The sequence below is a fragment of the Pleurodeles waltl genome, chromosome 4_2, assembly GCF_031143425.1.
Source record: "Pleurodeles waltl isolate 20211129_DDA chromosome 4_2, aPleWal1.hap1.20221129, whole genome shotgun sequence".
Lineage (NCBI taxonomy): Eukaryota > Metazoa > Chordata > Amphibia > Caudata > Salamandridae > Pleurodeles > Pleurodeles waltl.
Genome location: NC_090443.1, coordinates 151,402,882 through 151,691,239, shown reverse-complemented (window position 1 = coordinate 151,691,239; position 288,358 = coordinate 151,402,882). Strand labels below are relative to the sequence as shown.

Genomic DNA, 288,358 nt, shown 5'->3' with positions numbered 1-288,358 from the left:
TAGATAGGTTCCACATGAAGGACTGACGAACGATGACGGGAAGAAAGATGTGGCATGTTAACAACCTCAACCGTCTCCAAACCAGTTGTTAACGTAAATAGGAGTATTTGAGTGATCATACAAACAGAAATAGGTGCATTGAAATCTAGAGGGAGAGAGCAGAGACTCCAACTTGAGGTTAGAGACAGGCCAAGTACCAGATATTAATGTTTCTGTAAATGAATCGATAACGCTAAAAGCCTGACTGGAGAAAATGAAGGCGTTGATTGATGGATTAAGTGTTAAATAGCAAATAATGTTATATTTGCCACAAATATGACATTAGCAGAGATTTAGACTGCGGCGTGCTGGGATTCCTGCACCAACAATACGAACTGTAGAGAAGATTCAAAAGATGAGGAAAGGCTAACCCCATCCTTTCCATTAATTGGGCTATCAAGGTTAGTCTTTTTAGTGTATGCCCGTTGTATACAGCATAGCCAGTTAAGCCCTGTGTTAGTAAATAAACACAGTAAATAACTTTATAGACTGATTATTCCAACCTGTAGTATGCTTATGACGCGTGTCTCTGTCAGCTACTGCCACTGGTACCTCCATCCAAATAGCTTCACTAGTAGGTTGGTGCTCCCTCCTCAGTTCCTACTGAGGCTCTCTGGGTATTCCTAGGGTGATGCTTCCGCTGTGGGAGCTCTTCCTCAACCCAAAGGGCAGATTCAAGTGTTCAAGCCACAGGCACTGTCCCAGCTTGACAGCTGCAGCCGCCTTGCAGATCTTTTGGCTTCAACGCGTCCAGATCATTTGTGTAACTCAGAAGAGACTGGACCAATGGGAAGGAGTGACAAAGCACTCAAAGACCCATCCATCTTGAGAAATGGGGTATATATTCAAAATGACAGCATTGCGAGTACAGCTGGTGCCTCCTGGCCTTACTTACATTTTGTTTTCGCATAGCAGATTCGGCACTTGAAAGCATACTGAGGGTACTGGTTTTGTGTTGCTTACTAGCAGAACAGCATCTAATGGAAAAGAGGTGCTAAAATATGGCACCTACACCGATAGTGGATATTGGATACTGCCTCCTAACCATGGAGAATCTCAGCTGGCAGCAGCTTAGATTGCAGTGATGTGCAAGGGTTTTATGTGCACCAGATTAGGTGTTCTTGTCCAAGGTGATGGCGTCATCCTCAAGAACATGGTTTATATGAGCTGGAGACTGCTCCGTGCTACTTTGAGGATGTGATCTTCCTCGCATAGCAACCAATTGTAGCCCCTGTAGCAGTCTAGAAAGGTAATATTCATCAGGTCCCCTGCCAGGCCACACGCTCCTCTAGGTAGGAACAACTGTCAGATGTGTTTTTGGTGTCTTGGACTACTGTGCTCGCAGCTGCCTAGAAATGAACTACAATCGCTCTGGACTTGCATGTGGCTTTGGCCCAATCTACTCCCTGAGGCCATTAGCCACCTCGCCCTTTGTGTCGCTGCTAGGGCAGCGTGGGAATCACAGACCTCAATCAACAGCCTGGACAGCCTCCCTGGAATGTGCAGTCTCTAGACCAGTTGGTCCCCTTCCTTCTTAGAGCCTGGAAAGGAAGCCTGTGAATAGGCTCTTCATTTTAGGTGGTTACAGTTATCGATCTTGGTTGGAAATCCAACGTGATAGTCACTGACTTCCCACTGCAGCATCCAGTAAGAGATAAATATTCCCACTTATTCCTATGAACTTCAGAAGAAGCTTTACAGGACCGGCTGGCTGACCTGACCCTGTACACCTTAGATTGCTGTTCAGGCTAGAGCCAGTCTTAAGGCATCTGTGCCCTTGTCAGGAGAGCTGCATCAGGGCTTGTGCCACATTACAAAACATCTTGCTGTCAGGTGTGCCTAGTTAAATGAATTAAACAAAGAGGCGTGCATGGGGGTAATCAAAGCTGTGGTGGAAGACGAGCCTCTAGACACTTGGAAGATTTATTAGGTAGGCTCATGGAATCAACCCGTGTTATGAGCAGCCACCATGGTCATATGCGAGTAGCATCAGAGTGAGCAAGTGAAAAAAATGCTAACACACAGCAAATGATGCCTGACAAGCTGAAGAGTTGCATAGGTTCTCCAATGTTGATCTAAGTTCACAATCAGTGCTGCCCCTGAACCTTTTGTTTTTTGCTATCATCGGGTTCCATTACGTCCAGCTCGTTGAACCATTTTTGCCCTTGCTCTTGCTTCCTGTTCGGTCCATTCTCCCTGTATCCTGCAAGGCAACTGCAACATCTCCAGGCTTTTTCAGTGGAGCGATTCTTTTGAGAAATCCTACATTCCTACACAGATACTGGTAATTGTACATCCTTGCTGCTATATTTTGTTTCTCTATTTTTCACTCTTTATATTTTATAAATTTCATTGAAGGTACCCATGTGCCGGAGTTGAACATCTGGGTTGCTGCAGCCAAACTTGTTTGAGCCATAATCAATTAGTGATTCCAGTTTTTTTGCTTTCTCTCTGTCACACCACCCCCAATCCCACATTCCCCCAGGGGTTGCCCTTTCCTCAAGTAGTCCATCAGGCTCAAGGGACCACGGGGCATATTTATACTCTGTTTGCACTGCATTAGCGTAATTTTTTTTTACTCTAATTCGGTGCAAAACTAACTCCAAATGTATACTTTGGCGCTAAACCTGTCTGGTGCCAAATTTATGGAGTTAAGTCATTTTTTGGACGTGGAAACCTACCTTGGCTTAATTAGATGCAAGGTAGGCGTTCCCGTGCAAAAAATTGGCCTTACCGCCATATTTATACTCCCGTGCAAAAATGGTGCACGGGAGGGAGGAGGGGTCAAAAAATGATGCAAAGCTTGCTTTGCCCCATTTTTTAACGTCTGGGTCAGGGCAGGCTTTAGGGGACCTGTGAGCCTATTTCTATGGTGGGACACCATGGAATAAGCCCACAGGTGCCCTCCCCAGGCCCCAGGGACACCCTCAACCACACCAGAGGGACAGCGGAGGATGGGGGACCCCATCTCAGGTAAGTATAGGTAAGTACAGGTAAGTATATTATTATTTTTTTTAACTGCCATCGGGGGCCCTGAAATGGGTCCTCCCTACATGGCACTGGGTGCAATGGCCATGCCCAGGGGGCCCTGGTCCCCTGTGCTGGCCATTGGGGTGGTGGGCATGACTCCTGTCTTTTCTAAGGCAGGAGTCATGTGGTATGGATGGTTTTGCATCAGAAAATGACACTAGGCAGGTTTGAGTCATTTTTTTTTACTCTAACCTGCCTAATGTCAGTTTTTGGTGCAAACCCCCTTCTTCCATACCGCCAGCTCAACCCAGCTAATGTCATTTTATTTACACTAGCCTACCCTTTGCACCGGCTTGCATCATTCCATAAATATGGTGCCCAGCTGGTGCACAGAAATGGTGCAAGCTGGTGCTAAACTTTTGGTGCAAAACTGGGTTGGTGCAGTTTTGCCCCAAAAAGTTTAAATCAGGGCCCAAGTTTTTGAAATGTGACTGCATTACATATAGTTCTTATATTCTGTCCTTTGTTCCCTGATTGGAGCTGGATTGCCCTGAGCTGGGAGGACCATCCAGATTACAAGAGTAAGAGCAACTAAACAAAGATGTAAGCCGAATCTGGGAAATGAAAAAATGCATGGATCATTGTCCCCTTTGACTCTGTTAGAGTCTACATCAATCTATTCCCATCTCAAAATAAGTATAGGGGTTTATCTCCTGCACCCTCAATCTCCAGGTGGTGTCCCCCAGGAAGAGGCTGTGTAACCTGCTTCTGGGTTTATTTCAGTCACCTCTGTAATTAGTGGAGATATTGGGCTTTAAAGTGTGGTTGGACTCCAACCCTAAACTTAAGGTGCTCAAAGGTTACTCGAAACTGGTGGATCCAATAGATGCCCCTCACCCCCTCTGCAATTTTATCAGCACCCCGAAGAAGTAAAACTCCTGACTGCAATGGGCATATATTTATGTCCCCCAGAGAGACTTAGATTCGATGGTAACCCAAACCCAGCAGTCCTGTCACTTTAAACTTTCACTGAAAAGTTTGATCAGGACAGTTACTGGTCAACCTGACTAAATGTTCAAGAGCTGGACACCAGTCTTTTAAAGTGGAGCTCAAGACATCGAAAAAAGATCAATTGGCACTCAAGACCATTATTTCATTGTGGGTGGAAATCCCACTTCATTTTGGGTAGTGGGCTCTTGGGACATTTTGTCAGATTCTCAGCAGCCTACCTGAACTCAAACCAACAGCAGTGTCCACTCTTTCTCCCAGGACCACTGAAAAGCTGGAACCAGGAGAAGATACCAAATAGCAGACTGAATGTGTTGTACCTTCCTGTCTGGAATTTTCGTCCTTTGACCAGGAACTGTAAACAATGGCTTTGCAAATGTTTTCAAATCTAAGAGCTTCTAAAGTTGTGCATAAAGTAACAAGCTACCCTCATATGGTACCAATGCTGAAAGGTTCCAATTTTATATCGACCTGCAACTCCCAGTGAAATAAACTCTTTGGTTTCATAACTCAGCCCCACAATGTGCTTGGACCTTTTGAATGTCTGTGTTGTTCCTATTTAACTGCCTCAGATTTCATTGGAACACTAGCTGTAAAAGACACAGGGGCATATTTACAAGAAAGTGGCACATCAGCATTGATTCACCACTTTTCTTGTGCCCCCCTGTCTCCCCTAATGGCACCATGGATGTGCCGTATTTACAATACAGTGCATCATGGCGCATAATACCACAATAGCATCAACATTTTTGGCACTATTGTGGCTCTTTGCTGCACTAGCGCCAAAAATGTTGATATTAGTCCAGTAAAGGACAGGGAGGCCCATAGAAAATTATGGGAGCATCATTTTAACACCTGTCCTGAGCAGGCGTTAAAAATGGAGCAGTGAAATCTAGGAAATTTCACTATGCAATCTTTTTGGCCCTCGTGGGAATGCCCTCTTTGCATACATCATGCCTGGCGCAGGCATAATGTGGCTCAAGAGTTTACAATGTGGCTCAATGCATGTTTTGTGCTACTCTGTAACTATAGCTTGGGGAAATTGCCTCCTTAACGCCACATTAGCATAACAAAATGAGGCTAGTGTGGCGCAAAGAGGCGCAAGGGGTTTGTAAATATGCCCCCACTGCTCACTGTGGATATAGTTAAGTAATCATTAAATGCCACAGGGCCCAAAAAAGAGGCCTCACATGGAATACTCAGCAATCAAGGGGACTTTCACCTGGTTACAGGGTTCGAGTGATGAGTGGAGCATTAGTCATGCAGCCAGTCCAGGATGACCCAGGCCACATAAATCATCCAACCCTACAGACCAGGTACAGTGGATTCAGACTCTCAAACCATGGGGCAAGAGAAAGAATAGGACAAATGGAACTCAGATAGAGGTTGCCCTCCTAAATTCGGTTGGTGATGGCATTTCCAATGAATCCATTGCTTAGCTGGTAAAGGGCATAACAGTACTAACCCTACATCAAAACAGGCAAATTAAACAATATGTGACTATAACATACAGCAACAGGATACGCTGGAGATATGTCTGAGGATATTGTGGGGGTGAAAAAGAAAGCACATGCTTTGGAGAGAAGGTTTTATTCCTATGAGTTTTTAACAATATCAAAATATATGATGATGAGGATGAGGTGGCAAAACAGAAATGGCACAAGCTTCATTTGAGAACTTTAAAAAATAATGCAGGCTCAGTAATCAAACTTCAGAATGGGGTAGTCAACCTGGATTAACCTGAGATTTACTAAAATAGGTGAGTACATAGCATTGACATATGTCAACCTGAGAACCTTCCCAGTGCATTTTATTGATCGCGGAGAATACTCTTGACTCTGACTTTTCAATCATTCAGAATTTAAAGTAGAGGGAAAAGGCTGAAGGGAGGAATGATTGTCAACCCCCAGAGCTGTGCTTCATTAATCCCAGATAAGAGGGGAGCAATGAAAGGGAAAATCCAGAAGAAAGATCTACTCTGTGTAGCAGCAGCAAGTCTTCTGTTCCTACAGCTGAGCCATCAGACTACGAAAAATGAAAGAGCTCTGTGGGAGCTGGAGGAAAGTACCATTGACAAACTCTCTTTGGAGTAACAGCCTACAGAATTGTAAGTGACCAAAGAGGAACTACGTTTGTTGTTAACTGAGATCAAACCAGCACAGGCGATCTTAGCAAAATGATCTGGGCCTCAGTGTATGTCTGGTTTGGTGTTCAAAACTACATGTGTTTATCATTCGGTTCTCCTCTGAGGATGTTTTGAGGAATTTAAATGAATGTATAACTTTAGTTGTCTGACCCACCGTTATTACAAGGTCAATGGACAAAAAGTATACAAAGTAATAAAAGGCATCTTAAAATCTGTTACAATTCCACCTGATGATCAATCACTCATTTCGATTTAATTAGGACGTTTTATTGTCTAAACTTGCAGTAAAAAGTACATGAAAGTATAACAAAATCAGAGGTTCTTTTTCCATCACCTATACACTTCTGCTACATATCAAACAATACAATGCAATAAAAACAGATTCCTGCAAGATGTTCTCAAAATATACTATTGCACACAGGAATAAACTCAACTGGAGAACTACTCAACATAATGTTTGTGAAAAGTTTTCTGGTTACCGAACCGAACCGATTCATGCCAACAAATCCATAACCACACCCTCGTATTGGGATTCTGTTGCTTAGTGTTTACTGTGACCTAGCTTCGCCCCAATGACCTTTGTGGTCCAACTTACCTGTTAGTTCGTGTTTGGTACTAAATTGTACTTGTCTTCGAGTTGTCTATTGGCTGCATTTGATTTGCTCTTTGTTAAAAGCTGTGTCACTGTTGTGCTCATTATGAGAGACCTAGTAAAAGGGCCAGTGTTTCCCTACCACAGAGTTGCCAATACTGAGGGACAGGGAACTATGGGGATGGGGAAAATCCAGCACCTTACGGGTTGGACCCCAGTGGTCCTCTCAGAAATAAGGAATTACCGGAGGAAATGATAATTCTGAATCGAATTCCCCCGGTAATTGCTCATGTTGGGCCGGACTTTCCCTGAAGATTTTGGCTGATTTCACATCCTGAATTCTCCTGGTGAAAGTTAAGAGATGTGCTCTGTTGATGCAGATCTCAGAACCACTATGAGGCCGGGAACTGCTGCTACCAGCCCCATTGGAATTAGGGGGCTACTCCTAACGAGACCCTTCCAGTTGTCCTTTATCACACATCAACCAGCCTGCACCCCGGATACCACCGAAGCCGAGCCAGGAATATTAGGGTGCAGAGAGCAGTGAGCATCAAGTAGTGGGCAGCAAGTAGTTAGCAGTGGGCAGTGAGCTGCGAGTAGTGGGCAGTAATCAGTGAGCTGCAGGCAGTGGGCAGTGAGCAGCAAGTAGTGGGCAGTGAGCAGTAGGCAGCGAGCAGTGAGTAGTGGGCAGTGTGCAGCAAGGAGTGAGCAGTCTGCAGTGAGCAGCAAGTAGTGGGCAGCGATTAGCAGGCAGTGAGCAGTGGCAGTGAGCAGCGAGTGGTGGGCAGTGAGTAGTGACCAGTGTGCAGCAAGTAGTGAGCAGTCTGCAGTGAGCAGCAAGTAGTGGGCAGCGATTAGCAGGCAGTGAGCAGTGGCAGTGAGCAGCGAGTGGTGGGCAGTGAGTAGTGACCAGTGTGCAGCAAGTAGTGAGCAGTCTGCAGTGAGCAGCAAGTAGTGGGCAGCGATTAGCAGGCAGTGAGCAGTGGCAGTGAGCAGCGAGTAGTGGGCAGTGAGTAGTGACCAGTGTGCAGCAAGTAGTGAGCAGTCTGCAGTGAGCAGCAAGTAGTGGGCAGCGATTAGCAGGCAGTGAGCAGTTAGCAGAGCAGAGCGGATGGAAACAAGGGATTTAGAACAGTCCGAATAGTGAATAATCTGCCTTCCTTGCTCTTTCAGCAAGAGAACTCCTCACACATATTTAGTGAGATTATAATTCTTGCTCAAGGCGGGAGCAGTGCGAGCCACTGTATCGAAATGCAATTTTATGTCAAAAGGGAACAACCTCAATTTTCCAACTGAGAAATAAAGTAATGTTCCCTGGTTTCTATGCTTGACTGTGCCATTGTCATGGCTTGGATGGAGACAATTCAAGAAATATAGATGAATCCTCGCGTAACCAGGACAGGACAGGAAGCCAAAATCATCCATCCCTGGTAGAAAAGTTCTAACCAGCCCTGCAACGCACGAGGCTGTGACTTAAATAGAGCCAAGGTGGCGCGGCTTGTTGATGGCAGCCCACCCTTCGCTAAAAGCATCCCCCTGCTCTGTAGCCCACCGGGGAACGGTCTGGCGGAATGGACAGTGCGTCCCGAAACCTCCTCTCATCCCAATTTACACTATCCCCTGTCGCCCTGAAAGAAAAGTTCGAGAAAGTGCACACCCCGCAAAGCATATCTAGAGGATCTCAGTCCGCTAAATGCCTTTTCTTTATTTTACTATACACTAAAATCTCCAAAAATGGGAGCGTTAGAACGGACGCTGTGTGCAACCAGACAACGGAATAATGGCTCTGCGAGCCCGGGTCCTTTGTCTCTTCTGACATTTTTAATATCATGGTATACAAGCAAGTGTTTATTAGAGAGAGATTTATGAGTCTATTAAAACGGAGGTGTTGCAAAATAAATAGCCCATAAAAAGGGCACTGCAGTGTTGGGGAAGCGACAACAGACCAGTGACCGAGTGTGTTTTTTATCCTGACAGGCCGGCCTCCTCTTGGCTGTGCGTTACAGAGGTGTCCTCGTCCCGGAGAGGCGGAGTAGCATGCCGCAGTTTACCTGAGCCCCGGGCTCCAGGATTCCGCTTCTCTGTGGGTTTTAGTATTAAATGGAGGCGGGCGGAGAAGTTTATACTCCGAGATGGAGGCCGCGCTGCGCTGCTTATCTCCAAGCCGCAGGGTGCGTATGTACCCCACGAGAAGCCGGCGGCCACTCGTTGTTAAACCCCAAGATGCAGGGGGTGTGCGGTGTTTACATTAAGAGCTGAAGGATCCAACGCTCCGCTGGTCCCTAAACTAAAGGGGTTTTCGGTATTTCCATCACGAGGTGCCGGCTTCCACTGCGCCGCTTATCTTTGAACAGCAGGGGTGGGAGGGTCTCTCCATAACGAGACAACGTCCGTCAGTCCGCTGCTTCTCCCCAGTGTGCGGTATTTGCATCACGAGGTACCGGCTTACCCCGCGCTGCCCGTCTCTAGTCAGAGCGGTATTTACGCCAGGGGAAGCCGGATTCCGCTGCTCTGCTTGCCCCGACAGTGAAGGGGTTTTCGGTATTTACTTCACGAGATGCCGAATTACACTGCGCTGCTTATCTCTCAGCAGCAGCGGAGGTGCCGTAAGCAATATGTGTATCTGCGGTTTACACAGTACAAATGAAGTCACAAAGGCACAGCAGAACAAAAATCGTGAGGAGACAGGGACGGGCGGGGAAAGGATGATCAGAAGGAATGGTGTGGGGGGGAGGGGGTGAAGGTGGTGCTCTTCTCGGAGTCGGGGAGCTAGGAGGTTACACAGGTGTTGTGTGAAGAGGGCGGTCTTTGTGTGGAGGAGAGAGGGCGCGAGGCGGTGTTCGGCAGCAGTGGCCTCCTTGCTGAACCCGCCGGCGCCTATGAGGTGACCTGGTGTCGCGGTAGCCCCTTTCGTGCTTTATGTGGCAAATGGGGCCAGTCCATAGTAATATGGAAAATGTCTCGGCAACAGAATCGGAAAATGTGAGGGGCCCTGAAAGTAATGCTCCCAATCAAATGTCCACATCTGTTAGAACATTCATTTAACCCAGGGCTTGAGAGTGTGCACTTTTTAATTCTTCACTACGGTGTTCCCCACTTGTGTCCAAACATCCTGAAAAGGCTCACATCACTGTGAGCAAAGGTAACCAAAAATGTCTTCTTCCACCCAGACGGCACTGTGATAGGTTCCTGGGGGTAACAGTGCGTGACTACCCCCTCCCCCCCTCACCGGGTGTAGATTTCCCAAGACAACAAGGGACAGGCATAGGGTCCCAAAGAGTAAAGACACACATCAGCACTGCCAACAGTTCCAGGGTCCCCAGCCCTCTCTGGTGAAATCAGCCCTGCTTTCCCTTCTAATTGAGTCCTAGAATGCAATTGGACTTGGGCCACTGGTTGATGCTTGCAGCCTATGGAGCCACCATTTGGAAAGCCCGAATGCATGCTGACGATAAAGAGCACAGCCCATCTTGCCTTTCCAAGCTTAGGCCTTTCCTCGTAAATTCACAGGCGTCAATTCTAAAGGTAAACGCATGGCAGGAGGAGTTTGGCTTTCAATCTCCATTAGGTTTCAGGATTATGGCACATATGTGTCTTACTTATACAACACACTGCCTTAACAAATGTATAAGTCATTGACTTTTCATATATTTGTAAATATATTTAGAGTTAAGTATATCTTACCTTCTTGTATACCTCACCACATGCATTCCCAATGAGCTATGTCCGAGCGTGCGGATGAAAGACCTGAAGGATAGTCAGAGCACCATCACAGAGCAAGCTATGCAGCTTAACATGACCTGCTGATCCCTTGCCCTTCAGATAGGTTAATCATAGTAGTTTGAAAATGGGAGAGCTTTTAATGCTTTCCATAACTAACCTACAACTGGTTCGCCTTGCAGTTCTCCCAGGCAGAGGCTTCACGCTTACCACATAAATGGAAATGGAGATGTCCCCATTTTGTAGATACCTAAATGAGGCAAACAGATTGTAGGGGCAGTTACTGAATATAAACATTGACCACTTTATCGTTGAGAGAGGCCTATTTAAGGAAAATGGCCTTTGCCTCCAATGACCTTTTGAGTGATTGTTTGCCATATGAATTTCACCTTCATTGCCAATGGAAACCACTGAAGGTTGTAGATAGTTATAGACAGGCAATACCAGATTGAAAATTTCACTTATAAAATATAATAAGGTAATCCCAATGGTATCCTATGGGAGAGACAGGCCTTGCTGTAGTGAAAAACGACAATGGGAGTTTTTCACTACCAAGACATATAAAACTTAAAAGTAAATACATTGTATCCTGCCCTCTGGGTTGTCCTGGGCTTACCTTAGGGGTGACTTATTTGTACAAAAAAGGAAGGGTTGGGCCTGGCAAAAGGGTTATTTTGCCAAGTCGACATGGCAGTGAACAACTGCACACACAGGCTCTACAATGGCAGGCCTGAGACATGGTGAAAAGCCTGCTTAAGTGGGTGACACAATCAGAGCTGCAGGCCTGTAAGTAGCAATTAATTTACAGGCCCTGGGTACATGTAGTGCACTTAATTAGGGACTTATAAGTAAATTAAACATTCAACTTGGGAATAGGCCAATATTATCATGTTTAGGGAGAGAGCACTTTAGCACTGGTTAGCAATGGTAAAAGGCGCACAGTCCTAAAGCCAGCAACAATGAGGCCAGAAAAGTAACAAAGTTAGGCAAAAAGTTGTGGGGAAGACCGCCCTAAGGCTGTCACATCTAACACTAGTGCACCCAAAAACCCAGACACTTCACATTTTTAGACGTTACAGGCACTAAGCACAAAAAAAACCAAAGGACACAGAAAGGGAAGTGATGATGGTGCCATATCATCAGTAGTTTTAACACCAGAGCTTCAGACTCAGTATCTGAGCAGTTTTTTGTAATTTTGAGTGTGTATACTTCATTTATATTCCTTTGTGTCACATGGTCCGTCAGATATTTAGCTGTTCACTTCTCAATTGTGAGAAGCATTTAAGCTTATGTTTGGCTATTGCATATAACAGGTTAAATGTATCAAAACTGTTTAATGCAACATTCATTTCGTGGGGTATCACAAACAACCACTTCTAGAGAGTTGCAACACCCATACTGTTCAGAAAGCACATGTAACAGAAGGGCATCTAGAAGTTCCCAATATGGTGTCTCTTTCTAAACATCTTGTAAAATAAACATCTGGAGTTTCTACAAAAAAAAACATTTTATATATAATCCTCAAAGTGGATCACAGCCACAGCTGGGGTCAATGACGCCAGTCCACCAAAATGCTAAGGTTATCAAAAGTGACATCATATACACTTTACCTTAATCATGTCGTAGGAAGTGATGGGACTATCACCGTCCATTAATGAAAATGCTATAACTTTGAGAAACTGAAACTAGACACCCATATTGATAACAGGCAAAAGGAGTTCAAAGCAAAATCAGACTTCTAAGGGACTTTGAAACCTGAATCACACTTTAAATTTGGGGTCTTGCCACACTCTCTAGGACTGACCACGGAAGTGCCTCATTACAGGGCTCCCTAAATTCAGAATTACCCCTCTAAACGTCTTCCTCAGTGCCATGCCCTAATTAACCACTGGGTCCTGCTGTTTTGAACACAGCATCTTTACGCTAAAAATCCCATATTTTCTCCCCCTAATATCCAGATGCAGCTACAAAACTCCTTGTCTAACCTACAAAGTGGTTTATCTAATTCACCCATATACCACCTCTATAAACTACTTATGTCAGGAGGTCAGCACTTCCTTCAAAGTGAAGAACCACTGCACTAGTTGAAACCCCCCATTTTCAGAAATTAAGCAAATATCCAGGTTGCTCCCCACGCATTTGAATCCTCTGCCCCTGACAAGTACCTCTCGTTGACTCCTTCTTGAAGTCTCTTAAGACCTTGTCTTTCAAATTCTTCAATATAGTAGACCAGATGTCCTTGTTTATTGGTATGTCCAGAGCCCCTTGATCGTGCTTGATTCTCACACTGCACTTCTTCATCCCCATTGCTGTGGCCCTCTCTGTGCTTCATCTATTACAATTCCACACAGTTGTGCTTCACGAACCACAGTCCCACATGTTCGATCTACTTCTCATATGCCAGAGGCATATACCCTTCCACTAATTGTTCACATATTGTATCACTGCTCTCTGAGCTATGTAAAGTACTCTGGTCTGTGTTGGGAACGAGGGTTTGGGGAAGGGCTTTGCAACTGTACTTCTACCAGGCCCGTAAATTACCAAGTGCAGCCTGCATCTCTCTGGCGTGTTGTGTCCTCAAGACTTTTTATAAAACAATGATGAGGAGCAAGCATTTAACAAAACGCTTTGCAAAAAGCACATTTGCAGCAAATGGCCCATGTCTAACACTGAACAGAGCTCCAGATAGCAGCATTTCATCATGCTAACTTTGACTTTCATAGTTCGTCATTCCTTTAGCTTCAGCACCACACCCAGAAGGTATGGTACCAGAATATCACAACTAGCATGGCGTCTCTCAGAAGCATTGCCTTTTTGGGGTTAATATTAGAAAACCTTCTTCTAGTTGGATGATGTCTTTGTAAACAATTCTTTGGACAACGAATTTATGACATACTTATGTCAGAGGATATTTATGTCAGAGGTTTTTGCCAACGATTTTCTGACGTACAACCACTACATTTCAGGAATCTTATTCACTTCTGCCAATGAATCTGAGTCTCTGACCTGCAGCGTCCACCGATATTCTAATATGGCGACCCCCCTCCCCCACACACACAAAGGTCTGTTGAAAGGACCTGAGCTCTGGCCTGTGCCAAGGAGCACCTGAACACATGAGATGACAGTCAGACGGCTACATGAGTCTGTGTGGAGGGGAGTACGGCATTTGTCTTCTTCAGCAACGCAACATATCCCATTGGCCTTTTGAATTTGGTGCTGCCATTTATGAATACTTTATTATTGTTCTAAGAAATGATCAGATGCTTGAAGAAAGCAGAGGAGCAGACACGGCTTCATGTATAAAACATGGTGAGGTCTAGCAGCGAATGCCTAGCCCTGCGTCATAGCTTACTGCGCTGTAATCCGTGAGCAGGGCACATACATAATACATTAGATAGAGCGCTTTCTGGAAGAGAAGTTGTAAAAGGAGGAAAGGAAGTCAATTCATCATCTCAGAAAGTTCATGAGCATTTCCAAATGGCAACTTTTCTTGTTATAAAACTGATCTGCCTTATAATGATAAATGTGGTGGGGCCAAGATAGCTGCTAATTCTGCTTGGAAGTGATACAAGATACCAGGATTGGGAAGGTTGGACCTGGTGGGTGTAAAGAAATGGCTCCCTGTTGCAGTTACCCCCCACTTTTTGCCTGATACTGATGCTGACTTGACTGAGAAGTGTGCTGGGACCCTGCTAACCAGGCCCCAGCACCAGTGTTCTTTCACCTAAAATGTACCATTGTTTCCACAATTGGCACACCCTGGCATCCAGATAAGTCCCTTGTAACTGGTACCTCTGGTACCAAGGGCCCTGATGCCAGGGAAGGTCTCTAAGGGCTGTAGCATGTATTATGCCACCCTAGAGACCCCTCACTCAGCACAGACACACTGCTTACCAGCCTGTGTGTGCTGGTGAGAACAAAATGAGTAAGTCGACATGGCACTCCCCTCAGGGTGCCATGCCAGCCTCTCACTGCCTATGCAGTATAGGTAAGACACCCCTCTAGCAGGCCTTACAGCCCTAAGGCAGGGTGCACTATACCATAGGTGAGGGTACCAGTGCATGAGCACTGTGCCCCTACAGTGTCTAAGCAAAACCTTAGACATTGTAAGTGCAGGGTAGCCATAAGAGTATATGGTCTGGGAGTCTGTTTTACACGAACTCCACAGCACCATAATGGCTACACTGAAAACTGGGAAGTTTGGTATCAAACTTCTCAGCACAATAAATGCACACTGATGCCAGTGTACATTTTATTGTAAAATACACCACAGAGGGCACCTTAGAGGTGCCCCCTGAAACTTAACCGACTGTCTGTGTAGGCTGACTAGTTCCAGCAGCCTGCCACACCAGAGACATGTTGCTGGCCCCATGGGGAGAGTGCCTTTGTCACTCTGAGGCCAGTAACAAAGCCTGCACTGGGTGGAGATGCTAACACCTCCCCCAGGCAGGAGCTGTGACACCTGGCGGTGAGCCTCAAAGGCTCACCCCTTTGTCACAGCCCAGCAGGGCACTCCAGCTTAGTGGAGTTGCCCGCCCCCTCCGGCCACGGCCCCCACTTTTGGCGGCAAGGCTGGAGGGAACAAAGCAAGCAACAAGGAGGAGTCACTGGCCAGTCAGGACAGCCCCTAAGGTGTCCTGAGCTGAGGTGACTCTGACTTTTAGAAATCCTCCATCTTGCAGATGGAGGATTCCCCCAATAGGGTTAGGATTGTGACCCCCTCCCCTTGGGAGGAGGCACAAAGAGGGTGTACCCACCCTCAGGGCTAGTGGCCATTGGCTACTAACCCCCCAGACCTAAACACGCCCTTAAATTTAGTATTTAAGGGCTACCCTGAACCCTAGAAAATTAGATTCCTGCAACAAGAAGAAGGACTGCCCAGCTGAAAACCCCTGCAGCGGAAGACCAGAAGACGACAACTGCCTTGGCTCCAGAAACTCACCGGCCTGTCTCCTGCCTTCCAAAGATCCTGCTCCAGCGACGCCTTCCGAAGGGACCAACGACCTCGACATCCTCTGAGGACTGCCCCTGCTTCGAAAAGACAAGAAACTCCCGAGGACAGCGGACCTGCTCCAAGAAAAGCTGCAACTTTGTTTCCAGCAACTTTAAAGAACCCTGCAAGCTCCCCGCAAGAAGCGTGAGACTTGCAACACTGCACCCGGCGACCCCGACTCGGCTGGTGGCGATCCAACACCTCAGGAGGGACCCCAGGACTACTCTGATACTGTGAGTACCAAAACCTGTCCCCCCTGAGCCCCCACAGCGCCGCCTGCAGAGGGAATCCCGAGGCTTCCCCTGACCGCGACTCTTTGAACCTAAAGTCCCGACGCCTGGGAGAGACCCTGCACCCGCAGCCCCCAGGACCTGAAGGACCGGACTTTCACTGGAGAAGCGACCCCCAGGAGTCCCTCTCCCTTGCCCAAGTGGAGGTTTCCCCGAGGAATCCCCCCCTTGCCTGCCTGCAGCGCTGAAGAGATCCCGAGATCTCTCATAGACTAACATTGCGAACCCGACGCTTGTTTCTACACTGCACCCGGCCGCCCCCGCGCCGCTGAGGGTGAAATTTCTGTGTGGACTTGTGTCCCCCCCGGTGCCCTACAAAACCCCTCTGGTCTGCCCTCCGAAGACGCGGGTACTTACCTGCAAGCAGACCGGAACCGGGGCACCCCCTTCTCTCCATTCTAGCCTATGTGTTTTGGGCACCACTTTGAACTCTGCACCTGACCGGCCCTGAGCTGCTGGTGTGGTGACTTTGGGGTTGCTCTGAACCCCCACCGGTGGGCTACCTTGGACCAAGAACTGAACCCTGTAAGTGTCCTACTTACCTGGTAAAACTAACAAAAACTTACCTCCCCCAGGAACTGTGAAAATTGCACTAAGTGTCCACTTTTGAAACAGCTATTTGTCAATAACTTGAAAAGTATACATGCAATTTTGATGATTTGAAGTTCCTAAAGTACTTACCTGCAATACCTTTCGAATGAGCTATTACATGTAGAATTTGAACCTGTGGTTCTTAAAATAAACTAAGAAAAGATATTTTTCTATATAAAAACCTATTGGCTGGATTTGTCTCTGAGTGTGTGTACCTCATTTATTGTCTATGTGTATGTACAACAAATGCTTAACACTACTCCTTGGATAAGCCTACTGCTCGACCACACTACCACAAAATAGAGCATTAGTATTATCTATTTTTACCACTATTTTACCTCTAAGGGGAACCCTTGGACTCTGTGCATGCTATTCCTTACTTTGAAATAGCACATACAGAGCCAACTTCCTACATTGGTGGCAGCGGTGGGATACAAGACTTTGCATTTGCTGGACTACTCAGCCAATACCTGATCACACGACAAATTCCAAAATTGTCATTAGAAATTGATTTTTGCAATTTGAAAAGTTTTCTAAATTCTTAAAAGACCTGCTAGGGCCTTGTGTTAGATCCTGTTTAGCATTTCTTTTAGAGTTTAAAAGTTTGTTAAAAGTTTGAATTAGATTCTAGAATCAGTTTTAGTTTCTCCTTTGATAATAATCTCTAGGAATAATGCAAAAAAGTGTCTTTGTGAATTAAGGAATTACCTCTTAGTTGTTTAGAGAAACCTTTGTACGCATCCTTCAGTAGTTAGCAGGGAAGCTTAGATTACGTTTCTCAACACACATTAGACACTTCAGGTTAAAGGACACCATTTAAAAAGATTTCAGGAACCTGAAATAAAGCGTTATCTTTCGGTACATTTTGTCTTCAGGAATACATATTTTATTCCCCAATAGATTAGAGTCTTCAGAAATAAATAATTAATTTTCCAAAAATGTACGGCCTCCGGAATAAAAGGTGAATCCTCAATAATATTAGTAATCATCTCCCAATGGATTAGGGCATCCACTTGAACAATTGTTTTGTCTCTCTATAGAATGAGTGTTTTCTCGAATAAATATTAATCTACGAATAGATTAACAGGTTTTACAAGATAAGAGATTCACATCTCCAATATATTAGAGAGTCTTCAGGAATAAAAATATATATTTCTCAATATATTAGCAGGTCTTCACTTTCAGCTCACTCCTCTGCAATGTATCCATCTTCAGGAACAAAGGTCTTCCTTTCACAATAGTTCACATTAACCAGGAATACATTCACACTGCCTCTGTGGAGAGGTAACAGATGAAGCATAGCTCCTCACCGCACACCATAACCACAGAAAATAAAGGACCAAAGGAAAGTCTCAAAAAAAGAAGGTTTTGCCTTCTGAAGGCCGTGTCTTCATGGATTACAGATTAAGGGGCAGATTCATGAAAAGTGGTGCTGCACCTAGTGCAGCGCCACTTTCTTGCGCCCCTTAATGCCCCCTTAACACCACCATCTGTGCACCATCTTTAAAATACTGCGCACCATGTCAGTAGTCATGGGGACAATCATCATAAATTGTGGCCGGTGGCTTGCAGCATTAGTGTAAAAAATTATGATGCTAATCCTGCAAAGCACCCAGAGGCCCATTGTAACCAATGGAAGCCTCTTTTTAACTACTGTACTTAGCAGGCGTTAAAAAATGCAGATACAAATGGTGCAAAGGAATCTCATAGATTCCTTTGCACAATTTGACGGCCCCCCCTAGCGCCAGAATGCCCCCCTTGCATACATTATGCCTGAGGCAGGCATAATGTGGCGTAAGGGGTTACAAAGTGACACAATGCATGCATTGCCCCACTTCGTAAATATGGTAAAAAATTACACTAATGTGGCGTTCAAATGGCGCAAGGCCACCATAAATCTGGGCCTCAGAACCGTTGATACTACGGAAATAAAGTAGCATTGCGGTGGAAGAATCGAGAGTTCATCACCCACAGTAAGGAACTCTCTGGATATAAGGGCTTCATCTCCCAAAGGCTCAAATATTCAGCAGCAAACTATTATTCTCAGAAATGGGAATGTTTGGAGGCACACAGCAGCAGACCTCGTACTAGCGCATAGCCAAATAACAGCGCAGATTTATCAAATTATTCAAACGAAATGTATGTATCGGCACAAAATATATTTTGCCAGCTTTAGACACAGTTTTTATACCTCAACGGATAGAATAAAGCAGTCTCTAACTTCCGTCACTGAAGCAGCAAAGTTATTGTATTTCCAATTACGTGACTCACTCCGATGAGACAGGTTAAGTGGCGTTCTTCTCTTGGTTTCCTTTCTGATTTTTAAATCGCCCTAGTCTGCAGGAATGGAAGATTCATCTCCAAAGAAAGTAACACATCCAGGAATAATGGATTCATCTCGCAGGAGATTTAAAAGTCTGAGAATAAATTATGATTCTCCACGGAAATTAAATCCTGCAGGAAGGAACGCATAATAACTGAATAACATTTGAGATATAACAAGATACAACAAAAATACTTATCTACCAAGAACAAAAGTCTGCAGGACTCACCATCCTAGAAATTAAACTTGTGCAGCCAAAGTGAAGAACCTACTTTAGAAATCAAGGTGCTGAAACCATCAATACATAAGCAAAAGATTCATGTTCTAATGAAAAAGGATTCATTTTCTAACAGATAGTCCTCTCCAATAAATCAGACTTTTTATAAATGGAGACCAGGTAATATAAAGAATTGATCCAAAAATGACAAGGGCCTCAAATGAGAGAGGAATCTACTGACAGGTAAATGTCTGGTACTGAATTTTTGTCTTCACAATGAAGTTCAATTTGCAGAAGGAAACACATTTTCTTGAAACCATTCCCTTATTTTGCTGCACAAGAGAGAATTCCTGGGGAAGAAGGGTGTGCACTGAGATTAGTGGTTCTGCCCAGTCTAATTCAGGCGCTCTTTTTTGTGAGTACTGTAGACATCCAGAAAGAGGCCAAAGATGGCATCCGCACTGTGGGAATCTGCAGAGCACAAGGATCTCAAGGCCTCACCACACAGCCACGCAGTGCAGATTCTTCTACGGGCTGCAGCAGGCAGCTTCCAGTTCTTCCTGTCTGAGAGCCTTGCTGTCCCCTCTTCTGGACCTTGTCTTCTTTGTCCAAAGTTTCCTCCAGCTCTCTTTCTTAGGAGCCAGTCAGCGCCATCCTTCAAGGCAGGCTCTACGCAGTTCTACTCCTGCCTGATCGCAGAACACCCAGGCCCCTGCTCCCAAACCTGGCAAAGAGAAAGTGGGGACAGCCACTACAACCATAGAGAACAGAAAAGTTTCTCAGTCTCCACTGCTGTCGGACCCCATACTCTAGTATAGAAATCCATGTACACTGACTGGTAGCTTCTGTTCCACACTAATACCAAGTCTGCAGCCGGAGTTCAAGCAATTCCAGACTTTTGTATATTCCTTTCAGGCCAATTCCGCCCTTGTCCTGGTCTCGCGATATCAGCAAGAACGTGGTGTAGAGTTGTGAATCTCCTGTAAGGGAAACCCACAGCAAAGAAGCAAAGGGAGAGAGGGATCCCCACTTAACCACCTGTACACGTCTTCTGGGGTAACACTTCAGAGGAAGAATGGAGCAGGGAGGAGGCAAGGGTTTTCTCTCCACATCAAAAAGACTCTGCCTTCCGCTCTCCATGTCCTAGTGTCTGGCCCACTACAAAAGACCTCAGAAACGCTGTGAAAATGCTGTCTGTCCTCTCTACAAACTTCATCTCATACATCACCCCAGAGCAGAAAATAATATATCGATGTGCGGGCGGCCAATCAAACATGCATCAAACACATTCCACGTACATCCTTCGGTCCTCGGTGCACAAATGATTGTTATGCTTTCTGATTCAAAAAATCCAAAATCCAAAAGAAGCTCGCTATGAGGAACTCGATGAAAGGGTGCACGCTCTCCTGATTCATGCAGGACCGTTTCATCCCAATACACAAGTTCCCAGAACAAGCCCTACGGAGAAATGCGGTGTGCTGTAAAAACAAAATCAACACCCTAATGTGATCTTTTTTATGTTAAATTGGTCGGCAGACGGCCGAACATTTGTGTTGTTTTGAGGGTGTACTGTACATTCAAAACCCTTTGGTGGCTCCTTCGCTGTTTTTCATGCTATACTGTGTGGCACCGCCAAAGGCATTCACTTCATCACAGTATATAGACGTAAGCACTATGTCATATGGAGGCTTCTCCGAAAGTCTCCACTGTTTTACAGGACATGCATGAAAGACCACATGGTGGTTCCTCCAAAGGGCTTAACTTTCCTGCAAGATATACAGTTACTCACAAGGCCAGATGTTGGATACTTCAACCGTGCTTGCACTTTTGCAAGATATAGATTAGGGCACAGGGCCACATAGTCACCACTCTGCAGGCGTTCACTCTTTTGTAGAAAAGAGAGTTAAACACAAGACCACATGATGGCTCCTCTGAAGATCTTCAGTCTTCTGCGTGGTATTCAGTTAGGAACAAAGTGCTATGTTGTTCTTTGAAGGACCTTTGTTCTTCTGTTGTATATTTGTTATAGAACCACAGGCTGGCTCCTCGGAGGGGAAGGTTTTTGTTTGTGGCATCTAAAGCACAAGGCCACAGGGTGGTTCCTCGGAAGGTAATTTCTCTTTTTCACTCTTGGGACATATTTAAGAGCCCCACATTAGCGCAGCCATAGTGTCATTTTTTACTCTAAGGCGGCGCTAAAATGGCTTTTTCCCCTTCATGCATTGTGCCACTTTGTAAATCCTTGCGCCACATTATACCTGTGCCAGGCATAGTGATGCAAGGGGGGACGTTTCGGTACTAGGAGGCCTGCAAAAATAGCACAGTGAAATTTAACAGATTTCACTGCACCATTTTTGGTGTCGTTTTTAATGCCTACTCAGAGAAGGCGTTAAATTGACATCCCCAGAAAAAATAGATGGGCCTTCTTGCACTTGGCTCCAATCGTGTCAACATTTTTGATTCTAGTGTAGCAAAGCGCCACAATGGCATCAAACATTTTGACGCTATTGTGCTTACGACCACCATGGTGCGAGGGGCGCAGTAAAAGTGCTGCATTAGCTCTGATAATGCCACTTTTTCTTAAATATGGGCCTAACAATTTTTTATGCATTTCCTCATGTTGGTTGCTCCAAAGGATGTTCTACCTGGAAAAACAATTTAACACAAAGGCACGTAGTGATTCTTCGGGAAAGCTAGGTGTTAGGGAGAATATTTCCTCCCCTGATTCCACAGTATTGCCCAGCCAGAAATATGAATGTTAGTGTTGTCTGAAAAACTATATTCTGATCTCTATTCGAGTGAGTATATTATAAACCAAGCGCAGGCAAAAGGTGGAACAAAGCTACTCATGGTGTAAGCATTGATTTCTTTTAAAAATAGATGGGTGTGCTCTGGATGTGCAAGGGCTGGGTTTTGAGGGTACATCTAAGGGCTGCAAGTTTAACAAACGTGTGTGTAAGAAAAGAAGTGTGTGTGTGTGTGTGTGTGTGTGTGCATTGCAATTATGTGGCTGTCTGTCACATCTCTCACCTTCATATATTCGTAGTCTATTCACCTAGCTGCATTTTCCATTCAAAGAACTGTAGGAACATAATTAGGTCCTAATTATGAGAGACCTGGGGAACTGCGATCCCTGCGGGTGTTTGTTCAGGGGTGTAGCTTGGTCAGTAAGACTGAAGGTGGGGAGCCTGAGTTCCCCCAATTCTCACCGAGAAGGACCCAACGAACGCCCTGATTAACTTATTTCGCGTGGAAGCTCGCACAACAGCAGAACCATTGTGCTCCAAAAACCTAATGCAAGCATAATGTAAAAAGGGCCCTCAAGAGATAGTGAGCTTGAGGAGTTGAGAAGGTGGGTGTTTGTTATGTGTTTGAGGGGGAAATTATATTTTGAAAAGTGTATCAACGCCCTTGAAGCGTTTCTAATCTATCCAAGCTCGGAGGTATCTGCATACTGTAAAAAAAAAAAAAACGTTCACTTGCCACCAATTAGAAAGCAGCCTTGGGTATAGTTGGCAACATTTAAACTATCTGGCATAACCACCCCCACCCACAAAATAAATACTGTGTGTGGCAGTACTTGCCACACTAGCCTTTCATGGCCTGGTAGGAGAATCGTGTTGGGCCTGCTATATCCGATTTGGTCATCTCCAATAAATCCCTTGAAATGGGGTGTGCAAGATATCCCGCCAAAAGAGGAATCCTTGGGTTTTTCTTGTTGGTAGAGTGTGTATTCATGGTACCAGAAAAACTATTCTCTGGATTTTCATTTTAGTAAAGGGGGTGATATGCTTGTGCACCCTAAGGAATGTCATTATTGTATCAGAGAGGTTCCTTGGGACCAGTGCTTGGAGTAATCCCCAGGATTTACCATTTCTTCGAGGATCAGGAGATTCATGCAAGGTGCTGCTTCAGCCAAGTGTCTCTGCCGGGCCATCGGGTATACCGGAGCTCTTACATTGCAGTGCTTTCTACAGCGCCCCTGCTCTAGTCATAGCAACATCTAGTCACCCTGTAATAGAAGGCAATTACATCTGTTAGTCATGGAAGAGGAACATCTGGTTGGAATCAGGGCTTAAAGCATGGCAGAGCCGCTTTATACTGTCCAAAGCCAAGAAGGCTGCCCCAAAGAGTCTGGCATCTGCAGTGCGCGTGTCTGTATGTCTAGATTTCTCTGTCAGAATAAGCATCTCACATTTAAGGGGTGGCATATGGCATATGCCCATGGCACACATGAAACCAGATTTTAAAAAATGAAAAGCTCTAAGACTCAATATTTTTGTGCATGTAAGTCAGACTTAAACACTTAGCTAGCATTATTTTTGATTGCCAATCTTCTGACTTAAATCACAGCAATTGGTTGTGCACACATACGTTTTTTACCCCAAAGATCCTTGTGCGAGCAATTAAATCTATGACCAAGGGTGTTGTGGGGGTGTTGAGTGTTCGTTACCTAGCACAAATACCCTACAAACACTCACAAACATACAGGTTCCCAACATGAAAAAAGTTGGCAAATTCTTTTAAGTATGGCATGTTCAAGGGAGCACCAACAAAATTAATGGACACTTATGGAAACGGTTTTTCACCAGGGAAAATGTTTCCCCTGTGGAGAAAAAATGAAAACATGTATAAGTGTATTTGCGCTTCCTCTGATGATTTCGTGTGCCAAAATATACATTTCTGTATTTACAGGCAGATAAGCACAAACGTTTTCCAGGTGTACACCTGGAAGCCTGTGACCGGTACAGATTTCCAGGGGTAATCCTTGTGAATTCTGAGAACGAGTAAATCTACATCTATGTGAGGCTGTAAACCACAGGTGCAGAGTTACTTATTTTCTACCAACCAGGTCCGTTATGAAGAGAATGTGGCTAAAACCTTCCTGTTTGGGAAGGAGGGTTATCTGGTCTTAATGGGTATGAACGGTTTCCTTTGTATTCTTCTGGCCTTCTGTCTGTGAGAGGGTGAGGGTGTGAGAGTTTGGTTTAAACACTTCAAGCAGGATCGTGCCACTTTGTCTCAAATGCTGCTAATGACAACACCTACTCAAAAAGTCCCTGCAACTGAGTTAATTCCCACCCGAGCTCAAAGCCTCCCACAACTGAAGTTCCTCAAAAAGAAAAACTTCAAACTATCTGACCTAGCAACCTACAGGCCATATCAAATGGACTATTCTTAGAAAAAGCTTTTGAAAAAAACAGGGTTTACTCAACTCTTTAACTTTACAGAACATTATGGTTTACTGTCAGATCAACAGTCCTTTTTCAGACCAGGCAGAGGCGCGGAGTCTGCCACCATATCCATCTGGGATGATCTAAAACTCGCAGTGGACAAAAACGGTTTACCTGCCTTATTATTTATGGATTTCTTTTAGCTGCATTTGACAGTGTGCACCACCACTAGCTACAAAGACTTCACAATATTGGAATCCATGAAAATGCTTCAAAATGGATTGCTTCTTATCTCACAAAGAAACAATGGGCCTCATTATGAGTTTGGTGGGCGGAGGGGGCCGCCCGCCAAACTCGTTCCTCCATCAGGCCACCTGTCCGGCCTGAACACTGCCAGCTCTATTAAGAGTTCACCGCAGGGCTGGCGGGCGGTAACAGTGTTTCCATCTGCAGGCCCTGTGGTGAACAGGGCCTTAACATTGACGCTGGGCCCGGCGCCAATGTGGTGGTGCAGGTGGTGCAGCAGCACCCATCGCGCATTCAACTGCCCGTAATTTGGGCAGTGAAATGCGCTATGGGGCTATGCATGGGGGCCCCTGCACTGCCCATGCTGAGTGCATGGGCAGTGCAGGGGCCCCCACACCCCATTCCACCGCCGTGGAAAGGCTGGCGGTATGGGGACTTGTAATCCCCAAGGCAGTGCTGCTTGCAGCGCTGCCCTGGCAGATTACAACTGCCGGGACTGTCAGGCTGCAGGGTGGCGGCAGCCTAATGGTGTAGCGGTCGGGCCATGGTGGCTCTACCATGCTCATAAAGTGGCGGTTGGACCGCTGCGACCGCGGCGGTCCGATCGCCACTGTGAGTCTGGCAGTCTGAAGACCGCCAGACTCATAATGAGGCCCAAAGTGTAGTTTAGTTCCCTACCGCCTTTCACATCACCTCACACACAATACTGTAACATTCCCCAGAGAACAATCATAGCCCCTCTATTATTTCATATATACCCAACCCTCTTACCAAAACTTATTAAATCATAGAACCTCATCTGTTACAACTATGCAGTTGACTCCCAAATCATTTTAAAAATGGATCTCCTCAACGACCTCTACAAATCCCAACTCTGTGACTGTCATTGTGCCATGAACACCTGGATGATGAATAACCATGTAAAACTCAATACTGCAAAGACAGAGATTATGACAGGAGGACAATGGCTTAACTATCCGACTACTGCTATATGGCCTAAGGAACTTGAAGCCCCTCCAATAACATCAAGAGAATTTAGATATCCTGGAAGTAACCTTTGGTATGAAGTAACCCTCAATACTATATGCTAACAATGTCACAAAGAGTGCCTTTTACACATTGAAAACACTGTATCGCATCTTCCTATACCTTGCGCACCAACATAACCTGGAAGCCATTCTCACGCTCATAATTTCCAAGCTTGACTATGCTAGCAGCCTATACATTGGCACACCTGCATTCATTATAAGCAAAATACAGCTCTTCCAAAACGCTGCCACAAGTCTTCTTCTCTTCCTTTGTCCAGAAGAATGCATGACTCAAATCCAGCAATTGTTCCACTGGCTCCCTATAGCTAGAAGGGCAATGTTCAAGTCACCCTGCAATGTCCACAGTGCCTCCAAAGGAAAAGGACAGCTATACCTACAAGTTAAATTCAAGGAATGCAAACCAAAGAGAATGCTGTGCTCCGGGTATGAAACACTTATCATCATACCATCTTACCATAAGAAATTTGTAGGAGGCACGGCTTTCTCAGCCTAGGCCACCAAGCTCTGGAACTCCCTACCAGCCAGCATTAGAAGCGCCCATGAGCCTATGCATGTCCGAAGACAGTTAAAAACATGGCTATTTTCTAGGTAACTGCACCACCCACATCCCAGCAACAGCCCTGAAAACAGTTGCATCCTCAAGAGCAATCCTCAGCTTACAATCCACATATTGTAAACAACCCAACCAGAAAACTGCTTTCGATATGCAGGTGAGCTGAAAAGGCCTACCTATGGATCGCTGTAGCATTACATAGTTATGTACTTCCATATTTAACAGTTATGGCACAAAATAATGCTAAAACCATAATACGCAGAGATCAGCAAAAAATGTATACCTATACCTCTTAAATTCACATGACATCTGATGTGAGAGTTGTCCATCTCCAGCACTGTACAGACAAAAAACAAACATCTCCAAATCACCAGGTATGGAGTAACTAATGAGATCTGTTACACATTACTGCACAATTTGGAGGACTTTAATATAGTCCACCAATGCAGGTCCCAAATATCTATACAATCTGAGCACTACTTTACATGTCACAAAGACACTCAGATATGGGATGGTAATAAAAAATGCTCATCCCAACAGATCTCTCCACTTCTCTCTTCCTCCAACCATGCCAACTCAGTACCTCGGCTATATGAAAAATCTCAGATTGGAAAAGCCAGTGCAATAACCAGCTAAGCAGACAATATCATATGAAATACCATGAAGGACCTGCAGAGATCCTCAAACCTAACAGCATACTGAAAACCATACAACTGAGTGTCTGTCTGTCACACTTCATCATCCAGCACACTGCTACGCACTTTGTCCCCTTACAAGATAACAGCACCTTAGTGGGCATCACACGCCACGTGGAAACACTTCCCACAAGGGATCAAAACAAAGGCAACATACTTCCAACCACACACCCCTTTCACTGTGAAGCATGCTTCTTCTGTAGGCAAGCATTTCAGCGTTCCATGTGGGGGTTTTAAACGCTATTTATATGCTGCAAGACAATACAAGTGAAGTCCAACACTACCTTGCTGACTGGGAGTCCCTGCACCACACTACCAAGTAGACAATGCATTTCTTAGGGCTTGCAAAAACCCCAATAACCCTCTCCTAAGACTACGTGCCTGTTGTAATTACTGGGTGCGATTAAGTTCGCACCTCTGTTAAATGTCAACACACAAAACGTGCCAGAATTTAAAGGGTAGAAAACGCCGAGCAAATAGAATTCGGTGCAGTAAGCACTAAAATATGCATGTTATATATATCCCATTACAATTGCAAAGCTTGTAATATGCGATGCATTTAGCACCTGATAAAATCTGAACAAATCAATTTCAGAATTCATAAGGTGCGGAGATTATCACGTCCTTGACGGAGCGGTCATGGTGTACTTAGTATGGGAACAACAAATCCACCAGTAATGAATACAGTAGTATTTTTAAAGTGGAGAAATCTTGCACTGTATAGGGAAGTATTTTTTTTATCACAAATGGTATATTTTCCAAGGTGAGTGTATCGGGAAAGACTGTGAATGTGCAACGGTTTTCTACACGATAGTACACAGCGAGCAGTGTCTCACAGAGGTTTCAGTGCCTGTAAGAGCCAGCCATAATTCCAGCAGTAGATGGTGCCATCTGGTGGCTTGGCGAAGCACTGCAGGGATCAATCGCAAACCGTAGATTTAACCCTAAATATGGATTATGAATAGCGTGCAAAGGACGCACTCTTTCCACGTCCATATTTTGCGAGTCCACACTGGAATTTTTCTCTGGGAAATACGCAAAGATTCGGATTTGTGCAGCTCATAAAGTAGGAAACGTGGTGTTGCTGTGTTGTCCATGGACGTAATTTGGGGGTCGCCAGGGATTGCAGCTGCGACTTCTGGCTTGCCATTTGCGACCCATCGTACTGCCTTTGCGACCCCTGACGACAGAGGGGGCAAATTCAGTGCCAGGAACACAGAGGCAGCTGTCCTTATGGGCGTCAATTGGGGCTCCACACTCTATTGTTTTTCTGTAAAATTGTTATTACAATAATAGTGAATAATAATATAATTTTCACTATTAGTGTAACACAAAATGTAGTACAGTTAGCTGAAATATGCCCGTCCATGGCAGATGAGGTAAGTAAAAAATGCTTTTAAATGTATGTTGTGTGCATGCTTGCAGGTAGGAGTATGCTTATGTGAGAAAGGGGGTATGCAATTGTGAGTCTATGTATATGTGTGTGTGTGTGTTAGGTTTGTTTTTTTGACTCTCTACATTCTGGAAAACATGTAATGAGGACATTTTTGGCCACAGATTGAGCCTTGTGTGCTCCCTAATCCGTCAGCCCCAGTTTGTTCGCAGACCAGCCCGATTTAGGCGCTGGCGGCACTCAGTGCGACCATCTTTGTTGCACCACCCCCATTGACCTTCACCACGTATTCCCTCACTACCATACTCCAACGGTGTCCCTCATCTCCTCACTGCCCCTCTCTGGCATGTTTTTAATTTATTTTATAGGAATACTTATCCAAATGTAGAGTGTCAGAGTGCCTTTATGTAACACACTTTTTTACATATTATTCAGAGTCGATGACTCATGTAAGCTTGTACATCAATGTATAGGAAATGTTATATATGACAATAGGGTTGCAAGATGTAAGAGTCACATGTTGTCCATACTGGTGGGTATTATCTGTTATGAGTGCTTGGGCTGGAGAAATGCAAGCTTGGAATTTAAAACATAACACAGTGGTTGGGTTGTCTTTACTAGTAAGAATGTACAACTTTTCAAACAAATACTTTTTATCAATCTTAGAAGAACAAAAGATTGGAGGGGGGTGCTGGAATAATAAATTCCTAGACTCACACTTTGCATTTTGCATGCTGCTATCCGCTTCTGGTTCATTGCATACTGTGCCATACTAGAATTATAACATATGAACTGTAAGTAACAAAAGGATCTCTGTGACAAAAGCAGTAACACTGAGCTATCTAGATAAAGTATCTGTGATAGGCTTGTTACACTTTGTTCTTTGAAGGGGACACATTACCCACTGTGCTACTTTATGATGAGTCAAAACTGTGACTAGACAAAGTCAAGATCTCTCCAGCAAGAACATTAATCACCAGGGTTATATTGGCATTTGTATTATTCTCTGAAAAATGCTGGGCACACAAGGAACTCTGCAGCAGGTGCTTTTAACTTCAATAGAAAATTCACAATGCCACATTTCTTAACGTGGTGCCTGGTGCGGTGGAACCGATCCCACCACTGTAAACAAGACAGAAAGGCCAAGCCGTGCTTAATTTGCGGGACACCGGCTCTTATATTTGAGGACCGGTACTTATTTTTCTGCATCAGGCTATTATTGCAGGCAAAAGACACATATGGGAAAGATGGAGGAATGAAAGACAGAAAAGGGTCACAGAGGGACAATACAGAAAGCTACAAGAGTGAGCTGAAGGGACAGAGAGTGGCAGTAAAAGGATTAAAAAGGCCTGAGATGACTCGCACATTTGAATGCAGCAGCCGCATGTTTCAGAGGAGCGCTTTGGGCACTGGCACGTTTTTATTTACAAATTAACCACTGAGGCCAAGCCTACATCCCCACCATGTTAGGTGCGATGACATTAGGCCACTCTATAATGAGCAGCTCCTCCAAACCGAGTCGAGGTGACACTTCTACAATCAAAAACACCTTTGACCTAAGAACACTGCCTAGGATTTTCATCAGTCAGTAAAATAACAGATACAAAAACAGCAGCGCTCCTATAACAGTGCGTTTCTAGCATTTGACTTGGTCTTGCTAGAAAGGAAAGAAACTTAGTGGACATGTACTGCCCAAGAGAGCTTGCACCTTTCGTAAGATGAGGTCACGTAGGGATGGCCAGTCCATAAGAGAAAATCAATACAGAGGCTCCAAAAGTCACAAAATGTGGAAGTACACCTCATATTCGCAATTAGGAAGCATCAATTAGCCATCTTCCAACTTGGAAGCATTCACTAACTCACTGTGCACTGCAGAATTTCATTCATTATTCTGTGTCTCACCTACAGAAGGATCCAGGCTTTCAGGGAAGGAGCCGGCTTTACCAACCCTGGAACTCCAAAAAAACAAGCACACCCATTAGTGTCAGACTCGGGAGACAGATGCTTCTGTGACAACGGTCCCCTTCATCTGGAATTCCCGCCATCGGGAAATCTACAACACCTCTAACATGCTCGTCACAACAGGTCAAAATCACCCAATGTTGGCTTCCATCATGGTTTTACCATAGCATGCAACCTTCCAGTGATCAGTGATACGAGATGCCTAGGGAAGGGTGTGACATCACACAGTAAATGTAGTGACCAAGCCCTGTCACTTTGCATGTCTGTCAGAAATAAAGACAATGCAACCAAGACCCTGTGCCATGAAAATGTGAAGACATGCTAGAGCTATATTGTACCTGACTGCTCTCCTCTCTCCTGCACCTAAGTTGCCTCTCTCAGGAGCACTCAAAGGAAATTAAATTATGCAGTGCCTGCAATAATTTATCTATGTTTTTGCAGTTTTATATAAAGTGCAGTTGGTCCAAATTTATTAGAGCTCCTTACAAGAAAACCGGACTAGGTACACACTTTTGGGAATGGAAAGATTTTGTGGTTTACCCAGACTCAATTGACGTTGAGCCGGAGCTGAAATTCACGCCTAGTTCCCCAACCCAAAGTTGGTAATTCTAGCTGCTAGACCACATCTGCTCCCCCTATTTACAGACACTAGCTTTTACATGTTTATATGTGGATGGCTATTTCTGCCACCTGCTGTTAACTTGTCACCCGCATCACTAGCCCAAGTCATGCAGAGCGTGTGGCCAGCCCACACCACCGGTCACACGACTCCCACCCCTTCACCACCATGCTCTACTATCAAAGTAGGCCTGCAGCCACTCGCCAGGCCTCCTAGAAATGTCTATGGGGGTTAGCTAGAGCCATACTCACTTTCCCTGTAGTCCGTGCCCCTTTTGTGGCAGCCACCCTCTCCCCCATCTTAACAAACTGCCAGCTCTGAATTATCCGGGCACTTCGGCTGCAAAGCGCGCTCCCACAGAACTGAGCACATTAGGGAAGCCGGGCCGGTGAAATAAAACACAGACCGTGGCTGGTGCTGTGGCAGGTGAGGGTAGCTGCCGCCATTAAAGGAACAGTTGATTCTACGCTGAATTATTGCTTGCCTGAAGGAGCATCAGTCTTTTCAAGCCTAATACGCTGGCACCGTTGGTGCTTCAATACCAGAAAGGTACAGTATCAACCTTTTCTTTTCATTAAAAATCGATGTACTCTGAACTAAAAAAAAAACAAGCATTGAATTGTAGACCGTATTCACGATATGCCTTTCAAAGAGCACAGACGGTCAGATTTCCCTTTGGTCCAACCCAAGTTAAGGTGTCCGTTAGCTGTGCACACTCCAGGCTCACAGGACTTTGGGCATGGAAATGGCCGCTGAGAACGTGTAGATCACCAGCAGACACAGGTGCGCAAGACCACAAGGCGCCAAGCTCAAGGAATTCTGGTCCCGAAAAGAGTGATGGTGCTCACCGCCTGCAGACATTAAGCGCAGTGTTTCTACAAGCCCACACAGAGCTCAACTGGCCATCTTCGTGCTCCGAGTCGTGCAGGAAGTAGCCCTAAACAAGCCAGGCTGTAACCCGTATTTATACAAAAGCAAGGGAATAAAAAGTACGCACAAAATATTAAACTAAAGTACATGTACGCTGGATAATCTTTGCTGAAACGTGTCTTTTCCAGGTAAAATAATTACAAAAAACGCCACTTTGCACTCGATCCGAGCGTTTGCTGGGATAACTCGATAGCTAATGCACCTGCTTGGGATACCCAAAAAAACAACAAGTAAATGGGTTCGAACGGAAGTGACGATGACGCAGCTTTCCTCCGTGAAAAAATGAGGATTCAGTTGCGTAAATTGAAACTGTTTCGGCTAAACTGTAAAACGTTGCTTGCTTTTCTTAAAAGCACAACACAAATATAGAATAGTTTAACTAAATAACACCATTGTTCGCTCGTGCGTATCTGCTTGGGATACACCGGGTAGTATCGACACCTAAAGAGTATAGTATGGCTTATTTACAAAAAATCTGGCACTTGGGATTTAGGGGCATATTTACAAGCCCCTTGCGCCTCCTGGCGCCACCCTTGCATCATTTTTTTTACACTGAGGAGATGTTAAGGAGGCCCCCAACATGCGCCATTTTTACAAAGTGGTGCAATGCATGCATTGAGCCACTTTCTAACCCCTCGAGCCACATTATTCCTGCGCCAAGTATAATGCATGCAAGGGGGCGTTCCCACACAGGGAGGCCCAAAAAAATGGTGCAGTGAAATTTACAAGATTTCACTGTGCCATTTTTTCCATAATTTTTAACGCCTGCTCAGGGAAAGTGTTAAGTGACACTCCCATAGTAACCTATGGGCCTCCCTAACTTCACCATGGTAGCGCTGTATTTACTATATGGTGCACGTCAGCACAATAGCATCATAATTTACAATGCTATTGTGGCACTTTGCTGGATTAGCACCATAAATTATGGCGCTAGTCCAGCAAAGCACAGGAAGGCCTATAGATTATTATGGGAGCGTCAGTTTAACTCCTGCCCTGAGCAGTTGTTAAAAGTGACTGAAAAAATGGTGCAGTAAATTTCATTGCACCATTGTTTTGGGCCTCCCTGCTGAGGGGGGTGGAGGTGCCCATCCATGCATACATTATACCTGGCGCAAATATAATGTGGCACAAGGGGTTACAAAGTGGTGCAGTGCATGCATTGCACCACTCTGTAAAAATGGCGCACAATGGGGGCCTTCTTAACAGCTCCTTAGCGTAAAAAAAAATGGTGCTAGGGTGGTTCAAGGGAGCACAAGGAGCTTTTAAATATACCCCTAAGTACCTCTCATTTGGTGGTGGGGGTTGGACTACTAAGCAGAAGAATTGGAATGAAGTAAAAAAATGAAATTTCATGCTAAAAAACAGCAACAGGTGATTTCTGAAAATGGTAAGAGGCATTTAGGAAACAGGAATACAAAACTCCAGTTAACATTGGATTATGCCGCCGAACTCATGTGACCAAACGGATGGCAAAAACCTACAAGATGAAATGTGAGTAACTCATATAGTATGAAATGGGCCTCGTGTGGAAGATGAACCAGTGTTAGGAATAGTGAAAAAAGATATTTGTAAATCTATTAGCACCGGTGACACTTACGAACCCAGGGCTAATTGTGATCACTCCTTTTAACAACAGGTCCACATTGTTGGCAAAAATAGAGCACGCTAACAACATGTGAAAAAGTATGTGCAAAACCTCATTTTCATTGCAAAACAATAAGGCCCCAGTTATGAGCTGGGACGGGGCAATTACTGTACCGGATAAATGCCAAAAGGGTCCTTTAACAACTGCACAGCCCACCTTAACCCATCGCCTGCTCTAGTAGTTAAGGAGAGTGGGTCCCTGCGCCCTTTGACTTACCTATACTGTCGATCGTGACTTTGGTTTTTGGTAGTTTGAAGAAAGGGGTCGTCTTCATGCTTGATAGCAACCGCAGCTTCGAGTTTTTTAAAAAAAAAAACAATTATTTCAAAATTATTAACCTGCGAACAAAAAAGTCAAAGATCATGTGATGTCACTTCCCCTACCACTAAAATTGCGGTGGAAGTAGTATGCCACTTTCCTGTAATTTGGCGATTTATCTACCCGTGTAATCTAGCTAGAAATCTAGCCAATATCGCTCCTTTGAAAAGGCCAGACCCATCTCAGGCATTCCACCTACCCGTCATCCCCTCCATTTGATGATTTTATTATCTTTGATGGCATCAATCCTTTACATTTACCCCCAGAATGTTTCCTAATTGAAGCAGAGTATTCCCATATTCTCCCACCAGGTGGCAGCCTCGACTGTCTCTGTAATTCTCTTCATCGAGTTGTGCGAAGTGATGGGTGAAGAGGGCACCGGGCTCTCTGCTGAGAAGGCATGTCGCTTCCTCAAAGAACGAAAGTAAGAGTTTTTACGAATAGGGAAACCGCTTTTTAGAAATTTCAAGACGCAGGCCTTAGAGCTCTGACATTTGGATTGCACTTCTGATTTGCAAAGTAACAGCGCACGGGTCTATTTTTAACTACTTATAAAATGCAAGAATGCATCTAATAACAGAAGCAGAAATTGTTATATTCTGACAATGTTAAAAACACAAAAAAAATCAGCTTAATAAATGTTCTCAAGTCCCAGGATGGAAACCGCACAGAATGCCTGAAGATGGGACAATGGCGACACATGCACTTGAGAAGTGGAACCCGAGGGGCCCGAGCCCCAATTGGTGTGTGAAACATAACTCTCAAACACGACATTAAGAACAGCCACACCCTACAGCGAACCCCTAGGGCCCCCTAAAGGGCGCCAAACAAGAGGTCAAAATAAAATATTTACTTGGTGTGAGAGGAGTAGGAGTACTAGGGTTTGTTTTCAGGCCCACTCTGTGTGGGATTTTTGGATCTCCTGTCTTGCCGAGGCGTGTCTCTGTGCCGTGCTGGTGTGGTAGACGTTTGCCCTTTTTGGAGAGCTAGCTTGTCTCTTTTTTTTACACTGATTGACTTTCACACAATGCAGTAGGCCTTACATTATATGTAACTTGATGGAAGTCCAATGCGAGTGCCTAATGTTAACAGTGCCTCAGTATGGATACTTTTGGTCACACCAACAAGAAGACATACATACCACCACTAAGGCACAGCATGACACCTCATAAACAGGGCACCTTTCATCAAGAAATGTCTGAATAAGGCTTGATTAAACCAAGGACTGCAATGTCTAAGACATAGCACGATGCAATGACCATAGCAATCCAAAAGAAAGGTGCCTCATGACCAAGTCACCACATGACCAACGTACAACATGACCAAGGTATCACATGACCATAGTACAACAATCTCAAGGCACTAGAACCAAGGCACGAAATTACCAGGGCCTGCTAATGTAGTGCTTGGGTCCGGGTGGTGTGATTTCGAGACCGTGTAGTGTGTGAAATCTCTAGTGGTCATTTGATGCGAGACTCTGGTTTCTTTTTTAGTATACTTTCACAAATGCAATTGTGGCCTAAATATGAACATACTCAATACAAGTAGCTATAATTCACTTAAGGAGGTTAATTAATTGATGATTTTTTTTGGCTAGTTACTATCGCCAAGCTGTAGCAAACAGATGATCACTTTTTTTCCGATCTGTTAAGAATTTCTTTTCTGCCTACTCTTTTATAAAGTTTTACTTACTGTATTTTACCAGCAAGTAGATTTTAACCAATCGTTCGTTGAGCTCCAGCCTTGTCTGGCTTTTTAAACTTCATAGTGTGGTTAAAAACATCCCAGATTTTCGCTGTGCAATAACTTTCTCATTGAGTTTTGAACTTCACATTTTTTAGGTTGTTTAATGTTTGCAGAAAACGTTTGGATGAACTGCACAATCGTGTTGACTACGCTCGCCTGTTTTACATCTTGCAATGGTTTTAATTAACTGTACAAATACATTTTGACTTAGAAGCGCCTAAGCATCCTTCAATTAAATCGAAGATCGTGTACAACTGGTAGAGTGTAGTGTACTTTCTTAGCAACAACAATCCTAAAGATTCTATTTCCCCCAACAGTTTGCAGTGTGCACCCACGCATCTCTCTCACTGCTTGAACTCTTGGATCAGTACCGATAAGCATGCCCAACGCGCAGTGAGCGCGTTGAAGGTGTCAGATAAAGGTCAGGTGCTGCTATCTCTCAGTTTAACACCAGAGGGTGCTATTGCACTGCACTCCGCTGTGGAGTCCCGCGCCAAAGAGGCGGAGTGAGGCGGCCTGCTCAGGAGCTGATTCATGAATGGCGGCATCTAAAGGTCGATAATTCTGGATCATATCCTAGCATTAGAGGCCTCCTCTTACACAGAATACCATTTTTTGATATCATGGAGCATCCTTCGATTTAGCGATGGCTCTTCATGGTGTTAGTATGCACGCGAGACGCTCGCTTCTGGAACGAGTTACAGTGTGAGTACCGGAGGAGGATACCTGCACAGTGCCCACAACGACGGCAAGGGAGCGGTAGAACAGATACCAGCAACGCTGCAGAGACGGAATGAGCCAGCATGACAAATCTCCTCGTCCTACAAAAGAGTTCAGAAATGTTCGACTAAGCCCCACTCGCAGAACATATCGAAAAAGGGCGAATAACTGTTATTTATTTACTAAGACTGAAAATCAACGAAAAAGGCAAAGGGTGGAAAAATAAAAAAATACGCATATCTCACCCATTTGGGCAGTACACCGAACAACTGCTCCCTATCACTTAGGCTAAATAGTATTACAGGAATAGACAGCCGAGGTAGATTACTAGAATTATTACTCAACTATAATCTTGAAATATTTTCAGAATTATTATTTTTTCTCCAAGATTGCAGCGTTATGACAAGTGGCGCTGCACTTATTGCAGCCTTAGCGCCCCCATTAACGCCACCCTGTGTGTGCCATATTTAATATACGGCACACCATGTCGGTAGTTAGAGAACTAGCATCATCATTTTTTATGCTAGTTTGGCGCTTTGCAGGATTAGCGTAAAAAAAAATTATGCTAATCCTGCAACGGCCATTGAGTCCCATTGTAAACATGGTGTGCCTCCTTTTAGTGTCTGCTTTGAGCAGGCATGAAGGGGCATATTTATACTTTTTGGTGTAAAACTGCACTAATGCACCAGCTTGCGCCGCACCTGAGCACCAGAAGGGCGCCATATGTATGGCATGGCGCAAGCTGGTGCAAATGGTGGGGTAGCATAAAAAAAATGACGTTAGCCGGGTGGGGCTAGCGGTATGGGAGAAGGGGGTTTTGCACCAAAAAAAGACGTTAGGCTGGTTAGAGTAAAAAAAGATACTCTAACCATCCTAGCGTCATTTTCTGATGCAAAACCATCCATGCCACATGACTCCTGTCTTAAAAAAGACAGGAGTCATGCCCACCACCCCAATGGCCGGCACAGGGGACGAGTGTCCCCTGGGCATGGCCATTGCACCCTGTGCCATGCGGGGGGCCCCAAATTGGGTCCCCAATGGCACTTCAATGAAAAAAAACTCCTTACCTATACTTACCCTACATACCTGGGACAGGGTCCCCCATCCTCCGGTGTCCCTCTGGTGTGGGTGGGGGTGTTCCTGGGGCTTGAGGAGGTCACCTGTGGACCCATTCAATGGTGTTTAACCATGGAAATGGGTCCACAGGTCCCTTAACGCCAGGTCTGACCCAGGCATTAAATAACGGTCCAAAGCAAGCTTTGTGGCATTTTTTAGCCCCTCCTCCCACAGGTGCTTCATTTTCGCACAGGGAGATAAATATGGGGCTATGAGGTTAGCACCATTTTTTTAGATGGGCATGCATACCTTACGTCTCATTGATGCACGGTAGGTTCACACATCTAAAAAATGGTGCAAACTCTAATATTTTTACTTTAGACTGGTCTAACGTCAAAATATAAATGTGGAGTTTGTTTTTCGCCAAATTTGCGTCCAAAAGATGACACAAATTTGGCACAAATGGGGTATAAATATGTCCCTAAAAGTGCCCAAAAAAGACGCAAAGAAATCTCTTAGATTTCTTTGCGCCATTTATTTGGCCCCCTAACTGGGGAAAGCCCCCTTTTTATACATTATGCCTGGCGCAGGCATAATGTAGTGCAAAGGGTTGCAAAGTGGCGCAATGCGTGCATTGTGTCACTTTGTAAATTTGGCGCAGCGATTTTGGCCTCATTGGGTCATAGTCGGGTAAAAAAAAAACGTTAATGTGGCACAAGGAGGCGCTAGGGGCTCTTAAATCTACCCCATAACTTTTTTACCCTCACGGGACAAACTCATTTTGTCTCTATCCTACAGATATTCGGGCTATCATTTAAAATACAACCATAACCCGACAAATTTCAACTTTGATTTAGTGGTAACAAAGCTAACTTTATACACAAAGACTTATCTTTTTTTTTAAAATACGCCACCATTATTTCTAAATACCACAGTTTCGTTTTTAGTAAATTAATCAATTTAATCGGAAACATCTCATCAATTTCTGAAAATACTGGTTTTCTTCAAATATTAGCTTGCTATGTTCAGTCAACATTTATTTTACAAAATGCTATCCTATTTCTTTTAGTACCACAGTTTCGTTTTTAGTAAATTAATTAATTTAATCGGAAACATCCCATCAATTTCTGAAAATACTGGTTTTCTTCAAATATTAGCTTGCTATGTTCAGTCACATTTATTTTACAAAATGCTATCCTATTTCCTTTAGCAAATACATTTTGATTTGTAAATTAATTTATCTTTTGTAATATAAGCATTTCAAACAGAAACTCTGTACATTTTAACAAGGTAGTGCATTCCATGCATAAACAGAACAATGGCTATATAAAAAGGTGGTTGGAATAATTGGAAGGGGATAATAAAATAAAGTATTTTAATGTAATTATAAATTGTATTTATATAGTGTTTATTACTCCAGACGAGGAGTTGAAGGGCTTTGGCGGCCAGTTGCACACCTCTCCAGAACCCAAGATTAGATGTTAATAGTAGTTTAGTAATTTTTTGTGTTTGCATGCATTAGTTGTGATAGGTTTGTGGTTTTGATTTATTGTGTGTTCAGGAGTTTAGAGTAGAAATGGGATGATGGGAATGGATTTGAAAAGGGGGAGTAGTAAGTTGAATTGTAAGTAGTGGTTGAGTGTGCCTGTTAGTTGGGTGACATGGCTAAAAATAGGAAAGAGTTTGAGAAGGATGTTTGTGGATTCATAGTAGTCAGAAAGGGTTGAAATGAATCAGAGAGAAAAGGGTTGGGACAAAGGTTGAAAGGAGGATTATTGTTATAAATCAAAACGTGAGACTGTTGTATACATACATTTATGACATGAGACTAGGTAAGGTTTTATTGGCTGGAGAAAACCTCTATATATAAATACATATATGTGCATAGAAGCAGCAATATTTATATGGTGGGATGTGCACATTTATCTTGTGGCGAAATATGCACATTTTTCATGGCATTTCTTAAAATTTTAGCAGTAGACACAAAGTCCTTTATATGTGCACCTACATGTATATAAAAGCAGCAATTATGACATTGTCATATATACTCATATATCTTGTGCTGTAATATACACATTTCCCTTATACAAATATGTCTGCTTATAACAAGAAGCATAATTTAACATACAGTGACACATGTATAACAACAACTTCAGCTCTATGCCGTGAGAATCATAGTTTGCCATGTCAGAGAATAATTTATGGTACACTTTTGTGTTGTGAGTATAGTTGTCATGTGGGGAAGAGCCAGCTTTTGAATAATCTTCTGAAAGTAAGATGGTTCAAAGTGGATCTTATGTGAGTGGGTAGTGAGTTTCACAGTTTGGCCGCTTACACCGAGAAAGATATATTTTTTCTTGCAAGTAGGAAAATTGAGGCGGGCAGCCATTCTCTAGCGTAGGTTTCTTTGTTGTATGTATCTGTTGATTTTCTTTGTGATGAAAGGTGGCATTTTGCCATATATTGCCTCGTGTATGACATACAGCAGCTTGAAGTTGGATATTCTGCCAACTGGTAACCATTGTAGAACCTTCAAGGCAGGGTAGATGTGTGCTTGTGGCTTGACATGTAGGAGGAGTCTAGTTGGAAAATTCTGAAATCTCTGTAGTCTTCTCATAATTGACAAAGGTGATCTGTGATACAGACCATTAGCGTAATCCAGTTTAGATAGGACAAGAGAGATGGTAGCCTGAACCTTGTGATGGAATCCTAGGTAAGGGAAAATGTGTCACAGTGTTTTTATTGTGAGAAAGCATGATTTGGCTACCTTATCCACTTGTGCATTCATTGCCAGCTTGGCATACATAGTAAGTCAGAGGTTTAGCTCCTTAAATATTTTTGGCAGTGGTGCTAGATTGTCAGACCAGGCGGATAGAGGATTATAGGTTTTCCAGTTGCCAGAGGTGAGTATTTTGGTTTTGGAGAAATTCAGTTTGAGGTGGCTCCATGTCATTCATTGGTTAATAATCTGGAAGCAACTGAAGATTTCTGTTTCAATGTCCTTTGGGTTTTCCAATTTGAGAAGTAGCTTGTATGTCATCTGCATAGTTTTAGCAGGGAAAGTCAAAGCCATTGATCAGATCTGGTAATGGTTTTATATAAATGTTGAAATGCACGAGTGAGATGATTGAGTCTTGAGAGACTCCAGCTTTAATGCTGTATGATTTAGAAGAGAATGGATGAGTATAATATGTGATCTATTGTGTAGGTATGATGTGATCATAGTGAGAGCATTGCCCCCTATCCCGGTTTCCTCAAGTTTTTGATTAGTTTGTCATGATCTACTATGTCAAAGGCTACTGAAAGGTCCAAGAGAAGAAGAGCAGCAACCCCACTGTGTTCTACTGTGTGTGTAAGGCATCCCATATAGAGATCAGGGCAGATTCTGTACCTCTTCCTCTGTGGAATCCATTTTGGAAGTAGGGAAGTGTAGATTGTCTTCAATAAATTGTGATATCTAGGCAAAGACTGCTCCTGCTATAAGTTTGCCCAGCAATAGTCCATTTGCTATGGGTCTGTAGTTGCCGGGATCCTGATTGTCCAGGGTAGATCTTTTTATGGTGGGCATATGTATGCTTTTTATGAGTCTTCAGGGAAAACGCCTGTTGTTAAGCAGTTGTTAATGATTAGATTGTTTTTAAAGATCAGAGGTTTAGAGGGGTAAGAGAGATACCCTGCTTGCTTGCTTTGACAAGCTCCAGAAAGTCTGTCAGTGAGAGTACTTTGAAGGAGCATGGAGGCTGTGTATTCCTTTCCTTGGAGAGTTTTGTAGGGAATGGGTTGGCACTGCTGATTTTTGTTGTTTAAATAAAAATCTAACATGTTAGCTTTAGTTGTGTAATTATTTGTCAGTTTGAGACAAAATTCTTAGGAAATGGGGTAGGTAGTTTCTGTGCATTTTTGCTTATGAAATTCTGTGAGTATTTTATAAAATTATTTATTAGCACACTTTACATTGTGCATGTGGTTGAAACAGTACAGATTTTTTACTTTTTTGATTGTTGACTTGTATATCCTGTTGTGTTTGTGTTTGTCTTGAGAGTTGTTGTTTTGAGCCAATTGCATTGGAACTTAGCAATTTTTTTTGATCTTTTTAAATTCTGCATTCATCGAAGGGGCGTGTTTTCTTTTGTTATGCTTAGATGTTTTCAGAGGAATTTAAAGATCAAAAGCTTTCTGGACTCATCCATAGAATGTATGCACATAATTTATTGTTACCAGATCTGTGTTGGAGATAAACACGTTTTCTAGTTTCTCTAAAATCAGCTTGTTCCAAGGCTGATATGTTGTTGAGGAAAGATGATTCAATTTAGGGTGAGTTTTGTTTTTTTGTGTTGGAAGGCAATGACGTAGTGGTCTGACCATGTGGCTGGAGTTGTTCTTTAGAATGTGACTGGGTCTGGGTTGGTGAAGATGATATCTCATGTGTGTCTAGCAATGAGTGTGGGACTGGGAATGATCTGTTGTAGGTTGTGGTGCCGTTGTCTCTCTATAAGCAAAAATAACTTAGTGATTATTATACTTTTATTTATGTTGATTGGGTATATTAGCTAGGACTCTAATTACAGTTGGATGAATTGTATCTGACAATAAAGTTCCTTCACTAGTGAAGGTCTGGTCAGGTCTAGGAGCAGAAAGTGTGTGTGTGTGGAGGTAGACAAAAATACAGTATAGTAAATATGACATACTTTGTAAACAAGTATTGCCAATGACAACAGGTCTGGCATATACCGAAAAGTGTCTGCCAAGTCACTAGTGAGTTTAGGCACTCAATAAGTGATCATACATGCACTCTTGTCACTCATCCTTGAACACATGCATGCATTTCTCCACCCACTAACTCACTCTTGCACTCAGCTACTTACCCATCCACAATACAGCACAACCACAAATACTACAGGCATATGAAACATAAATTAAAAGAATAAAAGTAAAAAACAAAACATTCTAAAACCTTAACATAGCAGACATGCATGCATCTTGAAATGTTACTGGGCATAGTGCATTATTGTTTGAAAGATTCTCAATGGCTGCCATGCATAGAAGCAAAGTGTTGGCCACCTTAACTCAGTTAAGCCAGGGCTGGTCCGAGGACTTTTGGGGCCCTGGGCAGAAAAGGAATGCACATTGCCTCCCTAATTTGCATACAATATGCAAGCACAGAAAATTACATAATAGGAAATACCATCAATTGAGTTGTTGAGCGACTTTGCAAGAAGCTACTATTCTTGGTGTGGATATCAGTAAAACAAAAACATAAATATTAACACTAATAAAATAAGCATATATATTTTAAATTTCAGTTAACTCGAAATACATTATATTAGCCACACTGTATAGAAAGGTTTGGCCTAGGTCTCTCCAAAACTTATAAGTTCAATCAAATGTTAATAATTTGTTTCCAGATTAGAGCATTAGATATGTATAAGTGTCTGTGTAAGCAGTATTTATATAGAGCAATCAGGCCAAAAGGATGCAAAGCACTCTACAGGGTCAAAGACACAGTCAACATGTGATAGGAGTAGTAGATGGTTTGTGGATTATGACTACATCATGATTTACTTTTTTTTAAAAGTCAAGTATTCTCTGTTTTCTAAATTGGGCCTGGGTTTGGGCTGTCCAGATAGACATAACATTACAGATACTTGGTATGTAGATGGGAAATGTCTTTTTCTTGTACTATCTCTGTTTAGCACATCTCTTCTTCTTCTGTCTGAAGGTGTCCTTGCTGTGGTTGTGTGAAAATGCTACTGTAAATGGTGAACTTGTCATCCAAGAAGGCAGGGATGTCAGTTGTGTAGTGCAAACCTAGCCAAAAGCAGCAGGCCACTGTACGGGGTAATTGACAAGCATAAAGCCAAGGAGTGACAGGAAATGTAGCTCATTTGTGGAATGTTAACTCATTGTGATAGCTTTGCACATAATGCAGCTGAGCTTGAAGATGGTGCGGCCAGTAATATGGAGCTGTAGAGTTTAATTACGGTGTTATGATGTGGGCATGACCTAGTGAGGTGTGCTACAGGATATAGAATGCCCCTTAGGGGGCCAGTGTGAATCCGAATTTCAAGATGGTTTTCCAGATGCCCAATGCAAGATGGGGTATTTGTAAAAAACACTGAAAGCAAATAAAACAGTTGGAAACAGCATGGCTCATATTAAAGGCATCACCCTAGTCAATGGCAAACACCAGAAGCTACCAGAATATTGTCATATGAAGTCACTGCTACAGCACCCCTATCAACATCATTTGAACCCTTTAAATGTTCTGATACTAATTATTAGTATACACTTACATGGTTCCAGAGAAGATTTCATTTTGTAAATTTGCATGATACAGATTCAGTTAACAGATTTGAGATACAGCTCTCACTTGATAAAGACAAATGATGTAAGCAGAGGTCTTCAAATTGGGGTGAGGTTCCCTGGTGGACTTCAATTGATTAAGGGCAGCATCATCTTCAGCAGTAGCTGAGATTAATTCAAGTGTTCTACCCATCACTTTTTTGTATACTTTTGAAGTCACCCTAAGTGGGACAGTATGCCTAGACGCGAGTCCTGTGTACACTGTCTCATTGGCACCAGGCTATACATGGCTGATGGTCCCAGCTGGGGTGACACCTGTTGTGGGTTGCTTGTGTTCTGGTAGGACTTGGTGTGGCAGTTCGGTCTGAACTGTTCCCATTGGAGCAGGGTCAAGATTGATTTGCATATTGCTGGGTCCAAACTGAGGTGACGAGGTGTGCAAAATAAAGATGGAGTGGGATGCAGCCCGAGTAATTATCAGTTGCTAGGATTGCTTCAAGCATTCAATTCATCACTTTTTGTATATTTGTTTTGTAGACATTAAAATACAGTCATAATTTGTGCTCATTGGACCCATAAACCCACAAGGAAACACTCCCACTGCACTTGCTGTACTATTGCTAGATACTCCCTTCAGAGGGGCCTCTTGCCCTGGGCCTCGCAGCTCAGACCAGGAGGCTTCCTCCTTTGGGCTTCTCAGCACTAGACCATAACTAGTAGGCCTAGGGGAAGATGAACATTTCCTGACCTTCGCAGCCCTGGATCATGGCTGTGCAGAGTAAGAGAATGGATCAGTGGCATAGTAATGTAGTCATGGGCACCAATGCAAAATAATTATGACGGACAGTAAAACACAGTCATAATCTTGGTGCATAGGGTCCAGAACATCCATCAGCCCTGGTGCCACTGCACCTGTTGCACTACTAATAGCTACACTGCTGAGAGAGACCCCCAATGAGCCTCACAGCCTTACTCCTAGGCTGCTCAGCTCATGTTTTGGTGCCTCTTCCCCTGAGTGTCCAACCATGGCCGGCCGCAGTGCCCAGGGGAAGGAGGGCCTTCCCAGGCTTCACAGCTCTGGAATATGGCTGAAATGCCAGTGAAAAAGAAGCAAATAGCACAACAATGGGGCTACTGGTGCAAAGTAAACGTGTCCCCTTATTAGTGACCACTGGCAGCACAGTAAAATTAAACCATAATTTGGGAATATTGGACACTTAATACCCCTGTGCCCAGTGTCACCACACCTGCTGCAGTACTGATGGCTATGCCCCTGACCGATAGCTGTGCCCAGGGAGAAAGAGAATGTGTTAGGCCCCTCTAATTTGCATATAATGTGAAATCACAGGAAATGACATCACAGGACATGGACCTTGGCATCAACCCATGCACAGAGCCATGGTACAGAGCAGTAAGAAAGCAGCCCACATTAGGTTCACCCACGCCCTTGGAATATCAGACACAGTGTAACACTGAGAGGATTAGAGGAAGGAGCCCACTAACCTATGACCCTTGCTGCACGTAGGCATGGCTGTGAGGCCCAGGGGAGTGGAGGCCTCCCCTTGGCCTGTTAATGCTACACCATGGCTATAAAGTATAGGGTAGGGGTATGCATTCACCTATGCCTCCCAACCATGGTCTAATGCTGAAGGGCCCAGGAGAGGGAAGCCAGGACAGGGGAGCCTTCTACCATTGGTCTCAGAAAAATGGTGTAGCACTGCAATTCCAGGGGAAGGGTGTTCCCTCCCATGGACCACCCCACCATGATCCACAGCCGTGAGGCACATGGGAGTGTTGTCCCATGCTCTGGCTCCACAGCAATGATGTAGTGCCGCAAGGATGGGATCTGTCCCCACTGCCCTGGGCTTCACATCCATGGTCTGGTGCCAGCAAGTCCCTAGAAAGGATAGCTCCCTTCCCTGGGCCTCACATCCTTTTCCTCAGCCATTGCTACAAGAGTCAAGAAGGGTGGCCAATTTTCCATTATCATTTCACAGGACAATTTGTGCCTTTGGAGAAACACTGCATGTGTAGAGACACATTTTGTGTATTGGAACGTCCAAAGATGTTTTTTGGGAAGCAGGGAAACTAAGAGTCATTTTTGGGCTTTCATTCTAAATCCACCCTCTGAAACAGGTCATGTGAAAGAATAACTCTGCTGGAGACTGAGTTTATTGAGCGTGATTACTCTTTATACTATATTTGTATTCTAAACCCATTGCCAACTCCTGGACTGCTCGATATTGCAAATTTAGAGTGACAAGTTTAGAAAATGAACTCTGGAATTCAGATAGAATGAAATAGTCTACAGCTTTGAAACACCAGTGGTAAATATCAGTATCTGTCACGAAAACTGTCCAGTAAGTACACAGTGCCACAATACCTGGTTCAACTGGTATATATTAACCATAAAACTAGGATGTCTGGCATCTAATCTCAGTTTTATGATGAAAATAAACACCATGTTCTAAAGCTGGGCAGGGCCCATAACAGAATTATCATCCCTTGGGAGAGGCAGCCCCTTTGTCTTGCCATAAGAATCACTGACACCCAAGTTGTGGTCTAGTAGACTAGTTGGAGATATTGAACCAGGAGACACTTTTTTTAATCCTGGCCTCCCATTTGGCCAAAGTGTGCGTTCTTGGGCAATCACTTTTCTGAATGTATTGCCAGGGCCACTGGAATTATGCAACTGTGCAATCGCTGCATTTTTCGCATGATAAGATTTGATGCATTTAAAACATAACACATACATTATCTGCTGCACAATCTGCTTGTATTAACAAAATAAATTTTTGTTTGTAGCTCAAATTGTTCAAACGTTCCTAACAACACAGCGACACGTGTTGCAGCGCAGTCGAAGATCCTGTGCAAAGCTAGACTGGTTACCTTTCTTTTGATTATTGCAACATTTGGATGTTAAACTGATACTAATGAGGTGCAACTACAACATTTGGATGTTAAACTGGTACTAATGAGGTGCAACTAATGTTCAAACAGTGGTAAGAAGTGCACAATTAAAATATAGTAAAGTAATACTATCATAAAATGTGCTGAATTATGATGCATAATTTGCCTTTTCTTGGTGCATAATGTTCTTATCTCTGCCACATAATTTGACCCTCCCCTGCAACAGAATTCCAGGGATCTTCTTTATTGCTCTGCAGCTCTATTTTGGCAAGATGGGACAGTAGTGATTCTAAGTAAAAACTGCTAGTCACTAAGATTTTTAAAATGTACAGAATATTTCCTGAATGGACGGAGGAGTCATATGTTATAGTCACCTAATCGCAGTGCAGTGGTAAATAAATAGCCTTTGTACCAAGTATCAGTGTACTGCGGTCTTGGGTCTACTAATGTAAAAAACTGTTTGATGCTGGGCAAATAATACTCTCCATGTGCCTAGACCACTGATCTGACAATACAGCAGCACTTTAAAACAGGCTTAAAGTGTGAAATCGACACAAAAGGAGTACTCCCTGGCTCTGGCTCAGCTTGAACCACAATCCATAAGCAGCTGAACTTTCATGTGGCTTCTGCCTGCCACCCCCAGTCTAACCCCAATGTGGCATTACAACTAGAGCTGGCAACTCTGTAATTGGGGAACCAGGTTCCAGTCTTGGCAACAGCTCAATAACCTGTGATTGTTGGCAAATGACTTAATCTCTCAGTCCCTAAAAAATGAATGTGTCCTTGTGTAATGTAACTGGTTCTCAAGTAAAGTGCTCCATTACCTTCAGGACACGTTTGTGCTGCACAAAACTGTAAAAAATGTGTTTCATTGACTCATTCAAAGCTGTTTGTATTTAGGGTGGCCACCTAGCTGTTTTTTTGCCCCTTTCTGATACAAAAATAAGCAATCACCTAAAGCTGTTATTTTTCACCCTTATTTGTACATAATTGAAACAGCAAGTATAAACAGCAAACACAAATATATGTATTCTAGAGCTGCATTCTATTCCTGAATAATAATCAAAGCAAACAAAGACAGAAATGTCTTGCTACAAATGAAGACATAGGCTTTTCTTTAAAGTCATATTTAGTATTGTGTCCTGGCATTTGCAGACTCCTAAACAAAAGCAACAAATGACCTGTATTTTTCTCTTAGAAAGGTGGCAACCCTATTTGCATCCCAATAGTTGAAAGTGATCCTGAACCTGCATGGCGCAGGACCCGTCCTGTGCAGCAAAGCCCTCCTCCCAGACACCCACAAGCACCTCTTTCACGGCTTATCAAGGGCTGAAAGTGTGAGAGTTGCTTGTCGTTTGGAAAAGCCTGTGAGGCCCAGGAGAGGAATGCCCCTCTCCTGGGCCTCACAGTGCTGCAGCATAGGTGCAAGGCCCAGGTAAGGGGGGACACTGGCATGAGGCCCCATGTTGGTGGGATGAGTGCAGGGCCCTGGACAGCTGCCCATGCTTCCCTGATCGGTCACACATATGCCATGTTCAGAGTTCACTGTACACCATATGTAACTTTAGGCTCCTCACTGGGACAACACCTTGTATTCTTTAGTCACAATGAACTGATCCCCCTAACATCACTACTGCTGCCGCCGCCTCTTGCTTCATTTCTATTTCTCCACAGGGACTGGTTTACTCCCAAGGCACAAATAACAGATCGCTTCCATCTGCAAGTCCAAGGACACGCGGACCATCTGTGAGCAGAAAAGTGGCAATGGGCGCATTAGTGAGGCTCAACAGCAGGTCTTGCATCACAATGAGCAGGTGCTCTGGATAGCCCACTCTGGGGCACAAACATTCAGCAGATACTACACAAGGAGAATAAAATATTTTCTAGCTTACGCGTCAAGAATTTTCAATTCTATTAAGGACACGGAGGCGAGGTTTATGCTATCTCTTTCTTTACTGACTTAAAATAGCAGCCAATCAAAATACAAATAAACAAAAAACTATACATCCCATGATGCCTCACATATAGTCACATGGTCCAATCACCAATCATGACCTTAGTTCATAAGAATCTTGACACTCAACGTCACTTCCTCTTTCTTTGGTCAAATCAGATACAGTTCAAATTGAAATCGAAACTTCTTACATAAACTCGAAATCAGGAGTCAGGAACATCCACTCCCACTGGACAACAAGAACTCGAAGAGCCCAACTCGAAGGAAAAACAGTCCCAGGAAGTAACTTATGCACGAAAAATCTCACAAAGTCGTGAAAATTCAGGAATTCTTCTCCTCAGAACCTATAAATAATAAAACAGGTAGGTAATATCCAAAATAAATTGAATACATTTCCATAAAATTTATATTCATATAAATACCATTAAATTGGGTGGGTAAAATATAACAATAGATCATCATCTTCAACAGCTAATTTTGTACACAATAAACAATTGTTCCTAAGGGTGGGATAATCCTCGCCTCCGTGTCCTTAATAGAATTGAAAATTCTTGACGCTTAAGCTAGATTTATTTTTATTCTATGTCAGGACCGGAGGCTCCGATTATGCTAGTTTATGCTCCATTACTACAGTGGCTACATCCAACACAGGCTTGTGATAAAACTTACAAAAAGTATCTTCTGAAGACCAATTCGCAGCCTTCATAATGTCTTCCAAGCGGGAACCCAGAGCATATGATTTAGAGGCAATAGCTCCTCTAGCAGAATGAGCTCCAAAATGTTTGGTATCTATACCTGCTTTATTCATTAACCATCTCATCCATCTAGCTATGGCAGCTGAAGTAACTGGTTTAAAAGGCTTTTGCAAAGAAATTAACAATTGACCTTTAACATCATGTCTAAACTCTTCTGTAACAGCTTCATACTCCTTTAAACATTGAACTACACATAACCTAGAATTGTCAGGATACACTGGATATTACACTGACCTGTAATTCGTTTTAGTCCTTCTTGTCACGTAAAGGTAACTCCATCCGGGGAATATACCCTACCAGCTAAGTCTAGCGCTCTGACATCCGACACTCTCTTACAAGGAATGAGATATAAAAGAATGGTCAATTTTGCCGAAAGCTGTTTGCGAGACAAATACCTATTGGCAGGCCAAGAATCCAAGAATTTTTAAATAACATTAACATCCCATAACACTGAATATTTAGCTTGAGGAGGTTTAGAGAGATGTATACCCCTCAACAGTTTACAAATTAAAGGATGTTCTCCAACAGGTTTACCTTCAAAATGGATATGCCCCGCTGAAATGGCTGATCTAAAATTATTGATCGTCCGATATGCTAAACCTGAACTTGCTAATTCCATCTGCGCCAGGCTGAGGCATATCTTTTATGGGTACTACCGGCCCAGGCCTGTTTAATGTAGTCCGCAGCTTGTTGCGAAATGTCTGGGGTACTCCATCTTGACCTGAAATCAACCAAGCTAACAGAGTCAACTTCCCTGACGAGATCATTGGATGTTGAAGGCCCTCCGGATTCAAAAGAAGATTCCGACGAGGAGGGATGAGAAGAGAATAGGCAAAAGCTAAATGCAGAGCTATGGGGAACCAAGGTTGTGCTCTCCAGAAGGGTGTCACCAGAACAATCTCTGTCTTCTGTCTCCGAACCTGAGACAACACCCTGGCAATCATCAGAAATGGCAGAAAGGCATAACCCCGAAACTGAGACCAGTCTTGGAGAAACGTATCCGTCTTCATTGCACAAGGATCTGGGCACCAACTGTAAAATGTTGGTATCTGAAAATTGAGCCGAGAGGCAAACAGATCCACTTCGCAACTGCCCCATTCCTTGAGTATCTGAGAGAAAATCTTTGGATCCAGTTTCCAGTCGCTGGAATCTGTCAGGTATCTGGAATTCCAGTCTGCTATAATGTTCTGGTCTCCCGGAAAATATTCTGCTATAACTACTAGGCGCTGTGTCAGACAATAATGCCAAAAATCATTGGCAATCTCTGGCAAAATTCTGGATTTCGTCCCCCCCAGTTTGTTGACATACCTCACTGCTGAGACATTGTCCATTGGTAATAGTATGCAACAGTCTGTCTTCTGAGGGGTAATACTCTTTATGGCAAGAAGTTCCAGGCAATTGATATGCAAGGTTTATTCCCATTCCGACCATCTGCCTCCTGTCACTAGAGAATTGCAGCGGGCTCCCCACCCCCAGCGGCTGGCATCGGATTCGATCACCACCTATGGGTGAGACCTGAAAATCGCTCTGCCGTTCCAGGCTTCCATATGATGAAGCCACCATTGAATCTCCGATCTTACCTCGACAGTCAATGGAATCTGTTCCGAGTAACTCAGACCCTGTTGAAGATGTCTGATTTTGAGTCTCTGTAGAGCACGGTAATGTAAAGGGGCTGGGAAGATCGCCTGAATGGACGAGGCTAACAACCCCACTACCCTGGCTATGTTCCTTAAAGAAACGGTCGGGCTGGCCAGAACCGACCTCAATTCCCTCTTGATGTTGTGAATGTTTTTGAGAGGGAAGAAGAAGCTGACATAGGACTGAGTCTATCCGAAAACCCAGGAATTCTATCACCTGAGTCGTTTTCAACAATGACTTCTGCACATTGATAAGGAAACCTAAATCTTGCAGAAGACTGATGGTCCAGTTCAAATGAGACAGAAGGGCTTGGGGAGACTGAGCCATCAGTAAAATATCGTCCAGGTATATGATCAATCGGACTCCCTTGGCTCTTAGCCATTCCATCACAGGCCTCAGTAGCTTTGTGAAGCACCAAGGGGCTGATGACAGTCCGAACGGGAGAGCAAGAAACTCCAGACACTGGCCTCTCCACTGAAATTGAAGAAATCTCCTGTGAGGATGAAAAATTGGAATCAACAGATAAGCATCTTTTAGGACCAGACGGACCATCCAATCTCCTTCTAATAGAATATCTCTCAACATGTGAATGCCCTCCATCTTGAAATGCCTGTACAGAATCCAATAATTGAAATCCTTTAGGTTCAAGACTAAGCGGTGTCCTCCCCCTTTTTTGTCTACTACAAAAATAGGGCTGAGAAAACCGTAAGGGTGAGGGGAGGAAAACTGTACGGCACCTTTGTCTAATAAGGCCTGAACCTCTTTGTCTATAAAAACTTGATTTGCTAGAGAAAAACACATCTGGAGAGGCGGTTTGTGTTGTTTGGGAGTACTGATAAATTCTAGGTGAAAACCCATGACCGTTTGGAGGATCCAAGGGTCTCCGGTGATCCCTCTCCAATTTCCCAAAAACAATGCCACTCTGCCCCCAAGTGTGACTTGAGAGAAATGAATAATGCTCACCTGCAAAACTCGTGTCTTGTATGGCTCCTTGTTGTCCTCTGCGAGAGCCTCTGCAGAAGCGAGGACGACCTCCTCTGGGGCGAGTGGGGTAGAAGGTGGAATCCTGTTCACCATACCAACCTCCTCTGCCTCTGGGGTAATAATTCTGAGGACTATTGAATGTTCCTCGGCCGGGCATGCGTCCTCCGTAACGACTGGCCCTGACGAAAAGGCCCAGTCTAAAAACATTTTTGAGAGACATCTGGGCTTTGTCTAATGATGAAAAAGTGGAACAGAACTTGGCCAGATCCTTAATAAAGGAGGACCCAAAAAGAAGTCCATCGGCAGAAGGACCCGCTTCCGAAGTTGCTAAATCTGACAGCTTAGGGTCGATGCGCATCAGAATAGATTTCCTGCGCTCGGAAGAAATAGCGCAATTAGTGTTTCCTAGTTGACAAATGGCTGTTTGGGCCCAACCGATAAGGACATCTGTGTCTACTGGAGATCCTGATTCTTTAGCCAGATAAGCCATCTCGAGAATCTTAGTCAGAGGACCTGAAAGGTCCAAATGTTTGTCCTGGCAATTACGCCATGATCTATCTAAACCTTTTTAGGGTCCTTCGCAAACTTCCTCATAAACGTAACCATAGTGGGGTCTATTTCAGGGGTATCAGAAACTTTACCCTCTAAATCTGGTCTGGGACACTCAGCTCTCAATCGAGACCGGACCTCCTTATCGATGTATTTTCTAATGTTAGACTGAACATATTGGGCCACCTCAGGAGGAGGAACCCAATTGGAAGCTCTGGGATGCATAATTTCCATGGGATCAAAGTCCAAAACATGACAAGGCGGAACTGCCTTTTTAGATTTCTTACTGGTAACCGGAGCATCCGAGTCTTCCGAACCCTCAGAAGACGAATCTTTATCAGAGGAGGAAGGGAAAAAGGAGACATCCTTTTTAGAACTCTAGTTATGCTCTCCACTACGCTTCTTGCAAAGTTTATCGAAGGCGTAGGTGTGAATCTCACTAACATCTGCTCGAGTCTCTTCAAACATTTTTGCTTTAGCTTTTGCCTTTTTGCTTTCGGGTTGAGGTTGTTGTCCTTGCACCCAAACCTGGGAGCATGCGTATTCAAAAAGTTGACCTGAAAAAGGTCCCAAGGCTCTCACTAGGGCATCATTCACGGATTGCTGGACCCTAGTATTAAAGGCTTCCACTAAATTAACTTCTAGCTGATTGCCCAACTCTTCTGTGTAATATTCTGCCTCTTGGTCATCCCACTGAGCCATGATATAAAGTATCAATGGACAATATATATTAATAATATATAGGTAATATAGAGAAACAGATAACTATTTTAAATATCTTTTAATATCTTTTTTGAAAGACAGGGGGGAGTGCAAAAACCCCAAATCAGCCAACACAACTAATGCCCAAAATAAAGTGTGGAGGGAGCTGCCTGATAGCACTCTAGGCAGAAGCCTTGTAAATATTTTACAACCCACGCTATTATATTTGTAGCGGGGCGTCAGGGAGCACAAGGAACAAAAGGGTGGTGTGTCCTGCCACACGCGCGCTGCCAAACGACGAGCCGATCACTCAGAAATGAAAACTGAGGATCGTCTAATTTCCGATGCGCATGCACGTGCGCGCACAAGTACAATAAAAATGGAAAAGAGACTGTGTGGAGCACACGCAGCTCAGCTCCCGCTCCCACTCCACCAAAAACGAGCATACAATAAATCGGTAAAAAGCCGATAAAAACACACAGCGCAAGACGCGCTTAAATAAACAATGAAAGCGCGCTAAATCGCGACGCTTGTGTATAAATCTAAAACATTCAAAGACATTGAAATCATTCAAATATAATAAGGAGATAAATTTGAGGTACTTATATGCTGCGAAGCAGGAAAGAAAGAGGAAGTGACGTCGAGGGTCAAGATTCTTATGGACTAAGGTCATGATTGGTGATTGGACCATGTGACTATTTGTGAGGCATCATGGGATATATAGTATTTTGTTTATTTGTATTTTGATTGGCTGCTATTTTAAGTCAGTAAAGAAAGAGATAGCATAATCAGAGCCTCCGGTCCTGACATAGAATCAAAAGAAATCGACCTACAGAGACCACTAAACCAGTAGAGCCCAATAAACCAACGAAACCTGACAATTCTCCAGTTGACTCCGTGTATTTGGTCCCCAGCATTGCTCTGTTTCTTCCGAGTTCAGGTATGTGAAATGCACCATCATTTCCAAGTCGATTTTTCCCCATTAGGGAAAATAATGCATCTTTCTGTAATTAAAGTTCTCCTCTGTTGCTTGTCACAGATAAGTACCTTTCTTCCTCTCCATCATTTCATCTTTCGTAGATTAAAATGATTTAAACAGAGTAGCAAGGGATATATTACATACAGTTAAAAAATATTGCAGTAAGTGGAAGGCAGGTTCACCTTACAGAAAAAGCTGCAAAGAACTGCCTGTTCCACCACCCACTGGCTACGTCTGTCCCATTGGTACTGCAACAGCTGACCCACCTGCCTAGAAAGCAGTTGCTGTTGTGACATGAGTGGGAGGCGAGGCTCTGATGATAAGTGCACGTGGTTTGTGAACAAACACTTTCTCGGCCACAGTCGTGCTATGCCTATAATTTTTAAAAGAGCAACAGCCCAGTTCTTCATAATACAAGCAACCAACGAGAACATAAGATTCAGTCAAAATTCTAGCACCCCACAAAGAAAGCTAATATGTTTTTTGCCCCTTTCCTGGGACGCAGGTCTGAGTCTAAAACCAGATTGCACAAGGACCTGTAGCAATATACCCATATACTATTACTGAGCAAGGACAGGAGGACAGCATGATGCCTCACCTGATCGTTGCACCCAAAGTGGTGGTGCCCCGTTACTAACCACAGCTTTAGCAAGGCTAATGATCCAGGCGCCACTATGAACAAGCGGCTTAGAAAAGTATAACTAGCACTTTCTTACTTAGCTCAAAAGGACTATCACAGCTAAAGATTTTCCCACTACTACAAGACCTTGACTTATACTATGCAGACTCGTACAAACAACATACTTAGCAGTTAAGCCTTGAAAAATCCACAGGCATAAATGCCGAATAAGGGTCAAAACCCATGTTGGATATCAAACCACAAGACTAAAAGCTTTAAAATTGTATTAAAAAGCAATCTTATCAAGGAACAATTGTATTATGATTTCTTGCTCAAATTAAAATTTACTTTCTGAATCTCTATCATACCTAACACTATTTATTGTAGTTTTTATTAACCTTCTGGTGGCTTCATCCAATAGATGCATGCAGTATACAAACATGCCTGCCGCTCCCCCAAAGTTCAGCTATGATTCCAAGTATCACTACTTTGGGATATGGAGCAATTAAACCTTTCTTCAACTGGACGAGTGATGTGTGTATCTGCTTCCAGTACTGCGTAATCTGTCAAAGAAGATTTGATTCATTTAGAGGTGTGCATGTAGAGTAACCCTCTCATTAAAATAAACAAAATAATACAGTAGAAACATGTCATTAATAAAGGTATACCACAAAGGAACATATTTGGATGAAGAGTGTGGATCTCTTTGAGACAATGATGGGCTTCTTGATTCAGAGAAGATCAGCCTAGAGTTGCTCAAAGTACTCTGCATTTCATGAAAGAAGCAAGAGATGACAATTTTGAAATGGTAAAGAAATGCATAAATATAAGCCAGAGTATTTGAAGCATTACTGATTAGTAGCTATAATTAATCCCGTAATGCGGATCCATTGCTTATGATAAGAGAAATTGAATGGGGGAATGAGGACTGGTACCATGGAGAGAAAATGGTGCTGGATGGCAGAACCACTGAAATTTCTCTCCAGCTCAAGGTGTCCACAATTCATCACAACATTATAGACACCTGATAAAATGTTCAATGCCATAATACATGAAAAGAAAAAGTGTGGCCATTGCCATATGATAGTAGGACAATAAAGCAATGGAGATTTGATGCTTCGCCAACTCGCTTTACTGTTGGCTAAGCGTCTCTTCACCATGCACTGGATAGCCCAGCATCCCCAATGGCCCTCAGCCTCCAGAAGCACACAATCGCCGGGGCCTGGGATGCCATTCTCACCCAATTTCAAGAATAGATTTGAGAAGAACCCCCCCTTTCCCAATATTCCCTAAGACAATGTCCTGCCACTGCCCATCCCACAATGTCACCAGTTTCATGCCCCTCTTCGCACAAGTCAAGCCCCTTTGCCTCCCTCAACAATGTCGGGGAGATAAGCCGGGTTCTCTAAGCGGTTCCCACCCTAGCCGACCCGCTGCTCCCAATCCTTCACCCATATCTATATTATCTCCTGCATTCTCCCTCCGCAATATCGCTTGTGTCACCCCTACCCTTGTTATTCCCCTTGCAACTTTTCCAGTTTTTTTTAAACCCCCACTGTTGTCATCCAAGGTTTTCTGTACTACACCCACTATCATGGGGCACCTGGAATTATTGCACCTCAGCCCTTGCACGGTACAACGTTCCACAGATGCAATCCTTACGTCCAACCACCCTACCCACAGTACTACGTGTACTAGAATGTAAGTCTCTCTGACTGTTCCTGTTGTTGTTTGAACTGCCTACCATACCTGTACTTCCTTCATTCAACTTTGGATGCTAAAGTATGCCTGTTTGTAGTTTTCACACTTGCCACAAAGTATTAAAACCCCAATATAAACACTTTTCGAAAGCATCAGAGATTTGAAGTATTTATGGTGAAGCTAGACCAAAATATTTGTAGATTGGGCTTCATCACTGAACAGCGAATTTTAAATGGTGAGGCCTACTTTATACGTTTTCAAATGCTGGATCTTTTCTGGAAATGTAGTGTTAACCATGGAGCTGATTTTTATTATAATTAGAACATTGCTGTTGTAGGTATGAAGAGGCAAGCTGTTGACTGAAGTGGGCTGACACTGTGCACCCTGCATTATGCTGAATTGGGGAGAACAAAAATGTGAATGACACACACCAACAGAGGAAAAGAGCTGCCCAAAAAAACACACACACTCTGGCCCGTATTTATACTTTTTGACGCTAAACTGCGCTAACGCAGTTTAGCGTCAAAACATTTTGCGCCGGCTAACGCCATTCTGAAGCACCATGCGGGCGCCGTATTTATTGAATGGCGTTAGCCGGCGCAAGCAGACCGGCGCTGCCTGGTGTGCGTGGAAAAAAACCACGTACACCAGGCAGCGCCGGCGTTGGGAAAAATGGCGTTAGGGCGTCTTAAAATGGCGCAAGTCAGGTTGACGCTAAAAAATCGTCTTAACCCGATTTGCGCCATTTGAAACGACGCCCAGACGCCATTTACATGACTCCTGTCTTAGTAAAGACAGGAGTCATGCCCCCTTGCCCAATGGCCATGCCCAGGGGACTTATGTCCCCTGGGCATGGTCATTGGGCATTGTGGCATGTAGGGGGGCACAAATCAGGCCCCCCTATGCCAAAAAAACAATATAAAAAAAAAAATGTTTATACTTACCTGAACTTACCTGAATGTCCCTGGGGTGGGTCCCTCCAGCCTTGGGTGTCCTCCTGGGGTGGGCAAGGGTGGCAGGGGGGGTCCCTGGGGGCAGGGGAGGGCACCTGTGGGCTCATTTTGAGCCCACAGGCCCCTTAACGCCTACCCTGACCCAGGCGTTAAAAAGTGGCGCAAATGCGGGGTTTTTTGACCCGACCACTCCCGGGCGTGATTTTTGCCCGGGAGTATAAATACGACGCATTTGCGTCGCCGTCATTTTTTTAGACGGGAACGCCTTCCTTGCATCTCATTAACACAAGGAAGGCGTTCACGCCAAAAAATGACGCTATTTGCCCATACTTTGGTGCTAGACGCATCTAACGCCAAAGTATAAATATGGCGTTAGTTTTGCGCCGAATTTGCGTCGAAAAAAACGACGCTAATTCGGCGCAAACGGAGTATAAATATGCCCCTCTGTGTTTGTGTGTGTGTGTGTGTGTGTGTGTATATATATATATATATATATATATATATATATATATATATATATATATATATATATATATATATATATAATAAACAGATCCTCCGCTGGCTCCACCTAAAGAAACCTTGACCTGGTAGCCCTTCCACCATGCCACCTGGTAAATGATGTAGCAGAAAGTCCAACTTATTTAGGGCAGGATATATATTTTGCCTGTCTAGGCCTACCATAAAAGGCATGGCACACCCAGGAAAAAAGTAATCAGTGTCCCAGCCCCAGTTTGTCTAACTTATCAAATTAACATAGAATCTTTTTAGATGAACAAGTCTTCAGAAGTGACTAGTTTCTCATAACATGGAAGTGCACTCGAGACTGGCTAATCATCAACACATCAAATACAAAAGGTGAGGAGAGGAATGTTTGCAATAAGCCAGACCACTAGACAAAATTTTATGCAGTGTTTTTCCTTTTTCCAAAATCTTTTTGCCTCTTTTTGTTCTGTTTTGTTTTTGTCTGCATGTGTTCATCCCCTCACATTCAGTCTCTGATTTAGTCATGGTAAGGTTGTCCTTTCACCTCTAAAAATAATTGATCTAGCTATTGAATTTGCCCGGACTGAGCTTGTTACCTTTGCTTCAAGTGTTTTGTATTTTGGCAATTGAATGTTTCATTTTGTTAATGTTAGTTTTACTAAACTTCTTTTGTTGCCTTGGGCAACCCCTGGTGATAACGTATATGTGTAATTGTGTATGAAGAATAACCTATATGACTTTAATCCTGAGCTTGTAATAAAATCCTAATCGTATTCCTGCCAGGAGTTTTCCTTGTATGGCCAAATGGGACATACTGTCTAAAAGTATTGCGTGATAATTGGCTTTGGTTCAATGGTTCTATCACACTCTATTGCTGGGTCAGAAGGTCCATCAGCATTGATTTCTGTGAAGGATGAAAATGCTCCAGCACTTGCGTTGCCCATTCACGAGACAGCTTCTAACATCTAAACATAGCATTGCATCAGAGCTTTGCTTCCAACACAGTGTGGTTTCAATATATAAATGATTCACTGATCCGAACGTATTAGAGGAGCATTCCAGCCTCGACAATCCTGGGGTGACTGCTGTGTTCAACATGCAGGTCTACGGGCACTATTCGATGAGCTTCCCAAGAGAACTGCCATCCACACTACAGGCTGACTCCTGACGCTGTTCCACAAGTATGGGGCTGAAACGAATCCGTTAGATCGGGCCATACAGAAGGGTACACTCGCTATGCTCTTAGTATAGACTTAGGGTTAGGTAGGCACCTCTAGAATCTCTAGAACTCATTTACCATGGTTGTAATGTTCATTATCTTTACCTTGTTCATTATGCTGGTCACTTTGCTTTGTTTCATCTGCCTAATTATTGCAGCTCATTCTCTCTATGCAAGATTATGATTGTTTCAGTAAATGTATTTAAAACATATCTCGTATCTCTCGTGTTTCACCTGTGTATGCATGAGTAATACTTTGAAAGGGTGAGATCTGTTTCCACAACTTCATCGGGGAGTCAGAGTGTCATGTTCAGGTTGTCATAATCACTTTCCACTCAGGTCAGGGGTTCAGGTGAAGCACTATGAGCTAGCCAGGAACTGGGCCGACAGACTCTGATGTTGTGGGATAAGTCAGTCCCCCACATTCTGAAGTTTTGGTATCCTAATAGGCAGTCCTTTTATCTTAGAAGGAACCATAAAACACCAACATATTGTTCCTTTGCCCACTATGCCAACACAGATTAGACCAAGCCATATACAAATGAGTCTTGGTCCTGCTCAATAGGAACAGTCCAGCCTGACCTGCTAGGCCAGGTCCTCACTGAACCGAAATAGAAGTAACATAAGCCCAGTTTCAGCCTGTTTGGCCTCTTCAGTAAGTGTAGGTTGGTCCCTGTAGCACAGTAAGCTAGGAACCCACATCTGGGCGTAGCCTTGGCAATTTAGGATGTTACATAAACAAACAAGAGGTGATGAGAGGAATGCTTGCAGTAAGTATAACCTCTGGCAATCACTCAGGTTAGCCTTCTGACATATTGGTCTTTTGCCCACTATGTCACCTTAGATTAGACCCAGCCATATGTCCTAGGCCTGCTTCAAAGTAACAGTCCAGCACCAACTACCAAGGTAGGCCCCAAACACAAGCAACCTAAGCCCGATGTTGGCCAGATTGGGTCTCTTCAGTTAGGTGCATCTTGGTTCTTGTGACACAGAGAGCAAGAGACCCATATCTGGGCTTTTTTTCGCAAGGCTCATAAGTGGAACCTCTTGTTTTTCATTTATGTTTTTTGGAATTGGTTTTACTACAGCCTCGATTCCGGCGCTGAGATGGAAGCAGCACTTCCTACCAGTATAAGGGAGCTATGGAGAGTTTTCAAATCTAGTCTGATACCTGGGGATATTCAAAAGGGGATGAGAGGAATGCTTGCAATTTGCCTACCCACTGGCAGGCAATCAGGGTTGCATACCAACCCATTGTACTTTTGCTCACCTCCATGCCACCTCACTTTGGACTGTGCCATATGCAAATCAGCCTTGACTCTGCTTTGCATAGGAACAGTTCACCCAAAACTGCCAGGTCAGGTCCTCACCAAACCAAAACACAAGCAACCCAGGCCCTGTACCCCCCCCCCCATAAGGGTTTGCCAGCCAGGTATTGATTGGTTCCAGTGACACAGTGAGCACAGGACCCATCTCTGGACAATACCGGTCTTGGGTTGCTTGTGTTCTGTTTCGAGCTTGACTGTTCCCACTAGAGCAGGACTAAGACTGACTTGCACATGGCTAGCTCTATTTTGAGGAGTCATGGTGGGCAAAAGAACGATGGGTTGGAATGGTAACCTGAGCGATTGCCAGTGGTTAGAATTATTGTAAGCACCTTCCCATCAGCTTTTGTGTACCTGGGGATATTCAACAGGCGAGGAATCTGCAGGAAGAATTATCCATCAGACAAGAATATCGTTAAGTCTTTTTTGGACATTTTAACTGACACAAAGAGCTAAAAATATAGGAGCTCAGAATGAAAGACTACCATTGGTTACAGTGAGTTTGTTTGATATATAACTTTTAGCTGTGTCGATGGTGATGGATGTGCAAACCACCTAAAATCTTGGTGCATAGCTCTTTCATATGAAAGAGCAAATGTTTCCAAACTTAAAGAGTAAAAATAAAACTCTAGCAAAAAATTAAGCACATCAGACGCCTGTTAGATATTTGTTGAAAACAGTTAATAGAAACATTTCAATACATGTCATTTAAAAAAAAGCTGCACTAGCTTGGAATGTGTAGAAGCATGCAGAATGATTCAAACTTTTCTCTAGTGAGTGCAAAAAATAAACATTCTCTGTGCTTGTCATTACAAGCTATTAAAATAGAGCAGAAGAAAGACAAGCAATATTCTGTTTTCATTACTCTAAACAGCTGCATCAATTATGCTCTGTGACCGGACCTTACTTTCACCTCGGCTGCTGGCTGTGGCAGGAAGAATTGTGACATCAGAACTCAACTGTAATAACCTAGACTAGTTGAATTCTAGCCTCTTTTCTTTATCATCAGCAACCTGGTGCATCACAAGTCACCAATTATGTTATGTTATGTAATGGTCTTTTATAAAGCGCATGACTACCCGAAGGCCTCCCAGCTCTAATAGCAAACCTGTTAGAGATAATCTGAGGGTTAAACTCTAAACAGCCAGGTTTTAAGTGCTTGCCGAAAAGAAAGTTCATGGCTGGTAAGGCGAAGGCTAAGAGGAAGCAAATTCCATAACCTGGCTCCGAGATAAGCCATGGAACTTCCACCCCATTTAGATTTTTTTACTCTGGGGATTGAGGCTAAAGCTGCTGATGAGGACCTGAGCTGTTTAACGGGCATATGGAAAGAGGCTAATGCCCTTAAAAAAGAGGGTCCTCTATTGTGTAAGGATCTATGGACACAACACAAGGTTTTAAACTTCATGCATTGTTCCACTGGGAGCCAATGAAGAGAAGAACTTGCCACTTTGGCTGATACATGTCTCGGTATATCTAGGAGAAGACGGGCAGAGGCGTTCCACACCACCTGCAGCTTTCTGATCACGTATTTTGGAGAGCTAAGGTATGATGTGTTGCTGTAGTCCAACCCAGAAATTATAAGAGCCTGAATAATGAGTCTATTAGCAATGAATGGAAGAATTTAAAGAACCTTCCTCAAGAGCCTGAACAAACCGAAACGTGGAGGAAATCTTATTAACATGATAATCCATGGTAAGCCGTGGGTCAAGCCATACTCCTAAGCTCTTAATATTTTCCTTAGGGGGGCAAGTCCCCCAGAGATTCCAGAATAGCGGAGTTAAACCCTAGTCGAGGGCTGTGTCCTAGTATCATCACTTTGATCTTGTCTCCATTGAACTTAAGCTTACAATCAGACATCCATCCAGACACTGCCTGCAGGCAGAGGGCAAGTGATGAACAATAAGTGCTGGAATTTGTCGATAATGAAACTACCAGCTGAGTGTTGTCCGCATACGTCACCAATGAGAGACCATAAGGCTTAAGTATCTCTGCCAGAGGGGACATATAAATGTTAAATAGCGTAGGACTAAGAGACAAGCCCTGTGGCACTTCACAGCTGCCCTTGACACAACTAGAAAGACAAGACCGGTCAAGAACCTGAAATGATCTCCCCTCCAAAAAAGGGAAGAGCCATCTCAGTGCACTGCCTGAGATTCCAATCTCCCTCATTCTCAGAAGTAATATGTTGTGATCAACAGTGTCAAAGGCCATGCTAAGGTCAAGAAGAAGAATAATAGCTGTCACGATCCCCTGATCAAGGTGCTTCCTAGCCTCTTCTGTGACTTCAATCAATGCCGATTCTGTGCTGTGGAGTGGTCTGAAGCCCATCTGAGTGGGGTGAAGGATATTTTTATCTTCAATGAAACTTGAGAGTTGAGCATTAACATGTTTTTCAATTATTTTAGGTAAGGCTAGGAGCAGAGAGATGGGCCTGTAATTATTAAGCAGAATTGCATCGAGATTAGGCTTTTTCTGCAGAGGTTTGACTATGGCATGTTTCCACTGATCCAGGACAAAGCTTATAAGAAAGTGAAGAGTTGAGAAGATGAGTAAGAACTGGTGCTATAACGGAGGAACCTAAGGCCAGTACATAAGGGGGAGCTGGGTCGAGTGGAGAGCCAGACTTAAGAGTAGAAAGTAGTTTGAGATCAGGTCCTTGGAGAGGGGGGAAAATTGCAAAAAAGGGGTGGAGCGTATGATGTGCTGACCAATAGAATAAGAAAACTGAGGGGCATTTTCCGGAAAGGTCGAATAAATACCTGAGAATTTTTGCTGAAAAAACAATGCCAGATTATTGCTGTGTTCTTGTGAAGCATCTATGAGTTCACTGTGAGTGTGCGGTTGTGCAATTTCTTTAAGTAATTGAAAAATCTCTTTTGGGGAGTTGGATGCCTGCTCAATTCTAGTGGTATTGTATGAAGATTGGGCTGATTTAATTTCCGCGTGGAAAAATCTGATATCTTTCCTATACTCCTGCTTTAGTTAAACTTCATAAGATTTTCTCCATCTTCTTTCCAGATGCCTACATTCCCTTTTGAGGTGATGAAGATGAGGAGAGAACCAAGGAGCGCCTTTTATGTGACGTCCCCCAGTTTTAGTAGAGTAGGGAAGCAGCGTGTCTATGCTTTTGGTGATCCGCCCATTGAAAGACTCTAGAAGGCAAGCCTTATTATCCGTAGAGGAAGGTTTCAGTCTTTCAAGAGTGTTAATCCAGTCGCTAGCCTTAAGCTTGTGCCAGCGCCGGTGAGGTTGAGTTATAGTCTGGGAAGATCTACCAGTGGTAGGAGTGGCCAGGTTAAGCATGATTAGAAAGTGGTCAGGCCAAGCCAGAGGGAGGGGAGACATGGAGGTTAGACCAACTATGTTGCTAAAAACTAAATCAATGGTGTGGTCTTTAGTATGTGTAGGGCCCCTAACTAATTGGACCAACTATAATGCGGCCATATTGATAAGTAGAGTTTTAGCGGCAGAGTTTTCTAAGTACTCTGCATGAATGTTAAAATCACCCACAACAGTAAAATTGTTTTTTTTACATATTAGCTCAGAAATATGATCGGGGAGCAATTGTAGAAAGGTTTTTAAGGAGGTGGGAAGACGATAAACCAGGGCTCCGGAAAAGGTGAACTGAGGATTTAGTGTGATAGAAAAATACATACTTTCACAACCAGGCAACCTGAGAGGCTGGGAAATGAGATTTACTGATTCCCTATAAATAATAGCAATTCCCCCACCTCTTGAGGTGTCTCCATCCAACCTACTTATCAAGTCACCTTGGGGTAGCACCAAGGCTACATCCGGGGATGACCCCACATGGAGCCAAGAATTAGTAAGAAACAAGGCTGTAGGTGTGAGATCACTCAAAAGTAGGTGTCGATCGAGTTTATGGGCAGCCAGGGAATGACAATTGGACAAAAGAAAAGCACTAATTGGACCATCCTGAAGTGATGGCCTTATCACCGATTCGAGCTGGGGGGAGCAGTGACAGGTAGTACAGGGCCACCTAGGATTAATGGGGTCTAGACAACAATGGCATCCTTCCAAGAGGAGAGGCCTGAGAGATTGAAGAAAGTCAGAGGAGTAAGTGACTATTTTCCTCCTAGTAGGACTAAGGGTTCTGGCCCCTGGGCCCATCCAGGCGGGACCGGCGCAGACAGGTTTGCCTTAGGCACGTCTTTGGTGTGCCAGCGATGCGTCTGCTGCATCGCGCCCCTTAGATGGGGTCGAGATGCAGAAAAGACGGCAGCTGGACTGCTAACTTTAAAGATGACGGCTAAAAAATGGGCACAGAGGATGAAACAAAATGGCCACCGCCGTCTCCACAAGTGCTGACTAGAATGCCACACTCGTCCCCCAGGAGCAGCAGAGAAAATAGCAGGTAAAGGGGGGTGCAGCGCAGAGGTTCCTAACAAAGAGCTGATTAGGAAGAATCCCCAGAGATTAAACAAGTATGATCCACCACCCAAGCCCACTGAACACAGGCCTGGGGAGGGAGGTAAACGGGGAGGCTGAAACTTACAGTGGAGGCAAAACAAAGTTGCAGGACGGAAACAAAGTAGACAGAAAATACTTCATAAGACACTATGAGATGGTTTAAAAACTGTTAAAAATGAGTAAAAATATAAAACTAAAAGAGCTTAATCACCTGCAGACATATTCAAAAAGGTCTGCTGCACCTCCGCTGCATCCCGCCCCTTATATGGGATCGACTTGCAGAAAAGACAGCAGCTGGACCACTAACTTTAAAGATGGCAGCTAAAAAATTATAAAGAAATTATGAAGAAATTAGAGAATGCTGTCTAAAACAGGGATTACAGAACCCCACATATTATATTATAAAGGATACCAATCCTATAGGTGCTCATACATGCGGATTGACATACCCATACGTAGTGGCTTGGGCAGAGAGAGTTGGAAAGTCAGACTCAGGCAAGAGAGGCACAGTCTTGATGCCACTGAACTCCCACAAGATTCAACCACCCTGGCCCACAGAGAAAACTGGCATCTGAAAGGAGTACTTTGGTTCAGCAATGGTAGTCTAAATAGGGAAGTGTGCTCAGAGGAAGTGTGCTCAAGAGCTACATGAATATCAATACAATTAAGATATAATGAACTTACCTTTAAATTAACTAAGTTCAAAGATAAGAATTTAATAAATTGGATATGTCACACAATGTGAAATGTGCAGGTGTCCAAAAAGCTGTGGTTCACAATACTAGAAATCCACAAAGATCTAAATATGTCCAAGGAGGATCCATAGTAACTGTTTATCAAAATTAAGTTTAAATCAAGTTAGTGGGAGGACCCACACTATTTCACCCATAGCAGAGGTGTTGAATCTCAATGAGTTGACTCAAAGATCTGGCAAGATTGTCTTGTCGTGCAGGTTAAACCGTGGAGTTCTGCTGGTTGTGGTCGGGGTCAAACATGGATGCTGATGGAACAAAGATTCAACGAGACACTGCATTTGGCCCTCTCTTGCAGTTATTGCCCCACTTGAGTTCAAAAGACTTAGCTTGAATCGTGCACTGGTTGCTTGCAAAATATATTCTTCATATTTGACTTAGGGAACTAAGTGTGAAATCCATAATAAAGGTTCTAGATGCTTTAAGGCCAGCTCCATAGCACTGAGCCCCACTTGTTCAGTCTCAATGAGAAGCAGCTCTGTCTGGTCTCAGGCCACAAGCAAGCGCCATCCAGTAGGCCTTCGAGTTGATCCTAATCTCACATTTCTATATTCGTTAACTCTTTGGTTTGTGGACTAGTGCCCCTGTCACAATGCTTCCTCAACTTGAGTGGAAATGAAGGTACTTGAGTGGAAATGAAGGTTCTTGAGCAAGCTCCTGCTCAAAAGTCAGCTTGCGTTTGTGGGACAGAAAATCTTGCTCTTGTAGATGTGGCTTGGTATTAATCCTCCCTGTCAAAGAGTGGATGGCGGGACGTCATTACCAAACTCCTCCTGGAGCCAAGGCATAATGGGCTGCTCTTGGTCCTCCAACTCTGCAGACGGTGCAGGTTTGGCGGGCCAACACTTCAACAACAAAGGGGGGTTTTGCACGTTGTATGCCGAGTTGCCTTTTCAGCACTGAAGGAACGTTGGAAGTCGAGTCAGGCTTTGATGCCGACTTCAAAGACATTGTCAGCATCGGTAGCAGTCTGGAGTGGTTGCTGCGGCACCGTGGGTTGGATCAGACCCGGTTCAGAGGCCTTCATTTGGTGCTGCCCATGGCCTTCATTCTTTATTTTTATGAATAATCTTTTTGCAGGCTTAAAGAAGAGCTGTGTTAATTAACTGATCATCTCTAAGACCTGGAAGGCCCACAAGTATTAAAAGGTCTGCAAAGTCAATAGTGCTCTCGGCTTCGGGGCTGTCAAGGGGCTTAGATGGCTACCATACCAAGAGGGGATCCTCTAAAAATAGGGAATTTAAATAGAGCGTTTAACATTAACGGTCACTCCTCTACTGCAGGAGCTGCTCACCTCCTTTTTTCTTCTTCGTGCTGTGTTGTTCTGCCACCTTCTCCAGGGGCAGACAATATCGCATATCTGATACCTTGTGGAACAAGGAGCAGTAGGAGAAAAGTATATCAGGCGCTGTCTGGCAGGGACTAGGTTGTGCCAGGAAAGAACTTTGGCAGGAGGGAATAGTCATGTTCGAAAGACCACCTGGCACACATTCTTTCCACCACGGTCTCCCGCAGGTTATGGGCGCAGTAAAGCACCACAGCCAGATGGGCAATCGACTGAGCCCTTCTCAGCCTGGCTGTGGAATCCATGTCCCATTTTGCTGCATGGCAAAGACCGGTTACAGGAGATAGGGTAGAGAATGAGGCTCCCAAAAGGCAACGGCTTGTGGTTCCCTCAGCAGGGGGAGTAAGGCCCCTACCACAGCTTAACCAGATAGTTCAACAAGAATGAGGGCCTTCAAGTCTCACCTATGTGGGGCATCAGCAATGTACAGCATTCGTAGCAACCATGGGTTCCGTATCCATTTTTGGATTGGTCTCATGTGAAGTCTTGCATGAGGGATTAATGGGATGCATGCTTATTAGTTTCCTCACTGTCTGATGTTGCCCTTCTGGCAAAGGTGAGTTTGTTCTGTCCCTGGAATTGAGCCTTGCTCCTAGATTCTTTCTCAGGTATTGGGGAGAATACTCCAGTCTGTGTAGTGCTTGCATGGCCATTTGTACGCTCTTCTGGCAGAGTTTGAATGAGTTTGCCTTTACCAGCTAATTCCCTATGTAGTGGTATATATGTGTCCCAAGCCTTCTCAAGTGTGGTGCTACCACAGCAAGGCATTTAGTTAACATCATTGGAGCTAACTTTATCCCAGAAGGAAGTACCTTGCCCTGATAGTGCATCTGGTTTACAATGAACCAATGGTTTTCTAGTGACTGCTGTTTATTGATATTTTGTCTTTGGTACCCATGTACTCCTCCTTACGCAGGAGCAAAATTATGAACAGCCCGTTCTGCAACAGAATCAGGTTGTGGGAAAAACATAGAATGTTCAATAGATTCGTTAAGGTGAAAAGGAGAGATCACCTTAGGGCAGTGGTTTTCAAACTTCTTAATGCAGCGCCCACCCCAGTTAAAAAAAAAAAACATCCCCCCCGAATTTTTCACAATAATTCTATTATGTTGGCAATGTTTAAATATGCCTAGACTTAGGTAAACACTGCAGTTAAATTCTCTTACCTTTTTAAAATGCAATACATTATTTTCTGCTTTAAACAAAGCACTGTTATCTGAGGAATGCTTCATTTAGCCAGAGCCTGGTGCCCCTGGGATCACTTGAGGGGGGGTGAGCCCCCAAGTTTGAAGACCCATGCCTTAGAGAGAAATCTGGGATTGATACGAAGGGCAGCCCTCTTCCTTTGGACTTGGAAGAAGGGTTAATTCCTGTAGCTTAGTGATATGCGTGAGTGAAGTGATAGTAAGAAGGAATGATACTTTCCACAAGAGGAACTGAACGGGGCAGGATTAGTGGGGCTCGAACGTTGGGCCCATGAGTTGTCAGTCCAGTGATGAAATTGCATGCCAGTGCTGGTGGAATGACTCTTTTGAGACCCTTCATGAAAGCTTTAATGACTGAAATCCTAAAGCGAGAGATGTGTTGTCTATATGAAGGCAGCCACAGCAGCTAAATGTAGACATATGGAGATGAAGTCTAGACCAGAAACCTGCAGATATAGTAGGCAACAATGTCACATACTGATCGAAAGATTAATGCATTCTGGGTGACAGTAGCACCAAAATCATTTTAACTTTGCTGCATAGCAGGCCCTGGTAGTAGGCCTGCATGCTTCTTTAAAAATACTGATACATTCTGGAAAAAGGCTGAGGTATCCAAATTCTATGGCCCTAGAAGCCAGACAGCAAGGTTGAGTGACCCAGGATCCGGGTGCCTGATTTCTCCATGGTTCTGTGTGAGAAGGCCGGCCTGTTGGTGAGCCTTTAATGCAGAACCAGAGAAAGTTCAAGCAGAGTTGTGAACCACGGCTGGCGAGCTCATGTGAGAGCCACCAGCCCATCTCCTAAAAGTTCTCGGACAACTGCGAGAGTTGTGGAGAGCATGTGGCGCCCTGTTTCTGAAAGTAACACATGGCTGTCATATTGTCCAGGGGACAAGAACAATCCTACCTATCAGGTGAGGTAGTAAAGCCTTCAACGATAGATGAATGACTAGAAGTTCCAAGTTGTTGATGTGGAGACCCTGCTGTGTGGGCTCATGTGAATGGTCAGATTCCGTAGATGCGCCGCAGCCCCCCCCACGCCCATTGCGGCAAGGAGGTGTCTTTTGTAACGGTCCTCCGCAGAACAGAGTCAAAGAAAGGCTGCCTCTGCAACAGGTTGTTGGTGTTCCACCACTGGAGAGAGCGACAAGTGCGGAAGATGTCAACCCCTGACTGACCCAATGACCATCCGCTTGAGACCCCTGTTGCGCTAGGCATTCTTGCAAGGAAAGCATATGTATACTAGCATGGGGTTCTATGAAAATGCAGGAGGCTCTCATGCCTATGAGGCTGATTACTTTACTGTTTGTGACTTGTTGATGTTGCTTGAAATGTAGGAGCAGTGCTTGAATAGACTGAACCCGAGCAGGGTTTGGATAAGCCATGCCTATCTCTGTGTTGAGAATGGCCCCAAAGTAGGTTTGGATCTGGAAGGGATAGAGTTGGGATTTTGTGGCGGTGGTGGCAAACCCTAACCTGTGAAGGAGGTCTACAGTGACTTGTGCATGCATGCAACATAGTTGGTGGGTGGCACTCTTGATCAGCCAGTCATCCGAGTAAGGCACAAAGTGTACCCCCTATCTGAGCAGGTGTGTGCCCACTACAGCAATGCATTTGGTAAACACTTGATGTGCAGTAGCTACCCCGAAAGGGAGTACTTTGAATTGATAGCGTTTTCCGCTGACCACAAACCTGAGATATTGGTAATGGGCCAGATTTACTGGTATGTGGGAATAAGCTTCTTTCAGGTCGACGTTGTAGGTGTTCTGGAGAGAGTCTGTGTTTGCAAGTGGAAAGGTGGGAGGTGTGGAAATGAGCTCCAGGCAATAACCATGTTGGATAATATCCAGCACCATCTGATATGAGCCAATGGACTGCCATGTGGGGGTAAAAACCCCAAACCGGTGCTGTGTATTTGGGGCAAGTCAGAATTTGGCGGGCTGCAGCTCCTTTGGGGAGCCACCTTTCCCTCTGCCTTTGGAATTATTGCCCTGTAGGACCCTCCAAAGTACACCCTGGGAGAGGATTGCTCTCCTTGGGTGTGCTGGTAAGATGTGGCGGCTTCAGGGCAAGTGTCTTCGAGCCTCCTCAGTAGGGGATGGGGTGAAAGGACCTGCCAGGAGTAGGTGTCTAAACTGTCCCATCCATTTAGCTTGCTCTGTATCCTTTTTATTATTTTTGTTTCCAACATTTGGTCTACTTGTGGCCCAAAGAGGTGCTGGCCATCAAAAGGCATGTTCAGCAAGTGCTGCTGAATTTCTGGTTTGAACCCAGAGATATGGAGCAGGTGTTGTCTGCATAAAAAAACGCTTTGTATTAACTCCCTAGCAGCAGTGTCTGTAGCTTTTAGGGCACAGCAAATGGCAGTCTCTGAGAGCAAGCAGATATCGAACACTATCTCATGTCCCCTCTTCCTGTGTTCCTCTGGGAGGTACTGGAGGAGCTCCTCCATTTCATCTCAGTGGGCATGGCCATATCACGAGAGAAGTTCGATTGAATTGGAAATGTGCCACTAGTTGGCAGATTGCATGGCTACCCTTTTGCCTGCAGCATCTATGCACGTGTTCTCTTTTCTGGGGGGTGAAGCATTCCCACTGGCTTAGGAGTTGGCCGTTTACGAACAGTAATGACTATTAGAGGGTCGGCTGGATTTGGCTGTGAACGTCAATAGGGTCAGTAGGGGAAGCTTTATAATATTTATCTACCCTGAGTGATATGACCCTGACTTGGACGGAATCCTTAAAGATGTCAGGCGTGTGTGGCGTAGCATGCCCTTAAGCATGAGGAGGTACTAAGAAGAACGGTGTGTGGAGGAGAGGGCTTCAAAGAGGAAGCCCTCCTCTTTTTTTTCTTTTTCTTTTCTCTAAACACAAACTATTGCTGTTTCAGTTGTCACATTACAGGATAGCAATGGTTCAGTATTACATTGATTGCAGCAGTTGTCATCTATGGTTACAAAGTATAAGTACATTGATATCCTGGGAAGCATTGTTCAATAGTGGTGTTAGTATGTGCTGCTATGTTTGCCATACTACAAACTCCAGCCCACGCCCACCCCACCCAGATCCCAAACTGTAACTTAACTTTGGATGTGTTATCTAAAAGTTACTAATTTGTACTGGAGAGGGAGGTAGACGTATAAACGTATTAAAGTTAGAACGTAAAGTCATGTGCATCAGAGGAACAAGGGCCTCTACTGTGTGTGTATGCCCCCATTTCAGTATCGAAGGAAAGGTAGTATGGATAAACATGGTGCAGTTCAAAGTTTTATAAGGGGAATGGGTCTTGTGCCTTGAAGCCCTCTAAGAGTGTATCCCATTCATTGGAGATGGGCATTTTACGAAGCCCCCTGTATTCTCCTGCCTGGGAGCTTGACTCTCTGCAAGGCCCCAACGCTGGACCTCTTCCTGCCAGTCTTCAAGTTTGGGAGCCATTGTTGATTTCCATTGTCTAGTAAAAAGACGCTTGGCTAGCATTATCATCAGTCTTGTAAACCTCTCTTTCCCTTTAAATCCCCGTAGGCATAGGCACCCCTGTCATACAGTGCTCCATGTTGTGCCAGTGTGTTTAACCCGTAAGTTCTCCCAGAGCTCTTGCTATTCTGGCCAAGTTGAGTGCCAGTTATGGACAGGCCCATAGCCTATGGAGTAGGTCTGCGCCCTCCACACAACAACGGGGACAGACCGAGGCTACCGTAGGATATATTCTTATTGATGTGGTGAGGAATTAGATATGCCTTGTGTAATATGACATATGGGATGTATTTAAAACTGGTATTATAAGAAAGCTTGCTAGGGTATTCTAGGATTGACTCTCATAACTTATCTGAAAATGTTCTGGACACATCTGCCTCCCATTTTTCTCTTAAGGATGTAAGTGACACCATGAGCTGAGTTTTAAGGCCCTTAAATAACCATCGCACAAGATGTCATCAGTGTCCCATCATGTGTAGAGCCTGAAGTAACTTGTGGGCTGTCAGTTCCTGACCACTGGGCGCCTAGTGTTTACGCATGTGTCTGTGGATACTCTCATGTGTAAAGAAAATGGAGTTTGGGAGGTTATGTGCATTTACAAAATCCTCAAGTGTCATCAAGGAGCCCTTTGCAAAGAGGGCTCCACCCGTGGTAACTACCTCCTGCTCCCAGGGTTCAAGTCTACATCTAGTTAACATGTCAGATACAGTGGGAGTCTCCGCGGGGGTATATTAGGGGCATACAGTTACTGAACCGTGGCGTATCTTTTGGCTGGTTTCCAATACTAGAGCACCACAAGTAATAACGTGTGTTAGAGCAATGTCAGGTTATCTGGGTGGAGTAAACGGTGTAGCTGGCCTCATTCTATCTGTAATGTGGTGTAGTATAGGTCAAATAGATTATGACCTGCAAGCCAATATGATGGCCATTGTAATGGTCCTGCTATACAATATGCTTTGAAATAAGGAACACCATGCCACTGCAGTCAGTGGAGAGTTGAAGTTTGGATAAACTGACTGCGGCGCCCCTGCCCCTATATCAAATCGGTCAGTATAGTATTTAAGTGTCAGAAGGTCTTTGCAGGAATAATAATTGGCAGATTTCCGAAATGGTATAATGGGTGCAGTGCATTACCATTTTGGCCAAGGCTACCCACCCAGACACCGACAAAGGCAGCGTAGTCCAGAAAGCGGCTTGTGATTTAAGCGCCAATATCGTGCATGGCCAGTTTTGTATATTTGGACCCGAGATACTGAAATGTGCAAGGGGCCACTGGCATTTCATGGTCACCTAAGTGTAAAATGGGTTCCACATAGGTACCAGGGACTGGTACCTATGTGGAACCCAAGTACTGAATGAGTATGTCCAAGATTTATCAGCATTAGTATGAAGGCCTGAGAAAGCTCAGAAGATTGCTCTCCCAGGCCTGTGTTTTCTCGGAGATCTTTGAGATACAAAATCATATCATCTGCATAGGGTGAAATAGTATGAAGGTGTTGCCTATGGGAATCCCTTTGTGTGCTATCTCTTGCCAGATTTGGGCTAAGGGTTCGACTGCTAGGATAAAGAGTAGCAGGGAGAAGGGGCACCCTTGTCTCGTGCCCCACCATACTGGGTAAGTTTGAGGTATATGTGGACCTGTACGTGCCAAAGCTGTAGGGGTAGTGTATAACCGTTTTACCCAGTTAATGTAAGCCTGGGGTATCCCAAAGTGACGGAGGTTTATTAGCATAAAGTCCCAGTGAAATGAATCAAAAAATTGTCAGATATCTAGGGAGATGCAACACACGTGCAGATATAGGTCCTTAATTGCATCCATTATTCGAAACCGGCATCAAATATTCATTGACATGTTTCAGTGAGGTACAAAGCCGCATTTGTCTACATGTATCAGCCCTGGAAGCAGAGGTAGGAGACTATGAGCCAAGAGCTTGCTCAGGATTTTATGTTTGGTGCTCAATATAGACATTAGGTGATACAAGGATATTGGCCAGGGGGACCTCCAAGGTTTTAATAGTGATGACACCAATGCTTCCAAGGTTGTAGGGGGGAGCTGGCGAGTCTCAAGGGCTGAATTAAATAGTCGTACTAATTGTGGGCTCAATTGGGTGGCGTATGTAGAATGAAACTCTACTGGAAGGCCATCTGACCCCGGTATTTTATTGTGTGCCAGTTTCTTCAAGTTATGTGTGTGGAGAGGGAAACACCATCAGTTGCCTGTACTTTATGTATTCGTGCCCCTGTAGGAACCCCTGTATAGCGCCAAGTCCATAGGAGGATAGGGCGAGTATAATTCTGTATAGTAGTCATGAAAGGCTGTATTAATCACTAGTTGGGTCCTCACCAGGCCATGGGTCTGGGTGTCAATTGCTAAGATCGGTGTAGGAAGAAGTTCAGAATGTATTAATTGAGCCAGAACTGTACCTCATCTGTCTGCTTCGGCATGCACCCTTTGTGTATATAGGCAGGAGTCTATCACTTTGAGGCGTTCCAGTAACTCAGCATACTGTACTCTGACTTCCTGTAATTGGGGCATGATGTCTGCATTAGTAGCCATTGCCTGTTCTAGAGGACCAAGCAAATCTTCTGTCCTTTTCATGTGTCTGAGGACCAACTTCCTGGCCCCTACAACTGTGTTGATAGCTACACCCCGGAGCACCACTTTGAAGGATCCCCATTCCACTATGGGTGAGGAAGCAGTGCTGTTATTTTCAGCACAGTATGTGTCTATGGTAGTCACTTGGGTGTCCCGGAATACCGAGTCCTCCAGTAAGGCAGGTTGGAGCCTCCAGGTAGGGATAGGGGTAGGAACTCAGCCCCACCAGAGAGATACCTTAAGGGGGTTATGATACAATATGGTCTTGCCTGGATGACGTTGGATTAGAGATGTGTTGGACAAAGAAAGCAGTCTAAGCAGGTGTGTAATGTGTGTGGTAGTAGAGTGAGTATTCCCTTATAACTTCATTACAACCGTGGAAATACATCGTGTATGTCACAACCGTCCACCCATTGTCTTAGTAGTCAGGCTTGTTGATGTCTACTACAACGTTAAAATCCCCTCCCAGCACCCATTGGTGATGAGTCCAAACTGCCAGCACGTTCAACAGGTGCGTGTAAAAAGTATCTTGTTCTGTATTGGGCACATAACTGCACCCCAGCACTATAATCTCTCCATCCACTGTCCCTTTCACAAGTACATATTACCCTATTACCCCTGTGCATCTACTCTGGAGTCTATAACTCCGAAGGGCACTCCAGCCTGGATCCAGATCACCTCCCCCATCAAATAGCCAGAGTAAGATCTGTGTAACAATTGACCGCACCAACTTTTACATACTTTGGTAACCTCAGGGGTGAACAGGTGAGTTTCTTGTCGAAAGGCAACATGTCCTGATGTCTGTCTAATTGAGCTAGTATCTTGTATCTTTTATGCATTGTCCCCATGCCCTGTATGTTCCATGTTATCAAGGTATACTGCTTAGTTATCAATGTCATGCTCTTATGGGACCATTAGTGAAATAACCATTGCTTGTTGCATGCAACCCCATTCCACCACCCCCCACCACTCGAAAACCAAAGTAACACAGCTGAACCAGTTAAAACAATGCCCAAATACTCAGTCCAGCAATTGTCCATCATTCGACCAACCCTGTAAACAAAGGTATAACAGTCCAAACAGTGAGAACCATAGGCCTATGCTACTTGGTCGCATAGGGCCTGTGTGACAACAAAATTTCTACTACGTTGCATATGTTAAAGGCCTCCCATGAGCCACTTGGACACCCGGGCCCCGAATCTGCTTGTTCCAGACATAAAAAGGATATTTATCAAGATTTAGTAAGGGTGCTCGAACAGCCAAGTATGAAGGCTCCACTAGCCCCACCTATGGGAGTGTGTTGTGTACCGCATCTGCCAGGACTGAACGGGCCTTGTGGGGTGGGGGGAGAGGTCATTGCTGTAAATGAAAGGATCAGCCTTGGTTATCCATGCAGTAGCATCTCTGTAACCCTCGCCCCAGAGTCGTTATGATGTTGTGGATCTTTCTTATAACTCCTCTGCTGTCTGGGGAGTTACTGTCTGAACAATGGCTCGCTCCCATTTGTTTTAGAGTTTGAAGTGCTCTCCTGCGATGAGCTGGAGCTGATGGACTGTCGTGTAGTCCTTAGAGTTGTTGCCGATTGTATGGCCTCCAGCTGTCCTTCCATCACCTGCTGAGGTGAAGAGGTCCGCGACCAGTCCCCCCAGGTTGTGCCGTTGTGGGTCGTCTGTTGCCTAAAGGCTAATTTTGTTTTCGTAGAGGTGGCACCGGTTCAATCACGAACACGTTTGAGAGGCCAGTAGGGGCCACCTCTGTTCGAAACCAGTTCTCCATGAATGCACGGCGTTTGTGCCCTCAGCCCCCTTGGGGAATCTTATTATGCGCACATTATTGTGGTGGGCCCTCCCCTCCACGTACTCTGTATGGTCCTGTAGCACTTCATCTTGGCGCTGCAGCTGGGCCAACCGTGTGGTTAATTCCTCATGTCTGGGAAATAATGTTGGAAGGCTTAACTCAGGGTTTTTTAATTTAACGGATAGCTTGCTGTGGTCATCTTTCAGTAGACTTGCTTCAGCGGTGATGGTCCCTAGTTTTTGATCTATGACCATCCATGAATCCCGTATCTCCTGCAAGATCAGGACTAGTCTGTCTATAGGGGGAGTCCCCTGAGGAGGGTATGTCCAGGTCCAGTGTCTTAGAGAGGGTGCCCTTCAACAGGGGCAACAGGAGAATCACCACTGTGACCCACTTCTACACCATTCACCTCCGCCTGGCACCTTATGTGCTCTTCAGGGCACTAGTCAACAGGGCCACTGAGGCGGTTTTGTGGTTAAATGCCCCCTCAGTAGTCTTCGGTCACAAGCCCCAGCTGTGCTGCTCTCAGTCCCTCAGTTTTGGGCCGCCAATGCCACCCTTAGGATGTTGTTGTTTGATTCTGGGGACCGGGCCTAGGAGCCCAGGAATTATGCATCTGCCATGGCTGCCAGTTGGTTATGCTTCAGAGAAAGCCCTCTTCTAAAGCCTCTGTACCAAGGCTCACCTTGTGGACGAAGGCCGCTCAACCAATAAGCTCCTGATAGGATGTAGAATTGTCCAAAGGAGAGGGACTGGCAGGGAACAGGTCAGGGTCTGTGTCCCTGGGTGGGTCTTAACCACAGGTGTGAAGGGTCACCCTGTGGAAGTATGTCATATGTATCGTCCCCTCCCAAAGACTGCCAATGACAGAGTGAGGAGGCCCATAGAGAAGTATGTGGGTAAGGTAAAGGCTGAGGAGATGGTTGAGAGTGAGGTAAAAGCCTCTTCACAGGGATGGCTGAGTGGGGTAAAGGGCTTGTCGACCTATCCACCTTCTTGCATTGCTTTGCTGGAACTGAAACGTTGAGAGCTTCCTCAAAGGACAGCTGGCACTTGGAAGATGGAGCAGCAGTAGACCCTGAAGGGAGTGCAAAGATCCAGCCCACATTGGGATGACTGACCAGGTGTTTCTGCCTTGCGTCCATCTCCTCTTGCATCTTTTGGAGGATGAGTTCAACAGTGCAAACACCAGCATCAGATTTCCTGGTCGATACTGAAGGACTCTGCTCCGAGGGTGCCTTTGGTTTTAGTGCCAAAGCAGTCGGCTTCAAAGGTTTCTTAGCTTCCGAGCCAGAGCTGAACGGGTCATCTGTAGTTTGTCAGTGCCTGCCATGGCCTGAAGGCAGTGGTAGTCCGAAGGCCTGGCATTGGCTAGTCAGCTTGAGAACTTTGTCTGGGGGGAGAGGGTGCTGTACTCACAGAATAAATCTTCGATTTCCAGCTCAGATCAGGAGTTTTCCCCAGGGGAGAAAGCTTCTTCGTCTATAGCCAAGGGTTGTGGACTATGTTCCCTCTCACTGGCCACGGGACCAAAGATCTATGGTGTCACTGCCACCCCTGTGTGACATCCCAACTCGACAAGCTCAACGGTTGTGAAGAGTCTTCTTGAATGGAACAAGCAGCAGGTGTTGCAGGTGGTCTCGTCCTACTCAGATGAGAGACCCAAATTACAGACCTGGTGGTCGCTTCAAGGATATTTTGCATGGCAGCGAGGACAGCATATGAATGGTGTCTATTCCATCACCAGCATGGCATGGTGGAGAGACATGGCGGAGATGGAGGTAGGCCTCGAAGAGCAAGGCCCACACAGGGTCACAGTCAACCCAAACCCCGCTAGAGCAGTTACAATCGTCGACCCCAAAACCAAGAGCAAGGGAGACACGATCAAAGAGCAATACCGACTGAGGGGCAGAATCTGTGTAGACTGAGCAGTGTGCCGCAACAGTGGCGACCCAGAGCACAAAAGCACATGTTCAAACCCGATTGCAGAAAGAAACAATTTAACAATAGAGCTGATGACCACGTGCATTACCCGCAAGAGGAGGATTCACAATACCTCGTGACTTGAAATACTTTTTTAAAGAAAAACAACTTGCACACATCCAGGTCTAACACTAAGTGGCAGGAATATGCACAACACTTTATTTGAAGGATCGCAGTGAACTGTCTTCAACTTAATAGTGATAAGATGGAAATATTGCGGCTCGGTGAAGCCCAGGACTTTTGTCCCCGAGAAGGTGACCCTCCAAATTCAGGGCAGACGCCTTCTCCAGGCTTTCTGTGAATAATATGGGTGTCAAACTAGACTATACACTATCCATGAAGGATCACATCATCGCTGCCTGCGAGGCCTTCTTTGCCACCATGCGGCTCCTGAGGAAAGTCTTCCCTTGGTTCCTAGACTCTGCAAGAAAAAACATGTTTGAGGCCTTTTCATAAGTTGCTTGGACTATGGCAACGCTTTGCTTATATCTGCCAATTACACTTTATTTGGCAAGCTCCAGGTGGTGCAAAACATGGCTGCTTGCCTGGTTTGCAATCTTGCGGTAGGCTCTCCCTTTGCACCCATTCTAAGAACTTTACACTGGCTTCTGATCAGAAAGAGCGCCGTTTTCAAGATCTGCTGCTTTACTCATAATGCTCTGATGGGTGCGGCCTCAGTCAATGTGCAGGTCAAACTGCGGTACTACTGTTTTTTTTTTTTTAGAAAACTTAGATCAATTAATAAGGTGCTTCTGACCATTCCTTACATTCGTGCTTCCAGCCTTGGCAGCAGGGCTTTATCCTTTATTGTTCCATCACCTGGAATCAACTCCTATACCACCTTTGTTGCGGTTCCAACTATGCCAAGTATATAAAAAATAAAATATCCATGGCCAGGCAGTTTTTGGGCTATGTGGTATTTTTGCGTTGGCATAGTGATGAGATATACCTTCGGGTAAAAGTCTTTGCACTATATTAAGTGGGACATGTTTATCTACAGCCATACATGCCCTGGTCATTTGTTTAGAAACCAGAGATCCAGAATTGATCTAGGTTTGGTACCGGAAAATATACAGAGTAGATACCTTGGTTGTTCTCTTGTCCTGGTACCTTTTCTGTCACCTGTTTTTGTAGGAGCTCCCCCACCTCCTGTTGTAACCAAAGTTGTTCTTCCCTGGTATGAGTACTCTTGTTTTGCCTTCACATTTGGTGTTCATAAGAGTTCAATACTGTAGCCATGTTGGATCATGTTCAGTATGCATTTGTTGAAAGTGACTGACCTTCACTCTTAGAGGAAACCCGGCTCCCATTGGTTTTATGTGGGTAGGCTTTCCTTCTTGAAGTCACTAGTCAATGAGCCTGCCCCTTTTGGGAGATGGCCACTTCCTTTGGCCTTGCCTCGAAAAGACTGACGTGGTGTTCAAGAGAACTCCCACTGTGCTGTGCCATTGCCTGCGCAGAGAAGGATGTTTCTGAAGTGCTGGGCTGAATATCTCTGCCTGAGGGCCTAGTCATTAGAGCGGCCCCCGTTCTCATGCAGCAGTGAAAATGCAGAGCTCCCCTCGATTTCATAACGTCATTGTCTTTCTTATTTGGTTAAAAGTGTCACCCACCACTGCGTCAAAAATATGCTCTCCTGTGAAGTGGATGTTAACGACAACCAATTGAACTTTGTGTTTAAGCCGAGAGTAGCAGCGACACGTCTCCTAAGAGTACTGCCCGTGCACAGCTGTCTTCTTGGCACTCAGGGCTGACGGGAGACAAGAGTTGAGAAATAGCCGTGCCCTCCTAGATGTTTGCCATTTTCCTGTACTGTTTGGGGAGGTGCTGCATCAACTCCTCCACCCCCCCTCCAACACAGCTGACACCTATATATACATTGAACAGTGTACTGGAGCTGGCCATTCTCCATTCAGTGGCAGCCACGCTGTCTACTCTGCATCCCACCTTCTTCACTCTCCCTTTCCTTTGCTGGTGCAAGGCCCATTGACGTTAGGGCATTAGCTCTTTCCTGGTTGTGGCAACTATATGATGGAATCAGTGACTGCACTGCCCTTTACACAGAGGGGTGTCTGGAGGAAGGTTTATATTTTTTCTCCAGCCGAGGAGTTACTGTTTTGCATGAGGTTGGCTTCCTAAAAGTCTCCCTACCTTTATCTAGAATACTTGGAAGAACTGTGAGATATAGAGTACTCTTCAATTATGGCAAAAGAGTTTCAAGAAGAAAACATGCTTTGACTGTTTTTCCTATTTTTGCATCCCATATTATCTGTAGCTCCCTTTACCAAGGTGTTGATTGGAGTGAAGGCCTCGAAGGGTAGGATTACAGAGCCTCCACTGGCAAATCTGTGTTGAGATCCTGCTATCTCCCTCTACATTCTTGGGGTCCTGGAAAAGCCCTTCTTTGTAGAAGACCTCCTCTTGGGGTTAGGGTGTAGTCAGTGGTTGCAACTCAACTTGCTCCTCTGCACGGCCCGTCTTCCACAGGTCTCAAAAGGGAGTCAAAACCCTTTGGAGATTTACCTAAATCTTTCTTCTTTCTTCATTTAGGCTTCAAGGCATTGCTTTTTCCTTTCAACCTTGGGCATTTATAGTCTGAGTCAACGGTATGTGCCATCTTTACTTTTGAATACTCACCCTAATAGCTGGGGTGAAACCCATTGATGTTATACTTATGAGGATCATTATCACATTGGATTAAAACAGTACAAAAAATAATAATAGGTAACCAAGTTTTACAAAGGGGCTGTGCTTCCATCATAAAGAATCATATGAACTGTAAATTGTAGCAGAAACAAGTATTCAAGCTAATAATATTTAGACCATTTAATGACGATTTCACTGGGGTTTAATTTTCATGATTAAGGTGATTGTTTTATATTATGTTCATACATGCTAAGACCAAGGGAATCTATCAATTTTCCCTTGTAAATGTGCTAACATGATAAATGTATTAAATAGAAGGACAAAAATATAAGTGTAACAACTGAATAAAGTCTGTATGCTAATATTATCAAAATGTTGATACACGTATGTTTAGTGCACATTCTTCATACCCATGGTCAGCTCCCACGAGTATCGCACCTATTTTTTCCTGGCATAGAAGCTAGATATCTGTTGGTCAGTCAAGGGTTCTTTCCCGGTTACTGCTTTCTCCAGTCTTCATGTTGCTCTGCTCGCTGCTTTGTTAATCCCTCTCTAAAAAAAGATTCAAGCTGCTGGAAAACTGCATTCGCAGAGCAAATCAAAGGAGAAGGCAGTTTTCCGATCAAATCAAATGAGAATGCAGTTTTTCAGAACCTCCCAATTATACTAAACGCAAAAGGTGAAAGACAGTTTATGAATCTGGGAGGGGGCTTATAGTTCTGAAGAGGTAATGTCGTTCCGGGCTAAGGTATGTGAGAGATACTAACATCCTTAGAAAGATGTTTTCAGACTCGGTGGCTCTTAAAATGGTTTACTCAGAGGTTCATGATGGGAAACAATATTTAGAGCAATTCTCTAATGGATACTCCATTTCTCATCACTATCCGATAAGAACTTTAACAAGAGAACATGAACATTTCAGACCCTGCCAATACTCGAATGGTGGAGGCTTAAATTTAAGTGAGTTACTCACTGAGGATACATTATGGTTGAATGGGGTTCATGGAGTCATTTACACAGAATTGGAGGATTAGTGTAGAAACTGATTTTGTCTACCCTGGGTACCATGGGTGGAAAATTATTAATAAATGGGCACCATGGAATTAGTCTAAACTCAATGAAAACTTTATTTTAAAAAGCTATTTAAATGCTTTGTTTCATATTTTTTTCTCTTTCTTTGTCCTACCTCTTCATAACACTCCGGGGAGGGTTTATCTATTTAATTATTTCTGAGTAAAAAAACCTTTACCCAGTTTTCTTATGAAGTAACATTGTACAGTCCAAAACAATCTCAGAACAATTGCCCTGAAACTTTTTCCACAATGGCATAGAGCAAGTACTTTGCAAGGGAAGTGCTGGCCATAAAGCAGTGAAACTCTGTGTTGCCATCTAGAGCTGCAGGTTATGTCATTGTTCTGCAGATCTGTAGTGCACAGCCAATCGCTCTGAGAGTTCAACTAGAGGGCTTGGATTTCTTAAGAAAACTGATTGTTACTTAACAGCAACATAAAACGTGTTTGGAGGACAGATTAAAATCTAATGAAAATTTTAATCACAGCATATGGTGAACGGTATTTTAGCTCCGCAAGATCCAAATGACTTGACATGTGCCCTGGACAAGGCCAACAGAGGACTAATAACTGGAATAGTTATGCACTTGGGTTTATGCTTCGAACACTATTCTCACATACACAAACTTGTGGCATTACATTTGAAGCAATCTCTTTTGGCACTAGAAGCACTGGGCATCGCTTAAACTGACACGTGAAAGCCATTGTGAATGCATTTCCTCATTACGGTCATTAAGCTGACGAATACTGATGGAGTAAAGGCATTAGCTGGGTTACGGGAACCATAAAGTGGTCAAAGAACGATGGTAAAAAAAAAAAAAAAGATCTAATCAAGCTAAAAAACTCGTACGTCTGTCAGTAAAATATCATGTCCCACAGGGATCTGCACCTGCAACCATGTTATTCTATCTTTCTATGGATCCCTTCAATTCTCCCGAATAGACAACTTAAAACATTCCATCCATGGGCTGACAATACACAACCCTACATCAAACACTAAGAGGCCTTGGCAAAACAACCCAATCCTAGATATGGAAGTTTATTTAAAATTGAGCCTCAGAAACACTTCATCCTCATCAAATGAGGTAGACTACAACTCAGACTGAGAACTAGCTCCAAGCACATCACTTGATGGACCACAATCATTCATTGCCACAGGCTTCAAATGGTTAGACTTTCAATCTATTTCCAACTCTACTACAAAAAGTTAAAAATCGTGATGGCTTATCACAAGTCACCTCCTCAAAATTCAACCATGCCTTCTGTCACCAGACCTTCCACTTAAACATCATTCATTCATGCCTTATATTCATTCAAGCAAAGCCTTGTCCTTGAATATATCAATGGAGGTCAGCAGTCTTCTTAGCGAGCACCCTGAAGCCACCCTCAATATTCAACAATATCCTGCACTGCTCAGCTGTTTACTTGGCCAATCCAAATACTACTGCAATACATCAATGTTAAGAGACTCACGGGAGCTATTTTTAAAAGACCATCACATTAAAATTCTTATGTACCATTTAAGGTTTAACATGCTAAACAGCATATATGTTTCAGATCAGTCTACAGCAACATGTATTGTGTGAGCCATCTAATTCTAGTAATCCCCAAAATAAGGAAAGTGAATACTTAACAACAATCTTTCTCAGCATCTTCTACTTGGAATGAACTCCACACTTCAGACTGGCACTCCTTAGATCCGGGAAGATCGGAAGCTCAGTCTTTTCATCATTTGTGTTTAAGGGTACTTCTATAGAACAAGTCTAGCTAGGAAGCTACTTAACACTGCAAAGCAGGAGCTCAGGATCGCCACTGGATAAAGTGAACAATCGGATATGCACACAAAAATAGGCCATTAGGTAAGTATGCAATTTGAGCATGGAGGAAAAAATGAAGAACTGCAGCAAGCGCAGATGCAGTGCTACTTAACAGGGGGCGGGAGGGCTCGGTTTCTTTCTGCAGAGCAGAATGTGCAAGCCTGGTATAAGGGTGAGAGGGAATTGTTACAGTCCTTCTTTGATTACTTTACGTTCAAGGAATCACTGTCATTTGCAATTATGTCAGTATTCTGACCTTCATATATGTCACCAATGAAGAATCTACTCTGGACCTTTGATCCTAGTATGTGGCCTCATTCGTTGACCAGTTTAACATTAGGCTAAATAAATTATTCAATCGGACATGGAGTCTGAATGTTAATTCATAGGAGAATGGAAAAGTGAAACAGGTAAACCACCAAGCGACCCAAACCATCACCAGAATTGCCACAACGCTAGAAAATGAGGCTTTTTCCACCAACATGGTACGCAGTTAATATGTTTCATGCTGCGGCCTCACCGGCCTTGCCCACAGCAGATATTCATAAAAATGTCCTTCATCACTGATGACGCAGCTAGCTGAATAATAACCTTGCAGAACTGCTACAAATGTGATACACGTTCACTGTCCCCTCCAGATTAACAAAGGTCAGTAACAATCTTCACATATTTTATATTTAGATACCCCCACGTATGCATTTATTATATGTTCATTTATTTCACAAAAATGCACAATAACCTGTCATTAAAATCTGTTTCAGTGCAATGTGATAGTTCAGCCAACTTGAATACATTTTTCAAATGCTAGTTCTAGCATGGCCTGGTAGTTTGATTTTTAGTTACTATTTCTAACTAGTCAAAACAGTTTAATAGAATTTGATATATTGATTTCTTCGTTATTGTTTGTAAACAGTAAATAAAGTTTCACAGAACAGAAGGTGAATTGCTTAAATGGAAGGCATATGGATTAAAAAAAACATTCAACAGTGTTCGGACAGATCATAAGCTGCATTGAAGCGTTAGTCGAGAGGAACTTCGAATAAGGTATTGTAGACGGATGATCGCGCAGACGAGAGCTCTAGCTGTAATAACCTTTTCTTACCGAAGGTTACAGAGAAGGAACATTGATACTTCAGACAGACTTAGCTGCCTGAGGGCAATTCAGCCACTGTGGTGCAGAGACAGTAACTCCCACTATGCACTGTTTGTTTCTTCTTTTTTAAAAAGCATGCAGTTGTGAGCAAGACCTTTTAGGGCACTCCCAGAAAAAGATCAGCTTAGTTAGCCAAGGAGAAGGGAATACTAATGTAGACAAACTCTAAATGTTACCTATACTACAATATTTTCTGTTCTATTGATTTAATTATGCCTCTATCTTCTTTCATAGCAACCACTACTTATATTATATGCATTAAAAAGAGAGTGTTTGATTTTAATAAATTGTAAATATATATTCCTAGAGTTCTTGAGCAGGTCTGCTCTTGCTGAAAAAGGATTTGGGTCCCACTAGCTACACCTGCGGGTCTCAGCTTGAACGTTACCTAAATCTGCACCTTGCTCACCAGGCTGCAGGAGGTTGCAGTCCACTGAGTTCTCAGTCTTATGTTGGTACACTTAGCCTTTTGTTATCAGAATGTATAGGAACTCTCAGGCCGTGTTTCTAAGCAAATTCCAGAACACGTATTGCGAGCAACAGTTTACAAGACACCATCATAACACTAACGGATTTCAGGTTTGAGCCCTTTTCTTAAAGTAATCCTGCAGCCGGGTGCCCTGCTTTTTTGCAAGAAAACTGCCCATGAGGTCCCAAACAAGATAAGTTGTCATAGTAGGGCCGTTAGCTAAATGAAGGCGGCAAATAGTAAGTAGCAATAATGGTATGCAAGACTTTTTACTTGTTTTTATTACAGCAGAACTTCATTCGAGAATAAATTCAGCACACACTGTCAAATACTTATTTATTAGCATCTTTTACATGCAAGTTAAAAAATTACAGCATTAACCTTCCTCCTGTTTCATCAACAGGTCGAGCATAGCAGGCATGTAAATACAGAGCAATTGCTGGAAATACAGTCCTCTGAAAACAAGATTGGATACATGACTGACATTCCTCCTTTCCGCAATGTGCCGGGATGGAGTGAATTCCAAATGCTCACACTCTTCCTTGGATACTTGTACACTTTCGTATGAATAGATAAGACACATACAAAGTAACTTTTTTTAAATATGCACGTTTTCCAATTACAATGGACTCTTGTGTTGGTCTGGGAGTGCTGCTGATAAGATTCCAAATGATGCCTTATGTGCAGTGTTTTAAATCGTACGAAGCCTACTCGTTCCCAATGTGCAACAGGAATGCAGACATAGGTGTTGCTGTGATGTGGTTAATACAGCTGCCACCAGACATTGCTGACTTCAAGTACTAAGATGAACGAGTTGAGCTATTCAGCTAGAATTACTGAAATCAGGCACCCTCGCCAATATAGGATTTTCTGTCCCATTGTCAATACCTTTACTCATCCTATATCTTGAGTGCAATGATCTCTTTTCATTCAATCATTACAGGCCAGACAGTCTTTAAACTTAATAGCTTTTCAGACCAATGCGGAGTCTCTGGTACTAAAGGCTATTGACTCAGAACAACCCAGTGAGAAGGCACTGAACCATTGCATGATAAAGACACAATGCTCTGCTTAAGCGCCTGTTCCCTGATCTGGCTAGACACGGAGGCGGACCGGTGTTGTACACTACTCACAGAGAAGTAAACTCGGGAAAGTGCCCACCTTTCATAGCCCCACTCCTGCTCACTATGACAGAGTAAGAAAAGGTTCCTTAGGGGGCAGGAGACTGAACAAAGTACAGAAGGTAGGTAGCGACTGGAGCTATCTGACATGTTAAACCTCCAAGGCTCAGTTTTGCAAGGAACCCCTATGCCAAGAGTGAGAAGAAACATTAAGAGCTTGACATGTTACAAGCCAGCAAAAGATTGACATGGTTAACCGCAGAGTTCAGGTCATGAAGGAACAAGATGAACCAAGCAGAACGTGCTATAATGAGACTCATAGTTACAGTTGGTCAGGCTCAGCCCAGCTGATTTGTTCTCATTATAACAGCAAAAGGGTCAGTCATTTTTTTGTAAACATAAAAAGTTTAATTATTTCTTGGGGGAAAAAATAACGAATTTGACAACCCAAAAATGCCCTCTTGCAATAGGTTATTATTTGTGACACAAAGGCCTCAAAATTTCAGCAGCCTGTTACCATACATACAATAAGTTGTATGCCTGGTAGTACATAAATAGAGCTTGAAAGACAACACAAAATAAAAGAAACAATCAAAAACAGTGACTGAGGAATGGAATGGTTCTTGGGTACGAGAGATAGATCTTCAGCATGGACACACAGGAACATTACCGGAGCAGGGACCACTTGATCTGCTCCTTTGCCGATTGCAGCACCTGTGGGAATAAACAATGACAGAACAAGACTTTAAGACATCCAAATATTCACTTGAAGCTGAATGTATGTCCAAGCAGGAAATCTGACTTTGGCGACACTGCGAGAGTGACCAAGGTGTTTGTCCTCCTAGCACTTACCTGATCAATAAAAGTTCTGGAAGCAGCAAGTTTGTACACTTTTTATGTTGAACTAGCTAATCATAGGAACATCTTTTGTTTTTTTGTACCCAACTATCCTCTAGTTTGAAGTACTTCTCCCGCAAGTTGCAACCTTATAAATTCTGACTACTGCAATACCATTAGACCACGTAGGAATTATGTAAATTAAAACTGTTATGTTTATAAATCTAGTTTGCAATTTGAGATGTTAGATGTAAACCATTCCAAAGGATAGGTAAGTGCTGCTGTCATCTACTTATGATGTGTATGTGTGTGTGTGTGTGTGTATATATACACTGAATATATATACTGGTGGTCACCAGTAGGTAGTTATAGTTAGGACCTACATAGAAAACGAGTTTTGTGACTTGCCTATATCTTTGACACCGTTTGACAAATCTTCACAAAAGTTTTTTTAAAAAGGTGCCAAGTTGGGCCTTGTTCAGCATGGAACTTTTTGGGATGATCGGTCAAGTAGGGACAGAGAAAAAGGAGGGTAAAAAAAGTGCGTTTCCCATGTAAATCCCCATAGACAGGCCTGCAGCCCGAACAGCTCGACAGAATTACACCAAATTTGGCAAAAAGGTAGATTTTGGTTCGCAGATCGCCCTTTTTTAATTTGGTGCAAATCTGTTTAGTAGTTTGGGATGGCACAGGGAAAAGAAATTTGTATTATCTAGGGCCGCGGATCCAGGGAGATCTCCTGCTGAGATCTGATTGGCTGCCCACACTTCAAACAAGAAGTACTGGCAGCCACTTTGGAACTCTGCTTCAGCAGAGACCCGTAAAAAAAGTAAAAAAAAAAAAAAAAGGTGCAGGGAATACATACCCTAGCCAATTGGTAGCAGCTGCAAGCGTGCACGTGCAATGCTGGCTGTAGGAAACGGCTGGGACCATGGGGGCCTTCGGGTTTTCTCTCCTCCCCCCCCCACCACCACCCCGGTCCCTATAAGTTTTGATAGGTTGATAGGTGCCCTGGGGACCTACAAACATGTGGCTGGGCCCCGGGGTTAAAAACGGCCTAGATAGCAGAGCTCCTCCCTTTTAAAAAAAATAAATAAAAATGGATTTGGCCCCAGGGAGGTGGTGCTCCACAGGGAGGGAGAGGTAGTGGTCCCTAGGGCCCAAGCAGACTACGTAAATAAATATATAATGATGCCCTCTAGGTGCAAAAGTCCTTCAGCCGTGCATGGCATGGGGTTGGGAGTTTAAAGGCCCTGCTGCCAACCATACTACGAACGGCCAAATGGTGTATGGGTTGGTGTAAAGTGGGTTGGCCGCAGGGCTTGGCGAAGGCCAGGCCCTGCGGCCAACCCCCAGGGTTGAGTGGTATGGCTGCAGGTCAGGCCCTGTGACCAATCTCCACCATGAACAGACATAGGCCATGTGTTTCGCAGGGCTGGTGTGGTTAAAAGGGGTTGTCCGCAGGGCCTCACCACAGGCCAGGCGGCCAACCGCCACGCACGGCCAAAGGCCATGCTCGACGGTGGTTTGATTAACATATAGTAACAAAATTACTTTGTTAAAAAAAAAACGTAGAATTTCACTGAAAAAACAAAGATTACAGGGGCCGTGGAGTTACTTTCTGAATGTATTTGCACAAACCATAGAAATTCATCAGTTATAGTTATGGTTTTCTCAAGTAACTACAACCTGTGCCCTAAGGGGACTATAACTCACGCCCTCGACATGCACTGGTAATTACCCCACATATTACATCAGTTATGGCATCTTTTATGACATCATTGATAATATCACCGCAACATGTGCAATAAAATTACTTGTGTCTAATAAATTAAAAGTAAAAAGCCAAGAAAAATCTGTATAAATAGCACTCTGAGGAATATGTAATAAAAACAAAAATTAAGGATTTTGTCTCTGATCAACATGTGTACAGACTTGATAGGCAATTAGAACGCTGGTATTTTAAGTGTTTATTTCAGAAAAAAATAGTGGTACACACCTGGGATACAGTTTGCTCTGTGAGAGGGACATCTTCTCCCTAAACGCAAACAAGAACAAGATTAATAAACAAACAACGAGAGCTCCTTGAAAAGTCTAGCTGTAACATGACCATCCACTTTATATCTGAACATCGTATATACATTTCAGACAGTGTAGATGTTACGCAGGGCATTCTATCTTCAGACCACATTGTGCTTTACAGTCAAGTTACACAGAACAGTACTTCCCATTGACATATAGACATAAGGCAAATTCGGCACATACTGTCCGCAGACCATGCTCTACAGACTGGATAAACAAGGTAAAGCAACAACCCTCAAATGCCAACGTGGTTTTCAGACAGGTAATAAATATTACACCAGATCATTAGAGAAATGCCCTGCGGTTCTGGAAGACTTAGAGCCTCATTCCAAGTTTGGCGGAGGGGATTTCTTCATCACAAAGGTGGCAGATATCCTGTCTGTGGTATTACAAGTTCCATTATATCCTATGGAAATTGTAATACCACAGACGGGATATTCGTCATGTTTGTAATGGAGTAATCCCTTCGCCAAACTCGTAATGAGACCCTTAGTCTACGCTGCAGTTTTATATGCAAAGTATTTTTTTATAACTTGAAATCACCAATTACTCTCCGCTAGGCTCATCTAGGAGGATGGCACAGAATCGTATGTCTTGCTGGAACGGGGCATGACAAATGAATGCAGTGAATATGAGCAATGCATGTGGAGCAAACAACGTTTAGGTTTTCTTACAAGAGAAAGAAGACCAGGTTAGATACAGGTTGTAGGCACACAAACTAATCCAAGACAAAAAGTACAATACCTTGAAATCATGTTTTGAACCTAAGTTAAACATGTTGTATTACTACTAAAAAGAATAAAAACTCTAAAATATCTAGAGAGATAACACATGAGACCTCTTAAGCCAGAAGAAACATTTCCTGAATTGTCTGCTTAACAGACACCAGACAAGTTATCTTAGTCTGTGGATCAATTAAAATAGCAATTAAAATGCAACCTAGCTACTGAAACCAGTCAAAGGTGCACATCGAGGTACTGCAATGGTACTTTCTCTCTAGGAACCCAAGTTATGCTATTAGTATGACTTACCCTGAGGGCAACTCGGTGGACCACTTGCTGTGGGTCACTTTCCAGGATGACCCTGTAAAGGTAAGGTGACACGTTTCTAGCAGGAGAAAGTAAAGTCTAAAAAAAAACCTGACGAGCAGTTTTACGTTTTAAGCAATCCCACATGCTATAAAAACATCTAATAAATTGAACTCATAAATCATTAAAAATATAAGACTCAAACTAGTATATTAAATAAACTCTTTAATGACTAGGTTGTCTCCCCCACTCACCCTTTTTCATGTTGTCATAAGTTTCATTTGTATTACCCTTTCAAAATCAACTGCCTAATCCAATGTGTTAGACAACCTTTTATGCAAAAAGTTCCCGGAGTGTAACCTACACAAAAATCAAAATGTGCAAGAAAATATAGACATTACATGCCTATTGCTGCTCCTCCTACAATTTCATACATCACAAAACTCAAAACCCACTGATGCTGGTCTTTCGGATTTGCAATGCATTACGGTTTTCCTGCTCCAGTACTGGCACGGAACAGTTCCTACCATGCTGCAACTCAAAGCTGCTGTCTTCAAGTGGTCTCTCTAAAAGGGAGCACATTTAGTCTGACCACAGCGACTGCCACACCTGAACACAAAGATTGCGCCATTACAGGGATTGTGCTCTCCTTTCTCTTGATGAATCGGTTAGACAACCTTGAACAAAATCGTGCTTGCTCTACTTCATCTATTGAGAAATCGGGCTTAATTTAATTGTTAGATGTTACACCCACGTACCCAGGGTGCGTGTGAGCAGGCATATACTCGCAACCCCTCAATATACAAGTTTTTTTGTTTCAACAACCCGTTTTCTGAAAATGTAAAAAAATATATAAAAAAAACAACAAAAAAAAAACTTTATCAACTCATTCTGAATAAAAGATAAAACGTGATTCTAATTACAACAAATGGAGTTTAATAATACATAAGACCACTATGAATTATCCATGAAAATCAAAAAGTGCAAACGAGATGAATGACCTTAACTCACCCTCCATCGACTATTTCATCTACAGCTAGAAAGAGGCCCTCCATGTTTTCCATCAGTGCACGTTTTTCCACATTTTTTCTGAAACATAAAAAAACGAGTTTACTTGCTTGGATCACAATCACTGGAAAAAAACATGGTTGCATGCGGCTTGTCCTTCTGTATTGGTGGTCCATGGCTACAACTTAGAGATATTTTAACACGGAAAATAAAAGTATATGATGAAGAAATCAAGCTTTAAAACATACTCATGCTTCTAGTTATGTTACAAAGTCAATACATATGTTCAATTTTCATTAACGTGAAACCAAAAACAATGACTGGGGGTATAGGGCAAGTTCCCTTAAAGCTGACAAAGTGAATTGATCAAAGGAGCTAGCTGGCACGACGTCGCACATGGGAAACTAATTGCACTCCTCTGCCCAAACAACAACGCCATATAGAAACACATGTTGGTTTTGCTACCGAAACGGTTAATGTGGGTGCTAAAAACAAGGAACAGCAAAGTCAACAGGCCTCGTCCTTTGGGAGATACTTGTTATTGCAGGGCATATGGTGATCCTGAAGGTTCGATAAAAAGCACAAATCTTTTGTTCATGCTGTTTAAAAAAACAGTGCAATGACGAGGCCGCTGTTGGCAACCACATCATTCTGTACACATGAGCATAAGCAGCACCTACAGAATGTGCATCTACAGAATGATCCAGATGCCATTTTGTATGACTTTTTATTTACCAATCTAAGATGTCAGGAGCTACATAGATCAGCCACCAAAAAAATGTTTTTATGTGAACTAAAGCACTTCTGTGGCAGACTCAGCAATTTCTAAAATGGCCCTCAAAAAGCCCTACAAGTTAAAATACCTACAAGGGGGGCTCGGGTGGGGCGGCAAAGGAGCAGTTGGGTGTAGGAGGTGTGGAAGAAAAGAGAATGGGAGAGGATACATTAAAAATCAATCAGGGGAAGGAGAGACCAGTCTTGGGGGAGAAAGCAACACACAGCAAGTAGCCCACAGAAGCACACTTGGGAGGGGAAATACAAGCACATAGGAGAGCTCAAAATGGAGCACGTTGGGGTGGGTGGGCAGAAGCAAAGCACAAAGAAAAGAGTTCCCCAAAACAGCATGGAAAGGAATCGTCAGCAGATCAAGAGTATGGTAGAGGCTGTGATCCAGGGGAGAGGCAATAAGTATACAGAACAGTGATAGATGGAACGCTTGAATTAAAGCATTCCATCCATCAGTTTCGTATACTAATTGTGTCATCCTAAGGAGGACTGGTATGCCCAGATGTTGGTCCTGTGCACAGTGCCACTAGGAACCAAGCTACACTTGGCTGATGAGCTCATAACTACAGAAAAACAGGTCGTGGACTGCTTGTGTTCCGGTTCAGAGAGAACTTGGCTTGGCGGTTCGGGCTGGGTTGTTCCGACTGGAGAAGGGTCAAGAATGATTTGCATATAGCTGGGTCCAGACTGAGGTGGCATAGTGTGCAGAATAACGATGGGTTAGAAAGAGGCCCCAAGTGATTACCAGTGGCTGAGATTAATTCAAGCACTCCATCTATCACTGTTTTGTATACTAATTGAGAGGTACAGGTGCAAGGAGGACGGAGGAGCAAGGAAATGAGTGACAAATCAAACCACTGGTAAGAAATGGCAGGATTTAAGTCCCTGTAGGATTTTGGTAAGTTCTCTATATATCTTTTGCAAACCTACTGCTTGTGTTGTCTGGTGTGCTGGACCAACAAACTGACAGGATCTGAAGAAATGTTACAAGAACCACAGTAGAGGCTCAACTAGCACATACAGTGCAACATATCACCAGGAGACCTCTTTCCAAGGCAGCTATTAAATGAATGGCTACGTTATATCACCTTTTATCTGAAGTGTTCAAAAGTGAACTTCTTACAGATAAGCCTCTGGTCTCAAAACTTCCCTCTCAATACTAAAATAGATACATTTCAACTCCCCAAGAAGGGGGTGCTAACTAGAATTCCTTTACACCAGCGCCTTCATCACAATACTAGAAAACGTTTTAATCTTAGATTGCTATTCACATACTTGCCAGAATTTGACTAACATTGACCTACTATGTTAATCACAAACACTTTTTTTTATTTTTTATTCAAAGCCTGCTTTCGGAGCAGTTAGAACCAACGCAGTTCTATTCATTTCTACTACACTCAATGCTTTTTTAGAACCTATAAAACAAGTAAGTGGATGGTCCAACTGTCCCTCACATGGCACTTTAAATCATTTTCAGCTCAAAACTGGGCTTACAATAAGGAAATGCAACAATGAAGAGAACGAAGGGGTGCATGTGAAGTTTTGAACGATAGTGACATTGGAAAGAATTAAGATACTTAAAGTTCTTCAACAATGGTATATTTTATAGATTTAGAGACTTTATTTTTTTACATAATCATGGATTTAAGACTGGAAAGGGTTGTTAAGGTACAGGAAATTACACTTCGTTTTCTAGGATCTACATTACACCGTTTCTGCACACTCGGAAGAGCTTCAATTGTCTCAGTTCTCCACTTGTTATTCGTTTTAATTAGATTTTCAACATACTGTATTATTCTAACTACATTTACAGGTAAACAACTCAATTTCCTCCACCACTTTGATATTTTGTGGATTCACATGTTTCTATGAACAAAGTACTGAGCAATGTACTCTGCGAGGTGGGTAAAAAAAAGTTCCATATATTGCTAAACAGGCGTTTCAAGACAGATAAACCTACCTGTACATTTGACTTTGCGTACACATCATTGCAGAGGGGAAATCATTTAAAGACTTACTTATGGCAGTCTTGCTAATCTGACGGCAGTAGGCTTTTCTGGACCACAGCTGTTTGCGACCATGGTCTCTGGAGAAAGAGCTACTAACCGTTGAGGTAGGAATTAGCTGCTTTCATTTTTCAGGGCATTTGGGAGAGGGGGTTGCCATGTAGCAGCGATGTCAAAAATATCTTCATTAGATATGATGAGAAATAGCACACAAGGTTTCACAAAAAGGCATACAATTACTATTTTGGTAGAAGGTTCTAAAATGTTCAAACAGCAGCAGGAAACGGCAAGGGTACAAGTCGATTACAAAAACGTTATAACTGCTAGGATGGGCAATCTGCCACATTTCTTTTACCTTGTGAATTTCAAACAAGATACAAACTTGTTCACCACCAAAACCTCAATTAAAGCAAGTTCCATGTTAGACTTCAAAAGGGTAAAAAACAAAAAAGCGATCCCCCTAAAGAAATGTTCGTGATTGATGAAACAGGGTTACATTTTCCATTCATAGCATGTATTGCAGATGATATACATGCTCCACACAGACTGTAAAGCAGTCCCCCTAGGAAGCAGTGGCTACCTAGCAGATGATGCAGATGCTTGGAAAAATTTCCATAAATCCGCTCAGCCAACTAGAGCTTGTTGGCGTGCAAGCACATTTAAACAATAATGCTCTGTGAAAGTGTCTGGGATCTACAAAGTAGCAGCCCTACATATGTTCAGGACAAGGATATTACCTAGACAGGCTAAAGTGGTCCCTGATCCTTGCAGAGGGCACCGATAGAGTGTCTATTAGCATTAGCACAACATGTTGGTGTACATTTAACTATCCATCTGGAAATGTTATCTTTGGAAGAAGCAGATGTGAGAAAGTAGCCTCTTTCTAGCCTTGTTACCCCCACTTTTGGCCTGTTTGTGAGTATATGTCAGGTGTTTTCACTGTCTCACTGGGATCCTGCTAGCCAGGGCCCAGTGCTCATAGTGAAAAATCCTATGTTTTCAGTATGTTTGTTATGTGTCACTGGGACCCTGCTAGTCAGGACCCCAGTGCTCATAAGTTTGTGACCTATAGGTATGTGTTCCCTGTGTGATGCCTAACTGTCTCACTGAGGCTCTGCTAACCAGAACCTCAGTGGTTATGCTCTCTCTGTACAAATTGTCACTAACAGGCTAGTGACCAATTTTACCAATTTACATTGGCATACTGGAACACCCTTATAATTCCCTAGTATATGGTACTGAGGTACCCAGGGTATTGGGGTTCCAGGAGATCCCTATGGGCTGCAGCATTTCTTTTGCCACCCATAGGGAGCTCTGACAATTCTTACACAGGCCTGCCACTGCAGCCTGAGTGAAATAACGTCCACGTTATTTCACAGCCATTTTACACTGCACTTAAGTAACTTATAAGTCATCTATATGTCTAACCTTTACCTGGTAAAGGTTGGGTGCTAAGTTACTTAGTGTGTGGGCACCCTGGCACTAGCCACATTGTTCAGGGCCAATTCCCCGGACTTTGTGAGTGCGGGGACACCATTACACGCGTGCACTATACATAGGTCACTACCTATGTATAGCTTCACAATGGTAACTCCGAATATGGCCATGTAACATGTCTAAGATCATGGAATTGCCCCACCAATGCCATCCTGGTATTGGGGAGACAATCCCATGATTCCCCGGGTCTCTAGCACAGACCCGGGTACTGCCAAACTGCCTTTCCCGGGGTTTCACTGCAGCTGCTGCTGCCAACCCCTCAGACAGGTTTCTGCCCTCCTGGGGTCCAGCCAGTCTTGGCCCAGGAAGGCAGAACAAAGGACTTCCTCAGAGAGAGGGTGTTACACCCTCTCCCTTTGGAATAAGGTGTCAGGGCTGGGGAGGAGTAGCCTCCCCCAGCCTCTGGAAATGCTTTGATGGGCACAGATGGTGCCCATCTCTGCATTTGCCAGTCTACACCGGTTCAGGTATCCCTCAGCCCTGCTCTGGCGCGAAACTGGACAAAGGAAAGGGGAGTGACCACTCCCCTGACCTGCACCTCTCCTGGGAGGTGCCCAGAGCTCCTCCAGTGTGCTCCAGACCTCTGCCATCTTGGAAACAGAGGTGCTGCTGGCACACTGGACTGCTCTAAGTGGCCAGGGCCAGCAGGTGACGTCAGAGACTCCTTCTGATAGGCTCCTTCAGGTGTTGCTAGCCTATCCTCTCTCCTAGGTAGCCAAACCTCCTTTTCTGGCTATTTAGGGTCTCTGCTTTGGGGAATTCCTTAGATAACGAATGCAAGAGCTCATCAGAGTTCCTCTGCATCTCTCTCTTCACCTTCTGCCAAGGAATCGACTGCTGACCGTGCTGGAAGCCTGCAAAACTGCAACAAAGTAGCAAAGACGACTACTGCGACATTGTATCGCTGATCCTGCCGCCTTCTCGACTGTTTTCCTGGTGGTGCATGCTGTGGGGGTAGTCTGCCTCCTCTCTGCACTAGAAGCTCCGAAGAAATCTCCCGTGGGTCGACGGAATCTTCCCCCTGCAACCGCAGGCACCAAAGAACTGCATCACCGGTCCTCTGGGTCTCCTCTCAGCACGACGAGCGAGGTCCCTTGAACTCAGCAACTCTGTCCAAGTGACTCCCACAGTCTTGTACTGACCAACCATGCATTTTTAAGAGTCCAGCACACAACGATCACTAACGTCCCACTCCCTTACCTGAATCATAGACGTTCTCGGGTCTGTTGGCCGAAGGTTGAATCCAACCCGTACTTGATTAGGGAAATATATTCATCATTTTTAAAACTTTTTGCAGATTACGAGGAACAAGAAGCCTCTGATATTCCTATTATGGCTATCCACAACAAATTGGTGGATTCCCTACAGGGTATCTTCTATAGGGAAATCCCTTCCAAACCGAGATCTGTTGACATCCCTCGTAGGGATTGGTACAATCAGGATTGTGTGCGAGCAAGATCTAATTTAAACGAGGCTGTAAAAAAACTCTACTCAAGTGGCTATTAAAGAGGCCCGACGTAGGTATGCTAATGCCCTGAAACAAGCTAAAAAAGACTGGGATAATGAGATATGGCAGAAGCTGCTTGAAGCAGTTAAACATCAAGATGATAGTTCCTTTTGGCGGCTGTTGACCTCTAGCTCGAAAAGGGGTAAGGATGACATTGGCATGTATATTCAGCCCGAAAGATGGGTGTCCTATTTTTCTGGAATTTATGCTCTGCCTGCACCGCAAGCTCTGGAGGTCCCTGGATATGATGAGTGTTGGGCTGTTACCAAGACTTCAACTGAGAGCATTGTTTTTACCTTAGCCGAAACAGCTGCAATTAATTCTTTGAGGTCAGCTAAAGCCCCTGGTCCAGATAAGATTCCAAGGGACCTGTTTAAATCAGAACCAAAGATATGGGCATGGTACATTAATTTATTGTCTAATGCCATAGCAGCTGGTAGCCCTATTCCAGATTCTTGGCGTGGTGCAGAAATAATTCCGATTCACAAAAAGGGTGATGTAGGTTTACCTGCAAATTATCGACCAATCAGCCTTATCGATATCCTTCAGAAGACGTTTGCTAAGCAAGTCTTAGATAGGCTTACTGATTGGATTCAGGATAATCAAATTTTATCCCCCTTACAGGCCGGCTTTCGGCCCAAAACTAACACCATGGACCAAGTCTTCAGGCTGTCATTACTATTTTGGAAGTATGTCACCCTATCTAAGCAAAAACTCTATGTTGCTTTTGTAGATCTAAGATCTGCGTTCGACTTTGTCCCAAGAGAGAAACTATGGGGAGTATTAAACAAAATCGGTATCCCAGGAAACTTAGTGCATTTAATTCAAAGGTTACATGAAAAAACATTTGCACAAGTTAGATGGGGCAATCGGGGGGAACTCACTGACAAAATAGATATTAGGAGAGAGGTGCGCCAGGGCTGTGTTCTTGCCCCAACTCTATTCACATTGTTTATTAACGAGGTGGTGCAAGTCGTTACCAACTGCCAAAATGATGCTCCATCCTTGAATAACCACAAAATTCCAATCTTGCTATTTGCTGACGATTCCCTCCTGATCTCCAGAACTCCTATGGGTCTCCAGGTACTTGTGGATAAGTTTAGTTCGTTTTGTGGTGACTATGGACTTGAACTTAATCATAGCAAAACTAAACTTATGACCCTGGGCTGTGGTCCCACTAAGAGATATTCAATTTTCTATAATGGAACCCCCCTAGGCATGGTAAGCTCCATAGATTATTTGGGGGTGAGAATTAGCAACAATCTGCATTGGGGGGCCCAAATCGGTAAAAGTTTAGCTCTTTTGGCCCAGAGATCTGGGGCTATTCTACGCTTTCACAAGTCTACCTCTGAGAGAGTGATTACTACAATCATTAAAATCTACTGAGCTAAGGCACAGAGTGCTGCGGTCTATGGGGCAGAAATCTGGGGGTCCTCGAACACTGGCAAGTTGGCAGTGGGGGAAAACAACTTTGTAAGGTCAACTTTGGCTTGTCCTCGTAATACCCCACTGCTGCCAATGTTTTGGGACCTTGGCCTTTCACGCATCTCAGATGTAATTGCCCTACGACCACTGCTTTTCTGGGTCCGTGTATGGACTACCCCTGAGCTATCTACATACAAGGAGTCTATTCAAGACATTCTAGATAGACCAAAATGTTCTTACCATTCCTTGGTTTAATCACATCTCAAAATGGTTTCATAGATTGGGTCTTAGCAAGTTTTGGAGCCATCCAGAAAGTATAAGGAAGGATCAGAAGAACCATTTGAAAACTGTTTACTGGATATATGTCGGGGAAAACTATATGCTGTGCTCAACACACGGCAGATTGACCTCACAATTTTTTGATTTCAAATGGTATCCATATCTGGAACCATTCATGGATACAATTCTTGACCCATTAAGTAAGAGTTTATACATTCAGTTCAGATATGGTTGCCTGCCTCTTAAATCTTATGGTAGTACACGGGGTTTGACTACAAGATCTGATCCTTGTCCTAGTTATAATCATATTTCAGAATCTATTGTACATTTTATGTTTATATGCCCTGCATATATGATTGCGCGACGGAAGTGGTTACGACCTGTGTGTAGAAATATGGGGATAAGACACTGCATGGCTGCCTTAAGGATCATGATGAGGGATACTTCCCTCCCTCTATCTTGTGCGGTTAGCAAGTATATTGTAGCTGCTTGGCATATACGTATCAGTTCCCTGGGGAAAAACGATGATGAGGAACAAATTTTAAAAGGAAAAAAAAAAAGAAAAAACATAAGAAAAAAGTGTTTTAGCTGCTAAATTTTAATTATGCACCTAAGATTGAAATAAAACCCCATGTTTAATTTAAAAGATAGATATTAGGGGGTCAGGTGCATTTTGATGGCAAGTCATTTTATGTGTTTTAAGGCTGAACATATGTTATTCTATTTTATTCTTATCCCTTTTTTTTTAACTAAACTTTTTTCTTTTTTACTCAATTGTTGGTTGTTTGCTTTTATGGTTGAAAGTAACCGAATAAAGCTGTGTGACTTGACTTGACTCCCACAGTCCAGTGACTCTTCAGTCCAAGTTTGGTGGAGGTAAGTCCTTGCCTCCCCACGCCAGACTGCATTGCTGGGAACCGCGTGTTTTGCAGCTACTCCGGCTCCTGTGCACTCACCGAGGATTTCCTTCGTGCACAGCCAAGCCTGGGTCCCCGGCACTCTAACCTGCATTGCACGACCTCCTGAGTTGTCCTCCGGCGGCGTGGGACTCTCTTGTGCAACTTCGGGTGAGCACCGTTTCACTCCGCTTCATAGTGCCTGTTCCGGCACTTCTGCGGGTGCTGCCCGCTTCTGAGAGGGCTCCTTGTCTTGCTGGGCGCCCCCTCTGTCCCCTGATGCAATTGGTGACATCCTGGTCCCTCCTGGGCCTCAGCAGCATCCAAAAACCCTAACCGCGACCCTTGCAGCTAGCAAGGCTTGTTTGCGGTCTTTCTGCGGGAAAACACTTCTGCACGACTCTTCACGACGTGGGACATCCATCCTCCAAAGGGGAAGTTTCTAGCCCTTGTCGTTCGTGCAGAATCCTCAGCTTTTACCATCCGGTGGCAGCTTCTTTGCATCCACAGCGGGCATTTCCTGGGCATCTGCCCACTCCAGACTTGATCGTGACTTTTGGACTTGGTCCCCTTGTTCCACAGGTACCCTCGTCTGGAAATCCATCGTTGTTGCACTGCTGGTGTTGGTCTTTCCTGCAGAATTCCCCTATCACGACTTCTGTGCTCTTTGGGGAACTTAGGTGCACTTTGCACCCACCTTTCAGGGTCTTGGGGTGGGCTATTTTTCTAACCCTCACTGTTTTCTTACAGTCCCAGTGACCCTCTACAAGGTCACATAGGTTTGGGGTCCATTCGTGGTTCGCATTCCACTTCTAGAGTATATGGTTTGTGTTGCCCCTATCCCTAAGTGCCCCCATTGCATTCTATTGTGACTATACATTGTTTGCACTGTTTTCTATTGCTATTACTGCATATTTTGGTATTGTGTACATATATCTTGGGTATATTTGCTATCCTCATACTGAGGGTACTCACTGAGATACTTTTGGCATAACGGAGCGAAAAGGAAAACGTCCGAACCCGACGGCGGAAAGAAAACAATCTAAGATGGAGTCGACGCCCATGCGCAATGGAACCGAGGTGGGAGGAGTCCCTCGGTCTCGTGACTCGAAAAGACTTCTTCGAAGAAAAACAACTTGTAACACTCCGAGCCCAACACCAGACGGCGGACTATGCACAGCATGTGTATCTGCAGCTACACATGCAACCGAACATAAAGTACCTTTATTTTTAGTATATCTGTGTATTGTGTTTTCTTATGATATTGTGCAAGTGACACTAGTGGTAATGTAGGAGTTTCACTCGTCTCCTAGTTCAGCCTAAGCTGCTCTGCTAAGCTACCTTTTCTATCAGCCTAAGCTGCTAGACACCCCTCTACACTAATAAGGGATACCTGGGTTCTGGTGCAAGGTGTAAGTACCCCTTGGTACTCACTACAAGCCAGTCCAGCCTCCTACAGCAGATCCTTTATAAAGTTGGCAAAGGTCACAAAAGCTGATTTTGATACAAGGTACGGCACACCCAACAAAAACTTATGTTATCAAATATTGATAACTTTGAAGACTTAGTTCTAGTATTTTGGTTATTAACCCAATACATTTATTTACAATTTTAGCCCTGAAGAAGTCATTTGGGATTGGATTGGAGTTTTCCCAAGACGAAACACGTGTTGGCTTGAGTTGTATTATTATGGAGGTGTTGTCAAACACTGCTTGATTTGCACCACTATGGAGAAATGTATATACGTATAAGGAACAAGTATTCAAAGCGCTGAATAAGAATGGACTCTTTCAAATATGTATTAAAAATTGATGTTTGACTTTGTTTTTTTAATGATTATTTTACAATAAGTTCATAATAAGTTTTTGTTGGGTGTGCCGTACCTTGTATCATTATTTATTGGGTTGTTTAAATCCATAAGGGTTGGGGGTGCTCCCTTGTGCAGGCACCCTTGTTTTCTGGGTTTTTGTGTTTACTTGACCCGATTTTATACCATTTATGATCCTGAGCGCCTACATAACCCCGATCTTTCACCCCACTAGTTAAGTTTCACAAAAGCTGATTTGACTTTCTGAATGGCTTAGGTCTGTCAATATAATGGATGAGGGTTCTTTAAAAATCAAGAGTGTGAAGTGCCCTTGCCGCTACCAACTCTGGCTCTGGGGAAAAAACAGGTATTTCAGTAATTTGGTTAATAAAAGTTAAGACAAACTTTGGTAGGAATTTAGGGTTAGTGAGAAGGACTACCCTATTGCTTTAAAATTGAATCCGCTGTTTTCTTGAAATGAAAGCATTTGGGAGCTCACTGAGACGACGTGAAGAGATATCTATGGGGAAAGCCACTTTCCAAGATAAATATTATAATGCACACGAACGCAGAGGCTTAAAGAGGGGCTCACAAGTCATGCGATTACTACATTTAAGTTCCACAAAAAGCTAGAGGCATTCTTGCAGGGATAACTATTAAGTGTAATCTGGAGACCAAACCAACAATTTCTGAGTTAAAGTATGCCGAATTGGCTGTTGTAAGGCAAATAGACTACAGGAATGTGCATAATAGTACTTCAAGAATTCCATCTCCATCCCATCCAACAATCCTTTTTTATGCTAGGACTCTTTCAGGTGTCATTGTTTTTACTCTGCAGGGCTTTGAAATGTTATTAAATATCTACTTGCCCAAGGGATGGGATGCTTCAGAAATCTACTCTTCCTTGTTTAAAAATAAAAACCAGAAAAGAGCCAACGTGTCTCTTGTAGTGCCATGCATTTAGGTGATACGCTATGGCATATCAGAGCTCTAATAACAGCCTCTCTAATTATGCCAGGGTTCATGTTACATCAAGGTTTGGGTTAAGGAAAGGCTCAGATGTTGCCTCCTGTCCCAAATGTACATAAGGGGCGTACGTAGCCAAGAAGAACGAGTTACTTACCTTCGGTAATGACTTTTCTGGTGGATACATTAGCTACCTGTGGATTCCTCACCTGATGAATACTCCCATGGCGCCAGCATTTGACGGAAATCTTCTTACTAGTCTCTGCACGTCGACGAGGACGTCACTCTAACCCACGCGACGCCGTCTGACGTCATACAGGCAATAAGAAGTCCTCGCCGACGTGCCGATGACAGTACCAACATTTTTTACGTGCATGAGAATAATAATAATAACCCAATGCAATGAAAGAGCAAAGCAACATCTCTTAATATTGTAAATCACACAACATTGCAATAAAATAGCTGTAGATTTAATATAACCTTTTTTTTTTTTTTTTTTTTAAACAAATAAATATATTTATACATACGAATCATGTATATACCCAATATATATATAGATTTATATATAAATATACACATATATACAAATATCATACATGCAAAATGTATTGCAACTTTGAATACCAAAAGGAGCACACTCAAGGATTGCTTGGAGAGACCAAAAAGGCAACGGGGAGGCGGGTGGGACCGTGAGGAATCCACAGGTAGCTAATGTATCCACCAGAAAAGTCGTTACCGAAGGTAAGTAACTCGTTCTTCTGATGGATACAACTACCTGTGGATTCCTCACCTGATGAATAGAGTCCCAAAGCAGTACCACGCCCGGCGGTGGGTGCCTAAATGGTCAAACCAAGAAATCCTGCAGCACTGACCGTGCAAAATGACCGTCCCTTCTGACCTCAGAGTCCAAACAGTAATGTTTCACAAAAGTGTGAAGGGACGACCAAGTTGCGGCCTTGCAGATGTCAACCACAGGAACACCCCTGGCCAAGGCCGAAGAGGCCGACTTAGCTCTGGTGGAGTGAGCTCTAATGCCCTCAGGCGGATCCTTCTTTGCCAAAGAGTAACAGATTTTAATGCAAAGAACAACCCACCTGGAGAGTGTTCTCTTGTGGACTGCCTTTCCTCTCCTCTTGCCCACGTATCCGACAAACAGCTGATCCTCCAGCCTGATATCCTTCATTCTGTCGATATAGAAGCTCAACGCCCTTTTTGGGTCCAGGCGATGTAGTCTTTCTTCCTCCTTTGAAGGATGAGGCGGAGGATAAAACGTGGACAAAGTGATTGTCTGAGCCAAATGGAAGGGTGAAACAACCTTCGGAAGGAAAGCAGCCTTGGTCCTCAACACCACCTTATCCCCATAAAACGTTATATAAGGGGGTTTAACCGATAAGGCCTGCAACTCACTCACTCTCCTTGCAGATGTTATAGCTACCAGGAATACTGTTTTAATAACCAAATACCTTAAGGGGCAAGAATGCATAGGCTCAAAAGGGGACCCCATAAGGAAAGTCAGGACCAAGGACAAATCCCATTGAGGCATAACGAATGGTTTTGGAGGATATTGATTCAGAAGACCTTTCAAGAATCTGAGAACAATAGGGGATTTAAATAACGATGGTTGGTCTGGAAGACAAATGAAGGCTGACAAGGCCGACAAATAACCCTTAATGGTAGCTACTGCACAACCTTTCTGCGCTAGAGACAGTGCAAAAGACAAAACATGTGACAGATGAGCATGTAAGGGATCAATCTGTCTCTCTCCACACCACATAACAAATTTAGACCACCTATTAGCGTAGATAGATTTAGTGGAGTGTCGCCTGGCCGCTAAGATAACATCCACTACATCAGGCGGGAGAGAGAAGGAACTCAGGTTGCCCCGTTCAATCTCCAAGCATGTAGGTGCAGACTCTGGAGGTTGGGGTGTAAAACCTGCCCCTGCGACTGCGAGAGGAGGTCTGCCCTGAGAGGGAGACGGAGCGGAGGGCACAGTGAGAGTTGGAAAAGGTCGGAGTACCATACCCTCCTTGGCCAATCCGGAGCTATTAAGATGACTTGGGCCCGGTCTTGGCGAATTTTCCTCAACACTCGAGGAATCAAGGGTATGGGGGGAAACGCGTAAAGCAACTGGTCGCACCAGGTTATCTGAAACGCGTCCCCCAACGCTCCCTGCATCGGATACTGGAGGCTGCAGAATAACGGGCAATGCGCGTTCTCCCGAGTGGCAAACAGATCTATCCGAGGAAACCCCCACATCTGGAAGATTAAACAGACTTGATCTGGATGGAGACGCCACTCGTGGTCTGCCGAGAATTGGCGACTGAGACTGTCCGCACGTACATTCAAGACCCCGGCCAGATGATTTGCCACCAAGCAAATCTGATGGTCCTTTGCCCAGGACCATAGCCGAAGAGCTTCTCTGCAGAGAAGGTACGACCCTACTCCTCCCTGTTTGTTTATGCCCCCCACATCGTGGTAGTATTGTCCGTCAGGACCTGTACCGACTGACCACGAAGGGATGGGAGGAAGGCCTTGAGAGCCAAACGTACAGCCCGTAACTCCAACAGATTGATATGAAACACCTGTTCCTCTGGAGACCAAAGCCCTTTGATCTCCAGATCCCCCAGATGAGCTCCCCATCCTAGGGTGGAGGCATCCGTTATTACCGTGGCCACTGGTGGCGACTGCGCGAACGGCTTCCCCTGTGAAAGATTGTTGCCCGCAATCCACCACTTCAATTCCACAGCAGCATCTCTGGAGATCTTGACAGTACCTTCTAAATCTCCCTTGTGTTGAGACCACTGCCTTCGGAGGCACCACTGAAGAGCCCTCATGTGCCAGCGAGCATGCGTGACCAACAGAATGCAGGAGGCGAACAGACCGAGCAGACGAAGGACCTTGAGGACTGGAACTACCGCTCCATTTCGAAACATTGGAACCAATTCCTGAATATCTTGAATCCGCTGAGGCGGAGGAAAGGCTCGACTCAATGTTGTATCCAGTACTGCCCCTATGAACAGGAGGCGCTGAGAGGGCTCCAGGTGAGATTTGGGCACGTTCACCGAAAAGCCCAGGTCGAACAACAACTGGGTTGTTGACTGCAGATGATGCGACACAAGCTCCGGGGACTTGGCTTTGATCAACCAGTCGTCCAAGTAAGGGAATACTGCTATCCCCTTCCTTCTGAGCTCCGCCGCAACCACTGACATCACCTTTGTGAAGACTCGAGGTGCTGAAGTAAGACCAAACGGGAGGACCGCAAACTGATAGTGCTGCGACCCTACCACAAACCGGAGATACTTCCTGTGCGACTTGAGTATCGGGATATGAAAGTAAGCATCCTGCAAGTCGACAGACACCATCCAATCTTCCTTGTTCAACGCCAAAAGCACCTGTGCTAGGGTCAGCATCTTGAACTTTTCCTGTTTGAGGAACCAATTCAAGATCCTCAGATCCAGGATTGGTCTCAACTGACCATCCTTTTTGGGAATCAGGAAGTATCTTGAGTAACAACCTCGACCCTTTTCCTGCTCTGGGACCAACTCTACCGCGCCCTTTGAAAGGAGGACTTGAACCTCCTGTTCTAGCAACAGGAGGTGTTCTTCTGAACAATAAGATGGGCGGGGCGGGATGAGGGGCGGGAACTCCCGAAAGGGAAGGGCGTAGCCTTTTCCCACAATGCCGAGAACCCAAGTGTCCGTTGTGATAGACTTCCACTTGTGGAGAAAACGCTGTAATCTTCCCCCTACAGGAGAGGAGTGAGTGGGAAACGGTGGAAGCCTAAGGCTGCTTCCCCTGCTGCACCCCTCCAGAGGACGAGGAAGAGGCAGAGTGCTGTTGAGAGGCTCCTCTGGTACGGACCCCACCCCTCCCCCTCCCTCCCTCTAAATGACCTATAGGGGAGGGAAGAGGCGGGTTGCTGGAACCTCCCCCGAAAGGAAGAGGAATAAGAGCCACGCCCAAATCCCCGAAACCTCCTGAAAATTCTAGAAGAGGCAGAGGAAGAAGGAGCTTGCAGTCCTAACGATTTGGCTGTGGCTCTGCTCTCCTTAAATCGTTCCAAGGCTGAATCTGCCTTGGCTCCAAACAGTCTGTCCCCATCAAACGGGAGGTCCAGTAGGGTCGACTGCACATCCGCAGAGAACCCTGAGTTTCGGAGCCAGGCCTGTCTTCTTGCCACCACAGTCGTGCCCATCGCCCTGGCCACCGAGTCGGTCGTGTCCAGCCCAGACTGGATAATCTGGGTCGCGGGAGCCTGGGCGTCCGAGACCACATCCAAAAGACCCTGGGGAAGCTCCGTGAATGAAGACGAAATATCATCCATCAGCGCATGGATGTACCTCCCCAGAATGCACGTGGCGTTGGTGGCCTTCAACGCCAAACTGCATGACGAAAATATTTTCTTGGACTGCGCATCCAGTTTTTTGGAGTCTCTGTCTCCAGGCACCGTCGGGAAGGAACCAGGCGCTGACTTTGAGGAACAGGAGGCTTGCACCACCAAGCTCTCCGGCGTAGGGTGTCTAGAGAGAAAGCCAGGGTCAGATGGTGCAGCTCGATACCTCCTGGCCACAGCCCTATGAACGGCCGAGGAAGACACCGGCTTCTTCCACACCTCCAACACCGGATCCAGCAAAGCCTCATTAAATGGCAAGAGAGGCTCAGCTGCAGCAGAGGCCGGATGCAATACCTCTGTCAGCAAATTCTGCTTTGCCTCTGCCACCGGCAAAGGCAGGTCCAAAAAGCTCGCTGCCTTCCTCACCACAGCATGAAAGGAAGCAGCCTCCTCCGTATATTCCCCTGGAGATGAAAGGTCCCACTCAGGGGAAGTGTCCAGCCCACTGGCTGTATCCAGACCATGCAGTCCGTCTCCAGAGTCCTCAATCTCTCCCTCCTCTAGGACTCGCTGGTACTCTTGCTCTTCTAAAAGACGGAGAGCACGCCTCCTCGAATGAAGTCTCTCCTCGATACGCGGAGTCGACATGGCCTCCGCCGACGTCGAAGAACGGCGCCGATCTCCAGAAGCATCTGACGCCGCGTCCGGCGCCACAGGCAGCTTCGGCGCCGAGGCAGGAGCCGGAGGACGAGGTCTTGGAGCCGATGGACCAACCGGAGTCACAGGGCAAAATCCTGACTTCGACGGAGGGGCAACCTCCGGGGCCGAAACATCCGAAGCCACCGGAGCGGCCACCGACGCCGGCACCGGCGCTGAGCCCACATTCCCAAAAGGGAGAAAGGGCATAAAGGGTGCCGGCCGAAGAGGCGCAGGATCACCCAACGAAAAGGCCAAGGGCCCCGAAGGACCAGCCGGAGCAGCTCCTGGAGCCATCTGCTGAAAGATGGTATACATCGCATTAAGAAACGCGGTACTATCGGCTCCAGGAGTGGGAAAAGCCGGATACTGGGGTGCCTGGATCGAGGGCGACCCCGACGCCGGCCTCGACGTCTGCGACGCCGGAGAAAACACAAGAGGCTGCACCACCTCAATCACTGACGCCTGACCAGGTGAAGTCGGTGACGCCGGAGAGGGCAACGGCGTCGATGGATGCGGCGTGACCGTGGGGCTGACCTCCCAAGTCCTCCGACGCCGAGCCGAAGGTGACCTCGAACGAGACTCCTTGCTGGAGTGACGTCGTGAGTCTCTACGGCGCCGGGAGTCTCGATGACGCCGGTGAGACCTTGGCGAAGAAGACTTCTTATGATGTTTCTCCTTCTTCTTTGACTTTGCCATGAATAACTTGGCCTCGCGCTCTTTGAGGGCCTTCGGATTCATGTGTTGACATGAATCGCAAGTCGAGACGTCGTGGTCGGAGCTCAAACACCATAGACAGTCGGAGTGAGGATCTGTAACTGACATCTTGCCCCCACACTCTCGACAGGGCTTGAAACCCGACTTCCTCTGAGACATTGTTACCGCAGAGAAGACTACGCAGCAGACAATACACTGTAACCACGAAGGTAACAGTAACTCCCTCGAAGATAACCGTTTCGAATGCACGGAAAAAAGGGAACTGTCATCGGCACGTCGGCGAGGACTTCTTATTGCCTGTATGACGTCAGACGGCATCGCGTGGGTTAGAGTGACGTCCTCGTCGACGTGCAGAGACTAGTAAGAAGATTTCCGTCAAATGCTGGCGCCATGGGAGTATTCATCAGGTGAGGAATCCACAGGTAGTTGTATCCATCAGAAATGGTAGTTCAGTTCCACAACTGAAACGCCCAGAGACTGCACACCTACAAACATAAAACATTATGCTGGAAAAGGTTGGAAATTTATTTCTAACAAGGGCAGAAATAAAAGTTTTAGAAGGGTACGAAAAAAGGGGTGTAGGGAAACAATTTCGAATCGCTGAGCCGATGTCCTAAGAGAAAATATACACTTTTATGTATGCCATGTGAAAGGGGAATTCGTAGCCATTTGCTAGTATAGCTTCGAGACCTAGCTATAGAAACTCGTCAGTTCCTAAAAATCATAAACTTGCACCAATAAAAGGAAACATGAAAGGACAACTGTGAGTGAACATTTGTGTCCTTCTTTAAGAATCGGACACCTACCTTACTATCATGTTACCTATAATGTATTACACTGATTCTCCGTCTCTTTTAAAAAATATTGGCATGCGTAATTTAGTAATTTTTTCCTCACAGAAACGGAATTTAAAATTGCATCATCATTGGATAAAAGTTATTTTTCAAGTTTCAATTATTTTTAGTTTATTTTTAAAGCAAACAATGACCAAACTTTCTTTCATGCTTGTGCCTATATTTGCATTTAATCAAGATGCACTCAGTAAGCATTATAAATAGCCTCAAATTGTTATGTTTTGCAAATGTGTTCATCCCTTTTTATACTGGCACCAGAGTCAATAACGCAAGCCAAGCTCACACGGTTTCTTACAGCGCCCAACAGAACAGTGAAGGCTTTGCAATATTGATTCCAGCAGAGAGGTTTAAATAACATACAAATGGATTACAAAAAAAATATATATATATACGTGCCTTAGTGGCATAGACCTCGTTCACATATCCATACTGTGGTGCTTGTACAAGGACTTGTGCTGCAAGGAGTTGGACATGCTTGTCCAGTATAGTGGACCAAATAAACAAAAAATTGTTGCCCTGAACCCAAAACATTAATCCTGGGTGTAAGGCAACAGGTAGTCCAAACTTCCGATTGAGCCAAGTTTGTTTGATGTATGTTATTTGCCTTTTCTATATTTTGTACTGTTATTCATATTTTGCTTGTTTTCACTTCGACAGATGTCTTTTCCTAATAGCTTCAGCTTTTCTCGTCTTCAAGGTGGTGTCCTGTTCATTGATGCCCGTTTGTTGTAAAAATACAGTATTCTTCTGTTGTTTCCTAGTAGCTTTTGTTAATTCAATTTGCAAACTTAATTTCTTAAGAAGTTGGCATAGTGAACTACTGAGACGGTCGACCTTATCCCTGCAGCTTCCATTACAGTAAGGTGGCAAATTAAGGCCACTTGCAACATGGCGGCTAGTTGCAGTGTGTGGCCTAATTCACGACCTTTGCAGCAAGATCTCATTATTTATAGTCCTATAAATTGGGGCACTTGGCGCTTGTGGAGGTCACACTCTGAGCCCAGTACATGTGCTTTGGGTTCTGTGGGCACAGGAGCCTCGAGCAGTAGGTTCAAGGTCAAGCCCTGCCCCCACATCTTGCAATACATGATTTTGTGGGTAGGGGGCAGGGAGATATAATGTGGCCAAATATTAGTGTCATGAGATAAGAGTGCAAGCTGTAGCCAGGGACCACACACTGCTCTCAGAGCCCGCTGAGAAAGGCCAGTGGTAGTGCACAGCAGGCCCTGGGGCATAGGTGCTGGGCGAAGTGGGTTTACTTTTATCTGAGAAACCAAATTACACCAAACCTGCCAAAAGGAGAAGTTTAGTACGAATAGGCCCTTACATGTGGTTTGGAATAAAAGATTTCAATACTTTTTAAGAGGTGTGTGCTACACAAATGTGCCGGTTAGGAAGCAGACAGTTAACATTATGTATAACTTACCCATTAAAGAGCAAATTATTTGTTTACAAGATAGTAAAATATTGAAAAATAGTCATAGGCTGGGCTGACCACATTTTCCCCACCACCAACTATTACAGTATTCTTTGAGATCGTGAATCTCTGGACAAACTGATCGGGTGGTTGCTACTGCAAAATATCGTTCCAGCCGCCATTACATGATACCATTGCGCAGAAATACAAACTTATGGGATCAAAAAGTTTAGAAGAGCACCCACTCACACCAGTGATGATGAGGAGAATTACAGAGAGTCCGATACTGCCTTACAAAAGGAAAACAAATCCCAGTTCTTGCTGCTTTGTTCATGGCTCAGTACATAAGATCCCTCGACATTATGACCACCAACTGAAGGCATGCTGTACACTGGCATGTAAGAAAGAAAGTGAAATTCAGCGTAAGACGGCGGTGGAAGCAGTTATTGACCCTAGGAATGATGCAAGTGGCGAAAGGCACAAAAATGGATTCTGACACCATCTTCAAAAAACGATATTGCTGGGATCCATTGTTTAAAAACTATCAGTGAATTCCAAAGAGCCACTCAGGTACTGTAGGTGGAAACAAGCATTTGCAATGCAATGGGTCTCGCGTTTGCAAGAGTTAGAACTATTAGCGTTGTAAATTCCCAACTGGCCTTTTCTTGCCAAACAATCTGAAGATGAAAAGTAAAGCAGGTGATATAAGTGAGCCCATTCAAAGTGCCACAGCCACCATGAGCGTGTGCGCGAAAGAGACACAAAAGGAAAAAGAAGTTTGCTTGCAGTCAAAGTTATCGGAAAAAGTGCAATTATCCATGTAACAGGGTCGATGCCTAGGAGGGACAAACGTAAAGCATTTACCAATGATAACAAAGGATTTTTGAAAGGCAAGCCCATGAACGCGTGGTAGTGATGGGTGTGCGGTGGGCGTGGTTAAAACTCCAGATACATACCAACACGTCGGAAAAGCAGCGCTTGTGCGCTGCTATGCTCCACTTAAAAAAGATACAGCTTCCATTATGTAGCCACGCAGCTCTCTCAGGCACGTTAATATTTAAAAAAAAAAAAAAAAAAAGAAAGTAGAAAAGAAAGGACCCAGTGATGTTGTCTGTGATGAACAAAGGGAGACATCGCAAAACAGCCTGTGGACCCACTATGAGGTTAGAGCCTGTTGTGCATGGCAATGTCGGCTTAGGTATGGCGCATTGCACTCTAAAGTTCTGTTGTGCATGACAAATGACAGTGAGCAGGCACAGGGCATGGCGTAGGCTGAACACTGCACAGGTGCACAAGCAATGCCTAAAACTGTGTTCCAAAGGCAAAGGGCTGAGCCATGCCCTCCAACTGCAGTTCTGGGGGCATAAAGGGTGGCAGCAGGGCATAACCAAAGGCTGTGTGAAGTGGGCTTTGGGAGCATGGGCTTAAGGTCATACCCAGTACCCAGGGCTAGATGATGGAGGTGGCTGAAGGAGTAGGAACAGGACTTGAAATGAATAATGTGCAAAGAGGTCCTTTTCCATTCTGTCTCAAACAAAGTTCCTTTCGCACTTGGAATCTGTAGTCTTAATACTGAGCGAAACCCAGAGACCCCTTCAACAAACAGTTTTTTACCAAATGGATTGGAGGAGCTCAACGGGTCTAGAATAGGATACTAGTACTCTAAAGGATTAAAATATGTTTGCAAAATGTGGCTCAATGACGCATCATAGTAACAATGGGACGCACATCTGGCAAAGGAGCCGGAGTTACAATCGAGACAACCAAAAAAAAACAAAGGATGAAGGGTTTCAGTCCCCCAGAGCGTCCAGTCGCCTCGTCCCTGGTCAGGGGTGATGTAGTGCTCTTGCTTAGGATCGGTAAGTGCAGTCGCTCTTACCATTGTAGTGCGTCTGAAGGGAGGAGGGGTGACGCTTAGTGAACACATGAAATAGAGCTCTAACCCCAATGTAAACACAACCAGTGCAGGGGAAGTCTCTTACCGCAGGTTCCATGTAACTGAAATCACTTGTAGTGTACCTCTAAGCAATCACATGTGAACAACCTCTTGTGTATCTCTCTAACTAAGCGAGATTGTTGGCCCCTCTAGACATCTAGGAAAGTCTCACTGAAGAAAAAAAGATCCCTAGGAACCCGTTCCTCCTCCTAATTTACCTCCTACTGCACTCGGACAAAGACCTGATTGAAGACAGAACATTCCCTAACTTAAAATCCCAGAAATCAGGCTACTTCAGGACCAATTTGTAATAGCTCTCGCACTAGAAATGCACAAAGACACGGGACGGTCGGCCACAATCACTCAAAGTACTTGTGAGGTTCAGCCTTGTAAACATGTTATGAACCCAAGCTGTGTTAATCTAAGCCTGTTGGATGTTATGGGAGCAAGGAATCATCAGTGGGAATGAAATTCACCCCAATGACCTCAACACCAAAAAAGAAAAGATAAACGCAAGGACGCTGCAAACGTTTTCAAAGTGCTCAAAGTGGCAAGGCTGACCTGCACAAAGTATGCGAGGGGCCTTGTGCACTGGTAGCGCCAAGGAAAGGTCCAGACTTCAATTTTCTTCACGAAATAGACTATTTTTGTTATTGTGTTCTACCTTACAAAGAGCAGGCATATCCCATCAGTATGGGGCTATGCAACAAAGCATTACAGTAACTCAAGAGAGAATATACAGCATGAACACAGGGAGGGTGACACTGGGAGACGGAGTTGAGCGGACCTCAAACCACATCTATGAAGCATCAAATGAGGGAGAAATTGCTGATTCTATTACAGTGAATGGGTACTGCAGCCCTTGCCATTCTTATTACATAGATAAGGCCAGTGCACTTTACCCTTTTTTTTTTTTACTATAATACGTTCAAGAGGGAGGCAGTATTGCATGTTCGATTTCAGCTTTACCTTATTGCCTTTTCTATAGCAATGGTCAGGCACTGCACTGATGGCCTCATATAATATAGCTTTTGGTGTATAATGTAGCTTTTACAGTTGCAGCAGCCTAGCGATTCAGATAGTTTATAATTGTGGAGGCTAAGTTAACTATTGTATTTCCTACCAGAGTGGAAGGGCACAGATTGCCATCCAAATGGCAATGACTGGTTGAGAAATGGTGGTGTGTAGATATTCTACTTTAAATTCTGTTTGATAGCAGATAACAAACTATGATCTATGTTGAGTAACTGTACAAATGTTGCTTATAGTGGAGCTCTACCACTGCACTCTTTCAGGGTAAATTCCATGACTCCACAAAATGTAACATGCATGCCGCCCACACGTTGGTTGTGGACGGACCATGCCTGGTTACACTTAATTCACCAAATTTTTTCCAACACGTATTGAACAACAAACAATTCAGAGTCATGTAATCCTCGCCTTGCCCTTCCAATTGTGAAGTCTCCTGATCAGCATCCATCCACCACTAAAGATGCCGGGGGCAGGCTGGGCAGTCAACATGTAGTTGTTTCAAACGCAAAAATGTCATACCTTAGCATCTGGCTCAGGGAGTCAAACAGGCAATTCAAAACAGCCATCAGCATTAACTAGGAGGGGAGAGAGGCAATAAAGAGAACAGAAGTAAGTGGCAGAATAAGAAAACGTCTTTAATTTAGCACAGATAAACCGCTTCACTTGTACATTCGAAGCTCTCTAGAAGATCTGTTGAGTTTGTTCTTAAATAAGAAGGGAACTGATAACATCATTTAAATAACTAGAATGAATGAATAACGTTTTCACTTCACATTATATAGTTTAGCTTGAGCTCGTTTTAAAACTTGTTTCAGAAAAGTAAGGTAATAAAAGTAAGACTTCTAATGCTCCCCAACTACTTCTCACTCCATTATAGGATTTTTCTTAAAAGCAATTCATTCACAGCATAGGTCAATGGTAGCTACTGATCACAGGAACCAGAGCGAGGATATAGATTCCACCCCTCCTTCGGAAATACCAAATGAAAAACGTCCACCACGTGCCCAGTCACCTTTTCTTCTTTTCACACAGGCAAGGGTGGGTCTTTACCTTAACATCCACGTTTTCTATCCGCCCACACAGTACCAAGGTGGGGGTACAAAACTTCCCAATAGCCTCTCACCCTCCACTCACAGACTCAAGAGCAGGGATTTTGTATAGGAATATATTGTTAATGTTGCAATGTGGATACAGTTCTTTAATTCAAATGGGCTCAAAGAAAGCAAGGCCTGGGGATTTTCCTCAAATGGAAACCCTTCAAGCAGAGCAAAACTACGTTAGCCCCCAGGCCGAAGACAGCAAGCACAAGGAACCTTATCACCCTCAACGAGGAAGTGTCTTTTAACGTAAAGAACGTACTCTTGCCATCCTAACCTCCACCCTCTAAAAATAAATACAACTCCCAGCCCTGTGTCGCTTTTGCATCCCACTCCGGTTTTGCAGATGGTCACAGCATCACTTTACAGGTTAAAGTAGAAAGCAGTCACCCTAACAGCTCAAGCATCTCTTTATTCAGACAGAACCCTCCTGGAGTACAGAGATAACCTTTAAAAAGGGATATAGGAAGAGACACAGGACCACTTCTTCTCTGTCAAAGATTATCTTCCATCCAATTACTTCGACATCTGACTCCCACTCTGAATGGGATCATCTTGTACGACCATTCCCACACACTAGCATAACAAAGGCTCCTGAGCGCCCCCCCCCCCCCACCTCAGCACAGCACCTATCCTGAGTGAGTCCAGAGTGGGGTCCCTCCATGTTCTTTGAGGGGAGAGACACCTCCAGTTTCGTTACGCCCCTGTTCTCACATCTACCTGAACCAACAACCACCAGCTCTCATTTTAAGCCGCTCTTAAAACTGAGACCTCAACTGCCTGCCCTCCTCAAGAATGCGGCCTACTTCCCTGCATTACAATGTAAACAAGTTTCTGTTTCCCAAGCAGACAACCAGCACTGTGAAACAAACAATTTCACACAACTGGCTATCAATTTAAAGAGTTCTTCGCTACTGTGAATTTTCATGCAAGTTTGCCGTGTGACCTAGACCTTCCTGAGGGACTGCTCAGTACAAGACGAAAGAAAAATAATTCTAGGGGGACGAACAAAAATCTTTCTATTGGATACTCTATATTCAGGTCGATTCTTCACCTGTAGAACAATCTACAGGTGTCAGACTGGATCTGGAAAACTTCAAAGCAACAAGGTCGCCATAAGAGTGTGCTGGACTCAGTCAGCGACATCACTGAGGCAATAAAGCACCACCCCGGCGCATTGATGTCAGCTTCCCTCCATTTTATCAAAGCTGTTGAGGAGAGAGGACCGACTGACATTGATGAAGGACTGAAGTACAGCAAAAATGCAAGATGGGAATATATCCATCAAACAGGGAGGCAGCGGGTTGGTGATGAAGCTGCAGGCAGACAGAGTATCCATCAGAAAGATAGTTAATGCAGGTAAGTAACTTTTTCTTCTGATGAATACTTCTACCTTTAGATTTCTCAACTGTAGAACAGATTTCAAAGCAATGACCTGACCAGCAGGAGCTGATGGATTGTTAGACAAACCCTGCAAGACAGACCTGGCAACGTGTTTGTCCCTACTCACCTCTGAATCCAGGCAGCAATGTTTTGCAAAAGTGTGCAAGGAACCCCACATTGCAGACTTGCAGATTTCTGCAATCAGAATGCTTCAAGCAAGTGCAGAAGAAGTTAATTAAGCCCCAGTCGAATGGGCTCCAATTACTGCAGGAGTCTCTTTCTAAGGCATATCAGACCTTGATGCAGAGGTTAAACCACATATACAGAGTCCTCTCCTGTACCACCTTACTTTTTCTGACACCACAGTAGCAGACAAAAAAAATGGTCATCCAACAAAATTCCTATGTGTGGTCTATGTAGTAATGAACTGCCTGCTGTGGATCCAGTCAATGCAACCACACATCCTCTTTCTTAGGATGATGTGGAGGGTAGAAGGTTGGAAGTGATCGATTGGGCAAGATGGAAGGGAGCAACCACCTTACAGAGAAACTGCCTTGGTTAGCAACAGCAACTTATTTGGAAAGTTGGTATAGAAGGGGAGGAGGGCGAAAGGGTTGGGCCTCTGTAGGAAGCTGGCCTGGTTTGTGGTGGGCACCCAAGGTACTTACACCTTATACCAGGTCCAGGTATCCCCTTTTAGTGAAGTGTAGGCAGTGCCTAGAAGCAGCTGTGGATGAGCAGCCAAGGCTTATCTAGGAAACATGCATAGCTCATGCAATACCACTGCAGTCACACAACACTTACACACATGAAAAAAAAACACTCAGTTGTACAAAAATAAAGGTACTTCATTTTTTGGAACACAATGCCACAAATTGTTACAAAGGCAACTCTCCAATAGGAGGTAAGTAATACACTAAATATATACACACTAGTAATCAGAAATGGCCATAAAAAAGGTTAGAAAACTGTGCATATAGCAATAACCAATAGTGACCCTAGAGGGTGGCACAAACCATATATTAAAAAAAAAAAATGGAATGCGAACACAGGAGACCTAGGTAAGTAGAATGTGTAGAGGGGAGCTGGGAGTACTAGAAAACCACAGAGGTAAGTAACACAGTACCCCCCAGTGACCAGGAAAACAGGAGTAAATCACTCAATTTTCCCCAAACCAATCAAAAAGGAGGAAAAAAAGAAGACATTCAGACAAAACTGCAAGAAAACCAGAGGTGATTCCTGAAGAAAGAAGACCTGTGGAGAGAGAGGATCAAGTCCAAGAGTCACAGTGGAGCATCGCAGAGGCAGCACCCACAGGACGGGGACACAGGAGTCACAGAAGAGGCCCATGCAGCACTACAAAATAGGATCCTAAGCCGCCGGAGATCTACGCAGGAGGCTGTGCTTTGCAGGAAGAAGACCTAGGGGCTGGACCTACACGTCATCTGAAGATTCCTTGTAGGAGATGCAACAAGCCTTGGCAGCTGCAAGAGACGCAGTGCACAGGGGTACTGTCCTGTGTGGGAAGGCAAAGGCTTACCTCCAACAAAGTTGGATAGCTGGCAGAAATGACCAAGAGTACTTCTCTGGACCACCACCCATGATGCAGAATCCACGCAGCTCAAGATGAGGGGAGATTCATGTAGCCGGTTGTCGCTTGCTGTAGGTGCCTGCGGTTGCAATGGAGTGACTCCTTCACTCCTAGGGAGATTTCTTCTTGTGCAGGCTGAAGAGTTGCTGTCTTCTGAGGATGCACAGCCAGGGAAATGTTGCAAAGCTGTCAGCAGACGTGGAAACAAAGTTGCAGAGGAGTCTTCTTCGTTGTTTGCTGTGTTGTCTGTTCCTGGAGGGTCCAGTCGCAGTTCCAGTGGCCAGAAGTTGAAGTGGCAGTTGCTGAGGAATCCTGCTGGAGTCATGCACGCTGAATCTGAGGACTCACCCAAGAGGGAGACCCTAAATAGCCCTGAAGGGGGATTGGTCACCTATCAGGAGGGGGCTCCGACGTCACCTGCCTGGCCACTCAGATGCTCCCAGAGTTCCCAGCCAACCTTGAAAACAACCAAGGACCCTCTGGAGGATCTCTGAGCACCACCCCCTTCCATTGTCCAGTTTTCGCACCAGAGCAGGGACTGGGAGTCCCTGAACTGGTGCGGACTGGTTTATGCAAGGAGGGCACCAAATGTGCCCTTCAAAGAAAACCAGTGGCTTGGGGAGGCAACCCTCCCAAGCCAGTCACACCTATTTCCAAAGGGAGAGGGTGTTAACTCCCTCTCCCAAAGGAAATCCTTTGTTCTGTCTTCCTGGGCTTGATCAGATCACGCAGAAGGAGGGCAGAAACTTGTCTGAGGGGTGGCAGCAGCTGGGCTGCCCGGAGAACCCTGTAAGACTGGTGGTAGCAATGCTAGGGGTCCTCTAAGGAGCCCCAAGAGAGTACTGAATCATACTTCCAAAATATGCAATAGTATTGGGGTATGATTCTAACATGTTTGATATCAAACATGCTCAGGTACGGAGTTCCCATTATGTAGCTGGATATGGGTAGTGACCTAAGTACAGTTCACGTGTTAAATGGCGTCCCCGCACTTACAAAGTCCAGGAAAATGGGCCTGGAGTTTGTGGGGCACCTCCACTAGTGCAGGTGTGCCCTCACACACTGGTACCTGCACCCTGTCCTCTGGGCTAGGAGGGCCTACCATAGGGGTGACTTATAGTGACCCGGTGCAGTGACCTGTAGTGAAAACAGGTGCATGCACCCGTTTCACACAAATTACAATGGCAGTCCTGCAGAACTCTACGCATGGGCTCCCTATGGGTGGCATAATAACTGCTGCAGCCCATAGCGATCCCCTGGTACCCTAATGCCCCGGGTACCTATGAACCGTATACCAGGGTCCTACATGGGGGTACCAGTATGTCAAATGTGGGGTGAAAAATGATACAAGCAACCAAGTTTAAAGGAGAGAGCACTGGGGTCCTGGTTAGCAGGATCCCAGTGAACACAGTCAAACACACTGACAAACAGGCCAAAAGTGGGGATAACCATGCTAGAAAGAGGCTACTTTCCTACAGTCTCTCACTTACAGACCCTTCTAGCAGAAGTGATAGCAACCAAAACATAGTTTTGAGGGTATAACTGTGAAGGGGAGTCACACGGAGCCCCCATCAAAAACGTGAGAACCAGATTTAAGTCCCACTGCGGAAAAAGGCTGGCCAGAACCTTAAGAAAACGCATGACAACAGGGGATTTAAAACAGGGATTGCTTTTCCGGCAGACATGAAAGCAGAAAAAGTGGCTCCATAACTCTTCACTGTGCCAATGGCACATCTACTCTAAGCAAGGGAGTTAGAAATGGGGTCTCTAGTTGGCAGTTGGCTTGTAGCCTGTCCAAGTAGGGACTCTCACTCTGTTCTGGATAAGGGAGATTCCAAGCTCAGATAACCCCTGCTCATCCCCTTGGTAGCTTGGCACAAGCAGGCAGGCCTATCTCAGAAGCAATGTGTAAAACATTTGCACGTAACACAGTAATACAGTGAAAAATCTACGAAAGGACACCACACCAGTTTTAAAAAGATAGCCAATATTTATGTGTGTAAAACAAGACCAAAACGAGAAAAATCCGACATACAAAATTAAAGATCTGAATTATGCAAAAATTCACTTAAAAATACAGTTCATTGAAGTCAGTAGCTCAGTCTGAGGCTATCATGGCGTAGTGAACAATAAATCCAACAGTTCAGGTTGGCCATGGCGTCGCAAGCCAGCTATGAGGTCGGGAAGACCTGAAAAAAGTACCTTGCAAATGCAGGGCATCATGATGCGCGCGATGAGATCTGGAGTACGGCGTTGCAGGTGTTGGTGGGCCCTTGAAGTTACAAGTGTTGCAGATCAAACTCCAGGCTGATGATGAAGTCAGGACTTCTGTCGTGGATAGAGTCGGGGCTGCAATGCAAAGCGGGATGATACGGAATGCGGTGCCCACAGGTCACAGAGCAGGCAGCGGCTAGGTGATGGCATTCTGGGGCGGCGGTGAGATAAGGGCTGCGGTGTGAAGCACTGCGAAGTCTCTAGGTCACAGTGCAGGCAGCAGCGGCGTTGCTGAAGTGCTGTCATCGATAGGCCCAAGGCAGCAGTGGGGCATGGGCTCTGTGGACAACACTGCAGTCAACGGTGCTGGCATCGGACCAGGTCTGCGGTGTGGGATGGGACGGTCCTTCGTGTACCTCACAGGCAGTGTTCAAAGGCCACGCAGCACGTCTGTGTCAGCGTGGTGCGTCGTCGTCTGTGATGCCAATGCTGCGGTGTGAGCAAGTTGATGCGGAGTGCGGGCACACAGGTCACGGTGCAAGCGGCAGCTCGGTGACGGCGTCGTCGGTGAGACCAGGGTTACGGTGCAACGTGGCGCACGGCTCCGTCTGGTGTTGTGAGGTCACAGTGCAGTCAGCGACGACGTTCACAGCATCATAGTGGTTGTTCTTCTGTTGAAGCACAAAACACACAGTTTCCAGTGTTGAAAGCAGATGAAGCTGAAGTCTTTGATGTCCTTGAGACTTCCAACAGGAGGCAAGCTCTACTCCAAGCCCTTGGAGAAACTTCTCAAGCAGGATACCCAGCAAAGCCCAGTCCTTGCCCTCTTAGGCAGAAGCAACAACTGTTGGCCAACCCAGCAAAGCACACACAGCAAAGGGGCAGTACTCCTCCTCCAGCTCTTCTCCTTGGCTCAAAAAGTCTTCCGTTTTGGTCTACTACATATACCAATTTCTGCCTTTGAAGTAGGAAAACTTCAAAGGAAAGTCTCTGCTGGTGACAAGATCCTGCCTTGCCCAAGCCTGGCCCCAGACACACACCAGGGGGTCAGAGACTGCACTGTGTGAGGGCAGGCACAACCCTTTCAAGCGTAAGTGACCACTCCTCCCTCCACTCTAGCCCAAATGGCCCATCAGGCTATACCCCAGCTTCCTTTGTGTCACTGTCTAGTCGAGATTCACAAATAGCCCAACTGTCCGTCTGACCCAGACGTGGAATACACAAGCAGGCAAAGGCACAGATTTAAGCAAGAAAATGCCCACTTTCTAAAAGTGGCATTTTCAAACAGACAATTCAAAAACCAACTTTACAAAAAGATGTGTTTTTTTAATTGTGAATACCAGAGACCTCAAACTCCATATCTCTATCTGCTCCGAAAGGGAAACAGCACTTAAAGGTTATTTAAAGGCAGTCCCCATGTTAACCTAGAGAGAGATCCGTCTTGCAATAGTGAAAAACGAATTTGGCAGTATTTCACTGTTAGGACATGTAAAACACAGCAGTACATGCCCCACCTTCTAAATACACTGAACACTGTATATAGGGCTAGCTAGGGCCTGCCTTAGGGGTGCCTTACATATAGTAAAACTGAAGGTTTGGGCCTGGCAAGTGAATAAATTTGCCAGGTCGAATTGACAGTTTGAAACTGCACAACCAGACACTGCAGTGGCAGGTCGGAGACATGTTTACAGGGCTACTCATGTCGGTGGCACAATCAGTGCTGCAGGTCCACTAGCAGCATTTGATTTACAGGCCTTGGGCACCTCTAGTGCACTTTACTAGGGACTTACTAGTAAATCAAATACGCCAATCATTGATAAACCTATCACCAGTACAATGTACATAGGGAGCACCTGCACTTCAGCACTGATCTGCAATGGTAAAGTGTGCAGAGATAATAAACCAGCAAAAACAAATTTAGAAAAAAGGGGAGGAAGAAGGTGAAAAGTTTAGGGAAAACCCAGCAAAAAGGGCCATTTCCAACAAAGGGAAATTGCAGCACTTTGGTCTGCAAGGGATCCACACCATTGTTTGCACACCATGCAACAAAGATGCCAGAATAAATAGACTTAGATGGGCGACTTGCAGACAAGATGACATCTACCAACTCCAGTGGAAGCTGAAAAGGAGCTCAGTTGTCCTTGCACACTATCAAAGAATGTAGGTGGTGGCCTCAAAGGTTGGGGTGCACAACTATTAGCCCCCGACTCAGAGAATGTTTGGCTTGAGTGGTATGCAATGCGGGGGACATGTGGAGAAGCACAGGAGGTCCGTACACCACTCCCTCTCTTAGTCAATCCTGGACAATGAGCATGACTTTGGGCCCAGTCTTGGCGAATCATCGTTTGAACTTGAGGAATCAAGGGTATGAGGGGAAACGTGTAATGCAGCTGAAAGTTCCACCTCAACTGAGACACGTCCCTTCAAAGTTCCCCTCAAGTCGACAAGCTCCAGTTCTGAGGACAAAGGTCCTGTGGGTGACAAGAGAGCAACAAGGAGACTTGCCTCTAGAAGGCTTCTTCTCCTTCCTCTTCTTAGCCGATGATGAAGATGGAAAATAGAAACAGTGCTGGGAATGCTTTTGGTGTCTGTGTTCATCCTTGGCTCAGGCCACGAAGAGTTTGGCCTCCCGCTCTTTGATGTCCTAGGGATTCATGCTGAAGCACGAGCAGCAGGTCTTTGATTCTTAGGCTGAGCCCAGGCACCACAGACAGAAAGCATGGAGGTCCATAATGGACATCTGTCCCTCAAAGTCCCTACAGGGTTTGAACCCAGCTGTCTGTGGAGGAGACCATGTACTGTGCTTTTTTTTTTAATTTGGTAAATAAATCACTTGGAGTGAAGATTCAGATCCGCATGTCGGAGGTGGGAAAAAAAAGGAATGGATGTTGATGCGTTGGAGAAGTTGCTTTATGACCTTGGTGATGTCATCTAATATGACTTCTGGCACCGAGTCCAGCGCCCTGTATTGACAAGCTTATTGCTATCAAGTATTCGGGCACCAGTCTGACGCCTGCAGATTGTGAGGAATCTGCAGGTAGGAGTATCCATCAGAAAGTGAGGACTTTGACACTACCTCTGAACACCTACAACTCAACTAATCAAAAAAGGTCTACCTCACCATCTGGCCCAGAAACTGTGCACCACCTGCATGTCGACAAAAGAAAAAGAGGGAAACTTAGACTTCAGTCTATCCCTGGTCTTCCCAAAAGAACAATCACAAGAACCTTCTAAACCATGAGAAGTCTAGGATGAGTTTTCCCACGTAAATAAGTCTAGCACAGACCTTGAGGCTACCATCTCCCTCTTCTTGCCTTGTGTTGACTAGTTAAACTGACTCAAACTGAGGGCCCTTTGTATGTCAGCAAATGCAAAGCATTTGCAACACAGAAGCAAGACTTGTGAACATCTGTCTACGTGACCAAATATAATCTGTCCTAGAAGCGATCTACTGGTTTACTTACCCATGAATGAACCTCATCATTCACAACTCTGCATTAACTAAATGCCCACCTATGGCAAGGTGCCATCCTTCATCCAAATAAGGCTACACAGATTTTCACAGAAGATAATGCTGCACTCAAGACTCGCACCCCAGATAATCACAACATGCAAGAAAAAAAAAAAGATTGCCACTTCGTACATATATGAACCTGAAATAATTACTTAGCTGTAACACTCAGTGTGAAGTATTTGTGGCTGTAGATTCACATGCTGTGAACACTCCTGAAATGTAGTGCTGGGCCCGGAATGTTATAAATGGTTTTAGTTTGAAGGAGGAGCCAAGGGCCCTTAAAGAAGGTCGGTCAGGAAATCTCAAAAAAGCAGAATTAGACCAATAACTTTTAAGAGTGCCCATAGCAGAGCCCTGCTGGGCTAGGAAAAGGATAAACAACAGGCCCTCAGAGCAAGGCTGGCAAAAAGTGGGTCAACAGACTTGGCTGTGCACATACCGTTTTGGGAAACAGGATACCTGACTGCCAAGATTACGTTACAGTCTTCCGGAGGAAAGTCAAACTCTGTCAACTGTTGCCGCTCAATCTTAACACAAGAAGGTGAAGAATGGACAGGTGCGGGTACAGAACCCTTCCCTGCTGCTGCGACATAAGACCCTCCTGAAGAGACAGTCTGATCAGAGAATTGACGGCCATGCTCAGAAACTCAGGATACCAGACTCTTCATGCCCAGTCTGGAGCCACAAGGATGACTTGGGCCTGATTGTTCTTGATCTTCTTGAGAATTCTGGGCAGAAGTGGTACGGGCGGAGAGGTGTACAGGAGGCCCGAGTCCCACTCAAGATGAAGTGTCCTCGAGCAACTGCCACCTTGGATACTCCAATGAGCAAAACTCCTGACTGCGCGTTCTCGGCAGAGGCGAACAGATCTAACGAATGGTGTCTCCATCAGGAGGTGGTGCTGAAAGAGACCTTGCACCACCTCTGGATGGAGACGCCATTTATGATCAGATAGCAGTTTTAGGCTGAGTTCGTCTGTTCTGGTGTTCAGACATTCCACCAGATGTTGAACGACCAGGGATATGCCCTGCTATACCAGCCATATCCAAAGCCTCTTGACAAAAGGTTCATGATTCTGCCCGCTTGTTGCAGTACCACATAGATTGTGTTGCCTGTTAACACTTGCACCATCTTTCCCTTGAAAGATGGAAGAAATGCTTTTAATGGTAGCCGGATCGCGAGGAGCCGCTGTTGGTTGACATTGAGTCCAGACTCCACTGGAGACCAAAAGTCCCTGATCTCCACCTCTCCCAGATAGCCGCCCCATCCCAGGAGTTATGCATCCGTCACTACTGTCAGATCTGGTTGGGGAAGGGAGAGGATCTGCCTCTGGCCCAACTGAGATTACTTAACCACCACTACAAATCTTTTGCAGTTCCCTTCGAGATCTGAGCCTTGTTGGGGATATTCCCCCGAGGCTGCTTCTACTGGAATTTCAGGTCCCACTGGAAAGCCTGCATATGCCACCTCGCATGTGTCACCAGCCGGATGCAGGCGATCATGAGGCCCAAAAGGCTCAGTCATTCGCACTGAAATTCAGGACAGTGGCTCAAATATCAGTATCATAGCCTGAATATCCTGGACTCGCGGATCGGGAAGATAGGCCTGAAACGGCACAGTTTCCAGAACAGCTATAATGAAAGGGAGCGTCAGAGCGAGTAAGGTGTGTCTTTGTCACATTTATAGTGAACCCCTGTGAATGCAAGAGGTCCGCCACAGTCTGGAGGTGGGAGACGAAAGCTTGGGGCAAGCCTGCCTTTAACAGCCAGTCATCGAGATATGGGGAAGACTGAAACCCCAGATCTCCGCAAATGAGCTTCAACCACCGCTATCACCTTGGTGAATGCCCGAGGGGCACTTGTAAGGCCAAAGAGGAACACGAACTGAAAGTGCTTGTGGCCTACCGTTAATCGCAGCAATTAAAACCTGTGGGCAGGCAGGATAGGGATATGGAAATAAACGTCTTGCGAGACCAACATTCAGTCTCCTGGGTCCAGGGCAGTTAGGATCTGTGCCAAAGTAAGCATCTTGAAGTTCTCCTTCTTCAGGAAGAGACTGAGGAACCGAAGATCTAGGATAGGGCGGACCAGAAAGTAGAGGGAATAAGAACTATGATCTACTTCTGGCATAGGAACACTCTTTATACTTCCCTTGGCCCAGAGAGCCATAACTTCCTTGTGGAGAAGGGACAAGTGATCCTCCATCATCCAGTCATAGGATGTCGGCATGGATGGAGGGGTAGTCTCGAAGGGGAGGGAGTAGCCACTTCGGACTATCTGCAAAACGCACCTGTGACGTGATTGATTGCCAGAGGAGCAGTTGATGGTGAATCCTACTGTCAACTGGCCCTTGGTAGGGAAGGAATAGTCAGACTAGGAAGGTTTGAAGATTACTGCAGAAGGGGGGCAGCGGACTGTCCAGACTGCTGCCCACCTAATCCATGAGGTCAAGGAACCCCTGTACTACGTTTGGACCAGGTACCCAGTAGGGCATCCGTAAGGGCCTCATTAAACAGGAACAGGGGTTTTTGAGGAGGAAACTCCCGGTTGTAGCACCTCTGTCAGGAGATTAGTCCTGATGGCCAGTGAGGGCAACTCAAGGTCCAGGACCTCAGCCGCATTCCTCACCACAATAGAGTAAGAAACTCCCTCCTCCGCAGCCACGGTAGGGGGAGAAATTCAGTATCCGGAGAACTGTCCAGTCCACTGGCTTCACCCAAGTCTTTAACTCCAGTCCATAGGTTTGTCTTCCTGGAGCTGGTATTCATAAGGATCCAGCGACCATTACCATTCATCCACAAAACTTAATCCAAAAGAAAAGGGCTCAGGATCTGACCTAGGAGGCAAGGCCCTTGCCAGCGTTGTAATCGGCATCATACGAGGCCCATCCAGCTCTGTGTCTGGGATTACAATGGGGTGTAGACAGTGCCGAGAGTGTCGGGACCAGTGCAGGGAAGGTTGGGGTGGTACAACAGATGCTGGTCTGGAGCCAGTACTGGATACATGGGTGCCCCTCAATGCTGGCACAACACCTCAAGAAGTCCCTTCTAACTCAGCAGGCCCCGAAGGCGCTCCAGCTGCCTCTGAATGCCCAAAAACAAGCGCATGGACTTATAAAACTGAGTTGGGCAGTGGGTGCTCAGGCTCCCAGAAACTCAAGGGTGGGGTGGGGTGGGGTGGGGTGGGCAGAGCCAGCACTGGCTCCACAGAGAGGCCTAGAATATTGATGCTCCCTTGTCTCATCAGCCAACAAGATTTCTTCTCCTGCCTTGACTTACCCAATCGTCCAGGGTCTTGGAATGGGACGACGATGGAGGACTCTGCGACCGATCCCTGGACCTTCCTCTTGACCGAGATCTCGACTTGCAGACTCGAGCGTAGGACCGCAATCAGCTTTAGGGACTGCTCCCTCAATGCCTTTGGATGCATGGCCCAACTCTCTGAGCACAACTTGCCGGAAGCGGGTCATGGTCACGCTCCCGGCACCAAAGACACATGAGGTGCGGATCGGTCATGGACCACACCTTATAAGATCCACACGGCTTCAAAAAGGTCATTCTGGGTGACATCCAAGACGCACCAGGAGTAGAACACTTGAAAGAAATTGACAAAAAGTAAAAAAAGAAAAAAAAAATTGGGGTAGTTCTCTTCGGATCAGCGCTTGCTGGCATGGAAATAAGAACATACGTCTGTGCGCCGGGGTGGCACCTATATCGGAATCACATTATACGGACAATGTTCTACGCAGAGCGGATTGATGAAACCTAACAGCTCACAGGTGTACTGTTCACGAAAATCTCCCGATCCAGCCTGACACCTGGGGGAAATTCAAAGGTAACAAACCTGCAACTAGAAGTCTCTATCAGATTCCTATTTCAGCTTACATCATGTGCAACTGTAGAACACAGACTGCACACACACTAAAAGGCAGTTTCCTAACACCTAATGCAGACTTGAGACCTGAGGAAGAAGAGGCAGGAACACAGTTTTTATTACTCGTTGACCAAATAACACCTCATCTGGAACATCCACACAACATTGCTTACTGAATGTGTGGATATAAGACCACTTGGTAGTCTTATAAATATCTGCTTATGGAATATCCTAGCAATGCCTTTATGGCTTCCTTTTTGAGAAAGGAATGTGCCCAAATGTGCCACACTTAGATTACACCAAAATCAGAGGTATCCTATCTAGATGCATTTGAAAATCTACCTTGCCAAACAAGCTTTGGAGGGCTGCTAAGTTATATAAAATAAAAATAAAAAAAAAGCCAGTCATAAAATGACTGAAATACAACAAACAAGTTTTGTGTTTTCCTGAGGGCCTTTTTGTCTATTGTACTCGTGTAATGCCTTTTCTGCTACAGATTGAGGATTTGAGAAAAAGGGTAACTCTATAAACAGATTGACAAGAAATGGCAATACCATAGCAAGAAAATACTGTGTGTGCGCAGTATAAGCTTACCTATGTATCTGCATAAGTGGTTCTTCAACAATGAAAGATTGAAGCTCACTCATCCAAGAGAGGCGAAAGCAACAGGAAAACTCCCTTCCATGAGAGAAACCGCAGTGGACATGCGTGCTCTGCTTTAAAAAGGTACCCCCCAAAGCCTCATGAAGACAATGCTAAGACTCCAAGAGAAAACCGGAGGAACTATTAGAGGGGTTACTCTCTCAAGCCCTTCCATGAAAGCTTTAATGACAGGAACTTTAAATAGGGATCAGTATTTTTTGTTTTGCCAGTGCACAGCTATTTCCACTAAGTGTACTTGTATAGTAAAGAGTAGAATTGCCCTAAGTATGGCAAGTAACATGCTTGATCGCAGCTGATAAAGGCTGAATTTGGTGAATGTAAAAGTAAGAAGGTAGTGGTAGGTTTGGTAGCTCCTTTTATGATTTGAAAGCATTCCTCTGGTAGCTCCAAGTATCTGAATCCTAGGACCTCACATGCCAAATCACGATTGAGCAACTTGAGGCTCAGATGCATTAAAGGTTGTTGATGTTGACGGAACCGGTCAGGATGTAGGTGAAATCGTGAGTGTGGATAAATAAACTTCTCTAATAGCAGAGTGCTAGAGTTGATGGGACCATGAAAATAAGTGTAATAGGTGCTTGGAGCACCCCCACCCCCCCGACCCCAGACACCGACCCCTTCAGTTTCAGTGCATAGTATATTGGGGTAATATTGTCAGTGTGAATTAGGAAAACCTTGCCTTTAGGTACTGTTTAAAAAGCTTGAAGGGCTAGTTGACGCACTACGAGGTGGGACAGAGCCACCGTTAACTTTCCAGATCCTGTCTGGCACTTGGAAAAATTCGCAGGGTTAGGAATCTGTGTGGTCTTTGTTTAGAGAGAGTTTTCATAAGGGGCCCTGGAGATCCACACCTATTCCAGAGTCATATTTCGGCCACAAAGGAATGGCACTCTGCTCCTTTTGTGACCTTTTCCAAACCTCTTGACGTCCTTGGCTCGCTCAAGACACAGACTCAGATTTCTGGCCCTTCATCTTCTAGTACAAAAACCACCATGCGTCCTGTTGGTGCCAGATAGTCTTCTTAAAACAAAAGGCGTTCAGCACTTAACCGCCAGTCTTATCGGAGTTGCTTGGTAATGAAAATGTCACTTACCCAGTGTACATCTGTTCGTGGCATTAGTCGCTGCAGATTCACATGTTTGGCACAGTCCGCTGCCTGGTGTTGGGCTCGGAGTATTACAAGTTGTTTTTCTTCGAAGAAGTCTTTTTGGTCACGGGACCGAAGGACTCCTCCCTCTTTGGCTCCATTGCGCATGGGCGTCGACTCCATCTTAGATTGTTTTCCCCGCAGAGGGTGAGGATGGAGTTGTTTGGTATAAATAGTGCCCATGCAATGGAGTGAATATGTATGTATGATAAGAGTTTCTAAAAATTATTTACAAATGTTCAGATGTTTAAGGTTTATGATCTACTTCTAAACGGCTACAGGCTTCCCGGGGAGGTGGGAGGGTACATGTGAATCTGCAGCGACTAATGCCACGAACAGATGTACACTGGGTAAGTGACATTTTCAGTTCGATGGCATATGTTGCTGCAGATACACATGTTTGGCATAGACTGTAAAGCAGTTACCTCCCCTAAAAGCGGTGGTTTAGCCTGTAGGAGTTGAAGTAGTTTGGAATAATGTTCTTAGTACAGCTTGGCCCACTGTAGCTTGTTGTGCATTTAGTACGTCTACACAGTAGTGTTTAGTAAACGTATGAGGCGTAGACCAGGTTGCAGCCTTACATATTTCGCTCATAGGAATGTTTCCTAGAAAGGCCATTGTAGCACCTTTCTTTCTGGTTGAGTGTGCCTTTGGTGTAATAGGCAATTCTCTTTTGGCTTTAAGATAGCATGTTTGAATGCACCTGACTATCCATCTAGCAATGCCTTGTTTAGAGATTGGATTTCCTATGTGTGGTTTTTGAAAAGCTATGAACAGTTGTTTTGTTTTCCTGATTAGCTTTGTTCTGTCAATGTAATACATTAGTGCTCTTTTGATGTCCAATGTATGTAGTGCCCTTTCAGCCACAGAATTTGGTTGTGGGAAGAACACTGGCAATTCTACTGTTTGATTTAAATGGAATGGTGAGATTACTTTTGGCAGAAATTTAGGATTTGTTCTTAGAACTATTTTATTGTTGTGTATTTGAATAAATGGTTCTTGTATGGTAAATGCCTGTATTTCACTTACTCTTCTGAGGGATGTAATTGCAATGAGAAATGCGACCTTCCAGGTTAGATATTGCATTTCACAGGAATGCATGGGTTCGAAAGGGGGACCCATGAGTCTTGTTAAGACGATGTTAAGGTTCCATGAAGGAACTGGTGGTGTTCTTGGTGGTATAATTCTTTTTAGCCCTTCCATGAATGCTTTAATAACTGGTATTCTAAATAGAGACGATGAATGAGTAGTTTGTAGGTAAGCAGATATAGCTGCGAGGTGTATTTTTATAGATGAAAAAGCGAGATTCGCTTTTTGCAAATGTAGTAAGTATCCTACTATGTCTTTAGTAGAGGCATGTACTGGTTGTATTTGATTGGCATGGCAGTAGTAAACAAATCTTTTCCACTTAGATGCATAGCAGTGTCTAGTGGAAGGTTTTCTAGCTTGTTTTATGACCTCCATGCATTCTTGTGTGAGGTCCAAGTGTCCAAATTCTAGGATTTCAGGAGCCAAATTGCCAGATTCAATGATGCTGGGTTTGGATGTCTGATCTGTTGTTTGTGTTGTGTTAACAGATCTGGCCTGTTGGGTAGTTTGACATGCGGTACTAGTGAAAGGTCTAGTAGAGTTGTATACCAAGGTTGTCTTGCCCATGTGGGTGCTATCAGTATGAGTTTGAGTTGGTTTTGACTCAACTTGTTTACTAGATATGGAAGGAGAGGGAGAGGGGGAAAAGCGTACGCAAATATCCCTGACCAATTCATCCATAGAGCATTGCCTTGTGATTCGCGGTGTGGGTACCTGGATGCGAAGTTTTGGCATTTTGAGTTTTCTCTTGTTGCGAACAAATCTATTTGGGGTGTTCCCCAAATTTGAAAGTACTTGTTCAGAACTTGGGGGTGAATTTCCCATTCGTGGACTTGTTGGTGGTCTCGCGAAAGGTTGTCTGCTAGTTGGTTTTGTATTCCTGGAATAAATTGTGCTATTAGGCGAATGTTGTTGTAAATCGCCCACTGCCAAATTTTTTGTGTTAGGAGGCACAATTGTGTTGAGTGTGTTCCTCCTTGTTTGTTTAGATAATACATTGTTGTCATGTTGTCTGTTTTGACAAGAATGTATTTGTGTGTTATTATGGGTTGGAAGGCTTTTAACGCTAGAAATACTGCCAACAGTTCTAGGTAATTGATATGAAGTTTTGTTTCGTGTATATCCCATTGTCCTTGAATGCTGTGGTGATTGAGGTGTGCTCCCCACCCTGTCATGGAAGCATCTGTTGTTATAACGTATTGAGGCACTGGGTCCTGAAATGTCCGCCCTTTGTTTAAATTTTTGCTGTTCCACCATAGAAGCGAGAGGTATGTTTGGCGGTCTACCAACACCAGATTTTGAAGTTGACCCTGTGCCTGTGACCATTGTGATGCTAGACACTGTTGTAAGGGTCGCATGTGTAGTCTTGCGTTTGGGACAATGGCTATGCATGATGACATCATGCCTAGAAGTTTTAGCACAAGTTTTGCTTGTATCTTTTGGTTTGGAAACATAGCACTTATTAGCTTGTGGAATGCTTGCACTCTTTGTGGACTTGGAGTGGCAATTCCTTTTGATGTGTTGATGGTTGCTCCTAGATATTGTTGTGTTTGACACGGTTCTAGGTGTGATTTTGTGTAGTTGATGGAAAACCCCAGTTTGTGAAGGGTTTGTATGACAAAGGTGGTGTCGTTTGCGCATTTTTTTACTGTGTTGGTTTTGATTAGCCAGTCGTCTAGGTAAGGGAACACATGTATCTGTTGTCTCCTGATGTGTGCTGCTACTACTGCTAGACATTTTGTGAACACTCTTGGTGCAGTTGTTATTCCGAATGGCAACACCTTGAACTGGTAATGTATTCCTTTGAATACGAACCGTAGGTACTTTCTGTGAGAAGGGTGTATTGGTATATGAAAGTACGCATCCTTTAGGTCTAATGTGGTCATGTAATCTTGCTTTTTGAGCAGTGGAATGATGTCTTGTAGTGTGACCATGTGAAAATGGTCCGATATGATGTAGGTATTTAGTGTCCTGAGATCTAATATTGGTCTTAATGTTTCGTCTCTCTTTGGAATTAGAAAGTACAGGGAGTAAACTCCTGTGTTTTTTTGTTGTACTGGTACTAATTCTATTGCATCCTTTTGCAGTAGTGCTTGAACTTCTAGTCCTAAAAGTTCTAAATGATGTTGTGACATTTTGCGTGTTTTGGGGGGGATGTTTGGTGGGAAGTTGTGGAATTCTATGCAATAGCCATGTTGGATTATTGCTAATACCCAATTGTCTGTTGTAATCTGTTGCCAAGCTTGGTAGAATTGGCTTAGTCTTCCCCCCACTGGTGTTGAGTGAAGGGGTTGCGTGACTTGAAAGTCACTGTTTAGGTGGAGGTGTTTTTGGAGTCTGGAATCTTCCCCTACTCCTTGGGAATTGACCCCCCCGATATCCCCTGAAACCACCCCTTTGGAAGGAACCCTGATATGGTGTGGTTCTTGATTGTTGGCTGGTGGTGTCTGTGGGTTGGCCACGAAACCCCCCTCTAAATGGAGTTTTTCTGAAAGTGCCTCTGCTCTGCGGGGAGTAGAGTGCGCCCATGGCTTTGGCCGTGTCTGTGTCCTTTTTAAGTTTTTCAATGGCTGTATCCACTTCCGAGCCAAACAGTTGTTTCTCGTTGAAGGGCATATTAAGGACAGCCTGCTGGATTTCAGGTTTGAAGCCTGAAGTGCGTAGCCAAGCGTGTCTCCTTATGGTGACAGCAGTGTTGACTGTTCTTGCTGCAGTATCGGCTGCGTCTAGTGATGAGCGGATTTGATTGTTTGAGATCGTTTGTCCCTCTTCCACTATTTGCTGCGCCCTTTTTTGGTATTCCTGGGGAAGATGGTCTACGAGAAGTTGCATCTCGTCCCAGTGTGCGCGGTCATATCTGGCCAGCAGCGCTTGTGAATTTGCGATGCGCCACTGGTTGGCTGCCTGTGACGCCACTCTTTTCCCTGCCGCGTCAAATTTTCTGCTTTCTTTGTCCGGAGGTGGGGCGTCGCCAGATGTATGTGAATTTGCTCTTTTGCGAGCTGCCCCTACTACCACAGAGTCGGGTGGTAACTGTGAAGTAATAAACACTGGGTCTGTGGGTGGTGGTTTGTATTTCTTATCCACCCTTGGGGTGATGGCTCTTGATTTTACGGGCTCCTCAAAAATTTGTTTTGCGTGCCGTAACATCCCTGGTAGCATTGGGAGACATTGATATTGGCTATGTGTAGCCGAGAGGGTGTTAAATAAGAAATCATCCTCTATAGGATCGGAATGCAGTTGGACATTGTGGAAGTCTGCAGCCCTAGCCACCAGTTGCGAGTATGAGGTACTGTCCTCTGGCGGTGACGGCTTTGTGGGGTATGACTCGGGATCATTGTCCGGCACTGGGGTGTCATACAGGTCCCAAGCGTCTTGATCCTGATCGTCATGACTTATGGTAGTTTGCGCTGGTGAGTGCATTTGTGGCGGTGTTTGTGCCGGCGATGCCTGTGGAGGAGAGGGCGGAGGCGTGACTTTTCTAACCACTTTGGCTTGTGGTTGTGTGTCATCCTTTGGAAGTCCGATCTTTCTTTTCCTCATGATTGGGGGAAGGGTTGATATCTTCCCTGTATCTTGCTGGATGCACAGTCTCTTTTGTGTGTAGTCCGATTCTACACTTTGGAGCTCTTGTCCAAATTTGTGCATTTGACCACTTAGTCCTTGTTCCTCTGAGTAGGATGAAGGTGTGGTATTTTTCGGCGCCGAGAGAGAATGTTTTTTCGGTTTCGGCACCGACAGTATTTTTGTTCCTTTCGGCACGGATTCTCGGTGCCGATGTCTTTCGGTGCCGGTATCTTGTTTTTGTCTCTCGGAGCCGCTTTCTCGGCTCCGAGGTTGCTCCATGGCGGTCCCTCGACCGGAGTCGGGTGTCTTCGCTATGGGCGTGCCCTTTTTCGGCCCCTTCGACGGGTCGCCTGATTTATGGGTCGAGCCATGGCCTGTTGGCAGTGGCGTCCCCTGGGCTTTTGGTTTGTCGATGGATTTACTTTTCGACGTCTTACTCACAGTTTGTTGCTGTTGTTCGACGTCGGAGTCTCCGGATTCTGATTCCGGAACCGAGAATGTTTCCTCTTCGTCGTCGAAACGTTGTTTTGTCGACGTGGACGCCATTTGGTGACGCCTGGCTCTTCGGTCCCGGAGTGTTTTTCTGGACCGGAAGGCTCGACAGGCTTCACAGGTATCCTCCTTGTGCTCGGGGGACAAGCACAAGTTACAGACCAAGTGCTGATCTGTATAAGGATACTTACTGTGACATTTTGGGCAGAAACGAAACGGGGTCCGTTCCATCGGCTTCGATGTCGCACGCGGTCGGGCCGACCAGGCCCCGATGGGGGATCGAAACTGCCCCAAAGTCTTCCGATGATCGGTGTCGATGTACCTAACTATCCCGATACCGAACGGAACAATACCGACGCTTTCTTCCGAGATTCTGACTAACTTTCCGAACCGAAACACGGAGCGAAAAGGAATACGTCCGAACCCGACAGCGGAAAAAAAACAATCTAAGATGGAGTCGACGCCCATGCGCAATGGAGCCAAAGAGGGAGGAGTCCTTCGGTCCCGTGACCAAAAAGACTTCTTCGAAGAAAAACAACTTGTAATACTCCGAGCCCAACACCAGGCAGCGGACTGTGCCAAACATGTGTATCTGCAGCAACATATGCCATCGAACACAGAGGTTACGGACCTAGCAGAGGTTACAGACCCAGAAGTGGGTAGACCAAAGCAATGGGATATCGCAAAAGCAGCAAAGTTTAAACAGAGCATTTTCCATATCCGTCCAAACCCTCATAAGTTATTTTCATATGGCCTGCTCCTTGTTGTTTGGCACAGTCCTGGTTCTTTATGGTATATTTAATGCTGTTTCAGCCTTCCTATTCCTGGTTGACAAGCATCAAAATCCTTCATGTTTTCAGTTTGCAACAATGATGGAGCACAAGAAACAGGTCCGATCCAGATGGTGAAAATACTATTTGCGGTCGGTCTCCTAGTACATTGTGAATTTCAGGGAAGGTGCCATGAGTCACCACAAAACCAAAAATCCTTCTTAAAAAGAAAAAAATCAACTTGTAAGATTCCAAAGCCAACACTACATGAAATGAATGCGTACAGCATGCAACTTACAGCTAGACTTGATGAAAAACATTCAGATTTCTCTCCCAAGAAGGACAAGAATCATCAGGAATACAGTGAAAGCCTGGTTGTTCCTAAGATGTTCGCACAATGTGCATCGGCAACACTAGTCACTGCAAGAAGGGCTTAATGACAGAATGCAGGATCACACCCACGCAAAACTGGAACTAATTACCATAAGTTTGGAAGGCCCAGGCACACATTTAAAACTAACTTTCACTCTCCTGTCGGTCTATTGCGGGCACAAGTGCAACCACACTTTGGCAATGAACTCATAAGCAACCTCTGCCTAAACACACAACACCAAATTATTTCCAACATAGGCCACACTGCATTCACACATTTACAAACAATCTATGTAACTAGATTATTCTACGTCTAAGCACCCCACCTCTCACTCATTTTGCTTCACTACCAGCCAAGGCATAGCAACAAAACATGATAATAGCACAATATAAAACACAACTTAACTTGAGCCGCATGATATACACACACACACAAACTCAGGAGTGCTTGGAAGGGAGAGTGCTGCGTTCTGCCCATCTACAAATATGTCCAGGCACCTCCTCAGGATCTGAACGCCACATAAATGCAAGCACACTTCAATATCGCAGTTTCCCCCAGAGATACCTTGATGGGATCACAAGGTTTCTTGTGAGCTCTGATGAGATCTCATAGTAGGCTTATTTATAATGCGAGGTCATACAGTTGGCCTAGAGTCCTGGGATTATAGAAACTAGAATCACAGTCCCTTGTAAAGACATGTTAAAAACACCTGAATTTTTTTGGGAATAGTAAGGTGCAATCCCATACAAGATGCCAGAAAACATTCATATATTAATGCACCTGCTGTCATTCAAGAGAAAGGAGAATACCTCTCCAACGTTGAGACAGCTACTCCAGGGCTCAACCTTCATGCTTTACTGTCAAAAAACAGATAGTAAGGTTATAAAAAAAATCAAAGCGAACCGAAAACAAAACAACTTACCTCATTTTCATGGGAACTGCCAATCACATAGAAATATAAATCTATGCTACTCTTGTACACCACAGTTAATCCCTCCAAGAGTGCAATTTCACCTGAAGAAAAAATAAAATAAATGAAAGGACAGAAAATCAATGCAGACTTGGCATCTATGGGGATAGGGGCTTAAACAAATTAAACTGATGGAAGATTAAGAGCATCTTCGGGTATTTAACCATTACTGTGTGCAGGGCATAGATAAAGATAGCTATGGAATTGTGATGGTTTTTCCATTGGAATAGTAAATGATGCATGTCAGGACAGAGATTTATTGGCAGATCAGAAGGCAATGAACGGTGATACCCTGAAACCGGTCTCAAGATGCTTGTTTCCAGTCTAGGGAGGACCTGGCCTAGCAGTTCGGGCTGGACTGTTCTCATGGGGAACAGGGTCAAGACTGATTTGCATATGGCTGGGTCCAAACTGGGGTGGCATGGTGAGTAAAAGAATTGATGGGTTAAACCCATATCTGTGACTGGGGGGGTTGAATGTTTGATTGGTTCCGCATTCCGTCCATCATTTGTGTTTGTTTCCTTTCTAGGTTGAAGCCTAGGCAGCGCACATGCGCTGTCTCTCTACATATTGTATTCTACATCTGTGGGCTCGCACCATGCACATATCAGGCCCATCACTTTCATTTGTTCCTTGGCCTGCCTTTCAAAATTCCCTTCTTTTCATAGGTAAGTGCTTTACTTTTCTCCCACCTTGAGACTGCTTTGTTACCGCCTTGGAAACTGACCCTGTTACATGGTTTATTGCATGATCGTCCATATATCTTAGTGTGGCGCAATACTTTTTCTTTTGCCTCGCCGCTTCACGCTGCATGGCCGTATGTTGTTTCTTCTTCGTTTTGGGCATGCCGCTGTTTCTTTGTGGTGTCTTACGCGCAAGGCCTGCAAGCTGGAGGGGGTTCTTTTATTTCATTCTTTTTTTCAAGAGGTTCATACAGCACAAACTCGAACTGAGGAGCGCTTAACTTGACTACCAATTACCTACAAGTTCAGCAGTTGAAAAATATACAAACTGGAGCATTTAAGAAAAATTAAAAATAAAAAATAAACTGAAATCCTCAAAGCTGCTCTCCTGCACAGCGGGGAAGCCGATACTACAATATTCACTGCACTCGGGGAAACTCGTCCCATAATGCTTTACAGGGGATTTATTTTTCAAAACATTTTTGCCCATAACTCAGCATGTACCGGTCCTACGACAATGTGACCACTGCAAAATAATAATATAAAAATATATGATAAATAGTGGCAATATTTTTATTTTTTTGCTGAAGATAAAAAAATAAGGTAAACTGAAGTTCTTTGGTTATATGCAGGGCCGCTGGAAATTTGTAGAAGAGAGGACCAAATTATGCAGTAGGGTTGTCCAATTTATGTGGCATGGAAAGTTCAGTTATGCATTTACAATGCCAATTGCTCTAACTCAAGCAAATGAGACCTACTGCATTGCAAATGCTTGTTTACTTCATATCTCCTTTAAAAAGATGAAAATTACAGGTTTGGGGCCAATACCCTAAAAGCACACAAGACCAAATGAGCAGGGTAATAACACTTATTTATAGCGTCTAAAGATAATCCAATTCATTGTACTGCAGTAATAAAATTAGTTATTAAGTGCTAAAATCAGGAACATGCAACCCACAGACAGCAGTTATTAGAAAGGACTGCAGTGGACCTTAGTAAACCTACAATTCTGACCACGTTTTTATAGATTTATTTTAAACAAAAGAACTAACAATTATGCATAAAATTAAGGAGACTCAAGTGCACAGTGGGACCCCCGCCCCCCAATCCGAACAGGCACAGATGTCTAATGTAGTATATGTCATATAACCAAATACCAATAACGGGAAGGTTAGAAACGCAGAGCGGTCACCTCTCCAGATTTCATTTACCTGCACTAATGGCTGTCGTACAGCATGTTTCGCCGCATTTATATGTGCCAAGAGGGCCTCGTAAATCCCACAATGAGACTGCCTGCCAACAGCTTGTATTCCCTAGCGAGCATCACACCGCATTCGATGCTCACGGATGAGGGCGTTGACTTATACAAAGCTAATGGGGGCTTGGGAAAGACAACTTGTTGGTTTGAGTGAAATAATTTCCCAGTCCCGCCCACACCCCCTTATGACACCCCAAAACAATCATACTGTCAGTTCGGTGAGTTTTGTTGAAAATGTTCTTCTCGAATGCCTTCTGCTCCTTCACTGCGGGATAGGTGTTGTCGTAGTACTAGATGGGACAAAGAAAAAGCCTTTGTCATTGGCAAGGTAAAGTCTTTATCAAACCATCAAGATGACACACACACACAGCTTTAAATGGGCCGGTACTGACCGGTACTCTTATTTTGAGAGGGAGAGTACCGCCACTTCTGTTTTTTCATTTCAAGCACTGTTGTGTATGTATGTGTACATATATATATATATATATATACACACACATTATCTCTCTCTCTCTCTCTCTATATATATATATATATATATATATATATATATATATAAATAAAATAATGTGCAGCAATTACTATACAAAAAGGACTCGGTTGTGTAGTTGTACGAAATATGCTTTCTCTGAAATTATTCGCAGGTGCCAGGAAAGTAAGCCTTTGAAGTTAAAAAAAAAAACAAAAAAAATACGAAATTTACTTCACCGCCTAAATAGCAGAAATTTGCTCAACCCTTACTGCCAATTTTACTTTGTATTTTAAAGTCACAAATATCAGACTCTTAAGTTTATACAAGAGGGAAAGAAACAAAACTATATTTTTTTATTATAGCAGGGAAATTCCTCTGGGGGAAAAGAGAAGAGCTGGTAAAAGAAACGTACTTTCCCACAGACAGAACAGTGGAGGACCACATTGTGAGGACACAAGTATTGAAGTTAACAACAGTCAGTTTATACCGAAAAAAGAAAGATACCACCAACTGGTTGACCGATGCTGGGGTTACCGCCATTCCAAGCATGCTTCATCGATCTTACGGACTGCAATTAGCTTCTGCGGGGCAGTAAAGAAAGCAATAACACAATGCATAACAGTATTCCAGCATGCGCATGATTATCTATGCTCACACTTCGCTTGCACAAGCTAGAATTGCCAGCACAACACCCAATCAAAATAGCAAACCAAGCACAGACCATCTTCCTGCCCGCTAACCATCACTACTAACTACAGAGAAAATGAAAAAGAAAGCATTTGCCCTTGAAAATCGCTTTGTGACATCAAGCCTCAGTGTTCTGAAGGGGAAATCTAGAACTATCCACCAACTTTCATTTGAGATTCAGGAATGCTCGTCTGCACTTTACAATCCTCACTCCCGGAGGAACTGAAGACCACTCTTACCAAAGCGATGGGTAGTTAACCTCTTAATTTGCGACTGAGGTCTAGAAGCTTTAAAAGGCGATACAGAATATTTTAACTTGATAAAAGACCGCAGGGCAAAGAGGGAGTTTTGCATAAAGGACTGACAGTACAGGACCAGCTCAATCATGCCGGGCTTTTCGTAAGCAGGACTGCTTGAAGGGACCAGCACAAGGATGCATACAATTTTTCAGCTGATGGCAGAAAAGCACTAGGGCGGAAAAGAGAAAAGAAACTAGCCTCAGAAATTATAAATGTTGAATTTCCGTGGTTCACAACCTTCCAGTCTCTAGTGGGCCACAATAAAAAAAAAGTCTATTAATGATAAACACAATTGCAATCGTTTAAAACGTAGCCATTTACAGCTTAATTCATATTAATAGCACTTGCCAACAGTATTTGAAAATCCCAGTTCAAGTGCTTAGAACCTCCAGAGCTCCTTACAGAGGATACAGGGTGGATAAAAAATGTCTTACACTGAGCAGGGGTAAGATGTGGACGACTCAAGCGTTGACTACAGAGTGGAGATGGAACAAATCAGTAGGAGAGGTGCTAATTAGTTTCTGAGAAAGGGGGCCCATTAAGGCTCCAGTAAAGGCACCTAACTTCGTTCATTATCAGTCTCGTCCAGGTTATACACCAGCGCATACAGGGTGGACGTGGTAAGGCGCAACGACATACAAAGCAATCAGAATGAAAACCGTGGAGTACGATACAAGTATTGTTAACTGGGAGTGGTTTGAACAGTGCCCTTAAATGTAGACATACAACAAAATCCGCACACATGCAAAACTTGATAATATTTGCCTAACAAACGCATAGCTTATAAAGATTTTTCCTGACAAACAGTTACATTTTTCTACAAAGGCGTGGCAATACTCAGCCTGGGAAGCGAAAAGACTAAATTAAAGAAGATAAAAGCAGATTCAAAAGGCACGTGGGGTATAACACAAAATCAAATAGAGACTAACTGAGTAACTGTCAGTGGTTTTTATGGCTTAAATACTGATAATCCATAAGTACTGGACTACCTAACTGGTCGTGGATCTAACAGAACAGCAAGGAGAGATTGGCTTGTTGGGGACTTCAATTGTAGAATGGATCCAAAAATAGATACTGCAAATAGTAAGGCACTGTGGTGCATGAATAAAGCCACAAATCCAATAACAAGCATTGGCAAAGCCAGTAGATTTCAGCAACGCAAGAGCTATTGGCGTTCTCAATGTATTTTAGACGTGGTACAGCAGCATAGTTGAAAGTTGCAGAAAAAGCAATATGGCGCGATCAGAGCTGGCCATATCATGCACTTTGCCAGGAGGGTGGGACAAGAAAACAGGGGCGGACTAAGGCAGGTAGGGAGAAGGTAAATAAAAAAAAGATCTAGGATGCAGCTAACTGTGACCACATCATATCGCTTTTTCTTATGATGGGTGGGGGTCTGATATTTGACCTCTGTCTTTGAAAGCATAGCAAATGTGAATGTTGTATATTGATTATATTGTAGAATTTAAAGTGCTTCTTAAGCAGGACGTGGAGGTGAATCACTACAATAGGCATCCTGTCAAGCCAGGCATAAGCTTTGCATAGATGTGGGTTAGATTGTAGAGACAGCACGGGAATGTTGTTTCCCAGTGAGATATGCGCTGTTTTGTAATTTTAGCAACAGCAGCCACATAGTTTCGAACCACAATGACAAAAACCACACAATTAGCCTTAAAGAAAAACTTGATGGAAGGGAGTCAATTTCTGCAAACACGAGAAACAGCCCATGTTTTATTTGAAGCACTGACTTTATGTAAGGTAGAAGAAAAAATATATTAAAAAAACAAGCTATGACAAGGGAGCGGGATGGAGCAAGCAATGATGGAGGGAGGGGGCAAGCAGCAATTGAGGGAGGGGGCAAGCAGCAATTGGGCGGAGGGGCTCAAGCAGCAAAGTGGGAGGGGATTGAGTGACGGGCAAGCAACATCGGGACTTTAACCAAAAAAATCCACTCACTTTGAAGTCAGAGAAATAAAAATGAAGAGGCGCACCAGGAATCAGCGTCTGATATTTGACTTTCATCCTTCATTGTACAGGAAATGTGAATGTTGTTTATTAGTTGTATTGTATAATTTAAGGGACTTATTAAGCGTTACTTGATGGTGAATTGCTGCAATAGGGATCTTGTCAAATTGAGCATGAGATTTGCGCTGATGTAGGCTAGACTGTAGGGTACGTACAGGAATAGTGTTCTTCCCTGGAAAGATGCACCGTTATGGAATATTAGCAACAGCAGCCACATAGTTTCGAACCAACACACAAAAAGCACACAATCTGCCTTCCAGAAAAACCCAATGGAAAAGAGTCAATTTCCTCAACCACAAGAAACAGCCCATGTTTTATTTTAAGCTTTGGACTTCATCCAAGAGGAATGGGACATAAAGCTTTCTGAACAGCAATGGGTGGATGAAGTGAAACGCCAGAAGAAAGAAAATATATTTAAAAAAAATACAAGTAGCGACAGGGGGAGCGAAAAGGGGCAAGCAGCAATGAGGTGAGTGGGATTGGGGGGCAGGGTCAGCAGCGAAGCAGGAGGGGGTTGGGAACATGCAAATAACACCGGGACATGAACAAAAAAACAAAAACGACTCACTTTGAAGTCAGAGAAAGAAAAGTAAGCAGGTGCCCTCAGCAAACTGCCTCTGACATTTGATCTGTCTTTGAGTGCACAGGAAATGTGACCAGGTAAGAACAAGATTTAAAGGCCAGTTTACAGAACCAAAGCTTGGAACGACTGAAAACATGAGCGCTCCTGTGAAGTACTCAAAAACATAGAAAAAAGTAGTTCCTAAAACAGTCCCTAAAACAGTCCCTAAAATGGGAGCTGTGGTTGGATAGTAGTAATTGGTCCATTCTCTCAGAAAGGGCTAAACACAGAAAGAAGCATGATGCGAACATGCCATGGACAAATATGCAGAAAGAATGAGAGCGACGATGGAGCCAGCAAATAGGAAGCCTATGGACTGCCTGAAGGCCACATATTAAATACAATGTGACTTTTCAAGACAGCGAATGTAAGACCTAACAAAACAGGATTTGTTAGGGTTTTGGCTTGGTAGACTTTTGGAGACTAGTTAATCCAAAAGAACTGGGCTTATAAACATTCCTCCATCAATATGGTATTTCTGTCAAGAAGAATATTAAAGCTGAAATTCAACCAGACCCTTTGATTATTTCAGACCACAAAGGTCAGATTAGCCAATTGTGTTTCCATATAAGCATTTCTTAGACAGAGTTTTGATTGATCACTATTGACATACAGATTCCAAGGGTGTATGACAAAATCCATGGTGGAATTCCTAGACAAATTTTGGTACTGGCAAACTACACAGAGTATGGAATGCCTTTAAGGTGTTTATCAGAGCTAGTACTATTCAATTTATGGTGAGAAGAAAGCAACAAACAGAGGGAAAGAAACTGAACAATTGAATAGATTAAGGTTATTCGATCCTCAACAGATGATGAGAATATAATTTTTTTTAAATTATATATATATATTTTTTTCTACAGACAATTGCTAGCCATGAGGGCAGAAATTGGAAGTGAAATAAGCAGTGGCTTTTTTATGGTACTTAGACGAGTTAGAGTTTGCAGAATCGGTTGGTCGTCTTCTAGCATAGACGGGGGGAGAGGAAAATGCATTAGTAATAATGTAGGTCAAGAATAAATTAAGTAATCTGCAAAGATACCCTGATAATATACTGGCACAGTTCAGGACTCTGTTCGAGAAACTGTACACAGAAGATAATGACAGTTAGCAATATGTGGTGCTCATAGATACAAATTAACAATGCAACCTAGCTAGACAATCGACATGCAGATCAAGCTAGAAATCAAGGTAACAATAGATTAAACCATGCAGGGAGTTATGACTTTTCTGCTGCTTTACTTTGTGGTAGAGGGCTGTATTCCAATTAAATTCAATAAAAATTTTCTCATATTTTAGTCCTGATACTTTCAAAGATAGCCAAAAGGTGTAGATTACAAATATGCACTACCATCTTCTTGGAAATGAGCAAATACCGCAGTGTTTTTTTAACGAAAAAACAGGTGTACAAGTGTGATTCATACCAGGCCATATCTCTGAAACAAATTATGCCATGTGTGTTCACCATAGTATTGTCTTGTAGATTATCTCAAGTATAACTAAAGTTTTCAATAAGGAAGAACATGGTTTTAGTCCTGGTCTGGACAATACTGTACACATTAACAAGGCAACTGCATCTTTGATGCAGCCAATATGCTGCGATGTCAGACTGGCATGAATTTGCTTGATGTTGAAAAAGCACTGAACTCAGTCTCACAGTTATTTCTATGGGAAATTATCAAACAATGAGAGCCTTTAAATATATTGAGTAAATACAGTTATTACAAACATTTCCCGAAGCAAGGTTAGTAGCCATGGACCCGACTTCTGCCTACAAAAATATTACAATGGGTAGGCAGCAGTGCTGCCACATCTCTCCAACGTTCTTCACTATTTATTTAGAACCTTATACTACACATCTGTTTCAGAATACAAAATTAGAGCCAGCTCAATGGAACGGGTAAGCATGAAGATATCTGCATATGCAGAAGATGTGGCAATCTATTCTCCAAATGTTTAACTATGAAAATAATTAAAACAATGGTTGAAAAAAGTGGCAGTTTCTGGGTATAAACTGAAGTCATTGCACAAATAACTATACATTATTTAGAATACAAGCCTGTTCAGCTTATAATTACTGAATCAATATAAATTGGAGATAAGCTCTGTAGCCAAATGGAAAAATTATACAAACTGATTATCAATCTCTTTTGAAACAATATATTACTAAGCGTCACAAGTGGCAGAGATTACATATAACACAGGTGGGTATATGTAATATAATCAAAATGACTGTACTTCCCATATTAATATATCTATTCCTATCCATTCCATTATTTGTACACAACCATAGTTATTTAAGAAATTTAAATCTGATATTGGGCAATTCTTGTGGAGCTATCAGAGAACAGGAAAAGCAATTGGGGTTTTGTTTTTACATTTCTAGTATTAGAAGAAAGGTGGACAAGATTTAAAGTACTACTATTGAGCAGCTAGGTTACAAAAAATATATATTGCCCAATATGTGATACCCCAGAATAACAGTATTTCAGAATGTACCAGTTGAGTTTTGGGCCACTTCCCGGTGGCACACTTCTCAAATATCTTGACGTTAGTTACTTTTAAAAGTGTTAATATACCAAAAAGCTAGAATAGAATATCTGATATGGAAAGACATATGTCAGAAATATCACATCTCCGACATTAATATGTATACTCCTGCTGTGGGTTGCCCATCTCTTCAGGACATTTTTAATGATTCAATTTTTATCTGGGGAAAATCAGTGTATACATAGAATCGGCCAGTTAATAAAAGCAGGGATACTACACTTTTGTAAACTTTCAGCTCACATTAGAGTTTGGAATGATTAACTTATCAAATGCATCAGACCTACAATTCATCAAATATTTCTATAGACTAAGGAAGGCACCTGGAATTCATTAAAAAAAATTGATCCAGAAAGAGTTGGAAACTAATCTTAAGTTATCAACTGACAATGGCTTTCCCTACCTTGTGAAAATTCTAAGAACTAATAGACTGTTGGGACAACTACACTACATATCCCCTTTTTGACATCCAAGCAGGTGAGAATATTGAGGCACTGGGCAGATTACCCAGAACACAGCCTCTCATATCAACTTACACCTTGCCATCACCACAACCTTACCTCGCTTTGAACATGAAAGCAGGTACGCCAGATAAATATATTAGATTGTGGTTTTTGAGGTTTCCACTTAGAGCTTTGGCATTCTGAAAGCTTGTTATCTCATGCCAATGTTGCAGAGAGTGTGGTCATTGCAGGGGTTCCTTGCACCGGCACCTTCTGCATCTTAGTAAAATGTTTCTTCATCCATGTTTCAACCGGTTGGGTGTCAGGTCTATTAATGAAGCGATTAATGTTTGTTTGCAGGGCACTGATCAACAGCTAATCTGGTGACTGCTTAAATATATGGATTTGGTAATAAGTGAATTACAGAATATGAATTTGGCTCTACACAGACCCTTATGCTCACAGTATCAATGTCCTTTTGACCACAGTTAAGGGTCGTAGCCAACGCCTAGGCCCAGGGGTACGACAACACACTGTAGGAATATGCCTTAGTACCTACAACATTCTAGGCTTAATATGTACCTGCCACTTAATAATGTATCCTGTCATTTTGCAAGAGGTAGAGTTAGAAATCGCTTATGTACTTTGCGCCAATGATAACCAATAGGTTTACATAAGCACATGGCACTTTGTTCTTCGCTGCTTGACACAGTGAGTTGGTTTTAAATATATGTCAGAGCACATTTTTGAGAGCTCAGCGATCCACAAAACATAAGTGAGGTGGCTATTTCTAGTTCATGTATACCATACTACAAGATGCAGAGGAATACTTCTGAAAGTTGATGACAGAAACAGATTTGAGGCTGAATGAAGATAAATCGTGTGTATTTTTAGCATGTACACTTACTTTTGTATGTAAGAGGTACTTAAAATTTGTATCTTGTAAATGTTTGCAACTGGTAGCCTTTGAAGTTTAAATGTATATAGCACTAACGACAATTGCTAGGTTCACATAGGCACATTGCACTTTGGTTTTAAGGATTTGATACATTGAGTTGGTTTTAAGTGTATGTATGAGGACGAGTATGAAGTCCGGATGAATCACGGAACATAAGAAAGGTGGCTTGTGTATTTTAACATGTATATAATTTCCTTTTATTATTATTTTCACAGAAGATGAACTGTGTATGTGTTTTAACATTTACACTGTTTTGCTTTGCTCACGGTTCTGGTTTTATTAACCACACAGTAAAAAACTTCCAGAACTAGACCTTCAGAAGAAGAGTCATGCCTGAACATAATTCCTTTAAGCACATGAAAAAAGGGTTTAAAAAACAAACAAAAATATATTATATATATATATATATAATATATGATATCTAATATTGGCACAACAATAACACTATGACTGGAATTATTGCAAGAGTACAATGGGATGCAAGCATACATAGAATTTGCCAACTTCTCTGTGAACCATTGGAGGATGGGCTAAAGAAGATTCCTGAAATATGGAAAGAGAAACTCAGCCAATTAGAAAGCACAGGGAGTATGGTAATAGCAACAAGTACAGGACATACCACTGTTGTAAGGATCATGTCTTCCATTTTCATTTCAGTTTGAAGACCTGTGTTATTAAACATGTAATAAGTGCGTAACTGCTATTTCATGAAATGCACGTTTCTGGCATGCGCTTTTATTCTGTAAACGTATAATGAATGTGTGATAAGTAAGATCAATTAAAAACACATTCAGTGATAATTTAGTGACAATTTAGTTTAGAAAATATTCCATGATTGTCATAAATCTTATGACTTTTAACCTTTATAATTCTATTATTTTCCATACTTTAATCATTATCTTTTAGGCTTCTTTCCGGTTATACAATTCCTACAAATCAAGTCAAACCATTTATCTGGTCAACAAAGTTCAGGGCATAAGGACTCGGAGTATACCATCAGGAAATGTTGACACGGTTCCAAGGTAGTTCACAGTGCCACGTATGAACCTCTAAACACACCAGGGTACCAGATGGATTTCGCAACCTCAAACATAACAACTCAGATTCCCAAGAAAATCATAGAAACAGTTCTACGCTTTCATTGTCAAAGAGCGTACCCAAGATGAGACAAGAAAGATAAGAAAATGTCCTTTAGAGCAAAGACATCAAAACATGAGCTGCAATGATTAGGCAACCAAAGAAAGTATGGTAACCAGCACCGGTGAAAGATAAACAGTGCAACAATGACTTTGTGATTGTGTTGGTAGACTCCTATCTTTAACTACTATTGAAAGGATAGTGGAAGCACACTGTCAGATCTCAATTGTCTGTATTTATGCAGAATCATCAACATGCCTGTCTTTGACGCAGATGTCATCTGTATCCAAGAACTATGAGCATGTCAAGTCATTTAGATATAGATATCAACATAACACGTAGAGCATCATCAGTCTCAAATAAATGCCCTTTATCTCAATTTAAGGGTCAAACGAACAACAGTAAAATTAGTGTAGTCTGAATTGTTATACTTTTACCTTTAATGTTTAAAGGAATGAGTCTTAGACTAGTATCTTGATGCTCATCGGTTGTATTAAACATTACTACAGTGGCATAGCAAATTCTATCCTAGACAGGATACAATATACAAGGACTATCAATTGACCACTTAGTTAGGAGAGAAACTTCACCCAGGTCACAGATGCAGAATAAGATGAGCACAGCACCAGACTCCAATCTTGAATAAAGTAGTCTCCTGCAAAATTGTCAGAGCCTCTTCGAAGAATTCCATTCTGCCTTCACGAACTGGTGCCTAGACTGTGTTTTCCTACAGATGCAGTCCCCTCCGTCTTAGCCTTGTGATCAAAATTGCTGACAAGCTATTACAAACAAATAATAAACCCTGTTGTCCAGGTATGAACACCACCTCTGAAACTCAGGCTTATTATTTATTCATCAGCTAGAATTAGCTTAGAAGTGAGGGTGTTAAGAGCTATGAACTTTGATGGTATGAAATGACCATGTTTTCACTGTGACTGAAAAGCTTATCTGCTTTTTATCTTCTATGATGCTGCCAATATTATGTGCACTATATACCAGCATGTTAAAATAACTATTTTACAATAAATATGTTGAAACACATATTTAGTTTCTAGTGATCTTGAGGGTGTAAATCATTAATGAATTATCATTTTGGATTACCACTGCTTCCTGTTAGTAACCAAAAACATTGACACCACCTCAATTATGTACTGGCTGGGATTCTGAGGGGCTACAATAACCGGTCTTTCACATTCAGCCCTGGTGCATTTAACTAAGTTCACTTGTGTCACCCCTCGGTGTGAAAACAAATGTAGTAGTGCTGAACTAAAGGCACAGTTTACCCAACACTACTTTAGTGTGCTGATTTACAACTGTAACAGTACAAAGTGATTGGCAGGCTCTATTAAAGGGCATAGTGAGGCAAGCAGTGATGGCGGATGTGCTCTTAAGAGCGCTTTGCACTACCAAACCTATTGCCTCCATATTTTTCCACTACTTAGGCCAGGCATCTGTACCCAACATTAGGCCCCAGGGGGTACGCCCACATCATGCCACCAAATCACCAAGCTCCTTCAATGCAACTATGCTGAGGCGCTCAGAGCAGCTACCTGGTGAACCCGTGACCCAAAGGAGGAAAGGTGGCGCCTGACGTTGTGGCCTGAACTGCAGCCCACGTCTCCAGCAGTGGCAAGCGCCCCCTGAGACCATCACCCAACCACCAAGACTGGGTTTCTCCTCCAGAGACCCCTGGAGCTTCTCATCTGAGCACGGCATGTTGGAGGCTGCAGACTGGCAGGCTCACTGCTGCAGGAGACAAGAGGCAGCTGGGGCCAGGCCCTGCTGTGTGGCCCAGAGGCTTGACGGTTGCATCAGACCGCTAGACGCATCAGATACATTAGGGTGTTTTGGAGGCAGGGGGGGGGGGGGGCTCCATTGCGGACCAGAGGAGAGCACATAAACCAGCCCCTGCGGCTGGGAGGCTGTGACTCACCCACTGTTTCTCAGAGGTAACCGAGGCGCCACCCCAGGCGCCTGTACACAGACCAACAAGGAGACAAATCCTGGAGTGCAGGAACAGAGAAGGCTTCACGGAGACGAAGCCATGCTCCTGATGCCTCCCTGCTTTGCTGGCCATCATCCTGGGGCCCAAAGCAGACCACTGTGTACAGTGGCCCTTAGTGTACTACTGTTCTCTTGGGGGCCCACCACGAACATGCTCTTCTCTGCAACCACTAGGGCCATTATCCTTCTGGCACAGCATAGCGCCTGCACTCTGAACTGTCTTCACAGTCACTCAAGACAATTGGACTAGAGGCGATACCCTTGATGCCCCTGGAGCCCATGCGCAAGGCACTGCATATCTAATCCTGCGATATCAGGCCTCGCGTTCACCCTCCCGCCCACTAGCATTACAGGGAGCTCCATCACATGTTGTAGCAGGGGGCCCTCTACATCGTGTAGCTACCAACGCACACTCCAGAGCGTGCTGCCACCTCAACGCACTGTGCCACCAGCAAGCCGACTATTGTCCTAGTGGGCTGAAAAGTGCCAAGCAGAGGCCTTACAGCCATTCAATGTATCACACTTTTCCTGAATCCACCAAATGGCATGTACCCAATATGCCTTGGTGCAACCTGAACGTTAAAGAAAGACACCATCACAGTAGGCACCAGGGAGATGAATCGTTCCTAGGGGAACACCCTAAACACTGGACACTCTGTGCCTGGCGATGGGCAATGCACAGCAGCCGTTTAATTGCCATGAGGAGACAGGCAGACTCCTCATGCCGCAAGAACAGCACCAAAGGGCAGAACCCGGAGGATGTCCAGACGCTGGCTTGCGCTGCAGCCTACCTACTGCATCATTTACCTACCGCTCTCTCTCCATTAACCTACTTCAGCCATAGACTCCACTCAATAGCAGCAAAAGTTGTGCACCCATGAACTCTGCCACAACGATCTGGACACAGGGAACTCTCTACTTCCTCACTCACAATGGGCTGTCCAAAGACCAATGTACCAGCAACTAAGCCAGTGGCGCCCCGGCCTACCCTCCACCTTACCAGACACTCCCCCCAGCCTGGTGACATGGCCGACACTCCTGAACCTACTTGAGACAAATTGGACCAGGTACTCACAGCCATTGAAAGCTCCCAGAAGTTTATGGAGACCAGCCTGGGATGTCTGGTTTCAGAACTAAGCTTCCTCAGAGATGACCATCGGAAGCTCTCTGAAAGAGCAACTGAAGGGGAGAATCTTCTAGCCACATTGTAATCTCAAGCCTTGGATAACCAAAAAGCTGTCTGTAACTTACAAGAACAGGTCCAGATCTTGGAGACTAGGGCAGACTATGCAGAAGGACGCTTCCGCAGGAGCAATATTCACATTCTGGGCATTCCGGGGGGGCTGGAGAGCAATGACCCCCCCCCCCCCCCCCACCACTAAAATGCCTGGGCACTTGGTTCAAATCCTTCGTACCCTCCTTGGATCTCATACCCTTCTTCTCCCTGGAAAGAATGCATTGCGTACCAACCCGCTGCCCCCCAACGGGATCACTGCCTCATCCTATGCTCGCCAAACTTCTACATGATCAAGACAGGGACACCATCCTGCGAGCAGCTTGAACAGCAGGCCCCTTCCATCTTGAGGACAAATGCATCTTGATTTTCCAGGACTATACAATGGCTGTGCAGCATCAACCTGACCCCTTTTTGGAGGTCAAACAACAGCTCCAGCAGCTATGAGTCCAGTACTTCTTGCTATTCCCAGCACACCTCAAAATTCTATAGAAAGGCACTTTCTTCTTCTTCTCCAACCCCAAGGAGGTCTGGCTGTGGATACATCGTCATTCAAACACTGCCACACAAACCTCCAGAGGGTTCACCACGGCCTCTTAGACCCAGACAGAAGCACAGGAACCAAGCCCACAGTGACACTTTCCCACGCCCTCAACCCACCAGGCCTGGCGCTTGAACATACTATAGCAGACTGTGTCATGCCCTCAAGGCTGCAGCCAGTCTGAACACTGAGGCGGTCCCATCAGACCTCAACAGCAGCCCACATAGATTCTCTTGTGATGGAGATTCAGAATCCTACCCAGCGTCTACACAAGCCACTCCTCTGCTTCTTCTGGAGATGCCGCAAACGGCCGAAGACATTATTTGATTACACAACTATTGACTCATCATATGTATCCTTCATTAATCTGCACGTAACACTCCATACACACTTCGATTTACTATGGCACATGCCGTTATTGCATCTAACACGCTTACCATACTTTACACTGCCTGCCATAGGCTCCTCCTCGTCCTCTAGCAAGATAGGCATATGCTCCTCTGTAGGCTGCCAAACACAGAATGCCTGTCACCTGCGTCCTGTAGGCAGACAGCTATACAAGATTTCCATACCCCCTGGCAACAGTCTCTAGTTGGACCAAATACATACATTTACACTGTGCTCACATTGGGTGAGCTGCAAAAGCTCTTGTCGACACCACCACATGGCTACACTCTTATCAATGGTTATTTCACCCACCCAGTTTGGGCATACCGCCAGTTGCAGTAGGCCCTACGTATTATGGTTAAAACACCCACCCTCATCACCCACACTTTCCCCCACCATTGCCAAGAAGGTATATTACCATGCACTTACTCGTACGATGCAGGGACTCAGACAAGGCTCCTGTGCGGCATCTGATGACCCTCTGCGCTCGCAAGGGGATCACGCAGCCTCACTCTCCCAACACACTGTGACATGACAACTAGCCACCACTAGATTCCTTACCCTAAATGTAAGGGGGATGCATACAGCATGTACGTGTTACTCTGTCCACGCATACCTCAGGAGGCACCAGGTGCAGATCGCCTTCCTTCAGGAGACGCATACTACAGCAGCAGAACTACCACGCCTTCAGAAATGCTAGGGGGCTAGTTTATGCAACAGCATACTCGACCTACACGGGGGATGGGGGGATGGAGGTGGTCATGAACTGGGTACACCCAGGAACCCCTTTCAAAGTTTCTAACACTATTATTGACAAGTAAGGGAGATATGTTTTCGTGGAGCGATGACTCAATGGTACACTGGTGGTCCTCAGGGGGCATATATATATTCCAAACTTCAGGCAACACACATTTTGGACCATACTCTCAGAAGTCCTAGCCCAGAGGACACACGTGCTGTGGATCCTGGAGGGCACCTCTAAGTGTGTACTAGACGTGCACATAGATCACTCCCACCCACCATTACAGTGAGCAACACCTATCGCTCAGAAGGAATGTTTTCTTAACTGGGTAACACACTGGGCCCTACACGACTCACAGAAGGCCACACATCCCACTTCCCGGATATACTCCTTTTATTCTAGGCCACACGATCTCTACGTGCGCCTTGCCTGGATTCTTTACTCACTTTCTCCATTACCCCTGCTTTGTGCCAGACTAACTGGGCCACACTGCCTCCGACTGTGACAACTACACTGTAGCACTACAGAAGGGGAAGGGCCCACATCCTCCAACCCCCACATGGCACCTACCTGATGACTGTCAAGATGACCCCACTTTTCGGGAGGCTGAAACCACACACAGACAGACAACTACTTAATAGGAAATGCCAGTACCGCATCGGACAAGACGCTGGAATGGGATATCTTCAAGGTAGTCACACGAGGGGTGTGTACTCAAGAGCTTCCGGGTGTGTGAAGAGCTCTGGATAAAGATATTCAGGAGGCATCACCTACCCCAACTGCAGAAACAGGTGGAACATGACCCATCCGTCAGGGCAGCACTGCAAGAGGCTAAACATCAGCACGCTTCTCTTAGAACACCATTGACAATATAGCCTGACCAACTAAGTCGCAAAAACCCGCAAAGAGGGTGACAAATCTCTCCGCCTCCTCGCTTGGCTGATCCACCAGGAGCACAGAGAGACTCCAATCCTTGAACTGTGTACCCCAGCAGGCCCGACCCTGACCATGCAATATGCTATTCTTCGGGAATACCATAGGTATTATTCAGGCATCTACCAAACTCAGGCATGGATACAGCTTGGAGGTGCAGCCTCATGTCACACATTTGCCGATACCACAAATCTTGGCAACGCAAAGGCAGGCCTTGGATAATCTCACTGATGTAAAACAAGCGTTACGGGATATGGCAGGAAATTGTTAATATTTCCCCTCAAACCTTATAGGGTCCCCACCAACGTCTCCTAATACCACCCCATTGCTATTAATGAGCAGATTACAAAATGCTGGGAAAAATCCTGTCAACCTAGTATGCACAGATCTTCCCAGAACACGTGACTCTTTCCTGATGGAGCGAGGCACCTGGCAATGATGGCCTCTTCCCCCCCCCCCCAGCTATCATCAAAAGCCATAGAACCGCTAGCCATCCAACTGCGGAGGGATGAACAAGATTCTGACATTTCTCTCACAGACAAGACGCATGCAGTGTGGCTGTACGCAGATGACTTCTCCTGCTGTATCACCAGGGTGGATCCCACCCCTATTCACAGTGCGCTACACTCCTTTGCTAGATGCACTGGCCTTGTGATAAATTGGACCAAATCATCGGTTTACCCACTGCATCCTGAAATGCCCCCAAAGGTGATTATTTATAATGAGTCTCCACTCGCCTGGTGCAGCTCTTCGGTCAGGTTCTGGGCATTCATCTCTATCACACTGCTGCAGATCTCCTTGTTGGGAATCTCTGAACTGCGCTGATGGCAGTGGAGTCTTTGGTTCATTTCTGGAAGAAACTTACACTCACCACTATGGGGAAGATCAGCCTGTCAAAATGGTGGTACTCCCCGCACCCTCCCAATACTTCTTTACCAACTTACCTGTAATCTCGCCTCGCAGCTTCTTTTGAGACCTAGACACATTGCTGATCTGAATATCCCTGAAAAAACAACAACTGTCCACTGGTGAAGATTGCCTGGGTGCCCTGTCCTTTGAGGCTTACTAATTGGCAGCCAAACTACAATGCGTTGCTAGGTAGCTGGTGAAATGCAACTTTGAAGAAACAAACCATACTGCACACTACCTTACTAAGGATGATGTTCGCAGCTTCATGCTCCAACGGCTTGTGACAAACTCCCCCTGCACGCCGCCATAGCCTGCAAATGGGTCAACAGCATGCGACTACTCACACAACACGTCTTGCCATATGCTCCAGGATTCCTGCTGCAGGCCCTACACCGATAACCAGATAACCAGGGACATACTCTCCAATGGTTCTGAGGAACTGGCACAAACACTCCTTGACTACTACTGACGATCTTTTTTCTGACGGCCACCTTCTATCATTCGTCTGGACAAGGATGATACATTGGATGATATTTCTCTCCTGCAATTCTCCCATTGGGAACTAGGATCAGACCACAATAATCCTTTCAACGAATAAGAAAATTCTCCCGCAATATAGATATTATCTTCAAAATAGTGGACTTTATATAAAAAATATGTATGTAATTATCTTGTTTCTTCAGATTTTCCCTGCTATCTTTTGTCTTATAGCAGTCTGTTGCTTTGGGGAGAAGTTTGTTTAAAGGGGGTAGTGTCTATTGTGCTCCTTGTTCTTGAGTTTGACCGTTTTTCCGGTCTATCTTTTTTTATTTGTATGATTTGACATTGTGTGAATGCATATAACTTTTTTAGTGGTTTGTGTCCCAGGAAATATAGAAAAACGTTTATATTATTTATGTAGATTGAATAGTGATACGCATGAATACATTCAATAATAAATATTTAAGTTATTAAAATTATTGCTTTGGTTAGTAGTGGTTGTGTTTGTTGGCCTCTATTCTTTTTTATTTCTGTACTTTGCTTCTTAGCATATTGTTTACTATTGGGATTCCGTATTCTAGGAACCCGTTTCTGAAGGTGGTTTGTATTCAGTTTTGCTGGTTACCTCTATCCTGACTCCTTATATTCTAGTTCATCTTTTTATCCCCAAAGGCCCCCTCTCCTTCTCCCCACCCACCCACACACACTTTGTTTAGTACAATATGGTTTGGGTAGCACACCTTTTCAACTGAACCTGCTCTTTGAGATAAAATTACATGAAATTACGATTTTGTTGCTCATTTATAACATTAATTGACGTGGACTACATATTTTTGATAATTTCGCATTTGGAACGGACCTTAAAGCACGTTTTTCATTTTGTTTCTTATATTCTCTTAAGAAAGTGGGATTTGTGAGCTTTAGAAAAGTTCAGAGCTTCATTAAGTCGTGTTTACTCTCCAGAAATAAAGGAATTGTTTCATTTCCTCCGATTTGAGCGCTCTTCAATTTGAGGTCGCACTTTCATTGAAACACAAGAGTCCTCGACCGTGTGTGTGGGTATATATATATATATACACACACACACACACACACACACACAGGCGATTCGTATATTTAACATAAACGTACTAATTTGGTCATGAAACAATTTAATAGTAAGCAGTGTCATCCACAGGTTGAATTAAACAACACGTGTCTAGGAAACCTGGACTCCCATCCCGATTTCCCTACTTGACAACTTGTGTCATCCTACGGAAATCAGTTTACTTCACTATGTTTCTATTTCAATCAGTGTCAAACTTGAGAGCACCTTGGACAACATCAATTCAGGAGGTGAGCCCTATGAAACCATCTAGTAAAACTTAATACTTTTATCAGGCAACAATGCAATGATATAATCTAATCTACTGAAATGAAAACACTTGTTCAAGGAATAACCTGTATTTAACTTGAAGGAGTCTTAATCATATATTTATGTGACAGTTGCAGTGCCACTTACATGTAAAATAACATACTTAACTACTATACTTTAGTTTCACAATGCCCGATGCAGATACAACCTGGCTTCACGGCTACCCTGCAGTGACAGGCACACTCAATCCCTGTGAGCCACCGATATACGTATGCTGAATGGTCCTGCAGTTTGCAGGATAATCAGCTGTCGTCAGCCGAGCTCCGACTTGAGATGGCTTTGGCATGTAGAAGCTGTGATCGCTGTCCTGCTCAGTGAAATCCAATTACTGTCGAACATACCTCATCTTCGGTATGTCATCGGAGCACTCCACACCTCATTCCTTAGCGGCCCCATATTTTACCTGCGGGAGCTTCCTTCCTAGACCCTGTGCCTCCTCTGAAATCTCCAAATAATACACAAAGACTGCCTTTTATTGAAGAGGATATCTGCATTCCAATAGAATAATATACAAATCAGTCGACCACCACTTATGGAACAGTGGTCTCCAAACTAATGCCGCGCCTCCCCCAGTTGACAAATAAAAACCATTGGGGCCACCCCTCAGAACTTTTCACAATTATTTTTTAAAGCTGCCAATGTTTAAATATGCCTAGACTTATTTAAACATTGCAGTTAAGTACTGTTACCTTTTTAAAAATGCAATAACATGTTTCTGCTCAAAACAAAGTCCTGTTATCTCAATAATGCTTCTTTTGGTCAGAGCCAGGCGCCCCCCCCCCCACCCTTGAGATCACTTGAGACCCCCCTAGGGGGGCCCGCCCCCCAGTTTGAAGACCCATGCATGGAAACCTAGAAAGCATGGAAACAGAACCAAGTACACTGTGGTTATTGCTGGATTAAGAATGTCCCTCAACTTGAAAGGAATAACTCCACATATCTATTCACACAACTTCAATCACGCACATCGTCTTGAACTCAAGAGCATAACAGATGAAAGGCATAAGATGGAACCTGAATTCAGTTCACTAGCATTTACTGGATAGTATTCTTGTATTATTAATTTTTTTTAAATAACTTGCAGTAATGAATTTGCAAGCTTCTTCCCCCACCTTTAAGCACCGCAGATCGAATCCATTTATCTTATTGGTCTCTTAATGATAAAGGACGTGGCGAAGCAATCTATATTCCGTGCAAATATCTGGGGGACACGCAACCATATCAAACTCTCTATTTTGGTGAAAAGGAAGGCTAACAAAGATAGGCTGAGGTTGTTCCGTGTTGGCTTTGTACAGTCTCTAGGGGTCAGGAAGCAACTGATACGCTATTTGAGATATGTGAAAATCAAGGGCCGACATAGAAGAACACAACTGGGTGTATCATAACTATTACTATTGATACCAGTTTGAAATATTTCAACTTGTCACAGTGGGAAAGGAGTCGGAAGCCGGAGGACACAGCATATCTGTCCCTTTTTTTGCTGTCTATGAATGGGGCAAGGAGTTACCTTGTATTTATGACATCCTGAATAATGCATGACTCGGACCCAAATGAGATGCACTTAGCACTGATCAGACGTGCACACTTAACAGCTTTGTGTGGAATAGTTCTAGTTATGTGATGCAATTACACTGTATTGTGCATTACTAAACCTATGTAAGGCGCTAAAGCACTTATCCATTGGGAGCTCAAGTTGTCCAGCTGAAGGGCCAGCAGAGGAGCCTCCAAGGACAAGACTAGAAGCCGGGGATACGAAGGGGCAGGCTTGTTCTCCTTCTACAGATGGCCAAATACAAAGGTAAGGAAGCAGTAGAGGTCAATGCTCATGGGCGCAGTGTGCAAGGGTTTAGCGTTTTTTCAATCTATTACTGCCTCTGCCATTGTGTGAATGTTTTTTTTTGACCGCTCATCTTTATAAACACAATAAAACAAATAATTTAATTTATTGAACAGTTTGATATCTTGCCAATAAGGCAATACAACATTACAATGATATACAGTAAGATTAAAAGAACACCATAATTCTTAAAAACCTCCATTCATCATCATAAGTAAATTTCTTCACACCGATATACCTATACAATACGCCAATCAGAAGAACAAAACGATTTAAACACAACAGGGGTTTACCCTTAGTATGACAACATCCTTAATGTGTGTGCAAAATATCATTGTTTAGATTAAAAATGTGCTAAACATAAATACAAAATATTATAAAAACCACAAACAGGAATTTACCTATAATATGATAATCACCTTTGTGCAAAATGTGATTGTTTAGATGCAAAACAATTTTCAGTCGAGGGTAAGAACAGTGGGAGACAACACGGATCATAAGTGCAAAATATTCTAAGAAATAGACAGGAATTTACCTGTGGTATAAAAATATCATTGTTTGTGCAAAATAGCTAAGTTTGTGAAGAAAAAAAAAAAAAAAAAAAAAAAGTTATAGCAGACCTCAACTTTTCAATTTAAAGCAAGAACCAAATTAAATACTGGAGAATAAATACAGTTCATGCATTATATCTTATAATAGCCTATGGTATGCTGTAATACTAATCAGCAAAATCATTTTGACAAGACTCACAATTCATAAATAGTTGGATCGAACCTCCACATTCCATAAGAATGGATCTATTGCTATAAGCAACTCAAATCAGCTAGCCATTTTGCAACTACAGACAAAAATGTCTCTAGGTCGAAACAAACTCATATTATTACACTTTAATAATACTGTCATTAAATCAATCATGTGATGGACCTGTGAAAGTCTTAAGACAGGGAGTAGCAGGCTTCCTATTATGTCGAAGCATGTGCAAAATACATTCATCTGCTGGAAAGACAACGGGCCATTTTAACAGAAGGGGCAAATATCACTTTCTGCCCTTACCCGTCTAACCAAATACCACTTTATGAAGGCCGGGCCCTGTCCCAGCCTGACTTTCAAGGCCCACATTCGAATGGAGCTGCTTTTTATATCGCATAAATAAAATTGGATATAACCACCATAGTCGGACTCCATTAGAGGTCGGAGGTTATCTCTATTGCCCACATCATAAAAAAACACCCTTCCTAGAACAGTCTTATCAAGCATTTTAATATTTGTTTCTGCTGTGATACAGAAATGTTTTTCTGTTCAGACCTTAGTGGGATATCCAAAGAGGCCTCAATATCTTGTAGATTAACAATCCATTGGCCTAAGCGCTTCTCCTGCAAGTAGGGTTTTATTATTTGCCTCGGGGAAGTCTCATCAGACTTTGGAAGACTGGACCAATAATTAAAAATCCCCTGCTTGTATTTAAATAGTATATTAGTCAGGCCCAGCTCCAGTCTCAGGGCACTGTCCATGGAGCCTCTAAGGCAAGCCATGTCATCTTTTCCAGATATTAGCTTCAATAATTTGCAGCTGCTATATGTTCTTTCCTGGCATAACCTTGCAGCCGTACAGTAATAAACTTAACATTTTTGCAATACAAGTCTTTTAAAACTTTGACAGACTTATGCAATCAAATGGGTGTTCTAGATGAGTAATAATATATCCTCCCAAGGGAGATCATTGTTGAGGTGCCTATACTGCTTGCACAAACCTAACTCCGCCTCTTGTCCCAAAGTATAATATACCTCCACTTCACCCATTTTACCTAGAGATGAGCTTTGGTCTTTTAGGAGGTGGGTTTGCACGGAAAAGTACTTATTTACCACGTTATGCTTCTCTGCAGAGTCTTGAGGCTTTGATTCGGTGGCCAAATAATCTCAGGCAGATGTCCTAGTTTCATTTTCAGTTGATGCTAAGGGAGAAGCTACAGGTGAAGGGGACAGGCGGAGACCCACACTGATTACTGCATTAATCAATGTGGCAATGTGTGATTCACACAAACTGACATTTTAAAATGTCAGGGTCTCAGAGTGTCTGTTCTGAGAGACAAACTTTTAACTGCAGAGGGTGGAAGGCGATGCAGAGTGTGTAGAGAAGGAAAATTCACAAACTAATACATAGCTGAGAAGATGGGGTGAGAGTGTGAGGTCAGCCGACCCTCCTGGGGTGGAATGGTGGAGAACAATCACTGCTATTTTGTCTCAACTATCAGTGTTCAAAACCAATCTGGTTTGGTTCTCTTTCAATTGATCTCCTCAAGTTGACCTCACGATACAGTCACTGTATAAAGTGACGCTTCTCACAGCAGGTAGCACTGAGGCTAGCACCAAGCATGAATACAAACAATATGGGCACAATGAATCCTATTCTAAGTCATTAGTATGTTTTCCTTATTCTCATTGTATTTCTGCAAATAGCCCAACCCCATTTCAAAGATCACATCCCTGCAACCTAATACCTATTATACTCTAACTTGTCTATTAATTCCACCTTACATTTGCAACCCCCCCACCACCAACAACTTTTATTAAGTTAAGCTACCCCAATGAAACTGGAGTGAATGTATTGAATTGTTTCCTTGGAATGACAGACTAATCCGATTAACCACAGGATTAACAATAAACACTGGGTTACAGAACAATGTGCTGCCTGGCATACAGCAATTCAACATCTCGTCGGGGGTAGTAAGCACAACATAAATGCATTTACAATAAAAAATAAACATAGCAAAGATAAAATTCATATTTTACAACTCTCTCAACAAGTATCATCAACAGTGTTGTGTTCATTAAAGGAAAATTAGCATTGATATCTTGAGGATTCAAAAAACCTGACAATTAGGCATTAGGTATTTTTTACTTTCTCCACAACAATTTACATTTACTTCAATCCATTACACTGCTATGGGTCAAGGCGCTCCTCAACATCCTACTCATCCATTTAAACCACGGTCACTAACAGCACGGCCCAGGGAACACTTGCAGCCCTTCTGACCTTTACATGTGGCTGACAAGGGAAGTGACCTGGTATCCGAGTGCAGAACTTGGCTCTGGCTCATTGTCAGTAGAGTGGGTGTCTGCTTCAGCTGGATATGACGCCTCTCTGAGAGGAGGAGTAACTTTGTGAAACAATGTTGTTGTGGCCATGTTGGAGCTATGAGAATAATCCTGCATGGTTTTGCTTTCATTTTCATGAGGACCCTTGAGAGAGGAATCGGAGCAAAGGAGTAGGCAAAGATTCAGCACCATACGATTGAAAAGCATTCCCCTACGACCCTGGTTGTGGATGCTAGTTTGTGTAGTGCTGGCATTTCCAGTTCTGGAGTGTTGCGAAGAGGTCGACATTCTGTTTGCCCCACTGAAGAAAAATGTTCTCCAGGATTTTCTGATCAATTACCCAATTGTGGCAAGAGGTTGCCTTTCTGCGAAGAGTGTCATTCTATGGTATTTTGCTTTCCTGGAACATGTTCTGGTTGTAGATGCACTTTGTGACAAATCAACCATTCCCAGATCCTTTGAGCTTCCTGAGACAGCAGGTGAAATCTTGTGCCACCCTGCTTGTTGACTGAGCACTACTAAATATTTTATCCTGGGGGGGAAAAAGGCCTCCAAGCCTAGAAGTACTGCTTGAGGTCGAGCAGACTGATGTAGAGAAGTAGCTGCAAATGCTGCTATTTGCCACTGATTTGTAAATTCTGGACATGAGCTCCCCAACCCTCTAGGGAAGCGTTGGTGGTGATGACCAAAAGAGAAAGCGGAGTTAGAAAAGACAGGCCGACTGACAGATTTGCTTGACTGACAGATGTACTTGCCTCATCTACCATGATAAGGCGTTGATTATGTTCGGAGTAAGTTCGATGAGGTCGTCGAAAGATCCTGTGCTTGTATCCATTGTCTGTCTAACTCCTCTTGCAGTTGACACATGAGTAGACAGAAGGGAACTAGAGGAATGCAAGATGAATTCATCCCTAGGAGGGACTTGCAGAAGGGAACGGAGAGTTACTATTTTCTTTGTACCAATTTTGCTAAAGTTATCAACTTCAGTTGTCTCTCCGGTGTGGGGTATACTGGGTTTAATCTAGTGTGGCCCCCAAAAATGTTATCCTCTGTGATGACGGAAGAACAGACTTCTCTAGATTCAGTGCGAGGCCCAGGTCCCTAAAGAGGTTCATGTAGGCGGTTGTTGATCTCTGTGCGGCCTAGTAATAAGGTGCTTTGACCAACCAGTCATCAAGATAAGGAAACCCTTGGAACACAGGAGCCGCTACAGGTGCCAAGCACTTTGTTAAAATGCGAGGACCGGATTTTAGGCCAAAGGGAAGCACCTTGAATTAGTAATGGCTGTCAGCTACTGTGAATCTTAATACATTTTAGGTGGATGAGAACATGAAAATATGCATCTTGGAGACAGGGTTTAAATATAGCTTGTTTTGGTTTAGAAGTTGCAGAATGTCCTGCAATTTTACCATTCAGAATGACTGTTTTCTGAGATACGTTTTCAGGTCCAAATTGGTCACCATTCCTTTGACTTCTTTCGGATGGATAAGCAACAGGAACAGAATCCTTTCCCTTTCTGAGCAACAGGAGCTCACTCCACAGCTCCATTTCTGAGCATGGTTTTGACCTCCAACTCGAGGAGTTGCAGATGTTTGTGTGTGGAGGTTTGGGGCAGGTTGGTGGCGGTTTTTTGATGTATTCTAATGTATGGCCGAAATTAATATGGTCCAAGACCCACTGATCAGTTGTGATTTTTTGGCAGTGTTGAACGTGATTGGATATCCTCCCTACAAGGCAGATTGCAGGCAAAGGGGAAGTACCCAGTGCCTGTAACACGTCATTGATGGTGACATGTATTTTTTCATTGCCGTCCCAATTTTCCTTTTGGAAGTGGTCTAGTGTAGGCCGCTAGCGGTAGATGTCTTTGCTGGTAGTCATCGAGAAGCTGTCAAATATGCTGAGCAGTGGTATTGCTGGGAGCCTCCCCTATAGGAGGTTTCCCCCTTCCTCAAGCAGCTCGAAAAGGTATTTCCCTGTATTGAAGCTCCCTAAAGATTTGGCTATGTCCGTGTCTCCTTTGATGGCTTACAGGGCATCATGGACACGCTTGACCATTTGAACCTTTGGCCTGAAGGATGTGGGCTTGAGCCATCCCTGCCTTTTTTTAAATTCCAGCAAGTGATCGGAAACCAGCATTGGCAATGGCCACAGCGCAATCAATGATTTCAGATGAAGTGCTCTCACCATCCTGTAAGATCTTTTTGGCCTTAGCTCTTATGTCATCTGGAAGTTTGTCTTTTTATGGAGTGATATCCAACCACATCTGGCAATCGTATCTTCCAAGAACAGCCAGGTTTGCTGCTAAGTGCTGACACTGAGGAAAAATGCTTTCCAAATGTTATCAAGGAGCCTGCCCTCTGTCTGGAGGTGCTGAAGAGTTCTTGGACTGGCGCTGGGCCACCTGAGTCACTACTAAATCAGGTGTGGGCTGGCCAGTGAGACATGCAGGAGCATCCTCCTAGGCTTTGTATTTTTTGTCAAGAAGTGTTAACACAGCAGCTACCGTGGCCGGATTATTCATTGATTTTAAGCCCTCCTCCCAGATGTAGTTGACAATAGGCATAGCCCTAATGATCTTTCAGAATGGCTCTTTAAAATCATAAAGAAAACAGCCTGTCTGTTTGGTAGTCTAGGGAAGTTTAAACCTCCTTACTACTGTTCCTAGCAGGTTATGGACTTCCCCTATGTTTTCAGGAGGAGAATCTGCAGGAGGTGGAATTGGAGATGATGGTGCCGGTAGAAGATAATCATTCCATTTCGTATGGGCTTCACACAGCTCACCTTACTCCGTCATCATCTGAAGACGAGGGATCCTGGAGAGGAATGGTTCGCGGAATGTGTCGTGCAGATGAAGACAGTAGCAATTTGTGGAGCTTGAGCAATTGACGGCTGCACTGGTGAAGAATGTGCCAGTATGGAAGTGGGCCTTGTGGGAGGCGATGGTGCTGGGAAACGCCTTCGGTAATCTGTTAGCAGGAACTGCAGATCAGAGACGAACGATGAATGAAGACATACCATCTCCTCTTGATATTGATGGTGCAATCTCTCTTTAGGAGCAATATTAGCCATGGTCATAATATTTGTCATCATATTCATCATCATCATCATCATCATGCTGATAGCCACTGTGATGGGCTGAGTGCAACCCCAAAGGGACCTTCATCATCAGAATCCTCCTCATCGAAGGGGTGGTAGCAAAGGTGACATTTTACTGGGTAAAGTATGTTCTGGTGTGATCTGTTTTTTTTATTTTTTGTTGAAGGTGAATTTTTTCTGCAGATTTTTGTCTCAACAAGGACATAGCTTTGAATAGAGTTTTCATTGCCTGTTCTGACATCACAAGATTAGATTTGGAGCAAAAGAACAGATATCAGGGATGTGGAATTCCTATCGCCCGACGCCCGGGACATCTTGTTTGGGGTCAAGGGCAACAAGTTTTTATGTTTACTTTGTCCTTGGGACAAGTAGGCCCAACCCTCTGCAGCACAAACCCTTTGGCTGCCTGTTTACAGAGAGTGGAACTCTCTGCAGTTGAGGTAATGTGTTTCCAAAAGATAATGCTGTTCGAACTTGTATTTATGGTTCATTATTTGAAAACCTTCATTATTAGGGTGAGTGCTGTAAATAAATGTTTTAAGGTCACACTTCACTACGGACGTTGGTTCCAGTACAAAAAAAAAAAAACGTGTACACATGTTTGAAAAGTTTAGGCTATGAGGCTAAGTATAATGCTCCCAGAATGATCTCTGATTAGATGCAAATGAAGTGTCATTTAGTAAAATGTTTTGATGCATGCTAGTATTTCCCAAAAATATTTCTAATGGAAAATCAGTGTAACCATTTTCAACACGATTATGGGAAGCATGAAAATAAACAAACACTGACAAAGCCAACTGATCTGACATATTTTTATAAGTCTTTTAGTTTCATCAATGCGTGTCTTGTTTTGACATGGCTTTTGTAACACTTTATTGTTGTGGGAGCTACCAGGCCCTCAACATTGTAACAAACACTGGCAAAAAAAACCAAAACGTTTTTGAACTCTAAAAGCACACGTTGCCACCAGTGGCATAACAAAGGCCCCGCAGCCGCCTTCCAGGGGCCCCTTCAGCACAGCACCTGTCCTGAGTGAGTCTGGAGAGGGGGCTCCTCCATGTTCTTTGCAAAGGGGCACCCTCCAGTTTCGTTACATCACTGATTGCCACTGTAGTTCCTGACAATATGCTCCTTGTGGAAGAGAAGAATGCGATCACTCACAGTAAAGCCAGCAGAAAGAGAGAGAAATAGAAGTTTAATAAAAACAAAATGTCTTTGTTAACACCAGACCTAATTAGGGACCAAGACCCACATGTAGGTAGCTTTTTGCATGTCGCAAACAGTGACTTTCGCTGTTTGCGACGTGCAAAAAGCACATTGCTATGCACAAACCCAGTTTTGCGATTCGGTAACCTGGTTACCGAATCGCAAAACGGGTTTGCGACTCGCAATTAGGAAGGGGTGTTCCCTTCCTAATTGCGACTTGCAGTGCAATGTAGGATTGTTTTGCGAACGCGGGCGCAAACCAATCGCAGTTTGCACCCATTTCAAATGGGTGCTAACACTTTCACAAAAGGGAAGGGGTCCCCCTGGAACCCCTTCCCCATTGTGAATGTCACTGTAAACATTTTTTCAGAGCAGGCAGTGGTCCTGCGGACCACTGCCTGCTCTGAAAAAATGAAACGAAAACATTTCATTTTTCGTTTTTGTAATGCATCTCGTTTTCCTTTAAGGAAAACGGGCTGCGTTACAAAAAAAAAACTGCTTTATTGAAAAGCAGTCACAGACATGGTGGTCTGCTGTCTCCAGCATGCCACCATCCCTGTGAGGCCGCCATTCGCAAGGGGGTCGCAAATTGCGACCCACCTCATGATTATTCCTGAGGTGTGCATTTGCGAAGCCCTTGCGAATCACAGATGGTGTCAGGGACACCATCCTACATTCGGATTTGCGACTCGCAATTTGCGGGTCGCAAATCTGAACCTACCTACATGTGGCCCCAAATTCTTAAAGAAAGTCACAAAAGTGCACCCATGGTGTATGTCATACCCCTATAAAATATTTGTGAAATGTATTTTAGCATGGGTAAATATGCATGTGTAGACTTGCTCATGTGAACATCTATTGAGCATTTGCAAGTTCATTTTCCCTCCAGCCACTTTCTTCCCAACCCTGGAAGAAGTTCTAATTCTGCCATTGTCAGGAGTAAATGTCCAACCTTTCTTATTATGGGAAAATATTAGAGAGAAGCTGGTGAAAATCTTTGAAACATGCAGGTTAGTAGGTTTGCAGACTCAAAGGCATTCCAGCCCTGAAACTATTGCTCACTGCTTCCTCCAGCCCCAGTATGCAGATCTGCAGAAAGGTGGAAAAATAAGGAAATTGCTACAGTAGGGATTGAAACTGCAAGTATTCAAGCCCTACTATGGTAGTAGCCCTGGCATAATCAGAGAGGCTATTATTAGAGCTCTTACATAATGAGATTGCTGCCATAATTTGGCGCCACACTACATGGCACCAAAGGGACAAGTAGATCTTTTTACAGGACAAGTAGATTTGAGAAGCAACCTGTCCCGTGGACAAGTAGATATTTTAATAAATTCCACACCCCTGGATATATATATATATATCTCCTAAAACAAGTCTGGAACAGGATGCAGCAGAGCTCAGTGCAGAGTCCCTTACACGACGTGCAATAGAAAAACTGAGGAACTGGAGCTTCTCACAGAAGTCTTTCAGAGGGTGGTGCAAACTGATAGTTTAAAACTTAAGTTTGGTCTTTTTTTGTTTGTTTGTTTAAAGCCTATATTACTACACTTAAGGGCACAGGGCCTTTCTCATCTATATCTATCATCACATTGCTTTTCTAAGGTACAGTGGGACTCCCTTCTCAATGACGGGGAATGACTCAAGCAAGCATGTGAATTTATAAAAGATACAATACTAGAGTAACTTTTTTTCTCAAGATGGGTAGCTATGGATTTTGGTCTCTAGCTCAGCTGGCATCTAGGGAAACCTGTACATTTTTGAAAACCAAACAAGCAGGAGAGTCCACGGGTGCATGACTTGCATAGCTCATAGTAGATGATATTACCCAGAAGTCCTTGAAAATGTTTACTACCAAAGTTTGACATTTGCATCACATTTCTGTGATGGAAAGATATTGAATCTAAATGATGCCACAGTTTTCCTACCACCGAGTTCCCACACATCCCTACGATAAAAATAGTACCCCACTTATGGGGACGGCCCAAGAGAATAGGACACAAATGGCCCTAAATTGCTATGCTGAGAGTCCAGCAATAGGGGTAGGTGCAGTATTTGGGGTTGTGTTGTGCTGTGGCACCACCTATGTAAACCTACGAACCACAGACATTTCTGAAAACTAGACAACCAATGGAGTCCAGAGTAGCGTGCATTGTGTGGATCCCACAAGGCTATCTTGCGCACAATGCTTTACAAACCTCGAACTCTGACTGAAATTACACACCTATCTTCCATTTCTGTGATGAAAAGTTCAGGAATCTGCAGGAATCCACAAACTTCCTACCACTCTGCATTACCCCACTTGTGTCAATAAAAATGCTGGTCCCACTTGTGTGACTGGGCCTAGTGTCCGCTACAGGAACAGCTCAAACCAAGGTCAACGGGAGTTCTCACCAGGGGACTCCCACTGACCACCGGTTCATCAGCTTCTGTCATGGGCACTACACTTTTACCACACAAGTGAGGAAACATTTTTATCACAAGACTTTGGGGAATGCCGGGTGGATGGAAGTTTGTGGCTCACCACAGATTACAGAACTTTCCATCATAAATGTGATGAAAATGTGTTTTGTATTCAAAGTTTGAGGTTTGCAAGGGATTCTGGGTAAAAACAAATGTGGTAAGACCCACGCCAAGTCAGCCCACACTGGATACCCCTAGGTGTCTAGTTGTACAGGCTGCCTAGGTTTCCCTAGGCGCCGGCTGAGCTAGGGTCCAAAATCTAGAGCTACCCACATTTGGGGGTGGGAGGTTCCGTTTTCGGTGGAAATATGTAATGTGTTCATGTTGCACTTTGGGCTGTTTCCTGTCACAGCCACTAGGCCTGCCCACACGAGTGAGGTACCATTTTTATCGGGAGACTTTGGGAAAGCACAGAATAGTAGACCATACATTTGTTATTACCAATTGGACTTCACTGCATGTGTGCCTTTCAAATGTGAGCCAGTGTAGAAGAAAGATGACATTTTGAAAAATACCCTCTAAAATAATACAATAGTACGGGTACCCACAAACTCAGAGTAGTACAAATTAACCACTGCTCCTGAACTCCATATGTTGTGCCCATTTCAGAAATACATAGGTTTCCTTGCAATCCATTCTTCACTCTGCCTAGTTCGCTATCTGAATTGGTCTATGCTTGGTACTCCATGAAAAACCCATTGTACGATGCAGCTCAGTTGTTAGCTCTGGGTCCCTTGGAGAACAAAAATACCCTATATATCTGCGCAAAACAAGGGTCTAGTGGACATAATTGTATATTGCTTTTGTAAATAGGCCATTGGAACAAAAGTTAAAGCTGAAAATGTCACAAACTCCAGTTTTTACCTAAACATTTTCAATATTTCTTTATTTCAACAGTTATTTTCCTTGGGAATACTTTTGAGCAATCTACACAGAGGACTCCTTGCTGAATTCAGAATTCAGTCTATTTTTCAGACATCTATAGCTTCTCTGGATCTTCCATAGGTTTTCCACCACAAACAGTTAGTAGGAAAAATGGGCTCTCTCTTAGGAAAATGCCGAAATTGTGGAACAACATTTTTACAGCAAACTGTTCGTAGATGCCATTTTTAGGAAGAAAAAAAAAAAACCCTTATCTGGGGCGCTTTTTCCCTATTTTTCTAAAAACAAACTAAACATGTTGCTATATTTTCTTGGCCCCCTCCAGGTGACTCCACAAACCATGGTTACCTTTAGAATTCCCAGGATGTTGGAAAACAGAATGCAAATATGGCATGGATACCTTTGGTGGGAGACATTATGGAGCCCAAACAAGAACTATCCTAAATAGCCAAAAATGGGCTCAGCACTGTGGTGGGGAGGATTTGGGGGGTTAGGCCCAGCAGCTACTAAGGGTTTAATGATTTGTTGGGACCAGAAACCTAGTGGCGTTATTTTCTGGTTTCCAGTACAGACGCACCAGTTGAAGAAACTTTTGGTACTAATGTACAAATACAAAGATGGATACCCAGACAGACAAACTGAACCTCAGAATTAAACAACATTCGCCTTGACCTCCTTAAAGGATTTGGCTGCAGGTACCTGACCAACTCCTGGATATTCCAGGTCGTTTTTGGTGGACATGACCTTACAATATTGTTAGAACAGGATCTGGAGTGAAAAGCTCTCCAGGTATTCCAAAACCCAAGCCTTTGCAACTTGCTTTCCATCTGAGAGAAACTCAAAACAGCACATCCCTGAAGCTGAATGGGCAAGGAGGCAGGTGGCCTTATCACTCAGCTATGTGACTGTTCTCATAGCTAAGCCACAGGAGTTAAATATGACAGTTTATATCCCGCCACAAAGTCCATGGTCTTCATATGTCCTTTCTCCAACATCAAGAGGAGACTGTTAGTCAGTGACTGCAAGAAGTACAACAACTGGGGGAGTGGAGTGGGTAGTACGGTGTTAAATCATGAGCTGATATTTTGCTTGTTACAATACGCAAGCCTTGGGAATCAGCCTCCATGAATTTCCTGCTGAATGTAGTGCACTGCTTTAGAGCCCCAATAAGTGGAACGTGAGGCAGAGGAATGCAAGATTCAATCACGACAAGTATAACTGAAAACACACCCCTAGAACGAGGGGGGCGAAAAGGATGCTCCAAGTTTTACAATTCTTTTAAACTGACAATATCTTTAATAGGAGCTTTTTCCGTTTGCCTGCCAGTGCAGACCATTTCCAATTAGTTATTAAGGGGGAGAGTAAGAGATTACATTAACTTTTATGTCAAAGTGTTCAAATAACTTCCTCACAGTGTTCTTTAAAGTTTAATGGAAAATTCAAAGCACAATATAATTACAATTACAGTAACAAAGAAGCAATGGGGGTCAACTAGCTCACTGAAAGGGCCTAGTGAGCTTGGGCACGCATTAACTAATCATATTTGCAGTCGGTCACTCATTCTTGCACTCATGCATCTAACCACCGACTTATTCTTTCATTCACCCACCCAGAATAAAACATATACAAACTCAACAAGCATATGCAAGATTTATTAAACAAATGAAAGGAGAGAAAATGAAAATACCAAGCTTAAATTTGGCGGGCATATGTTTGCAATAAAAAACTTAAGTTAAAAACAAAAGTTAAAAAAACATGCAGCCCGGCCTAGAAGGGCCTAATACGATTCACAAAATGCAGTTATTCCATGCCTAGGCTGTGTCAGGGGGTAACCAACACCAGAATTATTTCCTGCCATGATAATGTAAAAATAAAAAAATAAAATAAAAAAATCCACATTTTACAGGCTTCACCACAGCGTAGTAACAAACAACTCTTGAAGGTCATTGTCAACAACAAATGCTTTTAATACGTTCAGCCTATTTTTGTCATAACGTTTTACCAATATAAACATATCAGATCTATGGCATAACGTTTACTAATAAAAACAAGCAGACCTACAGCCTTTACCACTTGTTTCTCAACTTAAACTCACTGGGATTAGCATAAACCTTCCCCCAAGGCAACCATCGGGAATAGTCACAAAATTACGATCAGATACAAAATTATACCTGGCAAAATGTATAACACCCTCCTAAAAGGTCTAGAATGGATTTTACATGCAAATCCACCACCCCAGGATTTGTCAAAGTAACTAATACCAAAACCCTTTCATAAATCTGTAATCTTTGACTAAGAATGCAACTAATCATCTTTCCGCATTCATAAACAGTGTACTAGCATTCCATGGTTAAATGCTCATTTGTTTTAGCATAGGCTTTTAACAATAATTAGAACATTGGAATGCTAGGGGCTCCATTGAAAACAATGGAGTGCTGCGGGCTTTTACTGGCCGGTAAAAGCCCCCAGCGCCAACATTCCAATGTTCGCTTTGTTCACAGCAACAGTTGTGAACAAAGCCTCATGGAGCCCGAGGGGATTTTAATCCCCTCGGGCTCCGTGAACATTTTTTTTTTTTTAATAGAACATTCTGCCCTGAGTGGCAGAATGTTCTAATAGCCTTAGAACCCGCCGTAGCGGGCTCTACCGGCTATTAAAGTCCCTCTCCCTTGTTAAATGCCCTCGCCTTTGGCTCGGGCATTTAACGCGGGGAGCAGGCCTTTAATAGCAGGTAGAGCCCGCTACGGCGGGTTCTAAGGCTATAATAAACAACGTCTAGTGATTTTGTCTTACTTTTCCATAATAAACCGATCGGGCATACACTATCTTGCATAGTTTCTCTAAAAAAAAAAACAGAAAGACCTACAGCCATTACCATTGTTTTTTTGTTTAACCAATTCAGGCCTACTGCACTGACCATTTGATTCCCCATAAGGTAAAACATTATAACATGAGCTAAGTCCCTCTCTTAGTATTGCTTTAGTTATTTTTGGCGATCACATAAGGTTGACAGCAGCACTATCAACACAGACCTAATGAAGTACAAAAGAAAAAGTTTTCCAGTCACAGTGAGAGGGAGGGTGTAACTCCTGCTGACATTCATCGCAATGAAGCAGAACATTTTTCACCATGACACAGATTCTACTGATCATTTGAAAATGGTATCTACTGACTTTTTTTTATACAGATTACAAATAAGGAGCACGAGGATTGAGTGGAGGAGTAGTTGAAGTGGGGCTGTGGGTGTGACACATTGGAGAAGAGTCAAGGGGAATAGGCTGGATGCAGAATGTGAGAGTGCCTAATCAGAGTGAGCGTGACTGGATGGAATGAAGAGCAAATCGGAATGGCACTGTATGAAAATGAGTGGCTATGGGTGAGAAAGTGAGTGAGAACGTGATTGAGAATGTGCATGGGATAGGAAGGATGACGAGTCATAAAGTAATATGGTGGGATCAAGAAGGATGGGGATAGCAGTAGAGGATGAGGAAGAAGAGGTGCTGATGGAGAGTGTAGAAGATGTTGAGTGATGAGTTCCTGTCAGAGCCGAGCGGGTCGGCTATGCCCCCATTTTGTGACATCGTATAGCCTCAATTGCACAGTTATTTTTAGATATTCACTCATTTGAAATGTTTGGCTCCTAAAGATTTGGTCGTTAACTACTCTTTGTGACTTGGAGGACCACTGGAAAATGTATATATTAAAAACGCAGTCCAGTTCCTTGCCCAATAAATACATGTTTGTTTTTAAATCAGCAGATGTTAACTTTAGCAATTCTATTCTGAATTTTGAGGAGAAGCAATGGAGACGCAAAGACTGCTTGTTAGTTAACTTTTACAACATTTAGGTGTTTAGTAATCAGAGAAGATCTGGAACTCTTATAATATGAACTTCTTCATTTTTAACGGAAAAATCCAAAGAAACATATTAGGTTTTTAAAGATGAGAATAATCATTTTACTCTAACATTTTCTGTATCACTGAGAAATGTTTCTCAAAGTAATACTGTCACAAGGGAGCGGTCAAAGTGGAAGTAAACAGTAGCCATAATGGAGAAAGTTTTCAAACAACGAAAAGGTTGTTTCAACCTCCACAACAAACAAGATAAAGACAAAGATGTAAAATACAAGCTGCTAGCCGCTTTATGACCAGGTAACTCACCTTAGCAAATAGCCGTTCTCCATCATTGTCCAATATGAGCACAGCTTTCACAGTGTACAGGGAGGGTTCCTATGAAGATAAACAAAGTGTGACTACAAATATTTTTTCCTTTATCGTCACAGGGTTAGAGGGTACTAACAAATTGATGAAGACATGAGAACTAAGGGTTAGTAAATAAGATGAGTTATCTCCAGAAAGAGATAGCAGCATACACGTGAAACACTAGGCACATATTTCCATTCAAGGACATACCTTAGGGGTTTTCATTCCACCCCCAACTTACACCACTCCGTTCAGTATTTCTCACACTGAACTAAAACTATTCTGAGGAGTTTCAGATACGGATTTGGAGTTCTAAGATGCTACCTCTTACACCTACAAAATTACACATTTTGTGTAAGAATCTGATTTGCTGTTGGGGCTTTCTTTTAGTTTGCCACTGGCAAATACTCCTCCACAAATGTGATTCATGCACCATGACACAACAGCTTTTGCAACATAAAATATTAAGGATGGCAGCTGCAGCAAGATGGGGTGTGTTTCAAGTGAGTCTTCTGTTAAAATATTTTAACAATTTTCAGTTTAATACAAAAAGTGTTTTGTTTATGATAAGCTGCCTAATTGGAAAGGCACATTTTGTTTCCCATTTATACAAAATGATACATAGCACTGAAAATAAGAAGCATGAAATGTAGACATTCAAATCCATGCCCAAAGTTGTAACATGCGCTCTTCCTCCAAAAAGGTTCCTCAAAGTTGTCTGCTCATAGGTAATTAAAGTAAGTAGACTTTCATGTGGCCCAACTACCCTTTGACCAGTTTTATCTAACTGCAAGATATGTCACATTAGGTGAGGTAGCCTATTCGATGAAAGCAGTTTCAAATGAGCCTACCTAAACTGTGAACATTGCACAGTATATTCTAATGCAATCTGCCAGTTTATTAAAATAATCTTCAGGAGTCTAAAAAGGTTATCAGCTAAAGCTGCATGCAGACCCCCTTGAGCTCCTACAAATCACTAGTTACATTCGAGTTCAAATAGTGAGCATTTCAAAAGAAAAAAAAAAAAAGAGTTTGAACTCTAGTGACATCTTTATTAATTGCGCCTCATCCTTGAAAAAACATTAGACTTTAGTTTTAAGAATCCTGGAGATGGGAGAGAATGTGCAGGAGCAACAAAATTATAGCCAGGCGGCCACCGTACAAACAGTGCAGCTGCACAAAGACCGAAGGAGATGGCAGACAAGCATTAGCTACATGGAAATCCTCCTATAATGACCCGGCTAGCAATATATATTAAGAAGAACCATCAATGTAGGAGTAAAGGTAGAGCTGACCGTGACATAAAGGAGAGGTAAGAATGAGAGAAACACTGGTGCTTTTAGGAAAGCTTTCCTTGAATAATAACAATGTAGCAATTGCCAATATTGAGTAAAGGCACTCGTCAAAGGTACTCCTCTAACTCGGGAATAAATGCAGACCCAAGGATCACAGAAAGTTAAGCGACAGTTCTGTGAAATGAAAAGATACTCCACAGATGTTCACAAAACTCGTAAATATTGTCTCGTGATTTAATGGGGGTAGAGGTGGAGAATCTGATCCTACTTCAAGCTGGGTAACATACCAGCCTTTTTATCTAAATGCTTATGCTGAGGTCTGGTCATGTCAAATCAATAAATTAATGAGCAACCCAGGTTCATGGAGGTCGACCGTATTCATTTAGGGTTATACCTCTGCTTACACTAACAGGAAGTTTATACCTCAAGAATGCGATGATCATAACAAGTGGCGTATGAAAGGGGTCGTTTGTTAATTATGAAATTATGTTTTATCGGGTGCAGTGCAATAGTGTTTACATTTCTGTGCATACCTGTTTTTGAACATACTGCAGCACCAATACGAGTGCTCTAACGGGATATTCATAGCCAATAAATTGTACTTTACTTTCAGGGAAATAGAGGAAGCCGAGTGACGGCCCTCATGTTTACCTTCGAAGTCACTTTTAATAGTTTTGACATGCAATTTACCAACAGACATTGCAGATTTTAGTCCTTTTTAGCCCAACAGTTCTCACACAACACAAACTCCTGTGTAAATAATACCCCAGGCATGACATTATTAAATAATGCATAATAATACTTATTCACGGGGAAGGGGCCAGCAACGTGGCCGACAGGACGCGCTCCTAGGGAGCTTCCCCATCCGACCTCTGAATCCTACAACATCCTGCACATAACAGCACTTTGGCTGATCGGCGTGCAAAACAAACATTCTTATCAACTCTGGGGGGACTCGATATTGTTCACGATACGTCATTCGACCGCTAGATAGCGACTGGCTCCTCGGAGCGGACCCTGCCAGTAATCCAACCGCGAGGAAGGCCTCGTGTTTCACTGACAAGGGAGGCTTTCAGCTGGTGTAGTGGCTGCGAGAGCCTGCCCGGGGACTCTGCGGAGGGCGGAGACTTGCCGGAGCCTCTCTGGGCGGCTGAGGCCAGGTTTATCTGTTGACAGCCCTCACACGGAACCCCGGGGCCTGGTGGACTGAGAGATCGGGCTTCCTTCCTGGGTCCCGCCTTGAGGTTGCGGAGCGCCCTGGCCTGCCTTGGGGCTCAGTGGCCCCGAGACAAGCCGTGGCAGGTGAGAGAGTGATGCTACGGGCCACGTGAGGCCTGGAAGTATTAAAGGAGGCGACCAGACATAGTGGTGCCTGAAGTCTGGTGTAAAGCTGCGGTCCGCGACAGTGGAGATGTGCCACCCAGAGACTCCCTCTGCAGCCACACGCGCTCCCTCAAGTGGGCGTGGGGGGCCCTGTTGCAGACCAGACACACCAGAGGGATGCTTTCTGATACAGTGGAGAGCACCAGCCTGGCAGCGAAGGCGAGTAGGGGACAGACAGCACCTCTACAAGGAAGCGGGGAACCCTCCCCTTTCCACCCGCTTCCAGACAATACCCAAAAGGCGCCTAAGACCTGCCATAACCAACGGCGGTAAGTGCCTGAGCCCCGTGGCAAAATTGCACGGCACCAATATTAAAACAACATTTTTTGAGGTGACGGCAGTTCAGCTTAGTACCCGAAGCCACAAGCCTTACTCTCACACCACATTTTAAGGGACCCAACTGCCTGCTGAGGGATTTCTGAGCCCGACAGCACATAGTGACCGCCAGCAGGGCGTTCACGCCGGCCCATCAGGGTTTCAGACAAGGTCTTACAATATAGGAAAAAGGGCGCCTAGACATTCGTTCCTTCCCCACACCATGCACCACAGACACGAGTGGTTAGACATGTGAAGGGGGGATACCGTTATCAAGAACCGATGAACCGGGGAAGGGGGGCTGTCGCGCATATCGGAAACAACCATTAAAGGCCATTAAAAACCTGGGAACACTGAATAGTCAGAAGAACCGGATCATCCGCTGTGGCCCTCGCCCACTTTCCAGGTGGCGAAGAAGCGAATTTTGGGGGTTTTGTGCGGCAGTAGAGGGACACTGTGTAGCCACTGGGGCGGGGAGCAAGTTGTTCATGTCCCATTGGTCCTCACCGGCTACAGTGAAGCAATAAACCGGCAGAAAGTGAAGCCTAGCGCCACTCAGGGGGACCAGAGAGATACAAGAATTACCATGCAGCTGTGACATAGCCTGGCTTAATGCTGAGGGCGCACCTGAAAAGAATTGTCAGTACCACTCACAGGCAGCAGGAGTTGAACAGACCGGGGGCACATATATCTGATGAGATGTTAGACATTCCTGGGCGCCCACGCACTCGACTAGTTAGGCAGAGCATAGCTATTGCAACCATACAGAAAGGACAACTGTATCAAACACCTCCAAAAGTGTGTCGGAGTTCAGCAACTACAGCTTTATCAAGCCGACCGCAACAGCGAATACTTGGAAAGCATCACAACACAGCCCTACAGGGAGTGCAGAATTATTAGGCAAGTTGTATTTTTGAGGATTAATTTTATTATTGAACAACAACCATGTTCTCAATGAACCCAAAAAACTAATTAATATCAAAGCTGAATATTTTTGGAAGTAGTTTTCAGTTTGTTTTTAGTTTTAGCTATGTTAGGGGGATATCTGTGTGTGCAGGTGACTATTACTGTGCATAATTATTAGGCAACTTAACAAAAAAAAATATATACCCATTTCAATTATTTATTATTACCCGTGAAACCAATATAACATCTCAACATTCACAAATATACATTTCTGACATTCAAAAACAAAACAAAAACAAATCAGTGACCAATATAGCCACCTTTCTTTGCAAGGACACTCAAAAGCCTGCCATCCATGGATTCTGTCAGTGTTTTGATCTGTTCACCATCAACATTGCGTGCAGCAGCAACCACAGCCTCCCAGGCACTGTTCAGAGAGGTGTACTGTTTTCCCTCCTTGTAAATCTCACATTTGATGATGGACCACAGGTTCTCAATGGGGTTCAGATCAGGTGAACAAGGAGGCCATGTCATTAGATTTCCTTCTTTTATACCCTTTCTTGCCAGCCACGCTGTGGAGTACTTGGACGCGTGTGATGGAGCATTGTCCTGCATGAAAATCATGTTTTTCTTGAAGGATGCAGACTTCTTCCTGTACCACTGCTTGAAGAAGGTGTCTTCCAGGAACTGGCAGTAGGACTGGGAGTTGAGCTTGACTCCATCCTCAACCCGAAAAGGCCCCACAAGCTCATCTTTGATGATACCAGCCCAAACCAGTACTCCACCTCCACCTTGCTGGCGTCTGAGTCGGACTGGAGTTCTCTGCCCTTTACCAATCCAGCCACGGGCCCATCCATCTGGCCCATCAAGACTCACTCTCATTTCATCAGTCCATAAAACCTTAGAAAAATCAGTCTTGAGATATTTCTTGGCCCAGTCTTGACGTTTCAGCTTGTGTGTCTTGTTCAGTGGTGGTCGTCTTTCAGCCTTTCTTACCTTGGCCATGTCTCTGAGTATTGCACACCTTGTGCTTTTGGGCACTCCAGTGATGTTGCAGCTCTGAAATATGGCCAAACTGGTGGCAAGTGGCATCGTGGCAGCTGCACGCTTGACTTTTCTCAGTTCATGGGCAGTTATTTTGCGCCTTGGTTTTTCCACACGCTTCTTGCGACCCTGTTGACTATTTTGAATGAAACGCTTGATTGTTCGATGATCACGCTTCAGAAGCTTTGCAATTTTAAGAGTGCTGCATCCCTCTGCAAGATATCTCACTATTTTTGACTTTTCTGAGCCTGTCAAGTCCTTCTTTTGACCCATTTTGCCAAAGGAAAGGAAGTTGCCTAATAATTATGCACACCTGATATAGGGTGTTGATGTCATTAGACCACACCCCTTCTCATTACAGAGATGCACATCACCTAATATGCTTAATTGGTAGTAGGCTTTCGAGCCTATACAGCTTGGAGTAAGACAACATGCATAAAGAGGATGATGTGGTCAAAATACTCATTTGCCTAATAATTCTGCACTCCCTGTAGACAACAATGGCTGTGGCCCCGCGACTGAAACAAACTGAGCTATGGGAAGTAATCGGGTGCAGCGGCAGCCCCAGAGAAATAACTTCACACAATAAACAGCACCTCGGGGGACTCACTAGACTGGCAAGGCACTCCAGACCAGACAGACGGATAGGAGGAACCTTCGAGGGCTGCCCTGATTAAGGCTATAAAGGGCTCTTGTGCAGCACTGGGTATTTTGGGGGGGAGGGGGGAAATCGAGTGGGGGCAGATAGCCAGTGTCTCAATAGAAGTTAATCTACACAGAGTGGACCTGCATAAAGTAGCTGACAAGCTCTCAGAGGCGGAGACAAACATAACCTCCCTACAAACAGAGGTACGATAAACTTAAGCAACAGATGACACACATTGATAAAGTCATGGCAGCATTAGAAGTGTGGCTCAATGGTTAGAGCAGCAGACCCTGATGCAGAAATCTGGCCCGGGACCAAGGTTCAGTTCCCGCCTCAGCGGGTCTTGGGCTCAATTTCCTCAGACCTGACATTCCTCGCATCGGTGCCTAATCTAATTCATGGGTCCCACTCTGTAACTCTGGGCAATAGCTTGCTTAATCTCCACAACGGCCCCAACAGCGCTGGGATGCCTGGCTTCACCTTGGAGGCTGCCCAGGAGTGGGCACCTCACAGGGAAAAGCCAGGAGGGGTTCCACAGCGGTATGCGTACAGCGCCTTGAGACCCTAACGGGTGAGTAGTGCGCTATACAAGTACGAAGTTTACAGTTTATTGATACTTTTGTACCTAGACCGAGTAAACTGTCAGCTTTCATCACACTCTGCCTGCGCTTTGTCTGAGGACGCTGACCCTGGCAGGGTATATCAGGACGGATTCATTATTGTTTAGTTATTTGAAATGTTGAAAATGGTGTGGTCAGAGGAGAGGAGTCACCACTGGCAGTCGGTTTCAGATAGGGGGTCAATCAATCAATCACTGCATTTGTAAAGCACGCTACATACTCGCGAGGGTCTCAAGGCGCTGGGGAGGGGGGGTGCTACTGGTCGAAGAGCCAGGTCTTGAGGAGTCTTCTGAAGGCCAGCAAGTCCTGGGTCTGTCGTAGGATGGTGGGGAGAGTGTTCCAGGTTTTGGCGGCGAGGTAGGAGAAGGATCTGCCACCGGCGGTGGTTTTTCGGATGCAGGGGCTGTGGCGTGGGCGAGGTTGGCTGAGCGGAGGCTTCGGGTGGGGGTGTGGAAGCAGAGTCAGTTGTTGAGGAAGGTGGGTCAGGTGTTGTGCAGTGCTTTGTGTGCGTGGATCAGGGTCGGGGGGCACTTCCAGATGTGAGTGAGAATGCCAAACTGGTTACCACTTTCTTATACATGGAGGGAGAGAGGATGGGGGCAGTGGATGTTTTGTTGAAATGTTTTACAGGTTTTTGTTTTGGGATTACTGCTACGCTGCTATGGTGGTTTTCTTACTCAGAGCATACATAGTTTGCTGCGTGTGGTCCGTGTGCTAGTAGAAACTCCTCCCCTGGAATGTTTGGGGACTGGATCTTACCAGAAGTGCTACAGAGTGCTCTCCATACTTAAACTGCAGGGAACTGGTATAGCATGTTTACAGGAGACACGTCTCACTGAACAAGAAGCACAAAAATGTGCCCAAAAAAAAAATTTCGGAGGGGAGGGTCAGGTTTATTATACTAATTACTCTTCCTATTCCTGCGGAGAATTAATGTGGGTCGCCCCTGGAGTGCCGTTTGCTCTAACATACACGGAAGCTGATGTTGCGGGCCAATACCTGCTCTTGCAGGGCAGACTGGACAGAAAAGAAGTGGCCTTCGTAAACTCATATGGCCTAAATATAGACAATGGCTCCTTTTATGGTACAATTAGAGAAGTAATTACTCCTGCAATGATGTTAAATTATTCTGGGTGGGAGACTTTAATTGCCTCACTGATGGGGACCCGATCGGCATCCTTCACTGCAAAATACCAAGCCTAAAATGCCAGCACAATTGCAGGAAGTGATGGCCCATATGGAGAGAGGTACACCGTGGATGGAAGGAATACACGTGCCACTCATTGACTTACGAGACATACAGTAGCTCAGATCGGAAATTAGTGTCGGACCATATGATCTCAGCAGCTCTGGAGGTGACATCTTTCTCATTATCTGTCTGACCATGCTCCAGTGGTATGCTCACTTGCATGGGAAAAATTGGTGCCAGGTTGTCCAGTACATGGAAGTTTCCTACCAATATACTACAAGATGCATGCAAGGGGGAAACACTAGCTGAAACACTGCAACATTACTTTGTAGAAAACTCATTAGGTACACAGTGTCGGGCCATGGAAGGGGAAGCAATGAAGGCGGTCCTCAGAGACTGATGCGTGGGACTAACATGCAGGTGCGGAAAGCCCTACAAGCTGAACTCCTTCATGACGAGGGGAACTTAGCGGCTTTCCAAAGGTTATCACCTGAAAAGAGGAAGGGGGAGGAATGATGAAGCCACATAACAGTGTAGGATGCTGCCAGTGAGGGAGCTACTCGAGTGGTAGACATTGAAATCATATCACCAGCTACTGCACAGAGAGAGAGATAGTTTGCGCCGACTGCTGGCTTGGATATTACGTCAAGAGATACCACCCTCCACCCCCAATTATGCATTTCAAGACCCCTACAGGGGTCAATGCCTATATGCAATCTGCAGTAGTAAAAACACATAAGGCCGACTTGGGACAGATTATTCTCGACCCAGTGGATAGAACCCAAACAGGGTGACGGAGTTTTTAGATACTCTCACCTTACTGCATATTGGAGAGCAGGCAGTGCAAGAACTGGATGCAGCTATCACACTTGAAGAAATTACATAGACTCTTACAACATTACCTGGGGGGAAACACCGGGTAGTGACAGCTTTCCCGCCGCATTCTACCATGCCTATACAGTGGACATTAGTCAGTAGTTAGTAGGGGTATACCTAGAGGCAAAATCGAAAGGGATCATCCCCCCGCTACCATGAGAGAAGGGTGTATAACAATGATATTAAAACCAGGCTCGGATCCCCCTTCATACTGACTCCTCACAATGATTAATACCAATACAAAGATCCTTGGTAAATTCATAGCACTCCCGTGTCTACGGACGGTGGTCACACGGTTAGTACACGTTGACCAATGTGGATTCAGACCAGGCAGGAGCACCACCATGAACCTGTGGCAGTTAATGCACGAGACTGCCGACTCCCTGGAAGATATGGTATTGTCTGTAGATATTAACCCCTTTAACACTGTAGATTGCCAGTACTTCATGGGAGTGCTGGAAGTAATGGGGTATGGTCCCAAGTTCCGGTCATAGATACAATTATTGTACACAGAACCAACTGCTAGGGTAAAAGTGGGAAGAGTGTGCTCAACCCCTTGGAATGTGAGCAGAGGGACATGGCAGGGGTGCCCACTATCGCCCCTGCTTTTTGTGCTGGCCTTGGAGCCTCTTCCAATCCAAATTAGACAGGCCTTGTGGAAAGGGGGGGGCTCAAGGTAGGTGCCACCACATCTAGTGTCGTGATATGCAGACATCATGCTCTTTAACCTTAAATCCCCTAGAGAGTACCTACCACTATTATAACAATATCTGGACACCTTTGGGGAAATTACTGGCCTCCGAATCAGGGTAGATAAATCTCTGGTCTTTCCACAGGATGGGATGTCGAGGATGGGCCCAATGACTCTTCCGTCCCTCCCACATTGCTGGGAAGCAGATTGGTTTCAGTACTTGGGGGTGATGATAGCGGCCATGCAACAGAAATGTATACAATACAACATAGATAGAGTAAGAAAGGGCCCCAATACAATTCTATGTCAGGACCGGAGGCTTCGGATTATGCTTTTCTCTCTCTTTACTGCAAAACTCAGCAGCCAATGAAATTCAACAAAACAAAAGAACTACATTTCCCATAAACAAAGTAGTTCTAGTCCACCAATCACCAGTAACCTGTCCATATAACTGTCCCTCGCAGCATAGTCCTTCCTCTTTCTTTGCTGCAGCAGCCAAGAGATAAGTGTTTTCCTTTCCTTCTGCACTTCATTCCTATTGTGTACTATTATTTTTCTGCTGGCACAACGTAGAGCGGGAGCGGGAGCGGGCTCTGAACGCGCCGCAGTGCACATTCAGCGCGGCGCACCCTTTCCCTTATATATTTCTTGCCCTTTCATTAATTGAGGGCTCGGCTTTGCCGGGGGACACGCTCGCGTCTAACTTAGGAGTCGTTCCGACTCCTAGACCGCAGCACGTGCTAGAAGACAAGTCCTCTTTTCTTTTTCATTCACGCGCATGCGCACTCCTCGTTCCTTCCGATCTGAAGAGAACTGGGTGTGTGCTGCACGTCGGAGCCAGAGATAAAGCTATTTTTAGCTTGTTTCTCCGCCAACCGAATTTCTCGAGCCCTCGAACGCCCGATGGGGCGAATTTCACGTAAAAAAGCTTGGCTGAGGGGATAAGCAGGAGCTCCCTCCACATTTGATCTTGTTGTGCCAATAATAAAAATAATAATAATTTAAACAATATATAAAATTGTGTTTAAGTCAATTAAATATGGACTTTTTTCCTGCTGGGAAGGACAATTACCCCCGTGATCTCCTCCATTTCCTCTGTGGACATGGCGTACTACGCCGGAGAGGATGATTTCTATCAGGACCAACCTGATTTTACTGATGAACACATGGAGGAAAGACTAGTGGAAGCCCTGGGATATCATGTCCAGGACTCGGTAAATCAGACTCTTATTAATGCGCTAAAGCACTTTGCTCAGCCCTTAAGACGATTTGGGCAGCGTGAACTGAGGGGTCGCCCTCTATTAGAAGCTGGTTCGCAACCCGACCAACTACCTGATCTGGCTTTGTCCCAGGGAGCCTTAAAAAGACCTTTAGCGTCAGCTGACATACTAGTGAATATGGCCGTCTCAGTGATGCAAGATCACGGCTATGATGTCTATTCGTCTTTAGACACATCAGAAGGTAACAGAGAATCCTCGGCTAGGCCTGACGACCTTTCTTCCTCCTCCCAGTCTTCGGCTTCAGATCAGGATCAAGAAGACCCCAAACCATCAGGAAAGAGCAAACGCAAATCTCGTAACACGCAAGAGCGTAGTTCCTCCTATCGCAAACTTTCCTTTGATCCAGAAAATATAATACACCCCAGGTCCACTGAATGGCTTCCATGTGAGGAAGTGGCGCAATATGTCCAAGACCATATCCGTAAAGGGTTTGACTGAGAAGTTAGAAACACCCTACGTTCGGAATGCCCCCGCCCCTCGCTCCAGGGCTAGGTAACAGAGACTCCAGACCTTGATCCAAACATGGCGACTTTTATGCCAAAATTCTCAAAAGATCCTAAGAAGGGTCTGGATCGTGCCTGGAAGAATTGTCAGGACAGGCTTCTTGATATTTCTGGCCCCATCACAAAAATCCTTGAGTTGGCTGTCTAGGCCAAGGAGTCCGAATCATCTCTTGACCCTCAGACAATTTTAGAGTGGGCTCAACGAGCAATCTGTCTATTAGGAAATGCTAACTGCGCCATGTCTATGGAGCGCAGACGCTCCTTTCTCATGAGGACTGACCCGAAACTGGCAGATTTAGCCCCCCAACGATGCAGGCCCAGCAGCGAATGGCCTTCTTTTCGGTGACAAATTTGTGAAAGACCTGGGGAAATATGTTGCCACCTTTTCCGCTTTGGATAAAGCTCAATCCTCCATGAGGAAAATGTTTAACAGAGGCCTTTTTTACCAGGGCCGGACGCTTCAGAGGCCGAGCGCCGGGCCGTGGCTTCAATCAGGCCTCAGGCAGTTACAACCAACAAGGATACTACTCCAGGTCAGGTTTCTATCCCTCCCGAGCCCGCAGAGGCAGAGGTCGCGGTTACCGCAACAGAGGCGGCGCCAACTCCGTCTAAGGACCCTCTACAGGTGAGAATTATTTCCTTTTCAGAAGTTTTCTTGGGAGGGAGATTAAAAGATCACTTAAGAGCTTGGGAACGGATATCTCAAGATCCGTGGATTCTTCAGACTGTTCAAGGTTACAAGATAGAGTTTTATGCACCGCCGCATCAGGCGAATTTTCCCCACCCCCTTGTTTTTTCCCCAAACAGACAGTCATTTCATAGATGTCGAGATTGCCAGTTTACTCCAGAAACGCGCCATTTGCCGTTCCGAGCCACACCCAAAAGGGTTTGTAAGTTCGATCTCCCTGGTTCATAAAAAAGGAGGTGGCTCTCGGTTAGTCCTCAACCTGAAGGAGTTTAATTCCTGGGTGGTCTACCGACATTTCAAAATGGAGGGCATCCACCTCTTAAGAGACCTTCTGTTAGAGGGGGATTTCCTGGTTCGATTAGACCTAAAAGACGCTTATCTTTCAGTTCCCATATTCGAGCCTCACAGACGGTTCCTCCAATTCAGTTGGCGGGAGACTTGGTACGAGTTCTCCGTCCTTCCCTTCGGTCTTTCTTCCGCCCCTGGTGTTTCACCAAACTGTTAAGGCCAGTGGTCCAACTACTCAGAGAAAGGGGCGTTTGTCTCATTATCTATTTAGACGATATTCTGATCATGGCTCAGTCAGAAGAGTCAGTCCTCCTTCACCTTGCATGGACAGTCCAACTCCTGCAAGATTTTGGATTTCTCATCAACGTAGACAAATGGGTCTTAATCTCTTCCAAGGTTGTAGAATTCTTAGGGTTTCAGGTAGACTACGTCAAAGCACAGTTGTTTTTACCTATTGCGAAGAGGAAAGCTATCAAGAAGGAATTGAGGAGAGCCCTTGCCTCTCAGACTATATAATTGAAGACCCTAGTACGCCTAGTGGGTCTTTTAGCTTCCTCAATAAAGGCAATCTTCCTAGGGCCTCTTCATTATCGAGCCCTACAACGACTGAAGATTCTTCACCTTCGCAAGGGCCTTTCATATGCAGAACAGATTATTCTGTCGGACGAGGCCAATCAGAAATCAATTGGTGGCTAGAACACATGGATGCCTGGAACGACAGAGCAATCTTCGCTTCGAATCCATAGATGATTATCGAATCAGATGCCAGCCGGTGGGGCTGGAAAGCCCGCTGCGGCTCTGTTCAGACGGGGGGGGGGGGGGAAATCAGTGGTCCCAGGACGAACTAACCCTTCACATCAACTGCCTGGAACTATTAGCGGGAGCTTTTGCTAGTCGATCCCTGTCTCCCCAACAGGGGAAATGTTGTATTCTACTCAGGATGGACAACATTTCAGCAGTTCAATACATCAACCGTCTGGGCGGGACCAGGTCCCGGGTACTAGTAGAGATTGCGAAGGAGTTTTGGCAATTTTGTCTTCTCCATCACATATCGGTGAAGGCGGAATACATTCCGGGTCGAGCCAATCTCATTGCGGACTGGAATTCTCGATTCCTCAGGGATGGTAGCGATTGGAGGCTGGATCCTCTGGTAGTCAACAAGTTGAACTCTCTTTGGGGTCCTTGTGGAATGGATCGCTTTGTCTCCACACTCAACTGTCATCTTTCTTCAGTTGTAGACCGGACCCGTTGGCGGCCGGGACAGATGCATTTCTCCAGTCTTGGGAGTAGGGGATGCTTTATGCGTTTCCCCCATTCATCATGATTCAGAGAGTACTCTCTCAGGCGTGGAGACAGAAGGCAGAATTGATTTTAGTGACGCCCAGCTGGAAGGCTCAGCCTTGGTTCCCTTTGGCAATGCTGATGTCTTGCGCACCCACTGTAGCGACTCCCCAGGACCCTCTACTATTGTTAGATCCGGTGGGATCTCCCCATCCACCGATATGGAGGGAACAATTAAACCTCATGGCGTGGAGAATTTCCAGAGACGCTGGCAAGTGCCGGGAGTTTCGGATAACGCAATGTTCTTCTTGTCGCAATCTTGGGCTCCTTCCACTCACAAACAATATCAATCCGCCTGGAAAAGATGGTTGGATTGGTGTAATCAACAAGATATTGATCCAGTGGGGTCTTCCATTGTTATGATCGTCAATTTTCTTTCAGAATTATCAACGCAAGGCCTAGCTTATAGAACTATTAACGATTTCAGATCGGCATTTCAGCGGGTCTTCCCCATATAGAAGGTAAACCGATTGGGGAACACCTGTTAGTGTGTAAGCTGTTGCGGGGGATTTGCATGGTGACCCCTCCTCAGCCCAAGTACACTTCCCTGTGGGATGTAGAGTTTGTTTTAAAAAAAATTAAATCATGGCCGAGCAACAAGGACCTTTCAAGCAAACAACTTTCAGCCAAGTTGACTATTCTGCTCATTATCATGTTGCAGAGTGTCGGATGTGCGAGCTCTGGATTTAGCAGGTAGAGTATTTTCTCCTTCGGGAGTCTTGTTTACTATTTCTAATCGTACTAAGACCTGTTCTAGAAGTGTTGCATATCCAGCTTTCCCTCATCATCAAAAGCTTTGTATTGTAAAATGTTGAAAAAACTTATGAGGTACGTACTAGAGAAGTACGCCAACATTTTCAGGGTCAGTTGTTGATTTCCTTACGGAAACCCTTTAGTCCTGTTTCAACAGCGACGTTAGCACGTTGGGTCCGTTGGATCCTGCAAGAAGCTGGGATTGATATTTCGCAATTTGGGGCACATTCGGTCAGGGGAGCGATGGCATCTACGTCATTCTCAAATGGTTCTCGTTTGGAGGACATTATGAGAGCGGCTGATTGGTCATCGGACTCTACATTTAAGGTATTTTATCATAAACCAATTGTAGATGTGGTGTCAAATGTTGTGAATCAGCTTTGAACTAGCATAATCCGAAGCCTCCGGTCCTGACATAGAATAAAAAATGTTCTAGCTATCGCATCAAGAATTTTCAATTCTATTAAGGACACTGAGGCGAGGATTATCCCTCCCATGGTTAAAATATCTGTTATATTTCTTATCTGGAAAATAGAAGTTAATTGTACTACTTTAACTTTACAATTGTAACATTCCCACCCTAATGATGTAGACGAAAGACTACAATTCCATGAATATTATTATGGCTTATTCCTTTTTTTCTTAGGTTCAGAAATCAAGGGTGTCTGATCAAGTCTGGATCTTCCTTTTTGGTTCGGTTGAAGTTCTAGTAGCCTGAGTTGGCAATGCTTCTCCATCAAGACGCGGTGTCAACCCAGGAGTGACGTCGGATACAGGTTCAAGAGTGTCCAGTTCGGTTTCGAGTAATCTTATAGTTTATTCCTAAGAAAGAGGAAGGACTATGCTGCGAGGGGCAGTTATATGGACAGGTTACTGGTGATTGGTGGACTAGAACTACTGTGTTTATGGGAAATGTAGTTCTTTTGTTTTGTTGAATTTCATTGGCTGCTGAGTTTTGCAGTAAAGAGAGTGAAAAGCATAATCCTCTCCTCCGTGTCCTTAATAGAATTGAAAATTCTTGACGCAATAGCTAGAATTTTGTTTTTATTCTAGAACCCACTTTCACGGTAAATGATTGGACGAACTGCAGTGGCAAAAATGTTTTTTCAGCCCCGCTGCTTATACACACTACAACACTTGTTTGATACACTCCCTAGGGCGACATTTCAACAACTGCATTCATTGCTCACCACACTTATTTAAAAGGGTGGGAGATGTAGAGTAGCATGGAAATGCTTACACCTCCCAACGTGGGCCTATCCCCATCAAATTTGTAAATGTATTTCCTAATATTCCAACTGCAGCACGCTGCACATTGATTCACAGAGGCCGAGAACTGGGAGAAGTCACTACTGGCAGATGGAAGTAGAATAAACATGTTTAGGTTGTTACATTCTGGTGGCAGGACCTTTGAAAAGCTGCCCTATCTTACCATGCATTCGGCAACCCTATGGGAAAGCAGAGTAAAGGGGATGTTACAGAAAGCTCAATTTGCTAGAGAATTTTCCTTCTGGGATCTGCCCGATTTACGTACACTGGTAGAGGCTGTTGGTACTACAGCCTGGAGAGATGGGAGTGTAAAACACTGGGAAACCTTCAACCCACAGATACCTTTATCTCCTTTGAGGCAGCAAAAGACACGTTCACTCTGGGGGAAGGCCAATTTCTCCTACACACCAGTATAGTCAATATAATCAAAGGGATCTGGACAGACTACCCCAATACTCCACCGACCTAAATGCTACTTCGGGCTCTGTTGGAGCTGGGAGGAACATGCCATTTAATCACACACGTAATTACTGCTCACTGACAGACCGAAGCTTCAGTGTACGTCGAAAACTGCATAGGAAGAAGAGCTGGGGGAAAGACAGATGATTGGCGCAGGCATACTGTGTGTTTATTGGTCCAAACGGTGTCTTGTAATGCAAGATTTAAAGTAGCCCACTTTAATTATTTACATTGTACCTATATTACACCACTATTACTTCATAAGATGGACCCCTTAAAGTCGGAAGCGTGCCACCAATGCCAAGAACGTACAGCAACGTTTCTACATCTAGTTTGGCATTGCCAGACGGTTAAAGAGTACTGGGAAGTGGCAATACAATACCTAGATAAATCCCTTGGGATGCATATAGACCATGACCCAATGGCTGGGCTACTGGGAGACGTACAATGTCACGAGGTGAGAAAGATGGAGTATACATTTACTCAGTTTACACTTCTATTGGCCAAGCGCAGGTTGGGTATTACTTAGCTAGGTCAACTGGAACCAAATGTGGAGCATCAAAGGAGGGACATGCAGGAATTGGCTGTGGCGGAAGAGGTACGTCTCAGACAAGTTAGAACAGACGATAAAGCTGAAAATATTATATACAAAACTGGAGCCCATTAATTACTAACTTTGAAGCAAAGTACTGTCTACCATTGAGTGGCACAACAGATGAGGAGACATAACAGAACAAGAGGGCACATTACTACGCATATGGAAACGGAAGTAAAGACTTTAAAAGTATAGGTATGAAGTCTGAATATATATAGGTGGTCTCACGGTGTGGAGAATAGTAACGTATATGTTGATTGATTGAATGTAGCAATTATCTCACCAGTTAATATTGCTGGTGTGTGTTCATTAAGTGCTTTGTTTGACTTGATGTATACTCAGTAACTAATAAAAACAGATTCCATAAAAAAAATACTTATTCCCATAGTACTCCCTCTGCCCTCCCTTGATCTTGAAGGTTTATAGTTCTAGAGCAAAGCTTTGTTTTGGAGGTGGTGGGATGTATGCCACGCTGTCACTAGATCCTTATTGTAAAGATGTAACTGTTTTGCATGAAAGTGTATTATCATATGTGCATTTTAGATCAATATTTCAGATGGAGAAACTTATTCAAAGTCACTCAAAGCTACGTTTATGTCTCAGTATAACTGTAATCATAGCCATACCTTGGAATTGTTACAAATCTTTGTTAACAGTAGTGGTATAAGTGCAATAAAGGCAACAGGCAGTATAGCTCACTTCTTTTTCAGTGAACAAACAAGAAATCGTTTTTTCAAAGAGACAATAATAATTCAAAACAAAACACAGATTGAAACCCAATCCGACTTAATTTATCTTGAAATGAACTTAGTGAAATTCATTTGTGGTGTCACACGACTGACAATGCCCGTTTAACATTATCACAAACCACCTGTCTTATGCTTGTTAAACATATTGTCCATTGCCCTGTACATATCGCTCTCAAAGAAAGCAAAGGGCCGGTTTCACCCAGCTTTCACAAGGATTAGTGTTTCTGTTATCTGGTCGTTGTTTAGTTGAGGCTAAGGCCCATTAAACTAACTAAAGTTATTTATCAGAAGTGAGTTGAGACAACCAGTGCTATCAGAGAATAATGAGCTTTTACAATCATATGACATTTGGGTTTCTTACAAGCCAACCATTTGGTCTAACTGGCAACCAATAGCTATGTATTCAGAACTTGCGTTTCTAAAGACCCATTTACATCACACACCCCATAGCAATTTACACGACGCCAAGCAGCCTATTCTGGTTTCCTGCAGATGGGCAGTGGGATTAATCCTACTAATTATCCAGCAGTACACCATCATATGGTTTGCACCATTCTATAAATTGTAAATAATGGCATTCCTTGTGTGGCATATGCCTCACCTTTTTCTCTGTGATACTGAACCTCACATTCATCATTTCATTCCCAAAAATTCATGATGCATTTAGGATTATTCCACAGTTGGGAGTCAGAAAGTCTAATAGAAGCAAGCTAAGATTAGTAGGCAAGTTAACCATCTAATTTCCTAAAACTGAGAAGGACCTCTATTATGCACCATTCACGTACAGCTGAGGAGACCTGAACAATGCTAAAGATCAAAGTCTAACAACGGGGATAGGTTTGAGAAATGGTTGGTGAAAATGTAATGCCCCTTCTTGTTGTCACAGCCTCCCGTTCTTGGAAAAGGGATGGCAGATAAACTAAACCTAGGCAAGAAATGCAAGCCCTGCCATCTTGAAAGGTTTATTGCCTTTAAGACCATTTACCGTTCTCTCCTCAAATACTCCTAGCGCAAGAGAAATCATTTCTTGCTATGAAGATGTTAATGTTCACAATTTTAAACCTCACCAGTCACATTAGCAGGCTCATGTTGTTAGACGCTCTAAATTTTAACATAGCTCTTAAAGCCTCTGTTTTTTAATACTAAGTAAAATTCAGTTCAGATTTCCAACTTCATTTGTAAGGTATTTGGGTAGGTTGCTGTTTCAGATGTAGTTGAACAGCTAGAGGTATACATTCGAATTATTACATCCATACACAGCTTGGCAACTTTGTGTGTTTTTAACTTAAGCATGCCTATATAGTGGTTATATCACTGTGCATCTGTTGCCAGTCTGGGAAACATGTACAAAGGGAGGATTAAGAATTAACCTCCACACCCTTCCCTCCATTTTTAGGCATGGGGGCAAGAAAACTCAGCCATATATAAGTTCTCATATCTGGCGACACTAAACGCTTGGTACAACACATGCAATTGAATAGGAGACGGCAGAACCTGAAATGTTACCATAATTCTGAAAACGGTCTGCTAGTTTTATACTGGTGGCCCTTGCTCCCCTGTGAAATACTCGCTGGATCGAGGCACTAGCAAACTACAGCACATTACTACCCTTTCTGTCATGCTTTAACATAATAGCAGCAACCTTGTAACAAAGCCTTACTTCTAGCTATTAACCATCTATCGAACTTCCAAAGGTGAACTGTGGAGTATTCAGAGCATTGCCTTTAACCTCCTAATAATTTTTAAACTACGGTCTGCTGGACCTCATATACTATGAAGTCTGCATGCAATTCAATAACACTGCCCCACAGCTTTGATTAAGCTTGCCGATAGACTCACCAATTTTAAGAGATATTTTAAGCTGGGAAAAACTGCATAGCCTCAAATTCACTGCCATCAACACTGAACTATTCTTCTGCCACTCACATCCCATTAAACAACCTTCTACCCCACGAAGCTTCCCATTAATTCACTCATAACAGAAAGCCTCAATTGTTTTAAGTCCAGATCCTAAAATATTTCTCTCAGCCAAGGAAAAAGTGAACGTAGATTCCAGTCTTAAAGCATAAGGAGAAGATTCCATGTATGAACCTCACACTGCAAATTACTAAAGCAATCAAGATAAGCACACTAATTAGCAAACGCTGTGGTCGATTCAAAGCAATAATTAAATTGGATTTTTTTAGACTGTGGAGAAAGAAAGGGAGACAGCATCTCTCCTACGCAGAGTTATCACTTAAGACCATCAACTGAACCCTAAGAACGGTTGACACTCTCTCAAATTAAGTTTGGCACTTTGTGCCCACAAACCCCCAGCATAGCATATTACATAGTGGAAAACTTTAAAAATAATTTGCTGCAAAGGTCATAAGAATTTTATATGACCAATTATGCTTGCGTACAGATTTCGAAGCTTAAGCCATTGCACAGCCATTTGTTTCCCAGAGATAGATATGTAGACAATAGTGCACTTCATTACTAAAGTTCAAACAAAGAAATCCGAACAACAGACTAGCAGATTACTCTGCAGTTTCTTAAAGCTGTGCTCTGATCCTCATCTGCAAACCTATGACCAAGACCCTATCATTGGGTGGCCATAGGATCGGTGTGACATGCAGGATCGTTTAAAAGAAATTTAGGCATACCTTGCTGCATATTAGTGGCCAATAAAAATCTATGATGCTGGTCAGTTCCATCCACACAAAGACACATTTTTCTCGATCATAATCTAATTATCAATTCATCTTTATTCGGGTACTAAAGTATCCATAAAAGTAAAAAAAAAAAAACTTACATTAAAAAAATTAACACATATAAAATTAAACAGTAAAACATTAGCATGTACAAAACTACTAAAAAGGCAAAGTTTAAAAACCAGATTAAGACAACAACGGATAAGAAAAACAAGAACACCACAATCACAAAAAACAATCTAATCTGTATTCTTCGAGGTGCGAGCTCCGACAGCAATTTTCAAGAAAGGACCTCGGTGGGCAATGGACTCTACGTCATTAATTGAGAGCTGTTAACTAAATGCTTCTCTAGAATTAGTGATACTGCATTCTATAAATACGGGGCATAAAATAAGCTTAGTGTACATTTGATAAAAGCCACAAAAAGAATAAAAAGTGCAAAGCTGACTGGCCTGAGCTCCTATTGCATGGACAAGGTCAGGAGTAAAGGTTTGCTTGAAAATCTAGGAGGAAGCAAAGCAGATATTTAACAGTATCAGCCTAAAATCGAAACAATAGGGTTCGCTCCCACTGGCCCGATGTTATGGAGAGGTACCCAGTGATTTTGCCAACAGTTCTATTATTCAAAAAGGCTGCCACACTAGTCTTCTTAGTCTCAATGGTAAGCCTGTCCCCGTAGTATGATTTATATAGAGCTAGCTATAACTGTTTTTTGGTAATTGAGTCGTTCCTCCTCAGGAGAGTTCACTATTGAAGTTCAAACAAAGAAATCCTTGAAATCGGAACAATAGACTAGAAGATTACGCTGCTGCGTCATAGCTGCAATCCTATGACCAAGACCCAATCATTACGTGGCCATAGTATCAGTGTGGAATGCAGGATCATTAAAAAAAAAAAAAAAAATGAAGGCATACCCTGCTGCATGTTAGTGGCCAATAAAAAGCTATGATGTTGGTCAGTTCAATCCACACAAACACACATTTTTCTCAATCACAATCTAATTATCAGAAAACAAGCAGCACGCATTGTCCCTTTGGCTGCCGAGATGCCATGGGTTGGGTTAAGCCCAGTAAGATTCCCACTAAATGTCATTAAAAATGACAAAAACACTGTTAGCGAAGTGGACCCAATAACTGTTGATTACAACTGAACAAAGCTTAAGATGAAGTCCATGACCATTAATGGGTTAATTTCCGTGTGCACAAGAAACGTGGCATCAAAAAAGACTCACTGGCAACACGCAAGGCCTCGCACTTGGCTCCGCAAGTTGTGAAAGTCCTACAACTCTGCTGTCGCTGCCTTGCTTTCTCACAGTCCCCGGCCCGGATTGCCTTTTCTGTGTGTAGGAGTAAATGGACCATTAATGTTGTTTGGACAGCCATCAGCCAACCAAATTGAAAACATAGGTGGAAAGGGAGTTACAACTTCTGAAGGACAATCAGGGAATGACAGAAAAATTAGAGCAAATACAAATATGCTTCCTAGATTAGCAAGCATACTCAACACGCATAAAACATGATAATCTGGTGATAGACTCTGGGCAATTACTTTGAATCTTCTGGCTCGCTGTTGGTAGCTTAATACTGATACGTTCCTCTACTCATACTTTCCGATCGAAGTCAAGCATGAAATACCAAAAATTCACAGAAAGTAGAAGTATGTGACTAAGCAGAGCATCGACCACCAACGTAAGTAAACATGAAACTGGAACGCAATCTGCAGCTATTTAATACAAAAAAAATTATATGCAACAGGCCATCAGTGACAAAGGACACCAAGTTAGCATAGCAGGGAAGTGCACATTACTCACCTTAGCAACTTCAGTACATAGTCCAAGCACCCCCACATTCTCTACAAAGGGGCATCCTTCTCAGCAGTAGATAACACAGCACATATGTAAGCATAACACTTACACAAATAACCTGCTTGCACCGATAACTCACTCCCCACATACCCACCCAGCATTGTCTGTTTAACGGAGTTACTATGGAGACTTACTTCAACACCCAGTCCCTTTCTTCCTAAAGCAAATGTATATTCCCAAGTAATTAGAAACCGTGTGCAATTGCAGTGACTGTAGCCAGAATGCACTTAATCATAAAAACTGCACTACACATCACCACTTGCCAAAATCAGTCTTGGCGTAGGTGCCAATGGCTAAAGGACAATGAAGCTTCAAGTGTGGCCTAAAAGGATATTCTATAGATAGATGAAGGTGGTGAATTTCGGTAAAATCATAGACTATCCTGGCCCCAACCGCATGAATGATACCTCAAAGAGGGAAGAGTGCTGGATCATTAATGGAATTTTACTCATGAGAAATAAGCCTCATCATCGAAAAGCAATCAAACAGAAGAAAGATTAATCCATTGGAGATCATTTCAGACCCCACTACTGACTAGATAATATCTGAGGAAAAACAAGTCACGAGAAGTGGAAGCCTCAAAAGAAACTGTAACTTTGCAGTCAATTCCTCACGCAGATCTGTAAAAACGGTCTCTCTAGTCCTTCTAGCAAAGGAGACAAATTTAAAGAAACTTTCCCAAGCTGTGAAGCAGAAATGTCCTAGATGTGTAGACTCTGACAACGCCCAAGGTACAGGAAGGAGGTATGTCAGTGGTTGTCAGAAAAGGAGATTCAGCCATTCAGACTTCTGTGTTCAACACTGTACGTCTGTTCCACAAAGTGTGATAAAGGCTCAAGCAGAGGTGATGCAAAAAAAAAAAAAAAAAAAACTCTCTCAATCTGTCCTTTTAGGCAGAGAAAAGAGGACTGAAGAAAGACAATGGGCACAGCACAAAAAAACACTTATTGAGTGCTCGTGGGGCTAAGATCCCTCGATCTGTCAATAAAAGAGCTGGCGATTTAAAAAAAGAAAAAAAAAAAAATTATAATCCGAGTTTAAAAAGAAAGGGAGAAGGAAGTTGCCAATGATCAAATCGGAAAGGCAAATAATTAAGACTGTCAATTTACAGAACTGAGTTTATTCCGTGTGATTACTAGAACACTTTTTGTTCTGACACCTGCAACTTCACATCGCAGAAAAACACTAGCCCGTTCAAACATTTTGTATACTATGTTCCAATCGCTCTATTAGTAAACCTTGGAACAAGGGACACATGGAAATCTATGCAGGAATCTGTTAAGGCACCGGACAAGTGATCAACACAAGCAAAGTTTTTTTTTTTTTTTTTTTTTTTTTTTACGGCAAGAGTACAAAAAAATGTAACACAAAGGAGGAGAAGTGGCACTCAATGTCTCCACGTTATTGTACAATAATAATAATAACTATAGTGGTATACAGTTTATCTTTACTGCCAGGCTCCTTTCTTGAAATCTACACCTGCAGATACAATCCTGCAAGGCAGTCCCTCCTTCCTCGATGAGCACAGCTTGGTTGTCCTGAAATAACAGTGGTTAGGCGTGCATTCTTATAATGAGCTCCCATTCCTTGTAGGAGGAAGGCTCACTCGCAGTCCCTACAGCATCCCATTCCACTGGTTCCAGAGTACCCAGCTGCTTTAGGTGGGACGTGGGCTCTCATTACGAGTGGCCTATTAATTCCGACGGATCCACCAATGTAGGTTTGCACGCCAATAAGAGGTAAAATTTCACCAACTTTAAGAAAATAAATATTTACGGGTGGAATACTTGAGAAGAACGCGTGGAAATACGAACATAAAGTCTGAATTCTGGAGGTTATTACCCAAAAACTCATGGTCCCATTACTTCTTGCCGTCCGAATGCCGGGACCACCGGTAACAGATTATCAGTAGTGGGGAAATAACAAGGGCGAATGCGGGCCTCTCATTAGGAGGGGTATAGCGCCGTGCACCTGAACGTTAGACGTCTGTCATTACTTCTTTGTTAGCATCATTTCGTTCTTGATCCTCGTCAACTCAAGGTGCGTATTAAGTGCTCTATCCATGCTGGAACCAATTCCTAGTTTTCAGTGTAATCACCAGCGACACTAACACCTGCCAACGTTGGTATTATTTTTCATCCAATGCGAGTACCATCTTAGTTACCTTTTAAAAGGTCAATAGTTGTAGGCCTCACTAGATCGGTCTAGCGCGTTTATCCTGTTCCTAAATATGCTTCTTCTACATAATTTCCACTACAAATGTTATAGATTCTTTATTTTGTGTACCCTCCACCTTAGTTGTTCTGTATGACCAAATGTCTCCGTTATCTTATTCATAGCCTCCTTATAAGGTTCCACCTTACCTCCGCTTCCCTGAAAGATCTTGTCCTGTTTTCAAACGTCATTATTGTTTTCCTGCAGTCGCACCTGCTGCAGTGTTATAGTAGACCACTGCCGAATGCCACCTCAGACAGGAAGGGGTGCAGAGTCCTGACAACTATCAATGATATCTTAATGGAATACCCCAGATGGGCTGACGCAGGGCACACTGGATTCCTGAATACATGCTTAATCTAGAAACAGATGATCAAAACAATGACCTAAGTGGGCCTGTGAGTAAGACGCCTCAATTCGGTTCTTGACCAAATGAAAAAATAAACCCTTTTAGGTCGAGTATACAAGATTTATTTTCACTAAAAAAGGTAGGCGAGCCAACAAACTCAGAAAGAGCCGAGTCAGAGCCGTGCCAAGGCTCATCAAGTAAAATAGGATGAAGTCTCTTCAAAATTCAACAAAGTGTATTTCTTTAACATGTGGAAGCTCTAACATTAATGATACATTAGATTACTGCACTGAGAAGTATTTATTATAAGTGATAGTTTTGTACAACCGGTAGTCGAAACTCACATATTTGAAAGTTCTTTCCTACACGATAATGAAGAAAAAAAAGTTATTGGGAAATTACATTTTTGCTTAAGATTACACGATTTATGCGGAGAAGCCACGATTTATCCAGGTTTTCTTGTTTCACTTTGTTCAAATCAGCCAGAAATGCGTATTTACTTGTCTTCCCTGGAGGGAGGAAAGGAGACAGAAACCACATGAAAGCTAGGATGTTATGGTTTTGAGGTTCCAAAAGGATCTCGAGGTTAGCCAGAGCCAGGCTTCAGGCTGGAGCTTTCAGTGGCTCACCCACCTCTAATCACCAGTACACTAAAATATGTACATATAGTGCACAAGGGGTCAGCCCCTTGTTCTTGATTGGATGTTTTTCTGGTCTAGCTCATTGTTGTGCTTCTTATTCAATGGTTTCCCTCTCTGTACTTCGTTTGTCTTAGCATCTGGAGCATTTCTTCTTTAATGTGTTGTGAATGGATGACTTGTGTCCTTCCACTGCCTGTATGTAGGGAAATATGTTTTCCTTCTCCCGCGTTCCTTGGGAGCACATCTGATTTCTTGCGCTCTCCCACGTGTGTCACTTCCTCTCATATACCCGCCTCACAGCATATTCCAAATTGTTTCCTCCTCCCGATCTTTTCTATCGCTTCTCTCGCAACTCTCAACATTTTTGTTTGCATTTTTTTCCTTCACTCTGTTTGCCTCACACGTCTGTGGTTCCCCCAGGCTTTCTAATAACACTGCATTGCTGTCCACAAATTGGCTTCCACCTCTCAGTCACAGTATTTGTGTGCTTTGAAAAAACAAAATGCTGTCTTGGCATTTTGGAAGGCCAGTAGCTGCAATGTGCTATCAGAGCTCCTTTTCAAACGTGAAATGTGTTTTTTTTTTTTTAAACTTAAGATTGGATTTCCACTATCGGGAACACAAAAAAAATAAAAATGGCAACCAGCTCATGCCATACGCATGCACGTCATCTCAGTAGGCCACCACAGCATAATAATCACATGCACGCATATATATCGCATTTTTGCGATGCCAATGCTGCACATCATTGGCAAAAGCACTGTCAAAGCCAACTGGCAATCAAAGGGTGACAGAAACCTGCTGGTTTTGCCTATGCTTCCTTTAGAATTGCATCATCTCAATAAAACAACAAGGTTTGTTTTACAGCACTGATTCTATTACAGAAAACTCTGCAAAAAATAGTGTTGCACAAAATAGATTAAGCCTTCATCCTTCTTGCCTTTCTCTGCCTCATTCCTTATTTATGCGCAGCAACACGTTGTTGTGACACATATGGAGTGCCGGTTGATGTTTCCCAAATAGGCTATACTACAAACCCAAACTCCATCAAATAAAAACAAGTGGAGTTAACCATGTACTTAAAGATAAGTGTGTGGAAACTTGATTCTCTCTTACATAGCTTCTTCACTACATGAATATCTGTAGCAATACTTCTGCTGCATCACTTTAGGAGCACCCATGCTAACATACTACAATACCAAATAGCTTCCCGCATATGCTACATTGTTAGCTAAGCTTCTCCGATGAGTAGCTCGTGAGCTACTGGTAGCTCTCCAACTATCTGGAACTAGCTCCGATGTGTGCAGCCCAGCCTACTAAATTAGCAGCTTCTTTTTGGTTTAATGAATGTGTGTTGACCAAAATAAAAAGTATGCATTCAAAACTCAACTGTGTGTGTTTTTAGAACTCATCTGATATTTGGAGAAAAATGGTTGAATTTGCAATTCGACCATTCAAACAATTGAGTTGGGTGATAATTGTGTCATCTCAACACCAAGAACCTCTATGGTGAACTTACACTTTACCAATATACGTTAAGTTATGTTATCTTTAAGGGTGATATTTGAGGGATGCATTTGGCAGGATTGGGAAACCTATTATTATGACCTTTGTCCCAGGGACACACAGCTGCAGGGCTGTTATGGATTATCCATCTAGCGGGATTCCACATTGATAAAGCCTTTTTTATTTTATATTAGTGCTGGCAACCCTGCCTAAGGCACTGAAGTGATCACTGCCGATAATTTGATATGGGGTGGCCGCTAATGTAATGTAGTCTGATGTGGTCCCTGTTACAACACTAATAACATTAGTAGCTCGGGATGATTTTCATTGAACATAGGTAGCTTTAATTACAGAAAAGGTTAGAGAGCCACGTTTTAAACTCACATTGAACTAGCTATGCACAACAAGCTAAGAAGACACTTATTTTGGACATAAGGAAGCACTTCAGGGCCTCGAGAGAGGTGTCTGGGGCACTAAGGACAAAGCAACAATCCAAAATAAACCTAATGGAAGCCACTTCTTCCATTTAAATGGCAAAGAAAGAGCAGAAAAACAAAATACTATATTAATAAACCTACATGCGATGCCACCTGAATGTTGTTATATAACAATCATAGTGCTTTTAAAACATATCAAGCAATTGAAGCATTTCCAACAGTAACAAGTCTTACCTGTGCGAGAGTAATTGGCTTTGTCAATTTTCTGCTGTCCAGCATGGCAGAAAGTAAAAAAAAACAACAAAAAAAAACAACTCCCCCCCCAAAAAAAAACGCTATGACTCCTTCTGCGCTAGCTGTCTCATAGCTTACTTCCAGCCACATTGCACAGCAGCTGTGCTGTTGTCCAACATGGCTTGAAAACATTGACAATGGCAATTGCTCACTCACATGTCAATGCTTTTTCATTCTGCTGGAACAGGAGAGGGCAAGCAACAATGTGGGAGACTAAGACAGCATGCAACAGTGCAGGACCAGGATAGTGGGAGCAGTGCAAGCAACAAGAGGGAACGCAACAACGGGAGTGGGAGGGAGTAAGCAACGCGCCGCAGCGGAGGCAGATTTTATTATTATTATTTTTTTAAAGATGGGGGGCATGGACAACACTGGCAGAGGATGGAGAATTGGGGGGCAAGTGACATGACGGACTGCGGGAGGAGGACAGGAAGGAAGGAACACAATGGAGAGTGGGACGCGGCAAATAAAGTGATGGACAGTGGAAAGAGGTTGGAAGAGGCAAGCAAAATGGCAGGCAGCAGGAGGGCAGGAGTGGCAAGCAACACAACAGGCATTGCAAACATATGCAACCTTATGGACTGCTTCCCCAACAAGTAAAAAGTAGTTTCAAAAGTGCAAGCAGGGTAAGGACACCCGGTAAGGAAACATTAGTTGGGCCTTGATCAAGGGGAGGGCGAAACACAAGAAGAGGAAGTGAAGCAGTCACAAGCTGACTAAAGAAATGAAAGCAAAAAAAAAAAAAAAAAAAAAAAGCAAATGAGAGTGACAATGAAACTAAACAGCGGTAATCAAAGGATTAGCTCTCAAACCCCTGCAAGTAACAAAATGTCTTGCATGCACAGTCTCAGGCAAGACATAAAAAGTTAATTATATTACTAGCGACATCCTGCTTCGTAAACTAGAATTAGGTTGATAAAATGTAGACTTGTTTCAGAACCTCTGCAGTTTGTTCCATTCATCCATCAACTATTATAAAGGCACAAATTCACGTTAATAATCTACTCCATTCTGTCATTCAAGATGTTCCTTTTAGATCTGTTGTGATGGTAAACCCCATCTTCACTCAGCTAAAAGTGGCAGATGGTAACTTGGTCCACTTCTAGCATGAATATTGCTGCCACATGATGGGGAAGTATTCTCACTTAAAAAAAAAAAAAAAAAAAAAAAAACATTTACAACAATTTTTTAAAGATTGAAAACGTCCCGGCACTCTTCCAACTTAGTCCAAAAGACATTTGCATTTTCCCAATTGTCTCTGCTCAAAGCAATGGCATACATGTATTTAAGCCATACATACAACAATGCCAAGTATATCACAGATCCAGACCCACTGTGAAGCAAAGCCAAATTCTTAAAGTAAGAAATTGAAGGCTGACTGAACAGACACTATTCAAGGGAAAATAAACCTGCTAACAAGAAATGTGTACATCGTCGGCGTTTTCGTTGCAATTCTTTTTGCAGGCTTGGGATGTAAGAAAAATAGTCTAATTTTGCAGATAAAAAAATCGACACCTTTGTTTATCAACAAGTCATTTGCTTTGAAAATAATTTTTCAGTAGTTGTTATTCAAACATAACTAAGACAGAAATGTTTACTCGACAAATGGCCTTTAGATGGCCTACATCCTAGCAGATGACAACAATAACTTACTGTGGCACTCAATTACAACTAAAGTGAATCAGGCTAGGCGTGGTCATAATGGAAACGCTCAAAACCGACATGGTTAAAGGGCTTCAACAACAAACAAACAAACAAAAAGTAAAGCTGCACCAAACTGCGGAAAATGCAAGACTGACCATATAATGTTGCAGTTTGAGGTTCTCACACGCTTTGAAATAACAGACCAGCTTTTCTTGTGACAGGGTTCTGGCTGAAGGTGCGGACTCCAACGCTCCATTTATATTACTCGATGTCATCAATGTCATGCTTCTCACACAGGTGAGGCGGTGCACACACTGTCCGCTCTGCCAGCCGCTGCCAAGCTCTCGAGACAAAGTTCTGTGATGCACTGACTTCAAGCAATCACAGTCTAAGTGTATAACAGAACTTCACCTCAAGCGCTGCTCTGCCGATATGTTGGTGCTTCATGAGGGGAACAGGCCGGATTAGAGGTCCTCGGACTCAGTCATCACCTGGAGCTCCGTCTCTCAGGACTACTGCAAGGCAATTCATGAATATCCATTGTAGTCCTCGTTCTTCACCCAATCTCTCTACATTTTGAAATTAAAGTTTTCTGTGATAAATCGGTGTTCTGAAAAAGGTTGATGGCTCGAGACCGTTGTTTACTAAAACCCATGGCGATACAAAACCACTGAAGCAATTGACTGACTGGAATAAGATATTAGTGTCCCACTAACGTTTTCGGGGGAGGGGCACAGAGAGAGGGGATGTTAGGACGATTTAATATCATGGCACTTACAACTTATGTGGGGGTTTTGAGCTGATTTGTGGATGAATTAGTATGTTTAGGTATGAGTGGTGGAATTTTTTTAATGGTCAATCTTTTTTTAGCAATGTTGTACAGCACAGCAGGTGCTGTGCAACCTGGCTGGAAAAAACAAAACCGGACGCTGCACGCGATGAACGAGTCGTACCACTTTTCTGTTTTTTGTTTTTTTTTCTACTTTTAGCTACCAGACACTGCAGTCAGTGGCAAAAAAGTAAGGTGTGATGTGAATTGAATATTATATGCTCAAAGAGGCAACCTACCTCATCTAGGAAGATTAAGAGAATAGGGTAATGACGATTCTTGGCCTCTTTCCTCAGTATGGAAACTATCTGGAGAAGTCACTCCAGCGTGGTTAACCTGACAATCATCAGTTCCAAACAGCCACAAGTGTACACTTTTAACGAATTAAAAAAGTATATTTATATATTTACACTGAGGAGGGCTTCTTTTTCCTTTTAGCAAATGTCACTTAAGAAGATAGTCTCTAAAAAACTCGAGCATATCCTATGGCTACAAATCATAGCCATGATATACCATGGGTGGAAATGCAGGGAGGATTGCAAAAGCAGCATCAACTATTGACACGAAATCAGACTTCAAACTGAGTTAGAGTCATATCCTGGATAAACACTGCTGTATATGAGAAAGTAGATTGCAGATCCAAACATAACATGTATAGTCAACAGCCGCACAATTTTCACCAGGTGACAATGCTACATAATAGAGCTTTGTTTGTCAAACTAACAATGTAAATAATCATCCGTTGTATGAAAGATGCTAAACAAACAGATTTAGTCTTTAGACCACACAAAATCATATGGAAGAAAGTAAAGGATGTGTGTAAGAAATTCACAAGTGATGATGGTTGGCTGTGGAAAAAATGTTTTATGTTTTTCATAAAATCCTTTGTTATTCAGGTTTCGTAGTTCTGGTATTTAAGGGCTCACTAGAGAACGGTATAACTGGTTTTGCATTGAAAAGAGTGAGATAATTTCACAATCTATTAGAATTATACAACCTTTCACTAAAACATAAATGCTGATCCTATGGGACCCCCTCTGGGGCATCTCCTATAGCAGGGTTAATGACTAGGAGTACAGTTCACTTTTCCGATAAATATGTACAAAACTGAAAGAGGTGGACAGAGTAGACGACGACATGGGGAGGGGGGGTAGAGCGGAAATAGAGTGACAGTACAGTATGCAGCAATATGAATTGAACATTAATAAATTATAAGTATCAGAAATACAATCAGTGATCAATTTTCTCTGCGATGCAGACACGAGGCATCCTGTATGTTACCAGATTTTACAATGAAAAACAGGCCTAGTGTTTTCACAACCAGCTACCCTCCAGTGAATTTCTGTCCATTCTTTTCCAGATTTAACGTGTTTTTGTACATGCTGTGAAAACTAATGTTTTTTTGCTTAAGATATATATTTTTTTGCAAACGTTGGTGTGTATATCCCTTAGGTAGAGAGGTATGGATTCACTAGGATGAATGGCCAGATGCATGGACATGAGGACTACATTTTGAGGATGTAAGAGAACAACAACTTATCTGCATTTTTGAGACTGCTAAAATCAAACTTTGGTTTCAGCATGCCTAGCAGCAGGGACGGAATCAATCTCAAGGGACTCTACAGACAATCACTCCTAGGCAACTGAGTGACTGGAAACCACCTCCTTTTCAACCATGTATGTCAGGACCACCTCCACTCTGCAGGCAACTAAAACTGCTTCACTTTCAGTAGTACAAAGAAAATATGTGGTTGGAACCAGTAGGTGGCATTTTCCTAATGTTAGAACAGCTCCAAACATAATCCGACTTCTAAGTGAAAAGATTAAGAGGTGCAGTCTGTGCACTCTTATAAGAAAAAGTCTGCACCCTGCCTTTTCTTTCCAGCTGTGAATTAGCTAAAGCCTACAAGGCACTTGGCATTCTGTGTAACTGTTACGACATATCTACACGAGTCACTCAAGGCCTGCGTGCTGTCTCCTACTAAGAACTTCATATAGTGTGAAGCAATAGAATTGGAACAAAAATATAGTTCCCCACTAAAGTTTTCTGCATAGGGGCACGGTTCATTGTCATCATGACATCTACCTTTATGTGGGTTTTTAAAGCTGGTTTGTGTTTGAAAGACTACTTTAGGGTGAAAGTGAGTCTTTCATCTGGGTTTTTGTAACTGATGAGAAGGTGACTTGGTCACCTGTGGGGTGCTGGATTATGTGCTTATAGTGATGTAACTGTGTAAAACAAATATTTGTACTGGTTTATATATCATATTATAAACATTAAATGATTGTGGAAACAATTATTCTAACAAGTTTATTTGTAATTTTTGACTATAAGAATTTTCTTGGTGCTTCATTATAATTAATCATTACCATCATCTGTGCATTTGATGCTCTAAAGGAATACCTAGAATGCTAGGCAGGTTGCTGTTTTCCTGCTCTGGTGGGTTGACACATGCTTGCAAAAGTTTCACTCTCTATGTGGGTGATGACATGCCTGCAAGAAGCTCCACTGTGCCTGTGGATTTTGACCTCCCTGCACGAACCACCTCCTACTTGTTGCTTAAGAGCTGCCTGACTGAGGTTCACCCCACTTGCAGCTCATGACACCCAGGGCAGCGGCCTCACTTTGCTAATGAGTGTGACCCACCTGCATTACCTGAACGCTGCCTGTGGATTATGACATTGCTGCAGGAATCTAAGTGTTATGATCTCCCACCTTGAATGAGCTTCACATTACCTGCAGGTTCTGACATACCTGCAAGTGTGTCAACTTGCCTGTGGGTATTGACCCACCGTCGGATGAGGAACTCTGCCTGTGCTTTAGCACCTTTTTGCATTAGCCTTCCTTTTCTTTGAGTATTGACTTCTGTATATGATTGTCATCAAACAACCAAGCAATACGAACTACCCGCATGAACATCACTTAGCCCATGTGTTATGACTACATGTATAATCCATCCCTTGCCTTTGGTTTACGGCCTATTTAATGAATTCAACATGCCTGCAAAAGCTTTACTCAGTTCAGATAATAGCCTGCCTGCAAAACTCTCACAATGCCTGTGATTCCAGCTGCTGTAATTTATTAGCTATCTCAAACATCTATTGAGAAAAGCAGCGCATTGTGGCCTACGTATCCACCACATCCTTAAAAATTAACATTTCAGCAGTTAATATCAGATAAATAAACGAAGTGTGATTTGTCCAATGACCGTTGCATTAATTCAGAATTTGGAACTGGATTCCTCATTTTTCCTCACAGCATTACAATGGAAATGGCATGTTTATATAAACATGATCATTAATGCAGACTTCAATAACTTCACTGTGTTTGTCCAGTGTCCACACCTGTGGACACCTGCACAGTTACTGCACACAAGTCCATCTGACTTACGCTTTTTAAGGGGGCATTTTTATATAGCCATGCACCATTTCCTCAACGTTAGTTGACTATTGCACACCTGCTAGGAGACACTGCAGAACACTGATGCACCTGTGAGTAACGGCTCCCCAAAAGACATACTATTATGGGATGGGACGCGGTGTGCCTTCTGCAAACTGTTCTCAAATTTAGACTGCTGCCTAACCAAGTCAGACCTGCCACTCCATTTGCCCCTAATTAATCCTGCTCCAAATTTCGTTAAATTTCACATACGAATTGAAAAAAATAACAGCCAATTAAAAAAAAGATATGGTTTCTGCACAGTACGTTAATTTGTTTCATATAACACACAATTGCTTTTTTTTGGGCGATTATCAAGTACCGTTAAAGACAATGAAAGACTTGAAAAAGAACAACATTTGAAACAGCTTCGTGGAGGCAAGATTATTTCCAACTTCACGCAAAAATCAAGGTGACTGTTTCGATACTGTTCATAGTTGGAAGCACGATGAAATAGTCTCTATTGTCAAATCTGACCTTCTGAATTAGAAGAAACACCAACTGTCTCTCTCTGTGGAAATCTTCAACATAATCACCAACGTTTTCATAAAAGCCTGGCAGCCAGCGAGGTTCTTTGATCTTGTGTTTTTACCCCAGCCTACAAGTATTCTTCACATTTCTGTATCGTTGCACTAAAAAGGGCAGCATACACGAGAACAGACAATACAGTAACAACTTAATGTACCAGTAACCTAACCAGTCCTTTTTAACATACAATATTATTTGAAGGATTTAGAAGGTTTCTTCTCCCACAGAATGAGAAACTGATATTTACCAATCACCACACCAAACTTACGTCATAAGGGCAGGTATCTTGATTTGAACCAGCATAGTGACAAAAGCCCGAGACTACGATATTTATACGTCAAAAGATTATGATTTCACGCATTAGGACCTCAACAGTATTTCCATGTTAGACTTTATTTCAGAAAGGACAGGGTCAGCGCCAATGGTCATAAAATATACCACCTCAGTTTTTTCTCTCTGATATGCGCTTCAAAGAATGCACATAGAAATTAAATAGAAAGGAGAACGAGGTGGCCCCCAATTATGTGCCTCACATATAAACAGTTGAGCTAGTCAAACGTGCTAATTTCAGGAAAGCACACCTAAGCTAAGTTCTCTTCTGCAACTGCAATGTAGCCAATGACCTCAAACCTAAACTTCATTTTCTGCAACAAATACAAAACGCTGTGGGCAAGCTGCAGTATAGCCCACAGGTGGTGGGACAACATATTGCCTTTGCTTTACTACCTGCGTTTAGGTGTCACTCTTCAAATAATGCCTCACATTCGTGTCATGTTTTCTTAGTCTACGTATGTTCCATTTCCCACGAGATCCTAGTCAGCCACCCAATTAAAGGTCGAACACCACAAGCTTACAACCAGCTCTGGATCAGTTGAAAGTCTTTCATGTTCACACAAGCCTTACACACAGAAAGCCCCTAAACACCTAGCTACCCAAGCGCAGCCACAATCAACACCATCACAAAAAGGCTAACTGTGCACCTGATGCATAGGCCTGATGTTTACAGTGCCTTCCCTTCTGACTCAAACGCGTTACCAACTCAGACCAAAGAAGCTCTTTTTATGCATTCCCAAAACTATCTTTAATATTACACCTTTTTTCACAGACGGTCAAGCCCTCAGAGCAGTGAGGCTTTTTAACCCTTTTTTTTTTTTTTTTTTTTTACAAATACACCCTCAAGACTACAACTGACAAAACAACCCTGATAACACCAAACCCCACATTTCAAGCTGCTAGACAGCAACCCAACTTTTCAAACTGCTAGACAGCAACCACGCCTTTGCTCAAACCAGTGGTGAGCCCCATCCGCGTAGGGTGCTCTAATGCAGGATCATTTTTCTATAATCAACAGTGGACTTTCGGGCAGAAGAGGCAGCGGATGACCCCCAAGAGAAAGCCTTTCAAAGCAGCACAAGGTCCTGTAAAGATGAAAAACAACCACTAATACAAATTATGAACAATAATAAGAGTTTTTATGAGCCAATCTGAAAACATCAGCCTCCTATCCCATCGCTCAATGGCTTTTTATTTTATTTTCGCTTTCATTCGCTCCGCAGTAAGGCGCCAGAGGAGTGAATCGAGCCATAAATCCCTTCCGAGGGTTAAGTTCATGCAAAGGTCTGCCGCCAGCCGCCGACCGTTAAACCAGGACATTAAGAGTTACGGCGAGATTTATCCGGCTACTTTAATTTGACGCCCCAATAAATTAAGATTGGAATCAATTAAGCAGGCCCATCATAACCCGAACGGGAACTACGCTAGAAGGCGCAATTGCAGTAAAACTTTACAACTGCTAAGAGTCGGTGTAGAGGCTGCGCATGCATTGTATTAGGCAAGCGTCTAGTATATGTGTCCTTCTAAGCAACACAGCCCTAGAGCTGCCACCGCCGGCGTGTCCTCCCACCTGCATAATGGTAGTGCACTGGAAGATCTTTATTAGTGGGTAGTTTGGGCATCACACAATAAAAAGTTGGCCAATACTGCGCTAACTCACATTACAACGGGTAAGAGTAGCTTTATGTCACACATGTAAATGGTGACATTTAGCTAATTGTCCTGTACTCTGTCATCAGAAAACTATTTGGTCTTCCAAGAGCTGTAGAAAAAATATATATATATATAACACACACACACACACACACCTTCTCTCGTGTCATGCAATTCTCTACACGAGATAATTTACCATGTTTATAGGGGCAAATCGTTATTTAAGCAGTGCACAGCATTCACATCCTCACACCCTTTAAAACATGAACTCAATACATATTCTCTACAGTCTGCGGTTATAAACTACTCAAAGCAGGAGTCCTGACGAGGCAGCAGCCACAACAAAAGAAAATCTAACTTCAACCACGGTCTGAAATGGGCCTCGAGGCAGGATGACCACGCGTCCCCGTTTTTCAATCAGCAGTACCGGCAGATTTAAGTAACTTTGGCTCATGTCCAGGTTTTTAGATCGAATCGAATGAAAACTGCGGGAGGCACTTTGTCTTCCAAAGCAGGACCCCCTACATTATGCAAACGAAACTCGCATTTAAGAAAAAGATTTTGTACTCATTTTTTTGTTCGTTTTTAACTCCCCAAAATACATTAATTCCCAAATTGTAACTGGATGCAGGGCTCGACCAATGCATGCCCAACTTTGACCGTGGCTGCAAGAGCCACTCGAGTTTTCAAGGACCAGCTTTTATTCAGGTGCCCCGTTTGGATAAAAGGTGGAAGTTCCATATTAAATCCCCTGAATTGTAGTTTACATTTTTCTTATGTGGCTGTTTTGGATGTAGTGCAAATATGCATTTCAATCATATTTTGTTTAGTTAAAATAAAATAAAAAAGAATACTAAGGAAAAACAAATAAAAAGGCTGCATGCTGTTGTTGTGTCTGACAATACCTCTGAAGTGGGATGTTATTGGTTTTGCTAATATGGTTTAGCCATGTTGTTCACCAGCGTGGCTACAAGTTAGTGGCATAGAGGAGAGTGGCATGGAGTGTCAAACTGGAAAGGCGAAGAGTGAAGTAGTGTTGTAGAGTGGAGTGGCATGTAGTAGAGTGGCATAGTGTGGAGTGACAAACAAGTGGGTGGCAGAGTAGAGTGAACTGGTGTAGAGTGCATTGGCGTAGAGTGTTGCAGAGTGCAGTGGCACAGAATTCAGTGGCGTACAATGCAGCATCACAGAATACAGTGGTGCAGAGTAGAGTGGTGTAGCTCTGAGTGAGGCAGTGGCGCAGACTAGAGTCGGGTGGCGTAGAGTGCAGAGTAGAGTCGAGTGGCACAGTACAGTCAAGTGGCAGAGAGTTGCAGAGTCGGGTGTAGAGAGCAGTGTTTCAGAGCAGTGTAAGAGTGGAGTGGTACAAAGTGGAGCAGATTGGCGCAAAGCGCAGTGGCAAATATTGTTTCAGAGAAGTGGCAGAGTGGTGTGGTGCAGGGTAGAGTGCAGTTGTATGGCATTCAGTGCTATGGCACAGTAAAGTGATGTAGAGTAAAGTAGCATAGGGTGCAGAGTAGATAAAAGTGGCATACAGTGGATTGGTGTGGAGTGCTGGGGCATAGAGTTGAGAGTTACAGAGTAAAATGTATTGGCATAGAGTATACTGGCAGAGTGCAGTGCTGCAGAGTGGCATAGAGAGGAATAGAGTAGAAGGGTGTGGCTAAGACTTGAGTGGTTTACAGTAAAGGGGCTAACAGTGCATTAGTGTAAAGTCGTATACTGTAGATCAGAAAGGCGTAGAGTGGAGTGGTGCAGAGTGCAGTGGGGTGTTGTAAAGTGGAGTGCTACAGGGGTGCAGAGTAGAGCGGAGTGGCATTGAGTGGAGTATTCATGGTGTCATAGCACACTGCAGCTACACACAACACATTTTCAATTGAAATGACCATTACATTTGCACATACAGTTTTACTAATAAAACTATAGAGTGCACAAATGAACATTTGTAAACTAGCATTACCTAGTTTAAGGATTCATTTTAATCATATTAAAGTATTTTTTCCAACACACTTCAGAAATTAAAAAAATGTGTTTCATTTGTGCATTCATAGTTCTGATATATTCTTAAATACTTACGGTTGGTTTAAATACTGTCGTGTGCTAGAAAGAAAAAAATAAAAATCTTCCCTACTCCAAGTATTCATCAAGATTGTCACGTACATCTTCTCACTTCAAAATCAGACAAAGGAAAGTAAACAAGCGCCTTGGAGGACAGCACTTGACATTTGACCAAAGTGTTTGAATGCACAGGAAATATGACGAGATAAAAACAAGATTTAAAGGCCTGCAAACAAAAAACAAGTTTGTGGAAGAATACAGAAAACACAGTTTAGGCAACGGCGGGACAAACGGAACTTGGAGAGCCTAAAGCAAATAAAGCCAGCAAATGGAAAGCCAGTAAGTGTGAGTTACAAACCACAAAGCCAATGGAACGAGCAGAATGCATTCGTAGGTCAACTTTCTGAAAGTCCCCAAGATGTCTTTAGCAAACCAAACAGCTGGTTGACCTGGTAGGCTGCAACCCAAAAAAACATGCGCTGGCAAGGGTTTGGGCAAAAGTAATGTTTGAACAACAATCCACTGTCCGCACTGCTTGGAAAAATAGTGAGCACATTGAGAATATACAAGGCATTGAGATAGCACCAAGGAATGCCAATAGTAGCAAGGAGGGGTGTTAGCCTTAGTCCACAGAAAAAGCAATACAGGTGAGCCTTTTACCTGTATTCATCCCGTGCCTCACCTAGAGTCCAGATCTACAAACATGGAGACCTACCTTAGTTCTTTCGCCTTGGAGTGAATGCTACAGTTCAAATTATATCAGAGGAACATATGAAGATTCAATTCAACAGAGAAGAAATTAGAACATATTAAAACCAAGAAAAGAGAGGAACCCAAGCTCAACACTGTAGAGTGAACATGCATACAATTCAGAAGGTTATTTAACCTTGCTTCTATCGAGAATATGTAATGATCTGTATGGCACAGGGCACAGTGCTTGGACTACAAACTACAGCAAAAGACATGTATTAAGGCTAGCTTTCGAGAATGTCTTGCTGTTTAGCCACACTGTGAAGTGGGGGGTGAGGGGGGTTGTGTTTGCGGTCAGTGAAGGCAGACAAAGGAAGGCTTAACATTAGCTGTGTACTAACACAAGTCAGCACACTTGCCTAAGGAAAACTGAACTGTAAGCAACAAAGACTAATCAGACAATCTACTGCAATGTTGATATACAGGAGTCCTTGGAGGCCAGGTTAGAAATAATGTAGAAAACAAACATCGAAAGAGGAAGTTAACTTATACACACAAACGGAAGCAAACCTATATTAAAAGGAGTACAAATGCAAGGGTTTACGTCAAAAACTCAATTCTCCCTTGAAAATATTCAGATGGCAGAAATGGGTATCCAGTGGAAAGGAAAAAGGACTAACTGTAAATCACGCCTTCTGTAAAGAGTATGAGCTAACTACCAAGCAAAAAGCGTGTCAAATAGTCATTAGAGCCAATGCTCACTCTAGCACTTGAGTCAAGGGAACGTGGATGGGGGCAAGCCTAAGTCATGGAACCAACAAGAGGTCAGATATTTACATACCGAGTTCGAACTAAACTCACAGTTGCAGGTTACTTCATCTAGATACTCACTCTCCAAGTTTCCAAGGACGGAGATATTTCACAATCCTTGTAATGAAAGACACCATGTCAAAGGGTGGGGAGGCATGCTTTACAGCGGCTGAAACTCAGCATTATGAGGATCACAGAGACACTTCTATCCATTTATAATAAAAAATCTGACTATCAGCAGATAAAGGCAAAAATGAAATGAAGGAAATGAAATACCAGGCTACCAAAGAGCCCTCGTTCAGCAACCAAGATTACAAAAGCAAATAGCATTCAAGAAAAGATACCCCTTCAAAACAAATATTTAAAGTTCTTGTTAAAACTGGCACAACCAGCTTACAGTGTGTGTTTCCAAATGACAACCAGAGTAGTGGAACATTTCTGATCAATCTTTTCAGGTCAAAGCAGAGTTAAAAAAAAGCGGGGCTTTCGGACAACTATCTTTATCCATTAATATGTTGGTGTGTCATTTACTTTTTTTCTTCCAACCATTACAGCATATAGTGTGAGGCCCAACGGGTCAGCCCACTTCAGTCATTGGTTAACTTCACTCCGAGGGATGACATTCTGCCCTTTCACAAGGAACACATCTGCACAAAAAGTCGCTCCCTTCAGAGCCAGGGACTGTAATGTAGATGTGTACTTTTTGAGACCAAAAAGTATTTTCACTCCTTTTCCCATTTTTTTCAATATTGGTGAAAGCTCAGCAGCTCCCACAACGTTTTATGTAAGGAAAACATGGTAAAGCAAGCACTAACAAAGCCAACCAAGGATGGTAGCCACTGCTAGATCCAGTAGCTTTGCCAATGCTTGTTACTTTTTTAAACTGCTATACTGAGGGAGCCGGCAGAGTGGTTAAATTGTGGGTTGAGCAAGGGAGTTTGAATTTAATTCATTTGTTGAAATGCCACATTAGCTCAGTGGGGATTTTATCAGTGTCATAATTCACAATTGGTATGCTGTAAGCTGCCTTGTTTTGGGAATTGGGTCAGGAGAACAGCAGCTTTAACAAACTGTATGTTCAAAAGTGGTGAGGTGACATTGCTGACCAGCTTTAGCCGTGATGACACTTCAATTAGAAGTTCATTTGAAAAATCAATATTGAAGACCTAGGAATCAAAGCTATTAAGTACAAAATTGAGGGAAAACAATCTCTTATCTAGAACTTCAAAATGTGGCTTTCACCTATGGAGCTGTTCTATGTTGTCACATTAAGGGTATCTGTATTTCTGAGGTCTCAAAATGTATTAGAATCCCCCCTCACCCAGCCCACAAATGAAAAAAAAAAAATAATAATAATAATTACACAGAAAAAGCCACAATGTTAGCAAATGGGATAATAATCACAAACACCATCTTAATTGCTTATCTCACATAAAACACATTCACCACTAATAACAAATGATAAAACAATTAACCTAATGTGCTGGATGTAAACAGGTCTTCTGTCACTAAACAATCCGAAATCCTGCATCATCATAATAAAATAAATACTCTTCTGTTCTTGTATTTATGATAATGTGTTCTTACGGATGTACATACTTGAATAAAATTAGTCTCACTAAAATTATTAGCTGATTAAATGAGCCTGTTGGTGTTTCATAAGAGAATACATTAGGTACCTCTTGTTACAGAAGACAAGTGGTATGTTATTATTTCGAGATCTAATATTTTAAAGTATATGTACTTCAGTCGAACTACACTGTTGACTACTAGAACACCTGGGTATGCTTAAAATGAATGTTACCACTACTCCAATAACTTCACCCTTTTTTTTATTTTTTTTAATTATTATTAACTTTGTTTTTTTCTAAATGTGATTGAAACCTTACCCTTTAATTCTACGATTAATCCCAATATGTAAATAACAACTTCATTTAGAAGGCTGTATTTAATGTTTGTATTATTTTTGCCCTATCATTAATACTATCCTGAAGCCTGATTTATTTTACACTGAATTTTCTTGAACATAAGTTAGCTTTAAAACCAATCACGTTCATTGTGCTTAACCTAACCCTAATGCTATCCATAAATATAAAATTACACTTCCTTCAATCTAATCCTAACTCTTAATTTAAATACAATTTAACTGAAAAGAATATGCTAACTATTCCTTTGTATTAGCTTTAACTGCTGAAATTTAAATAAAATAATAATCCGTAGTTAAAACTAAATACATTTAGTTTGTTTAAGTATTTCCACTGAACCTAAAAGTCACAGTAAACATATGTCTCAACCATAATTATCATTATTTTTAATTTTACTGATTTCACTTCTGTATTTTTTGAGAAATAATAAATCACTTAGCCTTACTCTTGGTAAAATTATATTACCATCTCTGCATGCTAAATCAATGTAGTGGTATCAACGTAGTTTTCTACTGATTTAGTGACTTTATATTAGTTGGTTCACACCGATCTAAAATTAACAGCAATATTGATTTGCAGAAGGGCTTTTTTGAGAACACACTGAAATATGTGAACGGAGATATCATTATAAATTTAGAACTACAAGGTGGTTTTTAACACCCATTCACACATAAGAAGCTCAGTGAAAAACAAGAAAGCTGGTCTCTAAGATTTTTTCTTAAATTGAAGAAACCTGCAAGTAGTATTCGAAAATATGTAAACTGAAGATCAGACATCACAGCAAAGGAAGACTGGTACTGTTGAGGATTTTGAGAGATGTAGTTTCCATTCATCACCAGGCTACTAACAGTGCCAAGGAACTATGACAACTGAGGAGCTATATACAAACGTTATAACATACATCAATTTATCATAGACTTTGAAGAGCAGGCTGAAGATGAGCTATTTGCTAGAAAGGCAACCGTGGAGAGGTTTTTGGAATGTTTAGGAAAACAATTTACAAAATCAGATGGTATATGGTAGGAAGCAGCACTCGGATATTCAAGGTCAGGAACAGAGGTGAGGACTATGCATCATTCTATTTTTATTCCTAATACATCTGTCCTGTTAGAGACATAAAAAAAGAAGGGTCATCAACCTTACAGAAAAGCTTTAAACAGGAGATTGGGTCACAAACATTATTGAGTCTACCAATCAATATATCGGGTCCAAAATGGTGAAGGTCCTTCAGAACTTGGCCCATTCTCTTTGCGGGAGACAATTAAATCCCCTCTGGGTTATTTTCTGTAATACTGCTGGTGGGGTTATGAATGGCTTGGTTTGTGGGTTTCTTGAATCACTTAACTGAAGCAAATTCATTTAATTGAATTGTGCTAAATTTAGATGCCTTCCATAACCATTCCCCCTACCCTGTTGCTCAATCTGATCAGAGGGGAGTATGGGTAGATATTTAGAAGCTTTGCCTACACCTGGTTTCTACTTTCTCTCATTCTATCAGTGGAGTTTAGTTGTCCATGGGCCACACAAACACCATGGGTCTCTGTGACCCCCTGCCCCCACTGAGAATTGAGGTGTGGCAATTGTGCTTTGGCAAGGCAGCAGGTGTGGGCAAAACACTGGCTGCAGCCTGCGGACGCATAATGCTCCAGCCACTGCCAGGTGGTGCTGCGCTGTCTCAGCAATCGGTCAACACAGAGCACGTCAACAAAGTATGAGAGCAGCAAAAGCAGAGCGCGATGGGCTTCAAAGTGTAAATTTCATTTAACGCCTATCAATGTAATTTAGTGTGGTGTATATTCAGAACATTCTTTGAATCTAAAATATCCAGGAGCTTTTCGATTTAGTGATCAGAGGCAGATTTCTGCATCAAAGGATATGAATTTAAGTCTGTTCTTTTTGTTACCAGTTCTAGTAGCAGCTATTGCGGACACCTCTGCTAGTAAGAGCACAAGGCTTAGTCTGACACTAACTGAATATAATTTGGGTCCCAAATAGGGACTGGCCTCGACTGACATGTTAACAGTCAATTTTTAGAAATTATACTACAACAGCTGTGGAGCAGAGCCAGTATAACACAACAAAGCAATGTACTTACTTTGCTGAGGTACAGAAGCATTAGAACAGTAAAATTATCCTTTTCTTTATCAGATAATTTCAGGTCACCTTACCACATGGTGAAAAACACAAATAACGTTGGACAAGTCGATAGAAAAGCAGGATGCCTGGTACATTGCATTGCACTGAAGAGGGTGTTTACTGTCTTGGGATTTCCTGAAAATATTCAGGCCAGAGTGGAAGCTTCCCTCCTCCTATGTTGATCATACAAATATTTGAAAGCCAAACCAAGATAGCTGGTGAGTGCACAAAAAGACAGGGTTCTTCTGCAGATACTCTTAAATGATTCCTCGTAGCCTACCAGTGTTGGCATGGTCACAGCAGCTCTACAAATATTCTGCCGAGAGCAGGAGGCTACTCCACCTATGGCTGAAAAAGTCAGAATGCAGGTGGTCATCTTCCTCCAGCGAGTGAGTCAAGGAGAGTTTTATGAAGGCAACGTGGTGTCGCAACCACACCAAATGGTGGCTCCAGATGGGGGTGTAACATTTACAGCAAGGCAATACCCTCTTTCAGGGCAGTGACTGTCTGCTACCAATAAGCTGGTAGCACAACAGGACTAGGGGCCCCAAGTGAGCAGTCGGGGTCCCTGCTCAACTTCAGCTAGGTCAGGGTACCTGCTGCATATGGTTCACTAACCACAAGATACATGTAAATATAGCATGCTTTTTAACTAGACCAACTGTGGCACACCCCACACCATTTAGCTAGATCAAGGCCCTTATCTCCTGTATTAGTCATTTACCTCGTCTACCATCAAAGTATGTTTTGTATGACCTCCTTGGTCCTTGTTGCCGCTGAAAGAGATTAGGGTTCTAAATCAAACTCTCAAATAACTGGGCTACGATTTGTCCACAATGTAAGCCCTGACTGGTTACAGCCCTACCACATGCAAAATGAGATCTGATTTAGGTGACACAGCTGACAAACACCTCAACTTTCATCAGCTCACATTTAAGATATCAAAGCGGGACAACGCCAGAATCCTTCATTAAAAACAGAACTGTATTCCAATGTTTGGACCACCAGGCTAACCCCGGAGGGGCGCCAACATCTGTTTTGCCTTCTTCAATTCAAACAGTGTATTTGTAAAACCACATCCCAACAGTTTTTTTTTTTTTTCTTTTTACTACAAACATTCCATCATTGTATGTCGAAAAATGTTCTTTAGCACTTTTCTTTGCTTACAGGAACCTTTGACTCCCTCCATCCAAATAACACACGTTGATGATGGTTCCTTCCAAGAAATAAGTAAAGCGATCATACAGGGCAACAATATGTTAATTGCCAAGACAGACAACATGAACAATGCCTTAAATAATTTTAGGGTGGAAGTTGCAAAGTGGGTAAAACCCCTACAGAACTGGAATGGCAAGGCTCAAGACTAAAATACTGTGCCTGTGGTATCTGAGGTGTGACACTGTGTTGAATCAATATAACTGTAACTCCAATACGTTGACAACTATCTACATACTAACGTGCACCACTGTGGCAGAAGGCTATGTGGGGGTGGGGGTGAGGACATCAAGACAATGTTTTGAGGGCTGACACATGGTATTTCAAAACAGACACTCATGTGGTCATCGATAGAGCTTACAGAACTCATAAAAAACACTACCACCTGGGATCCAGGCATGGTCATAACAGCTAACCTCAAAAATATTTTTCTTTTGAAGAATTGTCACAGTATTTTGCTTCAATTGTGTCTCCGATTTCCCCATACTGTGCTCTTTCACATAAATGCTCGTTTCTCCTTTTCTTATTTGTATGTGGCGCTCCAGCACCCTTTACATTACGCCTTCAAAGAAGGGCCCTGCAACCTGACACTCCCCATCTTTTTGTTTTTTTAAAGCAATCCCTTCCGTGCATCCTTCTGTGTTGACACCTGTTTTGTGGTGCCGGCAGCGAAATAACTGGACCAAAGCGTGCAGCGACAATATTATGCATTAGAGATCAGCTGCACATCTTGAATACAGTCAGGGCAGCAGAGATCCATTATTTGTAGAATAAGCTCTTCTATCACTATTTCTCGGCCTAAACTAGGAAAACGTGAAAAGGCAGTGAAGAGGTCTCACAAAAAAACAAACTCCAAGGGATAATGTTGGACCAAAACACAATGTATCTGAACCCAATGTAAAAAATACCTGTCACATATTTGGGCCAGTGGTATGTAATCACTACCTCTTTATCTTGGTATATGGGTCTGCAACTTTGTTTTAAGAAGCAGAACCAGTTGGCCCTGAGGAAGGTGGATAAACAGTTAAGGCGTCAGTGGAGTGGCACTTTCTCCCTCACCCAGTCCACTCTCCCCCCAGGACAGAATTCACGACGAGTCGAAGCAGGCTGCGACAGATCATAGGCCCGGAGGTGAGGCGGGGTCCTGGACATAAAGTGGGGAGGAGGCCGGTGGAGTTCATGACTTGTGGGTGGAGTGGAGGACAGAGGTGCAGTGCTTTTCTGAATTAAGAACTGTGAGTCATCCAATCTTTATGGTCAGCGATCGAGGCCCTGGGACCGGACCCACATGGAGACACTCCCGCGTGGACCCTGTATGATCTCTGGAGCAACAGTTGAGACCTGGGGGCTAGAATACTCCTTCACATATTTGGAGCTGTAAATAAACTATAGCTCTTGAAGTTTATCATGCGTAATCCCCAGTCAACTCCCGTGGATGGCGATGTTCCTATGCCCCCCCCCCCCCCGCCGTGCACAGGCTTACATTTGGGCCAACTACACGCCGACAAGACAGACATTGCAGAGTACAATAGGAGGTGACATTCTCCCGGACTTCGTGATTGTTTGAGTTAAGAAATTATGCACTGCCCAACAAACCACCTGGGACTAATACGCAGCCCACGGCTCCACAGAAGTTATACAAATAGTGGACCATGATGACTTGCAGACTCCGAAGGGTCCCAAATCCAGGTGGCCATCGAAGCATCCAGTGAGACGACGCAAAGTAAAATCGATGCAAAGGCATTTGATATGAATCTCTTACGAACTGACGTCTGGAAAGTAACAGAAAAGTCAAATGAAACAGAACAGCAAGCCAATGTACTACAAGCAGAAGTGCACACCTTCAAAGTCACATTGGGCAGAGGACGCAAAAGGGTGGTCCTGCAGATGCAACCTGTGCTTCTTGGAACACACAGAAAAGGCTGAAGGCTCTAAGCTGGAACTGTTCCTGGAGGAATGGATTAGGGTGCAGCTCCCAAACATTGGTTTGTCCAAATTTTTTGTAGTAGAAAAGAGCCCACAAACTGTTGCCCCCCCGCCTCCCAACCATGAGGTACTCCCAGAGCTATCATTGCAAAGATACTCAGTTACAGGGTTCACAGTGCCATACTGTAGGGGGTGCGCAAAGGTGGAGATCCCACCTTTGAGAACCATGTAATTAAGATATTTTCAGACTACACCGCGTCTGTGCAGCAACAATGGCACTCATTTGGCAATAATTTGGTGGGGTTAAACAGTAGCCGAGGGTGGTGGAACTTCACTATATGCACTTGTTTTAACTTAAAGGTGCTACATGATAGCCACACACATTTCTTCACATCACTTGAAGATTTTTGGGACTGGCTGGAGACACATGGTGATGGTAGGATTGAGCCAAGAGAATGCAGAGGTGCCAGAGGTAGACCAGGAGGCAGTCAGAAGGCGATGACGAGGATTAGGAGGAAATGCAGATGGAAGAAACACCCTGGATCTGTGACTCGAGTGGTGGTCCACAGAGATGGCACACTGCACTTGGAGCCGTAGAGACAGGAACTTCAACAAGGCAGGGCCCTGCTGGAGTCAGTAAAGTCTTCCGCATCTGCTGGGTCCAGCTCAGAAGGACTGGAAAATCTGCCACTCAGTGATGCTGAACAGACAGACACGAAGTCTCTCATTGAAACGGGTTTCTTGCCTGAGGGAGCTGGGCATAAATTTCCGACCGGAACTGTATCCTTTATAAATTATGGCCACAGCTTTAATGAGACTATATGCAGCTCAGTTTTATTACAAATGCAGGGCGTGTTTGCTGAGGCCTTAACAGGTAACTGTACTGCAGTGAGTGGGATACATCTATGTGCAATGAAGGCAACAGGGCTCGGACCCCTAGGAAGGATCACACAGCGGCCTGGGAACTGCACACACACTAGACCATTAGAGCACCCCCAACCCCAATAACACAGCCCTCGTGTGAGTGATACCCTCTCATCTCTTGAATGTGACAGTTGTGACGATTAGTGCTGTTCCCACCATGACGACCAGTCTGACGGAGACCATGCACAGACTGCAATGGAGGGAACTTAACTCAACAACAGAGTTTTCCTATAACTACTCCACTCATCTCGCTCATAGCAGACTGGACCGGTTCCTCACCACTACAGGTCAGGCACTAATTGTCAAGGGGGAGGGGGAGGGAGGGGGGGGGTTGGTGAGTTATCAGGTCCAGTTCCTCTGTGATCCCCTCTGTTCCTGGATTGCAATGTGAGAAGGCATGCCCCTAGGGTACCACTGTGGAGAATCGGATCCGAATCACTGGGGAATGCAGAGTTAAAAAGTAGACATGCAGCAGGTCATACAGGGGTATTTTGAAGTTAGCTGGACCACTGCGAAGACGCGTCGCACCAAATGGGGTGCATGTAAGGTGGTGATCAGAGGAGAGTACCTCGGAAAGATATATAGGACACGAGGAGAAAGCTTGAGAGGGAACAAGAGGCCCTCCTGACCCAACTGCAGCAACGGACAAGGGGTAAAGAAGAGGACCTACTGGACGTAACGGCCGCCCACAGACAAGTGGCAGAGGCACAGAACAGGCTGGATCGCGATGTGAGAAAGGTCTATCAGTTCAGACTGTGTAGAGAAGGTGATCGGTGAGGCAGAATGGTGGCCGGACTGTTGAGGCCAGAGAGACCTCATCCAATGATGCTCTCCTTAATGAGACCGGATGGACAGGTAGTGTAGGCCAGGCTGCAATCAACTTGGCACTGCAGGATCACCTGGCAGAGGTCTACACTGAACCCCTTTAGGGCAGGTAGCAGGACATGGCTGAATTTCTAAAGGAAATTGAAATTCCCCACTTGAAGGCGGAGGATAGGGCAGACTTAGATGGATATATTCAGCTGGATGAGCTGAGGGTGGCTCTCCGTGACACAGCAAAACTGCAGTCGTCGGGCCCCGATGGCCTTCCAGCAGAGTTCTATCAGGTACACTCATCTGACCTCCTTCCTAAACTTCTAGAAACACTCCAAAAGGCAAGAACGGTAGGAGTTCTGACCGACCGAAGGAGGCACTCATAATTATGTTGCTGAAGCCTGGTAGAATCCCCGGTAATCTCGGATCATAAAGACCATTACCTATGTTATATGAGGATGTCAAGTTATTAGCTAAGGTCCTTGCTGCGGAGTTACGCCAGGTAGTCTCTAGGCTGGTCCATATTGATTTGTGTGGGCTTATGCCAGGCAGGGGCACACACATGAACCTCAGAAGGCTTTTTCATGTCATGCATGTTACTAAAGACACAAGGGTAGAGGTGGAGATAGTGGCTTTAGACATAGAAAAAAGCCTTTGACATCCTATCCTGGACATACCTCTCGGAGGTGCTTGAGAGAATGGGGTTTGGCCCTAGGTATTTGGCTTGGATCTGTCTGTTATACATGGCACCCAGGGCATGACTGCGCAGAAGCCACGTAGTATCAGAGGCCTTCGACATTGGAGGGGCACCAGGCAAGGAGGCCTTCTGTCCACTCCTTTTCGCCCTAGCCATGGAGCCCCTGGAGAACTATCTGATGGTCAAATTCGGCAATAAGGGTAGGAGACACCACCCATGTACGCAGATGACGCTCTCCTTTATGTGACTGATCCAACCCCCACTGTCCCACACCTACTACACCTTATGACGCATTTTGGACACGTCTCGGGTCTCCGGGTGAACCGCCATAAAACTGTGTTGGTTCCCATGGAAGCATGGGCCTTGTAACCAGTGCCAGACCTTCCGATGGTGGGTCTTCTTTGGGAACCAAGCCATTCTCGATACCTAGGAATCCAGGTGACTCTCGACAACCACATGCAATACGATCATAATATGGGCCGCACAGTACGAGATCTCACTCGTTCCGTGGAATTTTGGAAGGGCCTGCCATTGTGGGTCATGGGACAGGTGGCACTGGGCAAATTGGTTCTGTTACCAAGATACCTACTTGTTATGCAAAACTCCTTCTGCACCATGCCACCTGAGCTGTTTGGACATCTGGATGGACTGCTGGTGTCTCTGGTCTGAGCTGATTAATGCAGCCTGGTAAAACTTGAAACCCTGAACTTAAAACAATAGCAGGGAAGTCTGGATCTACCTGATCTCTAGATGTATTAACTTGAGTTGCTACTTCAATACGCTGCATTGTGATGTGAGGATGAATCAAACTGAAAAAAAAAATGTTTGGTACCTGTGACTGATCTCCAAAAGCTCCTGATGGGTGGGCGCAGAGTCCCAGCAGGCACACCAGTCATAGTATTACATGTAGGCAAGCCTGGGAGAAAGTGTGACATCTGTTCTGAAACATGCACCGGATGCAAAAATGCTCCCACTCTGGTGGCTCACGCCCTGTGTATGTCTTAGCAGGATCTACACGGCGCACACGGCTGACTGTGTGCTATGCAGTGTGTCAACTGTAACTTTTGTCCACATTACACGGAGCTGGTGGGCGCTGCAGCTATACTAGCACAGGTTACAGCATCTGTGACCCGGATAACAGAGGTCCGGTTAGCCTGGGCAATCAGACACTGCCTCCTGAGCCTTCTGCCACCCCTAAGGAAGGCCAAAAAATCAATTATAGATTTGCTCTCCTAGGTCTGGTACTAGCCAGACACCATATAGCCATTCACTGGACTCCGGCACTACCCCTGACTCACGACAGATGGCAGAGAGATGTATTGGAGTCCGCACAGACGACTGCACGAAGAGAGACCTTAAGAGGTGGTGGATCAAGTGGGGGAGGGGTGGACATCAAAGTGGGCAACTATACTGGGTACCCCTCCCAAGCTTCCATAGCTTCTCCCTCCTCCACTTGACCAAAACTGAGGCAGACTGATGCAGAGGGTGACCGGTACCCCCCTAAACTCGAGCATAAAGCTGGCAGTGATTACATATGCTCAGACGAAAAGAGTGCAAGATGGGTTTGCGACACCAAATTACTGCCCTGCTTTGGTGTGGGTAGTACCGAAGGTGTTGATGTGTTTGTACCCGTTTCCCCTCGCTTGCTCTTATTCCAGGTCCCTCCCCAAGCCATTTAAAGTACCCCTGTTTGGATATCCCTGAAGAGGGGCCACCCCTTTTCTCATAGCTCCATTATTGACCACTCTGCAGAGTATACTATGCAATTATCACTGTACACAGCCATATGTTTTTCTGTCAGATTAACGGTCTAAAATGTTAACATTTAATAATAATAAAAAATAAAAAAATGTAGAACTATCTCTGTGGGGAAGCTAATTGTCGCTAAATGTACAACACATATTTTGCTTACTTCAACGTACTTGCCAGATAATTGTGCAAACCAGCCATTTACTAGACAGGCTACCCCAGGAGTCTATGCTTCAAAGAACCACTGTTCAAATGCAAAATTCCATATTCTCGTCTAAGAGTTTTTTCAGTTGCATTGCTAAATGAACACTGGAGTGCGCAATTGTGTTTTTTAGGCAAATCTAACTTTTCATCAGATTGGATTGCGTTTCTTTCATCTGCACAACAGCTAGTGTTAAATACATATTTCTTAAAGTCAAGTTGTCAGTGATCCATTGAGGAGACAGGCTAATTCAAAATGTACCTCAGGCAGAAGCACACCTTGCGTTCACAGGCGAGAATCACCTGTTGAAAGCTAATCACAGACTGAACAAAGTTAGGTCCAGTCTCATATTTCTCTTACATCTCAACCAGAGACACATGCATCCTAATATTTATTTTAACCTTTTATACAGAGCATCTGAATCCAAATATGTTTTAAGGTGCTTTACAATGAACAGTAAAAAGAGGTAACATCTTTGAGAAGGATTCAAAAAAGCCAATTCATTCATTTGGATCAGGTCTTTTAAGCAAGCCTGTGATCTACACACATTTATCCTCACCTGAGAAGCATTTACGCAGCAATTGTGTGGCAACTTTTCCTTAAACACAAAAAAAAAAGAAAAAAAAAAAAATGGACTGACGTCTTCAGGGGATATTCGGGAGCTATTGCAGGGGTCTGGAACCGTACAAGACATTTTCTTATTCAAGAGATTGGATATTTCAGATATCTACCTGTCCTGTAAAATAATACACCTGTCCCTTTTGGTGCCATGAAGTGAGGTGACAAAATATGCCAGCATTCTCATATCAGACTCTGACAATAGTCTCAATGATTATGTCAGGGATCATATTATTTATGACCTTTCCATATTTTTGCCACCTTTCCGCAAATCTACATACATGGGCTCAAAGTAGGAAAGAAGTGGCAGTTCCAGGTTTGGAATATTCGTTGGGGATGGAGTAAAACTTTTTCCAGAGTGGGAAAAGGGACATACAGAAAAAGTCAATTTGCAATCGCTTAGCAGATTGCAGTGTAAGTAAATAAATGTGTGTGCATTTGTTCGTGTAAAAATAGAATTCACAAACGTTCCTTAAGAGCAATTTCCAGGCCTACATCTTTACTCTTTTGTGACTTCCAGAAAGCCCAATCGGCAGTAACGAAAGACATATCCGTGGGTGCACTTTCATGACTTCCATTTATAATCAGGTCCCTTATTTATGTACGTGTGGACCAAAATGTGCCCATAATGGATTTTAACCTATTCACCTTTAAAAATCTCTTTTTTAAGGCACTGGCATACACCAGTCTTTACCAAATGATACCTCAGAGAAAATGTAATTCAGGCTGCACATTTCATCTCGAAAGCAAGAAATTACTAAATTTGCTTTCATGCTTATGCAAATATTTCCATATTATCTGTCAGCATTATATTATAAATATCTTTACGTTGTTACATTTTGCAAACCCAAGTAACCATTTTTTTACCGGAACCACTTTCAGCAATGTAGTCCTATCTCACTGCGTTTCCTTTGAGTGCTCACTCAAGAAAAGTCACCACCCACTGAACTTCCTTAGCGTGCTCAAGGATTGGCATTAACTTATCATCAACAGGTTGGTAAGCCAAAGAAAATCAATAGAAGCAAGATATTAGCCACTTGGATTGGCCGGGTGCAAATCTCTCTCTCCTGAGTCAGATTAACTCTGGTGCCAGAATAAACTGAATTAACCTCCCTTGATGGTGTGGACCCAGACAGGAGCAAATTACTTGACTCTGCCGAGGTGCAGGAGCAGCAACAAGGTTAATCTCCATATGGCTTCTCGCCTGGAAGAATCATCACTTAAGGTGACATTAACTACGACAGTGGCGGAAGAAAGAACAGTAGAGTGCTGGTCCACAGCTGGATGGCACCAAAGCCCATCAAAACCGCCAAGACCTGAGGAGGTATGGCTCGCAGAGTGGGAGCAGGAGTAAACCATGAAAAACAGTCTGGAGGTGGACACCGCAGCGGGTCTTCAGGGGTGATTCAGTTAGAGCCACTGTTTGAGTAGGGAAACTAAAGATTTATTGAAGATGCGGACGCAGATACCACAATTAACCTTAGCACTGCGCCTGCCATGCACAAACTGACTATTGCAGATCTGTTAAAGCCACGCCCGGAAGAGCATCGTCAACCTGCAATGCATCAGAGAAATGAGCCTATATGCAAGGTAGCTCCACATGTGGATCAAAAGCCACCTCAAGAAGGTGGGGGAAGTATGAGGGGATCCTTAACCCCTGCTACTATACTCCCGTCTGTCAATGTGGCAGTTATTCTGTAACTCAAGTAATTCCGTAAGTGAGTCTCGACAGGAGTTGCTGAACCCGCACTTTACTGTAACTTGCAAGCAGCTTCTACTCCCCATTGTCACTCGAACTCAGGTTAGTGACAGCGCCAAGACTGGGACATGTGGTGTGGTGGATGATTGATCATAGGGCTCATGACTGAAAGCGATGGGAGGGGGCAGAGCCATACTATGGAGACTGTGGTTGGGAAGATTACGGCAGTTATTGCTAACCACGCTGTTGAGGAAGTGTTCCTGCAGATAACTGGGTATGACCACAATCTGTTAATAGTGCATCTCTCGATGGCCCTGGGCCAGAACCTCTTAACACAGGGGAAGTATCCTGGTCGGGGTCTAGGATGAATGGGACTCACACAGGCTGTTTAAATGGAGATGTGTGGCAGGAGGGAGTTGAGGCTCTTAAAGTGTTCAAAAGGGTCAGTAATCGCAAGCATATGGCTACAAGGGAAGCCCAAATGAGAGATGATACAAATATGTTCAAGACTGGATAAGACACTGAAGTGTCAGAATGTTTTTTCCATGTCAGACAGGTCTGTCAATGACTGACTTTACAGAGGATGACTCACAGAGTAGCCTAACAAGCGACTCAAGTGACTAAGTTCAGAGGTAGAGAGCCGGGGGCGGAAATACCTGGTCTACAGTGAGGAGGCTTCCTTTTAAGGCAAGAAAAACCAGGAGGGACAGAGCAGGGTGTGACTTAAAGTGGGACTAACCATAGCATGCCTTTGACAACCTAACTGAATCCCTACATCATCTGTCTAAGACTGTGGCAGGAACCGATCAATAGCCTACTTTTGAGAATATCTATCACAGTATTATGTTACATAGGGAAAAGACCGGCAATCGTAGAGCCGGGATTGCCACAAGAGAGTTACAGGGGACAATATGCAAGATATCTAAAACTTAATCGGAGATAGAGAGAATTTCTGTGGTGGTGGGCCATACAGCCACATTGGAAATAGACCTTGTCTCCGTAAGGGAACAGACAGTTGTACATGATTCTCAACTAGTGGATATACAAAGGACATTAAGAAGAATTTGAGAATCCCCCATGGTGGAATAATTTAAGGGTTCTTGGGATTGAGGAAGATGTGGAGGGTAATGACATTCAGAGGTTTGTGGTTAAACTGTTCAAGGTGCTTTCCCAGAGCTGGAGAGATGGAACTGGGAACATGAGAACCAACAGGCATATAGGTATTCACTGATGTTGAAACAAGTAGATCAGGAAAGCCATACCTTTAGCCCGAAATCCTGCACAATCTTGGGCTTCTTTGGTAGCTTACTTCTTAGAAAAGCAGTGTTTTAAAAAGCATGCTAGGATTCAATACGACACAGGTGAGAATTCCTTTTTAGTGAGGCCTGATTTCTGTCATATTACCCAAGCATTTCTACTTAATCCTGCGAGACTCAAGATAATCTTTCATCTTTAATCCTGAGATTATGGAGAAGGAGTACTTGGATAGTTTACATTGACACGTAGACAGGTGTGAGGCGAAGGTGTGGGCGGCCCCCATATGTTTTAGTGGGTACTGCACATAAAGGAGAAGCTGTATTTAATGTGGCTGCTGGTTTATGGAGGAGGTTGGTTCTGGATGAGATGTATTTGGGGGTGATGGGACATTTCAGTTATCTAATGGGACAAAATGTGATCTGTTTTACAGGACAGTTTTATCATGATATGTCAATACTGAAATTGCTCACAGGAGGGTGCACACTTCATCACACAGACCGGACTGCTTCACTTGGGAGGAAGAGGGTGGCGGCAGCAAAATGAGGAGGAAGTATATTGTAAAAAAAACAACTTCTATATAAGTGATATGGTCAAAATGGTTGCTCGAGCAGGGATTATGTGCAGAAGTGAGTCTAGTCAAGTGGTAATAGGCAGTACCACTACCTCTACCTTTTTTTAAAATCTATTTTTATGTATTTTCTTAATTTTTGTCTTTTTTGTTTCCTACACTGTGTTTTTGTAAATGGTGTGCTTCTGCTCAGTTAATGTCCAGGGTTTGAACAATAAATCTAAGTAGGTCAGAGTGGCTGAAGGGTTAAAAACTCTGGGCGCAGAATCATTTGTTTAAAGAAAACACATATTGTTGTGGCTAATGGCTGGCTAGAAGCTTTTGGGTAATTTATTGGTTTGCATCACACAAAGCATTACTATGAGGGAGATGTCACTTTAGACAAAAGGAATGTGTGCACAGTCAAAAGGAGTGCCTCAGACAAGCTTGGGAGATGGGTTTTGGCGGAATGTCAGGTAGCAGGCTTTAGATTAACTATTCTTTTAATTTACTGTCAAATCTGGATAAAGCAGCTGTTGTGGAGTATCTGGGGGTGGAACTGATCTTTGGTCAACATCCCTCATTGTATGCAGGGATCTCAATTGTCACATGGATGATGTACTGACAACAGTGCAGGTACGTGGGTCGGAAGCCACAGAGCTACAGAGTAGTCCAGAAAAATAGAAAAATGGTCTTACTGAAACAGTGAGGAAAGAAGTTGTGTGTCAAATCGTACCTGTCGGAGTATACTCTAACTGGCTTCGACTATCCGCCTACTGATGAAGGACTATAGCTACAATTTTGTTAAATAGGTGCACTCGCGCCACCAGTCCTCAAAACGTCCAATCCTTCTAAACAGACTGCTGCCTGTAGTAGTCAAACTGCAAATAAAGCCAGTGCAAGGGGCTACATGTATGCCAAATACAAATGGCAACATGCAATCTCTAATTGATATTACTTATAAGGCATGACATGGAGGCAGTTTCAGACGCCTTTCCAAACTAAGAAATCTAAAGTCTTCAGACGGAGAAATGAATGCACTAGGCTGTGCCAACTAGAAGAGTGATTTCTTAACTGGCAACTTATAAGTGGTGGGCATAATTTTAAATTTAGTAAGCCCAAACCGAATGCTAGGGCATCTGCAGAAATTCAGCAGGTACTGGTCAAAGCCTGCAGAGAAAAAAGGCATAACATCAACTTGCTGCCTTTGTTTACCTTCTGCATCTTGCAGCTAATACTCAATAAGTCTTGCTAAAAAAAAGAGGGTATACCTGAAGCAGTTTGCCTAAACCAGTAATTCTAGACCCAGGATTCCAGTCTTGTCCCAAGTAGCTTATAACAAGTCATAAATCAAATCAAATTTTATTGTTCGGTTAATAGAAACAATTACCACAGAAATCACATCTATCTTAAAAAAAAAAACACAATACCATTTAAATGATGTGCCTTCATGGGCCCAATGCATTCAATGTTAAAGTGTTATATGTTAAAATGACAAAATAGACCTTTTCAAAATGCTAAAGTAAACACAAACGGTCACAAACCCATAACCCTATAAATATTTAAAACCATATACCCGCCTATATAGAATAACATTATATTGTGCTTACTGCTAAATTTACTCAAAGGACCTAGTAATGCAAAGTCAGACAATAATTTGGAATCCAACAGCTTGCCCTCCATTAGGAAAATCTTACTATTAAAGTGCCCTGTGTTCAAAGACTCCTCAGCTCAAAAATATCTTATACATATTATTTCCCAAACCTGGTGACAACCTAACAACCTCCCACCAAACCCTAGAAAAAATTAAACCCATTAGACTTGTGGTGTTTGTGGTCTCTTGTTTCATTCCTATCAAATTACATCATCCTAAAGTCACTGGGCCTTTGCTACTCTGAACAGGAGAGGTGAAACCTTCAGTAAAGTGGGCAGGAGGGAGCAGAGTTGCTGTTTCTACATATCAATTACTATTTCTTCCAGGTACTGTTAAGGATAGCTTGTTATCTGTATATCTCCCTCTGAAAACATGATGTGGTTGCTTCCTCCACTGTCAGTACACCAAGCCGGTTTAAACAAGGGCATAGCAGCAGTGTTCTTACATACCAGAAGGCATGGATATAAGCAAATTATATATGGCAACGATTCCACATGTGAAGAAAATAGTTTGTTTTGTTACATAAAAACCTTACGTATTATGAACACGATAAAAAAACATTTAAAGCTGCAATAACAAAAGATGTAAAAAAAAAATACATGTTTACAGTTTTTAAAAAAATAATAGATTAAAAATGTAATCCATATACGTAGGCGGTTTAGAAAGGTTTTTAGGTCAGGGCTTTCCAAAATTTTCTGTAATAAGAGCTACCTAAGTTCAATGAAAATTACCCTGAGCTATTAATATTAGTGCTGTAAAAAGGACCACTACAGACAAGATTGCATCAGCGGGGCGTGGTCTGGCCACGAACGGAGATGGCCGCCTAGGAGCTGAGCTCTGCTAGGCGGCGGGCTGCGGACCGGGGGCAGCGGTTGCGTGGGGGCGCCGAGAGCCCCCCAAACCATCAATAATATCGAGCGCTGAGGACCGGCGCTGGGGGACGAGTGGATGACGCGCCGACCGCGGAGGGAGCGCGCTCTCCCCCTCCGTGCGCACAAGGAGCGAGGAAGATGGCGCCGAGGCCTACGGCGCAGTTCTGAGCCGCGGCCTCAGGTAGTTGGCTGACCCGGGCCGGGGACCGCGTTTCCCCCCCTCTGCTCACCGGAGGAGGTGGGAGTCTGGTAGCTTCCACAGCTCGCCTCGTTCCTCTCGCCCCCTCCCCTCTCCTGAGGACGAGGGCGCGCCGGGGACCTGGGCGGCCTGTGAAGAGAGAGAACACCACCAACATTGCACGACCCTCCCTCCCCCCACCCCCCTCCCCACTGCAGAACCCGGGGAGTCCCTTTCTCTCTTCCACCATCGACTACAATCCCAGGGCTGCTGCTGCTTCTGGGAGAGTGGGGGGCAATGCAAGTGGCACCCTGCTTGTTCCCCCCCCCCCCACACCAACTGCGCAAAGACAGTGGCCCCAACAGGGGCGGGGCAGACCGGAAATAAGGAGGGGGGAAGGAAGGACGGAAGAGGAAAGAGGGTAAAAGGAACAATAAAAAAAATAATAATAAAAGGAGCACCAGTAACGAAACATCTGGCCCAGCAATAAAAAGTGAACAGAGAGGAGAACCCTTTCTTTTCTTTCCCACACCGAACTACGCCAAATGCCCGCCGGACCTCCTGACTGACAGGGGGGCAGGTAGCGCAACCCCCCCCAGACGGGCGAACGGTGAGGGGTGTAGAGCACCGCACGGGCCCCACAACGGCACTGAGCACCACAGGAGCCATCCTACTGGGACACTTGTTCACTTGGCTACACCCCCAGCCGCCATTTGGACCAGAGACGAGAGGGCCAACCGCGGCCTCAAGCATCCAGGAGCGCGGACGCCTCAATTTTCTATATGGTCCCACGTGCCCCCCCCGGCCTGGCGCGCCGTAGTGGACCCCTCTCTCGACGACCACAGAGCTGGCGCCTGGACGGCATAGGTGGAACAGAGACAACACCGGGGACCCCCCTCTCTCCCTCTCCCAGACGGGAACACAGGACCACAGGGTCTGTACCTGTTCCTGGATATGCACGCTGCCCGGACGCCCAGAGTTTCGACTCTTGAGACTTTGTCCCAAGCACAAACCACGTCACGGTCCGACACTCTTCCGCTCCCTACCTGAACAGGGGAACCCGCAATGCCCAGGGGCAAGACGACGAGCAAAGTAGCGGGTAAACAAGCCCGCCAACTACTATTCTCTGAAGCCCTCCGACAGCAGAAACATCCCTCAGTAGAGGCCTCTCCACCCCTGCCTCGCGCCAACATGGCGGATGACACACATGGTGCGACAATGGACCGTATACTGCAGGAGATATCGGCGGTGAGTCGTAAGCTGGAGGGCATGGACAATGCCATGGTGGCGCTGACAGCGGAGACAAGATCTATGCGGCTGGACATAGCCGGTTTTCAATCGCAGATGTCCGGGCTCGATCAACGAGTGACAACAGTGGAAACTCAAGTAGCCTCCTGGACCGACAGAGACCTAGAACTCTCACACCTTCGTAGCAAGCTGACGGACTTGGAGGACAGGAGTCGCAGGAACAATGTTCGCCTCCTTGGATTCCCGAAAGGTGTGGAGGGCGCAGACATATTCTCCGACCTGCGGGACATATTACCCAAGCTAACAGATATAACATTTGATCCCCCTTTAGATTTCCAGAGGGCAAACAGGTTGGGCCCCAAGAGACAGGATGGAAATGGCCGCCCCCGCCCAATTATAGTCTGCAAGATGCGACACTTGCAGGCCCGCCAACTACTACAGACGGCTCGCACACAAGGGTTGTTTTGATCGGGTAACCTGGAGATCCGGATGTCAGCTGACTTTTCCAAGGAGACCGCTTATCGGAGGAAAGCCTTCCTGTCCTTCCGCACCCAACTCCACCGCCTAGAAGTGAAATTTGGTCTATTTGAGCCGGCCAGGATGTGGATCACCAAAGATGGGGAATCACGTAACTTCTACGACCCGGAGGACTTGAGAACATTCTTAGAAGGACTGCAAGATCAAACCCAGTCCATGGAAATGACCGCCCAACTCCCCCAGACCACGCGGAGCCCACTCCAGAGTACTAGCCATCCGATACCCGCATCTGAACCTGAAATGCGCACTACCACAGATCCCCAAAGCAGGGGAAGAGACTTTGAGAGACTTGAGAAAAGCTATGACAGGAGCCAAGTACTCCAAGCGGTGGTGATGCACACACAACTATCACAGAGAGACAAATCCTGCTCCCCCCTGAAGCCCACGATGGACCCCCCCCCCCCCCCCCAAGGACAAAAAGAACAGTAGACCCCTCAGGACCCTCCCTACAACCAATCAAGAGCCAGCACGACCGCATCGACGAGCCCTGGCTGTGGAGAAGACAAAAAGGAGAGATGAGTACCTGTTTTTTCATGACCTCATAGACATATTGTCATAAGGGGCTAAAGCCTCTGCTTGTCCTAGATAGTGTTTGAATACTCTTGCTTATCACTACATGCTTTAGCGTCTCCTCCTTTGTTTTCCCTCTTTTTAGAGACCTAGTAAAATGCCCTCTTTCAATAGCATAACCCCTGTTTATCGTTCAAATAGATTTTGAGCATTTCCTCAGAACTGTTACGCTGTTTTCATCCATTAATAATTTGGTTTAATTTAGATTACCTTCAATAACGGTTGCTAAATGTTTACTAAGATGGACAAAGGATCATTGTGTTTGTGTTGAGTGATTTACAACAGTAGCGTGGCACCCCTCTTTTCCACAACAACCCAACCGTACCTCTACCCCCACGCCTCCCCCCCCACCCCCCCCCCCCCCGCTCCGACAAAATAGGCTTACGCTTCCCGGCGGCTCCCTTCTCCCGGATGCAAACAAGGTACAGACACTACCTCCCAAAACTGCCACGGACCCATGCAGCGCTGGCCCCCCTGTCCCCCGCACCCCACATAACACACTGCGTAAGCCACACACATCCCACTCACAGCCCTTCCCCACTCCCCTCCCCACCTCCTGCCCCCCCCACCCCTATAAGCCCCCTGGATCTACGGGTAGATGGGAGAGCCAGATTATGGGGGCCGAGGCGCCGTGCATGCGCCGCGTCCCTCAGTCTGGGGCCCGCCGGTCGGGCAACGGAGCTCGATAGGCCTGGGTACTAGACCGGCAGGTTACAGTCTTAAACCGTCGTGACTGGTGTCCCGTTTTCTCTTCCTTTTCTTATTCTTTCTTAATTCTCCCTCTCTCCTTCAGCTCTGTTTGCCTGTCTTATCCTTTAGAAGTTAATCCCTTTCCTTCTCCCTCACCCACTTCCCACTTGTTTCCCGTCCACTCCCCCCCCATCACTCATCCTCTCCAGCTTTAGAGTCTCCGTCAAGTCCCTTCCCCTTCTCTACCCAACCCTCCTCCGGCACCTCCTCTCTGCCCTGTCCCAAGTGCTCCTACACCCGGGTAGACCTCAATAAGGCGCAAGGATGTCTGGCACAGGCAGAGGACCAGCACCACCTTTGCGAATCATATCTTGGAACGGAAATGGCCTTACCCACTTCATAAAGCGGAAAAAGGTTCTATCCTATCTCAATTCCAGACTGACATTGCCCTCTTACAAGAGACACACCTAGATGGTCCGGAATCCGATAAACTGAGACGCGACTGGGTGGGCACTGCCCTGTTTAGTTGTACCCGCCCTCCCCCAGCACAGATACCACCCCAAGAAAATGCGGCGTGGCGTTACTAATACACAAAACCCTCCTGCATACAGTTCTTAAGTCGTGGGCCGACCCCGATGGCCGTTACGTGTTTGCCAAATTAAAGATGGGCGACTCCTCGCTGTGCGCAGGTTCGATCTAGACACCAACGGGCCCGAAACGCCTCTTTTTCTTACACATCAATCGACTCTTGACCAAGATAGGGGCATCCCGCTACGTAATAGGAGGGGATTGGAACATAGCCAGAGACCCAATACTCGACAGAACGGGCCCCATAGAGGTTAGTAACAATGCAGATAGAGCCCTACAGACCGATATATTATCGGACAATGGCCTAGTGGACCACTGGAGGCTGACCCACCCCGCAGTGCGAGAATTCACCATCATCTCACCGGTACATGGCACCCAATCCCGACTCGACTATTTTCTCCTGTCCCACAACATTGTGGCCCGCACCCACGAGACTCGCATATTGGAGGGCGGCCCTCGGACCACTCCCCGATTTGCATAGCCATCCACCTGGGCCTTGTACCTCCGGGTCTCAAACCTTGGAGATTCACGGTCCACTGCGATCGTTCGCCCCAGGGTAAATTGCAGTTACAGGACCACACTACCTCCTTCGCTCAAAATAACTTAGGCTCCGTGGAATCTAGCCTAATTATGTGGGCCGCAGCCAAGGCCTCAGTGCGGGGGCAACTTATGCAAGATGCGGCACTGGCAAATCGAGACAGAAGAGAGAAACAGGCAGCTCTGGAACTTGACATACGCCAGTTCAGTAGACAATACACCGCACACAGTGACATCAAAATCCTAGCGAGTATCCTGGCCAATAGATTACGCAAAGTCATACCGTCTCTGATCCACCACACACAAGTGGGGTTCGTACCAGGTCGCACCTCAAGGAACCACTTGCGCACCCTATGCCATACCCTTTGGGCCTCTAGAGACCTGCAAGAGGAGGCACTGGCCCTGTCTCTGGAAGCGGAAAAGGCATTTGATTGCACAGAGTTGTCTTATCTGTTTACAACGCTGGAGAGATTTGGTCTGGGAGACAGTTTTATCTCAATGGTACGGCTACTCTACGACCAACCCGCGGCAAGAGTCAATTGCGGAGGCTTCCTCTCAGACCCCTTCGCTATCCGAAGAGACACACAACAGGGCTGCCCCCTTTCACCACTCCTGTTCCTGTTAGCAATGGAGCCCCTTGCTGCGGCTATTCACTCCTCCCCCTCCATCACGGGTCTCACACTACCGGTCGGCAATTCCAAAATCTATCTATATGCCGGTGATGTCCTACTAACTCTCACGGATCTAGAAAGATCCATACCAGCCTTGCTAGAGATTATCAATGGATTTGCAACCCTCTCCGGCTACAGCATTAACTGGGATAAGAGCGAGGCGCTCCCCCTCTCGCGGATGACTACAAGAGCAGCTCTTCTAGGCTTCCCGTTCCGTTGGGACACCAAAACGCCTCAAATACCTGGGAGTGCTAGTCAATCCGGGCATAGCGCACATGGTGGCGGACAATATTGACCCCCTCATTGCGCGGACGAAGCTTGATTTCGTAAAATGGAGCCAACTGGGCCTGTCCATGTGGGGTAGAGTACAAGCAGTAAGGATGGTCACGGTGCCCCGTTTCACCTATGTTTTAGGGCTTCTCCCCCTACGGGTGCCTCTCCATACGCTGAGAAACATAGATACACTCATCAGATCATTTGTATGGGGTTCCATGCGACCACGCTTATCACCCGCTGAACTCCTAGCCTGACGCTCCGACGGGGGCATGGGACTACCGTCGGTAGAGCATTATTCACTTGCACTACACCTATCCCAGCTGTCGCACACTCTGTCAGGAGTGCCGGACCTGGCCAAATGGATAGTTGTGGAGACACTACTGCTATCCGCGAAGGAGGGACTCGGAGGGCCTTACCGCGACGACCTTTCATCTATCGGTACGGTGAACCCCGTCTTCAAGGCGACACGGGCAGCTTGGCGTAGGGTCCACCGCCTCCTCGGGGTCCACTCTTCTTCACGCCCAAGCACCTCTCTGGCGCAATAGCGGACTCCAGATAGGCGGTGAAGTGCTGGACTGGCCACAGTGGAGGAGGGCTGGTATCCATACCATTTCCCAGATTCTGGAAAACGACATGCTTAAATCCTTCCCCAGGCTATGGGAGGAATTCAATCTCCAACCGAGCCAAGAGTGGCGATATCTGCAGCTCAAACACTGCATCTGTCGGGGGACGAGGTTACCCAATGGGGATCCCCGTCTTCACCCATAGTGGCCTACTTACAACCGTGGGGGCAACATAAGGGAGTCATGGCGGGCCTCTATGACCTAATTACCTGACAGCTCTACTCCCAGCCTCTCTCAGACACGCTACATTTAAAATGGCAAACCCGACTACAACAGACATTACACCCGGAAGACTGGGAAGACATCCTAGAGGCTTTGGACAGAGGTACCCGAGAGGCACGTTTAAAGTTCTGCCTCTTCAAGGTCCTACATGATTGGTACTGGTCCCCAGCAAAACTGCAAAGGACAGGACTCCTCCCACACTCGAAGTGCTGGCGATGCCCAGAGCCATACTGCGACCTCAAACATATCTTAATAGATTGCCCAGCGGTCCTGGCTGAATCCATGGTACTCCCGGCACCACTTCCCCCCTCCCTCATACTTCTGCACGACACCTCTCCCAGACTTAACCAGACGCACAAGAGGTTGCTTCACACAGCGTTCGTTACTGCAAAAATCTGCATACTACGCCACTGGCGATCGGCCGCTCCTCCAACCCCGGAAGAATGGATCATAGCTATGACCTGCATCGCCACGCATGATAGAATCATCTATAACCTGCAAGACCAAGACCAAATATTCGGCAAGGTGTGGGCCCTCTTCCTCACTGGGGGATGTCCGTAGGTCGCTTGAAACCACCCACCACTCCCTCCTCCCTCTCCATTTTCACTTTCATTCTCCCCCCTCCCTTTCCCATCCCCCACCCTCCGCTCCTCGTTTTTCCCCGTGACAGATTACCTCTCTCCCTATTAGCCTCTTCTTTCTTTTCTCTCTCTCTGTCTTCCTTCTTCCCCTCTCTCTTCCTCAGCTCCCCCAGGGGCACAACCCAGGCCTCCTATACTCTTATCAGTAACCTGCGGTCGCAGACCCATACATCAGAGTTAACATAAGAACATTAAGTAACAAGCATGAGCGGTGCCGAGAGAAGCTAAGGAACTCAGACCATCATATCCAGATCGACCCGTTATCCCGGCAATTCACTATCCAGGCGCACACTACCATTCCGATAGGCCGCTTCCCACCATAAAGAAACCCGACCGTAATTTGATAACACACTGTATGCAGGTGCTGCGACTTGCCTATAAGCCGGATACCGGCACAGCGATGAGCGAACTCCCCACCCCGAGGGGTTAGACGACATTATAACCTAGCTCCCACCACCCTATATACTGTAAGGGTCTACCCACCCACCTCTCTTCTTCTGCCCACCATACAAGGATGCCTTTTGGCACGAAGTGCTGCTTATCCCCCAGCCCCGACCCATATTTCCTCTCCCCTTCTACTCTCCGTTATCCCTCCTGCTTTTTCTGATGGTTGTTATCATTATAACTACTGAGATCATTATGACAACGGTTTCAAAGAACAACTGACAATGTACCATTGCGCCATCTGTTGCCTATATACTTTGACTTATTATGTATTATTGTTTATAAATGTTAGGACCTTAGTCCCTCTTGGATTGTGTACCATTTTGCAGTGCTTACAATAAAAAAAAAAAAAAAAAAAAAAAAAGATTACATCAGCGACTACCCCATATAAAAGTATCAGCAATGATCACTTCAGAGACACAGGTAGGGTTGCCAGCATTAATGTAAAGAGCATTAATGTAAAAAGGGCTTAATCAATTTGGAATCCCACTTGATGGGTAATCCTTAACAGCCACAGCTGCAGTGCCCCTGGAGCCAAGGTCAAAATATGTTACCCCATCACACAAAATATATCATTAAAATATCACCTTTAAAGATTACATAACTTAACGTGCGTATTGGTTAAGTGTAAGTTTATAGGTGTTGAAATAACATGATTATTGCTAGCCAACTCATTTGTTGGAATGGTTAAACTGGAAATTCTAAAAAAAAAAAATCCCCAATCATCAGATGAAGAGTTCTAAAAATACACATTTGTGATTTGAATACCCACTTCTACTTTGGTCTATACATATTAAACCAAGCAAAAGCTTCTAATTTAGTAGGCTGGGCTGCACACAGAGGAGCTACCTAAAGGTAGCTAGAGAGCTACCAGTTTCTCCTGAGCTACTCATTGGAGAAGCCTCCTTTAGGTATTTAGTTTCGTCTCTGCTTCAGTTATAAATCTGACGTACCTACAATACTCAGTACGAATGATCATGATTAATAAAATTAAAAAAAAAAAAAAAAAAAAAAAAAAAAAAGGAGCAGGGGCTTTAACAAAAGCCTTCACTCAGTGATGAGGCCTAAACATGTGTAGAGTAGATGCAAAATTGATACTGGCTGGTAACCAAGAAACCTACAACTTGTATCCATGTCTCTAGTCAAACACAGCCTCTAGAAAGAAAGAACCCAAATTAGTACTGAATACATTTTAGTTTGATTGTTGCTGAATAGGTCTGTCACAAGTATTGTTAGTGGGTGGCCCTAGAATAGGCATTAATCACTAACCATGCACGGAGGGTTTACTCAGTAGGAATTTTTCTTTCAAAAAAGCGATAATGTCTTGCAATTTTATTTCCCATTAAAAAATGGCTTAATCTTTCTTTCAATAGATCCAATAATTTCAATGTTTTTCAAGAGCTTATGAGAGGTTCGTACCACAGATATTTTGTTGTTGAACTTTTGTGTGATATCTGGGTCCAAATTTAGTAGCGCAGTTTGTGTTCACTTGAATACTTTCTTTTGTGCAAGAGTCTGATAAAGATTTTCTTAAATAATCTGATTACATAGACCAAACTTTACCCAGACGTGTATCTGAGAGCCGTTTGGAGGGAGACAAAAGTTATATTTTTAACTTTTAAAGACAAGTGTGTTCACAGAGGATGCAAAAGATCCTGGTAGGGCTTGCAGTCTGTAAGACAAGAACAGCTGAAGTTTTTGTGTACTTACATTTAATAAAGGCTCGAAGAAGGGGTCCTCCACTTTGTAGGGCAGCGCTTTGGAAAAATGGCCCTGAGAGTTGGTTTTAAATTTTAAAGATATCATGAGATCCTGGAAAGAACCACGGTGGTCGAACATAATACCCAGGTATTTATAGTACCATATAATTTCAATATTTAGTCTGGAGCATTACTTTTCAATTCTACACCCAGTTACCACTATATTTGCTTTCCTTAGGTTCATTTCCAGTTTAATGTTAGATCTGTAGGTGCCAAGCTCATTAATGAGTCTTTGTAATTCTTCCAGAGGTTTGCTCACTAGAGCTGTGTTGTCTTCACATTGTAATATGGGGGACTTGAGTTGACTTAGCTTAGTGGGACAGCTGTCACTTTATGTAGGGCAACATTCAAATATGTTATACAAAGGTTAAAGAGGATGGGAGCCAGGACTCGTCCTAGTTTCAAACCACTCATCGTATAGATTTTCGAGTACTGCACCATTACTTCTAAATTTAACCTTGACCCACATTTTTGTATATAGAGTAGTTGGATGGCCTTCAGTAACCGCAGGGGAATGTTCTAAGCAGCCAGACCTCCATGTCTTCAGTTCTTCCTTTAATACCTTTTGGTCTACCTCACTCCAGTGTCATCTGACTTTTGCACAACACTTTGTGCCTCAACTTCTGCAACCCTACTGTGGTCATCTGCTCCATTAACTTCCCACATTCTGTTGCCATCAGTCGTGTTGCTCTCAGATTGTCACTCATTTAACTCTTTATGCCCCTGTTTCTTCCATGTCACGAAGAGTCACACATCATCATCTAACAGACCTTTCACTAGTCTCTCCAACATTTTCTATTAAAAAAAAAATATATATATATATTTTACACATTTGGAGCTCAGGGTGGCACTTTCAACATTGGGGACACTGTCAACCCTTGCACTGCTAAGGGTTGAGAAAGTCATGACTCCTCTTTGCTTCAGAAGACAGCAAGTGACCAGTTTATTTTTGGACTATCCAGCCAACCCTCCGGGATCAAAAGCAGATCGGCCTAATTGATTGCTGCTATCACACAGACTGACATCTGGCTGTTCTGGGGGAAGCTTCAGACTGAACCAAAAAAGAATCACGAACACACTTTTAATGCCCACATGAACTTTTGAAATGTCTTACTCGCCGCTGGAGTACTAAAGCTGTATTAGTGAGTATGGCAACACGGAACTTACATATGTTGTGTCATTTATGAAGCCTTTTACGTTAAACAGAGCCATTTCCTCTGATTGAGAATGGGTGCCATGTAATTTTCTGCGATGTCACAGTTGCGCCTAAATGTAGAAAATGTCATCCGTATGGTACCTAACAGTTTTGAAAACAGAAAACACCTATCACTTTTGGTGCACGTTACGAAGACACTTAACTTACCACTACAAGCGCACCCTCTACACTAAGGTCACATATTATTAACAACACAACCCTGATTCAGACAAGATCACGGGCCACGGGGGCTCATTGGTGTTTACTAGCCAGTCCCTGGCTGAGTACTGAATGGCTTCTGAACACAAACTGCGGACCTCGCAAGCTCACCTAAATCACCCATAGGTAGGGTGACCAGGCGCCTGCCAGGACAGTCCCGGTTTTTCACCAGCTGTCCTGGCAGATTTCGGGAAATTTAGCTCAAGTCCCGGATTTTAAAGAGAGTCGCCTGAAAATTGTAAGAAGTGATTTTTTTGTTTTCTAAAGCAGAAATAAAAAGCAGGTGTTATTGGAAAACTATTTAATTAACAGTCATTATACTGGCTTTAAAAATGGCATTTGATTTGTGTTCTTAGTGCCTCTTCTGTAATTCTGTGGTGATGAGCGCGGTCATTCTCGGCGCTCGGTTGAAGAAAACTTGTTGTCCTTCTTCTATTTTTGTGAAATGTCCCGGTTTTTGGCTTTAAAATCTGGTCACCCTACCCATAGGTAAGCAGCCACACGCAAACTGGTGAGGGTGTTTTGGTATGTGTCAGCACGGGTTAGAGGTTGAAGGTAGGGGCCTCCCTTCATTGTGTGCAAAAAAAATCGCCTACGATATGATAATGAAGGATTAAAAAGACTTTAAACGGCAAATCTGAGAGGGAAATGAGCAGGTAGGGGCATGGACAAGACTGGAGCAAGATGAGAGGGTGCGGATGTTTGCATAACGTTAATGCACGCGGCTCCCTCTTAAGATTGGCACCCTGGGCCCTACTCGCCCATGGTGAAAGCCGACCCTTCCTCCATACAAGGTACTAACTGTCACCAGCACACAGAAGGCCATTAATATCCCTACAAATGACAACTAACCTGCTATCAGTTTACCAATTCATCTTTAGCCCGTTCCTAAGGTCTCCAACCTGACAACTTCCCTTCTATCCCAACACCAATAGCAGATAGATAAAGCTCACGTTAAACCCAAACACCAAGCCCTAAATATATATATATTGACAGGTAACTCATTTAGATAGTCTATATGAACTGTGTCCCTCTCCCCGCAAAGGTTACCACACTCTTCTACCAGCCAGCCTTGAGATCGCAGACTGGGGGCTCACTCCCTCGAACCAAGTTTCACAACCTGCAAGGCCGAAAAGCATGTAACCCCGTCATGATTCGCCACCCAGTTTCCCAAACCCAGACAAGAAAGCAGCTCAAATCCACTCTCTTCTTGCCCCGCGTCAACCCTACCAGGATAAGCGCGTCCATCTTCGCCGACGTGGAACACCAGGGGCCGTCCGATATCCTGATTGGCTAAGGAAGGTGCCAATTGTTCTCTGACACTCCGCCTACTACGTCGAATTCGCACCTCACATTGGCTTATAAAAAATAGACGCTACCCGGAAGACTGTGCTTGAACTCTACCGTAAATCTATGGTAGAAGCTGAAAATAGACTGGATTACAAAGCAGTCGATTAACTTTCAGCACGCACTCCGCCTTCTCTCAGGAACTGAGACCATGGATTGATCGATATATTTCCATGATCACGGATTTTACCTGTGACGTGTCACTTTAGGCAGTTCAAGTTTGACGTAGCTTAGTTTAGCTTATGTTGATTGGTCAAACGAGTTGGCTCCAGCATGAAGACTAGAGCGCTAACATTAGGATTGGAGTACCTTTCTGTCTGCCTTTTATTGAGCAGTACTTATGAAAAGATGTATGGTTTCATGTAAATGTTTTTGATAACGCATGTTTAATATCTACAGTTTCAGAATGATATTTATAAAAAATGAAGAGTAATGAATTTGAGATTCAGGCGGGAAACTACCAATTCTAATGCTAGCCTCCCTTTAATTTAGGCAGTCCTACATGGCATGAACAAAAACAGAGTTTAGACCTCTGTTTTTGTTTGCTCTATGTATTAAACTGCCAAAAAATGAAACGCTGATTCTATGTCAGGACTGGAGGCTCAGATTACGCTTTCTCTTTCTTTTAATGTTCCAAACAGCAGCCAATGAACTAACAGTAAAACAAAAACATCAATACCCATGATGCCAGATAATAAAGTCACATGGTCCAATCATAGCACAGGACCCCAACCCATAAAAGCTATGACCCCAAAAGTCACTTCCTCTTTCTTTGGTGCTCCGCAGCCAGACAAGTACATTGTTACTCTGCACTTTTTCGGTGTATTTTATTGCATATATCTTGTACTTTATAGCATCATATTAGCTTGTTTATTTTGTACTGTACAATGCTCGTCTAGCGCTGAATTTTCTTCCTTGGCCGTCTGGCCGTGTTATTGCATGTGGAGTGGGAGCAGACTACGCGGTCTTCGTGTAGTCCTATTTTGATTTCTATGACTCGCGTCGTGTCGAGTGTGCGAGCCGGAGTTTCTTTTCTCGATTCTCGAAGAAGTCGGCTTGTTTCAGCGCCACGACAGACGATTAGTGCCCTAATATTTTGGCCTTCTCTGCTCCCTGGATGCCCTACTGCTAGAGCATGGGGTTGTAAAATTGAATAGGCACTGTCTAGGTGCATATTCCAGGCTACTCCCTCCACATTTTATAGGCACTTCCAAAATTAGCCTGGCAGGGGTTCTTGCACTCCCCCTTTGATCTCTCCTGCCGATTCTTATCTAATCACTCACAATATTAGAACAGGAGAATGACTCGATGGCATGGGGAGTCAAGATACTATCCTGAAGATAATTCTGACCAGTTTGAAATGAATCTGGTCGAGGCCCTTGATTTTAGGGTTCAGCAATCGGTCAACAACACCCTTGTGAGGGGATTGGGACCTTTTTCCAGTCAGTTGATTGATTACTCTCGTAATCAAGGTTGGATGCCGGGAATTCAGGCTCCTGGTGAAAGCTCTAAGTCCAAGGACAAAGGTTAAAATACTGAGTCTACATCCCCGGATGCCCAGGCTGATTCCTTTGATAGACTTTGCCGCAAAAGGGCCAGCAAACATAATTATAGTAGTTAAAAAGATGCTGGTTCTTCGTCATCCTCTTCTGTAATGACTCCTCCTCTGATTCGGATGACCCGGATATTCCAGGGCCCAGCAAAAGACCTAAGAAACATGCCTCACCTCCTAAAGTTCTTGATTTTGACCCCACTGAGATTATTCACCCCAGGGCATCCAACTGGTTCCCCTCTCTGGAAGTGGCTAAGTACGTACACTCTCACTTGCGCAAGAGTTTTGATAAGGAGGTTCGCGCCTGCCTTCGGGCTGAATGTCCCAGGCCAGACTTAGAGGGTAAAGTTGCAGATACCACAGAAGTTAATCCCACTATGGTGATGTTAATGAAGAAATGTTCTAAAGACCCGAAGAATTGCCTAGCCATGACAAACTTTTGGACATGTCAGGCCCCCTTATTAAAATTCTAGAATTGGATTTCCACTCCAAAGAATCTGGAGCAGCGGTGGACACTGATATTCTGATTGGATGGGCACAGAGACCCATCGGTCAACGTGGCAATACTAATTGTGCTATTTCTTCCAAACACAGACGGACCTTCCTGATGCGTATTGATCCCAAACTAAATGATCTAGCAACGTCGTAACCAGGTTCTGCGGCAGATGGAATGCTCTTTGGGGCACCGTTCGTGAAAGAACTATATAAATTCTGCTCTACCTACTCCTCCCTCGACAAGGCACAGATGTCCCTTAAACAGGTTTTCAAACGTGGCCTTTTTCTCAGGGCCGGTCGTTATGGAGGGCGTATGCCCAGCTGAGGATCATTTACGAGCCCCCAAGCCTACTGCCCCAGATGTAGAGGAGGCTGGTATGGAGAACCTGCGGAGGCCACCTACTATCCCACCCGCTATCATGGTGGGCGCACCAGATTCTGCAGAGGTCCCAGATGGGGACAATAAGGAGCGATACAAGACACAAGATATTCTGGTGTCATACCTTCTTCCCAGGTGACGTTGGAGGGCAGAGTGGATTAATTCCTACACAATTGGAAACAGATTTCAGGTGATCCTTGGGTTCTTCAGACAGTGACAGGCTTCAGGCTGGAGTTTTTCATTCCCCCTAAACAAACTTGGCCTCCTACCTCAATGTAGTTTTCCCTAGCAGATCTGTCTATTATAGATCTAGAGGTGCAGTCCCTTTTCTACAAAGGAGCAGTGGGTTTTTCCTCCCCTCACCATTACAGTTTCATCAGCCCTATTTTCTTAGTAGACAAAAAGGGTGGAGGTCATCATCTAGTATTAAACCTTAAAGAGTTTAATTGCTGGATATTATACAGACAATTCAAAATGGAAGGAATTCACATGCTGAGGGACATTTTGTTAGAGGGTGATTGGATGGTCCGTCTGGCTCTAAAAGACGCCTACCTTTCAGTTCCCATTTTTCCCCCTCACAGGAGATACCTCCAGTTTCTGTAGAGAGGCCAGGTCTAGAATTCAAGGCTCTCCCTTTTGGCCTGTTATCAGCTCCTTGGTGCTTCACCAAACTGATGAGACCAGTGGTGGAGTCCCTTCGAGCGAAAGGGGTTCGTTTGATAAGTTATCTGGACGACATTTTGCTGATGGCCCCGGATGCTCAGACTCTCCGGAGTCATTTATCGTGGACTGTTCAGCTTTTACAGGATCTGGGATTCATTATCAATGTATAGAAGTCATTGTTGAATCCTTCCCAGGTGATAGATTTTCTGGGTTTCCAGATAGATTCTGTCCGAGCCCAACTGATTCTCCCTTCTCAAACGATTTGCAATATCAAGAGGGAGTTGAGGTCTGCGTTAACCAACCAGACTGTGTCTTTGAGAGCGATTGCTAGGATACTGGGACTTCTGTCCTCGTCCATTCAGGCCATATTTCCTGCCCCCCATCACTATCGTGCTCTCCAGAGGTTAAAAATTCAGCATCTTCGGAAGGGTCTGTCATATTCTGAACAGATTCCATTATCCGAGGAAGTGAAGACAGAAATTAATTGGTGGTTGAATCATATGGAAGCCTGGAACGGCAGAGCCATTTTCGGATCTCACCCAGTCTAGTAATCGAATTGGATGCCAGTCAGTGGTGCTGGGGTACCCAACGGGGGGCCGTTGGTCCCAGTCAGAAATGCGGCTTCACATAAATTGTTTGGAGCTTCTGACGGGCTCATTTGCCATAAAGAGTCTTTCCCCTCAGAAGTCGGATTATTGTATTTTATTGAGGATGGACAATATCTCAGCAGTGAGATGTCAACAAGCTGGTGGGGGAACCAAGTCCCGAATTTTAGCGGAGATAGCCACGGAATTGTGGCATTATTATCTCCTCCACCATCTGAGTGTCACAGCGGTTTATCTCCTGGGGGCTCAGAATGCCATAGCGGACTAGAACTCCAGGTACTTGAGAGATGCCAGCGATTGGAGGTTGGATCACGATCTTTTTCACCAGATCCTTCTAGAAATGGGTCCTTGCGACATAGATCTCTTTGCCTCCCATCTCAATTTCCAGATTCCGATCTTCTTCAGTTGGCGTCCAGATCCGTTGGCTCTGGTGACAGATGTCTTCCTTCAGGATTGGAGTCAGCTTTGGGGATATGCATCTCCGCCGTTCATGATGATTCCCAGGGTTCTATCACAGGTTCGAAGACAAAAGGTGGAGATTGTGCTTCTAACCCCTCTTTGGAGGACTCCACCCTGAATCCCGATAGCTCTGTTGTTAGCTTGCGCTCCTCCTCTTCTCATTCCGCCTTTTCAGAATCTTCTGATGAGTCCGGAGGGCCTTCAACATCCCTTGGTTCTGTCAAGAAAACTGTAGTTGATGGTTTGGACAGTTTCAGGTCAAGATGGAATTCCCCAGGCATTTCGCAACAGGCCGCAGGTTTTATCAAACAGACCTGGGCAACAGGCACTCATAAGCAGTATGCCTCAGCTTGGCGGAGATGGTCTAGTTGATGTGATGGACGGAGTATCGATCCCGTGGGGGCGAATGTTGACATGATTGTGAATGTCTTAGCAGAACTCGCTGGTTCGTGTCTAGCTTATCGTAGGTCAATAATTTCAGGTCTGCCATTTCTGCTGGTCATAAAACAGATTGATGGTAAGCCGGTTCGGGAATATCAACTAGTTTGTAAAGTAAGGAAAGGGTTTCACATGTCATCTCCTCTTCAATCCAGGTATTCTTCCCTTTGGAACGTTGATATAGTTTTGAGGTTTTTAGACAAATGGCCATCTAATCGTTATCTTTCCAGAAAACAAATCTCAGCGAAGTTAACTATGTTACTTTGCCTTATTTCTTGTAAACGTGTGTCGGATCTTAGAGCTTTAGATTTGTCAGGGAGAGTATATTCTCCGGAGGGAGTTACGTTTAACGTCACTAGAAGAACGAAAACCAATTGCAGGTTGGTAACATATCCTATGTTTCCGGAAAATCCACAGTTGTGTGTAGTTCAATGTTTGAAGGATTATGAAACTGCTACAGTTGATATCAGACAAGATTCTGGGGGTCAATTGTTAATATCATTGCAGAAACAATTTAAACCAGTATCATCTGCTACTTTATCCAGATGGATGAGATGGTTGATGAATGAAGTGGGAATAGACACTACTAAATATGGGGCTCATTCAGCTAAGGGGAGCAATGGCTTCCAAGACCTATGCGTTAGGCTCTCGTCTGGAAGACATTATGAGAGCAGCAGATTGGTCCTCAGGATCTACTTTTAGGCAATTCTGTCACAAACCGGTAGTTGATGTTGTGACTGTGGTTGTTGGGCAGCTTTAAACAAGCATAATCTGAGCCTCCGGTCCCAACATAAAATACACATTTTTCTAGTTTATGCTTCAAGAATTTTCAATTCTATTAAGGACACGGAGGCAAGGGTAATATCTCTCTAAGTGTTTTATGAACCGTATTTGATTCTTATTTATGAGGATTTTATGATTACATTTTGTTGAATGTTTTGGGTTTTGCCCGCCCTGAATTATGGATTCTATACAGATGTTTCATTCTGAGTATCTGTTATTTTGACTAAAGTATTACCTTCAATTTTTTGTCATCTTTAGGATCAGATCAGAAGACACCGTGATGGTTTGGATCTATCGATTCCTGTGTTTGAAGAGGACAGCTTTTTGAGTTTCAGTTTTTCTGCTGAAGCTGCTGGAGATACATCTTGTCCTGGCGACTGTTGAGCTCGGATTGGGATGTTCTGGACTTCAGAATGGTTGTTCATGGACTGTTAATCTGTAAGGAGTTTTGTTTCTACTGCGTTCTGGTTCTTATCTGAATATTACAAAGAAAGAGGAAGTGACTTTTGGGGTCATAGCTTTTATGGGTTTGGGTCCTGTGCTATGATTGGACCATGTGGCTTTATTTTCTAGCATCATGGGTATTGCTGTTTTTGTTTTACTGTTATTTAATTGGCTGCTGTTTGGAAAAGGAAAAGAAAGAGAAAGCGTAATCCTCGCCGCTGTGTCCTTAATAGAATTGAAAATCCTTGACGCGTAAGCTAGAATTTTTTTTATTGTCTGTCACCATACATTGCAACTGACCTGATTCAGGCAAATTGCCTCTGCATCAATAAAAGTCAGTGGAGGAATTGCATTCTCCTGACTTTTAAAAAAAATCTCCCACTTGCCTGCTCTAAAATGTTGGCATGTATGCAATAATGACAGTAAAAACACAAACTGCATTTCCCTTAAACACATCAACCAATCAGGCCCTTCCAGACCCTACAGTTAACCCACAAGGACTCCTCATCTTTCTTTGCTTCTAGAGCCAAAGACATGTTTTTTCTCTCCCTAACTCATTATATGAGTTGTTACACTCATATATATGCTGTACACGCTAATGCTTCATTTCGTTTCTGATTTATATTGTTGTTAGTAGTGATCTCTTACTTTCCAGTGTTTGTTCTGCATTCTTTATTATTCAACTTTGTGAAGGGATAGACGTTCACTGCACCGAGCACGCCGGCTAGTCTCTCACAAAGGCCAGCCCGCATACTACAGTCCTCTCTGTGTGCCACCCAACGGTGGGCTAGACTCCACCTCTATGTGTCCTCCCTGCAGTTGGGAGAGCCACGCAGAGCCCTCAAAACTCTTAGACACTCTCTCTGTGGCATTTGGAGTTTAGTTTGGGCACATTGGTAATTCCTGGTTTACTGATATCCAGTTGGGTCATTCTTCTCTCCCATGTGCCAGTAGGGATCGGCCCAATGCCTCACAACTCCTCCTTCCGGCACTCTAGTTTGTGGTCCTGACCTGCCTAAGGGCAGAATAATTTTTGCGAACTACAGCCTTGTGAAGACAAGGTGCTGATCTCTAGATAATCCACAGTACCGGGGTCTCTATACCCCCCTGATTGTACCTGGTATACTCCCCTCACCTCTTATAACCCTGGGATGCATATAAATATATATATATGCATCCCAGTGTTATAAGAGGTGAGGGGAGTATACCAGGTACAATCATATATATATATATATATATATATATATATATATATATATATATATATATATATATATATATATATATATATATATATTTATTTATTTATATATATTTTAGTCTGGGCTAATCTCACAGCTATGGATCAATCTGGTTTATCCCAGTCCCAATCTCCCCTGCAGATGCTGGGGGAAGAACTGGGTGAGGCCTTAGATTGCTCTGTCCCCACCAGGTCCGTCTAAGACACTCCCTAACGCACCAGAAGAGAAACTTCCCCATTCCAACACCCTTGCCCCCTCACTCAATCCTTCATGATGGATCACATCTACAGCACCCCCACGGGGTCAAATCCCCACATCTATCTCTGACCCCAACACTCAGCAGCAGGACAGAGAGTCCCCCTCCTGTCACCCTGTCACTCTCTCCCCACTGGACGCCAATCCCGTCCAAAAAGAGAAGCACTGTCCCACTGCCAACCCCATCTAAGACTCTTCTCTGGTGGACCTTCTGGACTTTAACCCAGACAATATTGTTCACCCCAAATTTAATGTCTGAACCCCACGCCACGAGGTGGCCTCATATATGCATTCCCACCCCTGCAAAGGGTTGGACCTAGAGGTACTCGTTAGGCTCCTCTCTGAATGTCCCAGTCCTAATCTGGATAAGATGGTGGCTGTAGAAAGCTGGCTCTTTATATGATATATCAAAATGAGGTATATTGTGCAAAGAGTCCTGGGCTTCCCTTACCAGTGGACAGGGGCTTGCTCTAGCAATCCCAAGGTGCTCTCTTTGGGGGTAGTGAGGTTGAGCAGCCTTAGGCTTAGCCGAGAGGAGTGTGAGACACTTGCAAATACACACAACAGTCAATAAATGAATGCACAACTCAAGAAGGAGATCCACACCCATTTATAAAAATAGCAATTATCCTTATGTATGTTTAGGCACCAGACAAATATATGTTTTAAAATAAAGTCTTTTCACTTTAAAGAAGAGACAGTGCAGTGTCTGAGTTCTGCACTGCAATGTTATCCTATGGGAGGAAGAACAAGTTCTGCAAACAGGTAGAGTACATCGAATTACAAGACAAATCTCCAGAAGTTAAGGTGAGTGGTGGGGAAGGACCAAGATAGCACAAGCACTACACTGCCAGCTGCACGAGGGCGGCTGGGTTTAGCGTGCAAAACAGCATTGGGTGTCCAATGCTTTTCAATGGACCTCATTCACTGCGAGAAGAGGCTGCAGGCTCTTGATAGAAAGCCAGTCGGACTGGACCAACAGCGGTATCAACAAAGTTTCCCAGCCCACAATGCTCAGGCACAGGTAGATACAGTTGGTCCTCTTCTTTATAGACCATGGGTGAAGGGTGCAGAGGTTTCTTCAGGTGTCAGATTTTTCTTACTGGAGCAGTCACAGTAGAGAGGGGTTGCTGCAGGTGTCACCCGGGAGTCCAAGAGGGGTGAAGCCACAATGGATTCAGGCTCTGGGGGTTTGGGGGTACCTGGTTGACACCAGTGGCCCACTTCAACTCGGGCCACAGGCAACGGGTGCAGTGGTGGCTTTAGGTCTTGGGTTTTCCTTACTGCAGCAGTCGCCGACGACGGGGGCTGTGTGCAGAGGCTGCAGGCGCCATCTGAGAGTTCAGGAGGGGTGAAACCATGATGGACTTGGACTCTTGAGGGCTGGGGGTTCCTATTGATAATAGTGATCCACTTGAACTCCGGCCGGAGGCAATGGTTAAGTAGTGGTTTTAGGTGTCGGGTTTTCCTTACCTGAGAGGTTGTGGTGGGGGTACTGCGTGCAGAGGTTGCAGGCATCATCGGGGAGTCCAGGAGGGGTGAAACCATGATGGAATTGGACTCTGGAGAGATGGGTAACTTTGTTGATACCAGTTGTCCACTTCAACTCCGGCCAGAAGCGACAGGTGATGTGGTGGTTTTAGGTGTCGGGTTTTGGCGGTCCTTTCTTTGGAGTTTGAAGGAGAACCGGTCTGCTGCTCATGGGAGGTCTTGGGTGTTTATCTAAGGCAGGCAGTCCTCCCGGAATTCTGGAGTACCAGCTGCGTGATGAGTCGACTTTGGTGCAGTTTTCGATGAGGGAAGCAGACAGGCCCACAGGGTTGGTTCCAGGTCAGCTGCTTCTTCTCTCGTCTCTGCTTTTGCAGCTCTTCAGTGCCCTTGGTCATCTTAGGTCATCAGGATCTGATTTCCTGGTGCCAGGAGCTACCCTAAATACAGCATTTAGGTTCCAGGTCAGCTGCTTCTTCTCTCCTCTCTGCTTTTGCAGCTCTTCAGTGCCCTTGGTCATCTTAGGTCATCAGGATCTGATTTCCTGGTGCCAGGAGCTACCCTAAATACAGCGTTTAGGGGATGGGGAGTGTAGGGTACTAGCCAATGGGCTACTTACCCCTGGGGTCACTATGGCCCCCCATATGACCAATGCCTGTGGAAAGTGGGCATAACCCTGCCCAAGAGTTCCTAAATCTGCCAGCCCAAGATGGCAGATTTTTAAAAGTTGTGTCCCACTCAGGCAGCGCACCTTAGGGGTGGGACTGACCAGAGGGGTGGGTACACCTCCTTGAATATACTAAATTTCCTGCCTGTCCAGGTGATAAATGGGCCCTGGACAGGGGGTTTGGCATCTCTTCTGTGAGTGAAGCAAGATCTGCATACCAAGGGTGGTGGGCTTTTTTCAAGTCCTCTGACTTGGAATGCAGGTTCTCAGGTCATTCAGTTGGGTGGACGTGTAATCACCTCTCTCAGAGCAGACCTTGTTTATGACTACCTGAGAGCAAAGGCTCTCACCCTTAGGGAATCAGACTTGTGCCTGGTAGCGGGAGGCTGGCTAAAATTGGTCAGTCCACACAAAGGCAGTTGGTAGAGTTTCAGGGGGCTCTCTAATGTGCCCTCTAGGGGGAATGTATTAATAAATCCATCACTTGCCTCAATGAGGGCTTATTAATACGAGATGTTTGATACCAAACATTCCTAGTTTCAGTGAAGGCATCATGCAGCAGGGGAACTGCAGCCCATGTCCAGCCATGTACTCAAAATGGCTTCCCTGTTCACTCACTATGTCTAAGAATTGACAAAGACATAGCAGGTGCATATATGCTTGTGCAGATATGCCCTCACATGCAATATAATGCACCCTGCTTTAGGGTTGGAAGGCCTGCAGTCGGGGTGACTTACATATATTGCACGCAGTGTTAGGGGACATGGCACACAGGCTGTGTGATATGTCGTGTTTTCACTTTGAGCTGCACCAAGACACGTAGCCTGCAATTGCAGTCTGCATGAGCTTGGTGAGGGGTCCTTGTGGGTGGCACAATATACGCTGCAGCCCTTGGGGACCCTCTTTGGTACCCATTTACTAGGGACCTACTGGGGTGGCCAATGATATTGCCATTTGGGGGAACAATTGTACAGTTTTACGGAAAGAGATTTGACCCAGGGGACCCGGTTAACAGGAACCCAGTGCACTTTCAATCAAAGTTGCATCATGTACCAGGCAAAAAGTGGGGATGACCATGTCGAAAATGGGCACTTTCTTACAGTGGCCGACACACCTGAGGTCGACATGAACATGACTATTTTTCTCAAGAAATTCTCTTAGAACACAAAGAAGGACATTGACAGGGCCTAACAGTCATGCCAAGATCACTTACTAGATATCACTGGCCCTTTTGCAAAGATCCTGGAGATGACAGTTGTCGCAAAAGAATCTGGTGTCCCTCTTGATCCCAAGATCCTGGAAGGATGGGTCCAGCAAACCATTTGCCAGGTCAACCAGGCAATGCTAACCGCCATATCCACAGAATGCAGAAAGTCCCAAAGATTTCAGAGTTGGCTTTGGCAGAGGCCTGACCCATTGTCAACAGCCTTTTCTTTAGTGACTTCTGTATTAAGGACCTGGGCAAATGTGTTAATACTTTCACTGCCCTTGCCAAAGCCTTCCCTAAAAAGAATATTCAACTCAAGCCTTTTTGACAAGGCCTGGTGTTATCGAGGTCGCTCGCTCGACTGTGCCTTTCTACGAGGCCCACAACATGGGTACGATGATCTCTAAAATCCTGCCTGGCAAGACCCTGGCAGCAGTGCCTTTTTCTAGCACACCCGCTTCTGCAGACCCAGGCATGGCCGAGACGGCTTCCGAGTCAGAGCACACAGCAGATCACAGCTGTCTATCACAGGTGACACTGATTTTGCTATCAGAGTTTTCTTTGGGGGAAGGGGGTGCCAGATAAATTTTTGTCTTCACCGTTGGGCCCAGATCTCTTAGGATGCCTGGATTCTCCTGATGATACAGGGCCACGCACAGAATTTCATGGGACTCCATCTCAGTTGTCACATCCCCACCCACCTTCTTTTTCCCTTTCAGATCAGTTGGTCATCGATGAGAAAATTCAAGATCTATTGAGGATAGGGGTCATATCTCTCACCTTTCAACACATGACTGGATTCCACAGTATAATTTTCTCGGTTCCCAGGCGGGGCGGAGGTCACAGGTCGGTCCTGAACCTCAGAGTGTTATACAACTGGGTATGTTATCGTCACTTCAAAACAGAGGGTATCTACGGCTTCAGCGACTTCCTTCTCCACCGCAGCTGGATGGTCCGGCTTGGCCTGAAGGATGCCTACATTATAGTCCCAATATTTCCTCCACACTGGCATTTCCACCAGTTTCAGCTATGGAACCGCTAATTCGAGTATTCAGCGCTTCCCTTTGGGCTGGTGTCTGCTCCCTAGGGTTTCACCAAGCTGATGAAGCCCATCATGGAGTACAGGTCATGCACCTCATTATTTGCCTGGACGATCTTCTGGTCCTGGCCCAGCACAGAGAGACCTTCTCATATCTCATCTGCTTCAGAGGCTGGGGTTTCTCTCAAATGTGAAGAAGTTCATGTTAACTCTGTCATATTCAGTAGAATCCCTGGGTTTCCAGATAGGTTTGCTGATGGCTCAGTTATTGTTGCCCCTTCAGAACGTCAGCGATGTCAAGAGAGAGCTGAGATCTCTTCTATCCAGGAACTCAGTCTCATTGCAGCAGAGTGCTCGAGTGGTGGGCCTTCTTGCCTTTTCCATTCAAGCCATCTTCCCAGATCCCTTACATTACCGGGCTCACCAGCGCCTCAACAGTCATCATCTCAGAGAGGTTTGTCCTATTTGGAAGTGGCTCAACCTCCTTAGGGGGCTGTTGGTCATGGGAGGAGCTCCAATTACACATCAACTGCCTGGAACTATTGGCAGGTTCTTTTACTATCAGGGCTCTGTCACCGCAGAAGTTCTTTGGTTGCATCCTCCTGCGTATGGACATACGTCAACAAACTAGAGGGCACCAGATCACACATGCTGGCAGAGATTGCCAAGGACTTTTGGCATTTTAACTGCAGCGCAAGGTCTCAGTGGTATGGAGAATCTCCCCAGCTGCTTCACTGTGGTTGCGGATTGGAACTCCAGATTTCTGCAGGATGGAAGAGATTAGAGGCTTCATCCTCTTCTCTTTCAGCGGCTTCAACATCTGTGATGTCCGTGTCAGGTCAAACTGTTTGCTTCATGTCTCAACTCTCAGCTTCCACAGTTTTTCAGATGGAGGCTGGACCCTCTGCCTTTAGCAGCAGATGCTTTTCTACAGGACTGGAGTCAGGGCTTAATGTACACCTTTCCTCCGTTTCTGATGATTCCTCAAGTGGCAGCTCAATTGCAGCTTCAGATGGTGAACTTGGTCCTTGTGCCTACTGTCTAGGGAGCCCAATCCTCTTTTATGACTTTGATGGACCACTCATGCGACCTTTCAGTTCAACTTCCTCTCTTCTGGGACCTCCTGACGGATTCCTTGGGGAAGCCTCATTCTCTTGTGCTTAAAGAGTCTCTTTGGCTTGTGGCATGGCGTCTTTCTGGTGACACTGGATTTCCAGATAGCTTGGGCTTTTCACAGCAAGCTGAGTTCTTTATCTCCCAATCTTGGTCTTCCAACACCCATAAACATTACACGTCAGTGTGGCGTTGATGGGTCAGTTAGTGGGATCCACAACATAATGATCCTATGTGGGCAGACATATCTCATGTAGTGAACTTTCTTCCCTCTCTGGTGGTGAATTGAATAGCTTATTGTTCGATAAACAACTTTCATTCAGTTATTTCTGTGGGCCATCTTCCCTTGGAAGGTAGGCCCATCTGCAAACATCCACTGATTTGCAAGGTCATGCAGGGCATCATTTATCTAATCCTCCAATCCCTTGTTATTCTGATCTGTGGTTTGTGGATGTGGTGGTGCTATGTTTGTTGCAGAACTTGCCAGAGAATTTTCTTCTGTCTTGTAAACAGTTATCAGCCCAGTTGATTCTTCTCCTTATGTCTCATCTCTTGCTGCAGAGTCTCGTATGTGAAAGCTCTGGGCGTTGGAGGTAGAGTTTTTACTCCAGAAGGAAAGGGGTACTTGGTTCAGACAATTACTAAGTCAGTCATTAAAGTGCAGTTTACATTCACCGGTTGTAGGTGTTGCCATCATTCATGATGAGTGTTGTGCCCTCAGCTACACTACTAGTTCTAGTCTCAGCAATCAACTCTTGCAGCACTATCAACTTTGCCAGCTCCTTGCATGAATATCTTATCATGTCCAGGTTTTTGTAATCTGATTTAATCCATTACAAAATCAGGACTACAAGTTCTAGAATCTAAATAAAAAACATGAAGTTGACGAACTACTCCCATATGGCACTGGAAACAATGAGATTTCTGTTGTTGATTGTGGGTTCTTCCTGCTCACCACCACAAAGAGGGGTTTTGGTAGATGTTCTGGATTCTTCATTTCTAAGTTGGTACCTTGATAGATTCCTGCATCTCATTGGTAGCTTGCAGTGTGCCCTGCTTTAACCTTAGTGTGGCGCAGTGGCCTGTCTACCTCCTTGTGGTCCATCACAACCATTTATGCTTCATGTCAACATCGTCTTCAGCTTTTCGGAACAGCTTCAGTTGAGACCACTTAATTCCCACTATGTTGTGTGGCAGGCACAAAGTGCATTGCATGATTAACCTCATTGACATTGCGGTCACCTTTGACTCCACCCTTATTTACATCAGTTGCTGCATTATTCTCATTGATGCAAATCTTTCACAGGGAGTTGCTGAATATTATCATTTAAGTGTACTAGTTATGTATTTATGAAGTGCTTGAAGTAATCTTCGGTATTTGCTGCCAATAAATGAATTATTTTTGTTCTGTTAACGAACTGTTTTAAACTTACTGTGCTGTTGATAGGATAATCTATTGTGGCAATCTGCCTCCCACGTTCATGTATGGGCCTGGAGAACCAAATAACAGTAAAGGAGCGGAGACCTGTTTGTTCCGTACTTTGCTGTTGTCCCAGAAAATCTGTAGATTTTGGACATGGAAACCTCACCCATGGTATTGGGGCATGCTTCTTCACTGGTAACCTTTATATATTCTGGCTAGGGAGTGCCAGTGTCATTGGTAACCTTTATATATCCTGGCTAGGGAGTCCCAGGAAGGACTCATCCTCTTATTTGAAGGAGCGCTTTATAAAGTCACATTCGACAAAAGCAGAGATCTCAATAACCATAGATAACTAAAATCTTAACAAATGAATTTTATTAATGGCACCCTGGATAAGACTAAAACTGTGGTAAATATGCCCATACAGCCTAATTAACCCTAGGCGTCCCCTAACTTGCCAGAAAGTTTCAACCATTCATCCCTTGACACTCAGTGTAGCTATTGAGAGAGGTCACTGACTTCTCAGGGAGGTGTTGTGCAGATGCTCGAGCTCAGACCTCAACAATCACACAGCAGTGCAATAAGTGAAAGTCCAACCCATTGCTTGCCTATCAAGAAAGACAATTATGTGGCCGGAGCCAAGAGGCTAATATGGTGGATGCGTCTTTGTAGCACTGCAGGCATGGCCCACCAGATCCTGAACCAACCTGTAAAACACAATTGTCAGGGGTGCTTTTGTGGAGCTGGATTGACAGCACACCACCCCAGGCAATTCCTGATCTCCGTCTGTGGAGGGCAACTGAATTAAATGCAGAGTGAATCAGCAGCGACCACCGCATATGTCAAGGAAGCGGGGTGGGGGGGTCAAACAGAGGAAACATTATTTTTAAAAAAGCACTTACAGTTTCCCTCACACACCGCCTCCAGCTGCTTCGCTCCTCTTGTGTTGTCCCAGCATTCCCTGGGAAAGCAGCACAGACTCTCCAGCAATCCTGGTGCTGCTTACATGCTAAGAATAGCATGTAAGCAGCATTGGTTTGAGTGGCTTGGAGTGCCGCCCAGACACAAACCTGGGGTCTGTGCTGCTTCTCCAGCCTGGCTGTGTATACAGCCGGGTTGGAGAAACCTAAGTGCCTCAGACAGCCAGTCAAACACACATGCACACTTAGTGCACTCTCCCTTCCTCCTCCCTCCCACCTCCTGTGGTCCAGCCCTGCCCCTCCCTGTACATTCTGCTGGCTGAGCCAGCAGATGAAAAATGCTGAAAAATAAAACGATAGCAAGGTATTGTTTTATTTTTCATCTGCTGGTTCAGCCAGGGTGGCGACGCCCCTCCGCCATTGTGGAGGGGCTGCCCCTGGAGTGAATACAGAGCTCCATCTGCACCCTCTGTGTAATAGCAGAACCAGGGGGATCGTGCAGCAGACAAGACTTGGTGGGAGTAGCCGCCATGTGCTCCACCAAGGTCGTCTGAGTGTGACAGACCAGGGCCCTCGGGGGAGACCTCAGTCCTGCTATTGAGATGTCCCCTGGCCCTGCTGGGTGTGCAGCCCCTGCATTGAAGAAGATGCACCTCTTGTCAATTGCCGCCCATGCTGAGGTAAGCATAAGCAGGATAGGGATCGTTAATGATCCGGAGTGGAATTGTGGACTAAATGACAGAGCCATGAAGTGGCAGACACTCACAGGACCCAACCTGTACCTTTTTTGTCCCTCCCCAGCTGTGCTACGCACAAGCCTGCAGCTGAGGGCTTTTGAGGCCCAGTTGCATCCGGCGCTCCCTGGCTACCATGCCATGGAAGCACCCATTTGATTCATACACGAGTGCTTTGCATCACAGGATCGGGTGTTGTGGCCGCAAGCGGATCCAGTAGACACCAGACTGGTTGCTGCATGTTGTCCTGAGTCTCTCCTAAGGTGGCTGCTTTGTTTCCAGGGACTGCTATGCTCTGCGACTGGTACGACCCCTAGGACCTGCCTGACGTTGATCCCCCACATCAGAGGAGGGAGATGTCTTGTGTCCCTGGCTACTCTACTTGCTCATTTGTACCATCTGATGAGCTTGCCGGGGACCCTAAAAACCTTTTCAAAGAGCAATTGACGACCTACATTGCCCCCCTTCCACGCTACCGCCAGATTCCACACAAAATACTCAGACCCTGGACACGTCCAGTGTTCTGTGGTTGCTGGGGCAACGTGGAATTCTGACAGACTGTTGTTGGGACTTTTGAGGGCCATGGGCGCTTGGATCTTTTTGTGTAACTTCTTTCCACCGTGCCCTGTGACACATAGGCTGGGTCGCCACTGGAGATGGTGCACTGCTTTGGCCCTCAGTGTGGATCTGCAGTACTCACTGAGGCTGGTAGCAGCATATTTGTATTGGAGCTAAAAGGCCTTGTACTCTATCCAAGACCTTTCTACACAACGCATATCCTTCCCTGATCATTGGTGCTAAACGCAGACTAACGGTTTCGAAGCATCCCCTCAAGGTTGGCCCACCCTAAACCATCAGCTTTCTATAAAGGAGTGCAAGGGCCACTGCCTATTTCCTCATCCTGCACAGTTAGGAAGGTCCCTTTTTCCAAGGCCACATCCCTCCCTCTCTCTTAGCACGTCATGAGACTCCTCCTTGACCTCTGTTGTGGACTACAATTGAGTCACCATGCCCACTGGCAGAGAGAGATTGGAGTCTGTGTCCACAGAGAGAAAGATGGATGAATGCACAAAATGCACAGACACAAAGTCACCACATAGGAAGTGCTAGTTCACATGCGTCATCTACAGATAGACTTCTACGAGACCTCTCCTTTATCAAAGTTATTCTAGTGATTGAAAGATTACCCTTGACATGGAGACTGGAGAGGTCAGCGTAGACATATCTCTCCTCCGACAAGACCAGGACCTCCGCAAATACTGTAGACAGAGCCACAGAGTCTGAGTAAAGGATTTCCAAGCTTGAAGAAACAGTCACTGAGCTCAAAAGTATCATGACACAGTTTTTGGCTGATTCACAGGATCTCAGTATACCAGTTTAAGATGCAGAAGGAACAACTTAAGATTTGTAGGCGTTTAGGAGAAAAGGCTTGTATCCCGGGTGCTTCTTGACGTAGTGGCTTGAGACATTTGTACCCAAACAGGAGCTATCTCAATGCTATCTATTAGAGCATGCCCACCGGACAAGAGGGCTGAAGCCTCCCACCCCGGAGCCAGTGCCAGACCCAATACTGCTTGATTTTTTTTATTTCTGATGCTGCAATTTGGTCCCCTGAGCTGTCAGAACAAAGGGAAACATTCATCAGGACCTTCTCAGAGTGTATGAGGGCAGCCCAAAAACAACCCAACATCTTTGATTCTGTTAAGCAAAAACTGAGAGTGATGAGGTTGCAATATATGTTGTTTCCAGTGAAATACGAAGTTCTCTTCCAATCCTGGTCCTTCTTTTTTTAAACCCTTGAACAATCCTAGCAATTGGTTGAGGAGAGACCTTTACTGGATAGATCGGCCACTGTCATGGAGGGGGACCCATGATGGTGAATCACAGGCAGAATATTCATCAGTACAGGAGGACCCACTACTGTGGGAAAAATGCAACGTGGCGCTGTAGCCCCAAGGATGCACCAAGAGCTGAAGCGAATGATGAGGATCATGTTACAGCATGTGACTCCCTAGACATATCGATGAAGTATCTCCAGCAGCTGACATATCAATTGTTGCTTATCACACTATGCATAGATAGTCTGCTTAGTAGCTACATTGTAGCTCATTAGACAGGTGTGACCTCCGTCTCTACTCCTATCATGCATGTAATATATTATTATGCAGTCTTATGAGGTTGTTTATCATCTAAAGTTTCTGATCCTATGGGCATTAGACGCCAACATCTCATTAATTGTATATTATTGTGTTATTTTTGTTTATAGGATAACTAGCAGGTCCTTCTATGTTGGAGTACTCAGGGCAGAGGGGACACCACCACCTCACCTGGAACCGGGGCATTTGCCCCAGTTATTACTGACAGGTACTTCCTATTTTGTAGTATGTGGAGGGGAGTGGGAATGTTGAGTTTGGTATTAGGTTCACTTGTAAATGATGCCTACTCAACATAACCTCATTCTTTTACAGACCATCTTCATGCATTCTTACCCACCCTCCACCTACAAACTCATGTAGTGCTGAAGTCCCATGCCTTACATGAAATGTTAATTGAGTCCTCAATCTGATTAAACAGGGGGCTGTCCTTAGACAGCATAAACCACTAGTGGTGGTCATTCGTTGCTCTAGAAGACACACGTTATGGGGACCCACTGTCTGTATCTATAGAGATACGAGTCACAACAGCCTTCCATTCAGGATTTCCTAGGGGCTCCAGAGTGTTGGCAGTTTTGATTAGTGCTCACCTCCAGAGCGGCTTTATGCCTTATAGGATCATAAGACATAGGGGGTCATTACAACATTGGCGGTAAAAGCTGCTTACCGCCGTGCAGAAGACCGCCAATACACCGCTGCGGCCGCGGAATTCCGCCACAGCTATTATGACACACATCTCGGAATCCGCCGAAACTCAGACACCCACACAAGTCCGCCACACCAAAGGTCAGTGATAAACTGGCGAAAACAAAACCTCCACCGTCACGCCAACAGAAACACGTCCATGCTATCACGACACACGAATCCACGAGGCGGTCTTTCAACCGCGGTATTCCATTGGCGGTACACACCGCCGCGCTCAAAATACACACACATCTCCAAAACACCGCCACATTGGACAATTAAAAATACACACACCTGATACACATACAAACACCACTCCCACACACCAAACACAGTGTAAAACACCCACGCACATCACCCACAAACCCTACGACCAAAAATTAGAGACGAAGGCGACAGAGAGATAGCACAGCAATAGGCAACCCCACCACACAGAGGCACACAACACCATCACCCACACAAAATCCACGCACAAAATCCCACACACCACCACACATCACCACACTCATCACCACATACACCCCACACACATCACCTACACCACCCCATGGCACGCCAAAGACACCCCAGGTTTTCGGAGGAGGAGATCAGGGTCATGGTGGAGGAAATCGTAAGGGTAGAGCCACAGCTTATTGGATCACAGGTGCAGCACACCTCTATAGCTAGGAAGACGGAGCTATGGTGGAGAATCGTCGACAGGGTCAACGCAGTGGAACAGCACCCAAGAAATCGGGAGGACATCCGGAAGAGGTGGAACGACCTACGAGGGAAGGTGCGTTCAGTGGTTTCCAGGCACAACATCGCGATTCAGCGGACTGGCGGCGGACCCCCACCTCCTCCCCCACAACTAACAACATGGGAGGAGAAGGTCTTGACCATTATGCATCCAGATGGCCTCGGAGGAGTTGGTGGAGGAATGGACACTGGTAAGTCTAATCTTAACTATCATATCCCCCACCCTACCTGCATGCTGTCACACACCCCCACCCTCACCCCCTCCCCTATCACTCCAACTCCTCACTAATGTACTAACAACACAAACCACACATCCCAACACCAAGCCCTGCATGACACAACAAAGCATGGACACCCATCACTAAAGCATGCCCACTGCACATACCCATAACAACCCCCCAACCATCATCACAGAAGCCCCCACACAGGAATGCTAGCACAGGGGTACACGCTCACCCACCCATTGCACACCATGAGACACACAGATGCAATAATCATGCTTTTCCCCCCCCTCAGGGCCACTACCTAACGCCACCAGACAGAAGGGTCCAGACATCTCCACCCCACCCACAGAAGTGGCCCACAGTGATGACAGCAGCTCTGGCCAACTGGATCCAGATGACCAGCCCGGACCATCGTGGGCCTCGGGACAGTCGGTTCCCCTCGCACAGGCACAGCCCAACACTGACCTTCCCCTCCTCTGGTAACACCAGCACATAACCCACCCAGCGGGCCCATACCTCCGTACCCAGGACACACCAATCAGCTGTGTGCCCACCACTACAGGGAACCCAGGATAACCCACCACCCCAACAACAACAGGGACCTGGGGGCAGTGGCAGTGGGCACACAGTCCAGGGGACGGAGGCACAGGAACACAGGGGAACTGGGAGGGCTGCTGTGCGACAGGGGGCGGACAGGCCCAGGGAACCCACTCTCCACGAGGCCCTCTCCTCCATCATGGGAGCCTACCACCACTCCCAGGAGACAATGGCTACGGTCCTGGCCAAGTTTCAGGAGACCCAGCGCCTGCAGGACGAACAGTATTTGGGGTTCAGGGAGGAGCTCAGAACCATCAGCTCCGCCCTGGGCACCATCGTAGGGGTGCTGAAGGACATACAGAAGACCATGAGGGACACCGTGGCACTCCAAGGGACCCCTGACACTAGCCTGGACGATGAACTGCCCACCACCTCCGCCGGCGCTAGTGGACAGGACACCCCGCCACAGGACCACCACACCAGCACCCCACCCCACTGCAGACGGACAACCACCCCGCAAGCGGTCCCTGAAATCCTGGAACAGGACAGAGCACGATTGCAAGACCCCCGCCAAGAAATGAGACCACCCTGATTGACATCCCATTGTCCCACTATGTTTCCCTGTCCAGATTGGAACTGCCCCAGCTCCACTTCCTATGCCCATATGGGCAGTGCACCTGTGAGACTAATAGACTGGACTCTGCCATGGACATTCCTCCACCATCACCCATCACCATTTTGCCACCCCCTCCAATAATTAGCACTTCAATAAACACCCTTGAACCACAAAACAATCTGGAGTCAGTCTGTGATTTAGAAAATGTGTATCATCTATTACAATGACAAAATCCGTTCGAAAATGTAATGTCAACATACCTATGTAACACATCACAAGCCCATGAAGGATGCAAGCAGATGACACACGTTGGTAACCACACCTGTGAAACCGTAATGGAAATGTACCACTCAGTTAGCAAATACTGCATCAAATTGACAGACAGGATAGAGGTAGAAGTGTGAAAGTAAATATATTAGTAAAAAAATTGTTCTCACCTGTGTGTCACTGGAAATATTGCTGTATGACAGAGTCCCTGTTATCAATGTCTTCTTCCTCTGCTTCCTCCTCATCACTGTCCACAGGCTCCACAGCTGCCACAACACCGTCATCTGGACCATCCTCCTGCAGAAAAGGCACCTGGCGTCGCAAAGCTAGATTGTGAAGCATACAGCAGGCGATGATGATCTGGCACACCTTCCTTGGTGAGTAGAATAGGGAACCACCTGTCATATGGAGGCACCTGAACCTGGCTTTCAGGAGGCCGAAGGTGCGTTCGATCACCCTCCTAGTCCGCCCATGGGCCTCATTGTAGCGTTCCTCTGCCCTGGTCCTGGGATTCCTCACTGGGGTCAATAGCCATGACAGGTTGGGGTAACCAGAGTCCCCTAATAGCCACACACGGTGCCTCTGGAGTTGACCCATCACATAAGGGATGCTGCTATTCCGCAGGATGTAGGCGTCATGCACTGAGCCAGGGAACATAGCATTTACCTGCGAGATGTACTGGTCTGCCAAACATACCATCTGTACATTCATCGAATGATAACTCTTCCGGTTCCTGTACACCTGTTCACTCCTGTGGGGGGGGACCAAAGCCACATGGGTCCCATCAATGGCACCTATGATGTTGGGGATGTGTCCCAGGGCATAGAAGTCACCTTTCACTGTAGCCAAATCCTCCACCTGAGGGAAAACGATGTAGCTCCTCACGTGTTTCAGCAGGGCAGACAACACTCTGGACAATACGTTAGAAAACATAGGCTGGGACATCCCTGATGCCATGGCCACTGTTGTCTGAAATGACCCGCTTGCTAGGAAATGGAGTACTGACAGCACCTGCACTTGAGTGGGGATACCAGTGGGATGGCGGATTGGTGACATCAGATCTGGCTCCAACTGGGTACACAGTTCCTGGATTGTGGCACGGTCAAACCTGTAGGTGATGATTAAATGTCGCTCCTCCATTGTCAACAGGTCCACCAGCGGTCGGTACACTGGAGGATTCCGCCATCTTCTCACATGTCCCAGCTGACGGTGCCTAGGAAGGACAACAGCGACCACAGAGTCAACCAATTCAGAGGTATGTACCCACAGCTACACAGAACACGACACAAAATACAAAAATCTTCCTGTATGTGTGTTGAGTCCAGGCCTAGGTATGTGTGACGCAGTTGTAAATGAAGCCATGTGGGTCTCTGAAATGGCGGATGCCTGACCTCTAAAGTGGGACAATGGGATGTGATGTAACTGCGCTGGCGTTGTACACCGTCGCGGTAGGCGGTCGAAGACCGCGGCACAATGCTGCATTGGTTAACATTGGACCCTATGGGTCCCAGGAGCCAATGACGAAGTGCGCCGGCGGTGATGATACGCACCGCCGCGGACGTCACCGCCGCGGACGTGACCGCCATTTTCTATCTGTTCAATCACTCGATACCTGATCTTCGACAGGAGAGGACCTACACTGCAAGTGCTGCTGTGACCTCGGTCTGGAAGAGACAATGGCACGTGCGTCTGGGGAAAGGGCCCCTGCCTTCACTGCACAGGAATTGGAGAAGCTCGTGGACGGGGTCCTCCCCCAGTAAACGCTACTCTACGGTCCTCCAGCCCAACAGGTGAGTACATAGGGTGCAAGTTGTATGGGCTATGCCTGGTTGGAGAGGGCTGGATGTAAGTAGGAAGGGGGCAGAGTAATGCGAGCATGAAGGACTGTGAATGCATGTGCCACATGGCAAGGTTAGGGATGTGGGCCACTCACTTCGACGGTGCAGTTGTTAATGACTTCTCTTCTTCCCCTGTACATTTCATGTAGGTCAGCGCCCACCAGAAGAAGGATATTTGGCGTGCCATCGCCAAGGAAGTCCGGACCCTGGGGGTCCACCAGAGACGGAGCACCCACTGCCGTAAAAGATGGGAGGACATTCGCCGCTGGAGCAAGAAGATGGCGGAGGCTCAGCTGGGGATGGCCTCCCAACGTGGGAGGGGTGCCCGTCGCACCATGACCCCCCTGATGTTCCGGATCCTGGCGGTGGCCTACCCTGAGTTGGATGGCCGCATGAGGGCATCACAGCAGACACAAGGGGGTGAGTACACTCACATTATCATGACTTTGCGCGCAGTAGAGAGGTCTGGGTGTGGAAGGAGGGCTGTGGGTTTCCCCAGGCCAGGGCGAGTTCCGTAGGCTAGGCCCCTCCGTAATGCAGGCAATGTGCCACTCCACCCCACCTCTGTAGAGTGCCCAAAACAGGTATACATGCCCCTGTGTCATCTATGTGGGCAGATGACACTCGTAGGCAAGTAGGCCATATCCCAGGAACTGCACCTGTAGAGGCCAAGAGCACGGCGTAGTGCAGGGGGCAGCTGTGTCTGTATTGTCCGCCAACGGTAGCGGTAAGCCATGCACTCAACCTGTCTTTCTTCTGTTTCCCCACCCCTTTTTGTGCTCTCCCTGTTCTTTTGTGCATCAGCATCATCAGGCGGAGGTACAGGGGCACCGGAGCACGAGGGGGCTGCGTCCCACATGGCCATGGAGGGCCACACCACGGACTCCGAATACACCAGTGGGACGGAGGGCGAGGGGAGCTTCACGGCGGTCAGCGGTTCAGCAAACAGCGACACGGACTCGTCCTCCGATGGGAGCTCCCTTGTGGTGGCGGCACCATCTGTGCCCCCCACTTCTACAGGTACAGCCGCCACCCCCCCTACCAGCACCGCCCTCCCAGCAGCCCCTCAGCCTTCGGCCCGTGCCCGCTCATCCAGGAGGGTGGGCATCACCTTCGCCCCAGGCACCTCAGCCCCTGCCCCTGTCACCCCTGCTGCCCTCAGTGAGGAGGCCATTGACCTCCTCAGGTCACTCACTGTTGGGCAGTCTACCATTATGAATGCCATCCAGGGTGTAGAAAGGGAGTTGCAACACACCAATGCATTCTTGGAGGGCATTCATTCTGGTCAGGCTGCCCATCATCGAACCCTGCAATCTCTGGCCTCAGCACTGATGGCAGCCATTGTCCCTGTGTCTAGCCTCCCCCTCCAACCTCCTCCACCCAGACCCAATCCCCTGTACCCCAGCCTATCCCAAGCACACCTTCAGACCAGCCTGCACACACCTCACCACACAAGGGCAGCTCAGGCAAACATAGGCACCACACATCCCACAGGCACTCACACAAGCATCACCCACATACAGACACAGCAACATCCACTGCCTCCACTGTGTCCCCCTCGTCGTCGTCTCCCTCCTCCCTCCCAGTCTCGCCTACACTCTCACCTGCATGCACTACCACAACAGCCACTAGGACTCGCACCAGAACACCCAGGACCACACCCCGCTCACCTGCACTCACCACCCCCACTACCATTTACACGTCCCCTGTGTCCTCTCCCAGTGTGTCTGTGACCCCCCCCAAAGTACACAAACGCGGGCACACACACACCCAACATCCATCCACCTCACGACAGCCTCCAGAACATGCACATGCACCCAAATTACCAAAAGTTACACCTCCTACAACCACCTCCTCTTCCTCCACTCCCAGACCCCCTCCAGCTACCCGTCCCAGTGTTCGTCAGAAAATTTTCCTGAGCAACCTTGACCTCTGTCCCATCACCCCCCCCCCTCCAATTCATAGGTCCCGTAGTAGCACCTCAGCCAAAAAGATTCCGGTACCAGTGGTGCCTGTTCGAGGTATGTGGAGTGCACCGGGCACCAGGGCAGCCAGTGTGACACGGAGCCAAAGCACTGCCAGTCCACCCCCTGTGAAGCACCAGAAGTTGGACAGTGCCCGACGGGAGAGGGGGAAGACACTTGCCGGCAAAGCCGCCCACAAGGGTCCCGGGGGGAGTGTCGAGTCAGCTGTGACTCCTCCCAAGGTGGTGAAGGGGCAGAAGAAGTTTCCAAAGTCTAGGAAGAGCAGCACGGCGGAGAAGGCCGCCATCCTCCTCGCTGCCCAAGACGCCACCGCCAGCCCCATCGTCACTGGTCAGGAGACCACCGCCGGAGTCAGTGCCCAGGAGGGCAGCACTATCGTCACTGGTCAGGAGACCACCGCCGGAGTCAGTGCCCAGGAGGGCAGCACTATCGTCACTGGTCAGGAGACCACCGCCGGAGTCAATGCCCAGGAGGGCAGCACTATCGTCACTGGTCAGGAGACCAAGAGGGCAGCACTATCGTCACTGGTCAGGAGACCACCGCCGGAGTCAGTGCCCAGGAGGGCAGCACTATCGTCACTGGTCAGGAGACCACCGCCGGAGTCAATGCCCAGGAGGGCAGCACTATCGTCACTGGTCAGGAGACCACCGCCGGAGTCAGTGCCCAGGAGGGCAGCACTATCGTCACTGGTCAGGAGACCACCGCCGGAGTCAATGCCCAGGAGGGCAGCACTATCGTCACTGGTCAGGAGACCAAGAGGGCAGCACTATCGTCACTGGTCAGGAGACCACCGCCGGAGTCAGTGCCCAGGAGGGCAGCACTATCGTCACTGGTCAGGAGACCACCGCCGGAGTCAATGCCCAGGAGGGCAGCACTATCGTCACTGGTCAGGAGACCACCGCCGGAGTCAGTGCCCAGGAGGGCAGCACTATTGTCACTGGTCAGGAGACCACTGCCAGAGTCAGTGCCCAGCAGGGCCCCGGCAGCCACAGCCCCGCTGGGCAATGAGGGACCGCCATGGCACACACTGCAGCACAGGTCAGAGACAGCAAAGTCAAGCACCGCTGAACAGGGCAAAGACCGCCATGGCAAGCACCGCTGAACAGGGCAAGCACCGCTGAACAGGGCAAAGACCGCCATGGCAAGCACCTCTGAACAGGTCAGAGACAGCAAAGTCAAGCACCCCTGAACAGGGCAAAGACCGCCATGGCAAGCACAGCTGAACAGGGCAAAGACAGCAAAGTCAAGCACCGCTGAACAGGGCAAAGACCGCCATGGCAAGCACCGCTGAACAGGGCAAGCACCGCTGAACAGGGCAAAGACCGCCATGGCAAGCACCGCTGAACAGGTCAGAGACAGCAAAGTCAAGCACCGCTGAACAGGGCAAAGACCGCCATGGCAAGCACCGCTGAACAGGGCAAGCACCGCCAACTCAAGCACCGCTAGCCCATGAGCGGCAGGGGCAGTGACGCAACAGGGACTGTCACGGGGTGAGTGATGCACTCTGGGCACCAGTCCCCCTCCAGAACCAGTGGAGACATGCATCCACTCCATCTATCCTTGGCAGGATGAAGCACTCTGGGCACCAGTCCCCCTCCAGAACCAGTGGAGACATGCATCCTCCCCCTCCAGAACTAGTGGAGACATGCATCCACTCCATCTATCCTTGGCAGGATGAAGCACTCTGGGCACCAGTCCCCCTCCAGAACCAGTGGAGACATGCATCCACTCCATCTATCCTTGGCAGGATGAAGCACTCTGGGCACCAATCCCCCTCCAGAACCAGTGGAGATTGTTATCCACTTGAGAGACTTTGGCTTTGCACTCCCCAGGATGGTACAGTGGGCAAGCCACCCACTGTAGAGACTTGTGAGACTGTGGCTTTGTACTCCCCAGGATACAGCAATGGGCAACCCACCCACTGTAGAGACTTGTGAGACTGTGGCTTTGCACTCCCCAGGATAGAGCAGTGGGCACACCACCCACTGTAGAGACTTGTGAGACTGTGGCTTTGCACTCCCCAGGATACAGCAGTGGGCAAACCACCCACTGTAGAGACTTGTGAGACTGTGGCTTTGCACTCACCAGGATACAGCAGTGGGCAAACCACCCACTGAAAAGACTTGTGAGACTTTGGCCTTGCACTCCCCAGGATGGTACAGTGGGCAAACCACCCACTGTAGAGACTTGTGAGACTGTGGCTTTGCACTCCCCAGGATACAGCAGTGGGCAACCCACCCACTGTAGAGACTTGTGAGACTGTGGCTTTGCGCTCCCCAGGATACAGCAGTGGTCAAACCACCCACTGAGAAGACTTGTGAGACTTTGGCTTTGCACTCCCCAGGATGGTACAAAGGGCAAACCACCCACTGTAGAGACTTGTGAGACTGTGGCTTTGCACTCCCCAGGATACAGCAGTGGGCAACCCACCCACTGTAGAGACTTGTGAGACTGTGGCTTTGCACTCCCCAGGATACAGCAGTGGGCAAACTGTAGGAAAGTACCATCTTGCCTGGCATGTTACCCCCATTTTTCACTGTATATATGTTGTTTTAGTTGTATGTGTCACTGGGACCCTGTCACCCAGGGCCCCAGTGCTCATAAGTGTGCCTGAATGCGTTACCTGTGTAGTGACTAACTGTCTCACTGAGGCTCTGCTAATCAGAACCTCAGTGGTTATGCTCTCTCATTTCTTTCAAATTGTCACTAACAGGCTTGTGACCAATTTTACCAATTTACATTGGCTTACTGGAACACCCTTATAATTCCCTAGTATATGGTACTGAGGTACCCAGGGTATTGGGGTTCCAGGAGATCCCTATGGGCTGCAGCATTTCTTTTGCCACCCATAGGGAGCTCTGACAATTCTTACACAGGCCTGCCACTGCAGCCTGCGTGAAATAACGTCCACGTTATTTCACAGCCATTTTACACTGCACTTAAGTAACTTATAAGTCACCTATATGTCTAACCTTTACCTGGTAAAGGTTGGGTGCTATTTTACTTAGTGTGAGGGCACCCTGGCACTAGCCAAGGTGCCCCCACATTGTTCAGGGCCAATTCCCCGGACTTTGTGAGTGCGGGGACACCATTACACGCGTGCACTACATATAGGTCACTACCTATATGTAGCTTCACAATGGTAACTCCGAATATGGCCATGTAATATGTCTATGATCATGGAATTGCCCCCTCTATACCATCCTGGCATAGTTGGCACAATCCCATGATCCCAGTGGTCTGTAGCACAGACCCTGGTACTGCCAAACTGCCTTTCCCGGGGTTTCACTGCAGCTGCTGCTGCTGCCAACCCCTCAGACAGGCATCTGCCCTCCTGGGGTCCAGCCAGGCCTGACCCAGGATGGCAGAACAAAGGACTTCCTCTGAGAGAGGGTGTTACACCCTCTCCCTTTGGAAAATGGTGTGAAGGCAGGGGAGGAGTAGCCTCCCCCAGCCTCTGGAAATGCTTTCATGGGCACATTTGGTGCCCATTTCTGCATAAGCCAGTCTACACCGGTTCAGGGACCCCTTAGCCCTGCTCTGGCACGAAACTGGACAAAGGAAAGGGGAGTGACCACTCCCCTGACCTGTACCTCCCCTGGGAGGTGCCCAGAGCTCCTCCAGTGTGCTCCAGACCTCTGCCATCTTGGAAACAGAGGTGCTGCTGGCACACTGGACTGCTCTGAGTGGCCAGTGCCATCAGGTGACGTCAGAGACTCCTCCTGATAGGCTCCTTCAGGTGTTGCTAGCCTATCCTCTCTCCTAGGTAGCCAAACCCTCTTTTCTGGCTATTTAGGGTCTCTGTCTCTGGGGAAACTTTAGATAACGAATGCAAGAGCTCATCCGAGTTCCTCTGCATCTCTCTCTTCACCTTCTGCCAAGGAATCGACTGCTGACCGCGCTGGAAGCCTGCAAAACTGCAATATAGTAGCAAAGACGACTACTGCAACTCTGTAACGCTGATCCTGCCGCCTTCTCGACTGTTTTCCTGGTGGTGCATGCTGTGGGGGTAGTCTGCCTCCTCTCTGCACTAGAAGCTCCGAAGGAATCTCCCGTGGGTCGACGGAATCGTCCCCCTGCAACCGCAGGCACCAAAGAACTGCATCACCGGTACCTTGGGTCTCCTCTCAGCACGACGAGCGAGGTCCCTTGAATCCAGCAACTCTGTCCAAGTGACTCCCACAGTCCAGTGACTCTTCAGTCCAAGTTTGGTGGAGGTAAGTCCTTGCCTCCCCACGCCAGACTGCATTGTTGGAAACCGCGACTTTTGCAGCTACTCCGGCCTCCGTGCACTTCCGGCGGAAATCCTTTGTGCACAGTCCAGCCTGGGTCCACGGCACTCTAACCTGCATTGCACGACCTCCTAAGTTGTTCTCCGGCGACGTGGTACTCCTTTGTGCGACTTCGGGTGAGCACCGTTTCATGCATCCTTGTAGTGCCTGTTTCTGGCACTTCTCCGGGTGCTGCCTGCTGCTGAGAGGGCTCCGTGTCTTGCTCAACGTCCCCTCTGTCCCCTGACGCAATTTGCGACATCCTGGTCCACAGCAGCATCCAAAAACCCTTACTGCACGATTTGCAGCTAGCAAGGCTTGTTGGCAGTCTTTCGGCGGGAAAACACTTCTGCACAACTCTCCACGGCGTGAGGGATCCGTCCTCCAAAGGGGAAGTCTCTAGCCCTTGTCGTTCTTGCAGAAACCTACGCTTCTACTGTCCAGTAGCAGCACCTTTGCACCCACAGCTGGCATTTCCTGGGCATCTGCCCATCTCCGACTTGCTTGTGACTTTTGGACTTGGTCCCCTTGTTCCACAGGTATCCTCGACTGGAAATCCATCGTTGTTGCATTGTTGGTTTGTGTCTTTCCTGCAGAATTCCCCTATCACGACTTCTATGTCCTTTGGGGAACTTTAGTACACTTTGCACTCACTTTTCAGGGTCTTGGGGTGGGCTATTTTTCTAACCCTTACTATTTTCTAATAGTCCCAGCGACCCTCTACAAGGTCACATAGGTTTGGGGTCCATTCGTGGTTCGCATTCCACTTTTGGAGTATATGGTTTGTGTTGCCCCTATCCCTATGTGTCTCCATTGCATCCTATTGTAACTATACATTGTTTGCACTGTTTTCTAATACTATTACTGCATATTTTGGTATTGTGTACATATATCTTGTGTATATTTGCTATCCTCATACTGAGGGTACTCACTGAGATACTTTTGGCATATTGTCATAAAAATAAAGTACCTTTATTTTTAGTATATCTGTGTATTGTGTTTTCTTATGATATTGTGCATATGACACTAAGTGGTACTGTAGGAGCTTCACTCGTCTCCTAGTTCAGCCTAAGCTGCTCTGCTAAGCTACCATTATCTATCAGCCTATGCTGCTAGACACCCTATACACTAATAAGGGATAACTGGGCCTGGTGCAAGGTGCAAGTACCCCTAGGTACTCACTACAAGCCAGTCCAGCCTCCTACACAAACCACCCACTGAGAAGACTTGTGCTTTGGCTTTGCACTCCCCAGGATGGTACAGTGGGCAAACCACCCACTGTAGAGACTTGTGAGACTGTGGCTTTGCACTCCCCAGGATACAGCAGTGGGCAAGCCACCCACTGTAGAGGCTTGAGAGACTGTGGCTTTGCACTCCCCAGGATACATCAATGGGCATGGAGCCCTGTCGTGGATCTGGTGTGGTGCAGTCATCCGGTTGAGGTGCCCCCCCTTCCCTTCCCCCTGAGGTGCCTGTTGTATTTCTATCTGATGCCCCTGCAGTGTTCTCTCCGTTCCAGGACAGGTATCGTGTGTGGGCCTCGCCCATGCATTTGGGGCCCAGTGGTCCACGGACAATGAAATGTGCATACCTGTACTACTAATCGTGATGTATATATTTGGAATGTGTATATATTGATGTATATATGAGCTAACTGTTTTTTGATACATTACAATGGTTGAACTCATTTCCTTTTGTCTTAGCATTCTTCCGGGGGGGTTGGGCGTTGTTACTGTGTTGTTCGGAAATGCATTGGTGTGTGTGTGTTGTAGTGGGTGAGGGTCGGGTTGGGGGTGGGGGTGTTGCATGTGTGTGTCTGTGACTTTTGCCTCCCCCCTCCCCTATGTCGTAGGTGCAGTACTCACCGTTGTCTTCGGCGACGCCGTTGCTGATGTTCGTAGAGGAGCAGGAAGACAAGCGCAGGGAGTATTTGGAGTTCCGGCTCCATGGTGCCCTCCTTCCTCGTGGAGTTTGTTCAGGTGAGCGTTTTCCCATTGAAATGTCTGTTCCCGCGGTGTTTTTATCCACGGTGAATCCGCCCCGGAAAAGGTGGCGGATTGGCCTGTTGTAATACTGTGGGCGGTACATTGTCTTCCGCCTGTCTGTTGGCAGTGACCGCCGCGCTGCTTGTCTGTACCGCCGTGGCGGTTGGAGTGTTAAAGTGGCTGGCTATGTTGACGGTTTCCGCCACGGTCATAATTCCCTTTTTTTTTCCGCCGGCCTGTTTGCGGTATTACCGCCGCTTTAACACCGTCCGCCAGGGTTGTAATGACCACCATAATGTCCAACATCTACATAATTGTATGCATCTGGCTCTCTATATAGTGCACTAAAATGAAGTACACCATGCAGAGGGTCCAGTGGATCCCCAATTGTTTTTGCAGAAATGCAATTACAGCTATTTTGTGGTAGTGTGGGAGAGCAGTTAGGCTTTTCAGAGGGTAGTGCTAAGCATGCGTTGTACTCACAGAGGCAAGAAATGAGATACACACTCAAAGAATAAATCTGAGACCAATTTAGAAAAATAGCAATTCTTTTTATATGTGTTTCAAACCCAAGAACTTTGTGATCAGGTAAATAGACTTTTAAGCATAAATACTTTGCAGTTTCAGAAATCAACACTGTGCAATTTTCAGAGATCTCTCAATGTGATCCTGTGGAGGAAAACAATGTTCAACAAACACAAGGTTAACAACGAGTTACAAGGCTGAGCTCAGGGGCCAAAAGTAAGTACTGAGCACTGATCAGAACCACACCAACAGGTCACACTAGGCTGTAAGGTGTTGGGTGCCCAATAGTTCTCTATGGGAGTTGGACCTCTAACAAAAAGGCTGCAGGCTCTGGCTAGGAAGCCAGTCAGGGACAACAAGCAGGTAGGTAGTAGACTTGGGTAATCAGGGACATAGGTGCACCTTTGGTCCTCTTCTCCAATGCCCAGGGGCGATGGATGTATAAGTGTCTTTAGGCGTTGGGTTTGGAAAACTCACGGTAAGGGGGTCCTGCGTGTTGAGGCTGTAGGTGTCATCGGGGAGTCTGGCAGGGGTGGACCCAGGATGGACTCAAGCTCAGCGGTAATGGGGGATGTCCTTGGCACCAGTGACCCACCTCAGATGGAGTCAGGGGCGACAGGTTCAGTGGTTGCTGGAGGTGTCAGATTTCCTCTCACCACAAGGCTGCAAAAGAGGGGGCCTGCATGCAGAGGCTGCAGGCAACTTGGGGGATTCCAAGCTGAGTAAAACTTGAGTGGAGTCTATACAGCTGGGGAACTGGGCTGGCATCGTTGGTTGGTTTCATCTGGGGTCATAATCATCAGGTGCAAAGGTCACTTCGGGTGTCGGGTCCTTGCTGTTCCTAGGGCTGCAGAGTCCTTTCTTGAAACTTTGTTGCAGAGCAGTTCCACTGCTCACCGGCATCTGAGTCTTTCTAGGAGGCAGGCAGTCCTCCTGGGTTTATCTGCAGTACAGGTCATCTTTTAGGCAGAGCCTGTTCAGGTCAGTAGGCAGGCCAGAGGGGCTGGTTGCATGTCAGCTGCCTCTTTTTTTTCTCTCCTGCAGGGGCAACCCTTCTTTGTCCATACTTCGTAAGTAGCTAGGATCTGAGTTCTGGGGATAAGGGGTGCGAACTAAATACTTAATTTAGGCGTGTTATAGGGAGTGCCAGGTGGTAGCGATTGGGCTGCCCACCTTTAGGGTGACTACACCCCTTCTGTAACCACTTTCACCTGGAAGTGGGCATAATCCTAACCCTAGTCGCCTAATTGCTTTCACACAAGATGGAGGAATTTAAAAAGTAGTGGCCACTTCTGTTCGTTCACCTTAAGGGTGGGACTGGCATTAAGTGGGCACACCTCCTAATCTGCCTAATCTTCCCACCTGTACTGCTGCCAAAAATGGGATCAGGTCGGGGGAGAGGTCAGTTGTCCCCACCATCTGGAGAGACTTTGGTTGTATGACAAAGGTGGCCTTTGAAGATCCCTGCCCTGGAATGCCCGTCCTGCCTGGGTGAGGTGCTAACACCCCTGCCCTGTGCAGGCTTTTGTCCCTGGCGCTTGAGAGCGTTGGCTCTCTCCTGGGGGGGACCAGAAACACATCTGTGGTGGCTGAACTGGTCAGGACCAGTCAGTCAACTCACTAGTAGCTCGGAGGTATTAAGGGGGCACCTGTAAGATGCACTCTGGGTGCAGCTATTAACAAATCCCTCACTGGCATCAGTGAGGGTTTATTCATCTGAGATGTTTGATACTAAACATCCCTATATTCAAAGAAGTCATCATGTAGCTTGTGAACTCCTGGTGACCAGTGTCCGGCACATGCATTTAAAATGGCTTCCCTGGTCACTTACTATGTCGGAGAATCGACAAAGACAGGGCACGAGCAGCTATGCCCTGACATGTAATATAATGCAACCTGCCTTAGGGCTGTAAGGCCTGCTAGAGGGATGACTCACATATATTACATGCAGTGTTAGGGGACATGACACACAGGCTGCGTGCCATGTTGTGTTTTCAATTTTGGAAGCACCTTGTCACTCAGCCTGCAACAGCAGTCTGCATAATGTTGGTGCTGGGTCCCTCAGCGTGGTGCAAGTTGTGCTGCAGCTCCAAGGGGTCCTGCCAAGGTACCAGGGATACCATTTTCTAGGGATTTACAGGGGGCTAAAGGGCCTGGTCACTTGGGGATCAGTAACCAGGTGTCTTGTTTTAGAGAATGCACACTGGCACTGGGGACCTAGTTAGCATGTACCCAGTGCATGTCAGTCAAAGTTGCATCTCAAAACCAGGCAAAAGTGGGGGAATACTGCAACCAGAACCCAGCTTCCTACAATAATGCACTTGCCATGACTGCTCAAATGTGGCAACTGCTTGCGGTGATACTTTCTGATTTCAAGAAGGCTTTTGACTGCGTCTCATAGACATACATGTTTCAATTGCTGAACATCTTGGCTTTGAACCTCAATATTTGTCCTATGTTAAACTCCAATACAGTACACCATAAATACGACTGAAGGTAGCGAAGACTATGTCAAAACTATTCAACATCGAAAGGTGTAGGAAATGACCTATTTTTGTATGATCACCCCCAAGTTTTTAGACTGATGCTTCTAGTTTTTGAGTCAGTAGTGCACTGGGCCCTCCTGTCCAGACCCAGTGCATGTACCCTGACCCTCAAACGACATCTACAATAAGCTAATACCTGATTGGCTAATTTAACTCACTTGCAGGTCCTTAGTGTACGGGCAAGAAGTACCCAGAACTAGGAAGTTAAATGTCACTAGTGTCCTGCAGCACTTAATTGTGCCACCATTCCAGTGACAAGGTGAAAACGTGACTTAAGGCCTGCACCGCAGCCTAGTTGGACAGCTTTAAACTTGCCAAGTCAACATAGCAAAATAAAACTTTTGCCAGGTCAGATCCTTCTGTTGTAATAATAATAAGCCACTCCAAGGAAAGATCTTAGTAGACCAACCAGGATTTTGCAGCATTAATTTGAAAATTGTGCAGCATAAAAAAGGAAGTTTTGTGGCACACAACTGTATTTATTGTGGCATTTTGCTGCAAATTTAGTGCTTAGGATGAATCTGTTTTTGTGTTAAATCACTGAGTGATAATGGGTTATCCTGTGTGCCCATTTTTTCATAAGACACATAGGGGGTCATTCTGACCTCGGCGGTCGGTGTTAAAGCGGCGGCCAACCCGCCAACAGGCAGGCGGTAAAAAAAATGGAATTCTGACCCTGGCGGGAACCGCCAACACAGCCCGCCACTTTAACACTCCGACCGCCACGGCGGGGCAAACAAACAGCGCGGCGGTCACCGCCAACAGACAGGCGGCAGACAATGTACCGCCCACCCTATCACGACCCACCAATCCGCCACCTTTTCCGGGGCGGGAGCCCCGCCGATAAAAACACGTCAGAAACAGACCACGAACGGGAAAACGCTCACCTCTATACACTCCACGAGGAATCTGGACAGCATGGAACCCGAATTAAACATCCTACCAGCGATTGTCTACCTGCTCCTCTACCAGGAGCACGAACGCCGCCGCAGGAGACAACGGTGAGTACTGCACCTACGACACAGGGGAGGGGGGAGGAGAAAAGATTACGGGCACACACATACGCGACCCCCCCCCCCCCAAAATCCCCACACACCAATGCAGAGCAACAAGTCAGAGTTACACCCCCCAAACCCCCCGGAATAATTCAAAGACAAAATAAAATGATCATTAAAATAGAAGTATATTAAAGCATATTTGAACTTAAGTGAAATATGAGATTTTTAAAACAAATAAATCACAATATGAACAATGTATACATAGTCCAAAAGTCCAGCACATATTGGCTACATGCCATTGTCCGTGGGCCAATGTGCATAAACACATGGGCAAAGCCCACACACGAGACCCGATTCCATTGGAGAGAACACTGCTGGGGCATCATATAATAAAACCACAGGCACCTCAGGGGGAAGGGAAGGGGGGGCACCTCAGCCACATGAGTCCACAACGCCAGATCCACGAGGGGCCTCCATGCCCACTGTACCATCCTCGGGAGTGCAAAGCCACAGTCTCTCAAGTCTCTACAGTGGGTGGATTGCCCACTGTACCATCCTGGGGAGTGCAAAGCCACAGTCTCACAAGTCTTTTCAGTGGGTGGATTGCCCACTGTACCATCCTGGGGAGTGCAAAGCCACAGTCCATCTGGTGGATTACAGACTCCACTGGTTATGGAGGAGGCATGGTGCCCAGAGTGCTTCGTGAAGCCCTGCCCGACACAGATCCGGCCCTGCCAATCGGCCAGCGGTGCTTGAGATGAAGGGCCCAGCGGAGCGGTGCTTGAGATGAAGGGCCCAGCGGAGCGGTGCTTGAGATGAAGGGCCCAGCGGAGCGGTGCTTGACAGGAAGGGTCCAGCGGAGCGGTGCAGAGACGGCGGGGCCCAGCGGAGCGGTGCTTGAGATGAAGGGCCCAGCGGAGCGGTGCTTGACAGGAAGGGCCCACCGGAGCGGTGCAGAGACGGCGGGGCCCAGCGGAGCGGTGCTTGAGATGAAGGGCCCAGCCGAGCGGTGCTTGACAGGAAGGGCCCAGCGGAGCGGTGCTTGAGATGAAGGGCCCAGCGGAGCGGTGCTTGACAGGAAGGGCCCAGCGGAGCGGTGCTTGACAGGAAGGGCCCAGCGGAGCGGTGCAGAGACGGCGGGGCCCAGCGGAGCGGTGCTTGAGATGAAGGGCCCAGCGGAGCGGTGCTTGACAGGAAGGGCCCAGCGGAGCGGTGCAGAGACGGCGGGGCCCAGCGGAGCGGTGCTTGACAGGAAGGGCCCAGCGGAGCGGTGCAGAGACGGCGGGGCCCAGCGGAGCGGTGCTTGACAGGAAGGGCCCAGCGGAGCGGTGCAGAGACGGCAGGACCCAGCGGAGCGGTGCTTGAGATGAAGGGCCCAGCAGAGCGGTGCTTGAGATGAAGGGCCCAGCGGAGCGGTGCTTGACAGGAAGGGCCCAGCGGAGCGGTGCAGAGACGGCGGGGCCCTGTTCAGCGGTGCTTTTCACGGCGGGGCCCTGTTCAGCAGTGCATCTCACGGCGGGGCCCTGTTCAGCGGTGCTTCTCTTGGCGGGGCCCTGTTCAGCGGTGCTTCTCAGGGCGGGGCCCTGTTCAGCGGTGCTTCTCTTGGCGGGGCCCTGTTCAGCGGTGCCTCTCTTGGCGGGGCCCTGTTCAGCGGTGCTTCTCACGGCGGGGCCCTGTTCAGCGGTGCTTCTCTTGGCGGGGCCCTGTTCAGCGGTGTCTCTCTTGGCGGGGCCCTGTTCAGCGGTGCTTCTCACGGCGGGGCCCTGTTCAGCGGTGCTTCTCACGGCGGGGCCCTGTTCAGCGGTGCTTCTCACGGCGGGGCCCTGTTCAGCGGTGCTTGTCTTGTGTTCCTAGGGAACCAGATCTGGGCAATCATTCCCGCTCAGTCGCCATCCGACCTATCGCTTGCGGGGCCCTCCTGTGCTGGACTCCTGGGCCCGGGGGTGTCCTCCGTCACACCCCAAATGGGGCTGGTGGGGCCCTCCTGGGCAGCTCGCCTGCTGCCGGACTTCTTCGCCCTGCTGCCCTTGCCCTCCTTGGAAGAATCTCTGGGGCCCTTGCCTCCCTTTGAAGAATCTCTGGGGCCCTTGCCTCCCTTGGATGAATCTCTGGGACCCTTGCCCTCCTTGGACGAATCTCTGGGGCCCTTGCCTCCCTTGGTGGATGGGCCAGGTGACGGTGCAAGGCTGGTGTCCTTGGGGGCAGCCGTCTCAGGCTTTTGCTTCTTTTCCCAGGGGGTGGGCTAGCTGTCCCCTTGCTGCTGGCCGATGTTCCTGCCCTAGGAGCTGGTGGACTCCAATAGCCCTGAACGATGGTCCTAGTAGGTGCAGGGCTTGTGGTGGCTGAGGTGCTGGTTGGAGTCTTACGAGATGGAGGGGGTGGGTCAGTTGTTGGAAAGAGGTCAAGGTTGGAAAGGAAAATCAATTTAGAAAGACAGGGACGGGTAGTTGTAGTGGGTATGGGAGTGGAGGAAGAGGATGTGGTTGTAGGAGAGTCAAGTGTGCTGTCTTTGGGTGCAGATGCTTGTGACGGAGGCTGTCGTGAGGTGGATGGCTGTTGGGTGGGTGGCTGCCTGCGTTTGTGTGGTTTGGAAGAGGGGGTGACAGACACACTGGGAGAGGACACAGGGGACGTGTAAATGGTAGTGGGGGTGGTGACTGCACGTGTGCAGACTGTTTTGGTGGGTGTGGTGGTGATGGACGTACTGGCTGATGGTGGTGTGCATGCAGGTGTGAGTGGAGACGTCACAGGGAGGGAGGAGGGAGACGAGGAGGAGGGGGACACAGTGGAGGCAGTGGGTGTTGGTGTGTCTGCATGTGGATGTTGCTTGGGTGAATGCTTGTGTGATCTGTGGTGCTTATGTCTGGATGAGCTGCCCTTGGGTGTTGAGGTGTGTGCAGGCTGGTCTGTAGGTGTGTCTGGAATAGGCAGAGGAACAGGGGAGTGGGACTGGGTTGAGGAAGTTGGAGGGGGGAGGCTAGACACAGGGACAATTGCTGCCGTCAGTGCTGAGGCCAGAGCGTTGAACGATCGCTGATGGGCAGCCTGACCCGAATGAATGCACTCCAGGTATGCATTGCTCCGATGCACCTCCCTTTCCACCCCCTGGATGGCATTCAAAAGGGTAGACTGCCCAACAATGAGCGTCTGGAGGAGGTCAATGATCTCCGCACTGAGGGCAGCAGGGGTAACTGGGGCAGGACCTGAGGTGCCAGGGGCGAAGGAGATGGCCGGCTTCCTGGCCGAGCGGGCACGGGGCGAAAGCTGAGGGGCTGCTGGGAGGGCGGAGCTGGTGCGCTGGGTGGCGGCTGTACCTGTTGTTGCGGTGGGCACGGATGTTGCCGCCACCACAAGGGAGCTCCCTTCCAAGGACGTGTCGGTGTCGCTGACGTCTCCACGGGTCCCCGTTGTGGAGCCCCCCTCGCCCTCCGTCTCACTGGTTAAGTCCGAGTCTGTTGCAGGGCCCTCCGGGGCCATGTGAGATGCGGCTCCCTCGTGCGCCGATGCCACTTCTCCTCCGCCTGATGATGCTAATGCACACATGAACAGGAAAACCAAAAAAAGGGGGGGGGGAGAAGAAAGAAAGACATGTTGAGTGCATGCATTGGCGGCACCGTTGGCGGAGAGGACAGACACAGAAGCCCCCTGCACTACGCCGCGCACTCGGGGTACACTACTCAATTCTAGTGACTTAGCCTACAAGTCTATGGACGACAAATGCACACATAGGTGAGCCCGGGCCATGGATAGCTGTACTTAGCACCCTACAGAGGTGGGGGAGGGGGCACAGGGCCATGTCTAACGGGGGGGCCTAGCCTACAGAAACCGCCCTGGCCTAGAGATAGCCACAGCCCTCCTCCCCCACCCAGACGCCTCCACTGTGTGCTAATATAGCGGAATGTGCTGATACTCACCCCCTTGTGTCTGCTGTGATGTCCTCACGCACCCATCCAAATCGGGGTAGGCCACCGCCAGGATCCGGGACATCAGGGGGGTCAATTGACGACTGGCACCCCTCCTATGTTGGGAGGCCATCCCCAGCAGATCCTCGGCGGTCTTTCTGCTCCCGCGGCGGATGTCCTCCCACCTCTTGCGGCAGTGGGTGCCACGTCTGTTGTGGACCCCCAGGGCCCGGACGTCCTTGGCGATGGCACGCCAAATGTCGATCTTCTGATGGGCGCTGACCTATGTGACATGTACAGGGTGGAAAAATAAATATCATCACTTTTCTGCATGGTCGATGTGCGCGGCCCCCCCTCCCCAACCTTGCCATGTGGCACATGCTCTCATCTGTCGTGCGTTGCACTCCTCATTCGCTCCCCTCCCCACCATCTTACATCCACCCCACTCAACACAGGCATAGCCCATACTACGTGCTCCCAGTGTACTTACCTGTTGGTCTGGAGGACCGTAGAGTAGCGCATACTGGGGGAGGACCCCATCAACAAGTTTATCCAATTCCTCAGATGTGAAGGCAGGAGCCCTTTCCCCAGTCGCAGCAGCCATTGTCTCTTCCAGACCGAGTTCACAGCAGCACTTGCAGTATAGGTCCTTTCCTGTGGATGATCAGGTCTCGAGCGATTAAGCAAGTAGAAAATGGCGGTCACGCCCGCGGCGGTGCGTACCGCGACCGCCGGCGCACATCGTCATTGGCTGCTGAGACCCATAGGGTTCAATGTTAACCAATGCTGCTTTGCGCCGCGGTCTTCGACCGCCACGGTGTGCCACGCCAGCGCATTGACCTCACATCTCATTGTCACACTTCACAGGTCAGGCAGCCGCCATTTCAAGGGCCCACATGGCTTAATTTCTACTGCGTCACACAGGCCTAGGCCTTGCATTGCCACTCATACAAGCCATTCAATGCATAGGGAATCGTGTAATGTGCAAGCTGTGGTTACGTACCTGTGGGTTGCTTGACTCTGTGCTCCATGTTGTCCTTCCTAGGCACCGTCCGCTGGGACTTGCGAGGAGATGGAGGAATCCTCCCGTGTACAGACCGCTGGTGGACCTGTCGACAATGGAAGAAAGACATGCCATACTTACATACAGACTTGACCGAGCCACTATACAGGAACTGTGTGCCCAGCTGGAGCCAGACCTGATGTCCCCCATTAGCCAACCCACAGGGATTCCCCCTCTGGTGCAGGTTCTGTCAGTACTCCATTTTTTGGCAAGTGGATCATTCCAAACAACAGTGGCCATATCATCAGGGATGTCTCAGCCTATGTTTTCTAAGGTTTTGTCCAGAGTGTTGTCTGCCCTGATGAAATACATGCGGAGCTACATTGTTTTCCCTGAGGTGGCCGATTTGCCTACAGTGAAGGGTGATTTCTATGCCCTTGGACATATCCCCAACATCATTGGTGCCATTGATGGGACCCATGTGGCCTTGGTTCCCCCCAGTGGAAGTGAGCAGGTGTACAGGAACAGAAAATGTTATCATTCTATGAATGTCCAGGTGGTCTGTTTGGCTGACCAGTACATCTCCCATGTAAATGCCAAGTTCCCTGGGTCGGTGCATGACGCGTACATCATGCGAAATAGAAGCATCCCTTATGTGATGGAACAGCTACAGAGACACCGTGTGTGGCTAATAAGTGACTCTGGTTACCCCAACCTGTCGTGGCTACTGACCCCAGTGAGGAATCCCAGGACAAGGGCAGAGGAACGCTACAATGAGTCCCATGGGCGAACTAGGAGGATTATAGAAAGAACCTTCGGCCTCCTGAAGGCCAGGTTTAGGTGCCTGCATATGACAGGGGGATCCCTAATGTACTCACCAAAGAAGGTGTGCCATATCATCGTGGCCTGCTGTATGCTTCACAACCTGGCTTTGCGACGCCAGGTGCCTTTCCTGCAGGAGGATGGTCTAGATGCTGGTGTTGTAGCAGCTGTGGAGCCTATGGAGAGTGAAGAGGAGGAGGACGACGGGGACGACACAGACAACAGGGACACAGTGATACAACAGTATTTTCAGTAGCACAGAGGTACGAATCAACCACGCCATTTTACATTTACTTAAAGTCTCCTGCCTCTCTACTGTCTGAGTTCCCCCCCAGTTCCTGTTAACTGAGTTGTGGCTTTCCCTTTCGTTTTCAGAGCTGTGGGCCCCACTGCGTGACCTCTGCTTTGTTTGCCCATGGACTACAGCTGTGTGACAGTGGTATGTTGTCATCACAATGTAACTGCACATTTTGGCACCGTTATGTCTAATACATTTGTTCAAAATACAAGCAGACTCCAGATTTGTTTAGTGCAAGAAGTGATTTAATTCAAGTGCTAAATTTAAGGAACATGATTGTAAAACGGGGATGGGTGATGGTGGAGTAATGTCCATGGCAGAGTCCAGTTCTCAATCGCACAGGTGCATTGTCCATATGCCTGTGGAAGGATGGAGCAGGGGCAGTTCAAGGTTGGACAGGGTGACAATGTGGGACAGTGGGATGACATCAGGGGGTATCGTTTGCTGGCGGGGGTCTTGCAATCCTACTCTGTCTTCTTGTGAGAGCTCAGGTTCCGCTTGCGGGGTGGTTCTTCTTCTGCAGGAGGTGGGGTTCTGGTGGCCTGTCGTTGTGTGGGGGCCTCCTGTCCACTAGCGCCAGCGGAGGTGGTAGGCTGTTCCTGGTCCAGGCTAGTGACAGGGGCCCTTTGTGGTGCCACATGGTACCGCAATGTGGTGACTATCTGGGTTAGGGCCACGATGATGGTCCCCATTGCGGAACTAATGTTCCTCAGTTCCTCTCTGAACCCCATGTACTGTTGCTCCTGCATGACCTGGATCTCCTGGAACCTGGCCAGTACCGTAGCCATCGTCTCCTGGGAGTGGTGGTATGCTCCCATGATGGAGGAGAGGGCCTCTTGGAGAGTCGGTTCCCTGGGCCTGTCCCCCCCCTGTCGCACAGCAGCCCTCCAAGTTCCCCTGTTTCCCTGGGCCTCTGTCCCCTGGACGGTGTGCCCACTACCACTGCCCCCAGGTCCCTGTTGTTGTTGGGGTGGTGGGTCAACCTGGGTGCCCTGTAGTGGTGGACACACCGCTGATTGACGTGTCCTGGAGACAGAGGCATGGGCCCGCTGGGTGGGAGCTGTGCTGGTGTTCCCAGAGGGGGTTAGGTCTGGTGTAGCCTGTGGCTGTCTGTGGGGAACCGACTGTCCCGAGGTCCCCGATGGGCCGGGCTGGTCATCAGGGTCCAGGGAGACAGAGCTGCTGTCATCACTGGGGGCCTCTTCTGGGGGTGGGATGGACATCTCTGGACCCTCTGTGGCGGTGTGGTGGCGTTCGGGTCCTGCAGGGGTATAAGAGTATGGTTATTGCTTCTGTGTGTGGCATTTCGTGTAATGGGTGGGTGGCCATGTCCCCCAGTGCTGGCATTCCCTTGTGGGGGCTTTTGTGACGGTGGCTTGTGGGGGTGATGGGTGTGTGCAGTGGGCATGCTTTGGGGATGGGTGTCCATGCTTTGGGGACGCACGCAGGGCTAGGTTTTGGGATGGGTGGGATGTGATGGTGAGCCATTTGCAAGGAGTTGGTGTGATGGGGGTGGGGGTGAGGGTGGGAGTATGATTTGGCATGCAGGTGGGGTGGGGGGAATGGAGTAGTGAAGATTTGACTTACCAGAGTCCATTCCTCCGCCTACTCCTGCGAGGCCCTCAGGATGCAGGATGTGCAAGTCTTCCTCCTCCCATGCTGTGAATTCTGGGGGAGTAGGTGGGGGTCCGCCGCCAGTCTTCTGCACCGCAATGTTGTGCCTTGATACCATGGAACGCACCTTCCCCCGTAGGTCGTTCCACCGCTTCCTGATGTCATCCCGATTGCGTGGATGCTGTCCCACTGCGTTGACCCTGTCCACTATTCTGCTCCATAGCTCCATCTTCCTGGCAATGGTGGTGTGCTGCACCTGTGCCCCGAAGAGCTGGGGCTCTACACAAACTATTTCCTCCACCATGACCCTGAGTTCTGCGTCAGAGAACCTGGGTTGTCTTTGGGGTGCCATGGGGTGGTGTGGATGAGGTGAGGGGTGGTGTATGTGTTGTAGAGTGTGGTGAGTGTGGTGGTGTATGGTGTTTTGTGCGTGGAAATTGTGTGGGTGATGTTGTGATTTGCCTCTGTGTGATGGTGTACTCTATGCTGTGCTCTCTCTCTCTGTCGTTCACTCGCAATTGTGGTCGTAGGGGTTTGTGGGTGATGTGGGTGTGTGTTTTATATTTAATTGGGTGTGTGGGAGTGGTGTGTGTATGTGTCTCAGGTGTGTGTATTTTGAATTATCCAATGTGGTAGTGTTTTGTAAAGGTGTGTGTATTTTGACCGCGGCGGTGTGTACCGCCAATGGAATACCGCGGTTGAAAGACCGCTGCGGGGATTTGTGGGTCGGAATGGTATGGGCGTATTTCTGTTGGCGTGACGGTGGAGGTTTGGTCATCGCCAGTTTCCCGCTGACCTTTGGTGTGGCGGACTTTTGTGGATGTCGGGTTTTTGGCGGTTTGCCTGTTGCGGGTCAGAATGACCGTGGCGGTTTACCGCGGCCGCGGCGGTGTTATGGCGGCCTTCTGGCCGGCGGTAAGCGACTTTTACCGCCGAGGTCAGAATGACCCCCATAGAGTGTGACTACAAGTGGCCTGTTGTTTGTGCAGGGATTGCAGTCAAAAGTGGTTTGATGTTTAGAGTACCTGATAATTAAGAGGTACAATAAAAACTGCACTGTTTATTACATTTTGGCAGGGCAAACCCACTAGAATTTATCAAGGTGAAAAGACCCTGTATTTACAGGACCATGTCAGTTTTGGAGAAGTAATCACCAAAACCCACTTGCTAATCCCCTCAAAAAGTCAGAATAGATGATAATTATCACATCAGATACATTTTGAACACTTCCGTCCTGTATTTTATCGGATGTGTTAATTATTGCATCTGACCTGGTGCAGGGCACTTCTAATCAGGCCCAAACTCTGTACCTTTATCCAAATTATGCAGGGTCAGAACTGTATAACTGTTAGGGAGGAAAAATAGTTTCCTTGTATCAAGTCTCCTTTTAGCTTTACATTTAATCAAGATAGTACTCTTACAAAGTAAATAGCTGCAGAGCCATTCCTATTTATTGACTCGATGTAACTGTTATATTGTCGCTGGTATCTAACCTCAAACACTTCTAAAGGACTTAGGACTTGAACTGCTAGGAGACCACTACCAAGGCTGCTCTGTCACAGTTACATAGTATATCCTCTTCATCCATAACACTAGCACATTAACCAGTGTGGGTCACATGCATAACAATCTGTGCGATATCTTGGCACTGAAAACTGACTTTCACAATCTGGAGGACAGATTGCCATTATCTAAGTCTTTAGTATGGCATTCTCACCAGCCTGGGTACCCACCAATGACCATGCCACACACGGAGCTGTAAATCATATGTCTTTATTCTTCTGCATGTACATATGAACTCCAATATTCTAAACCAAGCTTTAATTCTATTCTATTCTAGCAATTACGTCACACTGATACGGTCGATATGGAGCCAAAAAGTTCCATCATAAAACGTGCAAGACACTACATCTCCCCCTCTGTTAAATGAAAGATTACAATTGTTACTAAATCAGTAGATATATATATATATATATATATATATATATATGTACAATCCTATCTCTTTGATTAAGCATCATGGTACTTTGATCATTCAACCTAATCTGGTTACTGGAAGCCGTCACTTTCAGTGCCAGAGACTGCTAGCGATCGTGAAGAGGTAGCAGCAGTCACTCAGTTTTCAAGGTCAGTATTTCTTTCACCATTTCGAGTTGAAGACCAATGAATCATAGGCCTAAAGTGAGTACAGTCTATGTTAACAGGCTTCCCAGGGCGCTGGGAAGTCACCATGTGTCCCTTGGTAGATACCAATTGGAAAGATACAGCATCATATGGAACACCATATTTTATTTTGCGCGTCTGTTGGGTGATCACCAAATCACCTCTTTTAAACGTGATGTCTTTTTGCATGATGCCTCCTGTCTGCATAAGCTTTAATTTTCTGCTTGTTAGCCAAGTCCCTTGTACGAATCATGTTCACACTTTTGTCTTTCTTGGTGGTCCAGTGAGGTAACTTGGTTGTCATTGCTCTCTGGAACATCAAAGTTGCAGGACTTTCACCTGTGGTAGAGTGGTGTGTTGAACAATGAGCTCTTAGAATAGAATTTAGTACTGTTTTCAAACTAAGCTTCTCAAGAGTTGCACGCTGTACTGCTTTATTTCGCATACTAATAAAACAGTTAACAAGGAATCGTAAATGAGAGATCTTCAACCAAAACGGAAACATGAGCACTCATCCACAATCACCATCAAGTGATGTCCATTATTAAGTGGACTGAAGAAGTCGATGGCTATTCTCTCCCATGCATGATTAGTAGTTCAAACATGTTCTGAGCATGTTGAGTAACATTGGTAGAAAGGCAGTTGCATTTATGATCATCTAAGTACGGAAATCTAACCGCCATGTACTATGGTCCTATCCCTCACTGAGTCACTATTGGCATATGATCCACACTACCCTCCGGGAGGTAACAGAGTTGACTGACTTGAACATGTGGGAGGCAGCAGCACTGGGCATTTTTATGTACAAAAAAATAAGGTGTGCACCCACTTTGGAGCCTTAGCATTACTACTGGCAATCCGCACACTTAAACTTCCCTGGTGCTCAGCAATCACCCTACTGGTGGAGGCATGGCAAAGGGCCCTGGATAAGTGGGAAGAGGCCGAAGAAGAGGCACTATGCGACAAAGAGTTACGCGGCCTCCACAGACACCCCATCTCCAGCAACGATCCTCTCCCATTTCCATCAATACAGCCGGGATGACACGAAGCCGCCCTGAAGAGCACCACCACACCCTCTCCCACATCCTACTCAACACACCGTAATATATTTGCCAATTCCCCCTGACTGCTCCATGCCCCAGTTTCTCCCCCACCCACTCCCTGTTGTAACTGCTCACTTCACACACACACTCTAGCATTTTATAGCAGCCAACTCACCTCAATTGTCACAACTCACACCACTCCCTACCCATTCACCCCCTCCTGTTCTCTTGTTCCAGTGCCCTCTGGTTAATGTTTCTCTTCGGCCCATAACCCACTCTTTGGTCAAGGCCATGTTGGGACGACCTCGCATATTGGTTATAAATACTTTGTACATTGGGATGAATGCTCCTAACCACTAGGGTAGACCTTGAGACTCGTGAACTGTTACTACCAATATATGCCTGTGTAAATTATGGCGAATTGATTCCACTGTAAGTTTATCTCATCCTCTCTCAATAAAAATATATATTTTTTAAAAGTATGGTAATCAAACTCAGTCTCGGAGAGCTCTTTTTGTGGCAAGGATACCACAATGTCCTTCGTGAGCCACTTCAATTACTTTCTGTCTCTGACTCTCTGGAATCAGGATTCTCGTCCCTCACAGTATAATTCCTTTCTGAGTTAAGGACAATTTATCTTTGACACCCTCATTGGTGAGATGTAGAGTATGTCGGTTCCATAACTGATGTGTCATTATATCCTTTAAATGCAGCATGTCACTATTGTGGTTCGTGGTAGTGATAATCCTGGCTAAGAAGATAGCAGCTGGTGTATTTGACTTGACAATGAAATTAACGTAGGCTTCACTCATATTCGATTGAGTACCGTGGCCTAGTATAGGTACTCTTGAAAAGTAGTCAGTAGGATTCTGATCCTTTCCTGGATGATGCACAATTGTATAATCATATTCTTGCAATACAAGTCCCCCTGATTCAATGCAAGGTGGCATCTTGTCTTTTGAATTGTCAAAGATGGTCTGTAAAGCTTTTTTAGCAGTTACCAGCATAAACAGCTTTTAGTACAGGAAAACATGGAAATGTTCACAAGCC

The 288,358-nt window shown here is 45.1% G+C and overlaps 1 protein-coding gene across 3 annotated transcripts; it reads right to left on the bottom strand.

Annotated features, from left to right (window-relative positions):
* Nucleotides 1–85,130: 85,130 nt before the first annotated feature.
* COPZ1 (COPI coat complex subunit zeta 1) lies at nt 85,131–241,416 on the bottom strand. 3 transcript variants are annotated; one of them, XM_069231012.1, is made up of 10 exons: nt 241,078–241,416; nt 193,157–193,261; nt 172,301–172,369; nt 137,936–138,017; nt 135,739–135,830; nt 113,564–113,619; nt 90,891–90,968; nt 89,883–89,934; nt 88,769–88,807; nt 85,131–86,646 (listed from the first exon to the last, which is right to left on the bottom strand). In XM_069231012.1, the coding sequence occupies exons 1-10, from the start codon at nt 241,093–241,095 to the stop codon at nt 86,599–86,601; spliced, it is 639 nt and encodes a 212-aa protein (XP_069087113.1). In that variant the 5' UTR covers nt 241,096–241,416; the 3' UTR covers nt 85,131–86,598. The 3 variants fall into 3 exon arrangements, with proteins under 3 accessions (XP_069087113.1, XP_069087112.1, XP_069087114.1); XM_069231011.1 differs by lacking the exon at nt 241,078–241,416 and adding an exon at nt 239,601–239,725; XM_069231013.1 differs by lacking the exon at nt 193,157–193,261 and having other exon boundaries at nt 241,078–241,382.
* Nucleotides 241,417–288,358: the final 46,942 nt, after the last annotated feature.

Excerpts from the sequence above, each read along its gene's own strand:
- COPZ1 (XM_069231011.1), bottom strand. The coding sequence starts at position 239,645 with ATGGCTCTGTTTAACGTAAAAGGCTTCATAAATGACACAACATAT. Across the intron at positions 113,620-135,738 it reads GCAGTTCCCATGAAAATGAG|TTAATGCTGATGGCTGTTTT; the intron begins GTAAGTTGTTTT and ends CTCCCCTCCTAG. Across the intron at positions 89,935-90,890 it reads GATGAAATAGTCGATGGAGG|GGTCATCCTGGAAAGTGACC; the intron begins GTGAGTTAAGGT and ends TTACCTTTACAG.